At 39.4% G+C, this 243,722-nt stretch overlaps 17 protein-coding genes, 3 long non-coding RNA genes and 2 pseudogenes across 43 annotated transcripts; 8 read left to right on the plus strand and 14 right to left on the minus strand.

Moving 5' to 3' along the window:
- Window positions 1–2,913: 2,913 nt before the first annotated feature.
- On the minus strand, window positions 2,914–9,290 carry LOC104592693 (putative 3-beta-hydroxysteroid-Delta(8),Delta(7)-isomerase). 2 transcript variants are annotated; one of them, XM_088899659.1, is made up of 5 exons: window positions 9,152–9,290; window positions 8,861–9,066; window positions 4,887–5,033; window positions 4,656–4,764; window positions 2,914–3,382 (listed from the first exon to the last, which is right to left on the minus strand). In XM_088899659.1, the coding sequence occupies exons 2-5, from the start codon at window positions 9,006–9,008 to the stop codon at window positions 3,118–3,120; spliced, it is 669 nt and encodes a 222-aa protein (XP_088755785.1). In that variant the 5' UTR covers window positions 9,009–9,066; window positions 9,152–9,290; the 3' UTR covers window positions 2,914–3,117. The 2 variants fall into 2 exon arrangements, with proteins under 2 accessions (XP_088755785.1, XP_010250443.1); XM_010252141.3 differs by having other exon boundaries at window positions 8,861–9,223.
- A 2,473-nt stretch (window positions 9,291–11,763) lies between these two features.
- On the minus strand, window positions 11,764–13,717 carry LOC104592694 (uncharacterized). The gene is made up of 4 exons (XM_010252142.3): window positions 13,387–13,717; window positions 13,206–13,281; window positions 13,006–13,083; window positions 11,764–12,639 (listed from the first exon to the last, which is right to left on the minus strand). The coding sequence occupies exons 1-4, from the start codon at window positions 13,500–13,502 to the stop codon at window positions 12,307–12,309; spliced, it is 603 nt and encodes a 200-aa protein (XP_010250444.1). The 5' UTR covers window positions 13,503–13,717; the 3' UTR covers window positions 11,764–12,306.
- A 31-nt stretch (window positions 13,718–13,748) lies between these two features.
- LOC104592695 (binding partner of ACD11 1-like) lies at window positions 13,749–18,482 on the minus strand. Of its 2 annotated transcripts, XM_010252143.3 has the most exons (5): window positions 18,084–18,482; window positions 17,795–17,945; window positions 17,645–17,720; window positions 16,883–16,972; window positions 15,665–16,426 (listed from the first exon to the last, which is right to left on the minus strand). In XM_010252143.3, the coding sequence occupies exons 2-5, from the start codon at window positions 17,908–17,910 to the stop codon at window positions 16,097–16,099; spliced, it is 612 nt and encodes a 203-aa protein (XP_010250445.1). In that variant the 5' UTR covers window positions 17,911–17,945; window positions 18,084–18,482; the 3' UTR covers window positions 15,665–16,096. The 2 variants fall into 2 exon arrangements, with proteins under 2 accessions (XP_088757910.1, XP_010250445.1); XM_088901784.1 differs by lacking the exon at window positions 15,665–16,426 and adding an exon at window positions 13,749–14,167 and having other exon boundaries at window positions 17,795–18,482.
- Window positions 18,483–18,719: 237 nt separating this feature from the next.
- LOC104592696 (putative magnesium transporter NIPA8) lies at window positions 18,720–25,259 on the minus strand. Of its 7 annotated transcripts, none has more exons than XR_016084325.1 (13): window positions 25,068–25,259; window positions 24,874–24,986; window positions 23,926–24,210; window positions 23,592–23,679; window positions 22,638–22,699; window positions 22,330–22,415; window positions 22,159–22,232; window positions 21,411–21,513; window positions 21,123–21,251; window positions 20,539–20,628; window positions 20,173–20,359; window positions 19,240–19,339; window positions 18,720–19,143 (listed from the first exon to the last, which is right to left on the minus strand). XR_016084325.1 is itself a non-coding variant. In XM_019196938.2 (13 exons), exons 3-13 carry the CDS (start codon window positions 24,016–24,018, stop codon window positions 18,931–18,933), a joined length of 1,155 nt encoding a protein of 384 aa, XP_019052483.1. In that variant the 5' UTR covers window positions 24,019–24,210; window positions 24,874–24,986; window positions 25,068–25,254; the 3' UTR covers window positions 18,720–18,930. The 7 variants fall into 7 exon arrangements, 6 of the variants coding, with proteins under 6 accessions (XP_019052483.1, XP_088757906.1, XP_088757907.1 ...); XM_019196938.2 differs by having other exon boundaries at window positions 20,243–20,359; window positions 25,068–25,254; XM_088901780.1 differs by having other exon boundaries at window positions 20,243–20,359; window positions 25,064–25,254.
- A 16,681-nt stretch (window positions 25,260–41,940) lies between these two features.
- LOC104592697 (uncharacterized) lies at window positions 41,941–47,560 on the minus strand. Its single transcript, XM_010252149.3, has 2 exons — window positions 47,382–47,560; window positions 41,941–42,891 (listed from the first exon to the last, which is right to left on the minus strand). Exons 1-2 carry the CDS (start codon window positions 47,449–47,451, stop codon window positions 42,251–42,253), a joined length of 711 nt encoding a protein of 236 aa, XP_010250451.1. The 5' UTR covers window positions 47,452–47,560; the 3' UTR covers window positions 41,941–42,250.
- A 1,195-nt stretch (window positions 47,561–48,755) lies between these two features.
- Window positions 48,756–54,286, plus strand: LOC104592698 (uncharacterized). 2 transcript variants are annotated; one of them, XR_002022457.2, is made up of 4 exons: window positions 48,757–48,944; window positions 49,019–49,343; window positions 49,518–52,420; window positions 53,262–54,286. It is a non-coding gene; the product is annotated as an uncharacterized LOC104592698 (long non-coding RNA). The 2 variants fall into 2 exon arrangements; XR_734436.3 differs by lacking the exon at window positions 53,262–54,286 and having other exon boundaries at window positions 48,756–48,944; window positions 49,518–52,663.
- Window positions 54,287–58,021: 3,735 nt separating this feature from the next.
- On the plus strand, window positions 58,022–63,476 carry LOC104592699 (putative protein S-acyltransferase 7). The gene is made up of 6 exons (XM_010252150.2): window positions 58,022–58,614; window positions 58,870–59,063; window positions 60,584–60,766; window positions 61,364–61,675; window positions 62,265–62,498; window positions 62,604–63,476. Exons 2-6 carry the CDS (start codon window positions 58,947–58,949, stop codon window positions 63,051–63,053), a joined length of 1,296 nt encoding a protein of 431 aa, XP_010250452.1. The 5' UTR covers window positions 58,022–58,614; window positions 58,870–58,946; the 3' UTR covers window positions 63,054–63,476.
- Window positions 63,477–67,291: 3,815 nt separating this feature from the next.
- LOC104592700 (plant viral-response family protein (DUF716)) lies at window positions 67,292–68,519 on the minus strand. Its single transcript, XM_010252151.2, has one exon. It carries the CDS (start codon window positions 68,368–68,370, stop codon window positions 67,468–67,470), a length of 903 nt encoding a protein of 300 aa, XP_010250453.1. The 5' UTR covers window positions 68,371–68,519; the 3' UTR covers window positions 67,292–67,467.
- A 5,309-nt stretch (window positions 68,520–73,828) lies between these two features.
- On the minus strand, window positions 73,829–92,714 carry RECA2 (recA DNA recombination family protein). Of its 2 annotated transcripts, XM_010252152.3 has the most exons (8): window positions 92,317–92,714; window positions 90,310–90,367; window positions 89,007–89,224; window positions 88,375–88,462; window positions 86,848–87,020; window positions 82,158–82,304; window positions 74,964–75,098; window positions 73,829–74,693 (listed from the first exon to the last, which is right to left on the minus strand). In XM_010252152.3, exons 1-8 carry the CDS (start codon window positions 92,377–92,379, stop codon window positions 74,298–74,300), a joined length of 1,278 nt encoding a protein of 425 aa, XP_010250454.1. In that variant the 5' UTR covers window positions 92,380–92,714; the 3' UTR covers window positions 73,829–74,297. The 2 variants fall into 2 exon arrangements, with proteins under 2 accessions (XP_010250454.1, XP_088758467.1); XM_088902341.1 differs by lacking the exon at window positions 82,158–82,304.
- A 12,093-nt stretch (window positions 92,715–104,807) lies between these two features.
- On the minus strand, window positions 104,808–115,422 carry LOC104592702 (syntaxin-22-like; annotated as a pseudogene). Its single transcript, XR_016083489.1, has 12 exons — window positions 115,052–115,422; window positions 114,829–114,922; window positions 112,978–113,144; window positions 112,767–112,866; window positions 112,206–112,335; window positions 112,022–112,126; window positions 110,021–110,713; window positions 109,841–109,912; window positions 108,728–108,832; window positions 105,728–105,857; window positions 105,484–105,574; window positions 104,808–105,384 (listed from the first exon to the last, which is right to left on the minus strand). The product of XR_016083489.1 is annotated as a syntaxin-22-like (transcript).
- Window positions 115,423–127,246: 11,824 nt separating this feature from the next.
- On the minus strand, window positions 127,247–133,009 carry LOC104592704 (syntaxin-21-like). 4 transcript variants are annotated; one of them, XM_010252157.3, is made up of 7 exons: window positions 132,657–133,009; window positions 132,443–132,536; window positions 130,643–130,782; window positions 130,458–130,529; window positions 129,324–129,481; window positions 129,073–129,173; window positions 127,247–127,634 (listed from the first exon to the last, which is right to left on the minus strand). In XM_010252157.3, the coding sequence occupies exons 1-7, from the start codon at window positions 132,839–132,841 to the stop codon at window positions 127,569–127,571; spliced, it is 816 nt and encodes a 271-aa protein (XP_010250459.1). In that variant the 5' UTR covers window positions 132,842–133,009; the 3' UTR covers window positions 127,247–127,568. The 4 variants fall into 4 exon arrangements, with proteins under 4 accessions (XP_010250459.1, XP_088758406.1, XP_088758405.1 ...); XM_088902280.1 differs by having other exon boundaries at window positions 132,449–132,536; window positions 132,657–133,004; XM_088902279.1 differs by having other exon boundaries at window positions 130,458–130,524; window positions 130,623–130,782; window positions 132,449–132,536; window positions 132,657–133,004.
- Window positions 133,010–134,127: 1,118 nt separating this feature from the next.
- On the plus strand, window positions 134,128–134,896 carry LOC148800888 (uncharacterized; annotated as a pseudogene).
- A 2,146-nt stretch (window positions 134,897–137,042) lies between these two features.
- On the minus strand, window positions 137,043–157,948 carry LOC104592706 (non-specific lipid transfer protein GPI-anchored 30-like). Of its 6 annotated transcripts, none has more exons than XM_010252160.3 (4): window positions 157,637–157,948; window positions 157,049–157,436; window positions 156,367–156,450; window positions 137,043–137,415 (listed from the first exon to the last, which is right to left on the minus strand). In XM_010252160.3, the coding sequence occupies exons 2-4, from the start codon at window positions 157,353–157,355 to the stop codon at window positions 137,183–137,185; spliced, it is 624 nt and encodes a 207-aa protein (XP_010250462.2). In that variant the 5' UTR covers window positions 157,356–157,436; window positions 157,637–157,948; the 3' UTR covers window positions 137,043–137,182. The 6 variants fall into 6 exon arrangements, 4 of the variants coding, with proteins under 4 accessions (XP_010250462.2, XP_088758468.1, XP_088758470.1 ...); XM_088902342.1 differs by having other exon boundaries at window positions 137,045–137,415; window positions 157,049–157,481; XR_016084764.1 differs by lacking the exon at window positions 137,043–137,415 and adding exons at window positions 141,470–144,174; window positions 152,846–153,017 and having other exon boundaries at window positions 157,049–157,932.
- Window positions 141,517–143,237, plus strand: LOC104592705 (Tetratricopeptide repeat (TPR)-like superfamily protein). The gene has a single exon (XM_010252158.3). The coding sequence runs from the start codon at window positions 141,517–141,519 to the stop codon at window positions 142,819–142,821; it is 1,305 nt and encodes a 434-aa protein (XP_010250460.1). The 3' UTR covers window positions 142,822–143,237.
- A 2,607-nt stretch (window positions 157,949–160,555) lies between the features above and the next one.
- LOC104592707 (non-specific lipid transfer protein GPI-anchored 30-like) lies at window positions 160,556–161,397 on the minus strand. The gene is made up of 2 exons (XM_010252161.3): window positions 160,966–161,397; window positions 160,556–160,853 (listed from the first exon to the last, which is right to left on the minus strand). The coding sequence occupies exons 1-2, from the start codon at window positions 161,300–161,302 to the stop codon at window positions 160,735–160,737; spliced, it is 456 nt and encodes a 151-aa protein (XP_010250463.1). The 5' UTR covers window positions 161,303–161,397; the 3' UTR covers window positions 160,556–160,734.
- Window positions 161,398–173,246: 11,849 nt separating this feature from the next.
- LOC104592709 (ALBINO3-like protein 2, chloroplastic) lies at window positions 173,247–213,025 on the plus strand. 3 transcript variants are annotated; one of them, XR_016083938.1, is made up of 14 exons: window positions 173,247–173,785; window positions 190,593–190,699; window positions 192,432–192,559; window positions 197,059–197,130; window positions 199,822–199,923; window positions 208,520–208,579; window positions 208,804–208,869; window positions 210,588–210,635; window positions 210,798–210,968; window positions 211,064–211,119; window positions 211,212–211,329; window positions 211,502–211,566; window positions 212,254–212,363; window positions 212,497–213,025. XR_016083938.1 is itself a non-coding variant. In XM_010252164.3 (14 exons), exons 1-14 carry the CDS (start codon window positions 173,358–173,360, stop codon window positions 212,606–212,608), a joined length of 1,668 nt encoding a protein of 555 aa, XP_010250466.1. In that variant the 5' UTR covers window positions 173,249–173,357; the 3' UTR covers window positions 212,609–213,025. The 3 variants fall into 3 exon arrangements, 2 of the variants coding, with proteins under 2 accessions (XP_088756930.1, XP_010250466.1); XM_010252164.3 differs by having other exon boundaries at window positions 173,249–173,785; window positions 211,477–211,566; XM_088900804.1 differs by lacking the exon at window positions 199,822–199,923 and having other exon boundaries at window positions 173,248–173,785; window positions 211,477–211,566.
- LOC148800889 (uncharacterized) lies at window positions 175,421–178,418 on the plus strand. The gene is made up of 2 exons (XM_088900805.1): window positions 175,421–175,578; window positions 175,767–178,418. Exon 2 carries the CDS (start codon window positions 175,808–175,810, stop codon window positions 177,110–177,112), a length of 1,305 nt encoding a protein of 434 aa, XP_088756931.1. The 5' UTR covers window positions 175,421–175,578; window positions 175,767–175,807; the 3' UTR covers window positions 177,113–178,418.
- LOC148800890 (uncharacterized) lies at window positions 177,526–178,996 on the plus strand. Its single transcript, XM_088900806.1, has 2 exons — window positions 177,526–177,872; window positions 178,117–178,996. The coding sequence occupies exons 1-2, from the start codon at window positions 177,526–177,528 to the stop codon at window positions 178,178–178,180; spliced, it is 411 nt and encodes a 136-aa protein (XP_088756932.1). The 3' UTR covers window positions 178,181–178,996.
- A 6,487-nt stretch (window positions 213,026–219,512) lies between the features above and the next one.
- On the minus strand, window positions 219,513–224,832 carry LOC104592711 (U-box domain-containing protein 44-like). 3 transcript variants are annotated; one of them, XM_010252168.3, is made up of 6 exons: window positions 224,695–224,832; window positions 224,363–224,562; window positions 223,897–224,130; window positions 222,375–223,725; window positions 221,973–222,270; window positions 219,513–221,890 (listed from the first exon to the last, which is right to left on the minus strand). In XM_010252168.3, the coding sequence occupies exons 4-6, from the start codon at window positions 223,584–223,586 to the stop codon at window positions 220,320–220,322; spliced, it is 3,081 nt and encodes a 1,026-aa protein (XP_010250470.1). In that variant the 5' UTR covers window positions 223,587–223,725; window positions 223,897–224,130; window positions 224,363–224,562; window positions 224,695–224,832; the 3' UTR covers window positions 219,513–220,319. The 3 variants fall into 3 exon arrangements, with proteins under 3 accessions (XP_010250470.1, XP_010250471.1, XP_010250472.1); XM_010252169.3 differs by having other exon boundaries at window positions 222,375–224,130; window positions 224,370–224,562; XM_010252170.3 differs by having other exon boundaries at window positions 222,216–222,270; window positions 222,375–224,130.
- Window positions 224,687–226,460, plus strand: LOC104592710 (uncharacterized). The gene is made up of 3 exons (XR_734440.3): window positions 224,687–224,820; window positions 225,127–225,179; window positions 226,145–226,460. It is a non-coding gene; the product is annotated as an uncharacterized LOC104592710 (long non-coding RNA).
- On the minus strand, window positions 224,863–229,471 carry LOC148800891 (uncharacterized). Its single transcript, XR_016084369.1, has 3 exons — window positions 229,334–229,471; window positions 225,145–225,460; window positions 224,863–225,002 (listed from the first exon to the last, which is right to left on the minus strand). It is a non-coding gene; the product is annotated as an uncharacterized LOC148800891 (long non-coding RNA).
- A 4,499-nt stretch (window positions 229,472–233,970) lies between these two features.
- LOC104592713 (Pentatricopeptide repeat (PPR) superfamily protein) lies at window positions 233,971–238,405 on the minus strand. Its single transcript, XM_010252172.3, has one exon. The coding sequence runs from the start codon at window positions 237,661–237,663 to the stop codon at window positions 236,095–236,097; it is 1,569 nt and encodes a 522-aa protein (XP_010250474.1). The 5' UTR covers window positions 237,664–238,405; the 3' UTR covers window positions 233,971–236,094.
- Window positions 238,406–243,722: the final 5,317 nt, after the last annotated feature.

The following is a 243,722-nucleotide window of genomic DNA, read 5'->3' on the forward strand; positions in this document are numbered from 1 at the left end:
ACGTACACCCTAATTTCTCCAATCAAGTTAGAAGATTTTTTTTTTTAACTTTAACTTTATCGTTAATATGAATAAATATATTTTGTATTTCATCTTTTACTGAAATAAATACATTTGGGGTAGAGAGATGCTTTAAGGCATGGTTTTTAAAAACGAACCAGTGACCAAAACGGTCAGGGGTCCGGTTACCGATTCGAACGGTCCAATCGTTCGACCCGAACAGCTGGCCTGTTCTGATAAAAACTAAAAAAAATAAAAAATTGAAAAATGGTCAAAATCGTTTGAACGGTTTAAACGGTTAACCAGCCAGTTCAGCGGTTTGCTGACCAAAATCAATGATTTTTTGAGAAAAAGCAGTTTTGGAGGAAAATAGAACCGATCAAGTGACCGGTTTCTGGTTTTTCTAGTCCGGTTTTGAAAACAGTGCTTTAAGGGTTTATTATTATTATTATTATTATTATTTTGGTTAAAGGTTTAAGGGTATATCAGTCATCAAGCCTTCGTGATTTTATATAAAGGAGGTTTTAAGGGCATGCAAGTCAAAATTGAAGGGAGGTTTAAGGACTTTTCAGAAAATCCAGAGGTTTAAGGGAGACAAATTCGGTAATGTTTAAATGCTGCCAAATTCCGTGAATGGGAAAAAAACTCAAGATTTTTAAATCAAATTAACTACCCCCATTTAGAAAAAAAAAAAAAAGAAAGGATCAATTATTTAAAGTAGCCCTAAGTAAGTTTATAAAACGCACTTAAAATACACCTTAAATTTTAGAAATATGACGAAAACTACCCTCCATTAGTTAATAGTTATTGTCACATTCCATTTGCATTTGACCCCCTTTAATTTTTCGGAAACCTAGTTTTGCCCTCACCTTGTCAACACCCAAGTCTCTCCCTTTTTCAGTTTATGCAGTTTTTTTCTTTTAGAATAGCTGATATTTCTTCTCTATTCCAAATGTAAAATGCAGGGTTGATATGTCAAATTTATATTTGAATTTGAACCCACAAGTCACAAGTTCCCTCAATTAGTTTTTAAACATTATCCTAGCCAAACTCCAACTTATTGAACATTTAGTCAATCAAATTTGAATAAGAATTAAAATTTAAATTAAACCCAAATTCAAATATTAGAGTATTTTAGTTTAAGTATTTAAGCAAGACATACTGAAATTCAAGTTGGTTAGGTTCAATTGCACCCCTATTCGCACACAACATGATATGATATCGAAAGAGCTTTGACAAATTAAAATCAATCCCATAACCTTTGATGAATACCACATCCATGTGATTGCAGTAAATTTATCATACCGGGTACCGGCTGGTTGATTACAAGTTTTTTCGATACGATATGTCGATATCTGCATGCGCAATCCTTCATTCAAAATCAAACCATCTGCATTTGCATCACGAGAGCCACATAATAAAATGACTACACAATTAAACCATATAGTGTATGCATGCATATATTCAATCATGAGTGCTTTGACGGCCTCATCTGTCTAAAGTTGAGTTTGAAATCAAACTAACTTTAATTTCCAGGTTTTCCTATTAGTCTTAAAATTGTTTCTGTTTCGTGCTTAATAAGTTACAAATGTCTTTTCTGCTCCCTAACTAATGCCAAGTTGCCAACCTCTTAGTGATTTTCTTTTATATATATAATATATAATATGTGAACCCAGTTTAAATTAACTCCTGGTCAACTGTTTTCTCATGCGTCATGCCCACCGACAGCAACTCGGGCCACCATTAATTCTGTTTAAATAATTTCTTAGATTGTATCGGAATTCGGAATCATATTATAAGGTCAAGAATAATATGAAAATACAACATTAATCAATTCGTTTTGGTGGTTGTGATAAAAAGAAAGAAAGAAATAAAACAATGAGAATAATGGAGGAGTGGACGGAGCGGTTGTTAGGTCCATTGATTTGAAAAAGGTTTCGGGTTGGGAGTTTCCACCGAGTCTTTTTGTAGACTTGCTTAATTTCCTTTCATTGTATAAATTTGCAACCATAAATTGGATTCACAAATCCTCTGATATAGAATGGGGTTCTCTTAGTTTCTGGGAGGTTATGGCAAAACAAGAAATCCACTTGAATATCACATTATTATATTGCTTTCTGGTAGAGTACCGGAGTATAGGCTGCGTTTGGGGTCCAGTTCGCCCTAAATGGGCTGCCTAATAAGCACTTTTTAATAAGTGCTTATAAGACACACTTTTTTAGCATTTAGTGAGGTGCTTTTTTTATCAACCTTTTTCTTTAAAACATGCTTCTCATAAACGTTGAAAGCCGGAAACCATTTTTTTTATTTTTTTGGCTTGTTCAAATGGGTTTTTGGGTCCAAAAGAGGAAATAAAAAGTAAAAAAACAAGCCCGCTTGCAGCTTTTTAACAAAAGCAAACCAGCTCTGTGACTGAACTTTGAAGGAGAAGCCCTATCTAAGCAAAATAAAAAGAAAAAAAAAATGAAAAGGAAACACACACACACGACACATCCATTCGATTAGATGCCGAATGTACATATGCAAACACAAAGAAAACAGGCAATTGTGATGAGAAGATATCCCAATGGAGCACGCCCCTTTGGTTCGACTCACTAGACCACAGGTTATGCTTTTGAAAAGATATGCACCCTTGTGTCCGCCCGTGTGCTTTAACAATTAACACACGTACCTTCCCTGTCTTTTGATGTGCCGCCTCTTTCAAAAGAAAAGAAACAAACAACGGCTGCCTCTTATCTCTCGCTTTTCAGCTTTGCATCCTCTAAATATCTTTTTTCATTATACGCGACGGTGAGAGGAGTCTCAATTCTCAAAGTTATGTGACCGTGGAAACTGAGAAGAGCATTTCCTTCAGCCAGGAATTCTTCCTACAGTGTATCCTATTCAAAATCTGTTCAAGTAATTAAACAGCCATTGAAAAATAAAAAACCATAAACCCAACAAATCTGATAAAAAAGTAGACCTTGGAAATTGCACCAACTTAAACTAATGAACATTAAAATCAAAATGTTTCCAGTGAAAATCAAAGAAGAATTGTATATCATGAAGTGATGGGTGAAAGAAGATTTTTGATTCCTGAGGCCAGATAATAATCAGTTCCAGTGAATAAGCAAAATCTCAACGGGCTTTGCTCTTTTTCTGATCCTGGACTTGAGATGCAGCACTTATCTTCTTCCAACACCTAATAACTATGAGTAAGGGTATCACACTCCAGGAGGCATTTGCTGCAATGTAGTATGCATAGTAATAGTATGGGCTTGCAGCAAAGTTGTCACCTTCCAAGTAAGAAGCAATGAAATAGACTGCAAGTCCATAGAGCTGGCCTAACGAGATTGCAAATTGAAGTATGAAGTTATATGGTTTTTTCGTTCCAATAGCATACCTGCAGAGTCATAGAAATTTTAAACATTAAGGATTTCTTATAAAGTGAATTATATATGATTTCTTCTAAAAAAATTTGATCCAAACAATGCCCAACAAAAGTAAAAGAGAAACAAAGGGTAAAAGATGAATATGCCACTTGAAGATTGAAATGGCAGACCCAGACCATCCATATGATGGGAAGAACCTCTGGAAAACCAAAACCGTTTCCTCATCCGTGTCAGCCACATAGTCAATAAGCGCCCTTGATTTTTTTTTCTTTTAAGCTTTATTTGAATAAATGACGGTGAAAAAGAAAAGGAATCCTGTCAATTAGAACAGGCCTAGAGGACAATCCAGCTGAAGCTCAACATGGAAAGAGGGTTGCACAAGGGACCACATTGAACCATTTTACACTACAACCTCTGAAAATTACCTACACATACTATTCCAAGATTGGTCTGTCCAAACAGCAAAAGGGCCACCACCCAATGTTAGTCCAAGATATCTAGGGTCTTGGAAGGGATGACCTTTGCAAACAACAAAACAAGCCTGAGAAGAAAATAAAGGAGATGATACATTCCACTCATGCACTCATGGACAACCAAGTCTGGCTCATTGCCACATTTCCAATTGATCGTGTTGCAGAATTAATTCCAATCATGACCCAATCTCATTGCTTCCATTGCCTGCCTCCTGTACCCCCCCATAGATCAAAATGAACATTGAAATCTGATCACTCAAGGTATGTTTGGTTTGATAGAAGATGAGAGTGAAACGGAAAGTTGAGTGCAAGTTCTCAAGGAAAATTGCGAAACTCCTTGAAAACTTTCTCTGAACTTTCTGTTTCTCTTATTTTCTGTCAAACCAAACATGGCCCACAGGTAAGCCTAGGTTTCTAGATTATTTTTATGAGTAGCCATGCCCTCCATTTGCTATGCATTTGCATTAACAAATCCTGAACCAGTTCTTATAGGCTTATACTGCTTGGGAAACATCTCTGTAGTCTGTAAAAGAAATTTTACAATGCAGAGAAAAGATACAACCTGCTTACCAACTCAACCATGTTTTATTGCACAACATGACAAGGTTAAAATAGAAACATAACACCATTAGATGATAAATGAAAACTTAAGAATCAGCAGCAAACATAAAATAATAATAATAATAATAATAATAATAATAATAACAATATAATAATAATAAGAAGAAGAAGTAGAAGAAGAAGAAGAAGAAGAAGAAGAAGAAGAAGAAGAAGAAGAAATGCTTAAATGATACTTGAGTTTGGGTCTTACACAGCTAGAAGACTTGCTGGACCCTCTAGAACTGCAGTGATCCCTTCAACAGCAACAACACCAGCATCCCTTGCTGCATATCTTGAATCACCTTTACTATATTCTTTCCCTGACAAGAATTTTTCCAACATTATGGGTAGAGAAGTCATAGATTAGAGGCCACGTAGCTGTCAAAATAAATAAATAAAATCTTGTGGTCACTTATGAAAGTTGGAAAAGTAAAGAGCTCACAAACTTCTGCCAGGTAACAAGGAGTCTTCTCCTTGTAGAATTCAGTAGAGAAAGCAAAATAACCCTCAAGGATAATGTGGGTCAGGCCTGTAAATGCCCACCAGCACATGAGCAATCTATCAATCTTGGATATCTTGGGTGCCCGACCTAGAGTAAGCAAAAAGTCAACAAAGTAAATGAGCTCAAAACTATACTAACATCTTCTAATTGTTAGCTAGTCAACAACCTAGAAAAATAAAATAAGACATTTCAAGCCCAGCTAAGATACAAAATAAGTTGCATTCAAGCTGAAACCATATTTTGAACTTCATAAACTATAAGTAATGGCCTATAACTTCCAAGAAATAAGAATACAATCAATCTTCAAAATCCATGACACTTCAAAACAAATTGTGTGGATATAGCTGCTCAGTGCAATCCTAAATATCCAGCTAGTATAAAGAAAAGCCAACTTACAAAACTACCTTAACCATTATCTTTTTCAGATCATTTTCATGCTAAGGAGTAAGGAGTTATAAAGAAATTTCTCTATGGTGGTTCATCATTGTCAACTTTATCCCATACTTTTGGATCATTACAGGGGGGGCTAATCATCATGCCAGGCCTAATCAGGCTGAGGTTGCCCTGGCCCAAGGTTCAAACTCATGCTTTAGTTCAGGCCAGGCCTGGACACAAACTAATTGCTTGGTGTTAGACCCAAGATTGAGACTAGCACGATCTCATACTTTGGGCCTTGGGCTGGCCTGAACTCAAGGTACTAATACATTTGACATACAAATATGCAATAAACAGGTCTGCTGGTCATGCCATTTAGTGAAGAAACCTAAACAGGAATCATCCATGTGACAAATGAGTTGGAACTCAAAGGGACTCCCCATGTTCCTCTCCTCGATCTAAATTAATGGAAATATTTTTTGCCTAAAAGACCTTGTCATATGATCTCGATAAGTCCATCCTTATGAGTAACTTTACTGTTAAAAGTTGAAATTTTAAAAGGGCTATTATTAATCAAACAAAAACTCCTATACAAGGTTGGAATGGTGCTGACATGGACAGCAGGATTTAAAATATCACCAATCCAAGAGGATAGGTGAATGGTCTAGATCAGCAAAAGGATACCTCCATGTGGCTAAATAGACAAATAAAGTAGGTCATGCTAATAAGCTCCCTACTTAACCTGATTAGAAATAACTTACAAACAAGCCCACTATGATTAATGTACAGGATATTGCTTATATTAGTACACATTATAAGTTGAACTGGGCCCAAACCAACCTAATCCCATTCCATACTCAGATTTGGACTTGTATTTTGGCCCAAGACCCTCTCAATGTTCACCCATAGTTATAAGAATTTTGTCCCTGTGTGTGTTTCCCGTTCTAATCCATCTAGGGCTGTATTTGATGTAAAAGAAAGCTATCAAATTGTTGTCCAGTTAAGTTACTGTTCATACACCTCAACATCCTTGCCAGTACACAGTCTGACAAGTCTTCTGGAGATCCCCTCCCCCCCCCCCCGCGGAAAAAAAAGTAAAAGAAAAAGTGTATAAAACACCATTGATGCATTAAAAGTCAAGCTAATCCTAGGATTTTTCTTTCCAGGGCTGATACTACCAGTTGAATGATGATTTGCATAACATTCTTCCAACTGCTATGGTTAATGGTTATGATTTCAAAATTTAAATTCTTAATAATGACTTGTAGATTGTAACAAAGACTGGTAGTAGCTACCCAACAAGCACCAGCAGGTAGTGGTGCCAGAACCAGGTCAAACACCAGCTTGTTTTGGCTGGCAGGTTGTGGTCCAAACAGTCTGACTTGAAAACATGAACCATAATGTACTAGAACCAGATTTAACTGCACAACTAGATCAAAATGCAAAAAAATAATAATAATAAAAAGCTAAAAAATCTTAAGACATTTCTAGATCATATCATACACCTACCTTACATCAAAATAAGCTTACAACAATAAAAACTGAAAGTTATTGTTTGGTAGACAATTTGAGAGATGTGGGCTCTGGAAGGGTGCTGGAAAGTGACATTAACTGTCAATAAGAGATGAAACCATTGAAACATAGATTGTCAAAGCACAGTAATAACACATATTACCTAACCAATAAAATAGCACACTGACTAAAATAATAAGGCCAATTTAGTTAAGGCCTTTTCTTTTCAATCTTCAACGGGGCTAGTGGGCTACACAATTGGAGGTGGCCCATCCCCAAACCCATGACCTCTCCTCTCAACCCTGGTGAAGCTGGGATTCGATCCCAAATCTCTGCTACAACCAGCTAGAGACCTTACCAACTGAGCCAGTCGGCCTATTTAGTTAAGGTTAAACAGCTTAATTTATGGACTGTAACCTTCAACGAGGCTTTTGCGGGGCAAAACATTGTGGAACGTCACACTCTGGAAGTCAAAGACTTCATTAGCTTCAAGAAGTGCATGCTGCCAAGGAAATGCCTCGGGTTTCTGATGCTAGTGAAGCTACACAACCATGACTAGTAATCAAAATGTCAATAAATTTGAGCCTCACCATGAAACCAGTAGGCTTACTCCTTCAGAGGCTTCCTGAACAAAGTAATTAAGTGTCTCCAAGTTGTTAAAGAACATCTACATATGCATTCCAGAATTAAGTGAGAAATACAATAACTTTTAAGGTAAAAAAAAAAAGGCCTTTACCTCAATGTTGGAGGCTGACACCTTGAAGTATATGGGACATGCTTCACACCCTTAAGGTACCTTTACTTAGGGCATGCACCCCATACAACAATTGAATATAGGGATCTCACAACAAAAGTACAGAGAAAAGAGGGTTTGAAAATAAATTTAATCAAAATCCTGCAACAAAAAAGTCACAAGAAAGAGACACTCATCATCATTGCTAGGAATCTAATTCCTTTGATTGAGATACGGTGTGACAAAGTATCACCAATTCACCATGGTGACAAAGTATCACCAACTCCCATTTAACAACCATTCCCCAGAAAAAAAAAAAAATCAAAATTTTACAATTCTGCATAAAATAAACCACCAACAGCCAACAACAATCACACCTTCCCCAGGTAAACCCGGCCTCAGAACATCCTCACTGCCTTGCCTTCTTTTTTTTTTTTTCAGCAAAGATGAAAAAACATATCTGAAGCAAACAGTGCAAATCCACCCTTAATTATATTCACCCAATTCCCCACCCACAAAGAACAAGCACGCCCTTTACAAACCAGGTCTTTGTGTTTACCGTTTCAAGACTTCAAAGTTCAAACATCCATAAACTATAATTTATTCAAGAAAAACCCCTCTCCAATCCTCCCCTTTTCCAATTCCATCAACATTTTTATTGCAGACTCGTCACCACCTAAAAAGAATAGACCCAGCTTTTTTCCACTGGCCCTTCTTAGTTCCTCTTCTCCATGGTCTTAGATTTGCCAATAAATGTCATTTGGAGAAAGCAGTAGTACAAGTGAAATATGGACCTGGGGAAGAGAGACCTTTGGTAGGAGTATAAATGGTTTAGAAATAATGCTATAATGGGCCAACTATGCTACAAAGCTCCAGTACTTCAGTACGTGATGCTGAGAGGACCTGCTTGATCCCCTTAGTCATAGGACCATGCTCACAGAAAATTGCATCTTGTTCATGGGCTCCAAATATCACATCATCCAAATTGGCTAAATTTCCATCACATCATCCCGTTGCTGTCTGTCAAATTTCTCGGCTCCCTGTATATTAATGCAAATTTTGGATGCCAAAACTACAAGAAAGTCGTTACTTCCCCAAACATCCAGTCAGTGTGGCTTTTATGGGTGATTAGCATTATGTGGTAATCTGATTGATGCATGGATCAACCCTCGGGTTGTCTATTAATTCAATGTTTTGAAAATCGAACCAGATCGTAGGATCTAGAGAAAGATATGCTATTGAGTTTAAGCAAAATGGCAAAGAAAGGAAGTAAACAACTGATAAAAGGCCAAACCTGAAATAAGCCAGACGAGAGAGACGACTAGAAAGGAAGAAAGGCCATAAACGGCAAGAATGGTGGATTGAGGGAGGAAACCAGGCACGAAATCCGGGAGATGTAAATCTCTGGGGACGTACGGGTGGGAGGTGTCAATTCCCGCCATTTTCTCTTGCTGGGATTCCAAAAGGTAAACTTGGCCTTCCTTGGATCCGCTCTTGTAGCTGCAACTACAGCAGTTTTAGCACTTCAAAAACAAATCAAGCGAGCGAGAGGGAGGGAGGGAGATAGTAGAGAGCCCAGACTCACTGAGTCAGAGGGGAAGCAACTTTGTTCTTAAAATGTACAGTTCAGTTCGCTTCAACCAGCTGTAGTGTTTTCAATTTCATCTACTATTAAATAAAAGGGAAAATTCCGATTAGTAAATTGTGTAATTTGGGCCTCGTGCCACTCAACAAACTTTTAAAGACAAACATCGTTAAGTGGTATTTGAAAACACATAAATGCATTTAGGGTGATATCTAATTCTTTTTATCAATCATCCAAATATTAAGCATTTGGGATTATTCATTTTTTATCTAACGTGGATTACTGATAAATAAAATTAAATGATATTTAAAAGATATTTATGTTTTTTCAAATGCTAATTAATGACTGATTAACGATAAGTATTAAATTGATCTATTTTGAAAGTTTATGTATTAAATTATTGTATTTTAAAATTTAAGGATCAAAATGGTAGTAGGACTAAATTATAGTATATTAATCTAGTATTTTCTCAAAAGAAAAATTGTATTTTATTTATTTCTTTCTTTTTCGATTTTTACTAGGAATGGTAACGGGGCGGGTTTGGGGCAGGGATCATATTCTCCATTCTCGACCCTAATTCTGAAATTAACCCTCATTCCCATCCCTAATCCTTGTTGCTGATAAAATTTGTCCTCCATCCCCAATCCCCGCGGGGATGGGTTCCCTGCGATGACCTAAATCCCCGAAATTTTTTTAGATAATAGTATTGAAAATAAATTTACTTAAAATAAATAAAATTTTTAAATTATATATTTTGATATATATAATATAAATAATATATATATATATATACATAATCGGAGTCGGGGTGGGGTGAGGACCATAATCCCCATCCCCGACCCTGACCCTGATTGGGGATTTCTATTAATTCTCGTTCCTGTCCCACCAAAATAATTCCCATCCCTGACCCCATTGAATCGGAAAAGTCGAGTCCCCATTGGGGATGAAAAAAATTGTCATCCCTAATTTTTCCCAAACAAAGTACTAATATAGCCTATAATACACCATAGACACCGGATGGGGGCCGGGCCGGCCAGCGGGTACCCTGTCCGCGACCCGTAAGGCCGTAACTCCGTAAGCTGTAACTTAACCCTACACCAGCAGGAGACTTGGCCTTTGGGTTGGGCTGGCAACTTCAGCGGGCTTGGGTTGGGCTAATTTTTCAAGTTAGGTGTCCGACTTGCAGTCTTGCACCCGTTGCCCCTAGGGCCCCTACAGCTAAGGTCGTTTGAAAAGGTAACGTTAATGGGCCCATCTCAGAGATCAACTCTACCAAAAAAAAAAAGGCATTATCGGTCATACTCAACCGTTTGATTTGATTAGTAGCATTTGAAATGAATCTAGGGCTTTTAACGAGTCGGGTCTGGTTTCGAATAACATCTTAAAAAATTATTCGAAAACGGAACTCTATTACCGGTTTTTGAATCGACAGTTCGATCATCCAGTTTGAATAAATGACCTGTTTTAATAAATAAATTAATTAAAAATAAAAAATAATCAAAAACCATTGAATTGATTGACGATTCAACCACTTGAATTAATAAGTTATTGACATTTTCAATAGTTTTTAGCCAAAAACTGGGTTTGAAATAAAATGAGGTTTTTGGACCGAACGGTCCGACTGTCTGAATCAATAGTGGTTCGCAAACCTTGCCAAACAAAGTCTATCAGTTCCGAAACAACCCAATTATTAATTAGGATAAGATTATAGACCCAGAACCTTCTCAATTAATTAATTGGGATAATTGGCTATTATCTAATTAAACCTGATTGTATTGATATTTAAAATTATATTGACAATTATGTTAATAAATCGAATGTTTTTAGCCAAAATCATATTATATTAAGTATATCTTTCTTAAACATAAACTATAACAAAAATTATAAATCTCTATATAATATTACCTCAATAATTGGAATGCAAGATGATATAATCTGTTCAATCAATTCGGTTTGGTCAGGTAGAACGTAGAACATACACCCATTGACAGCCTTGGATGAATGGAGCAAAATATTAAAAATGTCAGTGCCACTTGAATATAAAATGCGCTAGTCGAAATCAAAGAAGGGTAAAATACTTACACCTCCCGTGGTTACGTTTCAGTCAAATGCTTATACCACGGGAGAGAAGTTGTGCATATAAAAGATAAATATTTCATTTACAAGCATCGAATACAGTTTTGCTATTAGCATGGGGTATTTGGGTTATCTATTAATTTTATGCATATTATTAGTGGGATCCGAGTGATGTATGGGATGGGGCATTTGTTTCTGTCCCTTGCTCCTGTAGTTAAGACACTTTACTTCATCTTGATTCGTTTCATCATCGTGGTGGGGTGGATTCGAGGTGAGACACCTATTTTCTGTGGGAGATGAGGAATCCCCAAATTTTCTGTATCCTTAAGTGAGGGATAAATAAATATAAGTATAGTTCATAATTTATAAATAATAAAATATGAAAAAAAAAATATTTGTTTGATGTCTTAATGTAATTTTTTTTTTTTTATGGTTTGTTTGGTATATTAATGATCCATTGACAGTGGCATGCTTTTTAAATCCTGCCAAGGTTATTTTCAAAAACCCGATTATCACCCCAAAAAACAATGTTATAATCAAGAAAACTACATAAGGAATTTTAAACTTTGAACTTTTTAAATTTTCGTTTACATACTTGTAGATACGTACTGAAAAATTGTCCACAACTTAAACATGTGTATCTAAAAACGAAAATAAATTTGATTGCTTTTGACAGTGGCATGCTTCCTTACACAACATCATAAAAATAAAATAAAAAGCAGATGAGTAGTGTTCCTGTTCCTGCCCCATTAATAATACCATCCGGGTTGTGCTTAGAATTTTTCAAACCGGCCGGTTCTGCTCATTATATACTGAATTTGAATTGAACGACCCAAATGGTGGAACTCACCTTTGGATAAATAATAAAAAACAATGGGGCCGGGGATCAGGGATCGATGTTATGGTCGAGGTGATGTTTAAGATTGTCTGAAGGGTGAAGCCTGGTCGAGTCAGTCAGAGTATGGAATTGGCAACGTGGGTAGGTACAGAGGTACTGGGTAGAGAGCCTTCAGTTCACATAATCACATGGGCTGTTTTAATTAATTAAATAGGAGAGGAAATCTCAATTCTCATGCATGTTACAAGACCACACACTTGGAGTAAGGGTGCCTAATCTGGTCGTAGTTGGCCAGTTGAGCCACACACTTGGCTGCCTTATCTAGCCCAACAGCTACAGCTGACAAGTATTCATTGTCCATGATTATTGATCCAACTACTCCCCTCCTTGTGTGATCTGATGCAGATATGGTCAGTCTTCCCTCTAGACTCAGGACAACTCTGCCTTTCTCTGACAGCTTGTAATTCACCTCTATCTCTTCCTGCGCATTCTTCATGTTCAAAGCTTGATATCCTTTTCCACCCATATCTTGTTGTAGTTGTTGCACCACAGAGTAATGCCGCCTTCTCCTTTTCTGTATATTAATTATATATATTAGACCCGGCCATGAAATTAAGCAACTATATGATGACCCCCTTATATTTAATATTTTATACTACACTGACATCAATTCAACTTGCAACGTACAGATCGATCATCATCACAGAATAACGTAACAGCACTACGTACGTACATCATTATTCTCAGGGTGTATAAATATAAATTGATCACTCAAAATGATATAAAGTAACCATAGGTAGCTAGCATTGTAAAGCACAAATTGCTGATCTTGAGGTGTTTATAAAGTGATCATTCTCAAAGCATTTTCCAACAACTTTAATTTGTTGAAAGAAATCTCTGAACAACAAGCAAGTAGTAGCTAGAGATGGAGGAACCACACCTGCTGGCGACTTGTATTGTCTAAATTTTGGCTTTGCGGAGGGAGTATACGGATTGGGTGGTCTACAATGACGGCATTCTGTGTTTGAATTATTGAAGCAAAACAAGAAATAATGGTTAAATCCTTGATGACGATGAAATCGTTAATTATATGCATGATGGGCATGGGCATGGGCATGGGATATTGTCTCACTTGCGTACGTTTAAGAGAAGAGCAGTTTGAAGGGCGTAATGCTGCCTGAATGTCACAAAAGCCATCTGTGATTCGTCTTCATTTCTGCAATAATTATATTCCACAACTAGCTAATTAAAACCATGATCCAATGTATATTTAATTAATTTTATGCACTGGAAATAAATTAAAACAGATACAGAATTATACCTCACTAACTCGATTTTGTCAACTGCTCCACAGTAGGAGAAGAAACTGAAAACATCTGCACAGGTTACTATAGGGGAAAGGTTGAGCACTGATATTGTCAGATGTGACGCACCCATATCAAAAGCCCAAATTAAGCTCCCTACTCCCACTTCCACTGCTACGTTCGCCTTCGTCCTCCAAAAACTATCTTTGCTTTGCTTTAAAGGGAGGAAAGAGTAGTTGGGTGAGTGGCCAGTGGTGAGAATCCACTTCCAACAAGGCACAGAAGCCAATCAGTAGTCAAGTGAAATAGTGAATTAAAAGTGGGAATAAAGGAGTTTGACAAAGTAAAAAAGGCATTCCCCCCCCCCCCCCCCCCCCCCCTTTGGCTTTAGTTAAAGCGGATACGTGCATGATCCATCATAAGATAAGACAGAAAGAAACCCCGGCATCCAATATTTTTAATCTAGCTAATGCCAATGCCTGCATATGTACACACATATACATCAATCTCATCATCCAATTCCAAGCAATCGACAGCAAGCACTTGGTGGTTTAATTTTAAAGAGGTCAGTATCGATATTAATTTTGGGTTGTTTGCGTTCCAACTCACAGTATTATTCCAGATCAATTTACGCCAACACAACTTGAGAGAATCAAAATTGAAGTGACTTCTCATCATCACCATCTCTTATTTCCACAATCCACACATATTATTCGATTTCGCCTTCGAAAATGCGGTCCCATCCATCATTTCTATTTCACTTTTTTATACCAGCTCCAGAACGAGAAGCAGTGCACACTGCAAAACATAAACATGAAAAAGAAATTAAAATAGTGAATGCACTTAAAAGTGAAAAGACCTTTATAACTGTCTCCACCTCCGGGTTTTACCTTTATAATAATCAGTTCCGACCAGAAATGGGAATTCAAACCACATTTTCGCTTCACCGATCGACGACTCCTATTATATTATATAGCGCCAGGCGCCAGCACACAGCATTCCAATAGACAGACAGGGTTTCGCCAGCTTTAGTGGCCATTTGATGATTCTTTCTTTGTTTAAAAGTTAAAAGATTAAAAAAAACCGATATGAGTGGCCATTTGCCGGTTCGGAGACATCTAACCTCTCATTGGATCAGTCAAAAAACCCACCTAGTATGTGTGTGTCAAATTTATATATATATATATAAAGAAAAAAAAAAAACACTTTGACGGGCGCCTGAAACAATTACTTCCAAATGACTTCCACCCTTATTTGGTCTGCAATCATTTGTTAATGCACCAGGTTAGAGGCGGCTTGGTTTGCAACAGTTTTCTTTGTACTCGTCAGTCAAGATTTCATATGCTTCACAAATTTCTTGAGAGTTTTCTATAGCAATGTCTTCACCTGTAGAAGTCGGCATTTATGGAGTTCCGATTTCTTCTTCTTTCAATCTATGTTAAACAAAGAAAAGGGGAATAGGGTTTTACAGACAACATTAAAATTTGCAATGGAATATAGTCTTGCGGTTAAAGCTTTCACTTTTCCTTTTTATTTATTTTTAAATATTAAAAAGCAAAACTAACAAATTTAAACTGACCGTTTAAATGGCTCGCATATCTAAGTTAGAGTTGTATACAAATTCTAACGTATCCCAATTTGATTGGGAATGCACACCCCTGCACAAAGGAAACCGAGTGCAGGAAATCCCAACTCCACTTTGATGAAGGCTGCAAGTCAGGTTACCTGAATCGAAGAATTTCAACTACATCGGGCTCCTCTAAGATTCAGACCGATTGAGAATTTTTCCAACCTTTAATTTGTGGCATCATTTGCATGGCTTGGATTAAGATTAATTAATTTGGCTTGGAGCATTGGGGCATGGAAGTTCCACTACCCTTAAATCAACAGGTTAGCATGTCTCATTGCGTCCCACCGCCTGTTGATATCCTTCAAATAAACATCGATAGCAGCTGCAGGAGCGAATGTGATTATTAGAAACCACAGAGAATTTGTGTTTGGAAGAGAAGAGCCAATCCTCTGGCCGTTGCACGCCGGAAGAAGTGGAATGAAGCTTGGGTCTGTTTATTATGCCTCAAAATTCGCTCTTGATTTGGCCGGGACCTCACAACATTATGATTGAAATCGACTCTCTCTCTCTCTCTCTCTCTCTCTCTTATTCATCTCCCGCCCGTCAGTGGATTCCTTCCTTTCCAGTTCATCTTAAGTGGAACTGCAATAAAGTTGCACACCGGCTTGCCAAGTTTGCTTGCAGTGCTCAATGCATTTAGACGTGGCCTTTAAAAACACAATTCCTTCATGAATAAAATATCTTTAATATTATCAATATCAACCAGATAAAGGGCAAAAGCATCTTCAAAAGTAGGACACAGACACTGACATTTTAGGGCTCAAGAAGCGCACAACAGGATATGCCAAGTATTTTCTTCAAGGTTTCCTGAAAGAAAAAACCGTGCAAACACTCTTAAGAGTAAAGAGCTAAGTATCCAGTTGCACATCAACATCCCCTATGAATTTAACATACATATATACAACATATAATCCCAATGTGCAGCTGGATGTTGCGCTCTCAGAGTATTCGCAGGTTTTTGCTTTTTAGGAAATCCAGGCTTCCCCCTTACAGCCTTCCCCTTGCATACAGCAGGTCGCCTTCCCCTTAGTTTTATATATTCTATTAAAAACCTTGATTCATATTTGTGCTAAGTCTTCACTATCACTACCCTATTGTCATTTCTGTTTCCTTGAGTTAGGGTTTCTTCTCTTGTCATGACCCCCCAGTTCAGCAGCACGCTTGGCTGTCTTGTCTAGTACACTAGATAGCCAAGGTACACCCGCCGAGAAATACTCGTTATCCATGATTACTGATCCAACCCTCACTGCACTCTGCTCAGCTGCAGATATCGCCAATCTTGTCTGTTCTCCCAGCATTCTGCCTTTCTCTGAGAGTCTGTATTTCGCTTCTAACCCATCCTTGGTCCTGTTCAAAGTTTCGTATGCATGTGAAGCTACAGATTGCACAACAGACTGTACCATCGGAAAGACACCTTGCCACTGATTCTGTAAATTTTAGATCTTCATTAGGCCATGGTTCATGAAAGCAGCTTCTTCATTTTATGAACACCCACTGTAGTATATCATTCCAAATCAAATCTATAACCATAATGACCTACCAGCACCCAAATATCAATTTACCCACAGGAGTACATGCTCTTGATGAGGATTGATGACCATACTTGAGATAGTCAGCCAGAACTATAGATTAGGCCTATAGCTAGTCTGACATGATATAAGAGTATAATCTTATTGGGCTGAGCTTCCCTATCTATTAGATTAGGCTTGCATGGAATCAGCAGATAATGAAGATATATAGAACCTAAAACATGATATCTAAGTAAAGAGCTAGTTAACATTAATCAGTCGTAAACATGATCTAAAGCAAGATCAAGACCTACAGTAAATGACAGAGAGAATTAAGGTAGTGAATAGCATAAACAAGAAAAAATTAGACACTACCTGGCTTCCATTATTCGTCCTATCAGAAATGGGAGTTGCTAAATTTTGTAGAGGTAGTACACGAATTGGATAGTCTACGATGACAACACCCTGCATACAATAGCAACACATGAATGCTTACAAGAATTACAATAACAATTCACCCATTAGATTTGATCAGCTCAAACCTGTTGACAAAAATTTTCAAAACAAAATTAACAAGGGGAAGTAGTTACAATTTACAAAAGACTGGCAACAGAAAAAAAAAAAAAAAAACATTCACCATATTCATAGATATAAGAACATCAAACTGGTGTAGTTTTATAATTCAGGTAGGTTCAGTATCTGATTTCTTAAATGGAAAATCAAGCCTGGGTATTGATAAAAAGAAGGATGTAGCCTGGGCATCAATAGGCTAAAGCCAAAAAACAAAGAAAGAAAACAAAAGGTAAAGGAAAAAAGAAGGGTTTTGTAGGCATCAAAAGGTATGTTAGGCAATTAGTACTCTGCTTTAGCAATTTATCCAAGCTAGCCCATGGATATCGAACTGCAATATCATAATAAATGGGAATTACTAAAATCTTTTCTTTAGGAACATAAAGAACACCATAATTGCCATCCTGACATGTTAGCTAGCAATCAATATATTCACAAAGGGATACAGATACAAGCATTGCTTTTTCTTCCCCCTAGTTAAACATTCATTTATAAGAAACCAAAGTGTTAAATAAGAATTTTATCATTTTTTATAATATTTTGCATCTGTTAGCAGTTACCACTTACATTTAGGAGAAGAGCAGTTTGCAGGGCATATGGCTCACGGAAAGTCACAAAAGCCAACTGTGATTGGTCTTCATTTCTGACAACAATAACATCTAAAGCCATCAAATATACCGCAAAAGCTTTTAATGGATAAAAAACAGTATAAATTACCTGAGCAACTTAATATCCTCAATAGTTCCACAATAGGATAAGAAACTATTAAGGTCAGCAACAGTAACCTTGGGGGAAAGGTTGAAAACCTGTATGGTTAGATCTAGGGTACCCATAGCCCACAGCTTCTTCTACAGCTTACTTCCCAATCCTACATTTGATTTCCAATATGCAAGAAGCAGTTATAAGAGGAGGAACAATAGCGTTGAGAATCCAAATGTGTGATAAGGTATTGGAGAATCACTTTAAGTTGGGGAATAAAGGAGTTTGAAAGGCAATTCCTCTTTACCTATTTCAAACTTTTCTCTCTACTTGCTTTTTCTTGGGCTGCCAAAGTGTCTCAAACAGAACCAAGTGCAAAGACTTCAAGAGTCAAAATAAGTGCCCCATAGCTCTAAATAGCTTCTAGTTCTTGACTGTTATGGAAAAAAAGAAGGGGTCATTCCTTGGTGGGATGACAAAACCTTGGGCTGCAAGTGTAGAATGCCAGTTTGAGTCTCCCCTCCCAAGAAGCCCTGGATAGCTAGAGAGGGAGATCACCCCTAATAAAAATTACCAGAAACTCTATGTTGAGTAAAATCTCACTGTGCAAACAGGATCTGGACATCAGAATACCAAATGTGCAAGTTGTTAAGAAAGATTTAGCATCATACCACTCCAAGGTATTTTTCTGTGCATAAAATGTATATCTGAAGATTTTGCAAATTGTTAAAAAAGTTTTTTTGGCAGCTTTGAGGAGTAATTATGCAGATGTAAACACACGATTTTTTTTGCCACCAAAAAAATTGGACTTTGAAATTTGAATATTAAAATGGGCATTATTACTATGTTATAAAGTAAAATTAAATAACAGTCTTCATGCCATTGTTTTTCATTAGAGAAGAAAAAATGGCTTCTTGATTAACAACAAGGAAACAGAATAACATAACTGAAACTAAGAAAAAGAAAACCTTTAAGTGTGGTGCCTTTACTTTGATAATATACACCTTGAAACCATATAAAGCCCAGAAAGAAAGAAAAACAAGAAATATAATTTCTATACAAACAAGATACAAGAATAATAGAAATTAAAAAGAGGAAAAAATCATGTTCTTCCTAACAGACATCCTGATGCATTGCAACCCCTACCCACAGTTCTATGAGAGTATTGAACTCGTCTCCATCATTTCTGCATCATCCTCATTCATTGAAATCTTACTCCAACCAGGACTTCTCAAGGATAAAAACTTGGTCCGATCAAAACCTGCTCCCCTAAATCCTGTCATCCTTGATGACACCATAGGCATTGCTAGAACTGAAGATGCACTGATTGAGTCCTCTCCTAGACCTAATGACAGCATACAAGCAGCCTGCAAGAATTTTCAGAGATAAATGTTAAAACGTCCTTAACAATTGAGGAATTAAAAGGAAGGAAAAAAAACAAAACTCCACCAAGTTTGCCAGACCTTTGCCTTGGTTATTATAGATGTAGCTTTTGTCATCATTGCTTTCCCAAATGATCTAGTGTCTCTAATTTCTGTTTCTTCACAAGGCAGCTTCACCATCCTGTAAATATTAGAAAAATTGGGAAAACCACATAGAGACATCTCACTTGGCCATTAAAATGACAATATAACCTATTAAAAACCGAAATGACAGAACAGAATGTTGGTATATTAAATGTCTTTAAGGTCAGATACATCCTGAAGGCTTTAAAGTCCTTGGTCACCTGGGAATTAAAGAAGCTAAAGAACTGTCCTCATCCTTCAACAACATTTTCAAGAGGACTCCAATATCAGAAAATTTTAATAGCCTAACTGATGCTTTGGCAAGGGAAAGGATCACAAGACTAGAACTGGTTTTGGGGGCATCAGGTCAGGGGGCTAACACTTGAGATGTATTTGTAGTATTCTTATAGTTGTGCCTTGTCAGCCATGTGTTTGTAATTGTCTCTAAATGCTGGTACTCTAGGGTCTTTTTCTATCTATAATCTCATTAGTAGAAGTTCTTTGATTGCTGTTTCTGGTCAATGAAATTATAATCCCATATTCTCATTAATTTTATGAAATTATATGTTATGCAGTTCGTCTACTAAAAGATCTAACTATAATCTTTTAAATTTAGATATACAACAAGAAACTAAATTGCTTATTTCCATGTAAAAATTAAAAAAAAATAACTATAGAAAATTATATTTTAACATTTTGTCTTGAATCTTTTTCCCCATGCCTCCATTCATATTTTGAAACTTGTCCACAATTTTTTGGGTTTCCAGGCACTTCTTTGATTAAAAAAAAAAAATCTTCTATTTATATGCACTAAAGCTTTACAGTTACCGATTAAAAAATTTGTCTACAATTTATCCACAAAAATCTTACAAACAGGAGATATATTTTAACCTGCAAGAGCTCTTCTTGGAGGAAATCCCAGGGAATGAGATCGGCAATCTGTACAAGAATTGTATCATACCTGTCCATATCAGTCACAATGCTTGAATCCATAGAAGACACCAAAGAAGAATCCTTTACTTCACCACCTAGGGGGAAAAACCATGAGTTACTCTCAATTGTTAATTTGTGCATGATCCTGCAGGAAAAACAATTGGAATTTTAAGTAAAAATACCTTTTGGTTCATCGGGTGCAAGCAAAGAAATTCCTATGAACACAGATATCATTCCTAGTATAAACATTGTTGTCCTGATGGCATCAAAGACCTGTTTAATAATCAGTAATAAGCTTGTCATCCTGACTTAAGAGAACCCTACAAGGTAAAAGATTGATATGTGCCCCAGGTTGACTTGATATTCTTGGAAGTAAACAAATCCTGTAAAAATGGAGAAGAAGGTCCAAGCAATCTGAAACATTGGGACAATAAGAATAGCATCAAATAGTGACAATCCTTCATTTAACCTTGCCATCTGACAAAGTACGGATCAAGTTAGTAGTTTGGAAAACTAGTAATTTCTAAGTAGGTTTGGAAATGTAATATATATCTGAAACCTTCATATAAAATGAGTTGATTATGCAAATCATTACCCAAAATCCAGCTGTACTAAGAAATAAAAGAAGCATGGAGTATGTGAACCAGCTATGCAACTGATAACCACTGGACACGGTTAATCTTAACAAATTGGACCTGGAAAACAAGAATAAATAAATAAAGTATGAATATACAAATTCAACTCAACTTGGCCTTAATCCCAGCTATTTGAGCTTGCAACACAAATCCTGCCCTGCCATTGTGCTCTATGAAGAGCCATATTGCATGTGAAGCTTTATGAACTTTAGATACAAAAATAAGGAAAATTTAAGGTTGCTGTTTCATCATTATGTGAAAAAGGCAACTTACAAGGATTTTGCGAACAACACCGAGCATGATCCCACAGCACCAGAGACGACAGCATAGGAAAAAGGCAGCAACATGTGCCAATAGGAACTGAGGTCATTTACCGAAACAGCAAGCATAAGCTCTCCTCTCCTGTGTTTTCCATTTTTTATTGTTACAAGATCCATGTACGAAAATCTTGATAGTTTTTTTATGAATGATGTTAGACCATGGAAATCAAGCAGCTTTATCAAAGTAGCATGTGTACAGCTGATTCCATTAAGAAGATACATAAACAAAAGTGGTTCCCACCTGTAAATTGAATGATGAATAGCGACAATCAAGGCCAAAATGAGGCAATAAAGAAGGAAGATAATGTTACTGTACTTCTCTACCAATTGCTCTGGTGTATAAACTGCAAAAGAGAGAGAAAAAATGGATTTTTCATCAACTGAGGAATCCAACATTAGCCCATAATCCACATGAATATGGAAATTTGTTACATAAATGAATTTCCTACTAGGAGATTAACTACACTAAACATTTACTTTATTAGATGATAGTGACCATAACCTCTATCATTTTCTTGCTGATCAAAAAAAAGAAAGAGAAAAAAAGGAATAAAAAAAACTATCATATTCTTCTAGACAACAACCTTAATGGGGGAACATTGCAAAATCAGAAAAGTATAAGGATTTATGAACAAATTGGGTCAACTTTCACAGGGGATGTCAGTCATGGGACCACAATATGGCAGGTCAACTAGTTTCCATGTACACACCACAAGCACTGCTTGCATGCTGGTAAACATTTACTCTACCAAATGCAACCTTAGGTGTTCCATATTTTAGTTCTGCCAGTTTCTCTTAATTTTCTATGTACACGGTAACTTTGTTTTCTTTTTTTGTGCCATAAGTGGCTTGTGAGCAATATGGAATAAACAGGGTGTAAGATGCAACAATTTTTATCATTAAAAAAAAAATGCAACAAGCACTAGTGGGCATCACTAAGCACAGAAATGGGAGTTAACATGTACTCTCTCCATGGTGAGAATAACTACCAGGTGACTGGAGGTTGCCAAAAGCTACAAGAAAGATATTTCCAAGGACAATAAAAGCTGTGGCTACCAACACCCTGCAAAAGGACCAATCTTCATGATTACTGAAATAAAAAATGAAGCAAAGAGCCATAATTCTGGAAAGAACAAATTCTCGCTTTGATTTTAACATACTTGACAGTCACCATCTTGTTCAAAACAAAGTACGCAAATGCAATGTTTGATACAAACTGAATAGATCCCAATGCTGCAAGAAGTGACTGTGGGAAGGAAAATATGAAAAACAAAAGAAAAGAAACACTGTATTTGTCAGATTCCAGTTATCTGTTGAAACCTAAACAAGCACAAGGTGGTCCCCCATAAGAAAAAAATCCACCAAATTGATTAAAACACTAGAATCAAAATAAATTAATAAATAAATGCAAGGTTGCTCAAACTTTATTTATCCTTCAACCAACAGGACTAGTATATTTGACACCGACCTGGGCAGCATATCCAAAGGAAATGAAGTTTAGGCAATTCCCTAGAGAAAAAAAAAGAATACCTGCATGCAAAAGACCCAAATATTTATAATTAATTTCAATAGTTTCAAATGGACCATTTGGAAACTCAGTATGATCCTCTACAGTGTTTTAAAAGCAAGAAAGATAACTTAAGCACAAGGAGTTCCTAAAGCTTGGAGCACAAGGCACCAGCCTGAACAAAGTAGGTGCACTTTTGAAAACGAAACAAGAGAAAACTTGTTATACGAAAATGTGCAAATCTAAATCCATCGTCCATACATAGGTGATAGGACTTTATTGTACAATGCTATATCTTTCATGTTAATAAAATATTTCAAAAAGCCTATTAGGTGAGTTGGTTAAAGTATAACCTTATTAACATGAAAGATATAGCCTTGTACAATAAAGTCCTATCACCTATGTATGGTCAATGGTTTAGCCAAATCTGGGGTGGATAGGGTCTTTTTGTATAGTGGGAATACTCTACCTATGTAAAATGGTGGGAGGGTTTTTGGTTGTTTTGTTTTTTATGGATTGGATTGGTCTTTACATCCTATGTAGGCTAAACTCTAAAGTGTTTGAACTCTAAACATCATACATATACCCTATTTAGTAAATTATATATTCAAAATCAAATTCAAAGTTGATTTATCACAATATAGCAACAAACCAGGTAGGATCACCTGGCTTCAGACGTGACACACCTTTTAAAACACTGAATCAGTAACTAAGGGGTCACTTAATAACTTACTGAACTGAAAAATTTATCGCTTTGTTTTTAGTGAAAAAGATTTTAAGGAGGTTGTGAAATCCTTAATGACTGAAACTGAAGTTGGGTATACAAAACAATAAGTCTTTCAGTTCAGCAACTTCAGCTGTTATCAAACAGCCCCTAACTCTTAAAAAATTAAGCACCATTAGCCTGAATATTACCAACTCTCCAAGTCTGGAAGTATATGATTGGCTTCAGGGCAATCTTTCCATTGACTCCATCATTGTCTAGCATAGAAAGCCTTTCTCTCTGCAAGAAATTTAGTTAGAATCATAAACACCTGAAACATGGCCTCCATCATTAAAAAAAAAAAAGATAAAAAATAAATAAATAAAACTTAAGACAACAGCTTTTAAACTCATCAGAATGACTCAACACTAAGCAGTACAAAAAAAAAAGTCAAGTAACTTCCACTTCACCAATACCGAGCGTCAAGAGAAGAGTTTAACTGTACTAAGCCTGCTGGAGACATATCCAGATTAAATGAGGTAGTACCTGATTATGACCCAACTTTAGAAGATTCGTCCCAAAGTTTATGGCAACACTACCAAAAAGGTTGATGAATGCTCCAACAACCCACTCCCCCATTGATTATGGATGTCAGAAAGCACCTTTCTGTAGTTGAAAACCACTCTCAGCCTTAGTGCAGTTCCTGATTGCCATGTAACCATGAAGCAGTGGCACGAGTGGAAAGTCAAAAAGTCGTCCTCGGCCCATTATCAGGATTAAGGAGACCCTTCAAGCAACAATTTGCATTTGAACAGGAATTTGTTCTGATGCCTGCATCGCTTGTAGTGGTCAGATCAAAATTCGTCCCATTAGCGGGACAGGCCATTAAGTATATTACAATATCAATTTCTCTTATTACCATCTTTCCACAAATCATAATACGCTCTCACTCTTTCAGTAATAACTGAATTGGATAAAAAATTACACAAATTTCACAATCCAACCATACCCAAATATCTTTCGGATACAATATTAATAAGAAAGATCTAGTAACTATTAATAAGAAATAAAGAAACATTTTCTTTGGCAATGCAGGATAACAAAAATGGCAGTAGAAGCTACAGCTTGACTATCATTTCAAAGGACAAAAGAATCATTTTAGTTTTTTATTGATAAAAGAACAATAACGTTATAGGTAGATCTACTTTGCAATATCTAATTTATCAGATCCGCAGGTAACAGGGATTTCAGCAAAAGCCACATCAGAAAATGACAAAGAAGCGATGATTCAAGATATATATTTTAAAGCAAACAAAAATGCAAGATCCAGAACAAGCGTTAAGCAGCCTTGCTTCCACAAGTGTAATTACAGTTTACACAGGTAGCAAGATAAAGATCTCCGAACCCTTGATGGCTTAAAATGTAGGAATCAACAAAGAACCGATCGGTTTCTCGTGTAGGAAAAAAATGAAGTATAATGCAGAGACAACTTGCCTTGAAATTGAATGTGTCGGTGAAGTCAAGACAGCAGAAGATTGAAGAACCAACTTATGGAGCGAATAGAGTGGTTTACAAAAATTACGGAGCGATAGAACGAAAGCAAAAATCTGGAAGGCAGAAACCTAAATTTAGGCTGAATGTCATAAAACAATCGTGTCTGAGAGAGAGAGAGAGAGAGAAGTACCAACCGCATTCCCCGCCGTACTCAACCGTGGGACGGTATATTCCCTCTATTTCTTCTACCCTCTCGTATACATAATTAATTTGCTTATTATTAGTAGTAGTATTTCAGCTTGCTTTCTAACAAAGAAAGATCTCCCTATCATCGCTATCGATCGATCCCGATCCCGATCCCGATCCCGATTAACTCATTGAGCATTTATTTTTTATACATATTCGATTAGGTTTAGATTAATCCACAGAATAATGAGATAATTAATATAGTTTATTCCAACAAGTTGTCCGTCCGTTTTTCAACCGACGAAAAAAGTTACAACCAGTCAACGTCAAGGCGTCAAATCAACTATGCCGAGTTTGGGACCCCACCGACACTTTTTCCTGCACTTACTTCCTTGCACTCTTGGTATCCTATATTTATATTTTTTTTCGAAAATGGCATCCTACATATTTATAGGGAGTAATACGGAAGTACCCATAGTACGGATTTGTTCAATGCAGATTTCTGATTTATTATGTAGAACTATAAACATGTAAAAGGACCACCAACGCCCGTGAATTGGCATTAATTCCGAACTGGCATCCTATCCCAACAGTATTTTAACCTTACAAATTTTGACCCTGGCCTGATCAATCTTCTCTCATGGGAGAAGTATAAATCAGCCCAGCTCAGAATTTACTAGACTCAAAGTACAGAGGGAATTCAGAATTCTGCATCGTGTCTCCGTACTTTTCCCTTTATACTAATGTCAAGATTAATGAGGTTAAGATTTAAGATTTTTTTATTAAAATACGCTTATTAGCAAAAAATATAATTTGAACCATTATTTATATTAAACTAATGGGTATTTTGCGATGCACAGGATGCGGCACTCCACTCCAATCCATTCTACAGGAACTAATCTCTCCTCAATAAGTTGGCTTCCTAAAGGTCATGCAAATCACAAACATCATTCTATTAGTGAGGTAAATTACTCACTCCATGGACCTATAAAAAAAGGGGAAGGGTTACATTGCCTTGAAAATCGATATATCTAAAGCCTTTTACAGAATGGGATGGACATTCATTGAAAATGAAATTTCCAGAGAAATGATCCAACCTCATTTCTCAGTGTATCTCTACTCCATCCTTCTCAATCAAGATTGGGTGGGGGAGTCTTTTCAACATTTCAATTTGAAAAGGGGCTTACGTCAAGGCGGTTCATTATCCCCATACCTATTTAACATTGGAATTGAAGTATTCACTGCTCTCCTTCAATCGGCTTCACACAATGGTTGACTTGAGGGAGAAATAATCTGTAAGAATGGATCTCCCATCATCCATCTGATGTTTGCAGATGACTGCGTCCTCTTCTGTAAAGCAAAAATGAACTGGATAAAGGCTCTCAGTCGGATCATTCAACAATTTGAAGAGATTTCAGGTAAAAGAGTGAATTATTCAAAATCTCAAATCTTGTTTAGTAGTTCAGTTCCAAGACAACATAGGAAGACCAATTCACACATTCTCAAAGTAAAGAACTCCATGGTATGATCAAAATACTTGGGCACTAGAGTTCATCTTCAAAACAAGCACCACCTGTCGCCCCAAGATGTAGTCAACAAAATAAGTGCAAGAACAAACTCATGGAGTTCAAAACTCCTGTCAATCCCAGCATATTCCATGATGTCTACGGTCTACCCAAATAAAGTCCATGACAAATTGGACAAACTATCCAGAGACTTCTGGTGGCAAGGAGATGAAGGCAAGCAAAAGAAGCACACTATAATATGGAGGAAATTATTTTATCCGAAAAGAATGAGAGGCCTAGATTTCCGTCATTGGTCCTCAATGAACCAAGCTCTCTTTGAAAAACAAATCTGGAGATTACAACAATCACCCAATTCACTTTGGAGTAAAGCAATAAAAGAAAAATATTTTCTTAGTGGTGGCTTATTCTCAGCTAAAAAGAAGAGAACCAGTTCGTTGTGGTGGAAACAGGCCCACAAACTCCTACCCTCTCTGAAAACAAACTCACTTTGGCTGATCAAAGACGGTCACTCCATATCGTTCTTCAGAGACCCTTGGGTCCCCACTATAACTGGAGGTACACCAAGTCCTCTTCACCACAACTCACAACATGTTGGTCATCAAAAAGTTGTTGACTTCCTCATTGACGGACAATACTGGAACCGTGAACTTCTTGATGAGGAATCGGTCAACAAAATTCTCGCTCTCCACCCAAACCCACAACTAAGTTGGGACACTCTAATCTAGAAAAGGAACAATAGTGGAGACTACACAGTCAAATCAGCATATCGAGCTTTCCTCTCCATGAATCCAACATCATCCTCCCCACACTTCAGTTGGTCAATACTATGGACCCTCAAAATACCTTACCGTTGCATTTTGTTGACATGAAAATTACCATGGGAGGGACTGCTAACAAAGGACAAGTGTAAACAATGGCTCAAGGAGGAAGATCTCTGCACTTTCTAATAACAAACATAGAAACGAGTTGTAGGCCCAATGAAAATTACGATGGGAGGGACCGCTTCAGTAGTGGCATGAGCTATATACTTCGGGCTCGGGCTTTTTATGAGGGCCAAGCTCGGGCTCAAGTTGTAGGCCCGATGATCGGATCGGGCTCGGGCTCGGGCCTTAAAAAAATCTGTTAATGTAAAGTGAAAGCCCGACCTGACCCATGAACAGGTCTACTAGTAAATATATATTGGTGATTTATTACCTTTCAACTTAAAGACTTGTATCGAATCTTCTTACTCTATAACTTCTATTTATATTTTCAATTTATTGTGCTAATTGAACCATTACTTGCTTAGAAACCTATTAGATTAATTGAGCAGCTACTTAACCAGGATTTTAGGTTCATTTTCCACCAAATTGCTTATTTGTGAAAAATCATTGACTTGACCAACAACATGGTGACCTGCTAATCAAACCATTGAATCATTTGATTTGTTTAGTAGGGTGGTGGAATAGACACTAATTTTCTTTTTTCTAATTTTTGTATTCCATTTCCATCATTTAACAAACATGATGGTGGTTTCACTGTTGAGGCAATTTTAAATTTTGTATTCCATTTCTATTATTCATAAAAAGTTTTCTTATTTATCGTACCTAAAAACCGGTTTTATTTCCAAGTCAATTTTGAATGCACAAGTTTTTATACTATTAAAATGTTATTCGCAAATTTAATTAGTGAAATTTTATGATGAGAAACAAAAATATGTTAAACATATGATTCTATGAGAGAAAATGGAAGTTAACCTTAAATTTGTCTAGCTAAATACTCCATGCAATTTCAATTGCAACTCATTAAGTTTTTTGATTTATAAATGACTATTTAGACACATTGTAAGTTATCAAGAAAAAAATCAGACATGTTGTGTAGTTATTTAAAAAGCATAAAAGTATTCCATTTTTATCCTCTTATACAATTCAGCAAATTAACAATGGAGGGCTCAATTTGTCATATTTTGCTCTCATTTTAAATAATTAACAAAATACTTAATTTGCCCCCAAATTCAAATATGAAAGTATTAGCACAAAGGGGGAAAACTACTTCTTATAGATTTTCTAGAAACTCTAGGGATTTTTAGTGATTTTCCCAAAAATAAAAGTCATTAATTTGTAAAGCTTTTCAAACGTGTCCTACATTTGCTCCCTTGCCTTCTCTTGGGCCTCAAAAGAATTGACTTTGAATTGTGTCAATCCTTTTGGGGGTATATTCATTTGAACATCATTTGAAATAATAGAATTGCATTTTATTTTTTTTCCATTTTTTTGCTCCTTAGGGCTACACAACAGGGGTGGCCCATTCCCTAACCCATAACCCCCAACCTAGGTGCAAGTGGGATTTGATCCAATAGACCTTACCGATCGACCAATAGGCGCCTTGTAAATAGAAGAACCATAGCCAAAACTTATTTGATAAGGATCACTCTTTCATCTTTAAAAATAGTTTTCAATTCCCAACCCTAAATTTTAGTCTTAAATTTAGTTGTGATTTTATTCAAAGCCTTCTTAACAATTATGCCTTGAATAATTAGGGCACTCAAGTGTTTTTCTTTGTTTGTTGACATTGAGATGCTCATAATCTTAGAAATCAATTTTTTTTAGAAAAAAAAAATGACTTTTTGAAATGGATATTTCGGATGAGACCATCTCAAACATCATGAGATTGAGTAGAAACTACTAATAAGCCAATGGAAAAGCTAAACCAAAAATCATAATCAAAATTGTGGAACCAATGATCAATAAAACGATGTAAAACTTTATACTGATCACATCACACTTTTCAAAAGTGCAATGATCATTGAGTCACCGTTCAGTGTAAAACATCATCAGCATACTTTTACACCGATGACATTTTACAGTGATTTCAAATGCAGGCTAAGGAAATTGAATCTTAGTTGATGGAGCTTCACACTCTACCTCCTAATGATGTATATTGATGGAGATGAATTGTACACATCTTGTTTGTGGTAGATCTCCCATGGATTGTAGTCTTTCCAGATAAATGAATAATAAGGGACCATGAACTCAAGATTCTCCGTTTTTTACTTAATAAGGATTTTTTTTTCTTTTTTTGATGGTAACATAAGGATGTATTTTTCTTAGGGAGAACGACTGTTTAGCCCACCTCAAAATTCTTAGCCCCATCGTACAGGTGGGATGAATCTTAACCATGGATTGATGCCAAATCCACGGGCAGGATGTGGTTTATATAAGGGGGGCTACCAGTAGACTATAGGGGGCTATAATTTCAGAATTATGCAGTGGGCTGTAAGGGTGTCAATGGACCAGTTTTCGATTGGAACCCATCCAGTCCAAAATCAATTTGGATGGATTGAGCGGACCAACAAGACATATTGGATTGGACCAATCCAGTCCAAAATATTTATTAGATTGAATTGGACCTGGTCCGTCCGTAACAAATTTATATTGGATTGGGTCGGATTAAACCAATATCTGGTCCATTGATATAAGATAAAAATATATGTGTGTCAATGGACCGGGTTTGGGTTGAAAACAATCTAAATCAAAATAAATTTGAACAAATTGAATGGTCCAAACATTAAATTGGACCAGTCCGAATTGATTCAAAACATTCATTAGATTGAATTGAACCTGGTTCATTTATAATGGACTCAAACACCCTTAGTGGGCTGCAATGTACTTCTCTGTTTTTTTTTTAATAAGAAAGTGGGTCCTATGGGTTGTCTGTGTTTATTTAAAACTATGATCTAATCCCTTGATGTAAAAATTGTACTCTAAGAAGAACTTGGCACTCTTAAAGTTAAATCCCTTCACTTCGGATCCAAGGGATTTTCTCCCCTAGCCAGTAAGGACAACAAGCCTTACCAATGGTGTTCAAACAGAAACCATAGATTTTAGGGACAACGGTATCAATGGAAAGTTTCAAACATCAAAGTGAAATATTATAATGGAATTTGATGATGCGCAATCTGGCCGGTCTTAGCTGTCAACGACCTTGCCTCTAAACTGAGTAGCAGGGAACCTGAAACGGAGGAGATGAAGAAGCTCCAGGGGAACCCGGTGTAAAGGCTCTGAAGCTCAAGTTAGAATCCTTCGAAGGCAAGATAAAACCAGATAGCGCAAAGTTTGCATACCTCTTCTTTGAGGGGGTCGAGAGCCTTTTATAACCACCTCGCGCACTCACTTCTAGACTTTTGTCAGGTCGGGAATGATTACTTTCGTGCTTCTGCCAGTTCGGGCGTCATTGCCTCTGCTGGGGCAAAACCATCACTGCTCTTTTTGTCGGAGCCGTCTCTGTAACTGGAGATGGCGGTGGCAGGTGGTCGTTGAAGTGCGGTCGTCAAGCGTCAGATCCCAAGTCAGTCAGGTGCGCCGCCCCTAGATACGGACTCCTTCGGTGTCAGGTACGGTGTGGTTTGTCCAGTTCAATGCTCTGGAGGCGAAGTGCTTGGAGCGGTGTGCGAGGCAAAGTCTTGAGTTCGGATAGGGGGGTGCCCCGAACTGCCATGAGACGGGCCAATTCGGGTCACTGCTTTGTGTGGCTCGAGGCCAAAGGGAGAGTTCAGGTTCCTCGTAGGGAGTTCGAGCTCTTAGTAGGGAGGTCCGGCTCCTTTTAGGGAGTTCGAGCTCTTAGTAGGGAGGTCGGGCTCCTTTTAGGGAGTTCGGGCCCCTTGTAGGGAGTTGGTCTCCTCGAGGGGAGTTCGGTCTCCTCGAAGGGAGTTCGGACTACTAGTCTCTTCCCTTTGGTGTTTGCACCCTGGGTACGCTGCTTTAAGTGCCGAGCTACTTGTTTTTTGCCACGTGGCGTGATTGCGAGGTCGGGCCAAATCTTCCTCATCAATTGCCCCCCACTCCTCGTGCTAAGGGTCTTGCCCTGGCGCAGGGAGTTCGCAAGGTGTTAGGTAGATTTGCCCTGCACTTTGAATCTTGGTTCTAACGGCATGAGGTGCGTTGTCAGGGTTCCTTGTGTTTCTTCGAGCGTCCAAAAGGCGGGAAGCACGCCGGCCTGCCTAAAAGCTGATAGATGCGGCGGCGCGCGCTTTATTTCGAAATTTCATAAAAGCACGCCACTTGGGAGGCGCGATAGATGGCGTCTTTTCAAATTTGAAAAAGATGTGCCGCTGCCGCTTTTATTGAGGAGAAGTGCGCTGGTGTTCCGTCAGTTTCGAAAAGATGTGCGCCGGCACTCTGTCAGTTTCAGAAAGACGTGCGCCAATCACGTCTCGGTCTCAGGGGACGTGCGGTCAGTGTGGCTGTAGGCCGCCGAACTGGCTTTGATCTAAGCCGTCGCTTTTCAGTCACTATGAGTATAAATAGCGGGAGGGACCCCAGTTGTCACTTCTGTATTTCTCTCGAGCTCGCGTCCGAGTTTCAGCTCGCATCCAGTTCGCGTCCAGGTTTTTTCAGTTCGCGTTCAAGGTCTTCCGCTCGTCCGAGCTCCTATGGTCTACATCCTTTTTCCAGGTGAGTGCTTTCCTGGATCCCATCTCACTCCCCGATGTCTAGCTTGAATGGCTCGGATAGTCCTTTCAGCGGGTCTGATGCAGGTTCTAGGAACCGAGTTGCATCCCCCGATAGCCCTAGCGAGCCGGAGGTAGAGCTCGAGGAAGAGTTCGAACTCGTAGGCCAAGGTGCTTCGGGTAGTTTGGCGTCCACCTCTCGTCAGGGTCGAATGTTAGACAAGTTTGGTCCTTCGACCATGACGCCCGAGGGGCTCCAATCCCTCATTACCTACTACAACTTGCCCGGGGAGTACGCTTATTTCATACCTTCGGGTAGTTTTCCTTGGGAACACGGTCCTGATGAGATCGAGGTATTCCGGGAGCAGCTCGTCGCGGGGCTGCGATTGCCTTTCCATCCCCTCCTTGTCGAAGTCTTGAACCACTTCGGCGTGACAGTCGGCCAGCTTCACCTGAACTCCATTCGAAATTTGGTGGGGACAATCTCCTTATTTTGCGAAGAGAGCTTTCCGTTGGACTTGGAGATTTTTTCTTCAATCTTGATGCTTAAGAAGCAAGCGGGTCCCCTCCCCGGGCGTAGGCGGGCATACTACCTGTCTCCTCACCCGGGCTTTAAGCTTTTACAAGAGCTCCCCAACAAGGTCCCAGCATGGAAGCGGGACTACTTCGGGGTGCGAAGTGTGCTGGGGTGGCCGTTTCAGACCGGGTGGGGGATGGCCGCTCCTGACTCCGGGGTCACGCTTGACAAAGAGACGGCGAAGGGCCTCCGGCAATGGACGCGGCTTGGGCTGAAGTGTCAACAGTATCTGACGGAGGCCAAGCTCATTGCGGTCGGCCTGAGTTTGGGTAGGTTCTTCACTTAGAGATTTTGTCTAGCTGTCTTTCTTCCTTTTTACTGATGGTGAACTTCTTTTCGCAGGTGTGATGGATTCTCGAGGGACCCGGGGTGGGCACTTGTTCCAAGGTATGAAGAGGAGAAAGCGGGTTGCCAAGCGAACTCGCGTCGAGATGCCCCGGGATGTGGAGCCCGAGGTGCCGGACTATCAGCCAGAAGATCTGCCTAGGGAGCCCGAGATGGTTCCTCCAATGCTGGAGCCGGCAGGGGGCCCTTATGCTGAGACTACCTACACAGGGACTCCTACATACTCCGGTGCTCCTGCTTACTCCGGGTCTGCTCATACGCGAGCTGGGCCCTCGGGCTCGGGGGCCCCGGGGGATTTCAGGAGTGTGTTGTCGCCGACCCATGCTCTTAAGAGTAAGGAGGCTATTTTCCCCGAGGAGGTTGCGGCGTGGACTGATCTCCCTCTGCATCAAGTGGCCTGTCGTGTCGTTACCCATGCCATGGTGGTAAGTGTTCTCCCTTTTTTAGAGCTCTTTGGCTTTCATTTTGTTGGTTCTTTTGATCACTCAGTTCCTTTTGGTAGGTGAATTCTTCTATTCACGCCTTGGCGGCTCAGGTGGAGAGGAGCTCGAGGCAGGGGCGAGTTGCCGAAGAGGCTCGTCGCGCTGCCGAGGAGGCTGCTCGTGCTGCCGAAGAGACTGCTCGTTTTTCACGGATCAGGCAGGCGAGGTCTCAGAGAGATGCCGAGGCCATGGGAGTGGTGGTGAAGAACATGGTGAACTTGAGGCTGGATCTGCAGCATCAGGTCGAGTACCTTCAGGAGGACATCAGGGAGAGGACGCTGATCTTTTCTCAAGGTATCGAAGATGCCAAGAAGAAGGCCGTCGATGAGTACATTGCTTCGCCGGGCTTTGATGATCTGATGGTGGATTCATACAGGAGGGGTTTTAAACTAAGTCGATGGATGATCCGGAATACGTACCCCGAGCTCGATATTAGCGCCATATCCACTTCGCGCATAACTCAGGAGATGGCCAATGCTGCTGACGGTGAGTCAGACTCCGAGGGCGAGGCGGGGCCTTCGGGTATTGTTGAAGTGCCTTCTGATAATGAAGAAATAGCTCCAGGCTTGTAAATTTTTTTTTTTATGTACTACCATACTTTTGAAATGGAATGACTTTTGGTTAAGTGTTGGTTGTTCTTTCTCCCGAATTGAGCATATTTTCCGAACTAATCATACGTCCGATCTGTTTCCTGTCTGGGCTACCGCACTCGCGCGGCCTGTTTTGGTGGTGATTTTATCCACTTTGCATGGCGGTATATAGGTAGTATCGCCTTAGGTTGACGATGTTCCATGCTCAGGGTACTTGTTTTCCCTCTAAGGTTTCGAGCTCGTATGCCCCCCCGAGTGCTTTCTTTACTCTGTAGGGTCCTTCCCAATTTGGTCTGAGTTTTCCCATGCTGGGTTCGGGTACCATGATCTTACGGAGAACCAGGTAGCCAACGCGGAAGCTCCTCTTCTTTACTCTAGCGTTATAGTACCGAGCTACCTTTTGCTGGTAGGCCGCAGTTCGGATGTGCGCTAGGTCTCTTACCTCATCCAGTAGGTCGAGGTCGGTGCGTAACTCGTCTCCGTTTGTCTGCTCATCGTATGCTTCTAGTCACAGCGTAGGTACTTCGATTTCCGCCGGGATTACCGCTTCAGGGCCATAGGTGAGGTTAAAGGGGATCTCTCCCGTAGCGGTTTTTTCCGTGGTTCGGTGAGCCCACAGGACACTTGGTAGTTCGTCCGCCCACAACCCTTTAACTCGGTCTAGTCGTGCTTTCAGTCCGCGGAGGATGGCTCTGTTCATTACTTCTGCCTGACCGTTTGCCTGCGGGTGTGCGACCGACGTGAAGTTCTGACGAATTCCCATACTTTGGCACCATTCTTGGAACTTGATATCCTCGAATTGTTTTCCGTTGTCGGAGATCAGTACCCGAGGTAGGCCGAAACGACGTGAAGTTCTGACGAATTCCAAAAGAAGTTCTATATGTTTCGGGCTGTAACTGTTGCCAGAGGTTCAACTTCTATCCACTTTGTGAAGTAATCTACTGCCACCACTAGGAACTTTCTCCCACCTATTGCCGGCGGGAATGACCCCAAAAGGTCGATGCCCCATTGTGCAAAGGGCCATGGACTGGTGAGGTACTTGAGGTCGGCAGCAGGCTGATGGTGGATATTGGCATGCTTCTGACATTTGTCGCAATTTTTTGACGAGCTCGGCGGCCTCTGCCTTCATCGTTGGCCAGTAGTATCCTTGTCGAAGTGCCTTTTGAGCGAGGGCTCTACCCCCCAATTGTCCGCCGCACAAGGCTTCATGAGTGTCGCGGAGTACGAGCTCGGCTTCGGCAAGTCGCAAGCAACGCAGGTAGGGGAGCATGTAGGATCGTCGGTACAACCGTTCATCTAATATGACGTATTTGGCCGCCTGGCGCTGCACCCTCTTGGCTGCATTGCGGTCCGCAAGGAGGGTTCCATCTAGCAGGAAGCTCGCGAGTGGGTCGATCCAGCTCGGCTCTGCTTCAAAGACGGGAGCGACCTCTTCTGCCCCATCGAGAATGCTGGGCTGAGGTAAGTCCTCTATGTACACAGTTCTCATGGCATTGTGACTCGTGTTGGCTAGCCGGGACAAGGCATCGGCCTCAGTGTTCTCTGACCTCGGGATTTGCCTGATGAAGTGTGACTAGAAGTTGAGCAGAGCCTCCTTTACTTTTGCCAAGTATGCAATCATAGTGAGCTCGCGTGCTTCGTACTCGCCTGTAACTTGGTTGACCACAAGCTGGGAATCACTGCAAATAACTACGTGCTTTGCTCCGACCTTGTGTGCTAGGTTCAGCCCGGCTATTAGTGCCTCGTACTCCGCCTCGTTGTTGGATGCTGCGAACTCAAAGCGTAGTGCGTATTCCAATTTTGTTCCACTCGGGCCGCGTAGCACTATTCCAGCCCCGCTGCCCTGCTGGTTCGAGGAGCCATCTACGTGAAGGATCCAGGTCTCCTCATCCCAGTTCGCGTTTGGCCTAACCAGGAGAGATGCTACACTGGCTGCTACTTCACGGGGTTTAGACTCTATTGGCATGGGAGCTCCGAGCTCGCCCGAACTGGGGATCTCAGGCTCGACCGGCTCAGGGGCTTCGAGGCTAAACATGCACTGGGCGATAAAATCTGCCAAGGCTTGGGCCTTAATAGCATTTCTTGGCTTGTATTGGAGGTCATACTCACTGAGTTCGATGGCCCATTTCGTCAGTCGACCGGAAACCTCGGGTTTGAGTAAAACTTGCCTCAGAGGTTTGTCGGTCAGGACGATGACGGTGTGAGCCTGGAAGTACGGGCGGAGTTTCCGAGCTGCTATCACCAGTGCGTATGCTAGTTTTTCTATCTGCGGGTATCTTGTCTCTGCTCCTTGCAAAATTTTACTAACATAGTAGATGGGTCGCTGGACCCGATCTACTTCTTTTATTAGTACCGAACTGACCACCTCGTCGCTTGCCAAGAGGTACAGTTCTAAGACCTCGCCCTCCTCGGGCCGGGCTAAGGTTGGCACACTAGCGAGGTAACTTTTTAGCTCGTCAAACGCGAGCTGGCAGTCTTGGGTCCATTCGAACCCTTTGCCTTTGATTGCTTTGAAGAAGGGCAGGCAGCGGTCTGCTGATTTGGACATGAAGCGGCTTAGAGCGGCTATGCGGCCGTTTAGCCTCTGAACTTCTTTGACTTTCCGGGGTGGTCTCATATCTAGGATGACTTTTATCTTATCCGGGTTGGCCTCAATACCGCACCGGTTGACAATGTACCCTAGGAACTTGCCCGAGGTGACGCCGAAGACACGTTTGTTAGGGTTCAATTTCATGCAAAATTGACGCAGGATTTGGAAGACAGAATCTAAGTCTTGTATTAATTCCTATGAAAACTGTGTCTTGACGACCATGTCGTCTACATAACATTCTATCTTCGTGCCAATCAAGGGCCGAAACAGCCTATTTACAAGTCTTTGGAAGGTCGCCCCGGCATTTTTTAATCCGAAGGGCATGACTTTGTAGCAGTACATGCCGAACTCGGTTATGAAGCTGGTTTTTTCCTCATCGGACTGGTCCATCCTGATTTGGTTGTAGCCCGAGTAGGTGTCCAGGAAGCTTAGCAACCCAGGTCCCAAGGTCGCGTCCACTAGGCGGTCAATTCTGGAGAGGGCGAAGCAATCTTTCGGGCAAGCTCGGTTTAGGTCGGTGTAGTCGACGCACATGCGCCACTTGCCGTTCACCTTTTTTACCAGCACTGGGTTGGCCACCCATCTCGGGTAATGGACTTCCCTTATGAAGTCTGCTGCAAGGAGCTTCTCGACCTCCTCGTCGACCGCCCTCCAGCGCTCTGGGGCTAAGTTGTGCTTCTTCTGTCTAACGGGTCTGACTACAGGGTTAGTATTAAGTTTGTGAGTTATCAGGCCGGGGCTAATATCGGGCATGTCGGCCACAAACCAGGCAAAAATATCTAAATTTTGAAGTAAAAAACTCACCAGTTCGGTTCGTAGGGGTTCCTCGACGGAAGCACCGATCTATAGTGTGCGAGCTGGGTCCGTAGCCGAAGTCAGGACTGCGACCGTTTCCTCTGTGGGCGAAGCTCGTTCCTCGCCTTGCTCCGCAGGCCGCTCCAGTTCAAGGTCGTCGGCCACCTTGGTTTTTCCCTTCAGGGCGGCAACATAACACTTGCGGGACTCGAGCTGGTCGCCCCGCGCTACCCCCACACCGAAGTCCGTAGGGAACTTCATGGCCAAATAGTAGGTGGAGACCACCGCCCGTAGGATATGCGTGATTGGCCGCCCTATTATCGCATTGTATGGGGAGGGGGTCGCGACCACCAGGAAATCATGGTTGAGTCTGACCGCACAAGGCCATGTGCCGATTTCCACAGGTACTGTTATTTTTCCGAGGGGCCTGACTTCCTCTCCGCTGAAACCCACCAGAGGAGTGTTCGCGGGCTTCAGCTCGCTCCTCTGTAACTGTAGCTGGTCAAATGCTGATTTGAAGAGGATGTCCGCTGAGCTGCCCGAATCTACGAGTACGCGTCTGACCTCGAAGTCATTGATCCTTAGTTTAATGACAAGCGTGTCATCGTGGGGGTAGTGGACCCCTCGCGCGTCGTCTTCCGTGAAGAAGATTGGTTCTTCGGTCTTTGGTCTTTTTGGGGGGTTCCGTTCCTCGAGGGCCGCTTCGCGAACTGAAGTCCGGGCTGCTGCTGAGGTACACCCTGCTACCACCGAACCTCCCACAATTACATGGATGATTCCCCGAACTGGCCTCTCTTCCGGAGGCTGTCGTTGCAATGGTTCGGCAGGTCTGCTGCTAGATTCGGGGGCATCCTTTTCATGCTCCCCTTGCCGACCTGCCTTATTGTTATTATTGTTATGCTGTACAAAATTTCTTAAGTATCCGCGATGGATGAGTCCCACTATCTCATCCCGGAGATTATTACACTGCTCGGTACTATGACCGTGGTCTCTATGGAAACTACAATACAAATTCTTATTTCTCTCGTTCGGATTTCCCTTTAGGCGAGGTGGCCACTTTACGTATGGGGCGTCTTTGATCATCATTAAGATCTCGGTCTGCCTCGTGTTTAACGGCGTGTAATCCGTCCGAACTGCTAGGGGAGCTCGGAATGACTGGTTCGGCTTCGGCTCCCGGGCTGGGTTTTTCCTGTCGACTGGGTTGGAGGGCTCGCCTTCCCTCTTTCTTTTCTCGTTCCCGCCTTCGGTTCGTTGGTTGATTTCTTCCTCTGTCCCCATGAACTTGTCTGCAAGCTTGAAGAATTCGGCCACGGTTGCGGGCTGGTTAGCTACCGTGTGCCATTTGAACTCTTTGTGCGTTACTCCTCTTTTGGCCGCCGCGAGATGCACCGCGGGGTCTAACCGCGGTATCTGCAAGCATGCTTCATTGAATCGCTTGATGTAGCCCCGGATGAAATCTCCTTCCCTCTGGACTACTCCGAAGATGCTTTCCTCTGTTCTGGGGCACCGTTTGCTGGTGACAAAGTGTGCGGTGAAGACCTGCACAAACTGGGCCCAGCACTTTATCGACCCGGGGGCCAGGTTCCTGTACCAAGTGCGGGTTACCCCCCTGAAGGTGGTGGTGAAGGCCACGCACATGCACGATTCGCTAGCCCTGGCGAGGTGCATTTGGGACTGGAAAGCGTCAACGTGGTTGTTGGGGTTGAAGGACCCGTCATACTTGTCCAAAGGTGGGAGCTTGAAATCTCTGGGCAAGGAGACCGCCAGGAGTTCTGATGCGAGGGGGGAAGGAACTGACCGCCAGATAGCACAAAGTTTGCATACCTCTTCTTTGGGGGGGTGGAGAGCCTTTTATAACCACCTCGCGCACTCACTCCTAGACTTCTGTCAGGTCGAGAATGATTACTTCCGTGCTTCTGCCAGTTCGGGCGTCATTGCCTCTACTGGGGCAGAACTGCCACTGCTCTTTTTGTCGGAGCCGTCTCTGTAACTGGAGATGGCAGTGGCAGGTGACGGTGGCAGGTGGCCATTGAAGTGCGGCCGTCAAGCGTCAGATCCCAAGTCAGTCAGGTGCGCCGCCCCTGGATACGGACTCCTTCGGTGTCAGGTACGGTGTGGTTTGTCCAGTTCAATGCTCTGGAGGCGAAGTGCTTGGAGCGGTGTGCGAGGCGAAGTCTTGAGTTCGGATAAGGGGGTGCCCCGAACTGCCATGAGACGGGCCAGTTCGGGTCACTGCTTTGTATGGCTCGGGGCCAAAGGGAGAGTTTGGGCTCCTCGTAGGGAGTTCGAGCTCTTAGTAGGGAGGTCGGGCTCCTTTTAGGGAGTTCGGGCCCCTTGTAGGGTGTTCGGGCTCCTCTTAGGGAGTTGGTCTCCTCGAGGGGAGTTCGGACTACTGGTCTCTTCCCTTTGGTGTTTGCACCCTGGGTACGCTGCTTTAAGTGCCGAGCTACTTGTTTTTTGCCACGTGGCGTGATTGCGAGGTCGGGCCAAATCTTCCTCATCAGAATTGAGGTGAAATATTATAATAAAATTTAAAATAAAAATCATGGAATTGGAAAAAATCACAAGTGAAAAAAAAAATCTTCAAATTTAAATTAAAAAGTGTTCAAAGGTGAGGTACTAACGAGAAGTAGAAACAAATCTCCCATTCTCCTATTCCGTTTTAATCTTGGAAACCCCAAAATACAAAAGACAAACTAAGAAGGAAAAAGCTAATGAACAAACTGATTTGTGTCCAAGAATCCTTTGCAAGACCCTAACCCTAACTCATTTTGGCAAGTCGTCAAATTTTCAGTGGGCTCGAAGAAAAAATTCCTTCAAGTCCAAACACACTGGATCCGGAGTGGAATCCCTTACATCCATTTGTCTTTAAGGCCCCGTTCACTTTTCGATAAGTTATTTACTCGGGTAAATGCAATTACCTAGGTAAGTTTTTCCTGGGAAACACTTACTTAGGAGCCCTGCCGCCTGATGGTGGATGATCTCAACAAAGCGCTCAATGGACTATTGCTTGTTGGCGTGCCAGCATTAGCATTGCCTCTAGTTATGGTGGGTTGAACGGTATGGACTTTCTTCTGCTAGCAACAGCATATTCCAGCCCACAAAATAAGAGTACATGCTCCCAAAAGATCCCAACTGATCCTATAACCGCAAAAGCCAATAAACCCTTGCTCGTCTTTTTCGACTACGACTGCTGCATTGGTGGCGCGGCGGCGGCAGCAGCGGAGCTGGTGGTGGCGATAGGCCATGGCTTACAAATATTCCCAGAACCAGAGCAACGACCCTGCGAATCACCATATATACCACAAGAGCAGTCCTGAACACACGGGCCCGAAAGAAATAAAACACCAACATAGAAGGGATTACCTGTTCATTTATCGTGAGATCGGGGAAGATGAACAGTTTTTTTCTCCCAATTGTCTTATTATAAAGGGTAGTATGGCAATTAAAAAATATTATAACGGCGGATTTCAATAGAAAACTAACAGAAGGGGGTCTCTGCCTCATGGTCATAGTACAAGGGGGTCTTTGTCACTGACCCCATAGTACAAGGGGGTCTTTGTAATTTACCCTAAAATTTAAAATAAAAATCATCAGTGGAATTGGAAAAAATCACAAGTGAAAAAAATCTTCAAATTTAAATAAAAAAGTGTTCAAAAGTGAGCTACCGACGAGAAGTAGAAACAAATCTCCCATTCTCCTATTCAGTTTTAGTCTTGGAAACCCCAAAATACAAAAGACAAACTAAGAAGGAAAAAGCTAATGAGCAAACTAATTTGTGTCCAAGAATCCTTTGCAAGACCCTAATCCTAACTCGTTTTGGCAAGTTGTCAAAATTTCAGTGGGTTCGAAGAAAAAATTCCTTCAAGTCCAAACACACTGGATCCAGAGTGGAATCCCTTACATCCATCGTCTTTAAGGCCTTGTTCGTACTTCGATAAGTTACTCAGGTAATTGTTTTCCATGAAAAATTTGCCCGGGTAAGTACATTTACCCATGTTCTTTTATTTCTTGTGTAAATAAGGCTATGACCATTTTATCCAAAAAATCCATTATTACAAGGGGCATTTTTATCCCTTTCAAGTGTTGGCAACTTTCCCCCAAGGTGGGAAAGTTATTTACCCACCTAGGAGATGGAAAATAAACTTTCCCTGGTCCCCACATAAATCTGAAAAAAGGACATGAGATTTTTTACAAATGGGAATCAAAATCCCTTATTTACCTAGGAAATAAGTGCCCTTATTTACATAGAAAATAAAAGAACATGAATAAATGCACTTACCTGGGTAAGTCTTTCCTGAAAAACACTTACCTGGGTAAGTGCATTTACCCAGATAAGTAACTTATCGAAAAGCGAACGGGGCCTTAATGGAGGAAAACATTTCGTCAATTTTTATGAGACACTTAAGATTTTACAACCCATAAAGATGCAAATGATGTCCTATCATATGCATCCTCTTCCATAGGTGTAAAGATGTGTACAAACAACAAAATGAACAAGGGAAAAACAACTGCAGAAAAAGACATTGAATAATATAATCGACAATGTTGGAGTATGGTGCATTTTCCCTCTGATTCTTTTCTTCTTCCCAGCACAGAAAATGATAGTGGATCCAAAAGCATATGGCCATACGGTCCAAAATAGGGAACATGGTATGCATACAGTAAAACACGACCATCGTCAGAAATGCTATAAGATTTATTTCTTATGCCCCCAAAGAACCAATTACTGTCATTGATTAATTTTTTGCCATATGAATGGTGATATTCCAATCACTAAGCTTACAAGTTCAATTAAAAAACCACGAGGACACCTAAGTATGGTACATAATAAGAACATTCAGAGGCTCTGGATGTATCATAGCTCATATGCAGGGGTTTCATAAACGTAGGAATCTTCAGAAGCTTCAGAACTTCCATAAAGAGTTTCATTTACTGTATTTTCTTCCGTTTGAACAAAACTAAGCAAGTAGTGCACCCCATTGATGACATCATATATCATCAGTCCTATCCTTCCTCCAACCCAACTGCCCAAATGGCTTCCGACAAGATAACCAAACCTCCCAAGCCTTTCTTCTCCAAGGAAACCTCCTCCATAGGTTCCAAACAAGGTTCCGGTTCCCCTGAGAAACCCCTCTGTCATGGTCCCTTCATAGTAAATGGCTTCAAAGAAGTCCCATCCTGAAGAGATAATAGGTCCAATAATACGTTTGGCTTGTCGAGTTGCCAGCTTTGCTGCCTTAGCTCCCTCTTTCTGTGCCCGCTTAGCAGCATCACTGGCACTCAGACCCTGTGTCAGTGCATCAGTCAAGGCAGTCTCGATAGCTCGATGTCTTGCTCTCTCAACGTGAGCAGCTCTTATATTGTAAAAATATAGCTTCACACCCTCCTTGATTGTACATGCCAAGGTACCAGAGCTCATATCAAAACAATTCAAGAATGTAAACTTCCCACTTTTGGATGAAGCCTCTTCCCCAACCAGCTGCCGAAATTTTTCAGCTGCAGAACAAGTTAAGCACATACGTTTTACAGATACAGAAAGAAAAAAGATTGAAACATTTAAAAGTATTGCAGAGATTAAATTATTCTACAATATGTGTTTTGATATGAACCCTCTTAATTTACAGGCATCACAGAAATCCATTTCTTCTTTAGTTGAAAAACACATTGCAAAGTGGAATGAGTCTAGTTGTCTGGGGATTCAAGTCAAACCTGAGGTTCTTGGGATTTATCAACTAGCAAATTAAAGTAGGAACACACAAATTCAGAAAGGCTGAAAAGTCACTTAATAACGAGTGACACTTCATGGTCTATCAATGTCTTAGGACATACAGCAAATTAAGCTACGCTTTTTGTATGGACACCTAAATTGTCTTAAAATGTTTATACTCTAAAGAGAGAATGTGATCAATTTTCAAAAGAACGCATGCACACACAGACACATATGACATGATCATCAAGTTAGCAAGGCATACAAGTCAAGGACTCAAAGTCACAGGCACATCCCTGTCTCTAGGCATTGCTTGGGTGAAGAATTTTAACCCCCAACCAAAACTCTAAATTTCTAGGTCAATTCTTAGTTGAATATAGATGGAAATCAGTTAAGCCATCCCCTTTGTTATGAGAATGCTCCACCCAGTTTTTTTATCGAAGCCTCAAAGCAGCATTAGCTATTTAGCACACTCCTTCCACCATCTTTCATCTGAGAAGAGGGAGTTATTTTAGATGTTCTCAACCCGTAAGATTTATGCTCTCCCCAAATTCTATATCCAGAAAAATGACCTGAAAGCAGACAAAGTTGAGAGATCATCTGGTTTTTTAATCTTAAAGCACATAGGAGCTTTTTAACCCCAACCCCCCTATGCAGACTTGCCTAGGCCAATCAGCCATCTTGTTAAGCTCTGTGGGATCCATCTTAGCCTAGTTTACATTGATGCCACTATATCCCTTGGGATCCATCATGCAACCATTGTTTGCAACACCACCCTTCTTCACAAGGCTTCTCTCTCCATGCAATACCACTTCCCAAAGAAACTTTATTCATGGCTCTTAATCTTCTAACAGCCAACTTACCCACAACCCACCTTTGGAACTCATACTCAGTCCCACTTCGCAAAATGAGATTTCTTTACCCCTACCCCTCCATTTCAAAGGAAGTCTATCTGAAAATTTCAAATCTAATTTATAAACAGATAAACTACATTAACTCCAATGCCACATTGCCACCAATGAGAGAAAAGGGCATGAGAGAAAAGCATATTGGCTAGTGATTGTGAGGCCCCAATTCTTGACTAGAGGGGACACCAAAGGCCTCTGCCCTTTCATCCCTTGGATAGATAGAGAGGGAGGGAAGGGCTTTTGGTTTTTTTTTGCATGTTGTCAAAGAGTTGAACAAGGAAAATAGATGAAAAATGCCCAATCAAATTGATCGGGTCATGTAGGAACAAGGTTCAAGTCTATATCGGTCTACTAGGATGCCTCAGCTGCATCAATCACTGCACTTCCACTTGACACCTATCGTAATGATAAATAGCTTGTCACGTCGTGACCTTTTCTTGGATTCTTAAAACTTCTGTCGCTCCATCTCCATAGGGGCAGAGAACCCGTCACTGTCTCGGCTGTGCTATCGGAAGCTTTGGGGAAATCGGAATAGGAGAGTGTGGGGTGGGCTTAAAGAGGAGATCATCCTCTCTTGGATGACATCAAAAAAAGATGGTTTCATCATAGAGGCTCATCTAATAAATTTCTCCCATAAGTTTCGCATTCACTGTTTGCATAACCCTGTTCCAAAATATCTAACTTCACTCCCAAATGGAATAGCTTCCACCGAAACAAGAACTCAAGCACCATAATTAAGGCAATCCAATGCTGCCTTTCAGCACATGCACAAATACATGCATGCATAAACAAACACCCAACATCCCAAGTTTCAAATCATTGCATAAATAAATGTTTGATTGATATTGCATTCCTCAAAACAAAGGATAGATGCATGGGGGAGATGAGTCTATTCTGTTTCTTTTTATTTTCATTGTAGCATGTGATAAATGCTCACTTTTCAACAATCTAGTTCCCATATAAAGAACCTCAAAGAATAAGGAGGAAGAAGTCCAAATCCTTTTATCTAAGAATACAACAATAGGAGGGGAGGAAGCCACACAAGGACAGAACTGGGAGAGAGGGCAACAGTAGGAGTAGGACTAGGACCCAAACTCTATGGTCTTTTTTATGAGGAAAACACCATGGAGAAGATCAAACATCAGGAATTCAGGACAGAAATCACAAATTTATAATATGATGAATCATGCATTACAATATCAACCCAACTAAGTTGTGTTTGCAACTGTATGGGGTCAACTACAAGAATCTTGTTTCACTGCTAAGCTCTGTTTAATGCCATATATCAATTGTCAAGTTATGGGCCCTTAGTTCTTTTCTCACTACTTCAACCAAATGATCAATGTCCTTTTTTGGTCTTCTTCTAGCTCTTCTAGACACTTCAACTCCACTAGTATGGGTTACTCTTACACTACTGGTCCCAAGATCGGATAAAGGAGGAAGGTTGTATCAGCTTGGCAGCTGGCATCAAAACTTTTGCCAAACTCTTATGAACATGAGTTCTATATTATGCACTGCATTCTGCATATGCATAATTCACTACTTCAACCAAATGACCAATGTCCTTTTTGGTCTGCTTCAAGCTCTTCTAGACGCTTCAATTCCACTAGTATGGGTTTCTCTTACACTGCTGGTCCCAAGATCGGATAAAGGAGGAAGGTTGTATCAGCTTGGCAGCTGGCATCAAAACTTTTACCAAACTCTTATGAACATGGATTCTATATTATGCACTGCAATATGCATATACATAATTCACTACTTCAACCAAATGACCGATGTCCTTTTTGGTCTGCTTCAAGCTCTTCTAGACGCTTCAATTCCACTAGTATGGGTTTCTCTTACACTGCTGGTCCCAAGATCGGATAAAGGAGGAAGGTTGTATCAGCTTGGCAGCTGGCATCAAAACTTTTACCAAACTCTTATGAACATGGATTCTATATTATGCACTGCAATATGCATATACATAATTCACTACTTCAACCAAATGACCGATGTCCTTTTTGGTCTGCTTCTAGCTCTTCTAGACACTTCAATTCCACTAGTATGGGTTTCTCTTACACTGCTGGTCCAAAGATCGGATAAAGGAGGAAGGTTGTATCAGCTTGGCAGCTGACATCAAAACTTTTACCAAACTCTTATGAACATGGAATCTATATTATGCACTGCAATATGCATATACATAATTCACTACTTCAACCAAATGACCGATGTCCTTTTTGGTCTGCTTCTAGCTCTTCTAGACACTTCAACTCCACTAGTATGGGTTTCACTTACACTGCTGGTCCCAGGATCAGATAAAGGAGGAAGGTTGCATCAGCTTGGCAGATGGCGTCAAAACTTTTTCCAAACTCTTATGAACATGGATTCTATATTATGCACTGCAATCTGCATTTACATAATTCATCTTCAAAGGTACAACTGAAGATAAAAAAAAAATGAAACATTAATTTTCTAGAGGGAGGGGGTATTCATCATTGTCCCCAAGTATCCTCTGTTTTATGGAATGTTATAGTTAGCAAGTAACCACACATGTATGTACTATGTAACTCTGAGTTACCACGCATGGTACTATTCTAACCCAAGATACAGGTTAAAAGCATGTATTACCATATTACCTTGCAAAACCTAATTTAGAATTGTAGTGTTGCACCTTGTTGTGTGGTAGCACCATGCAATATTGATGCTAACTTGCTAAGACAATTTTGTGGATGCAGGAAAGTGAAGTCGTGATATAATGATGTTAAAGCAAAGCCAGCTGAACTGTAACTTACAAAGCACAATACTGTGATTTGAGACTAGATGACAATCCTAGTTGGAAGGATATTGAATTTAATGCACATTATGCATTCCTGAGCCTCCACACCAATCACGTCTGTAAAGGTAAAGGACCAATATGGTGGTTGCCCTGTTTTTTGTTCTGTTTTTGAGGGTCTAAACCTTGAGAGTTGGGATTATAATGTTTTTACTATTATTGTTTAATTATTTTTTTTCTGTAGGACTTTTTTCATCTATACTAATCCTTGGATGGCCCTAAGAAGCTGTTGATGTTCATTGAATACCAATATTGGGTTTATTTGGTATTGCTACAACAAGCCCCAGTAAAAGTTACAGCATCAGGGAAAAAATGCTCAAGTCTTGAAGTCAATTAGGTTGTAAGTCTAGTTGATTGAATGGAGAAGAAATAAAACAAGTTGGGCGTCATAAGATTCCGCAGAACAATTTTCCCAATTTGTACAGGAGAGGATGACCTTGAACTAAGTATCTAGTTGGAATCTCCAGGCAGCGGAGGGTCCCCGGCCAATTTTATCAATTTAAGGAAAAAAAGTTGCAGTCCATCCGTTTGAATGAAATTTTAGAGGAGAGAGATGTACCTGTAATACTGAGAGCAACGAGGGCAGCGATAAAGAAAAGAAGCCGAACTCTCCTTCTCTGGAAATCCATGCCTTCTCAAACCCTAGAAACAGGAAGAAACTAGAAAAATCTGTAGAAACTAAAAACAAAACCATGTGGAAGAAAGAATCAAGGAACAAAGCATGAAGTCCCTCTCTCAAGTCTCAACTCAAGTCTCATCCCCTTCATTTTCCGCGATCCGAAAAGGCGGTCCCCATGAGTCAGGACCATTGTGGGCCCACCCATCTTTGCGACAAAGAAGCGCCCCCACAACGTCCGCACATCCCAGTCATGCATTGATAACATCTCCGTTATTTTTTGTAATATCATCGGAAGATGTCCTTAATACACCGCTGAAATGTGCTGTAGGACGTTGTGAGGCGCCCCTTAAGATACCGGATCTGCTCCTCACATATTGTCACGGGGGTAGTTCTACAGCGGAAGAAACCCGTGCGGCGTCCTGGTCAAGGCAGGCCAGGACAAGCCTTTCTGCGCTTAGAGGCTAAGAGTTGCCCGATGGGATGGCTCCACCAACGTCAGTAGCACTGGATCATGACCTCAAGTCCAATGGCCGGGGCACTCTCCTGGCTCAGACCGGTCCATGGGAGGCGCCGCTTACGTGCTAAAGGGGGACAACCATCATGGAAGGCGACCATGCGCCGATGAGGTGACTTGGCACCGTTGTGAAGGGTCTCCTGTATGCCGATGATGACAGGCACCTGTGTGCCCTGATGATAGGCAACCGCTTGGGCCGGAACACACCCGTGCGCTAAGGGCAACGGGATAACTCAATCAGCTTGGGCAAGGGGCTGGCGAAGTGAAGGGACATGCTTGAGCCAGGCCCGCATGCCAAGCCTCCCTTGAGTATCGGTAGCGCAGTGCCGGTCCAACACTGTCCCCATGAGCAAGTGTGCGCCCATGAGGAACCCTGGTAGCCATGCTAGCCGTTAACCAGGGCCGCCTCGCAAGGGGATGAAGGTCTAGGAGTGCCAAGGTTAGGCACCCAAGGAGGTCGACCACCCCTCCTCAAAGAGTACGTTAAGCTTCTGGTGGTCTGCCTGAAGATGACATCAGTTCTCCCAAAAATCTTACAGGCGAAAATGACGGGCATGTCCCTAATGTAATCCTGCCAAGCGTAGGCAAGGCTAAGCCTGTGCTGAACCGTAACAATATGGCGCTTCAGACGCACATTATGCATTGGAAACATCTCCCGTAATTATTAATTATGAAGCGCCCATTTGTGAGGAGCAGATCCCATCACGCCCCTTGAGGACTGATGTAACAGCACAGCAAGAGTATAGGGGGTTCGCATCTGCCCCACGTACTTGCCCCCCAAAAACGTCCCACAAAATCGGATATGCGACGTGTGCAGAACTCATTCCACGCTGTGAATGCACCTCCGTTAATTCCTCTCTTGCCCAAAAGTATTTCTTCTCCCATGCTCCTTCATTCTACTTCGAACTGAAACCTTTGGCGCCGGCCCCCTTTCGTAATCCACTCACCAGAGTTCCGTCGGCCGACGCCGACAGCCATACCGGCAGGAGGTAAGTACTCCGCAAATTTTTTTTATTTTTTATATTTTTGTTGTTTTTTGTCATTTATTTTCTAACATTCACAGATTTGAATCCTGCCGGAGGACAAGATTATATTGCTACTGCTGCACCACCAGTACCGACTTCTGATCCAGTGGTGGAGCAGAGGCAGCGGAGGGAGCGGAAGAAGAGGACGCTGCTGAAGCTGAGAGATCGACCACTGGGAACGCTTGTCAAATATGTTATAGGAGATGGAGAAAAGCACCCACCAGCAGCAACAGCAACAAACTTCTGTTGAATTTCCTTTGCAGTCGTTGCAAACCTCAGGTTCCGTTTGCCAGCCATTAATCGACGACCTCTTATTACATGTACTCTTTCCATATTTCTCTATCTAGGGAAAAGTTTTGAAATGTATGTTATCCCTCTCTCTCTCTCTCATTGTTCGGCAGTTCTTAAGCTCTTAAACAAGACTCCACAAAAATAGAAAAAACCTAAACCCAGTGGGAGCAAACAAAAAAATCGATTTTCTGAGACATCCTTTTTCTTTTTGGGAAATTTTAAACTTATTGCAAATTTTACATGCAGGCGGAAGCCCAAGAAGCTATTATTCAGAATCTTGCGAACCTATGTGATGTGGCGGAGGCTATGTGCAAGGCGTCTGATGAAGGCTTGAAGCAATCTTTCTTCGAACTTTCAATATGGGGCATCCCTGTGGCCTCATGGCCTCTCCATCCGACGAGTGATCTGTTCGAAGTAGAATAGAGTATGGGAGAAGAAACACTTTTGGGCAAAAGAGAAATTAACGGAGGTGCATTTCACGGCGTGAATGTGTTTCGCACGCGTTTCGCTTAATGCGTGTGTGTGTCATGATACGCGTTGCGTTCCAATTTTGTGGGACGTTTTCGAGGGCAAGTATGCGGGGAACCCGAGTACAGGACTCGCCACACTCACGATCGTGGGAGATGTTCTTGAGGCGCCCTCTGTGAGGACAGATCCAGTTTCTAATCAATGGGCCGTAGATATCTGTTTCCGTTTCAATTCCATAGTGGGACCAACCATGTCTATTTCTGATGGTCTGTCTGTGTGTGACGTTGTGCGTACATGGGGACCCACCTCATAAGCCCGGCCCCGAAATGGGTTGAAGCTTTTGCTAGTCTCGCGGCTCGCCATTTGGAATTAGCGGACTGCGGACGTACTACATAAATGGAAAAGGGATATTTCCGGTGATGATAACCTCGACGAGGACGGGCTCCACTCTCTTCACCTCTACCCGGACTCAGAAAATGACGATGACGGAAAAGAACCTAATGGAGATGACATCGATCGAAGATGCCGCTGCTGCTGAAGCAGAAAGCTTCGTTTTGACCTTCCCATCCCATCGGAACTCGGAACCGACTAGTCATGGTTGGTAAGCTTAAGCTCACAAATCTCTTCCATCCAACGGCGACCATTCAGATAATCAGATTCTGAATCTAGGGTTTTTTCTTCGTCTTTGAAGAGGAGGTGGATGCAACCGCTATCTGTTTCTGTTAAACCGATCGGCGATCCGATGAATCTCCAGGTTGATGGCATTGGCAAAAGGAACAGCTCAGGCGGAGCTTACAGCTACAAACTTGCTTCTTCTGCAAGATAATCCCTACCTGTGTTTCTTTCTTTTTTTTTCCCGAGATCGCAGAATGCGCAACATTGAAAAGAAATTCTCCCTCCAAGAAGATTGTTCATTATGTTTAACTTTCGGATAGCTCGGAAATAGGACATTCACAATCTCTATGAGAGTACCTTCAAAAAAAAAAAAATCTCTAAGAGGGCAAAGGAAAGGCAATTTGGACCATCTTCTTTTCCCTCTCGACGTCATTAATGGGGTGCTGATATTACAATAGAATATCTCATGGTCCTCAATAAGGATCTTCTGCACACTTCAAAACATGCTGATCTGCATTTTTTTCTAATATTGTGGATTGAGAACAGAGATCTTGCCTAGTATAGGAAGGTTAAATTGTATATTTGTTGCTACAATGTTCTTTATGTTTCATGAGCTTTTCTCTTCAGCGGTTGGGTGGGGAGCTTTCCTACTGCAGGAAGGCTGTTTGGTTTTCTGTGACGGTCTCTACACTGCATTAAATGTCAAAAAAAGGGAAGGCCAAAAGCTGGTCCTGGGGATGACTTTTTCTCCACCTGCCATTTCTAGTGACATTTTAAATTCAGAAATGAGTTGCATACTCAATCTAGCACATGCTAGTGTGGAAATTTTGTTCTAGTTCATGGCACTCATTTTCTTTAAGAAATCAACCCATGTTTTAATGCAGTATCTCAAGCATTCCTCTTTTATGATTGAGCCCTTTGGGTTTCTAGATAATCGAGTTACCTTTTAATCTTTCAATTGAGTCAAGATGGTTTGATGAGCTTCAAGATTCAATACATTTGTAAATAATACTTAAGAAACTAATATTGATTCTCAAACATCTATGTTTCCCATACAAGTCAGGATGATGCTCAAGTGTTGGATCAGATAGATGTAAAAGCCCAATTGCAGTTGCATATAGATTGACTCTCAAACAGCTATGTTTCTGATATAAGTGAGGGGATGCTCAAGTGTTGGGTCAGATAGATGTAAAGGCCCAATTGTAGCTGCATATAGATTGTATTGATTCTGGCATGTCTTTTATTCTTTATTTGATTGTTGATATTGTTGATCTCTTGACTGTTTTAGGTCAAGATATAGTACACCTTTTCATATTTCTCCTATTAATTTGCTTGCAGGTTTTATTAATCCTGATTTAGTGAATTAAATATGGTTGCTTCTAGATTCTGATAAAGTACCTGGAAACTTACACAGTCAAATTTACAATTTTTTTGGCATTTCAACCAATTTGTAAAATTTGCCTACTGTAACTTCTACTAAAGCTTTCAGTCATATTTGTTCATTTCTTTCTATTAAAATGAAATAATTTTGATGAATGATTCGTGTAGCTGACTGCATATAGTTAAGACTTAAGACAAGGCTTAGATGATGATGATAATTGTTATCCCCAACTCCCTTCTCTTTTTCAGGCTGGATTTACTCTGAATCTACTAGTTGCTAGATTGATCTTAATCATGCCAAGTTAGAGGTGACATTAGTATCTATGATAAGGATTTGCAATTCATGTGGAGAAAATAGATGTGCTTGTAAAATTAATATCTCATACTAGTAACCTGAAAAATGACATGGAACACATGAAATCTTGTTCTTTCTGATGTATATTCTTGGAGGACATATTGATATGTTGAAGTCTTTGCCTATCAAATAGCTGGGTACTTGTAAAACCTTTTCTATTAGTTTGTAAAGTAGTATGATATGTTGAAATTCGTAGAGGACATATTTATATGTTGAAGTCAAGTTATTTGTCCGTTAGTGTGTGAAGTAGTTCTTTTAAAGACAAGCTATAAAACCTTTTCTTTTCATTTTTTTTTTCAGGTGTACTCAACTCTCTCAGAACTCAGTGCAGGTCTGGTGCTAACCTTTAGTTTCCTATCATTTGATACACGACTCAAATGATTCTGATCAGTGTTGTAACTTGTAAGACTCTGACTGGACTGGATGGTTGAACCATGACCCAGTGACCTTTTCTGGTCCCGGTTAAATAACAGTTTTCACAATTTGAATGGTTTGATATCCAGTCTGAGCCTTACAATATTGGTTCTGATATTATAATGCATATATGTGGGTCCCCCTTTGTGTGGCTTTCATTGACTGGTACCTCCCTTGTAAATCTTTAGTTCATGAGGCATAATTCTGACAAGATAATTTCAATGTTGGCAATATTGCCTACCAATTCAGAGTGGTAGAAAGCCCGAGGATAGAATTGTTTAAGTTTTTATCACCCAGTGCTATCAAGTGTTACCAGATTTAGAGTTTGAAATCCAATCTGATTAAACCAGATTTGGATCCCAAAAAGTTTACCCATTTATAATCAGATCATATATGATTTCACCCCAATCTAATCTGATTAAGATCCAAGTTTGACAATATTAGTATACATATGCTTACATAAAATAAACATATGTTCATTGACAAGGTTGGTTTAAATATCATATTTTCATTGTAGGCTCATAAATTCAAATCTCATGGAATTTATATTTGGTAATTTGGTAATATTTAGTTTGATTTTAATGACTACATCACTTTAATCTGTTTTATTAATGAAAATCCAACCAAAATACAATGGATAAAATCCAATTTCAATCCAAATATTAATAGTTTCCAGCCTTGGTTTCATATCCAACTGTTTGAATTATTTCAAAGTTGAAGATATTGTATCTGATGTAGTGCGATCTAACTATTCCCAGTTGGAGGGTGATCTAGCTTCCAATCGAACAGCGAGCTAGATGAATCTGCAAGATAGTGGATCAGAGAACTCGGGGTGGCTAACCCGGCGAGGTCGCTCCGATGCTTAAGTTAGTGTACTGTGGTGCGAGCTGAATGCTTTGAGAATTTGAGAGCTTGAGAGCTAGAGAGTAGAGTGATAATGCGTACCTAGGCCCTGGAAGGGTTGTTGCTCTTATATAGCTGAGCTCCTACAGATTTCACAGAACAGTTCTGGGATCTTCGGCCTGAGGGGATGAGATTCATTTTCGCTTTAATCAAGGAGTAATGTATCAATCAATAAAATCTATCGTTTTCGCCCGATCTGGGCAGGGAGAAGATAAGGCATGCCATTATGTGGCGTGATCTCGTGAGGTTCGGAGTCTACTAGAGAAACTTTCGGAGTCGTTACGTGGCAGTTCGGGCTGTTAGCCCTGTGCTGATACCTCGGTTCTTTAGTTCCAAACTGGATTGAATGACGAGGTGACCGAACGCCCGAGCTCAAACGTAGCGAAATAGGCTTGCCAAGCTGAGCTGTTATCCCTCAGTCAGGTCGTGTCCACGTGTCCCCTTTTTGCTAGGTCGCGCCAAATCACCATTCATCAATATCATCCCTTTTTTAACGCAGATTTACCATTTATCAAGAAGGCCTATAAAAGCATCCATAAGATGCCTGTTAGGACTTGCAAAGCTCTTCAGAAATATTGTTTGTCACATAGGCAGCTTGTGCCGTAAAATATAGTGTTTGAACTTCGCATGTATTTTGTTCTGTGGGTGTTTCATCATAGGTGTTTATCAAAACGCCGCCATATCATTGCCAAATCATCATTTTTCCCATCATATTCATTCATATGTATTGATATTCACGAAAGTGGATTTTGATTTATGTGCACACTAACCGTTGGGATAAGCTTCATATTAACACTTCCCCCAACGATTAAATGTTCATTCACTATTCTGTTGATGTGGCACCTAATAGCGCCCAGTGGTGTCTAGTTGTCCATAAATATTTTTTGAAATACTTTTCTCAATTTTAAAGACAAATTAAGTACAAACATTTATTTAATCAATGGAAGCTATACCAAATACATACTTCAAGGTGTGGCAAATGGCCAAACTCATTTCTTAACATAGAATTAAGGAATGGAATGTATGATAAGGTTCAACTCCAGTGTTTGGATCATTTACATTGAAAAACAATGATACTAATAAATAAATAGACACATATTATTGACAATTGCTTCTTCTAGCAAAATAGAAGAAGTGTGGCAAAAGGGTTTGGCATGGGTTATAGCCTTATAGGTAGGAATTTCATATATGACAGCTTTAGCAAGTGTTTGGCGTTGATGTGTTGCTTCAAGCCATTTTCTGAGAAAACGGTGTTTTATCTGCTGCACCGCTTTTAAGAAAATGGCTTTTATTTATTTATTTATTTTGTTTAACATTGGTGCGATGTTTTCTAGGAAAAGGCACATGTTTTATTTGGTATCAATGCTCTATAATTGTTTTCAGCATTGGCCCACAACTCCACATATTTAATATTTTACATGATGCCAATTGATGCCATGTCATCATATTGTTGGCAGCAACAGTTACGAAAATGAGAAAACGCCAAATTTAACATTTTTTCAAACCACGCTTTTCCAAATTCTTAGGTGTGGCTGTTTTTTGGAGCAACGGTTCTAAACAGGGCTATATTTCTTGACACACCGTTTTTTTCTGATGTGGCACAGACATGGAGCCGTTTTCTGAAGCAACGGCATCGATGTCAAACATCGCCTTAATTTCAGCTCAATCCATAGCATCTGACCTTCTGGTAAAAGGCTAAGAACTCTCTTTTCTTCTGTCAGCATTTCTTAAATAATGAATACAGATTGACAAGAGCTGGCCAGCTTGGTGGAGCACATGGCCGATCAAGTCTTCACCTGGCTAAAATCAGAGCTATAAGTTGGGTTGCCCCATTTGAGGAATTTACAAGTTGCTATTTGCTTTCTGGGCGTTTGGCTTCCAGCAGCAGCTGCTAGCCTGCTATCAAGCAAACAAAGCAAAAGTTTATTCAAACACCACACCGCTTCCAAGTTCCAACTACAACGATAAACACCTCCATACATCAATTTTTATAATTGTAAATAGGGTCTCTTCTGTAGTTTTGCCCCCTATGAATGACGCTGGCGGGCGATCCATAACCCGTCAAAACTCAAAACTCTAGAAAACGGTACTTTTTCACACTTTCAGTGCCAAATTCTCATGAGATAAGCTTGCGCCGTTGGATAACTTTTTTTTCCTTGTTTTTTCTCTTTCTTTTTGTATTTTTCCTTTTGGAGTGATGTTCAGATGAGTAAACATCTATACGTGGTACTCGTAAAAATGTCGTATTGATTTGATTTTGGCCCCTTTCAGTCTGTTACTGCTAGATCTGGTAAGTGATAGTTGCACTTGTAGTTTGCGAGTGTCAACAGAAGGGAAGCAGGGGAACTAGCCAGTACTCAGTACTCGGTAGTCGGTACCCGTTTGGAGGACTCTCCGATAGTTGCTTTCGGATTTTGTCGGTGTCAAAATAAGCCAATTTCTCCATTGTTAACTGTTGAGTGATCCATCGAACAATCGAACTTTATCAAATCAAATATGGAATATGGAATATGGAATATGGATCTACCTTCGATCCGATCTAAACATTCAAGATTTGCACTTGTATGTTTTTTCCCTCTCAATCCTGTGTTCATTTCTCTCTTGCATGATGTAAATGCACATGCCGTTTGACTAGTTCTACGGCATTAAAATCTCATAAAAAATGTTTTTCATGTCATTTTATTAGATACCTGAATCTGATCCAAGTCTGATCTAAATCCCATGGGACCAAAAAAAATGGATCTAGGTATATTCAATCGGATCCTATCCGCAGCCACCATAAATAATGTTATACAGTAAAAGGGTATTATGGTTATTTAGAAAATAAAAATAAGAAGTATAGCAATATAATATTTGAACTGTAGAGCACACCCACACTCACAGTCACAGGCCATATCCAATAAAGATTGACAGACACCCTAAATGCAATGGCCGGGCGAAGGAATTTGGAATGGACTCTCAAATTAATCTGCCAGGGGGAAAATTGGGACATGGATGATGAATCATGGCCTGGGACAACCGGGTAACTCGGTAGTAGCTAGCCCCAGTAGCCAGAGTAGCCACTAGAGTTGGGGTTGGGAGCTTCTGGTTAAGGGCATTTTGGTCATTCAGCAATTATCATACGTAACGTACGTCAGTGTTTAATAAAGTATTTACTCATGCTCATGCACACATTACCATTCAGGCAATCAGGTGTGGTGGTGTATGGGTATGGCCTATGGGGGGGTATGAGGTTTGACGGTCAACTAAAAACTGTCACACTCACTCACGCACCAGCACGGCACCACGTCAAAAAGGTCCCTCTCCTCTCCTGTCCCAAGCTGCCGGGTCCGGATTGCTGGGCCAGTTGGTACACCAACGGTCCTTTCTTCGGATTCGTACACGGTACACCAAGCTCTCTCTGTCTCTGCCTCTGGCCCTTTTGAATTTTGGCTGCCCTTACACATGTATCATGTATGTAGTGGTGTGGTACTTTTGACGCCACTACCCCTGTGAAGTGTGAACTGGCCGCCGGCGGCCCACAGCACAGTCACAACCGCGCCAGCCACATATGACATACATTACATTACATAACAAGCGACAAGCGACAAGCGATGCGAACGACCCTGTTTCTGTTTGTACTTTGTGTACGTACCAGCCACCACTCACCATTACATAACAAGCGACAAGCGATGCGAACGACCCGACGGGCTGGCCCAGCCCGACCCTCAGACGGGCTTGAACATGCAAATGAGCCTGTGGGCTTAATCTCGGGTTAAAAAGCTTGGCCTGCAATAAATTCGAGCCGGGCTTGGGATTTGTCAAAGTAGCCCGATTCGATCCGACCTATTGACTAAACCCAAAAACTCAAATATCCTAAGTAACCCTTCTCATTCATCTATTTCCACATTTCCCGTTAGTCGAACTGCCCAGTGTCGAACCTCTCTTCTCTTCACATCCTCCTCACTCTCAAGTAGTCGTAGAGCCGGCGAACATTCGCCGGCGCAACAACTCCGGCAGACCGACGATGAGTCTTCTCTCTCTCTCTCTCTCTTACACACACACACACAAAAACGCAAAATCAGCACCGACGAACATAATCAACGGTGGTGAGTTCTTTCTTCTATTAAGTCAGGCTTTGGGCTCAGGCCCGGGCTTTGGGCTTTTTATTAGGGCCAGACTCGGGCCCATGTTATAGGCTCATTGGTTGGACCGGGCATACCAAAATCATGTTTATAAAGAGTAAAAGCCCGGCCCATGAAAAGTTCTACTCACCAGCTTATCTATACTATATATGCCCTATTTTGAAAGAGCTCTCTGAACTCTCCGACTTTGAGGGAGGTCGGGCCTCACTCAGCTTCAGCTCTATGCCTCTATCTATTCTAAATGGTAATGCCTAATGGTAGTAATTGGATATGGATAGGCTTGGATAGGGATGGCCGGTCCCGCTCTGCGCTGTTGCCACCATTTCCAGGGCCTTGCCAACCTGGCATGGTTAATGCAGTCATTTCATAAATAAAAGAAAAAGCACTAGGGCCTTTTTCGTAAATTACCTGCACATGTCATGTACACACATGTCACATGTAACATATTCCTTCCTTCCTTCTTTTCTTTTGCAGTTCGCACTACAGGCTACGGCCTAAAATGCTGCTTCTCTTCGTCAATCGTCACCCTACCTACTCTACCCACCTTTATTCTATAAACCCAAACGATTTATTTGGAAATTTTTTGCACTGTTTGTTTGTTTTGTTTGCTACTCTTCTCCTCCTCAACTCCTCCTAACTTCTAAAATAGTAACGGTACTACTACTACTAATATAAGGCTCTCTCCGCGCCGAGCACAAAACAACGACCAGCCAACCATATTTCCCAACTCCGGCAAAAGACTAAAAGACCAGGCCCGCTTCTCACTCACCTCAGCTGCTTTCCTTCCCGCCTAAATCGGCGATCCTATACGCTTTCCTTAATAATCGCCAAAACCATACTCCCTCTGTAATCGTCTCTGCTGCCCGCCCCCCCCCCCCCCCCTTCCTCTTTCAGACCGGGCTAGAGAAACCGAAACCGAGCCGATCCGTTACAACAGCACAGCTTGCTCTTCCTCCACCGAAGCTAGGGTTTTAATGATTCACCAATCTTTCTCAGTCTCTGCTACCTGTTCCTACTTTTCTCGCTGAAAGCTTGGGCTCGGTTATCTCTTCCCCCCCCCCCCATTGCTTTTTCATTTTTCAAGGTAAACTCTAGTGCTTTTTTATTAATCTTTTGTTTTTGTAAAGAATTCTCCTCGCTTTTCTCTCGATTTCTGGTGTGATATTCTATCTTCGATTTTCTCTACTTCTTGCTTCATTTGGTGGTTTTGGTGAAATTATCTTTGAATTTTCATTTCTTTTCAAGTGGGAATCAACTTTTTTTCTCTCATTTCAAGGAATCCCAGTTTTTTTTTTCGGTAAATATGCTTGATTTTGATTTTCGGTCCTTAAAATTGTAGATCGCGGATTTGTCTGCACATCTTCATGTTTTCGAGACATTGAAACTTGGAGTTCTAGGGGCCAAGATCTGATTAAAATGCAGGGAAAGATTTACACTACTCCTCCACCACCTCAGCTCTCTGATTCCAATAGACGGATAATCGACACAAATGGGCCGTCGAAGCGAGTCTATCAAGTCTGGAAAGGAAGCAACGTGAGCTTCCTTCCTTTGCTTCTCTCTGTCAACATCTATATAGTTTCTGAAAAATTGCATCTTTTTCTGTAGTGCTTTAATGCCTTTCCTGTCCTTTTCTTCTATTGTTGTGTTTAGCTCAGCTTGCACGAATTTCTTTGCTTTGGAATTATGTTCAAATGTTTTCTCCTCGCTGTCTTGTGGCATTTTCCTTATTTATCTTCATTTGTTTATATAAACTTGTTCACGGCATATAGGATTTGGCTCGGTGAGGAAATTCGTAGAATATCAGGAGAAAGTTTTTGATAGAATTTGCTTCCATTTTTGTCCCATAAGAATAGGTCTTGAGTTGTTATTCTCTCAGTAGCACATTGCGAGATTGTATTACAATGCCAGTTTGAGTTGTACTTTTACCTCTTCTGTTCCTTTCAAAACCTCACTCCTTAATCGACCAGACAGAGGAACAGCATCCGGTGGTCCACCCCCACATTGTTGAAATTAGATGCTCATGGTTATGACTTAAAGAATTACATAGATAATTAGTAGCAACTTGGGAATGGTGCAAGCCATCCTTTCTAGGAGCAACATATCACCCAATGCTTTACTTCAGACACTCAATCTGATGTACCGTCCTGCTATTTAGTGCGTCTAGACAAAGGGTGATTCTCTGATTGTCATTGAACGTATGTGGGATAGACAGGACGGCCCTTGGAGCTTGTGTCATCATCACATCATTCAGGCTAGAAGCTTGGCTTCCAAGGTGAACAGCCTGGTCAAATGAATCCTAAATCTGCCAATTTGATGGTTGGAAAACTTTCTAGAGTTGGTTGGGGAGGAATTCATCATATTGGGAATTGGGTTGCTGGGTTTAGTTATTTTCCCCATTTTAGTGGTTTTCCCATTGTTGTAGCCCTCTTTTGTGGCTATGGTTCCTAACCCCTCCCTATCATGAGTGGTTTTGCAATATCCTTCCTTTCCCTTCTCTTTTTAATATGGCTGCTGTTACTGGTAAAAAATTACTTTACTTGGACTTTCTTCATTATTACCTTTACCACGTTATCTTGTTAAGTGCCATGATCCTCGGTCTTCTAATAGCATCTCTTCAAATTATCCTTTCTACAGTTCTCCAATTTGCTCTTACATACCTATGCCCTCCAAAAAAAGAGAGAAAAAAAAGCTAATACCATGTTACTGCATCATTCCCAATAATTCTTCTGTTTTTTGTTAGTACACGGTGATCTAGTGGAACAAAACCATTTGGTGTTTTAGTTTTTGAAAACTAAAGATTTGGTATTGACTTGAATTCAGTTGTATAATAGTTTCAGTTTAGCATCTTGCAATGGAAAATTTGTAGTTAATCCACTGAATAATGAATCAAGGATTCTTCTGGAGCAACTGATTGCCTCTCTGATATGTTAACATATATTTCTACCTCTTAAACATTATCCATAGATCGTTCCTTTTAATGAAGATCAATTAATTGTTTACTTTGCTTCTCATTTTTGTAAAAAGGAACTGACTTGCTCTTTAAAATTTTACAGAGATTCTTCCTGGGTGGTAGGCTTATATTCGGTCCAGATGTAAGGTCACTGGCACTTACAATATTTCTAATTGTAACTCCAGTGATCCTATTTAGTGTTTTTGTTTCTCGAAGGCTTGTTAATGAGTTTCCTCACCATCTTGGCAATCTCATAGTAGCAATTTGCGTGGTTTTCACAGCATATGTGAGTTCTTCCTTTTCTCAGTTCCTATTAAATGGGGGGGGGGGTGTCTAGAGCTTCATCTCAATTTCATGGTTTATACTTCCTATGTTACAGAAAAATATGCTAATCCTAAATATATCTGAAAAAATGTTAATGCATTTTTCTTTCTATCCTTTTTTTTCTGGTTGGGTAGGAGCTTGTAAAACCTTTAGGGCAAAAAACATTCAATAAGGACATTGCATATCTTTCTGTAGTACTGAAAAATAAAATTGTAAAAAAAAAGTACGGGGCCAACAGGAGAAAATGAATCGTGAAAAATGCCCTATTTTTGCAGTGTTGGTTCAAAATTTGTTAGAAATATTAAACTAGATGAAGTTTCAGATTCTTTAATCATCATCATCATCATCATCTATGCCTTATCCCATTTCAGATTCTTTAAAATGCAAAGTAATTTAAAATACAAGAAGCTTTTCAAAATAGTAGGGGAAGAGACAGTACATGGTTTGTCATTGAGAGAATAAGAGTGAATGCAATTATTTTTCAGGTTGTCCTTTAATTTCTTGGCCAATTCTCATGAAGAAATCTGCCAATTGACTTTTTTCTTGTTCAATTATGCAGATTATTATTCTTCTCTTTCTTACTTCTGGGAGAGATCCGGGTATTATTCCTCGTAATCCTCACCCTCCAGAACCGGATGATGAAAGTGAAGTAGCCTCTACTGTATCTTCAAGCTGGACAGGAAGTCAGGGTGGGGTCCCAAGTTTGCCACCCGTAAAAGATGTCATTGTCAATGGAATGATAGTTAAGGTCAAGTACTGCCACACATGCATGTTATATCGTCCACCCCGATGCTCTCATTGCTCCATTTGCAATAACTGTGTTGAGCGTTTTGATCACCATTGCCCCTGGGTGGGGCAGTGTATCGGGAAGGTATTATCTAGTTTTCTAACTTATTCTTCATTGTGTTACCTTGAACTTTTGAGTTTTGACCTATCATTAGTTTTGGAAAAATTTAATCAGTCTGAACGTTCAAATTGGCCGTTGTCATCATAATCATTGATTGGCATTTACAAATTTAAGCATGCATTTATTCATTCAAATACATGTTATATGAAAAATCTAATGGGGCTGTACTTTTTACATGGCATACATGATTGGATTGGATTGGATCACCTGGACTGATGATAAGCTTGCATGCTATAAATCTAATGCTTATGATATTATCTATCTCATTAATTCCCTGGATAACAATTGCAGAAAAGGGGAAAGTTTTGTATGAATTGTTTCAGCCGTCCTTGCAGACTACCTTTGGAAGTAGGGCCGAGAAGCTGGTTTTAATTATTTGCAGCCATCCCCTGGGTTACAATTGTCCTCCTGCCTTTATGTGAGGCAATTTTGTGGCCTATAAAACTAGGGCCTAAAGCTGATTTTAATTACTGGAGTTCTACTGGTTATTTCTCATTTTGCCTTCGTGCCTCCAATTGGCTTCACTGATACTTCTATTGTTCTCTCCATGCAGAGAAATTACCGATTCTTTTTCATGTTTGTGTCCTCTACAACCATGCTGTGCTTTTATGTTTTTGTATTCTGCTGGGTAAACATCAAGAAGATAATGGATGCAGAATATTGTAATGTCTGGAAAGCTCTTCTGAGATCCCCACTCTCAGGGATTCTTATATTATACACATTCTTAGCTGTTTGGTTTGTTGGAGGACTAACGGCATTTCATCTCTACTTAATTTGCACCAATCAGGTTCCTTCTGCTGCTGTCAACTGTTATGCCTTACAGTTATTCATCATGTGTTTTTTACCTTTTTTTTTTCGTCATTTCTCATATGTCTATAAATTTCTTGTGCAGACAACATATGAAAACTTCCGGTATCGGTATGATAGACGGACAAACCCTTATAACCTTGGATGGGCTCGCAATATTAGGGAAATCTTATTCTCTAAAATTCCAAGTTCTAAAAACAACTTCAGGGCAAGGATAAAGGAGGACTCATCCTCTGCCTTCGCCCCCTCACTCTCATTGGGCCATGTCATGAGCCCAGAGATGCCTAAAACAAGCTTTGACATTGAGATGGGTGGGAAACGACAGGCTGTTGTTGCAGAGGAATTTGAAGACATACAGAGTCAAATAGGGAGTGTTGCTAGTTTAGAGAGATGTGGAACCCAGCCAAGACACACAAACGTAGGCGAGAAGGGCAACTGGGAGATAACGCCTGATATAAATGCGTTGGCTGCAGAGTTTGGAACTCAACAGGGCTTAAGTGATAGAGAGAAGATTCACGGGTCCCTTAAGGTATGAGGAGACAATATAGGAAGAATACCTGTTTGGTTGTTGAAACTGGCGAAGAATTACTTCTCTGGATGACTGGAACAAGATGCAGAAATTGCTGAAAAGTCGAGCTGCATATTCCCAACAAACGCACCTGCACCTAATTGTCTTCCAGAGAAAGAATTGAGGGATAGCTATTTTGTACAATAAAACTGTATGGTCAGAGTGGGGGGGTTGTGACATGTTAGTTTTGCTTGGACTAGAGATTAAATTCTGCCAAAACCGGCCCTGGATTTTACGTGGACATTGATGTTGTGTGGAATGTAAATTGTTTATGAGTGTGAGGTACTAAGGTGTTTCTTGTCAGAGGATTGGCCTCCGACAAACTGGAGAGGTCTACCTTTAGTGTATTTTATCTGAAGTGAAATTGTCTTAGTTTGTGAGGGAACTCAACTGACTGGCTCCGATGGATTAATCTCAACCTACTCTTGCTATAGTTTTTCATGTGCGATACTTTATTGAATCTCAAGTGGGGTTATTAAACGACATGAAATGATGAAGTAATATAAAACCTCCCCCTCTAACGACGCAATGTATGATCCCCGCGGCCGCGCAGGTAGTTGTATTTCACAAATAACGTCGTGGATCCTTGGGAAGAACAGGAACGAACAAGTTTTCAATCCTAAATCCTCCCCCAAACTATCGTCGCAAAAGCTTATAAATATGTCAGTGATTATGTAGATATAAAACTATCCTACGATACAATAGCTAGCGGCAACCTTAACTGGATAAAATGTCCCCCGCCCATGCCGAATTGAAAATTTACTTGATGCTTTTGCTAAACTAGATGGCAGCTGCTCCCATGGTTCACGGCTGCAAGGGCGAGGTCCTTCAAAGCTAAATGGGGGAAAATTGGAAACACTTCCATATCAGTGGCAGAAATTTGGGCTGATTTGGAAGCTCACAAATTAGCTCGTCAGTTCCCTAATACATCATTACCATAGGAGATTCTCTACTAGTTTTTAAATTTCTGCAGGGTAGCATCACCGCTCCATGGACATGTCACTCTGGCTGATGAATGCAGGAATCACTCACCATGCATCGTCAACAATCACCTACAATTACACTTGCATAGAAGGTAATTTCGCAGCGGATTGACCGTGCTCTCCCCGCTGGTTCTAATCCTTTCCTCTTGTATCTAAAAAAAATAAAAGAAAAAAAATGCAGATGGATTAGGTCCTACCATTTTGCTGCATCAAATATGGGTTTCTGGAAGGTATTTTATCCTTGTAAATTGGTTCAAATTAGTAGCATTAATCTGTGTTTGAATCACGGACAGGAACCTAACTAAACTTGTTCCCTACTTGAAAAAAAAAAAAAAAAGAAGAGATACTCCCCTCAGCGAAGTTTCATTTTTATTAAGGGCATCGCGTGGTGGAAGCCACATTTTTAACAAACGCATGAAACCATGGAATGCATGAATGTGGACAAGCTTTTACTTTGAACTTTGAAGCTTATGCTCATTGAGATCTCTTCCATCTCTAGTGCACGAGGGGGAAATGGGGATAATTTCTTTTCCAGTCTATTACAAAAGTACCACCATTAGAGTGAGACATCCAATTCCACCTGAGAGTAAAGACGTAAAATGAAAATACCATTAATGAAACCACAACCACCAAATACGAATACCAATACATAAAAAAAAAGTGGGGGGGGAAGGTAAGCCAGCATGTGACTGGATTGTATTTGGCGGTTTGGCCAGTTTACCATACACCATGACTCTTTGTTTGTTCACTTTTTTTCTTAAATACGTTTTACTTCTAACCAAAACATAAAGAGGAAACAAGGTGTTAGAGCGAATGTGGCATTCACAATATCGGGGGGGTCTCTTGAGCTGGAAATTAATCTATTCAGATAATGGATTAACAAAGCCATAGCTAGACAGCCTAGACTGTTAAAATACCTGAGTCTGAGTGGGTAACATCCGTCCATTCCATCTCCTAAAAAGCCACTATTTTTAGGGTTATATATACTTCCCCACATATGACTAAAACATTAACTTCATTTATACTGCATGCCTTAATGCTTTTTAAAACTGCATTCAAAAACCACAGCCCTGGTTCCATTTGGTGCTTCCCATTATATTGCCGATCTTATGGTGAATTTGAAAATTCATGCTTTGCATAAAAGCAAAGCTCAAATCATGATGGTTCGCTAACATAGGCAGGATCTTGGGCCTACCATCAGAGGGCACCATCATTTCCGTTTCCTCTGATCCCATGTCCAACAACTGCAAGTTGATCCACACCATAAGAGTTCCTGCCTACAGACTCCTTGGAGGTGTCAATACCTTCCTGTTCCTGATGGGTGAACTAAATTCCCTGCCAAAAGTGGCTAGTCAATCTACAATAACCACAGAAAACTTGCATCATGCTATCCCCCAATGTTGGAATATCCATGCTAACCAAGATCCCCCTGCCATCTAGTTGATTAGCCCCCAGAGTCTTTAAAAAATTACATTATCCATGTTATGTCATAGCAATTCATGCTACCACTACTTGAATTATAGATATCAGCAATCTGGTACAAGTATCAAATAATTTTCTATAGCACCATGTCCACCATCTCAGTCCACCCTGCTCCAGCTCCAGTAGGCCAGCTTGCTCCGGCAAAGATTTTCACTGAAAAATTAGCCTAGACAACCATTGGTAAAGGAATGGACCAATGTTTGTCCATCTGAAGTATAGATGCACCAACTTCATATCACATGACAAATGTATATGCCCTTTTGTTACTGCTACATAAAAGCAATCTTTTCATTATCCACTAACCTTGACTTTTCTAGCTTTCCATAAAGAAACCATTATCTGCACAGGCCCAAAAGCACAAGAAGAGACTCCGAGAGACCCAAAAACACAAAATAACACAACCTTAGACATGCAGAAGCATACAAGGTTCCATTAAAACCTAACCATGTTTCTTCCTGAACGGTTGCTTTCTTCTCTCTTAAAATTTTGTTAGCCACTCCATTAAAGTGTTTAATGAAAGAACGTGGACATATTTCCAAGAAAATAGGCACAGTGAAGTATGACAGGCTTGATTTTATATCAGAAAATCCTCAGTTCACTTCATTTAATTCTGTTGAGACACAAATGGGGATATTATGATATTTTAAGCATTCCACCCAACTTCATACCCTCAGAATTCAGCTGCAGTCTCACTTCTTGGGTGTGTCATCCTTATTGGTAGCTCTGTTTGAACAATATCAGGATATCAACTTAAAAAATACCAATGATTGGTCCTCGCCATTGTGCTTCTAAAGAAGTATTATTATGTATTTATCTTTCCATTAGAACAAGAAAACAGAAGCCTTGTACCATAACAAGCACAGTTGCATGGGAGAACAACTCAAATGCCACAAAGAACTAATTGTTCAAGAAACAACACAAAAACTGAATAAACTAACTGATCCTTCTTGCCATGCCAGAAATCTCTTGTGCTTTCATATACATCAACGTGAGCAAAGACATCAAGCATGATTCTGACTAGCCAAGGAAAGATAATAAGATATCATCTTACACAGCAAAATCTTATTTCCATATGGATACCTGACACGCATGCACCAACTCACCTTCCTTCCCTCTCTAGGATCAATTTCTAACCTCCAAAACAACTCAAATTAGATGCCAAAAAATAATCTACCAATCAGTCAGCACACATCTTACCATTATATCGCAAGAAGACCAGGTGATTGTTAATTTATACCTCAGAATATTGGATAAAGTGTCAAACAGGTAACATGAGCTATAACAAAAATAGAATATATCTTCAGGTTGAAAAATAAAACAAACCGACCATGAAAGAAATTGAAGAAGCAACTCTCCTGATGCTTCAGAGAAGTCGCTCTGAAGACTAAATCTAATATAGTTTTATTAGAATAGTAAATGGATAGATTTAGCTCATTAAAAACGTGTTACTGTAGCTAATACCCCCACTTTCGCCCATTTAGTGCAATTTCACAATGGACAATATACAACCTATATTTTTTTAATATTAAAATCAAATAATTTTCATAATAAAGGAGTTCAGCACCACTTTGCAGTATGTCCTCGGTCCTACAACCCTGTTTTGATAGTCTCTGGCATGTTAATGCACAGGATGGGCGGTCCTTTCCTTCGTGTAAGCTTGTTTGTTCCTTTTCTTTGGAAACGAATATACATTGTATCTATCAAAACTGGAATAAAGAAGAAATGACTGAACCCCCAATGTGAGCTGCCAATTCGAAAAACTAGGCATTTTGTATACACCAAATCCTCTGAAGTTTCACAATATTACAATATTTAGGGAAAACTAGGAAAGAGGAGAAGTAGATTCTACATATCAATTTCGGCTGCAAATCACAAAAAGATTTAACAAAACAAAAGGTGTAAAAATACAACCAATTTCATGCCTGGGTTCCCGTCAACGCCTTCATCTGGACATGATTCAAGTCCGCCGTCGGCAACGCCTCGTACGATCCAAGCTTTCTCATCCCGACACTCTTAGCCACCGCAGCATAGACAACTAACAGAATCACTACCACAAACATCACATGAACCACAAACACCAGATCCAGAATCGCTACTGCCCTCAACCTCGACTCCTCCAAATCGCACTTGGTCGACCCCTCCACCCCATTCACCACATCCAACAGCCTGTGACACCCTTCAGGGATAAACGCCTCAACATAGAGCGAAAGCCCGGTCTGCAACACCCAGAGCCCCTGTAAGCAAATTGAAGCGCCCAAACCCACATCGGCGACGAAGAGCTTGGGCTGACAAGCGAGGATCAAACAGAGGAGGGCCGAGAGGGCCGAAATTCGGGCGGAAAGGGAGTCGCATTTGGCTTGGAGGTCAGAGGTCTGGACGGAGGCGGAGGCAGAAGAAACGGAGTATTGGAGGAAGAAGACAGCGGAGGCGACGGCAAAGAATAGGTCGGAGGGGAAGGGGAGGAGGGAGGTGATCTCAGAGAGGAGAAGAGAGACGGAGAGGAGGAGGAAAAGGAAGAGAACAGCGGCAGACTGGAGGGAGGTGAAACGGTGGACGGGAGTTCGGCCCTTGAGGAGAGGGTCAGAGTCGGAAGAGACGATAGTCTGGTGGGCGAAGGCAAGGAGAAGGGAGAGGATGATGAGGTAGAGTTGCAGGTATTTGATGCGGGGCTGAGAGGACGAGAGGGAGAAAGGATGGTAGGGCTTCGCGGTGTAGGTGGTTGGGGATTTGAGGTGATTGCGGGTGGTGGAAATGAGATGGTAGAGGCCTAGTGAGAGGAGGGCTGACGAGGAGAGGATGTGCGAGATTAAGACGGCCATCTGATCTGATTGAAAAACAAAAAACCGGGATTCTCCAGACAGACAGACAGAGAGAGAGTTTCTATTGGAGTCTGTTTCGTCAAGTGCAAGAAGAAAGGGGAGATGCGTTGAATTGAATCCCTGGATTGGAATAGGAGGAAATGAAACGCTTCTTATTATTCACGAGTCAGTCACGACAGTCCCTCTCCCTCCTACAAATTACTATTGCCATGTGCGTCCATGGAATCTGCTCCCAACCAAAAACGCTTCCCACAACGTGTTGTAAGCTTTTTTTTTTATTTGTTGCCTTGTTGGGAGCAGATCCGGTCTCCTACCGATGTAGTGGAGCTAAGATTGGCAACGGGCTGGGTTCAGGGTGGGGATCGCATTCTTTGTTCCCGACCCCGACCTCGGTGATCCTGATTTCCGTTAGAGATAAAAATGGTCCTTCATTCATGATTCTTAATAGAGGTGGTTTTCTTATGGGGATCTGAATTTTCAAAATTTCTAAGGGGAAATTGTAAGTTAGTACCTTATACATTAGGTTAGTCTTACTTTGATCCCAAAACTTTAAAACATGTCAATCTAGTACTTAATTCAAAATGTGTCAATTTAGTATAAATACGTTAATCATCGTTAAGTGGCGTGTGAGTGTGAAAGGATGTAAATGCCCTTTGGGTGTCATCTAATTTTCTTTATCAACCATCCAAATGCCCAAATCCATTAAAAGCTAATAAAGAAAAGCATTTTGTCAATGTTGCTTTGATTCAACCTTGATTCTTGAGTGAGAATATGATAAATAATGTCAAAGGATAATTTTAATATTTTTTAAAGTTTTAAGTCACATGTTTATCACGTGACAAGGATAATTGACGGACTGCAACAAGGACTAAACTAGCATGTTTTGAAAGTTCAAGTATTGAATTGGCACATTTTAAAGTTCATCAAAGTGAGATTAGGCCCAAAGTACAAGGTACTTATCTACAAATTTATTATTTTTTAATTAACAGAATTTTTTTTAAAATAAATTTACTTAAAATAAAAGAAAATTTTAAATATAAATACTATTTTAAACATATTTTAATATATATATATATATATATATAATATCATTTACAAATAACAAAATATTTTAAAATATAAGGGTAAAAGACTTAAACATATCCTAAGACACATCAAAAATTTTAAAAATCCTATTTGTCCTTATGAAAAGAAGAAAAAGAAAGGGGTAAGAGAAAAGAGAAAAAAAAATGCTGATTGCCTAACAAAACAAGAGACAAAGGAGAGAGAGAGAGAGAAACCGAGTTCTGACTAGGGAAGAGAGGGGTCAGGGGAGAGATAATAATGGGACAAGCAAGACCTGAAGATCTAAGTTTTGAATCCTTAGCAGCTGATTTGTAATGGATTAGACTTTGGCACAAACATATTAATCTAAGTTATCAGTCCTGTCCAAATAACTGGCATTGGCACATTAATTGCATGCATTATTATCACTTCCATTTTCCCTACTCAAAATCTGGATTTAAGTTATGCAAAATGAATGCGTTTTAAGTTTCAGATTTTTCTTTCTTTTTTTTTTTTTTGAAATGCATATTACAAGTGTGTTATTGTATTTCCCTATTTTACATCCCTTTTATCATTGGTTGGATCTAAAACAAAACTTCTATACTACCAAATCTGACTATGTTATAAGATTTAGAAGGAGAAAAGAGTGAAAATTTTAGGATATATTTTAAAAAATTAAATGAAAATAAATGATAAAAGAGACATAAGGTATATAACTATACAAGTCTTTCTTTTAACCTAAGATATGTTTAAGTCAATTTATAAAAGCTTAGAGTATATTTAAGTTGTTTACCCAAAATAGTCCCATCCTCCACCCCAGTCAAGGATTCTTATTAATCCCCACCCTTGGTCGGGCACCGGGTGGGGATGGAAAAATTGCCATCCTTACGTGGATTGCAATACACGGGATGAGAACAGAGACTTCGAAATTTGGTCTTGGAAATAACAGTTATGATGCCGAAGTTGGAGCCCTATTAGGAGGATTGCGAGTGGCCTTAGCCCACAACATCTCCCATCTTTTGGTATATTCTAATAATGAATCCTTGGTAAATTTGACAAATACCGGCAAAACTGCTTGGATTGATCAGTTGCACAAGAATCATCTCAAAAGACTAATCTCTTTGCTTAGTTTTATATCTTTTGAACATGTTCATAGACAATATAATCAAACGGCCCATATTTTTTGCTTATATATCATGTAAGGGCCAATTTAAGTTATACTTCAACTCACTGCTGTCATCTCGTGTAACTTTCTGCTTATAAATATATAGTTTCCTTTTTTGAAAAAAAAAATGTTTTAGTAAAAAAGAAAGGCGCAAATACCTCCCTCCTTCCATTAGTTTTTTGACAAAATATCAAATTAACCCTTGGCCAACTTTTGTTCAGCTCAACAAACAAACAGTTAAATTTTTTTTTTTCCACTGAAGCAAAGCAAGGCAGCTAAACCACCCTGAACCGTCATGAACTGGAGATTGGAGAGCGCAACCAAGTTATCCACCGGAATCCGGAGTCCGGAGTCCTCCACGACTGTCTCTCTTCTGTCCCCATTGCATTGCATGTTTAGTACCACACCCCCCTGCAGCTCTCCAGTGAATTGGAACCTTCCACATTGCATGCGGAGCTTACAACCTCCGGACACGAAGACGACTGTGGATGATGAGGTTCCTTCATTTCCGATTTCACCTTTCACGGGTGAATGTGCTTCTGATTTCCGGCTCCAGTTGTTCCTGCCGACCAATCATGTGGGGTTGTTCTGTCTCAACAGAGCAAAACAGAGTAATAAGACCAATCGAATAAATAAAAAGACGAACCAGAACAATAACATAATAGAATTTTGAGGAGTAGCAGAGAAGGGCATTATTGCAAACGTGGAGGGGAAGTAAATGCAGTCAGTTCATAGCCGGAACTCAACTTCGGAGGCCGGAGCCTTGGATGTTTATGGGCTTACAACGTCAAGAGGACAAACACCTAGGCCGCCTAAGTGTGAAGAGGATAACAAGACCATGAAACACAGGTGGGACACTGGTCACAGTATCCAACTCCAAATATGAGCATGGTCTCTCCTGTACTTGATGGTCAGGATGTTAGAATTGTTGCTTCTGTTGGAAAGGGTTTCTCTTTTGCTAATGGGTTTTGATTATTTTTGTGGCTTTTAAAGCTTAGCTATATATTTCTGATTATTTTCTTGTGCTTTGTCTCGGTTATCAGTGGAGAGGGTCACGAAGAGTCGAAGAGTACTTAGAGAGAAATGATTTCGGCTTTAGAAGTAGTAAGTAGGGAGATGAACGATGCAAGCCACAAAAAATGGTTGATACCAAAGCCAAAGCCATGCTTCCTGCTAGTGTTATAACGAGGCTAATTAATTCAATTCTAATCCTGGTTTGGAGGGGAACTCGTCCAAAACACAACCACATATTCCAGCCTATTCGGCCTCACTTGGTATCTTATTTCTTTCAGGTATACAGACGAATAGAAGATAATATATAATTTTGTTTAATTGTTTTTCTGACTTGTGATAACCATACACTAATCAGCAATGGAGTTTCGGGGGGAAATGTGTTTGTTATGGACCTGTGGTGTTCGATTGTTGGTAGGTGCGTACTACAACAAGAATAAAGATTTTACCTTCCCCCATCCTACCTCTTTTTTTTTCTTCCAAAGTAACCAACATTCGATTATTAGGCCAGGTGTCGTCAATTAATAAATGTGGCCATAGAGCAGTGCAAGATCCATAACCAGAATAAAATGCACAACACATTCCCCGGTTTCTCACATATGCCAAAAGCTTGGGTCTGTGCACACAACACCCAAACCGGCTGGGCTCTAAATTGCCATCTGGCCTACATTAAAGATTTAAAGATGATGAAATCAAGCATTCAATGGATCCCACCTGAAATATTATAAATTGGGTCGAAAACCATTTAAAATTCATAAGCGTTTTCTTTCTTTTTTATCAGAATTTGTGTTTTCTAAAGCAAATACTTGAATGGGACTAAAAGTAATATTGAACTTTGGAGTCTAAATACTCTATAAATCAGATGATTCAAAATGCTAGTTTACGGTGTGGGTAGGGCTCATCAGACTGGTCATAAATGAGATATATGACTTTGATCACCAGTGAGCAAATTATGGACCCCAGACTGGTTATGGGTCCTACCTCGCTGGATCCACACTTTTGCCTCCTCAATATACATTCAGAATCAGGAGAATATTGTCTCCGGGGCACATAGATAATTTGCAACCTGTACCATTTTTGAAAAATAATTAAACCCCAAGTCACCAGGCCGAACAAAAGTTTAAGACATTGGGTGTGTCAAAAGTTGGTATAATCATGCATGCATCTCTTCTGTAAATTCTATATAGAACTGCTTTTCTAGCAAAACTTTTTAAGGTTTATCTAGCGTGCAAGTCCAAGGGTCATAAATCTTCTTTAGATTTTTTTCTTTTGTCAGTATCAGCAGGTCTAAAACAAAGAAATTGTTCAAATAAAGTGACATTTCTTGTTTTCTTGTTCACCAATCACCGATCCATGAATTCTGACACATTTCAACTCCATAATGTATTAATCTTCACTCAAAAGTATTGTTTAAAGTGAAACAACATAACGGGATTTATCCGTATTAGTACCACCATCACTCCACTTTAACGACCATTTTATTTCCATTGAAGTAATAAAATATGAGATTCGCATCCCGTTTATGAATTGTAAAAGAAGAGAAGAATTGGGTTAGGGTCAGCCAGTCAGATTGCACTCATTCTCTATTGGTTACTGAAGTGAATTATTGGAATCAATTCCGATATCACCGAGACCCACTTTCCTACCAATAACACCGGTTCATGTTAACAAACCCATCTAAATTGCCTCCTACGTGCTGCCTTACGTCTATGATGATGCCAATGAATCAATGACAAGTTTTACTTGTCTCAAATCACGTACACCTGAATTGTGAGGTGCTGCAGCCTGCGGCCTGAAGAGTGATAGTCCTGTGACCATATATTATAGATGGCACCTATAACATCACACATGCACAATAGGACGCCTAAATTAAGGTTATAGCAAAAATAACCAGTACCTTATTTACTTCTCCATCCGACCCAGCTACCACCCAAATGCACAGTTGCCACCCCACCTAAAACCTAATATTTGAACCAGTAATCCACGGTCAGGCCAACTGGACTTTGGATCCTTATCTACTCAATATGGGGCACATAGCATGTTTCAGCACTTAATTAACAGGTTCTTCATTGAATCCCAAGCTTTTGCATTCACAATTTTGATTTTATTCCTACTCAATGTGTATATCCCTAGTAGTATTTCCATAATAAAGAGAGAATAGTAACCCTACCCCAACAGCGCGAAATGTGTTTTAGGATGTCAAAATCTTGCTCATGCTACACAAAGGAAATATTCCACTTGGAAAAAGCTTCTGTAACTGGATAGTGCTTGGTATATCTGAAGAACAAGGAAAAAATTACTGATCGTTTGAAACAATCAGCATGGGATCATATCCAGCAAAATTTTATGCCTGGCTCTGCATTTTCCCACGTATCAAATTGTACTGACAACTTTCATCCATGCAACAGTCTATACCTCATAAAAGTGATACAATCAAGAAATATATTCATATTGGCACATAACTTACAAAGGAAAAGGATTGCTGTTGACTGGCAATCTGTTCCTGCACCCCGATTTCCAAGCATCCCAGTAGTAGACGATATTAAATCCAAGGAAGTAGAGCCACATCTGACCCAAAGCGTGTCCCTTGCCATAATCCATGATCCTATAAAATCAGGATATGCAACTGCAGATTCCAAATCCTCTGTCTTTGCTAGAACATACAGATGGTGCAGCCCATCATACAACTCAAAATGGGTGTACATCCTCATGCCTCAACCATAGCGAGAACTTCCTCATCAGTTGTGTCAGGTGACACAATCTCTTCTGATGCATCTCCATCTGGAGTTCCGGTTTCTGAATCCTTTTCAATATTAGTCTCAATGTGCATAAGCTTTTCTCGGAGTTTTGCCATCAGCTCCTCTAAACAGTCCTCATTTTCAGACAAGTATCGTTTGATAGCATCCTTCCCACGAAAATTCTGGCCATTAAAGTTGTAGAATGCACCTCCTGCTTTTGTTATGAACTTGTGCTTGCACCCCAGCTCTATGATCTCTGAGTAACGGCATATCCCCTTGCCAAACTCAAGCTCAAATTGAGCAGTTTTGAATGGAGGCGCATGCTTGTTCTTCACAATCTTCACAAGAACTTGGCTTCCAATCGTCTAACAGCAAAAGTGAAAAGACACATTGATACCACCAAAAGATTTATTATTTTAAGAGCTATAGCTTCATTCAATTAGACTGGAGAAATGCACAACAGGCAGAAAAGCAGTGCAAGTGGAACGAAGCCCACTGTTAAATAAATCACATCAAAGAGACAACATCATAGGGTGAGAAGAATCTAGCCAATATAATGACCCAATGCTATCTATTGAAAAATCAGAGAAGTGCCTGTGCATTTGTGCATATAAATAAATGGGTGGAATTATTACCTCCTCCCCCTTTTTGACCAGCCCAGTTCTTTTAATATTTAATCGGACTGATGCATAGAACTTCAAAGCATTACCACCTGAAGTAACTTCAATGGGGCCACCAAAACCTCCAAAAGTGGACAGCTTTGATCTAACCTGAAACCATGCAACCAGAAGGGGAAGAAGAAGAAGAAGAAAATGTCCTCAAATGGATCTAAATGGTTAAAACAGAAGACCATTTTCACCCAAAATATATAAAGCATAAAGGGGAAAGAAAAGGAAAAAGAGTTGCTTAATAGTGATATTGAAAATGCCTTGTAACTCTACTACGTGCACGCAGCTAACTGCTGGCATCCCATATGGCCTTTCACTTAATCACCAACTAATTTCATTCTTCTCTTTGCATTTGGTCTAATTACAAGCAAATCAGTCTGTACCACTTGACTCAAATATCCTAGCCACTGAATCATATAAATTGTCGAGAGCTTTGCAACTTAGGCTCAAGTTTGGAAAGAGTACAAATACAAATATGTACAGTATAAATACATACAAAATATAAGGTTTTGCACTCTACATATTTGTATTACTCTTTCCAAACTGAGCATTAGAATTTAGCCTACTCGTACTAAAACAGTAAAACTTAGTGCCAAATTTTATATTGCATGAGACCGTTGATCAAGATTGGAAACTAAGACTGATGGCTGAAGCTGAAGTAGCTGAACTGAATTATTTATTCATTTGTCTTTTAGTAAATAAGTTTTTAAGGAGGCTGCAACCTCCTTGATGGCTGGAGCTGAAGTTTTGTTTATTACCCATAACCCATGCATTCCAAAATTGTATTATTTAAGTATTTTATCCACTAAAAGGTAAAGGATCATTCAGCTCAGCCACTTTATCCATTATCGAACAGCTCCTAAATCAAGCCGCATTCATTTGTCTTTTAGTAAATAAGTTTTTAAGGAGGTTGCAAACTACCTGATGGCTGAAACTGAAGTTTTGCTTATTACCCATGCATTCCAAAATTGTATTATTTAAGTATTATCCACTAAAAGTCAAAGGATAATTCAGATCAGCCACTTCAGCCATTATCCAACAGCTCCTAAATCAAGTCACGTGTTTTGATTCAGACAATAGAGTAATTAGAGATTGGCTCACACTAGTTGGCTGGTTAGTATTATAAGGAAACAAAATTGCAACTACCTTCAATAAAACACATAAAACAACAGTGATGTTTCCCCAAACAAGAAACATCATAAATTAGCCATTCTGAATTGCTAAGAAGCATGGTAACAAAGTTTGACACCCGTGTTCTTCAATATTTTCCTTCTTTCATCAAGCATGATAACAGCTCCCTAGGTTTGCCTCAAAAGATGCAGATTGTAGTTGTTCAAGACTGCTATCAGTCTTGATCACTTAGGAACTTCAGGTTCGAAGAGAAGAGAAAGTGAAGAAGGAGGAGAAATAGTGAGAGAGCAGTAGAACATAGTTTTGAGGAGAATAACAGAATCTCAATATTCTGCCGCCGCCACTTTAATTTAATATTTATATGTTATGCTAGTTACATGAAAGGACACATCTGCCCTTGGTGTTTATATCATAACACATAACAATATAAAACTGAAAAGTAAATAACGACTAGAATAACAGAATGATAAATCGACCACAGCTGTGACTAGATACATTCTACCCTACGGACAGAGTGGGACCACAGCTGTGGGGCCCACATCAATGTTCTCTACACTCCCCCTCAAGTTGGTAGTAGGTGTTTATCATTCCCAACTTGGATAGATCTGCTTCTAGCTTCTTTCTTGATACGGCTTTAGTGAGGATGTCCGCTAGTTGCATACTGGATGTGATGTAAGGGAGACATACTTCTTGAGATGAGACCCTCTCTCGTACAAAATGCCGGTCAACTTCAATGTGTTTGGTTCTATCATGCTGCACTGGATTATGTGCTATATTAATGGCTGCTTGATTATCACAATACAGCATCAAGGGCTTCTCATACTCAATGCCCAACTCCTCAAGTAGAGATCTTAGCCATAGGATTTCAGCCACTCCGTTGGCCATGGACCTGTATTCTGCTTCAGCACTTGACCGGGAGACAACACTTTGTTTCTTACTTCTCCAGGAAACAAGATTCCCTCCCACAATGGCACAATATCCTGAGGTAGACCTTCTGTCATCAACGCTCCCAGCCCAATCAGCATCTGTATAGACCTCCACCTTCATGTGGTTGTTGTTCTTGAACAGTATACCCCTACCTGGGCATCTCTTCAAGTAGGCTAAGATTCTTTCTGCTGCAAGAAGATGTGTGGTTCTAGGAGAATGCATGTACTGGCTGACAACACTAACAGCAAAAATAATATATGGCCGAGTGAGATAGAGATATAGGAGCTTTCCTACCAATTGCTGGAACATAACTTTGTCTTCAAGAAGCTCCCCACTCTCGGCACTAATCCTGTGGTTCTGTTCAATTGGTGTATCTGCAGGCTTGATACCTAACTTTCCAGTTTCTGCCAACAAGTCTAGGACATATTTCCTCTAAGAGATGAAGATCCCCTGTTTGGATCTAGCATCCTCAATACCCAAAAAATACCGGAGTACACCAAGTTCTTTCACCTCAAATTCTCGATGAAGGAACTGTTTAAGGGACTCAATCTCATGGCTATCATTCCCTGTGACCACAATATCATCAACATATACTGCCAGTAGTGTCAATGAGGACTCCACCCTCTTGATGAATAGGGTATGATCTGACTGGGCCTGTACATAACCAAACTTCACAAGGGCTATTATGAATCTATCAAACCAAGCCCTAGGTGACTGTTTCAAACCATACAAAGCCTTGTTGAGCCGGCAGACCTTCTTACCTATCTCTGCATCATAGAATCCAGGAGGCAAACGCATGTAAACTTCTTCTTGCAGATTTCCATTCAGAAAGGCATTTTTCACGTCCATTTGGTATAAAGGCCAAGTGTGACTTGCTGCAAGGGATAATAGGACTCGAATAGTGGTCATCTTGGCTACCGGTGCAAAGGTCTCCAAGTAATCTATGCCATAAGTCTGTGTAAACCCTCTTGCAACTAACCGAGCTTTATACCTCTCAATAGATCCATCTGCATTATGCTTCACCGTAAATACCCATCTGCACCCAACTGGTTTCTTTCCTTTGGGCAAATCAACTACCTCCCAGGTGTTGTTTTTCAACAGGGCATCCATCTCAGCTTGCATTGCATCTTTCCATTCCGGGACAGATAAGGCTTCTTGCACTGTTCTTGGAATAGGGACATTGGAAATGGAGCTAAGGTAGGACCTGTAGGTAGGAGATAGGCGATCATAGGATAAAAAATGGGAAATACAGTGGGTTGTAGATGTGGTACAATGTCGTTTCCCTTTACGGACTGCAATCGGAAGGTCAAGATCATCTGTAGGAGGTGAAAAGGCTGGGACTGTAGTTTTTGGACCTAGAGCTGGAGGTGAGATTGGAGCTGGCCTAGACTGCTGATGATCAGAATCAACCTGCCTGCACCGCCTGTGATAGACCCTCAACTCCTGATCCCTCTGACCACCCTCACCATTGCAGGTCTCCCTCAACTCCTGATCCCTCAGACTACCCTCACCATTGCAGCTCTCATCACCCAATGGAATAGGTAAAGAAACTGCCCCACTCTCACTGCTCTCCCCCTGAAGACAAGAACTCAAACCCCCACTCTCACTGCTCTCCCCCTGAGGGGAAACCCAAGGATAATAGGGTGTCCCCTCAAAGAAAGTGACATCCATGGAGACAAACTTCCTCCCTGAGACAGGATCATAGCAGCAATAACACTTTTGAGTTTGTGCATAACCAAGGAAGATGCATTTGGAGGCTTTGGGTTCGAACTTGGAGTGATGGGGTCCGAGAAGCTGAACAAAGCATGTACAACCGAATGTCTTAAGGGGAATAGAAAACAAGTCCTCGCGTGGGTGTAGAAGGGAAAAAGGATATCTCATATCAAGAACCCCGGAAAGAACCCGATTAATAAGGTATACCGCCGTGAGGATAGCATCACCCCAGAAGCGGATAGGAACATTGGAAGTAAACATGAGACTTCTAGCCACTTCCAAAATGTGCCTATTCCTCCTTTTGGCAACTCCGTTCTGCTGAGGTGTATGAGGGCAAGAGCTCTGGTGAATAACCCCATGATGAAGAAGATAAGATGTCAATGATTTAGCAAAGTATTCCTTTGCGTTATCAGATCTGAGAACTTTGATCTTGGCATCAAACCGGGTTAGGATCATTTGGTGAAAATTTTGGGTCAAGGAAGGTACCTCATCTCGTGAACGCATGAGATAAACCCAAGAAAAACGGGTATGATCATCAACAAATAACAAGAAATATTTGTACCCACCCATGGAAGGGATATGATAAGGCCCCCAAACGTCAGTATGCACAATATCAAAAGAATTATCACTCCTTTTATTACTCAATAAATAAGGCTTTCTACAATGCTTAGCAAACTCACAACTTTCACACTGTAACTGAGAAAACTCAATAGACTCAAATAAAGCAGGAAACAAACTCTGTAAAGACTAAAAAGACAAATGACCTAATCGACTCACACTCTGAGAAACAAAAGACATCTTCTCAACTGACTCTCCCTGATGGAACCTCTCCCCGAGCAAATAAATCCCATTTGTCTCACAGCCAGTCCCAATCACCTTCTTCGTCTCCAAGTCCTAAAAAACACATCGGTCAGGAAAGAAGGTTACTGAGCAGTTCATATGCTTGGTAATACTACTGACTGAAAGAAAGTTAGTATCAAGCTTAGGAACATGCAAGACAGATGACAGGGAGATAGTATCTGATAACTTGATGTCACCCTTTCCAGAAATAGGAACCAGAGAGCCATCAGCAATAGATACTTTATCCCTACCAGAAGACAAATGGTAAGTAGTAAACAGTGAAGGCAAGCTAGTCATGTGATCAGATGCACCTTATTCTATTACCCAACAAGGTTCAGTAGTACCTGGAGCTGAGGCATGATAGGCTGAAGCTCGAGTACCTGAATGTGCGAAGGCAGATGTGGCAGGTGCTGATGAAGACTACAGTGGCTGAGCTGAACTTCCAACTTCTTTTTCTAACTGTATTAGGGCTGCCCGAACTGCTGCTAAGGTCTCTAAAGATGTTCCTTTTGTGACAGATGAGGATGTTGAATCAGTGTTCACGGCTACATGAACAGTGCCCTTCTTGCTTCTCAACTTCGCAAGAACCAAGTGAGGATGCAGTTTCCAGCATGTCTCTTTTGTATGTTTGGGCTTCTTACAATGTTCACATACCACATCCTTCTTGTCTTCCTTCCTCCTGTCCTCTAAATCACCCCCTGATTTGGGTGTGCCCGCTACAAAGGCCGGTGTGGGGGGCTGAGGTTGCATCATAACCTTCCTTCTAGTCTCTTCACTGTGTACAAATGAGTATGCCTGAGAGAGGGTCACACTGTCTCTAGTCAAAATCTGTTGCCGTACAATATCATATTCTGAATTTAGGCCCGCCAGAAACTCAAATACCCAGTTTGTCTCAACCTGCTTTCTATATATCTGTGCATCTTTGGGACTCTCCCACTCAAGAGTCTCTAAGTGATCAATCTCACGCCACAAGGATTGCAATGTAGAGAAATATACTGAAACCGGTCTCTCTCCTTGTTTAAGATTCTTCACTTCACATTTCAATTCATATGCTCTGGCAACATTAAGGGGTTGGGAATAAGTTTCTTTCATAACATCCCATATTTCCTTAGCTGTCTTTGCCCACAAGTAATTCCGGCTAATATGAAGCTGTATAGAATTACACAGCCATGTCATAACCAAGTAGTTTTCTTGAATCCACTTGGTATATGGCGGGTCTCCCTTGGGAGATACGAACATTTACCTCGTCCACCAATAGCCATCATGGCTGATTGGGCTCATTCCAAATAGTTTGATCCATCAAACTTTACAGTCGTAATCTGACCACCCATCTCAGAAACATTACCATAACTGATGTTCCCAAGGCTGCCTTATGCCTGATTTTTAAACTCCATTTCTGTCAAGTCTCAAAACAACACTTGGACTACCAATCACAATCAAAAAACAGTATGGGCCTGATCTGTCTTCACAGTATATATGCACAAAACTGGGATAATTCTGATCTAAAACCAACTAGCCAACACAACAGTAACTGTCCGTAGAGCTCTAACCCCTTAGGACTCTGAAAAACAGCTTAGAGGAGGTCTGATATGCTTGGGAGAGTTAGGGTTTTAATCAGTCCTTAAAGTGAACAATTCAGTTGCACAATCCACTCAGTATTGTGTATATAGACTTGCAGTAGGGTTAATAAGAAACCCTAGAATCTGTGTATATAAATCTCAAGGTTCAATCAAACACTAGGGCTTGCCGCAAGGTTACTTTCAAACCCTCGAGTAGAGAGAAACACAGTTGAGACAGTTCGGCCTAGGGTTTGCTGTAAAACCCTAGTGAATCGCAGAGAGGAAACCCTAGGATGGTTCGGCCTTCCCCTCCAGATAGGTCCAACCTATCTTCTCTGATCTAACTTCTTTTAGAAAGTAAATAACTTACAAGGAAAAATTGTTCGCTGCCTTCTAGGGTTACCCGAACCCTAGTCTTCTCTGATCCTTCCTGACCACCAACACTCTGCAACCCTAACAAGTTTCCAACAGCTGCTAGCACTTCTGGCGATCTCCAAGAATCAGTCTGCGAACTCTTCCTTTTCAACTCTCAGTCCTAGGAGATTCTCATGTGGTCGACTGGTATTAGACTCGCATGAGAAACCCTAACTTGGCTCTAATACCATGTAGTTGTTCAAGACTGCTATCAGTCTTGATCACTCAGGAACTTCAGGTTCGAAGAGAAGAGAAAGTGAAGGAGAAAGAGTAGTGAGAGAGCAGTAGAACACAGTTTTGAGGAGAATAACAGAATCTCAATATTCTGCCACCGCCACTTTAATTTAATATTTATATGTTATGCTAGTTACATGAAAGGACATATCTGCCTTTGGTGTTTACATCACAACACATAACAATATAAAACTGAAAAGTAAATAACTAGAATAACAGAATGATAAATCGACCACAGCTGTGACTAGATACATTCTACCCTACGGACAGAGTGGGACCACAGCTGTGGGGCCCACATCAATGTTCTCTACACAGATGACACAAGAAATATGTAAAAATTTACCTGATTTATAAAGATCAAGATAGTCTGTGAGAGGGACAAAGAATGGCTCAACTTGCGAAGAGCCTGGCTCATCAATCTGGCTTGCATTGCCATGTGTGCATCTCCCATCTCACCATCAAGTTCACTTTTAGGCACAAGTGCAGCCACCTGCCACCCAGAAAAGAGAACCATAAAGAACTAAAATATTCAGAAGGAAAATGTCAAGATTGACCTGTATGTTCTAAATGTCTAGACATGACACTACATAACTGTCTGAATAATTTTTCTAGTGTACAATGATTTGTTTGGTGGATGATCAAGTCCCAGACATGCACCGTACCATGTGCAGAACACCAGGGACAAATATCAACCTGTGCATGGTCTAAATGACTAGACATGAGTCTACACAACGGCCTGAATTTTTTTAGCATGTGCATGGACTTGTTAGGTGGATGAATGATGATGAGGTCCCAGATATGAATCAGTGTCTCATGTGCAGCACATCAGGAGCAAGGCCCACAAAATTATCCTTCGGTGACAGAGTTCCACATAGAAGTAGTTCAGCGATAGGAATCTCAATTTTATAGAATAGATAGATAAATCTTGGAAAAAAAGCAATTTCAGCACACAAAATTCTTCAGTGCTCTACAAATTAATCATAAATCTTATTGCTTTAAGTGTGAGTGACAGAGATATTGCAACAGCAAAAGGAACCCAGGTGAGAGAAAAAAAATTGTTCACCTGATTCTTTATCCACTTGCAATTTCATAATTTTTTTGGGTATCTCATTTAGGTAAACTTTAGATCTTTAGTAATGGTTTCTAGTCTACGGCTGCAACAGGGACCAGTTCAATTATTTAACATGGTCTAAATAGTTTAAAGACCTTTAATAGAGATTTTTACAAAGCTGAAGTCACATGTTTATCACTTTTTCCATCCTATGCTTCAAATTATTTCTTTTGGCTTGATTCTTATGTTAAAAGATTATCCAAGTATTATCAAAGAAACCTGGCGTCCACCTGATTCTTTTAAGAAATTTATGGCCACTTTACTAATAGGCTTTAATTCGGTGAAGGAAATTAAGACTTCTGTGTATCTATCATAGAGTTAATTTTGGTTTATTTAGTTGTAGTTGGATTAGAAGTTGGTTGGAACCATTTTAGGAGCTAAAGCTTTTTTTTTTTGAAGAAAAGGTTACTTTCATTACTAACAAAAAAGGGAAGGATATACAAAAGAGATGTAAGAGAATTATATCCAAATAACTTTTTTGCTAATAAAAAAATATTAAGAAGACAATAGAAAATGGATACAACCACATCGCAGGTGCAAAAGGCAACACCTCCCACAAAGCAAAAATATACCTTACAACCAAAGCAGAAAACAAGGATGCAAAACAGAAATCGAGATCCAATCCTTTTAGCATCAAACAACAACCCCATCAAAAAAGGGGAAAAAAATTGTCCATCTTCCTCATTCCAAATCTCTCCCCCAACCCCAACAACAGATCTTTTACTGTTTTCCTCTCTCCTACTCTTCTCAAATTCTTCAAAAGCCCTTTTGGCAAAGGCCTCTCCTCCCAAACAAACCCAACGTTTTGCCAACCTCCACCTCTCTGTCAACAATCTTCTTTAAATCCACACTTCCTTGCTTCAGCTTCTCCCCACTCTGAAATCCCCTCCTTAACTTCCTCCCTCCCTCACTCTTCACCTCTGCCTTCCTTTCCTTTCTCCACCGAGTCTTCACCCCCACCACCTCCCCCTCAAAAGTAGGCGACAACGGGGACTCCTTCCTAGTTGAATCCCCAGAAACATGAGTTTCATCAACTAGGAAGTTTTGCTTTGCTATTTTGGATCTTACCCCTTCCTCTTGTATAATCTTTTGAATCTGTTGCTGGGACCCACACCCGCCCAAACTCTTTACGATGCGAGAATACCTTGGTAACATGCACTATCTGACAATTACTACAGCCTCAAACCTTTTTAGCAGCTATCAATGTATCCACACTTCCATCCCTATCCAGTTCCTTCTACCTCTGACCCAAATCAATTCCTACTTTTCCAACTATCACTCAAAAATCAACACATCTTGACTGCAACAACTGAAAGCCCGAAACCCTCCTCTACTTCATTGCACGAACGAAGATGTTAATTTCTTGATCATGCATTCTCACTAGGGATGAGCATAATTTGGTTAAAACTGAACCGAAAATTTCAGTTTCGGTTTTTTGGGTTCTGGTTAATTTTGTTTTTGAAAAATTCAGTTTTCAGTTTTGGTTTTTAGCAGTGTTTTAAAAGCGCAAGGCGCAAAAAAGGCGCAGGGGTCAATTTACGCCTGAGGCGCAAGGCACAAGGCGAGGTGCGCGCCTTTTTGATGCAAGGCACAAAAATAAAAAAAAATGCTAAAAAATCAAAAAAAATCAAAAGAAATGCCAAAAAAATAAAAATATTAAACATAATATTAATAAAAAATATAAACTAAAATTTTTCAATAATGTTTTAAAAAACCTATTATCTAAAATTAAAATATACATAAGATGTAAAGCATATTCAAATGAGAATTTAAAAATAAAATCAAACATATAAAACATTTTCAAGCATGTAAAACCTCTAATTTCTTTTTTCACTCAATTGCAGTACTTCACATAGCTAATGTAATGTAAAACATATTACATTCCTGATTCTACAAGCCGGCTTTGTGCCACGCCCCTCGAGGCAAGCCCAAACAAGCCCACATTAGGTTTTAAATTCTTAGTTTTCACACAAAAAATAATGATTTTATAGTTTTATTTGCTTTTTAAGGACATTTTATTAGAATGAATGAATGAACAACATTACCAAATTGGGTTTTATTAGAATGAATAAATATATATAAAATATATAGAAATATATTATACAGGTCGGTTCGGTTAACTACCGGTTTTCTATATTGGTTAACCAAAACCGAACCGGTACCTTCAGTTTTTTAAAAACACCGAACCGACTCGTTCGGTTAACAATCTAACCTCTTCCTCCTTATCTTCAACTTCCACAAGGATCTCGTAAAATTCATCTTCTCCCAACTCTCATTCCTAATGTTGACTCTCAAGAACTTTCCACACCTGTCTCCAATCTTATTAAAGGTCAATGATCCCTACGCAAGCATGGCAATTCCTACTACTCTAATCCACACCACCCTTTTTCTCTTTTCATTGAGAATTACCCCAGCCATTGGAAACCACCAACCTAACCTTAAGTTGCATTCCCTCCTCTTCTTCTCTAATTCCAAAATCCAAGCCACAACGTCTCTGTTCTGGAACATAAACAAAAACAGCCACCTGGCCAAATTACTAACACCCACAATTCTTTTCTTACCATTCAAACTTCGCCCAAGCTTCAGCTGTCTCCTTCTCCAACTCGGAGCCCACAAACCTACCAATGAGACATACCCCTAGAACCTTCAATCTCTCGTTCAAGTTCTCTTCCTGTCTCACATCAACCTAGATCGCAACAATCTCTTGTTCTCTGACAAGCTTCATCTCAATATAGCCACAAAAAAAGACCCTCCCAATCATTTACTAGGGTAAACTTGAATCACTGTACAAGGATTCCCTTCTAACCCCTGATTTTTCTAGAGTAACTGCCAAACTATTCAGTTCTCTAGGAATCCATCTATAAGAATAATTCAACTAAGTCAAGATTTCTTAATCTCATTGAAGATGTGGGCGTCTCCAAGGTCCTTCACTCCTTCCTTCAAGTTTCCCATCCAATTGATGACAATTCTTGAGTCTCCTTCCACCACCAACAGGTGTTCAGATACATCAACTTCCTTAATAATTAACAAGTGGATCTCTAAGCAACTAGTCAGCATTTACCTGTTTCTCTTGGTAATTAATAGGTTTTCCTAGTATGTAAAGTAATTAGGAATTGTTTGACTTCTTGCTAGGTATATATCTAGTCTTTAATGCATAGAAAAATCTTAAGCAACAAGCATGAGAGCGTGAATTCAAGTCTGAGAGTAGCCACTTCATGTAAAACAATCAAAGTTTAGGTTCATATCCAGTCACCCCTCCCAAGATCCCAGATAAGCTAAAACTAGGATTAAGCAATAGCCTTTTGAAAGGGTCATTGATTGGTATGATGGTAAACTCTTGGGGTGACAAGTGTGACATGTATATTCAAGTCTGAAAACAGCCACTTTATTTTAAAAATACCAAAGATTAGATCTTTAACCGGTTCAGTGCTCTCAAGACCCAAGATGGCAGGGACCATCATGGGGCAATGTCCTTCAAGAATTATTGTCAGCTTTTGAATATAAATTGGAGTCCATTAAAGGAACTCCAATGCTCTGTGGTGAGTCTACAAGTCATTGTAAACGAATATATAAAAATAAAAAGAATTAGTAGAATAAGGTTTAATATTTGTGAGGCATGTCTGGTACCAAAGGTTAGTGTTTTTGTAATTTTTTCTGGTTCTTTTGTCTTATCCTATCAACTATTTCTTAGTAAGTTTTCCCCTCTTTCTATCTTTCTTACAGATTCTCTACTTTCTTCATCTTAAAGCTTTCCCCCAATTTCTTGTTTCTGAAATCTTAATTCAGTATCATTGTCTTACAGTTTAGCCAGTTTTATTTCATATCTCCTCCATATCTCAGTTTTTATATTCCACCGCATATCATTTCACAGTTTGGCACTCCATCAATGAGAAAGAAGTTCTATGTAAATACAATGCCTTACACTGTCCACAACAACAACATCAACAGAACCACTCCGGATTAGGGTGTCCACAAGGCTGAGAGCTTGTTCACCACAATCTGGTTGTGAAAGAAGCAAGTTTTCTGTCTTTACACCAACAGCCTCAGCTAGTGCTGGATCAAGTGCATGCTCCGCATCAACAAAGACGCAGTACCCTACAGCATCAGATTAATACATTAATTGAGCTCATTCATTAAATGCTGATGTCAAGCTCAAGCAAACTGGAATTTGTATCAGACATCAGTAAATGCAAGTGAACAAAGCATGTTGTTGCTAATTAATAATTATCAAGTCTCTTGAGGAGAGAGAGAATAAATTTCCTGGGCAAAAAGAACCATTGCATGCGTATGCATGACCTCAATTCAATCTTCAGGGGGAAAAGAGTTACCAGAATATAAATATACTTTATCATTCACATTTTTGTCTGTCAGACATAAGCCACATTTCATTCTTTATATGCATGTATCAAACTCCTAATGGAGTTGTAAACCAAATATGTAAGGCACTCAAAATCAATTTAAGTGGCTAAAGAAAGAGAATATTGTGGACAAATTAGAAATCTTAGCATTGCAATATTTAATGAAATATTGTGATACCAGCCATCCAAGAGACAAGATGCATGACCATTGAAAGTAAAGAAGTGGTGATCCTAAAAGAAAGTATAGAGATTTATGTCTTTGACAATGGAGGTGACTTGCACCATGTTTTCTAGTATTATAATAAAAATAGAAACTGATTAAAAAGAAATATAAATATTAGAACAATGGTGAAGAAGTTTCACCTCCAAAAAACAACTCCTAAACAACTGAGAAATTACATAAAGACCAACTAAATATCGTCAGATACAAGGTCTAAGGTTGACCAAGAATTAGCATCAAATGACAAAATATCAGTATCTTCAAATTCAGGGTGGATAAGAAACCACTCCATCATCAAAGAACATATATTAGCAACAATTCTTCTAATATTTCATCGCATCCCTTCAAATATTTCTCCCACCCCTCTCCCTCCATATACCCCAGTGAATTGCAAGGGGCAATATTATATAGTACACATTAGTGGGACTCAGGGGTGGCAAAGAGCAGGGTGCACATGAGGCCTACTGGCCATACCACGGAGCCAAAGGTTTGTCTAGTAAACAATGAACAAAACTTCATTATGCACTTCCAAAGGCACAACATTACACCCCATATGTGAAATTAACTTCTATAGCATTAAACCTGTATCTCAAAACCCAAATGTATTAATAACACCACCCTTCTCCAATAGAGATTCCTCCCCAAATCTCCAGTCATTTGCATTCATATGAAACATGTAAATGATTAGCAATATTAGTTGGTGAAGCACACACCAGACCCAGGTTTATTATATCAAACTAAGCAATTCAATGACTAGGATAGGTGGGCATCTTCAATCTTTTGGAAGTTTAGAACATTCCATGCTGACTAATAAGATCAATGCAGATAAGAATACTCAAGTAACCTTCAAAAAGGAACTGTTAAGGATCACCTCCATGCTTCTGTGATTCAGCTATTACGTGAAGAGCAAGAGTTGTTTTTCCAGAAGCCTCTGGGCCATATATCTCTATCACACGTCCCTGCACAAAGAAGAGGAAAATATATAATTCAGCCATACAAAAATGTAAAATATTAAGAGATCAAGGTCAAGGTCAAAATAAATATCGTAAAGCATGTATCATTTGTAATGCCAACATGTCTTCATGGATTACAGTGATAATAAATGACTGCACCAGCGAGGAGTAAATTGGTGAAACTAAAAAGCTCTAAAATAACTAGGGGAGGAGTAAAGAAAACATGGTCAGATGTGGCAAAAAATGATTTAAGGGTTTATGTTTGACAAAAAATATGGATCTTGATAGAACACAATGGTGGGAAGGATTCATGTGGCCCGCAAATAGTTAGGGTTAAGGCTGAGTTGAGTTGAGCAATAAATCTTGAGAGATCAAACATGCATATACAACCATTAGTGTACAACTTCCAGTGGGAGAATGTCATAATAAAATACTTCTAACCAACATCAAATGCATAAGCTATTACATAGTAACTATGAAACAAGATATGGCCACAAAAGGACTTAGCCTATACATAATAATAGGTTGTAATCCAAATAGGACAAGATACCTTTGGAAGTCCACCGATTCCCAATGCCATATCCAAAGCGAATGATCCTGTAGACACAACTGGAACATGTCTAGGAGAAACAGACCTACCAAGCCACATAATTGCTCCCTTTCCAAATGAGGTAGTAATCTGATCCAGAGCTTGTTGCAATGCCAGATCCTTCTTAGAGATGTTCTCTTCGCCAGAATCACTTCCATCAGATCTAGACTTCCTTTTCCCTGCAAACAGAACAGAGAAAAAGGTGCAATTTGCCATCAGCTTGGAGCTCCCAATAGAGACAACCAAATTTGAGAAGAGGTTTCATCCATGTCCCCATCTGACCAAAGAAGGATATAATCCTACCATGCAATCAGGCAAAGAAACATCCAAAGCCTGATATCTGATATGGCATACAAAACTCAAACGTCCTACAGAAATATGTTTATTTCCTTACCAAGTTTTTCCAACTACTCTGAATGACTTGTTGCTAGTTTGCTACATCTTGGATGCTGTAAATTGTCATGCAGTTCCAATATCACTGGATATGATTGATTTGACTTTACACTGCCCTCTTATTTTAATGTATTGTCCATAGATATTTTACTGTTTTCTCTATATACTAGAAAGATTGAATAATTTGCTAGATTCACATATAGTTTGATATTTCAAACATCAAAAGCAGAATACTATAATTTGGTTCTAATCTATTTTGGATTTGATTCATCTTCCAAACTGCAGTAGTATCTGAAATCCTTAAAAGAAAAAATATATTCCCATAGCATTACCTTAATTCTTTTCTTCCTAAGAAAGTTAACGCAAACCATTCTCACTTGGACCTCCCAGCTCCAGCACCTGAAAGAAGCAGCAATCTGTTGCAAGTGGAAGGAGCTAGAAGTGCTAGGGGAGACCAAAAAGGACATGGGTAGAAGTAATAAGAAATGAAGTGCTCAAAATTTAGCACCAAACAGAATGGAATGGTGAAACAGGATTAATGCAGCCAACCCCATATAGTTGGGGCACGGCTTAGATGATGAGGATACTGGTGATTCTTACTTAGACCTCCAGTAGTTTTTTTTTTGTTTTTTTGATAAATACTTCCAGTAGTTTTTTACTAACAAACTAAATAAATTACAAGCCAATGATTAAAAAAATCAGAAATCCATAAAGCACTGGATCTTGTAGGAGAAGGAAACAATATAATAATAATAATAATAATAATAATAATAATAATAATAATCTTGAACTATGCAAGTATATTTTAAATCAAAATGAGACAAACATTTTTTTTTTTTTCGGGGGGGGGGGGAGGGAGGGTTTGCAGCACCTTTAGAAGAAAAGTTGCAACATTGAGAAGAGATCCCCAAAATCCCTTGTCTATAATTCTGCAAATCAATAATGAAAGAGTAATTAACATGAATGCCAGAGCTTCTTCTTACTGTTCTACCTACTTCTTGAAGAACAAAGTCCAAGCAAATAAAGAATCACAAAAGTTGGTAAGCACATTTATGAAGCATATGTTTAAAGAAATAGATATTACATTACTCTAGAATGATTCAAAGATGATGGACATATACCATATTTTCTTTTATGAACCTGTAACTTTTGGGGGCTCCAAATGGAAAGTTAACTTCCAATTTTGATAGCCTAGTAGTGGAAGGTGATTCAAAGGTGATGGTGGTTAGGTGGATAAGAAACAAGCAGGAAGGTTCTCGGAAGCATAGGAGTAACATGGGAAAGGTTTTAAGAATGATAGAGGAAATGACAAGTGTCCAATGGGTATAGAGATCGGCTATGGGCTAGCAGATGCCCTAGCTGGACAGGGTGCTCAACTGCTCATAGAGATCAATTGTATAGGGGAATCATACACTACAGGGAAGTAGGGTGGAAAAGGGTAGGTAGGCAAGTGCCTATCCTACAAAAAAGGAGTCTTCTTGTGAAACACATCAGTTTCTGTGTGCCTTGTAGCATACATTCATATTCTTTCCACTCAAACAAAATATTTTTATGATTGCCGATCAAAAAAATGAAGCGACTCTAGAATGGTTAGTGATTCAAGACTTCCAATTTTAGTCTTAATTTCCAATAAAATCCAAGCAAACAACAAAACAATATCATTATTACTACTATTATTAGTAGTAGTACAACAATAAAATATTGGGCTGACAAGCATGAAAATGTGAGTTCAAGTCTGGAGCAGCCACTTTATGCTAGATGCTAGAGCTTATATTGGTATCCTTTTCACCCCTTTCAAGACACCAAATTGTTGGGAACGGCAATATTTAATGACCTTTTGACAATAATGATATGAGTATTGTTGAAAACAATATTTGCATGGGTATTGCTTCATAGAGCCTAGCGTCTTAGCACACAACAAAATACAAATTCCTTCAAACTAGAGCCTCAAATTATAAAGAAGTTTCTCATGAAAACCACATGCCATAATCTGGTTAAACAGATTGTCACCTCCAAAGTTAGATGTTTATCGTAAAGGTTTGGAGAAAGAAACCTGAAAAATCTATGATTAATGAGAAAAAATAAAGGCTCTTAAATCCACAAAGAAAACAACAGATATAAAAAGTTTCCAAAATAAGGGGTTTCTCTACCGAAGAGAAAGAGTGCTTTAAAACAGAAGCATTTCGAGTAAAGATTTGGCTCCTGCAAACATAACACCCCGTACACTTGTCTTTTGTTCTTCAAACATTATTTCTGTGATGGGCGTTACCCATTAGTCCATTTCTAACCAACGGCTCTTTCACCATCTTTATTGTGGAAAACATTCAAAAGGCCAGTCTAGATATTACCAAACAAAACGGGTAGCCTCCGCAAACAAACTTTATAATGCAAGTGTCTAAATGGCCTTTCTAAACAAGAATCAATCTCAATCTCTGAAATGAGAAGCAGCAGTTAAAACAAATAAGTAGCCATAGCGGGTGCCTCCAAAACAAAATATTTGGCATTAACTGTATAAATAATAATTCTCAAACAAGAATCCAGATTGAAATAAAGATCAATCTTTGAATAGGCGTCCTTCAAAAATAGATTTTTGGCCTTAGTTACTTATCAAAAAAAAACGGCCATAAGCATTAGCATCTGAACTGGCCTTCTTAAATAAAACTCAATCTCTAAAAACTATGTCATTGAAAACGAAGGCCTAAAGTCCATTAAAAAACATATTTTTGGGCATAATACCTGCGAAAATTTTAAAAATAAAAATAAAAATAGAGCACACTTTAAATTCCGAAATGATGAAAGGCTCCTAAAATATTTCCTAAAACAAAAAGAGTAACAATTCATAGAGAAAACAATAAGAAAAGATAAAGAGGTCTGAAACCTGAATCTCTGCTATCATGAGAGAGCGCCTTAAAGTATAAACATTGCGAAGAAGCTTCGCCATGAGCACCCTTGAAGGCCTGAACTCTCGCAGTCCACGAACAAAACCTCTTCAACAAAATAAAAGGAAAACAGAAAATTTTTACATCCCCGTTTGCATTGTTGTTTCTTTCGTTTCCAGTTGAGAGTTTTGAGACCAGTCGGGACCCGTGCGAAGTCCCTCGTTTAGGGTTTTTGGTTTTTCCCTCCTAAAATCAGCTTTTAGAACAATAGTTTCAACTTTCAACTGGGTGTGTCGTGTGTGATAGAATAGACCCAGAATCCACGATCAAATTCGTAGACCCTTTGTAAAAACCGCTACATCGGAATGATTTGGCATTTGGGCTTATGGTATGGTCTGAGAGTAGTAGTAGACTGCTAGAACTGCATATATGATCTGCGACTAACAGTATGGTACGTATTGGGTCGGATTGGGTTGAAAATTTGTTAGAATTTTAATCGGCCCGAACCCGATACAGCTGGTCTGTGGTGTCCCCTGCAAACCCCATCTTTCCCATAATGCCGTCTTCTACGTATCCATTTGAAACTTCGAAGGGCTTTCATGCAACGGGTTTTTTTATGGAGAAGTAAGAACAGGCCCAATGCAGATTTTTTATTTCCATTGTACAGTTATAAATATTTAAAATGTCAAAAACCCCATTCTATATACCAATGTCCGCTTGTGAATTGGCATTAATGTGGAACTGGCACCCACCCTGATAAAGGAAGATTTGGCCCGACCTCGCAAATCACGCCACGTGGCAAAAAACAAGTAGCTCGGCACTTAAAGCAGCATACCGAGGGTACAAACACCAAAGGGAAGAGACCAGCGGTCTGAACTCTCCTCGAGGAGACCAAACTCCCCTCGAAAAGACCAACTCCCTAAGAGGAGCCCGAACTCCCTACAAGGAGCCCGAACTCCCTAAAAGGAGCCCGACCTCCCTACTAAGAGCTCGAACTCCCTACGAGGAGCCTGAACTCTCCCTTTGGCCCCGAGCCACACAAAGCAGTGACCCGAACTGGCCCGTCTCATGACAGTTCGGGACACCCCCCCTATCCGAACTCAAGACTTCGCCTCACACCGCTCCAAGCACTTCGCCTCCAGAGCATTGAACTGGACGAACCACATCGTAATTGACACCGAAGGAGTCCGTATCCAGGGGCGGCGCACCTAAATGACTTGGGATCTGACGCCTGACGACCGCACTTCAACGGCCACCGCCATCTCCAGTTACAGGGACGGCTCCGACAAAAAGAGCAGTGACGGTTCTGCCCCAACAGAGGCAATGACGCCCGAAATGGCAGAAGCACGGAATAAATCATTCCCGACCTGACAGAAGTCTAGGAGTGAGTGCACGAGGTGGTTATAAAAGACTCTCCACCACCCCAAAGAGGAGGTATGCAAAATTTGCGCTATCTGGTTTTATTTGCCTTTGAAAGATTCTAACTTGAGCTTCGGAACCTTTACACCGGGTTCCCCCCGGAGCTTTCTCATCTCCTCCGTTTCAGGTTCCCTGCTTCCGAGTTCAGAGGCAAGGTCGTTGACAGGTAAGACCGGCCAGATTGCGCATCATCAATTGGCGTCGTCTGTGGGAAAACGCTTCAAAAAACTCCCTCCAAACTCTCATAACCCCTTTTCTTCAAAAAACCCAAACACTCATGGCTTCTTCCAGCAACGCCGGACATGGCACGGAGACAAACACCACCGGGGAACAACTTCAAGTCCCCGTGGTGTGCGTTGGACAGTTCACCATCTCCCTTTTGGTGGATGGGATCCCCAGCTTGAATGCGCCACAAGCAGTGGCGCCCGTAAACCTTCCTGCCACGAGCATCCCCTTTCTTCCCCCTATTGAGACAACATTTACTGAACCAACTGCCGTCCCCCTGGCAGCCAGCCAAAAAAGGTTGGACGACCTGATGCAGTGCATGCAGGCAATGCAAAACCAAATGCAACAGTTCCAGCAACACCAGCACCAAGTACTGCACAACATCTCCCAGTATCACTATCAACAGCAGTTCCCCCAACTACCACTGAACCAACCACTACTTCCACCTCGGCACCCTACTCCGAGGCCGGTTAAGGCCTCCCCGCAGGATGGACGCCCCCACCAAGGAAAGGCCTCCCGGCCCCAGAACCCCCCTAACAGCCAGGCCTCGTCCCCAGGCCGAAGAGAGAGAAAAATCATCCCCAGCTCGCAGGCGGGTCAGGAACCTTGCCCGCAAGATCGGCACCTCGGCGCTCCAAGCTCGAGTTCCCGCTCACGGAAAACCAATTCGGCGCCCTGGTAGCAGACTACTAGCATTCCGGGCCCATCGAGCTCGGCAACACGGAGGCCAGCAGCGCCAGTACAAGGCCCACTCAACAATGAAGGCGCCGACGAGGTCGCCGAACCGCCACCCGTGTCTTGTCAAAGCTCAGAGGCAAAGAAGAGACAAGCTCGGATTAGGTAGGAGTTGTCCCGATTCTCTCAGTTCCTTCCCCCCTCGCATCAGAACTCCTGGCGGTCCCCTTGCCCAGAGATTTCAAGCTTCCACCTCTGGACAAGTATGACGGGTCCTTCGACCCCAACGACCACGTTGACGCTTTCCAGTCCCAAATGCACCTCGCCAGGGCCAGTGAATCGTGCATGTGCGTGGCCTTCACCACCACCTTCAGGAGGGTAGCCCGCACTTGGTACAGGAACCTGGCCCCCGGGTCGATAAAGTGTTGGGCCCAGTTCGTGCAGGTCTTCACCGCACACTTTGTTACCAGCAAACGGTGCCCCATAACAGAGGAAAGCATCTTCAGAGTAGTCCAAAGGGAAGGAGAATCCATCCGGGGCTACATCAAGCGATTCAATGAAGCATGCTTGCAGATACCGCGGTTAGACCCCGCGGTGCATCTCGCGGCGGCCAAAAGAGGAGTAACGCACAAAAAGTTCAACCAACGAACCAGCCCGCAACCGTGGCCGAATTCCTCAAGCTCGCGGACAAGTTCATGAGGACAGAGGAAGAAATCAACCAACGAACCGAAGGCGGGAACGAGAAAAGAAAGAGGGAAGGCGAGCCCTCCAACCCAATCAACAGAAAAAACCCGGCCCGGGAGCCAAAGCCGAACCAGTCGTTCCGAGCTCCCCTAGCAGTTCGGACGGATTACACGCCGTTAAACACGAGGCGGACCGAGATCTTAATGACGATCAAGGACGCCCCATACGTGAAGTGGCCACCTCGCCTAAAGGGAAATCCGAACGAGAGAAATAAGAATTTGTATTGTAGTTTCCATAGACACCACGGTCATAGTACCGAGCAGTGTAATAATCTCCGGGACGAGATAGAGGGGCTCATCCGTCGCGGATACTTAAGAAATTTTGTACAGTACAACAATAATAACAATAAGGCAGGTCGGCAAGGGGAGCACGAAAAGGATGCCCCCGAATCTAGCAGCAGACCTGCCGAACCATTGCAGCGACAGCCTTCGAAAGAGAGGCCAGTTCGGGGAACCATCCATGTAATTGTGGGAGGTTCGGTGGTAGCAGGGTGTACCTCGGCAACAGCCCAGAGTTCAGTTCGCGAAGCGGCCCTCGAGGAACGGAACCCCCCAAAAAGACCAAAGACCGAAGAACCAATCTTCTTCACGGAAGACGACGCATTAGGGGTCCACTACCCCCACGATGACGCGCTTGTCATTAAACTAAGGATCAGCGACTCCGAGGTCAGACGCGTACTCGTAGATTCGGGCAGCTCAGCGGACATCCTCTTCAAATCAGCATTTGACCAGCTATAGTTACAGAGGAGCGAGCTGAAGCCCGCGAACACTCCTCTGGTGGGTTTCAGCGGAGAGGAAGTCAGGCCCCTCGGAAAAATAACAGTACTTGTGGAAGTCGGCACATGGCCTTATGCGGTCAGACTCAACCATGATTTCTTGGTGGTCGCGACCCCCTCCCCATACAATGCGATAATAGGGCGGCCAATCACGCATATCCTACGGGCGGTGGTCTCCACCTACTATTTGGCCATGAAGTTCCCTACGGACTTCGGTGTGGGGGTAGCGCGGGGCAACCAACTCGAGTCCCGCAAGTGTTATGTTGCCGCCCTGAAGGGAAAAACCAAGGTGGCCGACGACCTTGAACTGGAGCGGCCTGCGGAGCAAGGCGAGGAACGAGCTTCGCCCACAGAGGAAACGGTCGCAGTCCCGACTTCGGCTACGGACCCAGCTCGCACACTACAGATCGGTGCTTCCGTCGAGGAACCCCTACGAACCGAACCGGTGAGTTTTTTACTTCAAAATTTAGATATCTTTGCCTGGTCCGCGGCCGACATGCCCGGTATTAGCCCCGGTCTGATAACTCACAAACTTAATACTAACCTTGTAGTCAGACCCGTTAGACAAAAGAAACGCAACTTAGCCCCAGAGCGCTGGAGGGCGGTCGACGAGGAGGTCGAGAAGCTCCTCGCAGCAGACTTCATAAGGGAAGTCCATTACCCGAGCTGGGTGGCCAACCTAGTGCTGGTAAAAAAGGCGAACGGCAAGTGGCGCATGTGCGTCGACTACACCGACCTGAACCGAGCTTGCCCAAAAGATTGCTTCCCCCTCCCCAGAATTGACCGCCTAGTGGACGCGACCTCGGGACATGAGTTGCTAAGCTTCCTGGACGCCTCCTACCGGCAACAGGTGGGAGAAAGTTCCTAGTGGTGGCAGTAGATTACTTTACAAAATGGATAGAAGTTGAACCTCTGGCAACAGTTACAGCCCGAAACAAACAGAAATTCTTTTGGAAGAACATAGTATGTCGCTTCGGGCTACCCCGGATACTGATCTCCGACAACGGCAAACAGTTTGAGGATATCAAGTTCCAAGAATGGTGCCAAAGTATGGGAATTAGTCAGAACTTCACGTTGGTCGCACACCCGCAGGCAAACGGTCAAACAGAAGTAATGAACAGAGCCATCCTCCGCGGACTGAAAGCACGACTAGACCGAGCTAAAGGGTTGTGGGCGGACGAGCTACTAAGTGTTCTATGGGCTCACCGAACCACGGAAAAAACCGCCACAGGAGAGACCCCCTTTAACCTCACCTACGGCACCGAAGTGGTAATCCCGGCGGAAATCGAAGTACCTACGCTGCGACTAGAAGCATACGACGAGTAGACAAACGGAGACGAGTTATGCACCAACCTCAACCTACTGGACGAGGTGAGAGACCTCGCGCACATCCGAACTGCGGCCTACCAGCAAAAGGTAGCTCGGTACTATAACGCCAGAGTAAAGAAGAGGAGCTTCTGCGTCGACGACCTGGTTCTCCGTAAGATCATGGTACCCGAACCCGGCGTTGGAAAACTCGGACCAAATTGGGAAGGACCCTACAGAGTAAAGAAAACACTCGGGGGGGCATATGAGCTCGAAACCTTAGAGGGAAAGTAAGTACCCCGAGCATGGAACATTGTCAACCTAAGGCGATACTACCTATAGACCGCCAAGCAAAGTGGATAAAATCACCACCAAAATAGGCCGCGCGAGTGCGGTAGCCTAGATAGGAAACAGATTGGACGTATGATTAGTTCGGCAAATATGCTCAGTTCGGGAGAAAGAACAACCAACACTTAAGCAAAAGTCATTCCATTTCAAAAGTAAGGTAGTAAATAAAAAAAAAATTTACAAGCCCGGAGCTATTTCTTCATTATCAGAAGGCACTTCAACAATACCCGAAGGCCCCGCCTCGCCCTCGGAGTCTGGCTCACCGTCAGCAGCATTGGCCATCTCCTGAGTTATGCGTGAAGTGGATATGGCGCTAATATCGAGCTCGGGGTACGTATTCCGGATCATCCACCGGCTTAGTTTAAAACCCCTCCTGTATGAATCCACCATCAGATCATCAAAGCCCGGCGAAGCAATGTACTCATCGACAACCTTCTTCTTGGCATCTTCGATACCTTGAGAAAAGATCTGCGTCCTCTCCCTGATGTCCTTTTGAAGGTACTCGACCTGATGCTGCAGATCCAGCCTCAAGTCCGCCATGTGCTTCACCACCACTCCCATGGCTTCGGTAGCACGAGCAGCCTCCTCGGCAGCGCGACGAGCCTTTTCGGCAGCTCGCGCCTGCCTCGAGCTCCTCTCCACCTAAGCCGCCAAGGCGTAAATAGAAGAATTCACCTACCAAAAGGGACCGAGTGATCAAAAGAACTAACAAAACGAAAGCCAAAGAGCTCTAAAAAAGGGAGAACACTTACCACCATGGCATGGGTAACGGCACGACAGGCCACTTGATGCAGAGGGAGATCAGTCCATGCCACGACCTCCTCGGGGAGAATAGCCTCCTTACTCATTTGAAGAGCATGGGTCGGCGACAACACACTCCTGAAATCCCCCGAGCCCGAGGTCCCATCTCACGTATGAGCAGACCCGGAGTAAGCAGGAGCACCGGAGTATGTTGGAGCCCCTGTGTAGGTAGTCTCAGCATAAGGCCCCCCTACCGGCTCCTGCATTGGAGGGACCATCTCGGGCTCCCTGGGCAGATCTTCTGGATGATAGTCCGGCACCTCGGGCTCCGCATCCTGGGGCATCTCGGCGCGACTTCGCTTGGCAACCCGCTTTCTCCTCTTCATGCCTTGAAACAAGTGCCCACCTCGGGTCCCTCAAGAATCCATCACGCCTGCGAAAAGAAGTTCGCCATCAGTAAAAAGCAAGAAAGACAACAAGATAAGAATCTCTAAGTGAAGAACCTACCCGAACTTAGACCGGCCGCAATGAGCTTGGGCTCCGTCAGATACTGTTGACATTTCAGCCCAAGCCGCGCCCATTGCCGGAGGCCCTTCGCCATCTCTTTGTCAAGCGTGACCCCGAAGTCAGGAGCGGCCATCCCCCACCCGGTCTGAAACGACCACCCCAGCACACTTCGCACCCCGAAATAGTCCCGCTTTCATGCTGGGACCTTGTTGGGGAGCTCATGTAAAAGCTTAAAGCCCGGGCGAGGAGACAGGTAGTAAGTCCGCCTACGCCTGGGGAGGGGACCCGCTTGCTTCTTAAGCATCAAGATTGAAGAAAAAATCTCCAAGTCCAACGGAAAGCTCTTTTCGCAAAATAAGGAGATTGTCCCCACCAAATTTCGAATGGAATTCGGGTGAAGCTGGCCGACCATCACGCCGAAGTGGTTTAAGACTTCGACAAAGAGGGGATGGAAAGACAATCGCAGCCCCGCGGCGAGCTTCTCCCGGAATATCACGATCTCATCAGGACCGTGTTCCCAAGGAAAGCTACCCGAAGGTATGAAATAAGCGTACTCCCCGGGCAAGTTATAGTAGGTAATGAGGGATTGGAGCCCCTCGGGCGTCATGGTCGAAGGACCAAACTTGTCTAACATCCGACCTCGACGAGAGGTGGACGCCAAACTACCCGAAGCGCCTCGGCCTACGAGCTCGAACTCTTCCTCGAGCTCTACCTCCGGCTCGTTAGGGCTATCGGGGGATGCAACTCGGTTCGTAGAACCTGCATCAGACCCGCTGAAAAGACTATCTGAGCCATCCAAGCTAGACATCGGGGAGTGAGATGGGATCCAGGAAAGTATTCACCCGGACAAAGGTAGTAGACCACAGAAGCTCGAACGAGCGGAAGACCTTGAACGCGAACTGAAAAAACCTGGATGCGAACTGGGTGCGAGCTGAAACTCGGACTTGAGCTCGAGAGAAATACAGAAGTGACAACAACTGGGGTCCCCTCCGCTATTTATACTCACAATGACCGAAAGGCGACGACTTAGATCAAAGCCAATCCGACGGCCTACAGCCGCACTGACCGCATGTCCCCCGAGACCGAGACGTGATTGGCGCACGTCTTTCTGAAACTGACAGAGCGCCGGCGCACATCTTTTCGAAACTGACGGAACGCCAGCGCACGTCTTTTTCAAATTTAAAAAGACGCCTGCTATCGTGCCCCCCAAGTGGCGCGCTTTTTTGAAATTTTGAAATAAAGCACGCGCCGCCACATCTATCAGCGTTTAGGCAGGCTGGCGCGCTTCCCGCCTAATGGACGCTCGAAGAAACCCAAGGAACCCTGACAACGCACCTCGCGCCGTCAGAACCAAGATTCAAAGTGCAGGGCAAATCTACCTGACACCTTGCGAACTCCCCGCGCCAGGGCAAGACCCTTAGCACGAGGAGTGGGGGGCAATTGATGAAGAAAGATTTGGCCTGACCTCACAAATCACGCCATGTGGCAAAAAACAAGTAGCTCGGCACTTAAAGCAGCATACCGAGGGTACAAACACCGAAGGGAAGAGACCAGCGGTCCGAACTCCCCTCGAGGAGACCAACTCCCTAAGAGGAGCCCGAACTCCCTAAAAGGAGCCCGACCTCCCTACTAAGAGCTCAAACTCCCTACAAGGAGCCCAAACTCTCCCTTTGGCCCTGAGCCACACAAAGCAGTGACCCGAACTGGCCCGTCTCATGACAGTTCGGGACACCCCCCTATCTGAACTCAAGACTTCGCCTCACACCGCTCCAAGCACTTCGCCTCCAGAGCATTGAACTGGACGAACCACACCGTACCTGACACCGAAGGAGTCCGTATCTAGGGGCGGCGCACCTGACTGACTTGGGATCTGACGCCTGACGACCGCACTTCAACGGCCACCTGCCACCGCCATCTCCAGTTACAGGGACGGCTCCGACAAAAAGAGCAGTGACGGTTCTGCCCCAACAGAGGCAATGACGCCCGAAATGGCAGAAGCACGGAATAAATTATTCCCGACCTGACAGAAGTCTAGGAGTGAGTGCGCGAGGTGGTTATAAAAGACTCTCCACCCCCCCAAAGAGGAGGTATGCAAAATTTGCGCTATCTGGTTTTATTTGCCTTTGAAAGATTCTAACTTGAGCTTCGGAGCCTTTACACCGAGTTCCCCCCGGAGCTTTCTCATCTCCTCCGTTTCAGGTTCCCTGCTTCCGAGTTCAGAGGCAAGGTCATTGACAGCTAAGACCGGCCGGATTGCACATCATCACACCCCAACTGTACTATGGGCCTAAAAATTCTGACTCTGGGTTGAATCGTCATTCTCCCTTTTTTTATCATTACAATGAAAATGTGATAACCCTAGAACTGAAATGCATGTCGTAGTCATGTAACATGTTTGGTAAAATTTCGAAAAAGCAAAAATATGCTTAACAACTGCCGCAAATTCTACTTTCCGGTGAAGCTATTTATTCAAAGCGCCTTAAGTCAGTTTCTTCCCTCCCATCAAGAGTTGCCGTTATGTTTATGGTTGGTTTTGTTTCGGTTATATCAATAAAATTATATTGTTTTTGCTGATATGGTAGTTATATTTATTTTTAAAAACAAAATCAACCATGTTGTCTAATACTTTATTTTTATAGATGAACACCCCCTTAATTTCCATTATATCATATTATTCCATTGAAATTTATTTTATTTCATTTTTTTTGTTTAAACTAATTATCCACACGTGATGAGTGCAGAGTAAGAGTGACCGTGGCAGCCAACATTCTATCTTTCCTTGTCACAACGAACGTGACTATGTTAATTTTGTTATGATATGCCATGAGTTATTTTCTTAAAGTGTTAACCTTTAATACAGAACCATTTCTCTCACTTGGCAAATACCCCTTTTTAATAGATATAGGTTATGCTTGGTTTCTTCATTTCTTAAAATAAAATACTAATGTGTTTTACTTTATGGAGTGTTAATCTGGGAAACACTTAAAATAATGTTCAACCAAACAACAAAAGCAATAAATGTGTAAATTAGAGTTTTCAAATAAATGTTTAAAGCTATAAATACCCATGGAACCAAACATGTACTTAAGATGCAACTTTATGGGTGCAACTATGATATGGAAAATACATGATTTAAAAAAAAAACAAATGACCAATAAAATGTAATCATAAACGTGATAGCAAATAATATGTTATTTATCAAAATTCATGGATGGGGTTTGATAGATCAAAACTCTTTCAATACCATATCTTTCCCGCATCTTTTATATATATAAGTTCATGTAACTTGAGATTTTCCACTCTCTTTCATTTCCTATGGTTTGATGATAGACCTGAAAAGCTGGTTGTTTATTGTTTTTTATGATTAAAACTAGTAGGGATCCCGTGTGATGCACAGGAAAACCCAATCTCTAATTTGCTGGTCAAAAGGATATATTGAATGTCGGCTCCTAGTAAATTTCCATAAGTATATATACTAAATTATTGATTTTTTAAATATATTAAATAATTTATTTTATTTTTTAAATATATTATTTACAAAGTTACACTAATTTATCTTTTATTTTTCAATATAAGTTAGTTAATAATTTCCTTTTCTAATTTTTTCCAATATTATACTAACTTATATTAATAACATAAATAATTTGTGTAATTATTGGTTCAAATTAACGTTTTCCTTTACCAATACTATTTTATCTTTAATAATTTAAAATTAAAATTACATAATTTTTAAATAATTTTCCAAAATCTATCAAATGTAATAAAAATTCCCAAATTTCCAAAATATTCCAATAATTTTCAATAATTATTTACTACATTTAAAGAAATTTTCCAAAATTACATTAATAATTTTTTTTTTCTTCTCCATTTTTTTCCAAAATTTTGATATTTTGTTTGCCAATTTGCAACTCCACCAACTCTTTCCTGGAGCTATAATTGTTGAATTTATTTTTCATTTTTATAAATTTTAATTAATTTTAAATGACATTTAAATTGAAAATTTTGTATATTCATTGATTTCTAGTAATTTTTCTGGAAAACAACACAATTTAATTGTTAGTGTAATAAAATTAATTTTAAGAAATTGTAACTATAGTAAAACATTTATTATAATGATTACTCTATTTAATTACTACACCAAAATTCCAATAATAATTATTTTGAAAAAAATAATTAATTTAACTACACTAATCATTATTATTGGAATTACAGTTATTTCAAAATTACTGTAATTACAGTATTTTGAAAATAACAAATTTTACTATAATAATTAATGTAACTTAATAATTATTATTACACTAATAAAATTACATTAATAAATTTTTGAAAATGTAATAAGATGGAAATATATTTTAATGACAGGGGTATAAATGGAAGAATGAAATCAGAGTCCTTTGACGATGACATTGAGCCATTCATATTTTTACTAATGGGTAAGATTTGGAACCATTTCAATGCCCTTTATTTGGAGCAAAGCTCCCTAAAGTGATTCAATAATCCAATGAAACCATGCTCTCATGGTTTTCAAATCATTGTTGACTCAAATGGTCAGACTATTCGACCCAGGAATTGTTTAGGCAACTGGTTCCGTTTTTACCCCAAACTTGGTTTATGGCAAAAAAGTGTTGAATCGGTTAGCAATCTGTTGATTTGGGTAATTGAACTTTCGACCCATTTAATAGTTTTCAGGCATTTTTTATTTTATTTTATTTTCAATTTTTATTGTCAGAACAGGCTGCCCATTTGAACCGAACGATTGATCTATCAACCTGAAAATCGGTGACCATAATGGTTTTGGCTCTATATTGCTTTTTAAAACATTGCATGCTGTTTAGCAACCGAGGGGTGACTCCTTGGTATATAGCTGGTTCATTCCAGTATTGATGTGCAATCGATTTGTACAACCACCGAATTAGGAAAGAGGGAGTTATTAGTGATGAGTGGCACCAAATACCCAAGAAAAAAAAAAGCTCTGTTATTCGCATTTTGGATAAGAATGAAAAAGAATGAATATATAGCATTGCACAACCGCAACCATGTAAAGAGATAACTTTCCATGTCCCATAGGCCTCGACCCACGAGTTGCCTTAGCGAGGTCTCTCTCTCTCAATGTGTCAAATGTTCAGCAAATCTCAAGGTTCTCCCTCAGTATTCACTACAAGAAAAGGGCCTAAGGCGGCAGTCACAAAACCGCCGGGTTAGCCTTCCAAACCGCGGGTTAGGTCTAAGCTGGCGGTTTTGAGACTGCTTCCTTAAGCACTGTCGGCCTAGCTCATGACTGCCAGCCTAGATACAAAGAAATGCCGGCTTAGGTCTCCGGTCCAATTGTTTTTATACGGGTGGTTCTGTCATATCTGCCAGCATATGTACTCAAACACGGCAATTACGACTGCCGAGCCACTATGTAAGGCAGCAGCAATGTGAAGAATGACCGCTGGCATAGGTTCACTTTTTTGTTTAAAACTTTACCTACGGCAGTCATGACCGCCGGCATAGGTCAACTACATTAAAATATATATATATATGCTGGCAGTGAATGACCGCCTGCATAGATCAAATTTATTTAAAAAAAAGTATATATTTTTTAATGATAAATCCTGAGTTGCCCGTTAACCCTTGGAGTTAAAGATGATGCAAACAATTTTCAGTTATTACCTCTCCAATGAATTAAATTATGAATCAACAGATATGGGAAACTTAACCTGACATTAGGATTATCAATGTTCTCTCTATATCCCAGAGTCTAGTAGCTGTTTAAAAACAAATAAATATAATAAACAACAGGTTAAAACATAGAACACTAATATGCTAGATACCTATCCTATCTTAGAATTTAAACATGCAATACAATGTTGGCTCACAAGTGATGGAACTCATGCATATGTCCCATCCTTTTGGGACATCGTTCTCTTTGAGTTCTATTTTAGGCCTTGAAGCCACAAATATTGAGTGGTGGAGGTTTGATCGCCTGATAAGCTCATTCAAGAAACCTGATCAACAGGACTACTGATCTTCAACATACCTGAAGAGTGAACACCTACATATATTAGGTGTATCCATTGAAACAAACTTGACATTCAGATAAAATTCCATTTATTTCCATACATTAAGTGTACCCATTTTGGATTTTACAAAAAGCAAGCACATATAAGCAAAAACTAAATAAAAAATATAAGTCGATCATAAGCAATAAAAGATACTCTACTACGTTGTTCAAGATAAAGAATAGAATTAGAGGTGCATTACTGCTAATGCAATGGACAAGGTAATATCCAATCTACCCATATATGAGGACCCTCCATATGCAACATTTTCAAGCCTTCCTCACCTATCAAGACAAATAAATCATTCCATATATTCCAAGTTCTGATGATTTTGAAATTATTTTAGAACACCAAAAAAAAAAAAAAAGAAAAGAAGTTAATACCTGAAACTTTGGTTTTCTTCATTTACTCAACAACCTTGTTTGCTTCATGGCTTAACCAGTTGACTTGTATGTTGAACCACTAACCCATGACCTGGTAGGAAAAGCAGTTCAACTTCCTAATAGGGTTTTAAAATATTGCCAACATTCCTAACTATCCCTTTTGAATAGAAAGTTACCCTCAAAAAATATTTTTCTGAATTATAGTACTAGACTACATACTAGGATGGTATCAAGGGCATCAGACCTCAAATTTCAATTGTCCTTCAAGAACATCTACAAGCAAAGGAGAATGTAACAAAATTCCTTTTGCTACAGAAATCATATCCATTTTTGCTACAGAAATCCTTCAACTCAGCTTTCCAAAATTCCTTTTGCTGCAAAAAAAAAGGTAATTTATAACCAAAGAAGAATGTAACAAAAAAGCATTTTAAGATCGGAAAATTAATATGTTGCCTGAAGTAGAAAGAATTACATGATTACCAAATTAACAAAAAGAAATTAATTGAAAAATTTTCCATATCATATGCAGAGATATACATGTGTATACTCATACATAAAGGAGTGAAGGACTTTGCTTCCATCTTCAACCATTTTACTTCTTTAGCTCAATAACATACTTGAGATTGTTTGGAGGTTAAAAACAATGAGAACCTATGAAACCATCCAAAATATGATCCTCAAACTCATTGTAGATAACACTGGGCAGAAAGTACTAGGGAAGTTGTTATCCTGGTATTCAACACAATTAGCTGAATATAGATCTCTCCTTAGTTCTCTTTTTAAGGTTGAAAATCTTTTTGTAATCTCAAATAGGATAGTGGCATAATATGTTTTGTACTCTCCCATTGTACAACCTCAACTTGTACATGTGTCATTATTTTTCTGTTTTAACGAAATGATACTTCACCTCGTATAAAAAAAAAAGTCATCATATGAACTAGAAATGCAACATCAGATCTTAAATATATAACTAAGGCACACTAGTATTAAGCTTCAAGAGAAATTCACAGTTCTAGGAGCACATTGATGTAAAGGTCTCTAGTAGGTAATATACTATGAACTAATTCTCATCACCATTATCAGTGCATCACCACCCAAGCCTCATGCCATCAATTTGCATTCTTTCTACTTATATTCCATCAAGAGTCATATAATCCATATTCATAAAAAAAAAGAGTCATATAATCCATCAAAACATAAGTTTTCAAATTATTTGTTACTAGTCACTACTCACACCAGAAATCATTCCTCAGAGAGGTACTATAATGGGTCTACTAGCTCCTTGTACAAATTCTTATTTATCTTAATGGAGTTTTTAGCTTGATTTTGCCAAAAAAAAAGTTGTAGATGGCAAAAAGAAAATTTATACTTAAAAGAAATCAAAAGAAAGTGACTAAGTATAATGCATTGGGTCAAATGGGCCTAGAGGTTTTTTATCTATTTTCTTGAAAAATAACATTAACAAAGGAAGTGGCTAAGCATAATGCATTGGGAAAAGTTGTATAAGAGGAAAATCAGAAAATTGACTTGTTTTCCTATTGATTAACATTTGGGGGGATTGATGTAGATGTACGTAGACAACAAAGCTAAGCCTAGAACTGATAAGAGTATATCATACCCATTAGGAATCACCTTCCATAAAATTTACTTGCTTCTAGGAAATATTACCAAATTTGTTTAGAGGCAAGCCATTCCCACTCAGATCATGTATTGATCCTTCTCCTTTAAGCTTGAATTTGGGCATTTGTCCATGTTTTAGTAGACATCAGATTTGCATCTTGAAATTTGTCTTGGTTTCCTAGAAACTCCAACTGTTAAAATTTGGAGTTTAATTATCAAATTAAAAATATGGGTCATGGTCTAGAGAAGCTTCCATTTGTCGTGTCAGGTTGTGCTGGAATTATACTCCCAAGTTCAACCCATTTCCATATGATGTCAAGCACCCCTGGCTCATTGAAAGTTGCTTTGAATTTTGATAGTGTAGTTGCACAACCTCCTGTTGGTAAAAAGCCTGAGGTTGAGTCAAGACATGAAAAGCTATGAGATGTTGGTCTGGCTGAATCACTCTTTCTCTCCTCTAAAATCCCTTTGAGTCCCCCTCGACTCCTAACAAAGGAGTATAAACCGGATAGATTTAGTTGGGTTAAAGCCTGATTTTTCCAATCCAAACCCCACCTATGATGAACCTAACACGTACAACTCAGTCAATCATGAGCTAATTGTTAGTGTTTAAAAGTCTTTTTATGAATTAATTTTAAAATAAACATACATTCAATGATCTCCTTGAGCTTATATACTTTTCCTAAAGCTTACATGCATGTATAAATGAGTACTTTCAAGAACATACAAGATAAATCATAATTTTGAACAATCCATAGATCTTGTAAACTAAAAAAATCATTAGAAAAAAAAGTTGGTTAAATTTCTTGAAGAGAAAAAGAGAATCATTAACTGTTTCAAGGGGCTCTGTTTCTATTTAATTTCTTTGGATTCTAAGGTTACAAAGGGCCAATTGGCTATCTTTCCACCGGATGAGAGAGAATTCTTGTGAGTGACTTCTAGATTGTTAGACCCATTTGGCATTTGTAGCCTGGAAAGCTCAAGGGTTGGGTTGTCATTGGTCAACTCATGACCCAACAAGTTTCTACATGAATATATGATTCATGTAACTTATTTTGGTTTAAATAAACTCAAACAATTATTTGGAATAATGTTTGACTTGATATCCAAATTGCTCTTTTTTTGGATACAAACAGAAAATAAAGCTCTACACAAGGTAAGGGGTAGAACATTTCCACAAATCAAATAATCTAATTTTTTTAATAGATCTCAAAATAAGACCAGAGTTATCCATTTGACCCATCCTAGAAATGAAATTAGTTAAGAAATTAGCTTCTCCATACACATGCAAAAATCTAATAATATATATTATATCCCATCATAAGCTAAAAATTCTGGTCTACCTACAAAGCTACATGTATACCAGAAAACTCCAAATCTTGAGATTTTGAAATCATGTCTCAATAAAAATAGAATATCCAATAGTAAGAAATGCAAATCTAAAACATATTATAAAAAGGAGAACAAAAATCCAAAAAAAATTGAGAATACTGTGAAATATGTAATGGATGACGGAAATTCAAGAAACACCAAGGTCAAATTGCCAACTTTTTCTAGAAGAGTAGTTCATTCTATTGTATATCCTCAAAAAATTGCCAAGATGCATGTTGCTAGTTTCTCTCACCTGGATCCATTGCATTTTTGTGAACTAGACAACCTCACCACCAAAGGAAACCCAGAACAAAGAAGATAAACCCTACTAATAGAAATATAATTCCAGCGACAGTACCTATACATAACGATTGGTGCAACAACATACAAATAAGAAAACCAATTTCCAAAAGAAAATTTCCATTAAACTGAAAGAAATAAAGAAAGAGGAGAAATACAAATGATAGGGAAACAACCTTAACAGATGAAATCCATAGGTTTCAAAAAAATAATGTGAAATCCATACTCTCTTAACAAGAAATGAGAGAAGTTGAAAAGATTGAACTCAGGAGTAGCTTAACAGCATTACAAATTCACAGATAATGACGGGACCAAACCCTTGCAAAAAGAAAATTTTGAACAAATAAGCAATAAAAATTAGAAGAAGATATTTAATAAAAAGAACAAATATATAAGAAGAAGAAAAACACTCTGAAGATGGTCCGGCTTTGACAATGGTAGTGAGACAAAGCGCTAGAAAACTTTAACAAAGAAACGAACTGAAAAAAAAAAAATTAAACCCGACACAAAACCCCAAACTCAAGTCAAACCAAACACAGACACTTGTATTTAGAAAACCAAACAAACACAAAAAATGCAGGGTTACCCAATCAATGGAAACTAAGGTCTTGTTCCCTTCTTATCCATCTCTTCGGTTCCCTCTGTTAAAAAGATTTTGGCTAAAAACTTTTCTCTTGGATTCTCTCTGCATTCAAGTAAAATCATATCATAAAACTAAAAGAGGTAAGACTGGACAAATATTCTGTAGACAAAGGTTTCTTACAAAAAACCAGAACGACAAAAAAAGAAATTAACAGTGACAAAATTATATATTAGGATAAGAGTCTGATGATGAGACCTTCACATTGACACAGGCAAATGACTTCTTCCAATAGAAATGATGGAATAGAACCTGCCTGTAGCCATTATTATTGCTTGAGGTCTGTGAATAAATTTTGAAGAAATGCAAAACGAGCAATAGAAAAAGGGATACAAAAAGAAAGAAAACATAGATTCAAGAAATAAAAAAAAAATGAAAAGGGATCCTTTAATTTATGGGAAATGATGAACAGGGTTTAAGCATTACCTAGATTGATGAACTTGTCTTTCTCAACTTCTCGGAATTACTCCTCAACTTCTTGACTTTTTCTAATTGTTCCTACCAAAGATACACCAAGGGTTGCTATATAGATCTAATCTTGATTGAATCTCTGCAATCAACTGAAAACTTTCTGTGAAGCCAAGTAGAAAAGAGGAGGGAACTTACCGCACGTTTTTGATGTAGAAGACAAAGTACCGCGTGTTTTGATGTTTTGGAAATAGAGGGAAGTTTTCTTCATACCGGCCCGAGAGAGAGTCATGACCGATTCAATCTGAAAACGCCGGCCTAATTTATTGAACCACCGCCCTCCTTTATATTAACCCTCAGTTTAGTTCATAGATGGCGGTCAAGTTAAAATCGCCACCATTGATGTATCGAGGCCGGAATTTTTTATGACCGCCGGTTCAAGACCGCCGACTTATCTGTTTTTTCTTGTAGTGATTACATCAAGTTGAGATCATACTGAAAACTCAGTCATATCATATCAGACTAATTCGTGGTTGAGAAATGAAAACGCATCAACCAACATGAGCTGTATATTTGAATTAGTTGCAAAAGCTGCTTACAGAACACAAAGGACCCCACCTCTCGAAAAAAAAAAAAAGAGAAACGAACAGCGTGGGAAAAAACAGAAAAAAAAAGGAACTTCAAACACGGTAGAAATCTAATTTTATGACAGAATCATTACATTGGAAAAAATAAAATGGTAACAGACATACAACACAAGCTTTTAACTTTCAAACCAAACCCCCAACCTTACCTCAGCACTTGTAAGGCCAATAGCAAACCATGCTATATTATAAGGACAAGGAGAACAATGACCAGCACCAATATAAAAATCAGTAGCACCCACCAACACTGTTGGATAACATAAAACAAGGTTGGTAATTAAAATGAATACAATTTAAGATTATAATAAGAAAACCGGCATCATCTGAAAAGCATTAGTATTTATTATTTCACAAACATTTGGGACCACTAATAATGTTGTGTATGTGTGGTAGGTTAATTAGGGAATTGGAAGGTCCTGCTTTACTATCTATTATGTCTCTTGCTGTTTGTTTGTATTCCAGTCCTTCTGGTATGTTGCTTCCTTTTCCTTCACCTGTCATTTTTCTTCTTTCGTAAATACATAGATGAATGAGCTTTCCTGTGTGAATGTAAGGAAGATTTCTATATGTTAATGAAATGGATTATCTGATGCTTATATCATACCACGTTTTACACTTGTTCTGTTATCATATCATCTTAAATGTTTGAAGAACTCCATTATGAGGCAATTTTCAATCAGCATTTTACAAACCCAATAAGATCATATACTGTTTAACTAGAAAACAGTCAATGGTTCCAAATAGTATTCACGAGTTTAACAGGTCAGACCATCTGACCTGCTTATTCATCATCACCATCATCCAAGCCTTATCCCAACTATATGGGATCGGCATCTTATTGAACTGTTGAATAATTAGAACCAGTCTGGAAAATGGTCTAATCTAGTTTCTGTTTTTTAAGATAATTTCTTGCAGGACATGTTCAAAGAGTATGCGAGGTTTAACTAGTATTTTATTTTTTAATCATGTTACATTTTTTTTTTCTTTTTGGCTGTGATCGGAAACGACGCAAATAAGTGTGAATGCAAATATGTAGAGTGTAAAACGGTTCATATAAAGTGCAAAATTGGGTTAGTTTTGCACTGACAAATTTACCTTCTTACCAAACAGACTTTTAGCTGTAATGGATGCAAACATGAATTCCAATAAAACATATGCTTTTTTTATGAAAAGCCCACTTGAATGCAAATTTACTTCTTCTTTATTAATATACTTTTACATCTTATTATCAATGTAAATATGCATTGATCTGTCATTTGTCAATGCATAAATGTAATGTTGCCAAACACAGGTAAAAGTGAACCAAAGTGCAAATTTACCCTGAACCAGGATTTACACTCCATTTGCATCGTTTCCAAATGCAGCCTTTATTCTTTTTTAAGTTTCAGTCTTTCACATCTTTCCTAGTGTCACTTCTTGAAATAAAAGTGATATAGCAGTTATGATGCAGCAATACCATGTAATCAGGGTCAAATGATAGTGAGGTGATTCAACACCTGGTAGCATGTTATTTAACCCTTTAATTTAATTTGGACACTAAATGTTTAAAACTTACCCAGGATGTCCTAGAATTCACACTTTTTGGAGGCCTTGGATATTTGAACTTTTGCTTGTGCTGTCACAGAAGATGAGGCTTCAATGTTTGATCCAACCTCATCAGCTTACAGGAAATAAATCACAACAAAAACATTAGTAGTTGAACAGAAAAATAATAGTTTGCTGAGATGTTGGAATCTCACCAATCATCACTCTCTGCTGATGAACTAGAACAGTGAGGTCATTTGCTTGTCCAATTTCAATTAGTATGTCTTTAATCCCTTGCTCTCTTTCCTCTATTATGGCCTCATTGAATGCAACCTCATTCCCTAGCTAGTACCTCCTGTCTACATTTTTTGTTTCAACAAAGTGGGGTTTTAGAGCCTAAAAACCAGACCCACGAATTCATATATTTTTATATTTAAGTACATGAATATCACGTTAAACTTCATGCCCTATTGCTAGTATTCCCAAGCTATTAAATACCAATTCAATAGTCTTAAAATTAGCAAGTTGATCAATCCCATCAAGCCCCTGGTAAAACTGTGAGAATCTGGGAAAATCCATGAAAACTGAAAACACAAACTGCAGGCTTATAGACAATAAATTTTAAAATTTGGAGAACTCAACTATATACTCAACAACATCTTAATATACAACTCTATCTGAAGGGTATTTTCTGTAATTTAATTCTAAAAGACCAAGCTATCACAAAGATAGGTAATAGAAAGGGATAGGGAATGGTTAGAATCAGATATAAATACCAGAAGATCTATTTGTGGTATTATGTACCTTTTTTGTTCCCTAAGGAAAGGCTGACTCTCCCCATCCATATCATGGGCCACATTCTCTTCAGAACCTGAGCTGTTACCAAAACAGAAAACTTGTTTAGGTCATTGGGTAAGTTATGACAAACTGAGACATGTGGATATTAATAAAAAAAGAAGCATGTGTACATTGAATATAGATTTCCACCTTGATGGAAAAGAAGTTGGTGGAGATGAAGATAAATAAGCTGATTCACGCTCAGCAGCGAGCCGTTGGACTTTCTGGAAATCTTGCAAGACAGCTTGAAAATCTCTTGCAACCTTAGCATCTTCTGCTTTCTTGCTTGGCGGACAGATCCACCAAAGAATACGTCACTTATTGCTAAAATAGAAAGGATCTCTGACAATCTAATTATATAGCTCAAACAAGGGAAAAATGTAGCTGACCCCATAGTGGGATAAGGCTTGGATGATGATGATGAATCAAGGGGAAAATGTTTCTGGGGCACTATATACAATTAAGAAAAGAGAGCATTCAGATATTTTAAGTGGATAGCACAGATTGTAAACCAAGGTCATACAAACCACTGGTCAGACTCATGACTTACAATTGGCATCATCCAAAAAATATAACAATTATCTTTAAGTTACTAAGAATGGCATCGATTCCCTTTATCGCCGTGTAAACCATTATTTCCCGTTGGCTTCATAGTGAAATATAATTAATGGGAAACATCAGAAATCCTGTTAATCTATTTTACATTTTACACTTGTAAAAAAAATACATTTTAAAAGTAACAGAGAAAGTTTTATCTTTTTTCTTTTTTTTCTTTTTTTCTTTTTTTTTGTAATGTGATGCTATAATCGAATTCTTATCATGCTTTGCAAAATGTTCATTTCCAGCCATATTTAGACTTTTAGTTACTAATACTAAAGCACTATCAAGATAACCCAGAAAATAGTTATAATTCCCTCTATCATTTCCAGCCAATTTTCTGCTTTTTTATGACTAAAAACACATTTTCCTTTTTCAAATTCCAATCTTTCTAATGCCTTCAAAATGTTATTCAGTCTCATGTATTTCAATTCAAATAACCAGTAATTTCTCTCCTCCACCTAACCACATCCATAATACAGATCACCTAGTTCCCTGCTGAATTTGTTTTAAATACAATCTCAAAGTATTGACCGAATGACTACCACTTTCTGCTTTCCCCTTTACATGTGCATCCGTGCATGTATAATGCTCAGTTTCATTTTGTCCAGATTGCTCTGTCTCAATTTTCCCAGAAACCATTTTGCCTAGATTGCTCAAACCGAACTTCTAACTTTGGTTCAAGTGACTACTTTATTTTCCCTTTAGGATTCAATTGGTTCTATTCTAATTAAATAACCAATGCCTAGCGTGTCTTGTGTTTATGCATTCATTTCTTACTATCGATTTGTGCAGGACACATTTTGCCCTATTTATAAGAAACCTAACTTTTTATAATAAGCAGCAGTTTCACAACAAACCAAGGCGAACAAGAATTCCTCCCAGATCTTATGTGCTTTAACTTTCTATCCTTTTTTTTTATTTGACAAATAAAATTTTAAGTTAATCAATCAATCAATCATCATCATCATCCATGGCTTATCCCAACTATAGTTGGGTTGGTTACATCATCACCAATCCGTTCTATTTGAAGCCAGACTAAGTTAATCAAAATTTTACAGTCCAAATCCCCAATCAGAAAAAATGTAGTAAAAAAATCGATTCTGAGACATGAATTACTGCACTTGCTGAAAGGTGCCAGCTAGCCTGCTAGTGCTGGTAAAGTCTCTAGCTGGTTGTAGCGAAGACCTAAGGATCGAGTCCCGCCTTCACCTGGGTTGAGGTGTCTACGGTCTACCCCCCACTTGCTCTACAATAAAACTTAAAACAAAAGTCTATGAACAATTTCAAGATGAAAGCAAACAAGAAAAGTTTTAACTCTTAAGCTTTGTTTTCAGAACAGTAACTTGGAAATAGAAAAGAAAAGGGCAAAAAAAAAAAAAAAGAAAAAAACGTATTGCATACACTAACATTGCTGCCATGATCATAGTCACTCAGAACTCGGAGCTTAGCAGAAGTTTCCTTAACTAACTGTCCAATCCGTAGCCTCGTTTTGTGCCTGTACAAACCATGCACAGGAAGATACAAGGATAAGCCAAACTGAGATTAAAACACAAAGAGGTGGTTTAATTCAATAAAGAAATGGCGGAACAGATAGAGGCTAGGGAGGGAGAGAGAGTTCAATTACATCTTCTGGCGCGGTTCGGGGGTGTCTTGAGATGTTCCAATGGCATCAACAAGCCGACGGAATATGTCGACGGCAGTATTGATCTGAAAGATTCCAGCTGCCACAGCCTGAGAAGGATTCTGAAGTGAAGAGTTAAGGCCGAAAGTGGGTAGCTTCCCGCCATTCTCGATATCTTGGAAGCTCATATTCGCCGGGAAACGGAAACCGTAAAAGATGGCAACTAATGCCCGAGAGGCGAGAGCAAGTGATGAGAAGACAAGAAAAGTGGGTGAGGCCACCTTTCTGGTTTCTTTCCAGTTCCATTTCCTCCTTGCTTTATAACTGTGAAGTGTTAACTCTCCACCCCCACCAACCGGTGGCCAATCCTCCCTCGATTCCATCAGTTCAAACTTCAACGTAACCGAGTTTTTAAGTAGACTGCACAGTGCACATGACATCTTCGATTCCCTTGCCACGCCATTGGTAGGGCAGGGCCCACGGGAGGACCCCTTCAAAAAGGGGTCTCATATTGTTAACTTGTGACATGTCTTAATTGTTACCTGCGATATGGCCGCACGTCAGTGTTTGAAAGAAATTCAACACATCAGGTTAGTTGATATATATTTTTTTTTAATTTTTCGTGATCACATTTTACTGAAGGTATTTGAGCTGTTGGTCGCAGTTAATGTTTTCCCATCCCACATTTTACTGAAGGTAAATTTACTTTGTTTAGTTGTTAAGGTGTAAATTTGGTGAGATGGTGTAGAGGAGGAAAAGACAATCTGCAGTGGAGGAGGCGGGGGAAGAAGAAGAAGAAAAAGGAGGAGGAGAAGAGAGAAAGAGAGAAAGAGAGAAAGAGAGAACGAAAGAGGAAGAAAAAGAAGAGAAAAAGGGGCCGACTGGACTACCTTGTTTTGGGTCCTCTCCGGCTCTCCCTTTGGAGGTGGGTTCAGATATGCCACTGCAATTGGTTGCAGCGGTGGTGATGGAAAGAGAAAAAAAAGGGGGGGGGGAAGAAGAAGAAGAAGAGAGAGAGAGAGAGATCACTCGCAACAAAGCCAGTTGCAACTGGAGGGGCCGACTGGACTAGTGCTTTTTCTTCCTTTTGGGTCATCTCCGACTCTCCCTTTGGAGGTGGGTTTAGATCTACTGTTGCAATGCAGCGGCGACGACGGAAAGAGGAAAAAAAAGGGGGAAGAAGAAGGAGAGAGAGAGAGAGAGAGAGGAGAAGAAGAGAGAGGAAGAAAGGACAGTTAATTTTACATCAATAATTTTGATGTATATATTACATCGATTGTCGATGTAAATAAAATTCAAAATGAAATTTTACACCGATGTATATTTTACACCGATTTTCGATATAAAATTACATATTTACCAAACGCCAGTAAAATTGAACTGGGGTATAAAGTTTACCCCAGTTCAATTTTCCACCCCAAACAAACGTAGCCTTACAAAAACTTGATTGGTTAGGTTGGTGATAAACATCATGTTATCCACTCAACAAAATTTTCCCCCAAACCTAACTGAAGGAGTTTGGCTTCGATCAGTGCAAACCCGTGCTCATACCATTCCAACAACCTCTTTCAGCTTTGTATTGAAAATATCTTCTCATGAAATAAAGTGCATAAGTACTAAAATATTCCCAATGCAAGGCTGTAAAAGCTGTTCGTGAAGGGATGAGAGATCCATCATATAGATAGCTGAACCCTGCAGCTAGGTTGGGCGAAATTTCAAAAATTTCTCTCTCTCCCATGTGGGAATCACATTCCCTATTTTAGAAAACTACATTTTCAATGATCAATCTTGAACCTAAACTAGACCAGATCTGAAACCAGAAGGGAGTGGAGGGATATACCTGATACAAAGTAGTAATAACCTCCAATGAAGGTGTTCACGCCCAAGGAAAGATCCAAAGACTGCTTCCATCGAAGATGACACGGTGCAAGATGAATCAGAATCAACACGATAGTTCTTCAGCAAAAACCGAATTCTTCAGCAAGAATCTGATTGAGGGCTAGTGAGCACGTCTTCAGATTACCTTTTATGCCAAAAGGTAATATCAATAACTCTTCTTGATCGCTTCTACAGGTGGAGATCGAACTGGTATGGCGGCAAGAGCAGGAGAGAAGGAGACAGTGCAGTCAAACTGTGTTGTTTCTCTTTGGAAATCAACAGTCACTTAGATGATTTATGTTGTGTTATGAGGGTTCGCCCTGCTCTCCTATTTATAAACTTAAGTAGAGGTTTTCCTAATCCCATTAGGAGTTTCCTAATCCAAATCTTGTATTTGGATATGGACTCTCTTTAAGAGATGAGGATAATCTCTTATCTTATATGCAGATAAAGATCAACCCTCATAATCTAATTAGAAGTTTCCTGATCCAAATCTTTATTTGGATATGAACTATCTGAGTGGATAGGGATAATCCCTTATCCTATCTGCTGATCTAAATCCCATAACCGCCTCCTTTTTAATTAATCTCATTAAGCCAGTTCGAATTGGGCTTTAGGCCCATTAAGTTCATCTGCTCACTTAGCCTCCTAACTGTTGCCCAATTGGTTATCTTTGTATGGCGTGGGACCCAAACATTGATCTACACATCAGCCACATGGGTTCAGCCCAGTGAACCCCTGAGTCCATCACTCTGGATTCTTAATGAGCCCAACATTTACACTAAATGGTCATTGGGTCAAACCACCTTATAAAAACCCAATGACTGTGGGTAGATGCAAGATTAGCTCATCAGGTATTATCCTCAATGGTCTTATACTTAACCTCTCAGCCCATAATGGTCAAACACTACCCGATAAAAGAGGACATCTCCCTCGACTGCAAGGTATAGTGCTGCACTCTCTACTCACATGGATCCCGGGAATTAAAACCTTTTACAAACATTTTGAAACCATAATATATGTATGTATGTATGTATGTATGTATGTATGTATGTATGTATGTATGTATGTATGTATGTATATCTCTATATAAATATATTTTTCAAAACAAATTTCAACGGTTGAAATTAACTGCCGGCAGTTTAGGTTTCCATCACAGAGAGTGCATCCCCGATCATTCACTTTGTTCGACAAAAGGGCTGATCCTGTCACTATGATCACCCACTCAGATGAATTCTCAGATGGTCCCAGCATACCCAGGTTTTGACCCCCTCTAAGGATCTCACTAATTGGCATATCAAAGACAGTCCAATCCAACACCTAGTGCAATATCATAATCGAGTCTAGGGGTCAGGTGTAACATTCCAATTTTGCCCATCTATCTCCAAGGCAATACTGGAATTCTGATCCGGTTCAGGGTTTCAAGAAAACCCACACTGCATGTACCTCAGGTCTCACCCTAGCAGTTGAGACAAACCACCCCAACCAACTTGGCGGCACATTAGTGTCAGTCTTGACAAGATAAATCTCCCCAGATCTATCGAACGACTGTGAAAATTATAAACTAACACGAGTCTCATATGTGTCAAGTTTAAAGGTATTATACAGAAACACACCATAATAACATGAAACAATTATATACTTTATTCATTTACATTAAATGTCATAATGTACATCATTCTGATCGAAGCTAAGAGCATACACTATCTAACAGTTCGATCAAATGAGCTCTGCATTGACAAAAGCTAAACTCTAACTGAAATTATTTGTTACATTTTTTTTTAAATAAAACCCATTGAATTCCAATGTATCGTGAACGTTATTGGTATCTATTTTATTGACGTAAGACACTATTTTTTTTTTAATAAAACCTCATTCTACTCTGTCATGGTATCTATTTTATTGTCGTAAGACACTAATTTATTCTTGTATTCGTCATGTGAAATAAAATGTCATGAGTGATTAAAATATTGTCAAAGATCGCTGTCTTAAAAGAAAAACACTTTAATTAGAGATTATCATAAGTTCAATATGGGTTTTTAATCTAAGGGTGTTTTGCATAAAATTTAATAAAGTTTTGCAAATTGACAAAATTGGATACGTTTGCAAAAATAACTGCAAAAATAGTAAGTATCAAGAAAAATGTCTTTATTTGAACCAAAATGCCCCTGATTTAAAAGCCCTCCATTATTCTCTTCGGCACTCTTTCACTCTTTGATTCCTGTTGTACCTCCCAATCTCTTAATCTGTTATTGTTCTTGTTTGGGATCCCTAGTTCTGAAAATTGGATTATTACTTTCAACAAAGATGGAAGTGTTTGGGATCTCTCTCTTTCTCTCATTATAACCTTAAATACTTGCATGGGAGTACAGCTGCAATTCTCGTTTTTAGGGATACATGACATGTGCTGAGGTGGTCTCTAGCGGAAGCCTTAGGGCAATTCCCGCTAGGGATGGCAATTTCTAACCTACCCAGTGGGTACCCGTCCCTACCCTCCCCGATGGAACGGTTTTTTTTTTGCTTAAATGATGGGTTTTGGGTTAGGCATGAGTTTTGAGATTCTACAACCCGTATAAGTACAGATAGGGTACAGTATTAGGTTAAACCTGATCCTCCTCAATCCATGTATAATTGTGAAGCATATAAACTTTATGTACAGTGTTGAATTTTATGCAAATGATAATTGATAGTTTATGTGTTTTTTTACATGTTTTAATCATATAATTAGAAATCTTCATATTTATTTGTGTTGTTTTACTTATTTATTGTTTATATATGACAAGAAATAATATGAAGTTAAATGTGGGTTTTAAACCCAACCCACCCCTACCCTTGAATGCAAGAAGAGTAGGGTGGGAGACGATTTTACACTTTCATATGTGGGGAGGATTTGGATTCTCAAAATCCAACCCGCTTTGGATTTTGAAGTGGATAAGGACTGGGAGATTTAAGGAGACAGGTCCTTGATCCGACGTTCTCGCTTAGTGGCACGGCCGTTGGTACTGACGCGTGATGAACGCATCACCAACTCAGTCGAGGACATGGCCATCTCCTCAGCCACGTCACCACCGTACACGTATTGATCAGGTCACGCCGGGGTAAGGCCCCATCAATTACCATCTACATGCATATAATTAACTTTTAATTTGAAGGTTACAATCGTCTCAGTCGAAATCGGGAAAAAGTCTCCAAGTATTAGCAGCCGAGACTTGGGATTAATTTGAATCCACCTTAAATGGAGTTAGGATTTTATGGGTATTTTAATGGGCCACGGAGAATCACAACTCATGTGATTATCTTTCCTTTCTCATGCTTTAATAGAAAATTCAATTGATACTATTTCCTAATCAAACATCAGAAAGAAGAGATTGAGGAAAAGACAAATACATACACATCGGAGGGAGATAGGAAAGTTAGTATACAACTATTAATTGAGGTCTATTTATACTATTCAATTCTTCCCCTTTGCAGCCCTACCCCATGCAAGAAATGAAGGTTCAGTAGTATAAATACAAATATATATATATATATAAAATAAATAAAATATAAGATTTTGTACTCTACATATTTATACACCTTTCAAACTGAGCCGAATGTGCTCAAATTAAATAATCTGTAATGTAATGTGTTCGTATCAAATTAAATCAACCGTAGTGGTGTGTTCAAATCAAATTAAATCAACCGTGTGTGATGGTGTGCTCAAATCAAATTAAATCAGCTGTAGTGTATTCATATCAAATTAAATAAACTGTGATTGCATATTCATATCAAATTAAATTGTTGTCCAAATCATTTTTTTGTCAGATCATGAATGTCAGGTTTTGCATAGTCATATCATAACGGAAAGAAAAGCAAAGAATACCCTCCAAGGAATTGTATGAAGATATTAGTTAGTTAATTACCATTTGTATTGTATAGAATATTCCAGATCATCCTAACATTCCAAGTGGCATACAAATAACTAATGTCAGCTGTTGTCTTTCATTATCAACTATCATCAACTAGTGCTAACTGGCTCAGTTGGTAACGACTGACTTCTGGTTGTAGCGATGCTCGATCTGCTGTGAACTTGTTTGTATTGCAACAATGGCGCACTTTCCATTTCAAAATTCAAACGAGACATTTTCTTTGTCAAATATGTCGTCATGTGTGTTCTTCTCCTACACTACTTTCATCAAAATTCAATTTCACCACACGGGTTGTTTATTTTAACTCTCATATGTGAGTGGGGTGGATAGATGTGATATGTAAACAACTTTAACCAATCGGATATCCTTGAATTTTGATGAATTTTCATGAGCTAATTTTTCTTTGAGGCTGTGTTTGGTTGCAGTGCAAATTAATTTGTACTAATATGAATGTATGAGAGTGCAAATGAAAAAAATGCAAATTCTTGTTTAATTTTGTTTTGGATTTTATTTTATTCTGCTTTATGTCTTATTTACTTCATTTATAATGCAATCAAGCAAAATAAGCTAAAATTTGAAACAAAAATATATCAGAATTTACACTCAAACCGTTTGCACTGCCATGAGGTTTTGCATCAGTGCAAATTTATTTGCATTGCAACCAAACACAGCCTAAGGCATAAATGTAGAAAATCTTACACAACATATATGATCTATACTTCCTCTCTCTCTCTCTCTCTCTCTCTTATACACACGCGCGCACACACACTAGAGCATTGTAACCTCATGAAAGCAATAGATAAGTAAATAAGGTTGAGTTTGGATAATCTCTAAGTTTATGTTTTGATTCTTTTGAAAGCCAGAAATATACAAATCCCCAACTTGCAAAAAGCTCAAAAGCAAAAGTGTATTAGAAATAAAAATCCTAATTGGCCAACCTTTTGGGCCATGTTTGCTATTCAAAAAGTTTTTTACTTTCTAGTTTCTACACTTACCCAAGTAAGTGCATTTACCCATGTTCCTTTGTTTTCCATGTAAATATGACAATGATCATTTTAACCATAAAAGACCATTATTAAAAGAGGCAATTTCACCTCACCAGTGTTAGTAACTTTCCCCATGCAAATGGGTGATACTTGGAAAATAATTTTTTTTTTTTTTTTGCAGATATCACATAAATCTGAAAAAAATAACATGGTTATCTTGGTCGATGGGAACCAAAGTCCTATTAACCAACATTCCACCCTCTCAAAATCCACAAAAAAAAAGAAAAAAAAAACTAATGGGCCCTTCAGTGTTCTCATTTTGCGTTCTCACAATACATAAGTGCATTGAGAGCATCATCGGTGCCAAGGAAGATGAAACTCTCGCACAATGTTTTAAAAATCGACCCAGAGACCAAACCGTTTTTGTCTCCGGTTCACGGGTCACGGGTCATCGGTTCATATCGTTCCATGTCATCATATATATGTATTATGTCTCTCTTCTCTCTCTCTCTCTATCTATCTATCTACCTATATATATATATATACACACACACACATATGTATATATGTGTATAAATATATATTTTATCAATAGATATATTTTAGATATGTTATATATATTTTTATATTTAATTTATATCATGAAAACACCAGAAAAAATGCAAAAAATTATGCATTAAAGCACCAAAATTGTAGAAAATAGGGTTGTTCATAACAAGACCCAAACCAACCAAATCGACCAACCCAGTCCAACCTAACCCGAGTCAGCCGGTTTTCCTTCAGCATCGGTCGGTTTCGGGTTACAAAAAAGCGTAAACTGACGGTTCAATTCGTTTCTAGTCTTCTCTTTAGGAATGCCATTAATGGCAAGCATTGCAAGGCAAGGAATCCCTAGTCCTATTCCCTACACCTTTACTCCTTTAGAAATATTAGCATGATAGCTTCTTGCATTTTTTGAAAGGTTTAAAGAAAGGATCTCTACTCTCTAAGGTCCTTTACACCAAATAGGTAATGCCAAATAGATCGGATTTGGTTTCATTTCTAGGTAACCCGATTAGGTCGGATCGGTTGGAAAAACACCAGTAAACCGACCCAAACCTACCCATGAACAGCCTTAGTAGAAAATGCAGAAAAATACCAGAAATTTTCAAAAAATGTAGAAAATACCAAAAAATTGCAAAAAAAATATAGAAAAATTACAAAAAGTTGTAGAAAAATTGCCAAAAAACGCATAACTTTTATAAAAGTGCTTTCACATAAGTACTTTTATAAAAGTGCTTTCACATAAGTACTTTTATAAAAGTGCTTTCACATAAGTACTTTTATAAAAGTGCTTTCACATAAGTACTTTTATAAAAGTGCTTTTATGCTTTCATAAAAGTGTATTCGTAAAAGTACTTTGATAAAAGTGTTTCATGTAAAAGTGCTTTTGTAAAAGTACTTTCATAAAAGTACTTTTATAAAAGTGCTTTCATAAAAGTACTTTTGTAAAAGTGATTTCATAAAAGTACTTTCGTGTAAAAGTGCTTCCATAAAAGTACTTTCGTGTAAAAGTACTTTTGTAAAAGTCCTTTTCATAAAATTACTTTATAAAATTGTTTTTGTATAAGTGATTTTGTGTAAAATTGCACGTGAACACGAAAGTTAATAAAATCTATTTTATTTCACTTTTAATCTCAAAATGAAATATAGCATGGTGGTTTGGAATTCTAATGAGATATAGATGTGTTAGGAGGTCTGAGTTTGAGTCACTTCAACTGCTATGTTTTTTAGATTTGGCAAATATAGATAGAGCTAACTTTGACCCAACCCATCTTGACCCGCACGACCTAACCCATTATGACCCTAATTGGTACACTCGACCCAACCCACCCTGACCCTTTTTCCACTGACCCTAGTGGGTTACTCGACCCATATTGACCCGCCAATAGATTGGGTGGGTATGGGTGGATTTCAAGGTGGGTGGGTCAAATGGATTGGGGTCAAGATTGCCAGCCCTACAATATGAAATTATTTTACTTGATGAGTGATGACTGAATAAATCCATAAGGAAGCTTACCTATCCTCACGGTTGTGGTTGAAGTAATTCACACTATCACACATGGATGCAATTAGAGTTAGAGTTGTCTCCATCTTCAACAGCGCGTGCGATCTTGGATAGTAGTAAGGTTGTCATTTTGGGTTGGGTTTGATGGACCCGATTATAATAAATTTGTTAAAAATATCAAACATTTAATATATATATATATATATATAGTCAATTCGAGATGGGCAGAACTAGTTCCAAACCGATAATAACTAAAACAATAAATCAGGAAGCATAACTGATCCATCGATATCAAATCTTTGAACCAGAACTAGCCCAATTGATTTGAATCCATCGAGTCCGTTGGATCGAACCCAATCCATTGGCAACCCTATATACCGGCATGGCCATTTGACATTTTAGCAACAAAAATAATCAACATCTATAAACCAGCCAGACAAAATAAGAAGGTTGAAGTAACCTTAGTCGTCTTGCACAAGTGTATGATGTCGCATATAGGGGTGGCAATTGGGCGGGTTGGGTTGAGCTTCAACCCAACCATCTAACCCGCCAACCCATTAATGACCCAGTTATATAAAATTAGATGGGTTGGGTTCAACCCAAACCCGCTTTAACCCAATCCAATATGCCCAAACCCATTAATCTTATATTTATGGACTTAAAAAAACAAACTAACTCTCTCTTAACAATTAAGTTGGTCATAGCTTGGTGGTAATTGTAGTTACTATTTACACAAGTGGTGAAGGTTCAAATCACATTATATGCATGTAATTTTTACACAAGCGGCAAAGCCATTTGACTATGTTCGGATTTTGGATTTGACCGAACCACTTAGGTTCAAACCGGTCAGGCCAACTTAAACCACTTGGGTTCAAGGGTGGTTAAACCGTTTAGATCTGGATCAGTCCAGTCAGATCGGATCGGACAGGTCCAATCGATGGTGGATTGACTTGGATTGGACCTTATCAGGTTTGTGCACGGATTTGGACCGGACCAGTTGGTCCAAATTAGGTTGATGTAAGTAAATCGGGTTGGGCGTGTGGATATTGGTTGGACGGACGGTCCAGATCGTGCAAAGCACACAAAGGCCAAATCATCCCACTCAAAACCATTTCGAATTCGGGTCGACTGGATTTGCTTGTACTAGGCTAGATCGGACTGTGGATATTGGCTGGACCAGACGACCCAATTTCAGACAGAGCAAGCGACACCAAATCATCCCACCCAGGGTATTTCGGATCCGAGTCGACCTGGATCAATATATGCTAGATCGGGTCAGACCGCGTTGAACTGGTTCAGACTCTGGTCAAATTGATTTGGATTTATGTTGGGTGAAGTGTATTGATTCAAGACAAAACTAAATTTAATCAATAATTAATAGAAAATTAATTTATTAATTATAAATTATTTAATTCAAATGAAGAAAATAAAAAAAGATTAAGAAATTAATCCAATGATTATCCATAACCCAACCCATTTAAATGGATGGATTAGGTGATGGATTAATCACACAATCCGCCAGGTTGAGTGGATTAGATACTGGGTGGGTTGAGTGAGTCCAGCGGATTGGGTTAAAAATTACCACCCTAGTCGCATTAGAAAGTACTGATACATCATTTTAGTTTTTACGTAGCATTATAATTGTCTATCAATGCGGAGAACCTTATTCCTCCCTGGCAACTCCATACGATTTTAGCAGATTGCAGAGAGCTCTGCTCTAATTTTCGTCGGTGCTCGTTTGTGTTTGTCCATAAATTAGCAAGCAAGGTTTCTCACAAGATTATCCTTCACGCTCTTGTTATTTTCTCTATGGCTCTATGTATATTGGTCTAAGACCCTTTTCTTGGAGGATTTGTATTGGTGATGATATTTTTTTGAGCACCTAATGGATTTGCATTATTAGAGTAGGTATTGTCTATCAATGATATTTTTCTCTCTTTCATGATGAGGATTTTCAACGGAGTTATCATTGCACACTTGGGATTTTAGAATGGGTAAATTCATTTCAATCCTTCCATTCTCTAAGTCAATTCATTTATTTTTTATTTGCATTGAAAATGAGTTGACATCTGTGCCGTGGGATGCCCCACAATGTCCCACAGCATATCCCCGCCATGTATTAGGAACATCTCTCAATGATGACATCATCAATTCTGGTACTATCATCGGAAAATGTTCCCAGTATGGCACGGATGTGCTGTGGGACGTTGTGGGGTGCAGATGTGAACTCTGAAAATGATAGAAGACAACTAAGGACCCATTAGGGAGGGATGCTCAAGATTTAGCTAACCTGTTTACTTGCTTTGAAGCCTTATCTACATAAGAGTCCGGATCTGCTCCTCACAGAGCACTCCTCACAACATGTCCTGGCCACACATTGGGAACATCTCCCGTACTTGTATTTATTATTCATGGGGAGGTGTTCCTAATACACTGTGGGATATCGCTGTGAGGTCGGTGTGAGCAGTGCTCTGTGAATAGCAGATCCTAATTCTCTACATAAGCTATTTAAAAAGGCTGAAGCAGATACAGCTCCAATATCCTATCTAGAAGAATCCTACCCATAGGACACTACAGCTGTACATTGAGAATATCTTCGGTATTAAAATGTTACCAGACCTACCTTGAAAAAACAGAAGCTGTTGCACTTCCGCCCTCAAACAGGCAATAAGCTGGTTCAGCTGCTTTGAAACAAACACCCAAATAAGCCATGGTTGAAGTTGATAGCCCTTTAAATGGAGTCCGGATCTCTTGCCCACGTTTATCACAGTCACACATGAAGAACATCTCATCCTCTGCATAGTATTATGCAAGGGGAGATATTCCCAATTCACAGGGGATAGTGTGCTGTGGGTAGACGTGGGCAGGAGATCCGGAATTTTTTAAATGACCGACTGCCAGATCTTTGAAATTTTCACCAAACGTAGCTTCCGACCCTCTGAACGAAAAACTGGGGCACCAAAAACATTTTTGGGATGATACGTTACCATGGGTGTGGGGTAAAAGGGTGATTGCATTCTATTCTTTAGACAAAAAAAAAAAAGGACAGAGCATTGGATGGGTATGGGCTGACCTATCATGCCCAAGAACGTTCCCAAATCCCAACAGTTCAGCTGTTGGTCCCAACAGCCAAGGTTGCAAACGGGCACCAAGTTGCAGCCACTGAGCTGCCGAGAAGGCACAACCACGGCCATGTCAAGAGATAATTTTTTCCATGGCCCATAGGCCTCGACCCTCGTGTTACCTAAAGTGAGGGTCTCTCTCTCTCTCTCTGTTTCAACGTGTCATAAGTTCAGCAAATGTCAAGGTGCTCCCTCAGTATTCCACTAAGTTGAGATAATAATAAAAACTCAATCATATCAAATCAGACTATTCGTGGTTGAGAAATGAAAACGCATCAACCAACATGAGCTGTATATTTGAATTAGTTGCACTAATAAGAACCGAAACCAATAATCTGCTTACAGAACCCAAAGGACCCCCCCCCCCCAAAAAAAAAAAAAAAAAAAAAGAAAAGCAAACAGCGTGGGGGAAAACAGAAAAACAAAAAGGAACTTCAAACACGGTAGAAATCTAATTTTATGACAGAATCATTACGTGGAAAAAAACAATAAAATGGTAACAGACGTACACAAGCTTTTAACTTCCAAACCGAACCCCCAACCTTACCTCAGCACTTGTAAGGCCAATAGCAAACCACGCTATATTATAAGAACAAGGAGAACAATGACAAGCACCAATACAAAAACCAGTAGCACCCACCAACACTGTTGGATAACATTAAAAAAAAGGTTGGTAAAATGAACACAATAATTTAAGATTATAATAAGAAAAACGGCATTATTTGAAAAGCATTAGTATTTATAATTATATAACAAACATTTGGGACCACTAATAATGTTGTGTATGTGTGGTAAGTTAAGAGAATTGGGAGGTCCTGCTTTATTATCTATTATGTTTCTTGCTGTTTGTTTGTATTCCAGTTCTTCTGGTATGTTATTGCTTCCTTTTCCTTCACCTGTCATTTTCTTCTTTTGTAAATACATAGATGAATGAGCTTTCTGTGTGTAGAGGTGTAAAGTGGGCCGTGCCAGGCCGACCCGTAGGCGGTCCGCGCTAAATGTGGGCCGTGCCCTACCATGGGCCGTGCCACCCTCTCCAATTAAAATTTTGGGGGTCGGCCTGGCACGGCCCACGTGGGCCAAAGCTATTTTTGCCTATTTATTTAAAAATTTGAAAAAAAAACTTAAAATTTTAATTTTATATGAACAATTGCTTATATATACAATAATTAAATAAATTAGTATAATAAAATTGAAAAAAATTGTTTATTTTATTAATATATTATATACTATATATTATTATATAATTATAATTTATATAATATAATATATATAGCCAGCACGCGGGCTGCAGGCGACACAGCCCGCTTGATCGTGTCGTGCCGTGCCAGCCCATGGACTTCAAACCCCAGGCCCAGCACGACACAGACCATCGTGCTGGGTCAGGCCGGGCTGGTCCAAAACCGTGCCAGGCTGCGGGCGGCCCAGCCCGATTTACACCTCTACCGGTGTGAATGTAAGGAAGATTTCTATATGTTAATGAAATGGATTATCTGATGCTTATATCATACTATACACTTGTTCTGTCATATCATCTTAAATGTTTGAAGAATTCCATTATGAGGCAATTTTCAATCAGCATTTTACAAACCCAATAAGATCATATACTGTTTAACTAGAAAACAGTCAATGGTTCCAAATAGTGATTCACGAGTTTAACAGGTCAGACCATCTGACCTGCTTATTCATCCTCACCATCATCCAAGCCTTATCCCAACTATATGGGATCGGCATCTGACCTGCTTATTGATCGGTTGATTAATTAGAACCGGTCTTGAAAATGGTCTTATCTAGTTTCTGGTTTTAAAGATACTTCTTGCAGGACATGTTCAGAAAGTATGTGAGGTATAACTAGTATATTATTTTTTAATCACGTTACTTGCTTTCTTTTCTTTTTATTCTTTTTTAAATGTCAGTCTTTCACATCTTTCCTGGTGTCACTTCTTGAAATGAAAGTGATATTGCAGTTATGATGCAGCAATACCATATAATCAGGGTCAAATAATAGTGAGGTGATTCAGCACCTGGAAGCATGTTATTTAACCCTTTAACCTAATATTGACCCTAAATGTTTAAAACTTACCCAGGATGTCCTAGATTTCACACTTTTGGAGGCCTTGGATATTTGAACTTTTGCTTGTGCTGTCGCAGCAGATGATGCTTCAATGTTTGATCCGATATCATCTGCTTACAAGAAATAAATCACAACAAAAATGTAAACAAACTAGTTTTCCGGGACTTGCAGTAGATAATAATATTAATGAGCATGAGCAAAAAAAGCACATTAGTAGTTGAACAGAAAAATAACACTTCACTGAGATGTTGGAATCTCACCAATCATCACTCCCTGCTGATGAACTAGAACAGCGAGGTCCCTGAATATCTCATTTGCTTGTCCAATTTCAATTTGTACGTCTTTAATCCCTTGCTCTCTTTCCTCTATTATGGCCTCATTGAATGCAACCTCATTCCCTAGCAGTAGTACCTCCTGTCTGCATTTTTTTTGTTTCAACAAAGTGGGTGATTACAGGGATTTATCCAATCCTTCAATGTGAGAAATGGAAGGCACATGTAAAGTGATGTTTGGGTCTTTGAGATGCCAGAAATTTTGTAGATTCTGTTTGCTGTGGTTTGGGGTATCTGGAATGAGAGAAATGGAAAAATTTTTATGGTACTCATAGTGTCACAAAAGAGTGTGGGTATCAATTGGAAACATTATATTGGATTGGAATCTTGCGCATCCAGAATTTAAAGATGTCGAGGGGGATATTTCTGGGTCGTCCTATTGGACCACCTAAGAGCTGCATCAGGAAACCTCATAACTTGTGTATTTTAGTTCTGAAATATTTCAATGTAAGACTTAATGAATTGTGGTGTGTCTACATCATGTAAGTACTTATTTTTCTTATCTTAATAAAAAAATTCTTTTATTCTACTATCAAAAAAATCTCCACTCTAGAAAATCAGATCCACGTGTTACGTTTCCAGTCTAGCAAACCAAAACCAAATATAAGGTGAAAATGCCCCATTTTTATTTCTCAGATTAGAGTCTAAAAACCAGACCCACGAATTCATACATTTGTATTTTTAAGTACATGAATGTCATGTTAAACTTCATGCCTTTATGCTAGTATTCCCAAGCTTTTAAATAGCAATCCAATAATCTTAAAATCAGCAAGTTGATCAATCCCATCAAGCCCCTGGTAAAACTGTGAGAATCTGGGAAAATCCATGAAAACTCAAAACTCAAAATGCAGGCTTGTAGACAATGAATTTTAAATTTGGAAAACTCAACTATATACTCAACAACATGTAGTATACAACTCTATCTGAAGGGTATTTTCTGTAATATAATTCCCATACTAAGAGAAAAGACCAAACTATCACATAGATACATAATAGAAAGGGATAGGGAATGGTTAGAATCAGATATAAATACAAGATCTGTTTGTGGTATTAATTATGTACCTTTTTTGTTCCCTAAGGAAAGGCTGACTCTCCCCATCCATATCATGGGTCACATTGTCTTCAGAACCTGAGCTGTTACCAAAACAGAAAACTTGTATAGATCATTTGGGTAAATTATGACAAACTGAGACATGCGGATATTAATAAAAAAAGAGGCATGTGTACATTGAATATAGATTCTCCACCTTGATGGAAAAGAAGTCGGGGGAGCTGAAGGTGAATAAGCTGATTCACGCTCAGCAGCAAGCTGTTGGACTTTCTGTAAATCTTGCAAGGTAGTTTGAAAATCTCTTGCAAGCTTAGCATCTTCTACTTTCTTGCTTGGCTGACAGATCCACCAAAGAATACGTCACTTATTGCTAAAATAGAAAGGATCTCTGACAATCTAATTATATAGCTCAAACAAGGGAAAAATGTTGCTGACCCCATATTGGGATAAAGCTTGGATGATTATGATGATGATGATAAATCAAGGGGAAAATGTTTCTGGGGCACTATATACAATCAAGAAGGGCACCCATAGAACATGCCAAGTCAGGAAGGTCAACCAAGGTATTGAATTTATTTATTAGATGCTAGCAGAAAAGAGAGCATCCAGCTATTTTAAGTGGATAGCACAAATTATAAACCAAGGTCATATAAACAACTGGTGATACTCATGTTACAATCCACATCGTCCAAAAAATACAACAATTATCTTTATGTTACTAAGAATGGCATCGATTCCCTTTTCGCCAATTGTAAACCTTTATTTCCTGTTGGCTTCAGCATGAAATTAATGGGAAACAGCAGCAATCATGCTAATTAATTTTACATTTTACAATAAAAAAATACATTTTAAAAGTAACAGAGAAAGTTTTTTTGTAATGTGATGCTATAATTGATTTTTATCATGCTTTGCATAATGTTCATTTCCAGTCAATTTTACACTTTTAGTTACTAATACTAAAGCACTATCAAGATAACCCAAAAAATAATTATAATTCCTCTATCTCTGGAACTCCTTTTCTGTTTTGTTACGACTAAAAACACATTTTCCTTTTCAAATTCCAATCTTTCTATTGCCTTTGAAATGTTACCCAATCTCATGTACTCCAATTCAAATAGCCAGTAGTTTCTCTTCTCCACCTTCAACCACTTCCATAATGCAGATCACCTAGTTCCCTGCTGAATTTGCTTTAATGCAATCTCAAAGTATTGACCGAATCATTACCCCCAAATAAAAGTATTGACTGAACGACTATCACTTTCTGTTTTCCCCTTTACATGTGCATCCGTGCATGTAAGTATATTGCTCAGTCTCGATTTTCCCAGAAACCATTTTGCCTAAATTGCTGAAAACAGACTTCTAACTTTGGTTTAAGTGACTATTTTATTTTCCCTTTAGTGTGTCTTGTCTGTGTGTTTGTGCATTTATTTCCTACTATCTCTTTGTGCAAAACACATTTTGCCCTATTTGCAGGAAACCTAACTTTTTATAATATGCATCACTTTCACAAAAAACCAGGTTGAACAAGAATTCCTCCCAGATCTTATGTGATTTAACTTTCTCTCCTTTTTTCTTATTTGACAAATAAAAATTTAAGTTAATCAATCATCATCATCAACCATGCCTTATCCCAACTATATGGGTTGGTTACATGAATCCTGTTTACCAAACCGTTCTATTTGAAGCCAGACTAAGTTAATCAATCCAGCTTGTAAATTTTTCATTCCAAATACCCAATCAGAAAAATTATAGTCCAAAAATCGATTCTGAGACATAAATTACTGCACTTGCTGAAGGTGCCAGCTAGCCTGCTGGTAAAGTCTCTAGCTGGTTGTAGCGGAGACCTAGGACCGAGTCCCGCTTTCACCCGGGTTGAGGTGTCTACCCCCCACCACACACACACACACACACAAGCAAGCAAGAAAAGTTTAAGCTTTGTTTTCAGAACAGTAAATTGGAAATAGAAAATAAAAGGGTAAAAAAGCGTATTACATACACTAACATTGCTGCCATGATCAGAGTCGCTCAGAGCTCGAAGCTTAGCAGAAGTCTCCTTAACTAACTGTCCAATCCGTTGCCTGGCATTGTGTCTGCATAAAACCATGTACAGGGAGATAGAAGGAGGAGCCAAACTGAGATTAAAGCACAAAGAGGTGGTTTAATCCAATAAAGAAATGGCGGGACAGATAGAGGCGAAGAGAGTTCATTACATCTTCTGGCGGTGTTCGGGGGTGTCTTTAGACGTTCCAATGGCATCAACAAGCCGACGGAATACAGCGATGGCAGTATTGATCTGAAAGATTCCAGCTGCCACAGCCTGAGAAGGGTTCTGAGATGAAGAGCTACGGCCGGCAGTGGGTAGCTTCCCGCCATTCTCGATATCTTGGAAGCTCATATTCGCTGGGAAACCCTAAAAGATGGCAACTAATACCAGAGCAAGTGATGAGAAGACTAAAAAGTGGGTGAGAGTTTCACCTTTCTTTCCAGTTAACATTTCCTCCTTGCTTTATCTCTGTCAAGTGTTAACTCTCCACCCCACCAACCGGCCATCCCTTGATTCCATCAGTTCGACGTAACCGAATTTTAAAGTAGACTCATTGTCGATGCACTTGCCACACCATTCGGGTAGTTGGGTAGGGTAGGGCCCTAGACCCGTTAAAAAAGGGTCTCGACTCCTGAAATATTAATTTGTGACATGTTTTAATAGAATTCAAATCAGCCCCCCACAACGTCCCACAGCACATCCCGGCCGTGCATTGGGACATCATCTGTGAGACGTTGTGGGGGACTGATTTGATCTCGTCTTAATAATTGTTTGCCTTGCCGGGGACCCACCATCATTGGATCCCTCCATGGTTCTTTTCCTTATAAGATTGCACCATACAATTCCATTGTAAGATAGTTTTGATGAAGTCCTCGATAGCACCGGATCTGTTCCTCACATCTGGTGTTTTACACGCATATTCTACCATGTATTGAGAACATTTCCCGTATTTATTAATTGTGAGGGCGTGCAGTGACCAGCAAATTCAATTTCTTTAATACATCACATTGTTATATTATTATCGTTATTTTTTTAGGGTTTCTAGCGGGCATCTTTTTGCCCTTATATCAATCAAGTTTGATTTTAACAAAAAACCTTCTATGAACTTTTGGAAAATTAAACATAAACCTCCCTTCCATCATTCTCACACGGAAAATGTTTGATTGATGCATTTTTTATTTAAGTACCCATTTTACCCTTTTGCTTGTGGCAAAATCATGGTCTCCTATGCTTCATTTGGTGTAAAATAAGTAAATACAGCATTAGGTGCTTCTTTTATATATGGTCTTTAATCACTGGTGAGTGCTAGGCCAAATTGACAATCAAGTGAAGAACCATTGGAACACGCATTTGAGCAAGAAGCTCGGGATAAGAAAGTAAAACAGCAAACTCGGTGTCTCCTAATGCAATCAAGTAGAGGAAGTTCTCCACTAATTCGAATTATGATCTTTAGTTACTTGAGACAACAACAGTACTAAGCCTGTCTCTAAATAAGAGATGCACCTAAGCACTTATTTTACTAGATAAATAATGTTTTGAATTCAAGTGAATGCAAATGAAATTGGAGCGGTTATTACGTATAAACTGTTAAACAACCACGGAGAAGGTTGCACAGTGCACTCCTCTTTCCACACGAAATGGAGAACACGGAGATTTTGAAGGAGTCATGGTTCAAACTAGTTGATTTAGACAAGACAGGGAGCATCACTAAGCACAAGAGAGCTATAGTAGTATGAGATCTAGAATTCCCTAGCTCTCTCTGTTGTCCAACAAGTAAATGATCAAAATGTATGATCTCGATCGAAATGGAGCAATGAGCTTTGAAGATTTTGTTGCTCTTAACAAGTTTCTTCTTGAGGTTCATCAAGCTTTTTTAGTCAAGGTTGGGTTTTCCCTTGACTCTCCCGTTTTTTATATAGTACGTGAGAGCTTCAATTAGAAGATGAATGGAAGATTTCAATTGGGTGTTTTATAGCACTTTGTATATTTTTACAATCTGTCGGGAATCTATTAGGGTTCATTTGGTTCATAGTCACAATTGAAATCGGAATCAAATTCCTTTGGAATTGAAATTGGAATGGTCTATTTCCATGGTCTACTTGGTTCAAACAAGAATGAGAATGGGAGGGAATTGGAATCAGAAGAAATGAGATTTCATTCTCAATGGAGGGGCAGGGAATGGCCATTCCCTCAAATGGGGGAATGTCATTCCAGCAAGATTGAAAATGGGATTCCGATTCTGCCCAACCAAACAGTTGGAATCGGAATAGCCCATTCCAATTCCGATTCCAGACCCTATTCCTACGAACCAAATGGGGCCTTAATTCATTTGATACAACTAAGAAAGGCCGAGTAACACTGGATCTCAACCAATATGTTTACTGCATTGCCAACTATAGAATATGAGAAATCAAACTACTCCACCATGTTCTCCTCTTCATTTAAAGATACCCACAGAATTCTTTTGGTGTTTGAGGAAATTGTGGCAGATAGGCATTTTGTGTATGCCTGAGTGTAAAGTTCTTTCTTCATCACTATTCTAGTACCTAGATTGAAAGTGAATACAAGATCTGAGATCTGTTGTCCATATTTCTTTGTATAAGCATTATAAGTGTATACTTATTGTTGGATTTCCAATGAACTTGTGGACATTTTGTGGTAAAAAAATTGGAGTACTCTCTACCGGATTGGTTTACCAATAGTAAGAACTGCTTGCTTTTACCATCACAGGTTTGCATAATGTCTTCATGGCATGTGTCTGAACTCAATGAAGTGTTAGGTAGAAAAAATGATGGCATGAGTCTGAACTCGATGGAGTTTCAGAGAGAAAAAAGGGCGGCATGAGTTTGAACTCAATGTAGTTTCAAGGAGAAAAAGAGGGCGACAAATGGGCTATTCAAAGTTTATTTCATTTAATGTAACAGCATATACAAAAGGGGTAAAATGGGTATTTTAAAAAACAATGCATCAATCAAATGTTTTCCGTTCGGGACGATGAGGGAAGGGAGGTTTATGTTGAGTTTTTCAAAAGTTTGGGAGAGGTTTTTGTTAAAGTTAAACTTCAAGGGAGGTTTTTATGATTGATAGAAATTTCAGGGGAAATTTTTTGTATTTTACCCAAAAAAAATAGCTACCCGCTTTCGTGTATCAAGCCATTTGACTCGGTACTGATTATTGAACTATTCATAGAGGTAGGTGATTTTTGGTATGGACTCCGATTTTGAGAAATCCATGTCACATTGTATTCAATCAGGATTTGAAGAATTTGGTTTTTTTAATTGTTTGGTCGGTTAGTTATGCCAATTCCTAGGAAATCAACAAGAAATCGATCCCTGAAATCAGCCTGATCTGGACAAGCGTCACCACATTTGGATTTGGTGATTCCCCAATTTTCAGGCGGTTTCAATTTTTGTTGGATGAGGAGGCATCCTATGTGGCAGGGGTGAGAAGGTGTTCCAATGCTTTAATGAAAAATAATCACTAATTCACTATTTACCAAACAATCTTAAGAATGATTTATAAGTATATGTTTGGTTCCATTGGATTTTCTTAAGGGGGCATTTGTTAGATAAATGTTTATCTAATAAATGCCACTTTAAGTATGTGTTTAGAACTGTGGACATTTATTTACTAAACATTTTGTACTTGATTTGTTTGAAAAACTGAGGAAAGCAATAATGAACTCGTTTAATTACACTTAGGCTTAGTTTGGAAGGAGTACAAATACAAATATGTACAATACAAATACATACAAAATAATACAAAATACAAGGTTTTGCACTCTACAAATTTGTATTTGTACTCCTTCCAAACTGAGCTTTAGGCACCACATCAGCAAAATAGTGAATAAATGCCTACCCGTTGGGAGAAGTGCTAAAATGAAGCTTCCCCCAATGGTATGTGCACATAAACTGAAGCCTACATTTGCAAGTCCTTATGTGTACAAATTCACATAATGAGGGAAATGTTGAAGTGGTGCCTATATGGCTACGTTTATTTAATAAATGCCCATAATTCCAAACACCCTATAAATGGTTTCCCTTTTTGTTATTTGGTTGGGCAAATTTGTGGGCGTTTCAAGAATGGCGTTTAAAGGCATTTGCCAACTCAGTGATGAGAAACATTTCCTACCTTGTGTTGTTTGGAAGGGCGTTTCAAGAAGTGTGACATATGGGTGATTCGGTGTGGCACTTTTCCTTGATTTTTGAGTGCCATATTTTGAAATCTAATGGTTCAAACTACTCTTTGCACATATTTTGAAATCCAACGGCTTGATTTTGGATGAAAATCACATCCAACGACCAAAATAACAGGTATAGGGGATCAGTATGGGCCGATGGTCAAAAATACCCTTTGCGCATCCAATGTATATATAGTATATCATAATAACAAATTTTAGAGTCATTTTACTTGTTACTACACATCTATCTAACGCATTTTACTTGTTTACTACCCTTTGCACATTCAATGCCATAAGAATTGAAATACTAAACATTAGTAGATCAATAATCTGTTGAAACATAAAGGCACACGACATGAGGGAATGATAGAGGAGGATCCTCATTATCATGCACTATCTAATCTTCCACAACATCAACATGTTCATGCTTAATTGGGTCAAGACTTTCAGTTTTTCACCTACAAATCAATAAATGATACATTAAATGCAATGCAAGCATTAAAAAAAAGCAATCATGAAACATAAAAGTTAAAACACTTCCCATCCATCACATGCAGGTTGCAATGAACATATAGTAGGTCGTTGAGCCTCTGGTGCTCTAACCTATTCCTTCTCTTCATGTGTATACGTTCAAAAACACTCCAATTGCATTCACATCCGGATGAGCTACACGTCTGGCTAAGGATCCGTATAATAATCCTTTTCAAATTTGGAGCGTCACAACCAAATCTTGACCACCATTCACCTATATACAATGAAATAGAGTTGATTTAATTTATAAAATAAAATTGAAAATTGAAATAATAAACATGATATAAGAAAAAATATTTATTACCTAGAGGTATTGACTTAAATGTCTTCACTGAGAAAGGTCTTCCAAAATTACTACGACAATTTTCAAAAATTGTAAGCTCTTTGTTCAGCTTTATCTCCACATCATCTAATTTGATTGCAAGCTTTTTAATGACATAAAAAACTGCAGACATAACGACTGAGGATTTAACTTTTGGTTTTGGATTATATTGGAATGTCAGGTTAAAATAATACCCTGCAAGATGAAGCCTCTGACCGATTTATCTATTCCATCTTCTATCAATAATGCTCATGATTGGGCCATATTCAGCTTTCTTATAATTAAAAAACTATTTCAGTTATTCTTTTGCCTTCAACATTGCATGATACATATACCCCATTGGAGGCCTAAACTCAGAATCAGCAAGTGTCAATGCATTAACAAGAGGTGATGTGAAACCCACAATCATTTTGCATTGTGCCCAAAATTTAAAATCCAAAACTATTTGTCTTACTTCCTTCCCCTTTGCATCTTTTGCATACCTAGAATCAATAAAACTCTGATCTGTCACTAAATTTTGCAAATCATGCATTTGCTTCAAAATGCTATCCAATGCAATGAAATTAGTTGCAAAACAAGTGGCTCCAGGATGTATTATCTCAGTCCAATAAGGTCTCTTCCTTAGCATTAAGAGTAAGAAAATGTGACTATAGACAAATTTGGTAATTCTAGATGCATGTTGAACCACATTTGCAACATAATCCATTTTCCCAATTTCCTTTAACATCAATTTTAGACAATGTGCTGCACAAGGTGACCAATATATCCATGAAAATTCTGCTTCCAACAATCTTCCTGTAGCTACATAATTTGCAACATTGTCAGTGACCACTTGAACAACATTTTCTGTTTTTACCGAATCAATAACTTCCTTAAACAAAAGAAATAAATTCTATGCACTCTTGATTGTTTCAGAAGCATCTACAGACTTCACAAATGCAGTTCCTGTAGGACAATACACTAAAAAATTAATCAATGTTCGGCTACGTGTATCTGTCCAATCGTAAGCCATTATAATGCAACTATATATAGCCCAATCCTTACGGAGTTTATCAAATGACATTTGCACCTCCTGAAATAAATCCTTAAACATTTTGGTCCTACAATTATGATACGAATGAGCTTTGTACCCTGGACCAATAGTAGCAAGGGCATCAAACATAGGATGAAAATATCTTGAACGCAAAACATTCAAGGGAATACAAGCATCATACAACCACTTCATAACAGTATAGTCCACATGATTAATTACTCCCTTAGATGCCAATACACTCTTAATTCCAGGTTGTGCACCTAGAGTGGTTCGTGGAGCAAAATGGCTAATTATTAGCCCTAAAGATGCTTTCCCCTTTCCCGATGATGTAGTTGGTTTTTTCCCTTGATAGGTATCATGTGTACTAGGTGGATCTATTTCTCTAATCTCAATATCATCATCATTATCATTCATTCCACATTGTGCTATAGTGTCAACAAAATTCATTAGTTGCTTTTCACTTCTTTTTTTGTCATTGATTTCATTCAACGATTGCTCCATTTTGAACATTACATCATGGGGTACTTTACGACAAATTGCAATCTCACATTTCCTTTGGGCAAGATGTTGTTTCATTCTATTAATTCCTCTCCCTTTAAAAGTCTTTTGACAATAAAGACATGTCATTGACTTTGATCCATTAAGAAGGTCAACTTGAAGGGAAACGTACTCCCAAGCAGAATCAGTTTTCCCCCTAACATTTGATGAAATTGACTCTTGTGATGGAACTGGATTAGATGTATTAGCATTTGGACTTTGAGATTCCATCATCTTAGTTCAATCAAATAAACCCAACTAAAAAATAAATCCCTTCATACAAACACAAAATATAAAATTTAAAACCTTGCATTAACTAAAAGAACCAACCAAAATGTAAAATCGCTCCATATAAGCAAATACTTAAGCAAATAATTAACCAAAATGTAAAATCACTCCATTAGAAATGAGAGTAAATTACTTGCAAAAATTTAAGCAAACTTTCAGCATTTGATCATCATATGAAAATTAAGCAAAATATGCATATGAAAATTAAAAACAAATTAAGCCAGATTAATTAAACAAAGAACTAAACATTTGATCATCAAATGAAGTTTGAGGGTTCAGCAAGGCATATAATCAACAAGAATCTGATACAAAAATACAAGCAACAACTTTCTGCTAGTAAATCTATCAACTTATCGTTTGCTGCTCCTAATTATAAACTATAAAGTATTCACTAAAAGCCTCTGCCTAACAGGTCCAAAGCAAAATGATGAACCAAATGAAGAACAAATAGGGGCTGATGAACCAAATGAATAAAAAAAATTCAAAAAATCAATTAAATCACAAAAAAAATCAGAAAAAAAAATTATACCTTCAAGGTTTCACTACCAAGTGCTGGTAATGGTGGTGTGACAATGGATTCGCCACCGGTGGGCTCAGGCAATCGGGCTTGGTTGCAGGCAAGTTGCCGTAACAAGCCTGCAAGTGCTGAGTGCTGAGTGGATTTGCTGTTGCTGCAAGCCTGCAAGTTGGGATTGGGCTCGCCAATGCCCAATGCCAAGTGCTGAGTGCCACTACCGAGTGTCGAGTGTCCCTGCAAGCTCGCCATTTGCCACTGCAAGTTCGCCGTTCGCCGCTGCAAGTGCTGGATCTTCTCGCCATTGGACGTCGTTGCAAGTGATGGGGTGAGGGTGACTTTTCGCCGCTGCAAGCTCGCCGGTCACCGTCGGTGTGTATCGTCGTCAGATGTCGGAGGTGATGGCTGCCGCAGGTGATCGGTCGGTAGGGTGTGAGGGTTGAGAGGACTGAGGAGTGAGGAGGGAACTCGGGAAAATGAGAAATAACCCTAAAGCTAAAGGGAAAACCGAATAAGGGATTCAAACTGGTTGGGATATAATGGGTATTTTATTTTATTTTATTTTTTTAATTTAAAACATTAAAAATAAAAATATTAACCTGCAAACCGCTGCCCGGGTCGAACGGTTTAGCGGTTCGACTGCTCGGGTCAGCGGTTTTTTTGACTTTTCAATGTTCCGGTTTCTAGTAAAACTAGACCCGAATGGCTGACCGGTTACTGGTTTTTCCGGTCTGACCGTTTTGAAAACCATGTAACATACCATTCAGATAGGGAAATAAACAACGGAGCACCTTCCCGGTGTGCGCAACAACAACACCTCACCGGATTAGGGCTGCCAGACAAGAAAAAAATCGCATTGGTCAGTATGAAACATACGGCCGGCGTTGAGAGGGATTTTGTAGTGGTTGACGGCAAACTTCCCGGCAGCACCCCCTCTCTGGTCAGCGTGAGAAGCAAATCTCCTTGCGTAAGTCCCTTTCTGTGGCTATCCTTGCGAAAAGTCAAGTGGTAAGGGTTTGGGGCATGGGGGTTTTCTTCATAATTTCATTGATCTGTGAAGCACCAGATATCTCTCCCTCAACGCTACATCCCTGTCCACGTATGCACCACATCAAATGCGTGTTTCGTGAAATGCTAAACCGTTGGGGGAAGCAAGAAATTTTCACTTCCCCCAATGGCTTATTGCACGAAAATTCACCCATTTTTATTTATTGGTGTTTTTTTGATAAACAGTCGCACCAAACAGCTGATAAACCTCTAATAAACGTTTATCGCGTCAAATGACTATAGGGCACCTACGTGGCAACATTTATTAAGAAAATGCCGACTGTTCCAAACACAGCCTAAAAAATTGGCTGAATGAAGGAAATGATACCAAATAACCAAAAAGAGCGATTTTTTCACTCATTCAAGTAATCGCCGTTTTAAAAAAAATCAGGTGTGAGAAATCATCGTCCATGCCAAACATCACCCTAATCACCTCCGTCTCTATCCCAGTCATATCCTCTACTGGTTTGTGGTGCTTGGACGAGTTCATGTTCCGCTTACTCCCGTATCGCATTCCAGTCTTTATGGCTCATGACACCCTTCTCGTCATCTCCTTGTTCCATGGGCTTTCTCCATGGACTGCTTATCCCTTTCGTTCTCTCCCGACGCCCTTCCAAGAACTCCATCTCCATCCTCTAACATAAGAAGACCAAGGACTAGAACCTTCGATTCACGGGAAGCTCTATCCTTCCTCCAAAGATGCACCGACTTCAAACAACTCAAGCAAATCCATTCCCAAATCCTCCGAACCGGGCTTTCCCACGACCAGGTGCTGGTTGCCAACATGCTCCGTCTCTGCTCTTCTTACGGCCAAATGGGCTACGCGTCTCTCCTGTTCTATCAGCTCCAGAGCCCGACCACTTTCGCCTGGAATCTCATGATCAGGGGCCACACCCTCAACGACAACCCTCGTGAAGCTCTTCTCACATACAATCTCATGATGTGTCGAGGTGTGCGACCCGATAAGTTCACATTCCCGTTCGTCATCAGGGCCTGCATCGTTTCTTCTGCAATTGATAAAGGAAAGGAGGTCCATGGGGTTGCTTTCAAGCTTGGCTTTTGGGGAGATGCCTTTGTTCAGAATACGGTGATGGATCTTTACTTCAAGTGCGGCGACTTGGGTTTTGGGTGCATGGTTTTTGATAAAATGCCTGTGAAGAATGTTGTTTCTTGGACTACTATGGTGTCGGGTCTTGTTGCTCACGGGGAATTAGATGCTGCTCGCGGGATTTTTGAAGTTATGCAGGCTAAGAATGTCGTGTCGTGGACCGTTATGATTAATGGGTTTGCTCGGAATAGGCATCCTGAGGAAGCTTTTGAACTTTTCAGACGAATGCAGCTCGAAAACGTGAGACCCAATGAGTTTACTTTAGTTAGCTTGTTAATTGCCTGTACTGAACTAGGAAGTCTGAGGTTGGGTAGCTGGATTCATGACTTTGCGCTGAAGAATGGATTTGAATTGGGTGTTTTCCTTGGGACGGCGCTTATTGATATGTACAGTAAATGTGGCAGTATAGATGATGCAAAAAAGGTTTTTGATAAGATGCAGAAGAAGAGCTTAGCAACCTGGAATTCAATGATCACTAGCTTGGGTGTTCATGGACGAGGAGAGGAAGCCCTTGACGTGTTTGTTGAGATGGAGAGAGCAGATGTGAGGCCTGATGCAATCACTTTTGTAGGTGTTTTATGTGCATGCATAAATATGGGCAATTCGGATGAAGGTTTTAGGTATTTCAGATACATGAGTGAACGCTATGACATTGTGCCGACTATAGATCATTATGGTTGCATGGTTGAACTATTGAATCGTGCTGGCATGTTGGACAAAGCTTATGAGTTAGTTCACTCCACAGCTATGAAGCTGAATGTTGATTTATGAGAATCACTACTAAGAGCTATTAGGGGCAATGGAAATCTCAACATAGAGGAAGTTACTTGCAAGCATGCTGGGGATCCAGAGTCATTAAAAACCTCTATACTTTGTGATCCAACACAGCATTATCGTCAGCTCTTTCAGTGGGAGGTTGGGTGACACTTCTTCCTGTAGCATATACTTGTTTTCTGTTTCTTTACATGCGACACAGATTATGAACTTTACAAAGCTTGGTAACATGATTCCAGGAATACAGTGGTTGCCCAAACCTTACTCAGTTATCCAAATTTTAGAAAATGGATTTATAAAATGGTATTTTAGTTTTACGACCCAGGATTGGTATGTACTAAATTGTAGGGTTGTAGCTCATGTCATTGTACCATACATGTATTTTTCAAATGGTAGTGAAGCTTCTAAAGTTATGCCATTTCCAGATAAAATCTTTTGATAACTGACTGGCAGTAGACTTCACCGCTTATGCCATTGTGCCAAACATGCATTTATCTATTTTAAGTATTTCACATCATAGTAAAGCCTTCGAAGTTGTGTCATTTGCAGATTAGTTGTGTTATATTCATTCACAGAGATATTTCTCTATTTAGTGGTGTGACAGAATCCATGGGAAGAGGGTTACTGATTGTGGGATTGGCTATCCATGATAGATACAACTGGCACTATTCCGTCGATAAAAACTTATAATTTGGGACATCTATCCGTCCTTTTTTTGGCTCAATTTCAATCTTTTTCCTTGGTCTAAAAGTATTCTGATCCAATGGTTTAGTACAGCTTTGCTCTTCCTTTCCCACTAGATTCTGTTTCCATCAGTGTTGCATGGACACAGCCATTGTAGTTGGAATCTGATGCTTGCCCAAGAGTCTGACTTGACAAGATGAGAAAAGTGGATTCACAGACATGTCTACAGAAAAGTATATACTATTAAAACGGCTCATATTTTTTGAATTCTAACATTATATACCTTCAAAAAGGGGTCTTAATTGTTTCATTTGTTACCAAGTAATGTTTGATACAAAAAATAGCACTCATGTTATACATTGCTGTTCATTTATGTCAGATAAACCAGGGAGATGAATGTTATGTAAAAATGTCCTGAAGAATCTCTGGAGTGTTGGGCTCCAACTTGTTTTTCACATGGACATGCCATCCATTTGGGGGAGTCCATGCAACATTGGTTTCCATCAAACACCATAAAGTTTGAAACTCATGGTATTTAAATTTTCCTTCACATGCAGCTCTTTCAGCCTTCTCTAACATCCCTGAGATTCAAAACCCTTCTCTCCTTTCTTGAACAGCTCAAATCAAACATGGAATGTTACAAGTTGCCATTGCCACCAAAAGTTCCTGTATAGATGAATTCATGAACACTGATCAATTCAACCAAACCCTTTCTCACATCATCACCAAAGGCTTCTAAGAAAGCTCTTCCCCCTCTTTTGTCTCTCATATATCCATTTGTTGAGCCCAAAATTGGGGTTTAGAATTGATGTCTTTGTGCGAAATTTGCTTATTTCTATGTAGACAGTGTGTGCTTTTGTTAGAATTTCTAGAAGAGTTTTTTTATTTGGTCTGAGTTTGGGTCAGAGGTATGGTGTATTGGAATGGTATGATTTCAGTGTATGATTTGTGCTGAAAAGAGACCCGGTATAAATTAAGTTGACTCTCTCATCAATGTATGATTTGTGCTTGATTTTTGAGCCTAATGGTTGGTCAAATTCCATGTGCCACAGACTGGGTCCTACTCAAATTGAGAGAGGAGTAGGGGGGGGGGGGGGCAAGGATGATCACTCAGTCTCTTCTTGACTTAGCAAGCTCCTTCCCACCCCATTACTCTTGGGGTGATTCTGTGAGAGTAGGACTTCCATTCATTTCATATCACCACATTATCCTTATCTAAAGCCAGTGGATTGGAATTTTAATTGCATATGGGACTTACTGTACAAGTAATCAGAGAAATCCCGAAGAAGTGTCGCTGACAGCCACCCAATCACCATCTTGTTAGGTATTTCTAGTTGGTCATTCTATTTTCTTTCTTTCAAGAAACTCTGTAAGACAGAGTCTTAAGAAATTTCAAGATATTAAATCCATTATTTTTATGGAAACCGTAACCACTGGTAAGAGCTTCTTGCTATGTACAATTAAAGGGGATTTGAAACAAGAGAAACAGAAGAAAAAACAATGAAATAATCATAGTTGCTTGTAATTCCTTCATTGCTCAATGTTGTAATTACAATTCTGCATTTCAATTTCCTTGCTGTAATTGAAGTTCATGTCATCTCTAAATTTCGTATTTATATGCATTATGGAGAAAATTTTTAGCAACTAATGGATTGTAAGCTAGCATTCTTTATTCCGTGGCATAAAAGATCTTTTCATAAGAGTATACAGTATCCCAAGGGATCTACAATAGCCTAATAGGATTTATGGATTAGTAATCACCTATTACATGAAAAGAAAAAGTCCAGTCAACTATTGATGAAATGTAGAAGGGATAAATTATAGGCATCCATTTTTTATTGATTTTTTCTTTTACATTGAGATGCTGCTTTTATATTTGTTACTTTCATTCTATTATATGGTATATGGTATTACCCTACTTCTTAGTCTATGTATATGCATTAAACCCATGCATGTCTTAATATGGAGAACTTTAGTCCAATTTTCAATGTTCTTTGGTAGGTACCGCAGTTACCGCCTACCTCGGTAGTCTCTTCGAGGGAAACTCACCTCCTTGAATAGAGAAGATAGGAAGGGAAGCTTATATAATGGCCTACTAAGCTAATCATGAGGATCGAATATTCTCATGTGCAGGCGTAACCAACTCTGGCACCGAATCATCTGTAACGGCTAGTGGTCCCCTCTGTCTTTTAACAAACTGACGTGAAATGAATGGCTTCTATCTAGATCCATCGTGGGCTACTAGGCCTAGGCTCTAGTGGACTGGCGTTGTCATAACAACTCTCCCCCGCCTTAAGATCGACCTTGCCTTCAAGGTCCAAGTTGGGAAAACGATCCTGTAGCTACATATAGGGTTCCCAAGTGGTGTCTTTTGGGGTCAGTTTAGACCATTCCACCTTGGCTTCAGGAACCACCTGGTGTCCTCGACATATCCACCTGAAGTCAATAATGCAGGTGGTTTTCGTCTCTAGCTCTTCGTCCTCTGTGAATTTGGGGAGTGTGGCTATGACTTCGTTGTGAGGACCTACTGCTTTCTTAAGGAGCGAAATATGGAATACCAGATGGAGTTTGGTGTTGGGTGGAAGCTCCAACCGATAAGCTACCGATCCGATCCTCTCAACTATTTTGAAGGGCCCATAGAATTTAGGGGTTAATTTGTGCCATGCCCATTGGGCCACTAAAACCTGCCTGTATGGTTGTAGCTTTAAGTAGATGAGCTCACCCACCTGGAACTCCACATGCCTATGATGGGCATCATAATGAGCTTTCATCCTGGCTTGGGCCTTGGTCAGGTTGAACTTGAGAACCTTTAAAATTTTATCTCTAGCGGTCAAGGTGGCCTCTACTTCAGCGGCCCGAGTCGACCCAATCTCATAGGGAAGCAGAGGAGGCGGATCACGCCCATGTAGGGCTTTGAAAGGCGACATGCTGACGGCTAAATGGTGGGTAGTGTTATACTAGAATTTGGCCCAAGGTAACCAATGAGCCTATTGCTTGGGTTTTTCCCCCACAAAGCATCTTAAATATGCCTCCAAGCACTTGTTGAGAGCTTCGGTTTGCCCGTCAGTTTGCAGGTGATGGCTGGTAGAGTGGAACAACTTAGTCCCCTGCAAACGGAAGTACTCTTTCCAGAATTGGTTGAGGAAGGTGGGCTCTCTATCGGAAACAATGGACCGAGGTGTCCCATGCAATTTGGCTACTGATGATGCGCACTTCGACAACTTCTGGCTAGTAGGTGACTCGGATGCCTGGTTGAATAATCCCTACCTGGAATGTGGCATGGATGCCTAGCTGAATGGTGACGAGCTGGAGAGGTGGCTTTGATGCCTAGCTGGAGAGGTGGCTCTGATGCCTAGATAAATGGTGGCGAGTTGGAGAGGTGGCTCTGATGTCTAGCTGAGTGGTGACGAGCTGGAGAGGTGGCTCTGATGCCTAGCTAAATGGTGACGAGCTGGAGAGGTGGCTCTGATGTCTAACTGAGTGGTGACGAGCTGGAGAAGTGGCTCTGATGTCTAGCTGAATGGTGACAAGCTGGAGAGGTAGATCTGATGCCTAGCTAAATGGTGACGAGCTGGAGAGGTGGCTCTGATGCGACTTGCAAGGAAATAGTGTCAGAGTGCCCGGGTTGCTTTACCCGGGGTGGGCACTCCGATGCTCAAGTTAGCGAATCAGAGATTTTAAGATAGCTAAATGTGAGAGAGCTGTGAGAACTAACAATTGTGCATCTCCCCGTTGGAGTTGGAGGTAAGGCTTTTATATAGGCATTGTTTGGCGTGAGCATCACGCAACACGTCCGGGATCTCTGGGAGGACGTGTCTAACTGCTCCGAAGTCCTCGGAGGTAGTCGTGCACGTAGGCCAATCTTTGCGCCTTACTCGGTTTCTCTCAAAACATTCGATGTGAGAGCTGACTTCCGAGAGGCCCGGGAGTGATGGGATGCATGCAGAAATCGACGGCGAGCATGTCTTGTAGGTCGCCACCTGGACCTCAATCAGGTCGGCAAGCCCTCGAGGGAGGTCGCTCCCTACGTCGATGTTGCTTTAGCCAATACTGACGAGGTACCACAGGTCGGCCCTGGACGAGGTGCTGCTAACCGCCCTGAGTCGTGGACGAGGTCGCTCGCTAGGTTTCTACCAAGTCGGCGGTGGAGGCAGGTTGCCAGGTCGGCGCTAGAGGCAGGTCGCCAGGTCGCTAGCTGGGACTCCATCATTTTGGCTAAGGAAAGTTGTCGCCTAGGTGGTTCTGGGTGTCACCCAGTTGTTTCGAGATGCCATGTGTCATGATGTTAGTGGAGGGCCAAGTCTGCCCTCATCAGCTACATCCTTGATAAAAGTTTTCGCCACCATGGCCACTGTGTAAGGATGCGGCAGGGCTGAGAAATGCCCATACTTGGTCAGCTGATCAACCACTACCAAAATTACCGACTTACCAGCTGATCGAGGCAGGCCCGTGATGAAATCCATTGAAATGTCTTCTCAGACCCGTTCAGGGATCCGTAGCGGCTGTAAGAGCCCAACTGGCAATTGAACATCCTATCGCATCCCTGGCTAGTAGTAGTGGCTTCCTAGCCGCTTGAGAGTTCTTAGGATGCCTGAGTGACCCCCTAGATGGGAATCATGAAAATGTTTTAGCAGGTCGGGAATGTGGGCCGAGGCGGGTGACACCACAAAGCGTCCCATGAAGAATAAGTCCGGCCCAATAAGAGTATACCCTTGATATTTAGTCAGGCTCTCCTGAATCTGATTCCTGATCAGCTGAAGTTGGGGATCTGTCCTGGCTTCCCGCCGTACTGCCTCGGACAAGGGGTAGGATGGTTCTGTGCACATGATCTAGGTCAGCTCTTCTACCCTTGACAGGGCATCTGCTACCTGGTTGGTGATGTTGGGTTTGTACTCGATCCGGTAATCATAGCCCATCAGTTTGCAGATCCATTTTTGTTGTTCTGGCGTGTGCACTCGCTGCTCTAGGAGATATTTAAGACTCTTTTGATCTGTTCTGATGACAAACTTCCGCCCCAATACGTAGGCCCTCCACTTCTGGACAGCCAAGACTATGGCCATAAGTTCTTTGACATATGTAGACTAGGCCCGATGCATCGCATTTGAGTTCAAAGGGCTGAGTAAAATCCGGTAGTGTCAGGACCAGTGACGTGGTAACTGTGGCTTTAAGTGCCTCAAAAGCCTGTTGGGCTTCATTGTTCCATGCAAAACCTTCCTTCTTGAGGAGATGTGTGAGGGGGGAAGCTGTGAGCCCATAGTTGGGTATGAAATGCTGGTAGTAACGTGTAAGACCTAGGAAGCTCCGTAGGGAGGTCGCTGAGGTGGGCTTGGGCCAACTTTGGATTGCGGCTACCTTCGCTGGGTCAGCTGTGACCCTCCCCTCATACACAATGTGGCCCAAGTAATAATGAACTCTGCTTTGGCCTAATGAGCATTTGGAGAGCTTTGCGTACAAGCAGTTCTCTCTTAGAAGCTGTAGCACTTGGTGGAGGTGCTCTAGGTGGGCTGGCCAGTTTGGGCTGGAGATGAGGATATCGTCAAAGAATACTAGCACTGATTGTCGCAAGAAAGGTCTAAACAGATCATTCATGATGGACTGGAAGGTGGAAGGGGCGTTCGTGAACCCAAATGGCATGACTAGGAACTCATAGTGGCTGTCATGGGCTCGAAACGCCGTTTTGGGTATGTCTTCTGGGTGCATCCGGATCTGATGATACCCCGAGTGAAGGTCTAGTTTGGAGAACATCCTTGCTAACCCCAATTCGTCAAGCATCTCATCAATAATGGGAATAGGGTATTTGTCCTTCACCGTTATTTGGTTCAATGCTCGGTAGTCAACACAGAACCTCCAGGAGCCATTTTCTTCTTGACTAATAGGACAGGAGATGAGAACGGGCTAGTGCTGGCCCGAATGTACCCCTTCTGAAGCAACTCAGCAACAACCCTCTCAATCTCTTTTTTTTTTTGGAAATAGGGGTATTGGTATGGTTGGACGTTGGTGGGTGAAGAGCTAACTCTGGGAGGGATCCGGTGGTCCTTGGCAAGGTGGGGTAGAAGTGAGGTGGACTCAGTGAAAATGTCCATAAATTGGGTTAGTAACTCTTGAAGAGCTGGGTGAGGGTTGGGCTTTGATGGGGATTCATCCAGATTATCTAATGTGGGGGATGTGGGCTGCAAGCCAAGATACATATATATAGGATGCCCGAAGGATTTAGATGTGGTAATTAGCATGTTCAAAGTGGTTGGTTGCAGGTTCTTGGGTTGATGACCTTGTAAGTGGCAAGGCACCCCTTCGTTTGAGAAGTCCATAGTCATTTGCTTCCAGTCGCATAGAACCAGGCCTAGGCTGCGGAGCCACTGGATCCCCAGTATAACATCCGCCCCAAAAAATTCTAGGGGATGTAAATCAATGTAAAACTTCTGGCCCTGAATGGATATAGGCTCCGTTCTACAAATGATATCACATGTATTTTTGTGCCCATTGGCCACATGAACAGAAAAAGGGGTGGTGGGTTGGAGTACCATACCGAGTTGCTTGGCCATAGATAGGTGATGAAATTTAAGGTGGATCTGCTCTCAATATGGATGGCAATGACCTAGTAAGTTGCCTTCGACCCGCATTGCTTGCATGGAACCCAAGCCCATCAGGGCATGGCGAGAGATCTTAGTGCCCTCCTAGACGGGGCTAGCTGGGGTAGCCTCCTCTTCAGGGGTTGTCGTCGGGCTATCTTTGGAATTCTCCTCATTGATTTGTAGGCGTGCTGGACCTTGCACTTATGGCCTGGACCAAATTTGTCATCACAGTTGTAGCAGAGGCCCTTTTCATGCCGGGCCTGCGATTCAGCCCACGTAAGGCACTTATAAGGCACATTGGGTCGGCGAATGGTGGGTCTTGCAAAGTCAGTCGTGGGCTTGTGAAACATGGGTTCAGTCTTTGGGGGGGGGGGTCTTCAAGATCGGGCCCATGGAGTGGTTGGCCTTCTTCAGCTGATCCAAACATTCCTCATGAAGTCTGGCCAGATCCGCCGCCGGCTGAGCACCCTTGAGCTCCAGGCGAATGTCATCCTGTAATCCCCCAAGAAAACAACCTACCAGAGCTGGTTATGGCCATCCGAAAACACGGGAGGACAACCTCTCGAACTCCAACTAATACTCCATTATCGTGCTGGTCTGTTTGAGTCGAGTAAGTTGTTCGTGGTAGTTCTCAAGGCGGTAGGGCTGAACCTGATGCAGAATGCCTCCGTGATTTCTGATGACATTACTTGAGGATGAGAACGGCGATACCACTGGAACCAGAGTATTGCGTCGCCATCGAGATGGATGGAAGCGATGGATACTTGCTGGTGGGACAGAGCCTAATACTCGAAGTACCGCTCTGCCTTGAAAATCCAAGGGATGGGGTCACAGCCGGAACACTTGGGAAAGTCAATCTTGGTTACCTTTCCCGGAAAAGGCAATCCCCCTCTTCCCCCTGTATAGTTGGAGTCTTCCATATCCCCTTCTTGGCAGCTGGATTCCCCCGTTTGGTGCTGGGAAGCCATGGCAGACATGGAGGCTCGAATCTCTTTCAGCTCAGAAACCACCTGATGCAGGCTCAACTCAATCTGGTCGACCCTGTCGTCGACCACGTCTGCGGCATTAGGAACCTCGTTGCCTCTGATACCAACTGGTAGGTACCGCCTACCTCGGTAGTCTCTTCGAGGGAGACTCACCTCCTTGGATAGAGAAGATAGGAAGGGAAGAAGTTTATTTCTATATTCCTTTATTACACGATTGCTGGCCTTATATAATGGCCTACTGAGCTAATCATGAGGATCAGATATTCTCATGTGCAGGTGTAACCAACTCTGGCACCGAATCATCTGTAATGGCTGGTGGTCCCCTCTGTCTTCTAACAAACCGATGTGAAATGGCTTCTCTCAGGATCCATCGTGGGCTGCTGGGACTGGGCTCGAGTGGACTGGCATGGTCGTAACATTCTCATTGTTTAGTATGAATGCAGTCTCTCTCTCTCTCTCTCCTTTTCATTTCTTTTTTTTTTTTTTTTTTGGTTTGTTATTGCCATGCCTTCATATTGAACTTAAAATATGTATAGGCCTTGAACTTCAGAGATGGAACATGCAATTGGTCAATGAGATTTGAGTGAACTTATCTACTTGTTGATTGGTTTTGGAATCTGGTTTCTTTTGTTTTTGACTATCTTGAGTCTTACGAGTCCTTAAGTTATTTCTTTTAGTTGGAACATTGAGGCATATAGTCTATGTCTAACATGCTCTTTCTTGAGAAGGAACTTTTTTCCCATTTTTCCATGGGTAGGTTCAAAATCTATGGTGGAATGAAACTGAAACATACTATCCATCTATTCAACAACCCCCAGAGTTTGGGTGTGTACATACAATTAGCTTGGGAAGAAAGAAACAATGCCTTTTTGAAAATGGATCTAGATCTTTTGACGATTTGCTTTCTCATATGTCTTTCTTGGGTAACCTGTGGGAGCTAATTCTGTGGAGTTCAAAGGATTTTCTTTGAATGATTTGCAAAGGAGTTTGGTGGAAGTCCTTTATTCTTCATCAGGGTCTTTAAGCAGATCTAGTGTTCCCTTTACAAGTTTGGAGTCAGAACTTGGATTAAATTTTGATGGTAGTTCTCTGGGTAACCCTGTAACTGAGGGGATAGGTGGAGTGTTTAGAAGGGACGGAAGCTTTGAGTGAGCTTTCAGTGGCCCAATTTGGGTTTGCTGATTCTACAAAAGCAGAAATCTTGGCTGCACTCACAGGTCTTTGAATAGAAAAGATAAAAGCTGGTCTGCTCTAACCGTTGGAGTTGATTCTGCAAATACTATAAAATGGTTAGGGAAGAAAGACGGAGGCTCTTGAAGGCTAGCACATTACCTGACTGAGGGCAGAGATACTTTGGACACCTTGGTTGTAAATCTAGCCTGGGTTCCCAGAGTTAAATTTAACAGCCGATGATTTGGTCTTTAGGGAAAATCTATATAGTGAAAGGTTTCTACCTATGTAATTTCTGAGTGTTGGTCTTTCCCTGCAGATTGTACATCTTCTCATGTACTCTCTTTGTTTTTATTATATAATCAGTTACCTTTTTCTCAAAAAAAAAAAAAAAAGGCTTCTAACCATTTCATGCTTTAGAATTATACACTTCATTCTTGCACCTTTGAATACTAATAAATCCTCTAGGAAGGGTGGGGGTAGGGGTAGGAGGGGTGTTAATGGGCATGGTAAGAAATGGTTTCTTTTTCCCCTAAAATCTTATAGGAAACAATCAAGAAAAGACGGAGAATGTGACCATACAAGCTCGGCTGAAAATCAATAGAGTACCTCATCATCATTGTCCAAGTATTCTCCCAACCATATGGGACTGGAAATCAATAGAAGACTTGCTAGGTTGAATTCAACAAGATGCATGATTGCACCATAGGTGGTGTATCGGGGCAATTGAAATGGGATGTCTACACCGACTGGACTCGACCTCATTGACATGTGAGAGAATCTGCAATACATTTGTCAATTGAAACCAAGACAGGGTAGATCTCACTGATATATCAACTATATTTAATGCATATGGATTTTTACTATTTTCTTTTCTTTTAGGTGGTTGTGGACCTCCTTTTCAAACAGTCACCTAAAATTGGTACCAGTACCGACTCCAACCTAAATAAGTTTTAGGTATGTTCTATATTTGGTATGCCATTATATATGATATGATATTTAGCGACACTGGGACCATGTAAATGTCTTGAAGATGCAAGGAAGCAAAGATTACATTTCTCTTATTAAGTTTAAAGGGAGATTGATTGATATCTGTAATTAGGATTTACCGTTTTAATTTCTTTTGAGCCTAATATGAGTTTTAGTTATCATGAGATTTCTAGATTTCTAGACAGGATCTGTGACATGTTGTTAGTAACAGGTCTAGGGTTCCAAATTTGTCATATATCATGTATGGATATGAGTGGCACATGCCAGCCAATATGGTCAATGGTTTTAAAACTGCTGTTGACCTGGGCGGTCAAAATGTTCAACTTGGGAATTGGTCGCCTATCTGGTTATATTTTTCACCTGGCTCAGATTTTTCCCCAAAACTGTTGAAATGGTCAATTAAACACTGACCCGGACGATTGAACCACTAAGCCATTTGACCTGGACAGTGGTCCATGGTTCAATAATAAAAAGTGAAATTATTTTTAAAAACTAAAATGTCAAAAATAAAGTTAAAAAGTAAAGGGAGGGTTGTTGGCTTTTAAAACTTTGATAGGGCCCATCATGAAGAAGATAAATCAAATATTATCTCAAAAAGTCCTTGTAAAAATGCTATTTCAAACTTATGCTTTAAAAGAAAATATATGGTATTAAAAACTAATGAGAAATCTAATAGACATTGCATTATAAAAATATTTAGATATCTAAGAATTCAAATTAGCAAAAACCTTCCGCTCAATAAAACACTCATCCCAAAAATGTTTTAAATGACTTTAAGATCAATTTTATATTTCCCTTTAACAATAGTTTAGAACAATAAATAAGGTAAATTACTTAAATATACCTTGTGGTTTTACTAAACTACTTAAATATTCCCTATAGTTTTCAGAACTACTCAAGCATACCTACCATGTTGGGTGGCCCTATTTGACATAAATAGGCCTTCCATTAATGAAACGGTTAGGGCCATTAGCACTGCATCATACATTTTATTATAATCTCAATTTTGCCCTTCCATGGTGTCTCAATTGGTAAGTTCTTTTATTGGTTGTTAGTGGAGGCTTGGTTAGTAACTTATATTATCAACAACTTGGTTTTTGCTAGAAATGTAATGAATAATAATAGAACCAACTGCAACTTTTTCCCAATAAAATGAATGTCAAATTCAATATGTTTCATGTGTGAATATTGAATGGGATTTGATGCAAGAAACTTGCGCCCCCATGTTTCATGTGTGAATATTCAATATGGTGGCAAGCTTGATAGAGGAGAAGCCGAGTTCAGAGAATGGCATACATAGCAAGAGTACCTCAGTAGTGGTAGAGGGAAGGCAATGGTATTCAGCCTTTAGTACTAGAGCAGGAAATAGTGGGTTGTTTTTGAGAACTCTGGGAAACCAAATTGGGACCCAAGAAAATTGCATATCCACTCTAAGAACGGTGATCAATAGGGCAACCATCCCAATTAGCATCAGAGAAGCCTAATAGAGAGAGTGATGTGGAGGGATGAAGTAGAAGACTATAGTGAGAATGGGCCGAATGGGCCCTAGTGTTATTTATTTCTTTTAAGTAGTGTTTAAAAGTTATGTTTCTTAGTTATGGGCTTTATGAGCCTTCTTTTATTTATTTTTAATTATTTCTTTAGTTCTGGCCTTCCCATTAAGGGCATCCAAGTAATTGTATTCAAACTTAGAATTATTAATAAAAGTGATGATAGGGGGCTAGAGAGAGAGGTTCGAATTCTTTTTTTCTCTCTTCCCTTCTTTTCTTCTTCCACAACCTATTGCTGAAACTTCTTTTCTTCTTTCTCTTTCTCTCATTTCTTCTTTTCTTGCATTATCCGAATTATTGTAGGTGTAATTTTCAACTTGGTATCAGAGCGGGTTCTCACTTTCAACTTTTTCTCCTTTCTTTGCCCATACATAGTGTGTATGGAGAACTGATTGGTTGATCGATCAGCTACTTATGCAGCCCAGTTAGGAAGGTTTTTAGAGAGTTTTGTGGAGGTTTTTCATCCTTAGTTGAAGCCCAGGGCAGGTTGTAGAGACAATTTGAACCAGGCGCTTTGGGATCAGAGGTAAGCCTTTTGATTTCTATTAGGGGCAGTTTTGTTTGGATTGAATTCTGGAACCTCTGGAAGGGGCGGTTGAAGTTATTCTTTTTCTCCTCATCCCACAAGACCCTGTAAAACCCTAATTTTGGGGGGTTGAGAGGTTGTTCTTTGCTTAGAATAGTAAATCTAGCCTAGTAAAGCCTTAATTTGATTTTCGTTTGCATCCGCTTACTCAATGGAGCAAACTGGAGGAGAGACCAAATATTCTACAGATTCTGAGTTTGGACATGGGGTCAGTGGAAAATCTTTTTGGGGCTATGACTACTGTGAAGCTGGATGGGACCAATTATTTAGCTTGGTCTCAATCTATTCAGATACATGTGTGTAGTAGAGGAAAATGGGTTTATATTACTGAGAGCAAGAAGAAACCAGAGGAGGATGATCCTACCTATGAAAGGTAAAACATACGTAGGGTCCATTTCGTTTGCAGTCAGAACCGGATCGGAATGGTCTATTTTCATAGTTTGTTTGGTTCAGATGGGAATCGGAAGGGGAATTGGAATCAGCAGGAACAGGATTTCATTCCCAAGGGAAAGGGAATGGCCATTCCATCAGGAATGGGAATGGGATTCTGATTTACCCCAACCCAATTGTTGGAATTGGAATGGTCCATTCTGATTCCAATTCCAGACCCCTATTCCCACAAATCAAATGGGACTTTAGATCTTTCCAAATACCCAAGCTGATTCATAAGACTCCTAGTTAAATGGTTCATGCCTTCACTAAATTGCTTGACCAGCAAAGGCATCATGTACATGAATCGTTGCTGCATCACCGCCATCATGATGATAATGAAACTAAAAAGATGTTTTATTCCGCAGTGAAAGAATACACCTGAGCTCAAACAAAATGAAATTCAAAAAGAAGAGATACAATACAAAAATGGTAAACAAGTAAGCTCATGGTATCTCCGTTGAAATCAAGGAATGTAATAGATGCGACTTAAGGTCAAATACTGTTTGATGCTAATTGAACAGTCACTGATAATGCCGTAGCCAATACAATAATGCTCACAGGAGAGAACTGACTTGAAGAACTTGTTGCTGTTCCATTTGCAGTGTTGTTTACACTTGATGTTCCTCCATTTGCAGTATTGTTTACACTTGGTGAGCCTGCAATTAATGTAGATTGATTTCATTAGTTATAATGGAAAGCAGGTAAAATAGGTCATCCTTGTTTAAGCCCAGCACATTTCTTTAATACTTTTATTAAGTAGTGACCACCCCATATTAAGTATGGAGTAACTATGTCAATTGTTTATTTGAGATTAATATAAAAAATGGGCATTACACACCGTTGAGAGTTTTTATGTAGAGAGAGATTGGATCGATCGGAATTTACATTGGTGCCTCCACAGAGCGGGCCCCACATACATATCTTACCGTCCTTAATTACCATGGGAGATGTTTTCAATACAGGGTTGGGATGTGCTGTGAGGCGTTGCGAATTCATACGATCCCACTGTTCACCCATCCCAATTACGTTTCTCCAAGTAATCCAAAATGATGGGCCAAATAGAGTAACTGGCTAAAGTGCCCATCCATATTGCTCCCTCAGAGAGATCTTATTTGCAGACTATAATAATAATAATAATAATAATAATAATAATAATAATAATAATAATTAACAGAAGTATCATGTATAATGGACAAGACTGTAGAGTCTAGAGCGAGTAAAGTCGTGCCAGAAACAGAAGTGAGACGTGGTTACCTGCAAGGCAAGAGCTTGCGTTGAAACTGGTTCCACATTTAGCTGGTAATTTCTGCGCCTGGGCGACATTGATCCTCGGTTGAGTTGCATTAGCGGCGTTGGCGGCTATAAGATCGCAGAGGCACTGCGGCTTGGACTTGATCACCGATTTCAAAGGATCACAGCAACTACTCGGCGGTTTTGTCTCACTGATAAAAGCCAGACACGGAGAAATCTCGTTTATACACGAAGAATCCTGCTGAGCCTGGCATTCAGACACAGAGAGCACCAGAGCTACTACTACTACTACAAAACTAAACTTCCCCATTTTCTTCGTTTCGTCAGTTGGATACTCTCACTCTGTGGCCCGGACGATGATGCCACTGCACTACTTATATACTGATCTTTTCTGCAACTTGTCAATATAAATGACCTTTATTTGGTGTTATATAATCTACCAAAAAGTCAAAGAACCATGCTTAATTTTTAATTTAAATTAAATAACATAGCAGTTCGGATCTTCTACATCATAATCTTGTGGGCAGGAGATCCGGATTGATAACATAGTCATAAATCATAATCTCATAATAGAGGAAGAAGTCAAATAACCATTAATGAATATGATCGATCCTGGTATACGATTGGCTCTTGGTACCCACTCTCCGGCCGCTTCAACTTGCTCATCGGGGTTATTACGAGGTTACTCTTTCACATGCAGGATTGAATTAAAGAAAGGGTGCGGAAATTCAACAGCCGGGTCTCCCCATGTGCACGGTGCTCGGTGCTCGGTGGCGGTGCGTCTCCAAAATGCATAGAGTGCATACGCCTTTCTTCAATCTTCATTCTACAGTCAATCCACTAACGTGTACGTCAAGGTATTAGTAACTAAGGAGTCCCGGATCTGCTGCAACTTTTCCCTGTATTTTAGTTCACTAGTGTTTCGTGCGTCAATTGTATGGTCAAATTGAAAGAACATCGGTTCAGAACTCTCTGCCCTTCAAAAACAAACAGCTGTTAACCACGGGATTAACAGCTGTTCACCGTAAAGTCATATATAATTTTGATAACCATTTATTTACCAACTTTAAAGTGTTTTTTTTTTTTATACAGCAAGTATTGAGTTTTAGGTAAATTCATCTTTATTTATCCTGTTAAAACTGTGTCCGCGTTCTGTGAACTCCTGGGTTCACGTCAGGGATGACCACGTCGTCGGGTCTGGGTATACACTGGCTAATTTTAATGGGTTTCGGCCGTTAGTTGGGGTATGCAGTTAAACCGGGCCCAAAACGACAAAAAGTAATAAAGCCCCTCCCAGTTCGAACCCTTCCTTCCCTTTTTAGCTTTTCTCTTATCTCCTCCACCGAACACTCCTACAGTCCTACCCCATACACTGGCCATCGTCCATCGGTGGCAAGAGTTCCAACGGTACACTCTTCTTCTTCTTCTTACACCGGCGCTGCGTTCTATCAGCAACCTGTGAGCATTCTATCATCCGAAATGTAAACAACCACCTTTATGCATGTGAATGCTCGTTGTAAGAAGTTCCAAAAGTTAAAACAACTTCTTTGTGTACATACACCAAGATTTTAATGAGCCAGAGTTGTCCTCGCCAACCATCTTGATTACTACATGCCACAGTTTGGTGTACATTTTTTTTTTTCATTTTGGAGTAGTGATTTGTCAGTTTGGTGTTATGCATGTAATGCATATTTACATGCTCAAGTGATATTGCAAATGCGATCGGTATATGAGACCACCTACTTGGTGAATCCCAATTGATGAATCGATTTTTATTGATGTATCGATTTTTTGGTTAAGTAACTTGTCATTTGGTTTGCTTCTAAGTGGCTGATGATTTAGAGGTCGAAGTGGAGCTGTCTAGGTGCCGAGCTGCCTGTGAGGTGCCGAACTACCTGTGAGGTGCTGGGCTGACCAAGGTGGTGAGCTGCCTATGAGGCGCGGGCTGACCAGGTGCAGGGCTGCCTGTGAGGTGCCGAACTGCCTGTAAGGTGCCGAGCTGTCTAGGTGTCGAGCTAGATTGATGAGTTTCGTTGCTCTTTAGAGACCTACAAGGAATCAAATATCAGAGGACCCGGGGTGGCTAACCCGGCGAGGTCGCTCTGATGCTTAAGTTAGTAATCTCATAGTAGACTGCAAACTAAAAATCACACAGTATGAGAGCTAGAATTTTCTTGCTTGCCTCTGTGGTTGGTGCCTTTATATAGGCATTGTTTAGCGTGGGCTTCACGCACCATTTCCGAGATTTCTGCGAGGTCGTCTAAGTGGTTCGAGATTCCTGGAGGTAACCGCCATGCACGTTGACCACCCTCCAAATCGTTCGGCACGTGGGCCAACTTTCAAGGATCATGGGAGTGTTAGGATATGCATGTCGAATTCGTCGGCGAGCATGTCTTACAAGTCGCCAGGTCGGCACATGTGTTAGGTCGTCAGGTCGCGCCTGGGCCAGGCCGCCAGGTCGGTGCTTGTGCCAGGCCGCCAGGTCGTGCCTGTGCTAGGCTGCCATCTCGGCGCCTGTGCCAGGCCGCTAGGTCGTGCCTGTGCTGGGCTACCAGCTCGTGCCAGGGGCAGGCCGCCAGGCCACGCCTGCGCCAGGTCGCGTTTGGGCCACCAGGTGGGACACCATCAACTTGGCTAAGGCAAGTTGTTGCCAAAGTGATTCCGGGTATCACCTAGTTGTTCTGAGGTGCCATGTGTCACAATATCATTGGAGGGCCAAATCCGCCCTCATCACCAACCATTTCGGATAATAGAGTGTTCACAACTTTCTGATAATCACTCACGTATTAGTACCAAACAAACAGAAAATGTTTGTATTGCTCCGGGAAACGTCCTGCCTGAGCACTGTTTCCAAACAAAATACAGAAACCATTTTTTCAAAAAAACTTCCAACAGCAGCATTGCAGCACAGTTTCCTGTTATTGGAAAAAACGGTGCTGGCCAAACATATACGAGGTAAATGGCAAATTTGAATCGGATGAAATGACGTGGGGCCATAAGAATACATCAAAAACCGTGATTTCATGGTTTTAGCCCAAGTGTCCAACACTATTCGCAGTGGAGTAAGAAGTTTGTTTCTCCTCGGCCTACAAGATTTGAATAATTGAATCCACGTTGACACGCTTAGAGGCAAAATTAGACGGAAACAGACCACCCACAGCCACATGCCACATACTTCCAAGAAATTCTTCGTATTCGTTTTCTACTTTTTTTTTATTATAATAAAGCAGCAATTCTTGTATTCTGAAATATTGCTCCTAGATTATGTTTTGAGCCAAATCATGGAATATAATATTCTCTTCTTTTATTCTTTCTTTCTTTGTAAACAAAAATCTGAACATTACGAGCTACATAAGGCTAGAGCTGCACCTGCGGATTGTCCTATTGATCATACAAGTAATGCAACTGTATTATTCGAACCCCAAATCCCAAAGTCAGAGAGAGAGAGAGAGAGCTCAGATTCTGGCTCACGGATCATCATGCATTATCAACATTTGAATGAACCATCCATTAAATATTAACCATACTTTATTAATCGATAGCAATACAGATACAGCTAAGCAGTTTCCTGTTTATGAACAGCGGTTGAAAATTAATAGAGCATGAAAGAATGATAATAAGAATTAATAAAGACAACAAAAATACAAGTACTCTGTAAGTGCTAACAGGTCGTCGGACGATCCTCAAACTCAAACAAAAATATAAGTTGCACATTGAACCGTCATCCCAAGAGTAGCAGCTAGTATGATGCTCACAAACGAGAACCCACTACCACTTGCAGAACTCGGCACTGTATTCTTATTGGCATCTGCCAAAAAAAAAAGTGGAAGAGATAGATTGTTAATAAGTGTTGTGAGATGATGGTAAATAAATGAAGAGACGGAGAATAGAGAATCACGAGGAGATCGAGGCAGAGTTACCTGTAAGACAAGAGATGGGATTAACACTCTGCCCGCATTTGGCCGGTAATTGCTGGGCTTCTGTGATATTGATCCCAGCCTGCTGAGCCATGGTGCTGCCCTTAGCACTTGCCAGACCACAGAGACATTCAGGGTTCGATTCGATTACCGACTTCAGCGGGTCACAGCAACTACTTGGTGGGTCAATATTTGTCCCGTTGAGATAAGTTAGGCAAGGAACTAGTTGGTTTAGACATGACGACGTTTCATCCTGAGCCTCGCAGTGCTTCCACGCCAAAATCGCCAAGCCTAAAACCACTACTACTACATACCTACATCCACCCCAAACCTTCTCCATTTCCTTGGTAATTAATTTCGTCACTCAATTGTTTACTAGACCCTGATCAATGCACTTCCTGTTTTCTGGGGTGCTTGCGATCGTTTATATACATATATTCAACTATTACTATCATATATATATATATATATATTCACCTTTTTCTATTTTCTTGTCTTGTTCATCTTTGTCAACTGGGACCGTTTGGGTGGGTTATCCAACTTGCTGGCTATTTAACGTTTTGGCCTGTGGCCGGCTATGGATGCAAATTAGGTGTAGCTATAAATTTTAAGGTCTAATTAGACTGCATTTGGTATTCCTTATTTTAAGGATTTGCATGGTCTCTTTTTTGCTGTTAAAATGGGACGCGGGATCTCTTATCCACGAGAACTTTGTTCAGGTCGATTCACAACACACTACCCCGTGAATTGGGAACATCTCCCCCTGCATAATACTATGCAGAAAGATGAGATATTTTCTGTGTGTGGCTGCAATGTTATATGAGCAAACGTGGACAAAGTTCTCATTTTTAATTACAAAAATGAGATAAATCCTTAAAATAAAGAATGCCAAATACAGTCTAACAAAAACATTCAGAGAGAAAGAAAGAGAGATTTTAACAAGAAATTCATTAGGTATGATCAGTATATGCACTCTACGTGATCAAGCATATGTGTATGTATGCATAATAGCACCTCAGCCTATTCTCTTCTTCTTCTCAACCCGTTTAAAATTTTGTGTTTTTTATTTTAAAAAGTAAATTACAAGGGCTATTTTTTTTTCTTTTTGGCAAAGAAGCAATTCATTAAAACACAGCACAAGGTGAACAGATTACATAACAACCACACACTACAGCCAACAAACAAAGAAAATGAAAGACCAATACAAAAAAACCTACAGCAGAAAACAGATAAAACTCAAAACAACAAACTAAAAACCCCAGATAACATGTTAGATAACAAAAACTTATTATAATAATTAATTAAGTTTTAACACAATGCTCTGGTGAATCTGCGCTTATCCACACTTCAAGTCTAATAGACTTTCACTAAGGGGGTGATTAGAGAATAAATTAAAACCTATTCAGTTAATACCTTACCTAACAGCTTAAGATTTTATGTTTAATGCATGGTTCCCTTAAAGACATCATCTCAATCTATAGCTAAAGAAAGCCAGTGTGGCAGACAGTCATCTAATTACCACAATTAATCTCAAAACCATTTTATGGCCAAAATGCGGGCCACCCATTCGATTCACCGGGAACCCAGGAGAACATGACAATCACATCATTACAATTTAAAAAGCTATAGAATATCTTCCTTAAAAAAACTAGATTTGAGTGACTGACATGAACCAAGAGTGACGTTTCAGCCCAAGGTCAGAATTTTTAGGTCCCAAATACAGTTGGAGTGGGTGTCAGCTTGGAATTGATGCCAATTCATAGGCGGTCATTGGTTTATAAAATAAGGGCTTTTGACATTTTAAATGTTTATAGTTCTGCAGTGAAAATCAAAAATCTACATTGGGTCTGCCTGTACTTTTCGTATTTATATTTTATCATTGAGTTGGTTAATAAGCTGGAGAGAAAGTCCAATTCAAGGCTTCCTTAATTTTGATCTCACTATCTTCAAGACTTCTAAAAGGGCTAGAGCTTCAGCTGCAAAGGGGGAAGGTGCATATGCTGGACCGACCACAACCTGCCCGCCAACCATAATCTTCACAGCACCAAAATCCGGTGGAGACCAAAAAGCAGGAGCTCTATCTCTAGCTGTTGAGGAGTTTTCCATCCCTGATGCTAAAGGATATAGCAATATAAGGATTAGTATCCTTAGCTTCAAAGTACGTAGAACATGTTTTTATCTTCCCAAAGTTCCCAGTAAATCAAAGACGGATCACTTTCAACAAAAAATCAGAGTTTGGGAGTTTCTTTATCTTGCAACAGGCTATTAAACCAGCTACCAAAAGCCAAATTTTGATTAATACCATCAGTACATATCAAACCCAAGCCACAACTTAATCTGTTTTTATCACACAAAAGTATTAAAGCATGCAAGGGAATTTACGATCATAGAACATCATTAACGTAAGGTTCAATTTGAAAAGATTATAAATACAAATATATACAGTATAAATATAGACAAAATACAAGGTTTTGCACTTTATATATTTGCATTTATACTCCTTCCAAACAAACTGAGCCTAGTACAAAAGATGTTTTGGATATGCAGAACTATGTAAACATGACCAGCAATGTGTTGTGGTTATCAGATCTTAATTTGAAGTATTGGAGGTTATGTCCATATCTGCAACATGGCATGTATCTTATTAGTTCGAGTTGTATTTTTGTTTTTTCATTCTAAAAAGTTAAATCTTGGGTCCTGGTACACAAACCTGCTAATGTGTGTGCCTCTAAACCGTGGTTTTTAATTTCTGTAAAAGCATAGAGAATTTTGAGTTTTGGATTGTAGTAACCGAAATAAAATTCCACAAAAAGGTGAATTTATTTTGGAAGAAATTTCAGAAGTTTTCCTGAAGATTCAGGTTATGTTCTAGTATATGTCATACAAAATTCATTTGAATTTAGTAAGAAACCTACAAAAACAAATTGTATAGATACACAAAAGTTATAAAAAAGCATAAGAGAAGATTCTTCTAGATAAGATTTCAAACTTTTAGATTTTTTTTTTTTTTTTGAGAAAAGTTAACTGATTGAGAGGGATATACAAGTGGGTGTACAAAGAAAACAAAAAACAGGGATCAAACCCCTGAAAATTACAGAGAAGTGATCTTATCACAATACAGAACTTCTAAAAAGAGAACCTAATTTTGCTAACCCATCTGCAAGAGCATTGAGTTCCCTAGTCTATTGATTAAACGGATTCCTGTAAGTGCAGCCATTACTTCTCCCTTTGTAAAGTCAGCTATACCTATTAGCCCACTGTACACCCAGCAAATGTTCCCATTTTCATCCCCTAATACTCCTCCAATACCAGCAGCTCTGGTGTTACCCGAAGCACTTCCATCAAAACTTGAGTCCAATTTTTTTTAGACGATAATTGGTTTGAAATGGATATCAGATCCCAAAATTTTAAAACCTTGCCTCTAACTTGAAACAAGTGTTTGAACTTGTCCTTGACTCAGCCAGTCAAGGATTTGATGATTCGGTCAATGATCTGTTGATCCAGATGATTGAATTGTATGCCCATTGATTTGGAGTCTGTATTTGTTTTGCTGTGCAACTTTGAACTGGATACACATTTGACATACTGGAAACAAATTAAATTTGCATCATCTACCTCTTACATCAATTCTGTCATATAAAATGAAGACCATACCATCTTGCTTTTTAACAATCGAATTTAGCTTTAATTGAATAGTTTAGACTCAAATTCAATTGGAGTTGATTGGAATTCGATGTTAATCAAGTTTAGATCTTAGGGTAAATTTGATTAATTATTCGGACTCGTTATCATTTGTTAATAGAGAAGATCATTTTGTTGAACATATTAACTAGTAAAGGTCTGTTAGAAAAATGGAAAGCTAATAATTTCCTTTTTTTCCCTCCACGGCTAGTAGTAATTTTGTTCAGGGATCATTGTTAATTTGTTTTTGTCCTACTGTGTAAGTTATATGTTTTTATCCTGCACAGCTAAAAATTCTTGCCTTAACCAATTAATCCGGAGGACTATCCATTATTTTCTCTTTCTTTTATTTTTATCCATGAAAGCAAAAATCATCCATAAAATACTCGTATTACAACAATAGGGAATTCAAGCAACAAGAAAAGGGAAAATCTATACTACTATTAAAAGTGTGGAAGTTTTATTTAACTAAAATATCCCAATTTTTGAATTTGATTGTTCTTTAATTATAAGGACAAAAATGTAATTTGAACAACTAATTTTGTCTTCATCCAAAACCCTCTCATTAAGTCTTAAGGTATTAACTCTCACTAACATTCATTGAATCCTATCCTTAACTAGAATACCCCTATTTTTAAATTTGATCTTTTTATAACTGTAGAGACATAAAATGTAATTTGGACTACTACATTTCTTATAATTAAATTTAATCTTTTTAAGTCTTATATTTAAAGTATTAACTCTCATTCTTTTGTTGAATCCTACATTAATTAACTATATTAAAGAAAAATAAGTCTCATTCTTTCATGGAATTGTTTTACTATTTGGTGGCAATTCAACAATTCAACCTTTTGAGTCAAATGGATAAACCTATTATGTAATAATAATAATAATATACAAAAATTATAAAAAAAATGAAAACATATTATTTTCTATCATCATCACCATCATAAAAAAATTGCCATGTGCAAAAATGTGCACACCATCATAAAAAAATAAGTCTCATTCTTTCATGGAATTGTTTTACTATTTGGTGGCAATTCAACAATTCAACCTTTTGAGTCAAATGGATAAACCTATTATGTAATAATAATAATAATATACAAAAATTATAAAAAAAATGAAAACATATTATTTTCTATCATCATCACCATCATAAAAAAATTGCCATATGCAAAAATGTGCACACTTACTAGTAATACAAATGCTGAAAACTTCAAGTGTGATTTCCTCAAAATGCAGATGATTAGAGACCAAATCGCCTTTAGGGGGGTTAAGGATAGCGCTAAGATTGGCCATATGGCAATCAATTCGTAGTTTCATGGCTTAGGTGGATGTAGAAGGTCAAATGCCTTCTCCTCCAAATATGAAAAGATAAACTTATTTTCTTAATAAATTGGCATATCAAAACAATTAAACTCCCCATAAAAGAGGAGTAGACATAGATAGGCCTCCCTTCAATCGGGTTGGGATCTCCTACCAACAAAACAAGTTCCAACACCCTACCAACTTGATCTGACACCACACATCTCACCACACAAAACAAGTTCCACCCACCATGTATGAGATGTGCGGTGTCAAATGATGTTGGTAGGGTGTTGGAGCACATTTTGTTGGCAAGTGATTCAGACTCCCTTCAATCCATGGTAGACCGCTCTATCCACACAAATACGGAATTCAGACCATCATTCAAAATTTGTAGGGTAAAAGAACTTCCCTATAGGGTGATGTCATTAGAACCCACCCACCCCCTCCTGAAACAGGATTCAGTCAGAACAAATTCCATTCCAACAGCCATCATAGCCTTGCATTGGGAATATCTCTCCATTAAATAAAGCATAAAAGTGTGCCTTTGCTCTAACTGAAGTCGATCCCCTCCCCCTTCATGTAGACTAGATCTGCTTACAAAAAAAGTATCAACACATTCCAACATAATCTCTATATGCATATCACTCACATGTATGCTGGGTCCAAGTTTCTTAGTAAAATGTGAGGACGCATCACAAGTTGTTGATGAGAAAATTCCTAAACAATACCCTGAACTTTGGGGGATGTGTCAAGTCAGTCCCCAAACTTCAAAACGTGTCTATGCAGTACCCTGGACTTTCAAATTGTGTCTAATAGGTCTCTACCATTAGTTGATCGTTAGTCAACGCCATCATGTGACATCAGGTGTGCATTAATTAATTTTAAAATAACAAATTTACCCTTTATGATATTTTTTCGACCATTTTACCCATTTCATCTGTGTTAAAAGAAGGAAAGGGGAATAAGGGTTATGAAACCAAACACCAATCAACTGTTGGAGTTCCCACTCCCCTTTTCAAGCTCCCCCGTTCAATGATCAATTGTAACTGGACGATCACCTATCTTGTTTCATACATTTTTTCCCTTTCCTTCTTTAAACACTCAAACGAAATGGGCAAAATGGTAAGAAAAATATCAAGGGTAATTTTGCCATTTTGAAATTATTAAATGCACACCTGATGTCACGTGACAATGTTGACTAACCATAGGGACCTATCAGACACAATTTGAAAGTTCAGAGTATTGCAGAGACACATTTTGAAATTCGGAAATTGACTTAACACAACCCCCAAAGTTCAAGGTACTGCTTAGGAATTTTCCCTTTTTTAAATCCAATTTTGCCCAATTACGATCTATTGACCATGACTCAAAAACACCCCAAATCACATTCATGGGATTTAATCCCGCCTATAACTGGAAAGACCCAATTTTGTCCAATTATGGTATATTGACCATGATTCAGAATTCACAAAATGACCCCAAATCACATATAGTCATATATGGGACCCAATCCCACTAGGCAAAACCCCCCTCCCCCGGTGCTAAGGATGTCAATGGACCGGTCTTGGTCTAGTCCAAAATCAGTTTGGGTGGATTGGACGGAACCAACAAGACATATTGCATTGGACCAATCCCGTCTAAATATTTATTAGATTGGATTGGACCAGGCTCGTCGTAATAAATTTATATTGGATTGAGTTGGAATAAGCCAATATTTGGTCCACTGATATAATTTAAGAATACAAGTGTCAATAGACCAAGTTTAAGTTGAAACAAATCTAAATAAAAGCAAGTTTGAACAAATTAAATGGTCTGGACATTAAATTGAACTGATCCAAAATATTTATTGGATTAGATTAAACTTGGTCCATTTGTAATGGATTCACATTGGACTGGATCGGATTTGGGAGGGTGTGGGGTGTGTGTTGGGTGGGGGGAATAACAACCTCAAATGAATCACGTCATTCCAACTATTTCTCTTGCTCCCTAAAGAAAGCAACCCAGAGATAAAGAAGAGTAAAAGACTCAAACTTCCTTGATTTTTTTACTAAATACTAAGACCACCCATCTTTTTTTTTCAAAATGGACCGAGACCTCCCGTCGGATAAAAACACATTAAGATCGTTTGTATTTTATGTGCCTGAAATGTTTTTAAAACCCCAAATTTGCCCTTTGGCCATGATTCAAAATCGTAAAGTGTATTCCTCCTCTATGCTTAGGAACCTTTTCTTCCTCCTCTATGCTTAGGAACCATTTTCTTGCCACCGGAGATGATATGCATTTTTACTTCATAAAAAATTCTGGTGAATCGTCTGTTTTTATCTCCCAAGTAGAGGTGTAAAACAGGCCCTGCTGGCCCATGGGCTGTTTCAGGCTGTGTCTCTCTTCTTTGGGATATTTTGAGGGGTCGATCCGATACGACCTATGACCTGAGTCCATGCCAGGTCGTAGATCAGATTAAAGTTATTTATTTATACAAATTAAAAAAAAAACTTAAAATTTTAATTTTATATGAATTTTGCTGTATACAATTACTTATATATACAATAATTAAATAAAATAGTATAATAAAATTGAAAAAATATTTATTTTATTAATATATTATATACTATATATTATTATATAATTATAAATTATATAATATATATATACATATGCTGACCGGCCTGCTGACCTGAAACCCCATACCCAGCATAGCTCATCAGCCCGTACAATCATACTGGACTACGGGCAGCACGGCCCAATTTACACTTCTATTCTCAAGTCCCATCTTTTCTTTGTATCAATCTAAGAATTGGAGGGAAAAAGAAGATAATTTCACATAACAAGTATGCCTGCATTTGCAATGAAAAACCAAGGGGTGGAGCACTAACACCACTACAGCATAATAACCCCAACCTCCCATACTACCGAACAAAATTTGACCTCAGAGCACCACTGTTCTGGAACAATGAAGACGGCCAGTGTTTTGGAACAAACTAACACCAAATTGTTCCATGAATTTCCACCCTTTACAATTCCTAGGCCCTTATTTTAGTAATAGCTTTTTTTCTCAATTAATAAAATCATGTTATTCAACTTTCACTTGCACTAAGAAAAGGATTATCAAATCATTATTAAATCCTTTCGATTTCAATTTAAAAGGGCAGAATAAAGCACTATTTCCATGATGGGATGTACGTGTGAGGCGCCTGTGAGATGCCAGGTGTGAGGAGCAGGTCCGGTCTCATATCCTGTTATAGTCTCAAAACTTGCGGTCCATGCAGACTTCTACACCTGCACTTGAACTCTAACACTTCAACACATTTGTTAAAATCATGGGTTTTAAAACTGAACCGGTCAGGGGTCCGGTTATCGGTTCAAATGGTCCAGTCCGTTCTGACAAAAAATTAAAAAATAAAATGAAAAATGATCAAAATCGTTCGAATAGTTAATTGACCGGTTCAGTGGTTTATTGACCAAATCAACGGTTTTAAGAAAAACAGAATTAATCATATAACCGATTCTCGGTTTTGAAAACCATGATTAAAGCACTCAAACCTGAAACCTGTTCTTTACCTTCACCAATCTCTCCGCTCAATTGCCGTCAAATTCAAACCCATAAACGATGATAACAAAGCGAAGGAGCCCAAAGGAAGGATCCGATTGTTGTTGTTGGGTTCATGTTGTGGGGTTAGAAGATTTATACCTCATTTATCAATAGAGGCATCCGCCCTGGTTCTTTGTTGTTTTTTTTTTTTTTTTAATTAAAGAATAATGAAGGGCAACGAAGTCTTTTTATTGATTCCGTTAAATATAATGGTTACTTACTATGATAAGGGAGGTTTAAGTCGTTTAAAAAATCACAGGGGAGATATAAGTATTTATCTTAAATTTCAGGAAAATTAGTAGTGATTTTCCCATCGTTAATCATAGTGGAGAATGACAACTTTGTGACTTCAAAGTTCAACTTTGGAAGAATGACAGGACAACTGGACAGGTACTAAGATGGCAAAGAAGCACCCCTGAAAAGAACAAGAATGATGTAAAAGTTTTTTCCTAATTGACATAGGTCGCCATCTTGTGCATCTATGAATCAGAGGGAGGGGGGCTTTAATGACTCTAAAGTTGGATGAGGAACTTCCTCAATCACAGCCAATGAGTCCGATTCCACTCCAAGAATTTCTTATTACCGCGAAAGAAGTTGAAATTACAGCAACAGCAGGAGAGGCCCAAATGGTCGAGTCAGGGATTTTCTTTTTGGGGGCCTAGTCAAACAAGAAAATGAAACAAGGAGTAGAAGTTTAGAAGATGTAGGATTTTAAAAGAAATGGGGTGGAAAGGTTTGGTCTATTAGAGATTTTTTTTTAGGAAAAATAAATATATATATATATATATATATATATATATTTTTAATTTTAAAAGTTGGAAGAACATTAAAGAATGATCCTTAACATTTAATTTCAAATTTTCCCACTTTACTCTTTTTAACCCAGCTTCTACTCGCTAACTATATAAATGATAGTTTTAATAAAAAGTTTGGGGGGACAAAAACCCCACCAACACATGGCTCCGCCCTTGCCCAAACCAAATGACAGGGACAGTAGTTATTGCTATATAATCAAGTCTTCCCTATTCAGACTTGATTATACCAAATTGGTTCCCTAAAATAAAAATTATACCAAAGTCGTTAGTAATTCATGGTTATCAATTTATAATAAAGTCATTGCTATCCGTAATGTTTCCTTTCAATCTTTCTAAGGATCTAGAAACGAAAATCGGCAAAGGTAGATAGAGCCATTGGTTGGTAAAGGACTGTTTTATCTCAAATGGAGTCAACAATCACTATAGTAGTGTTGGATTCTATTACTTCGAAAATTTGAAAAAGTAGCAAGGATACATATGACATTTTAATATTTCATTCGCTAGCAATTTGATGCGACATTTAGAGGTTTCAGTAGAGACTGGATCTGCTCCTCACACAGGGCGCCTTACACCAATCTCACACACACATCTTACCATGCATTGGGAATGGGAATATCACCCGTACTTGTAAGTTATTATTCACGGGAGATGTTCCCAATGCAAAATAAATGTGCCTGTGAGGAGTAGATCTCGTTCCGTTTTAGTATTTATAAGAGACATCCAGATGGTCAGGAGTTTGGATCTGCTCCTCAGAGAATGCGTTTCACACCTATCTCACAGTATGTCTTGGCCGCACATCAAGAACATCTCCCATATTTGTTTTTATTATTTATGGGGAGATATTCCAAATACAGGGTGGGATGTGGCTGTAAGGTCGGTGTGAGACGAGCTTTGTGAAAAGCATATCCAAATTCGATGGTCAATATTTATAGTGATTGTTTACAATGTAAATTGTAAATAAATACTTTGAGGGTAAAATACAAAAACCTCCCCTATAGTTTCACTTTAGTAAAAAACCTCCCCTATATTTTTAAATAATTTGACAAAAACCTCATTTCCATCAATAACCATGACAGAAAATGTTAAATCGATTAATCATATTTTCCAAATGCCTATTTTACCCATTTACAAATTTATTTCCATCTATTTTTATCAAAATACCCCTGTAGGCATGTTATCCCATCTTCCTCTCCCATCAACCTCTTTCTTCTTCAACTTCAAAACCCTAATTCTGATAAGCTCTTAGTATTTGTGATTATAACGTAAAAGAACCTCCATTCGTTGTCTTCCACTTTCAACAACCAAGGTTCATGTCTGAACTCGACATTTATATTCCTACTGCCTTTGATCCATTTGTAGAGGCAAATACTAAGGACTCTAGCACTGGGGCAAATGAGTATGTGCATGTGCGTAGAGGACCAGTAGTTCAATGAGAGATTTTCTTCATTCGACGGTTTTTCCTCATCGTGTTTCTAAATGTTTTTGCTTGGAAGACAGGGTCGTTGTCCGTTGCCTTCACCTATGATTACTCAAAGAACCCAAAAGAAGAAAACCCTTGTTTCTCATTCTTTTTTTTTGTTTTAATTTTTTCCCGGTTTATTGCTCTCTTGAGTATTAACAACTCAAATTTTGTTTGCCTACTAATGGGTGGGTTTCATGAAAATAAATTTCATATTTCTTCATTGTATATTTCATGATTGATGGGCATCATTCTGTTCAAGTATCTCTTTGTTTTAACTGATGATTTGGATATTATAACGAACTCTTCTTTTATTTCTCTTTTGGGAGGAGGAAGGCTAGTTCTAACATGATTTTCTTCCCTCTGTTGATTTGGTTGTTTTTAGAAATCTATTTTTGCTAATAGATCTTATCAAAAATAGTATTTTTCCCCACCTGTAGCCGTAAAAAAATGATCTCTCTTCATCATGAATTGTTTCATGGTAAGGGCGCTCTCATGGTAATCATGTTTGAAGATGCCTCATTGAACTTAAAGAGGGATTCCTCAAAAAGGTTTTAGTTTTGATGGGTATCAAGAAGCTAAGTTTTTGTTTTGATCTCTCTTTTCTTCTCCTCCCTCCTCATCGTCCCTACACAACACCGAACTGCGAATCACCATTGGAACCACCACTATATAGGGGTGGTTCGGTGCTGTATTCCAATAAAAAACATGAAATTAATCCAGCTTTCTCTTTTTACGCTGAGAACACGAAATTAATCCAGTCGTATTCCAACTGTGGTTGTGACAGTGGTGTTGTATTACTGATAGTGGAGATTCGGGCTGTATGGGGGCGATTTAGTACTGTATAGGGGTAGTGATGAGGGAGGAGAAGAAAAGAAAGAGATGAATAATGGGTTTGGTGGTGTGTAGGGACGGTCATGTCCTCTCCACCGTCCCCATTCTCATTAATAACTCTCATCTTGGCTTTTGCTTACATGGTTTTGATGAAGTTTCATGTAAAAAACACAAATAAAATGTAAGATATGAAACATAAGTACTTTAAACAGTGGAGTTTAGGGGTAAAGAGGTCGACCAAAGAGGAAAGAGCATATAATATGTCAACAAGGGTATAATTTCAGTAAAAATAACCCAGACTAATTTGTAAAATGGTAAAATAGGTATTTGAGGGAAGGGAGGTTTTTGTCAAATTATTTAAAAATTTAAAGGAAATTATTATTAAGTAAAATTATAGGGAGGTTTTTATGATTGTCAGAAAGTTAAGAGAGGTTTTTGTAGTTTACCCATAATTTGATCCCTATTTGTTGATCCGTAAATACAACTTAAATCGATGTAAATATTGATATCGATAATCACACCAACGGTCCACAACTTTAAACCGCTGATGTTGGAACAGTTTTTTTTTGTTATAAGCAGATCCCAACTCGTGTACAAGTACAACAATCAGTGGCAGGCTGGCAGCTGCGTCATTTTCCATTTTCGGAATCCCGCCATCCACTTTTTGTCGGGAATTCCCAGGGTGGGAAAAGAGTCGCCTCGCCTCTCTATGGGGATTGGAAAACCGAAACTCCTACACGATCTTCGCCGATTCAGACGACTGCTCACTCCTTCACTCCCTCTCGTTCGCTCGATCCATTCCCAAAACCCTAACTCAGTCATCGTCTCTTACCCTTCTCTCCCCATCGGTCAATCCGATTTAATAGAGAGATCCCAGCCATGGATGAATGCGAGTTTGATCGGGCTTCCGAACTCTATGTGGTTTAGACCGTTCTCAATTCATACTGCAAGCAGTGATAAGGTAGACAAAGATGTAGGCCTCGATGTGAGGTTGGAGACTGAGTTGGAGCAATTGGATGCAAATGGAGATGCAGTGGGAGTGATTGGAAGTAATGAAGATGGGGAAGGATTGCTTAGTCCTGTTCGTGCAGTTATTTCTTTGCTGGATGGGTACCATGATCTAACTGGTCTTGCTTGGTAAGCTTTCGCAGCTTAGCTTTTTTTTTTTTATTGATTTTTCTTTCTCTATTGGGTGTAGTCGTGATTGTAGCTGTTGAACATGGGGAATCTAGGGCTCTGCTTTAACAACAATGTCTTTGACAACGGCTGAAATATATTTGTCTTTCTTTTTATTTTAATGAAATTTCATTTACTATAAAAAACCCGGATGAACTAGGGGCCGAGAAGAAAACCGATCTATATGGCTGTTTACCCCTCCAAGACCCCAGATGGATGGGACCAACATTGGGTAATCGGCTTTTTTTAGGTAATACGTAATTGGATTCAACAAAACTACTAGACCTATAATCAGTTTTGGTCAGCCAGTCAGCAGCCTGGTTGGCTTCTCTATAAACATAAGTAAATTTGATATCCATGCCAGCCTCACGTGCGATGTTGAAGTAGTCTAATGCAAGGTATTCTATATTCCAACGAGGTATAGATCTCTTGTTCAGACAGTTCATGACCAATTTAGAGTCTCCATTGATCCAAATTCTGTTATACCTGCTGCTGACAAAAAAAAAAAAAAAGAAAAGAAAAAAATGGTACACTTGCTCACCCTGGCCATTATAAGTGTTACTCCTATCTTCCCAAGCTTCTGCAAACATTGATTGTGGTTTCCCCAAGTACCTTGTAGTCCATTTTATTGTCTCTCCAAACTGGTTCCTTGCAGTGCTATCTGAAACATCAAAATTGATCTTTAGCTCTTAATGGTAGGAAGATTCCACTTGATCTATCGCATATACCAGTGTTTAGAAAACTGGACCGGACCGGCCAGTTGGCCTGGTTGAACTGTGACCTGGCCCCTAGCTGGTTTGGTCATGCCCCATAACCAGATTGGGTAAAAAACCGGCCAAAACTGCTGACCCAGCTTGTCAAACCGGAAAACTGGTGAACTGGTCTCAGTTTTAGAAAACCAGCCATTTTTTGAATTTTTTTTTAACACAAATTCAAACTTCTAGAGGCCATAGTTTTGTGCTCAGATGTCTGATTGGTGTGACCTTTTTCTTTTTCATTTTTAATTTTGGCTAACATTTTGAGATCTGTGTTCCCAAGGGGCCGAAGGCGCCTTGCACTATTTTTGCCAAAAAACACCTTTTTTAGCCTCAAATCTTAATTTTTAATATAAAAGATTGAAACTAAAATGTTATAGAAGAATATAATTATATACATATATATAATTATATACATACATATATATATGTATGTATGTATTTATGTATATGTATATTATGCCATCATGGTTCAACCCCAGTTGAATCTCTGACCCATGAACCTCTCCCTTTTCCAGGTGGATGCCCAGTTTGGTTCTCTGAACACTGGCATATACTGCTGAATGGTTACCAGGTCTTTGTTTTCATTTGTCTCCATTTTCTCTATGAACATATTCCAAGCTTTCTCAATGACTTCCAGTGGGCCACTATCTTTTTTCTCAAATACCTTCATATTTCTAGTTTTCCATAATGCCAGCATAATATTAACAATTATTGACTAATAGCTATTGAATGTATTCTACATATTTGTCTCAACCATTTGAAGCCACCAATTCATAACTGTTCCATCATGCTCATTTGGAGCAGGGTAATTCAGGTTTATTGCCATCTAAATTTGATTTGCAAAGCCACAATTCTTAAAAAGATGGTCGACCTCTTCATTCTCAAGGCTACAATGGGCAATCAGGTTCTATTCCAATCCCTTTGATGCCGGAAAGGCTTTATCGAGCTACCGGCAGTCTTCCATTCATGAGGATCCAAAGAAAGACTTCATCTTTGGTAAGTCAGCAATTTATGGGCTGAGTTAGTAGTGGATTTTCCCTTCATGTCTAACCCCCAAATGAATTTATCCTCCGAAGTTGATTTAGGTCCGATGAATAAAATCTCGTCCTGACGTTCTCAGGGTTCAATGTATTAATTGTTTGCCAATTCCAACTTTTGTTCTCTTGATTAATGCAATTTGCCAGAGCAAGAAAGACTTGAATTAGAAAGGAAAGGGAAGGAGAGTATGGAGAACTTTGTGGAGGCTAATCGATGGAGAAGGCATCTCAAGGTGGAAGCAAAGAGTTTTCTGCTGGAAGAACTAAGAACCAGAGGGAAGATTAGCTTGAAAATCAGGGAGGATAAGCTGGCTACAGTGCTGTTGGTAGGATTGAATGTGGTAGAATGGTTCATAGAGTTTGTAGTTGCAGCGAGTGCAAAAGGAAAGGACAGATGTTGGAAGGAACTTCTAACAGAGATGGGAAGGAGATATGTGGTGGAAAGCAGGAAGAACTACAAAGGTTTCTTCATAGCACTATCAGAGAAGTATGATAATGCTAGAAAGCAGATGGGTTGCTTTCCAGAAGGGAGGAAGAGCCAAGGATGGATAGAAATAGTCAAGGCTCTGAGAGAATTTATCTCTAGAATGAAGTTGAGACAGGAAAAAGGTTCAGAAAAGAAGGTAAGAGAGGCTCCCCTGAAGACAGTAGTGAACTTTGAGCCTCCCAACAAAATGGCCCCTACCTTAGTGCAAGATGGTAATAGAGCAGCATTATTAACATCAGTGGCAGCAGGAGAGTGGTCCAATAAACTTATTGTTGAAGTCGATAAACCAGGTAGAAACTGGAAGGAGGTTGCTGATTTGGTGACAAAACAATTAAGGATGACGATCACATATGTATTAACTCCTTTTGAGAGGTGCAAAGCTCTGTTAGATCCCCTGGATAATAAGCCAGAAGTTGAGGCAGTATGTGTACAAGATAAACTGGGGTCGGTGAACATTTTCAGGTGGTCTTCTTCATCAAACTCGAAGGAATCCTCGGTGATGGATGGAGTAAAAGTGCGCGTGCTAGGTCTACCTTTCCATCTGTGGAAGGATGAAGTAGCAGAAGCCATTGCAACATTGTGTGGAGCAAAACTGGCTGGTGTCTTTTGGGGAGATCTAAGGTCTGCAGCAATTTTACTGAATGGTGTCAAGCCTGAGGAGATTCCCAGGAAAGTGAACCTGAGAGTTGAAGGAGCTTTCATGGCGGTCTGGCTGACTTCCTCCATTGAAGCTGAAATGTGGAAGGAAGCTCATAGGGAGGAAGATGGTCAGGTTGAAGAAGAAACCTTACGTGGCAGTAAGGGGTTGGTCAAGCTACAAGGAAAATACAGATACACAAAAGAGGGCAAGCAAGCTTTTGAAAATTCGAAAGCTTGGCTGAAGATGGAAAGTCTTAAACTTGACCAACAAGGCAGTAGATGGAGACCTGACATCATATGCGTTAGCAGTAACAGATGGCATGCAAGCTACCTCATTAAATGCGTCTGTGCGGCTGAGAAAAGGTGAGAAGGGGAGCTAAAATGCTGGATCCATTTAAAATAAATAAGGCTCATTCAATTTCCAATCTGGGCCAGAAAATTGTAAATGGGCCTTCTTCAAGAGATGGGCCCCCGGTTCTAAAAGTTGGGCCACTTAATAACAGAAGGGATAAAATGATTAGTGGGCCAACCTCTGTGGGCCTATCTAAAGCAGGAGTGGGGTAGGGGGAACACTTTGTTAAAACACTATTTGGGCTGAATAATATCAGCCCATCGAAAGGGACCACAGGGATTTTAAAAGGTCGCGTGACTAGGGGGTTAGAGTTGATAGATGGTAAACACCATCTATCTTCTCCTTCGTTGAGCTCAACCGACAGAAAACCACGACCAACGAAGAGTGAATCTTCTGGGAACTCCCTACAGTGAGTTGTGTCAGGAAAAATGATTAGATCGTCACTTGAAAAACGCAACCCAAGGAGCGTCAGACGAAGCGATTGTGAAGAGCAAAAGCAACATGAATGCTTTGAGGAGGAAGAGTTCAGCGATACTGATTCAGACTATATAGTGAGCCTAGGGAGTACCGATCTGAACAGCTCGAGGAACATTTTTGATGAAGATAGCTTGGGTACAGAGGTGCTTTTTCAAGAGAACAAGGAAGAAGATGATTTTCAAAGAGTTGAAGAAGACGATGTGAATGTATTGGATCGTTTGACAAAAGATGAGGTTCAGGTGCTGCCTGCACTCGTAAAGGAAGTCAATCCAGTAGCTCAGGAAAATCAGGATATGAGGTTGGTAAGGAAAAATCCTAACACTTTGATCTGTAACGGGAAGAATAGTTCAACTGTTAAAGACGACAGGGTATTGACTCCTACTATAAACTCTCTAAGGCAAAATCAACCTCAAGGAACAGATTTAGGCCTTTCTCCTTATGCGCACCCCCATCCCTTGAATGATGGCCCATTGATCCCCAACAACACAGGTATGATTGTCCATTCAGTTTTGGTTACTAAATGCCTTCTGTGCTTGTAACAGATACTCCAGCATTCCAAGCGGAAGTTCCAGTTGCGGGGAAGAGAAGAAAGATTGGCAGTCCTGAGAAAGGAAGGAGTGGCCCCTAGAGAGAGACAAGAGGAGGAATTAGAGAGAATATGGGAGATGATATGTGAGTTGTTGGAGGAGTACAAAGTAAAGGAGGAGGAATTAGGTCAAAGGGAGAGAGCAGAAATTTCTCAAAAGAAGGACTACCACAGAAGTCCTAAGTTGGGGGGAGGGGAGGCAAAAACTAATGCATCATCTAGGAAGGCCGAGGGTAATAATAAAAGGAAAAAGAAAAAGAGATCAGAAGTGGAGAGATTGATTTCAGATATTGAATTTAGTGGGAGAGGGGAAAGAAGAAAGATTCTGGTGTAAGGTGGAATTTTTTGGGAAGGGTTTTTTGAAAAGAAGTGTTCAATGAAAATCATCAGCTGGAATGTGAGAGGATTGGGAAGTGAAAGAAAAAGAAGGGCCATCATAGACTTACTAAGAAGAGAGAAACCAGACATAGTGTTGATATAGGAGACCAAGTTGGCAGAAATAGATAAAAGGTGGGTGAGAAGTGTATGGAGATGAAGAGGAATTTGTTGGACATTGGCCCCTTTCTGGGGAGCCTCTGGAGGTCTAGTAACATTATGGAGGGAAGATGTGGTAGAATTAGTGGAGGAGCTAATGGGGAGATTCTTCGTGTCTGTAAATGTTAGGAATGTGGGGGATGAATTTACTTGGGAATGAGATGTGGGAAGAGTTGTATGGAATATGAGGCTTATGGGAGGGTCCTTGGTGCCTTGGGGGGGATTTCAATGTAATTAGGTTCTGTAGTGAAACTAATTATCCCCAAAGAACAGTTATTACCAGCATGAGAAAGTTCAATGAATTTATTAGTGACTGTGGCCTAAAGGAATTACCTCTCTTACAAGCCAACTTTACTTGGTCTAATTTCCAAGAAAACCCTCTTTGTTCGAAATTAGATAGATTCCTCTTTAATGAAGATTGGGAGAGTCATTGGAGAAACTTGATGGCTAGAGCATTACCCAGAGTCACTTTTGATCACTGCCCTATTCAGCTAAGCCTTGAAACATTAACCTCTGGTCCACGGCCTTTTAGATTTGAGAATATGTGGTTGACTCACTCGGACTTTGTGGATTTGATTGGGGAGTGGTGGAGAGAAGAGTTAAGAGGGTGAAATGGAAGGGAATGAGATTCCACAAAAAGCTGAAGAGGTTGAGATCCAAAATTAAGGAGTGGAACTGGGAACATTTTGGAAGAGTAGAGGAGCAAAAAATTAGTTTATTGTCTAGGATTGAGGAATCAGATTCCAAAGAAGCCCAAAGGATGATGAGTGAGCAAGAAAGGGTGTTAAGAAGAAACCTAAAGAAGGATTTGGAAGAGGTCCTTTTAAGAGAGGAAATTTCATGGAGGCAAAAGTCAAGACATAAATGGATTAAGAAAGGGGATGGGAACACAAAATTTTTCCATAAGTTGGCCAATGGGAGGAGAAGAAAAAATTTCGTGGCCAAGCTAGAGGTGAATGGGGAGGAAGTAACAAATCAAGATGAGATAGCAAGGTTGTTTGTGGGTCACTTCAAATCAATCTATAGGAAACCTTTGAATAATAGGTCAACATTGGAAGATTTGGATTGGACTAGGATAACAGAAGAACAAGCAAATTGGTTAGAAAGGGATTTCAGTGAAGAAGAGATCAGACATGCAGTGTTTTCAATGGATAGATCCAAAGCACTTGGTCCAGATGGCTTCACAATGGCTTTTTATCAGGGTTGTTGGGATGTGGTTAAAGAAGATCTTGTTGAGGTATTTAAGGAATTTGCGATAAAAAAAGGTAAGCCCTGGAGTTAATGCAACCTTCTTAGCCCTTATCCCAAAGAAAATAGATGCAAAGCACGCTAAGGATTTAGGCCGATTAGTTTGGTGACAAGCATCTATAAAATCTTGGCCAAAGTGTTGTCCATGAGAATTCGAATAGTACTACCATCCATCATTAGTCAAGCACAAGGTGCATTCGTGCAAGGAAGGCAAATAACATATCAGATCCTAATAGCAAATGAGTGTGCTGAGGACATGTGAAAGTCGGGGAACCAAGGTTTTGCGTGTAAGCTAGACTTTGAGAAGGCTTATGATCTTGTGGATTGGAGTTTTTTACTAGAGATCCTTGGGTGTTGTGGCTTTGGAGATAGATGGTGCAACTGAGTAAAGGGATGTATTAGTTCTTGCCATTACTCAATCTTGATTAATGGGATGGTTAGAGATTTTTTCCCAGCTTGTAGAGGCCTTAGACAAGGTGACCCACTCTCCCTGTTTCTTTTCACCTTAGTGGTAGATGCTTTCAGTAGATTAATCTCTAAGGCAGATAGGGAAGAGGAGGTGAGTGGTTGGAGGATAGGAAGGAACGATGTTCGGGTAACCCATCTACAGTTTGCTGATGATATCATAATATTTTGTGAAGGGGGTGACAGGCAAAAAGTGAGGAACCTTAGAGCATTGTTACAACAGTTTGAGAAGGCTTCCAATTTGAAGATAAACATGGATAAGAGTTGTGTGGTAGGAGTCAATATGGATGAGGAGAGTATTCAGTTTGTGGCAAATTGTCTAAGTTGTCCTGTCTCTTTGTGGCCCTTGCAGTACCTAGGTCTCCCTGTAGGGGCTAACCCAAAAGAGAGTAGTTCTTGGAACCCAGTTTTGGAAAAGTTTGAGAGAAGATGAGCTGCTTGGAAAAGGAATTATATCTCTATAGGGGGTAGAGTGACTTTATTGAGAGCCCTAGCGAACCTACCGATCTATTTCTTATATGTTTTTAGGATTCCTAATAGGGAGTCTAAGAAGTTGGAGAGATTAATGAGAAATTTTCTTTGGAAGCCAGGGGAGGAAAAGAAAGGTATTTAATTAATTGGGAAATAGTATGTAGGAGCAAAGAGGAAGGTGGACTGGGGTTAGGAAGGTTAACTCTCAAGAATAAAGCCCTCTTAGGAAAATGGCTGTGGAGATGGCTTAGAGAAAGGGAGAGGTTGTGGCATGAAGTGATAGTGAGTATACATGGCAGACTGGAAAATGGATGGGATGCGGGTGTATCACGGCAAGCAACGTTGGCATCTCCTTGGAAAGCAATATCCTCCCTCAATTTCTCAACCTTGTCAGGTATGATGTCAACTCTGGTAACTCTGTTTTATTCTGGGAAGACACTTGGGTGGGTTCTGTTGCTTTAAATGACCAATTTCCGTCCCTTTCTTCTATTTCCCTTTACAAGGAAAAAGCTATTTCTCATTTTCTCCCTTCTCCTTTTTCACCCTTGTCCTTAAGTTGGGACCTTGGCTTTCGGAGAGGGTTGAGGGATGATGAACTTAACAGTGTTTAAGACCTGTTGTCTCTGCTTGGCAATGTTTTTTTGGACCCTCTTAGTGTGGATGTGAGATTATGGTCCCCTCATCCAAAAGGTTACTTTTCTTGTGCTTCCCTTTTCAAGGCTCTTTGCTCTTCCTTGAGTTAGTGGGGTTTTCCAACTAAGGAGATTTAGTCTAGACCTGTTCCACCTAAAATTATTATTTTCTGCTGGGAGGTGTTTTATAGAAAGATTAATACCTTGGATTTCTTGCAGAGGAAAAGGCCTTTCATGTGTTTATCCCCTAAGTGGTGTGTACTTTGCAGGGCTAGTGGTGAGGATTGTTCCTACCTACTTGTATCTTGTTCCTTTTCTAGAGCTATTTGGAATTGGATTTTCTCTTTATTTGGGTGTAGGTGGAATCTGTCCACAGACTTAAGCCAACTGTTCGATCCCTCCTTTTTTGTGTGGCCTACAAAAAAAGGAAAATTGATGTGGAGATGTATTAGAGCAGCTGCATTGTGGACAATTTGGGAAGAAAGGAACACAAGGATTTTCAAAGAAAAAGAAAGAAGCATTCAGGCCGTTGAGGATTGTATCTTGACTAGGGTCATTCACTGGTTGATGAGAACTTTGGACTTCTTTCATACCTTTTCCTTTGATGATATTTGGAGAAACTGGGTAGTGGTGGCTAACAGCCATTACAAGGAAGGACAGGGAATCTGTAGTGTGGACCCCTCCTCCTGAAGGATGGGTAAAGCTGAACTTTGATGGCAGCAGCCAAGGAAACCCAGGCCCATCGGGGATAGGAGGGGTGCTGAGAGACATGGAGAGCAACCTATTAGCCTTGTTCTCAGGCCCTGTGGGAATAGGAGACTCTAATAGTGCTGAGATTTTAGTGGCGGTACAAGGTATTCAGATTGTAGAACAATTAGGGGTTCAACACTTGGTAGTTGAAGGAGACTCTCAAACTGTGGTGGGATGGTTGAAAGACCCAGCTTCAGCCATGTGGCAACACAGAGATTTATTAAGGAGAGTAAACTGGCTTACAAGAAATATGACTGTTACCTTTCTATGGGTGGGAAGATCAGCAAACACCTTAGCGGATGGGTTAGCTAAGCAGGGGGCTACAAGGGAGCAGCTATTTTGGGCTGCTTTGTAATTTTATTTATGGTTAGTTCTGTTTTATTTTGATGTAATACTTTTCTGAAGAGGTAACAGCTCGTGCCTCTTTAGTGGTGTTTTTTCTGAATTAATAAATTTCTTCATTCATCAAAAAAAAAAAATTAATGCAATTTGCCACTATGAATTCAGGATTTACAATGTGGTGTCATTGAGTAGCTTCTAAGGGTTCACTGCATAGCCAGTTGTCCTCCCAAAACTGGATTAAAGTTTTATTTTTTAAAATACTCCCCCAGGTCCATGAACAACCTGTTTTAAGCTGGGCCTAAAATAGACTTTTATGCTTAAGATATTTTCCCTTTACCACGGAAATTTCATTCAGCCATTAAAGAGCTCCTTAATGACTTATCAACTAAAAGACAAAGCAATAAGTCATTCAGTGCAGCTACTTCAGCTCCTATCAAATGGTTACTGTCCATGTCCATCATTGGAATCTGTTCAGCATTCAATATAAGGAGGGGTGAATTACTGAATGCTGAATGAATCTTCAACCTCTTGTTTTTTTTAACCATTGGGTCACTTTGAACAGTGATTTTATTGTTGTGAATAGGTTGATTAACCCTAGTTCAGTTCTAGGTCTGGAGTAGACCTGTTCATGGGTCGGGCCGGGCCAGGTTCGGGCCAGGCTTTGCATATGTATCAACAGAATACACTTAGGCCTGAGCCCGAACCCGGCCCTCATATAAAGCCCGAAGCCCGAGCCTGACCAGAAATTTGAAAACAGAATTTTTTCCTTTTTCTATTCAATAAAAAGTGTTTTATTTATTTTAAAAACCTTCAAAACTCAAAAATAATAAACATCTCACTATTACTTGGAGAAAAGAGAAGAAGAACAAAGAAAAATATTGTATATATATTTTTCATTAAATAAAATATATTTTATTATTTGATATATAGTATTAAGTCGGGCTCGGGCTTGAGTCTGGTTTTTTTGAGAAAGCTTGAGCCTGGCTCGAAAAAAGTCGGGCCCAGTGCTTTAGGCCCGAGCCTGAGCCCGCAGGCCTAAACTTATGACCAAGCCCGACTTATAACGGGCCAGCCCGTCGGGCTACTCGACCCATGAACATGTCTAGTCTGAAGAAGAAGAAGAAGAAGAAGAAGAAGTTCACTCACCTTGTATTTATGTTGTATGTATTGAATTACAAAAGTCAATATTGTCCCTCATTAAGTATGGGACACATAACTTAAACTCATACAAAACAAACTATTCAATCTCAATTAGATAGACAAAAGACCAAAATACCCTTGTACTTCGATTCTAACACTCCCCCTCAAGTTGGACAATATATGTCATAGTCCTAGCTTGTCACATATGTAATACACTCTTCCCCGAGACAATCCCTTTGTAAACAAATTTGCTCACTGGTTTCTTGAACTCACATGAGCTGTAGTTATCACTCCATCGATCACTTTTTCTCGTATAAAGTGGTAGTTGACTTCAATATGCTTTGTTCTCTCATGGAAGACTAGATTAGAAGAAATGTGTACAACAGCTTGATTATCATAGTATGAGCCATAGCCCTGTACTCAGTTTCTATGCTGCTTCTTGCCACCACCGTTTGTTTTTTGCTCTTCCAAGTTACTAGATTGCCACCAAGGAAGGTACAATATCCTGTAGTTGACGTTCGATCTGACACATATCCGGCCTAATCAACATCTGTATACCCTTCTATCTCAAGAGTTCTTCCTCTTTTGTATAACAAACCACAATTTGGAGCATCCTTTAGGTACCTGACTATTCTTAGAACTGCTTCCCAATGTGGAACCCGAGGATGTTCCATAAACTGACTCACCATACTTACAACAAATGATATATCTGGCCGTGTGATAGTCAAATAGTTCAATTTTCCCACCAACCTCTTGTACCTTCTAGGATCATCAGACTCTTCACCTGCATCAACACTCAACTTAGCATTTGGTTCCATGGGTGTTTCAGTTGGTTTGGCACCTAACAACCCTGTTTCTTCAAGTAAGTCAAGGATATATTTCCTTTGACACAAGTTAATTCCATTCCTTGACATTGCAACTTTTATTCCCAGGAAGTATTTTAACTTACCAAGACCCTTCGTGTGGAAGTGATATTGTAGAAAGTTTTTCAACTTCTCAATCCCATTGCTGTCACTACCAATTATGACAATATCATCCACATACACCATTAGCAAGATTTTCCCATCTTTTGAGTCACGGTTGAACACATAATGGTCTACTTGATACTATTTCATGCCAAAGTTCTTCACTACTTCACTGTCTACCAAACTGCGCATGTGGAGATTGTTTCATCCCATAGATTGCCTTCTTAAGTCTACAAACTTTACCATCCTCCCTCCCCCTAAGCAACAAACCCTAGTGGTTGTTCCATATATACTTCCTCAACTAGATCACCATTTAACAAGGCATTTTTGATGTCTAGCTGAAAGAGAGGCCAATCATACATTGTTGCTAATGAAATTAACACACGAACTTAACCAATCTTAGTTATAGGAGAGAATGTCTCTGTATAGTCAACACCATATAACTGAGAATAGTCCTTGGTCACTAACCTGGCCTTTAATCGTTTCACACTGCCATTTGGAAGATACTTCACTGTGTAGACCCAATTACATCCAACAACATGCTTACCGGGAGGGGGAGTAGTAAGTTCCCACGTGTGATTGTGTTGTAAAGCAGACAATTCCTCTTCCATTACTTGTTGCTGCCCTAGAGAAGTAAGGGCTTTCTGGACAGTCTTAGGAGTGGAAACAGAGGATAGCAAAGATATAAAATGGTGATGGGAAGCAGAAAGGTGAGCAATAGAAACATAATGACAAATAGGATGAGATGTACAACTACGTTTACCTTTCCGCAATGCAATAGGAAGATCAAGGTTAGAAGGAGGAGATGCAACCACATGATCTGTCAACGAGGGCTGAACTGGAGGAGGGGCCAATGCTCTTTTGTAAGTATACACTTGTGTGATTGGTGGCCTCTCAATATTAACCTACACTTGAGAAGGTGGGGATGGAGCTTGAACAGGAACCACAGGAAGGGGGTCCTCAATTGGAACTAGAAGTGGGACCATAGGAGTAGGAGGGACATCAGTACTCGAGAAAAATGGAACGGACTCAAAGAAAGTGACATTCGAGCACACAAAGGACCGATGAGAGTTAGGGTTATAACACTTATACCCTTTTTGGGTCCTAGAGTATCCAAGGAAAATGCTTTTGGTGGCACACGCATTTAACTTGTCTAAACAGGTCCTAAATTCTGAACAAAGCAAACACAACCAAAGATTTTAGGAGTAAGAGGGAACAGAGAAAGAGTAGGGAACAAGACTAAGAAGGGGGATTGACTTCCAAGGATGGACATGGGCATCCGATTGATGAGGAAACATAGTGTCAGGATAGCGTCACTCCAAAAATGCTTTGGGATATTTATATCATGCATAATGGACCGAGCGGTTTCAAGTGTCAATTTTTCTGTTCAATCATTCCATTCTGTTGTGGGGTATAAGAACAAGAAGTTTGATGAATTATCTCATGGTGCTCTAAGTATTGCTGAAATGGTGTTGAGGTGTACTCTTTTGCATTATCTGAGCGAAGAATTTTAACATGAACTCCAAATTGGGTACGTATTTCAACATAAAATTTTTGGAAAATAGAGAACAATTCATTTCGATCTTTCATAAAACGTCATCATTGAAAAGTCATTGACAAAAATTACAAAATACTTATAACCATTGTACGACACCACTTTATTTGGACCCCAAACATCTGAATGAACTAAAGAAAAAGGACTCAAGACATGACTATCAACTATTGGACTAAAAGAGACTCTATGGTGTTTCCCAAGCTGACACGACTCACAATCCAATGATGGAAGATGACTTAAGGACGAAACTAGCAACTTCAGAGCCTTGAGAGATGGGTGACCAAGTTTGCAGTGCCACTGGAGAGGAGTAAGGGAGATGACTGAAAGGCTACTAATGGGCCACCACCATCAAGGTAATACAACCCACCTGCTTTATGCCCTCCACCAATCTTCATTCCTGTCTTGAGATCTTGTAACACATAAGAAGAGGGATAAAAGGTTATAGAACAATTAAGTGACTTGGTTAGTTTACTAACTAACATAAGATTAAAAGGGAACTTACGTACACATAAAACAGAGGATAAGGACAAGGAGGTCAGATTAACATCACCAACACCGCAGATGGGAGAGGTAGAACCATTAGTAAAGAGTAACTGTTTGAGAAGTAGAAGATGTCGAGAATGAAGAAAATATATCTAAAGTCCCAGACATATGACCTGAGGCTCCAAAGTCAATGATCCAATGTGAGGGTTTGGAAGCCAAGCAAGCCATACCTGAATGGGCAAGAGTAGCTATGTTCTGCTGAGAGGATGTCTGAAGGAACTTCTCATATACCTCACGTGGGACACTCACCATTTCCCTCCTTGAAGCACCAGTAGATGAGGAGGGGGTTTGATTAGTCTATTGGTTTTCACTAACTGTACCATTGCCACTAGTCTATTGGGTGGACCATGTAAATCATAACAGAAATTAACAGTATGACCTTCTAATCCACAATATGTGCATTTCGTAGTTCCATTACTTCTTCCTCTACCACGACCTCCCCTGACTCTCAACCTCCGTTGCAGCCACCAGTACGATTAAACATAGGACCACCTCGATTTCTTGGAAATCCACGACCACCTTCACCACCTCTATTTTTACGACCTCCCCCTCTAGTTACCACAAAATTAGACCTATCTAAGAGAGAGGAAGACTTTGTAGAATCAATAGAAATCCTCCGAAGATGGGCAAACACTTCTTCAAGAGAGGGGAGAGTAGATCCTCCCAGTATTTGTGCTTGAGCAGGATCATATTCAGCCTTTAGACCCAGTAGAAACCTTGTCACATCAAGTTGTTCTCGCTGTTGTTGTTGAACTTGAACATTTGGAGTCAGAGGATGATATACATTAAGCTCATTACGGAGATTTTTCATCCTTGCATAGTATTCTTCCAACCTTTGGTTACCCTGCTTCAGGTTAAAGTACTCTTAGTAAAGCTGATATACTCTAGTGGTATTATCTTGGCCGGAATAAAGTTTCTTAGCATGGTCCTATATTTCCTTAACTGGATCCATGAACATAAAATTCACACTAATTTTAGGTTCCATGCTATTCCACAACTAGGTCATAATCTGTGCATCCTCTTGTTCCCAATCACTAAACTCTAGAGAATCAAAAGAGGGTTTCTCCTCTCTTACGTGTTTCACCTTTTCCTTGGCTCTTAAAAACACCTCCACTGATTTAGCTTATGACACATAGTTCTCATCATTCAATTTAATAGAGGTCATTTGGACGTTTAAGTAATCAGGAGAAATCACAACACTTGTCTTATTGTCACTACCGTCTCTAGTTGATGCCATGCTAACTGATTCGCCTCACCCCACAAAGAGATCACTATAATAAGCAAAAGAGTCACCCTCTACTATTCAGCACCATACCACACACTACACAATAAAATATACTTATGACCACACTGCTGCTGTCATGAGTTCAGCACTCGAAAACCCTACTGTCAACACACATATCTAGGTATAAACAGAAGGAAAAGAGGTTCATATGCTTACCTACCAATCCACACTGCCACATAAATGGAATCCAACCCAAAAAGAAGCAACCACAGTCCACTATTAGCCGAATAGAAATTTCTGTTCACACCTGTCCACAAGCAGCCCTCTTCGTATCATTGAGTAGAGGGCATTTAGTACACCATCACAACGATCACCACCACAACAATTGGAGGCATATTTAGCTCCAAGAACAAAAAACGACCACTCCTTTTTGGCTCCTTATCAATCTTCCAATATTTCTAAGAGTTACTCCAAAAAAAAATCTGATATGGTGATCCCAGGAGGACAAAGGGCGATGAAAGAAGATTGAGATTGAAACTGGTTTCTTATTGCTCTGATACCATGTGAATTGGTTGAAGAAGAAGAACAAGGAATTTTAAAAATGAGCCAGTTTCCTCTTTTTGACCCCATCCTCTTCCATCTCTAGGTTTGGTTGGAATTTGGGTCTGAGAAGGGTTGTGAGAGATTCAGACCTAGACAATATCTCATGTCTCCTCTCTATTTTTGATAATGTTTTCTTGGATCCTTTTAAGGATGACTCCAGAATATGGACCCCCACCCCTATTGGCTCTTTCTCCTATGCCTCTTTCTTTAAGGTACTTAGCCAACCCACCATTCCTATAACCCCCCTTTCCCTGTTAATGAGGTTTGGTGCAGGCCAATTCCTCCTAAGGTTGGTAGTTTTTGTTGGGAAGCCTTTTTGGAAAGAATCAACACTGGTAATCTGCTCCAAAAGAAGAGACCCAATACTTGTTTGTCCCCCCATTGGTGTGTTCTTTGCAAAGCTGATGTGGAGACTGGTTTTCATCTTCTGGTGTCTTGCCATTTTGCAAAGTCTATTTAGGAGTGGGCTTGCTCTCTTTTTGGGTGTACTTAGATTCTTCCTTCGAACTTGCAAGGCCTTTCTTGTCCTTCTTTTGTTAGGTGGCATATGAAAAGGGGAAGGACTATGTGGAGAGGATTGAGGGCAGCAGTATGCTGGTCTTTGTTGGAAGAAAGAAATTCCAGAATCTTCTCTAATGTAGAGAGAGGTGCTGAAGAGTTGAGGGCCTTGATCCACATAAGGGTTATTTAGTGGATGAAGTCCCTAGAGCTTTTCACAGAATATACAGTGGATGATATGCTGAGGGAGTGGGGCGAGATTGCTAGCTATAACCAGACTAAAGCTGAGGTGAGTGTGTCTTGGACTCCCCCACCTGCGGGCTTATAAAACTAAACTTTGATGGAAGTAGCATAGGGAACCCCGGACAATCAGAGATTGGGGATGTCTTCAGGGATGAGAATGGAGTCATTTCTGCCATGTTCTCAGGCCCAATTGGAGTGGGTGACTCTCTTAGAGCTGAGATCCACACAATTATGGAAGGTGTCCAAAGCTAGGGAGATGAATATCGGAAAACTTATAATTGAAGGAGACTCGGAGGTGGTGGTTGGGTGGCTGAACAAAGAAGAGAGTGGTTTATGGAGTTATAGTAACTTGAACAGGAAATTCAGATGGCTGATTCGAGAAATGGAAGTTAAAATTAGTTGGGTAAAAAGATCAGCTAATTCTTTTGTTGATGGGTTAGCTAAACAAGGGGTGGACAGGGATGTCATGTTTTGGGCACATATGTAACTTAATTTTTTTTCTTCTTATGTTCTCTCTTTCTCTCTTGTTTCTTCTCTTGTGGCTCATAATATAGTTGGAAGATAAGAAAGTTTGTCTTCCTCTTTGTAATTATTGTGATAATTAATGAATTGTGTTATTGATCAAAAAAAAAAAAGGAGGAGGAGGAGGAGGAGGAAGAGAAAGAGAGGAAGAGGCGAAGGAGGAGGAAGAGGCAGAGGAGGGTTCTGTCTAGGAGAGAAAAAGTCACTCACCCAGCCGACCCACCTTGTATTTATATTGTATGTATTGAATTTCAAAAGTCAATATTGTCCCTCATTAAGTATGGGACACATAACTTAAACTCGGACAAAACAGACTATTCAATCTCAATTAGATAGACAAAAGACCAAAATACCCTTGTATTGTCGATTCTAACAATTGTCTAACCTCTTGGCTAGCTCAAATAAAAGGATGTGAAACATGTATAAATGTTAAACACTAGCTCAGAAATTGAAAATGATAAACACTTATAAACCTTCTTTCACACCTATTTTAACATCATAGAAAGCTTAAAAAAATAAATTATAATGTTGTTGTAAACGTGTAATTTGTTTGTTTTCTTTTTATTAACCCCTCTTTAAAAAGATCAGAAAATGATCTTGATGAGCTTCCTATTGGCTGAGTTTTTATTGTTCCTTTCCTTAAATACTGTCTAATTTATTTCTTAAATTTTTCTGATTCTTCAAGTGTCATTACAGGTGGGTAACAATTGCTTCCTCTACTTTGACCCTTAGGCTTTCACTACTCCCAGTTCTCATTTTACAACTTAAAAAGATGAAAAGGATCTCTGAGCTATTCCCTAAATGTATGTGTATTTATTTTCTTTATCATGGCTTGTTAATATGTTCTTTTTCCTTTTGGTGTTTTTACTAGTTCTTATATTGAAGTAGAATCTGAATTTTGTCATTACCTTTGCCCTATCTTGTTTATCAGTTGCACTTCGTTTGAATAAAATTGGAAAACATAGAGTGCACCAACTTGTAGATGTCTTTATTACATTTATATGTATGTGTGTATTTTAAGGCATGTGCCTTGCCTGAACCCAGGCAATGCCCCTTTTAAAAGGCACATGCCTGGTATTCCTAGGTTGCATCCAGTGCCAGGTGTCCATTTCTCCCCAAACCCCATCTCTTCTAACACCTCCTCTGAAAAACCCCACTCCACATGATCATAAGCCTTTTTAATGTCAATTTTACAAATTAATCTCTCCTTACTGCTTCTTATTCTTGCATCAACAGTTCAACACATTCACTTGCTATTATTACTGCATCCAATATTTGTGTCCCCTCAACAAATGTCATTTGAGTTGGATCCATAATTTGATGAAGCATCGATCTTATCCTTCTTGAAAGAACTTTTGCAATTATTTTATATGGACTTGGGATTAAACTTATTGGTCTGAAATCTTCACCTTGCAAGCATTATCCACCTAGGGAATAAGAGAGATAAAAGTGGCTTTTTTGCTTTTTTTTACGATCTTTTTTTATTGGAAATGGTAATTTTCAATTAATAAAATAGATGATACAACAGTAAGACCACCCAAGACAAGAGTGCTGAAATCAATTACAAAGCAGCTCAAAAGAATTTCCCCCTATTTGTCCCTTGTTTAGCTAAACTGTCGTCCATCCCATTGGCTGATCTTCTACTCCACTTGAAGCTAACACCAATCACCTTTAATAAATGAAATATCTCCCTCATGACTTGTCTGTGTGTCCACACCCCTAAACTTCTTGTTTGCATCCACTGTATCGCTAGCTTATAGTCACCTTCCACTTCTATTTGCTGAAACCCCAACTGTTTGGTCAATTTCAGCCCATGGAGAAGGGACATAGTTTCTGCTTTCAGTGAGTCTCTATTTGATCAGAATAGAGAGCCAGTACCCTTTGTTGCTGCCAAATCTGGAGCCAACACCCTTCCTTCCCCATCTCTAAAAATTCCCCCAATGCTAGAAGGTCCTGGGTTACCAAAAGAGCTCCCTTCAAAGTTAAGCTTAATTCTTTGTCTTACTGATGGGACCCAACTCTGCTGGGACCAACATTGATAATGCTTTTTCTTAGTATCTAATTTAGTTCACCATTTAGGTATCATTGTTCATAAAGCTTGTATGCCATTCTGAGCTATATATGTTATATGGAATGCTTTGAAAAGAAAAGATTTGATGAGTTTTTCTTGCTAAACTTCTTGATTTGGAATTCATTATGGTTTATTTTCTTATCTTTTCTCTGTATGTTTTTGTTTTCTAACAAGGAATATGCTTATAAAAAACTTGTGCTGTTATAATTGAACTTGGATTTCATGTTTTCAGTTTTATATCATGCTGAAGGAATGATTAAGTAGAAAACTTGACCTAGCACAAGTTGATTCTGGAGCATTTATATTATCTTGCTTAAATCTTAATTAATTTTGGTTAGTTGAGTTATTTTCCTACCTGTATACCTGTATGTAGGAGAGAGATCCTTGGATCAGTTTGATAGTAGACACACAGAATAACCAATTTCTTCTCAATTTTCTTCTTCTTGTCTATGCATTTCTTGAAGTGCCACCTCCGTTCCCACCACCTTTCTCAGGAAAGAGTTATATAAAACAGTTTTTGCTTTTTCGCACGGAAAGACACGCCATTGGATGCCCATCATATTTATGGTTCCTGGCATCCTTCTCTGTACAGGTAATGTTCTTGTGTGCTTTATGTCAGAAACCAAGAATACTTTATTTTGAATAAAATACATGTGTTTAGAAGGAAATACATTTGTTGAATTTATTACATAGAATTTTAGTAGTTTCATATTAAATGAATGAATTTGGGAGCAAAATTAGGGAATTATTTTAGTAGGTATAACTATTATTTTTCAAACTCTGTAAGTTGTTTTGTTATAATCAATAACAGTTTAAGATTTTATTAATGAAGAAAACGAATCTCATACACTGAGTATTGGGGAATAAGGAGAAGTACAACATGGCTATGTTGCTGATTCTCTTTGAATGCTTGAATTCAACTCAACTTTGTTAAAAAAAATAAACATTTCCTAGCAACTCCTCTCCCCATAGAATCTACAAAGCTACTGGAAGACCTAGGGATCCAACTAAATGAGCAGCTTATGTTCATTGCCATAGTTGTCAAGGCGTTGACTAGGCGACCAGGTGCCTGCCTACTCAACAAAAACGAGAAGGCAGATGCCTTATATAATACTATTTATATTGTTGTATCTTATTAATATGCATGCTATTGTATGCTATATATATCATTTATACTTTATTTTAATGTTTTACTATTGAAATTTAAAAGATCAAAGGGTTTTGAGAAGAGAAAAAGAAAGAAAGAAAGAAAGAAAGAGGAAAGAAGGATTAGAAGTATAAAGATTTTTTTTTTCCTATTCTCTCTCTAATCAAATAAAACAGAAATTCCATCCTTGCATAGTTTTCAAGGTGCCAAGGTGAGGCTAAGCGACATGGGGGGCACCTTGTTGCCTAGGCGATGGATTTTTTGAAGTATAAAACATAGATCCTAAGGTAGTTCCCTAGGTACCATAACCATATTTCCTTAATAATTATTCATAATTTTCATGAGAAAAGTATAAAGTTCATGTTAAAGTATAGAAAATCAACATATTCATGAGAAGAAAAAGAAGAAAGAAAAGAAAATTCAAAAAATATAGGGGCTGAACTGGTGAACCCTTATTTCTGTTATAGGAAAAGAAGAAGAAAATGTGTTGATTAGACAAAATTTTAAGTTCTTCCTTACTTATTGGTTTAGGTTTTGAAGTCTTCAAGGGTTCAACACATCATTTATCAATGTTTGTGTTGATTAAACCCTGACAAATAAGAAAATAATAAAAATAAATTAGCATATAAACACACAAAATGAATATTTTAGTTTAATAATGTCTATTTTATAATTATAATCTCAAAAAATAAAGAATAAAAAAGTATTTTATAATAGAAAGTAGAAAACTGCTTGGCTATTAGGCGAGGCGAGCCTCCAAGGGCGCCTTGTTGCCTAGGTGCCCAGCTGCCCGCCTAGGCGTCGCCTTGACTACTATGCATCCTTGTTTTTTCTATTTTAGTTTCCATCTTGAATATTTATCATATAAAGTTAATAACCTTCTTTAGCTGTTAGTTGATATGAAGTTGTATTATTTTTGAAAATAATAAAATTAACATATGTAAAAGATTTTTATCTTTTAGATTTGATGATTTGCCACATTTTTAGAGGAAATTAAATGTTCTTAATAAAGACAATTGCTATTTTTTTCCGATTAGTATACATGCTAATGATATATAAAACTAGGGAACTAACCAAATGTTAGTTCTTTATATTATAAAATTCTTATTGCCTAGACGCCCCAGTATCGTCCAGAATCACCTAAATGCCTTGAAAACTACGTTGATTGCTAATGTTTTTGCCTCTCATATTATGTCTAAGAATCCAAGGACCAGCAAAATATGATGCGAACTATGATATTAGAACTTGATAATCTCCTAAAATTAAATTGGAATTATTTGAAGAATATGCTAGTCTAAGACCTTGGAATTGGAGAAGGGAAAGCTTTTTTGTCCTCAGTGAATTCCCTTCTCCAATTGGACCTGAGAAACATTATGGTTCTTGTCTCATTTCTTATATACCCCAATAGCAAATTGTAGCCACAGAAAGACAACATAACTAGGATGGTTTTAACTTGGAGAAGTGTCTCATTTGAAAGTAAATATCAACACAATCTTCTTAAGGTTGATTGATTTTTGAACTGTAATAGCAAGTTGAGCCAAAGTATTTGAAGTTTTTTGTTATATTAGTGAAATATGGGGATATTTATAGCCAAATATTTGGAATTTTTTATTTCCTATAGGTCCTCCATGTGAAGTATCAGGAATACATCAACATTGGGCATATCATGGATGTATTATTTAGAGTAGATTATATGACAATATGCAGATTTGCAAGTATATGACTTATAGAGTTCATTCTGATGATTGATTAGGGGAAAAATACCATTCTGTATTTGTCAAATTATTCATGCTGGTTCTTTTATTGGAAACGGTAACTTTCATTAAAATAACAGTTAAATACAAGTGTCAACCACTCATAGCATGAGTGTTGACTCCATACAAATCTGAAATCTTACAATTACTCCCACTTCTCATTCTAGGCAAAGTATTTTCCTCATCTGTTGTCTAAGGGTCCATACACCCAAGCTTTTTGTCTGCAGCCACTCCTATTAGAAGTTTAGAGTCTCCCTCTACCTCAAGGTTTTGATATCCCCATTGCTTGGCCAATCTCATACCTTGCATTCTGCCTTCCCCATCCCTGAAAACTCCCCCGACTCTAGAAGGCCCCGGGTTTCCCAATGAGTTCCATTGAAATTCAATTTTACTCTTTGTTGTGCTGCGGGTGTCCAAAGGGGCTGAACCACAACTTGTGCTGCTGAAGAGTTAGCCACTACTGACCATCCCCTTAGGATATCCTCAGCTGAGAAATTTTTGAACAGTTCAGTTGCTTTCAGCCAATGTATGATCCTAACAACTTTGGAGTCAATGACTTGCTCCTTGGTTCTTTCCACTCCTTAGGACAGGAGGGAGGGAGAGAACATATCTCTGTTCTTTCTATGATAAATTCTTTTCTGTTCTTTTTATAAAAGGATGAACGTGATAATGATATTAAGAGAACATCTAGCTATTAGATCCCAATAAAGTGTAGATCTGAACAAGTATATATAGTGTCGTTCAGGTTGAAGGAATTGGATTTTGTTATATGGAGTTGTTGGAAACATGATTGAGCTATTTCCTAGCCTTTTATTGCAGTTTTTGCCATTGCTCGTTTAATCACTTTTGGACATTTATTGAAGTTTATATTTTTTTGCCTGTATTGCAATCCCAAATTTGTAGAATTCCTACTTGCAATTTAAAGGGGTTAGGTATGTTGACTGGGATAGGAACCTTTTGGTAATCTTTTCTATTTTTTTTCATGGTGCTACACAATGAGGTAGCCCATTGTCCTCTCTTAACCCCCAAACCCAGGTGGTAGCAGGATTTGATCCCAGGTCTCTACAACCTTTTGGCAATCTTGAAATCATCTTCTGGGAATCTTTATCACGACCCACATCTCAATCCTAGGAAGAATGCAGATTTTATTTTAATGTTTGATGGCAGTTGAGATCAGGTACCAGTCATGGGGGGCTGCTAGCATTGGTGGCCTTAATTTCAATATTGATGGCAGTGTGGTCTGGGCCTTTTGTGGGCCTATTGGGGTGACTGATGCTTCTGAACCTGAAGTTAGAGTCCTGCTGGTTGGTCTGAGGGTTGCCAAGTCTATCTTGGCTAGATCTCTTGCTTTTGAAGGTGACTATTAGGAATGTTATTGGTTGGTCTTCCAGCATGGACCTTGGCCCTTGGAGGCTTGCTCACCTTCTACATGAGATCCATGACATCTTGGCTTCCTTGAACTGCACTTTTAGATGTATTTCCAGGGGAATGAATTCAACACCTGATAACTAAACCTGGGGTGGATAGGGATTTTCTGCATAATGTGAATTCTTTGCTTATGTAATTCTTGATGTCATAGAGGTTTTTTTGGCTGTAGATTCTCTCATGTACATTCCCCTTCCTCCTTTTTCCTTGAAATGAAGTTATCTTTTCTCAAGAAAAAAGGAATTCCTACTTGCACAAGTTGCACTAAGAAACATAGTAAGATACAATTAGAAATGTGTACATTCAAGGGGACTTAGAAGTAGCCCCAATTGGTGACAAGATGAGGGAAAATTAACTTAGATGATTTGGTCATTTACATAGGTGGACAATGACTACCAAATAACAATGACTGACTTGGTGCAATTACAAGGCATGATAAAGGGGAAGACCAAAAAATCAGCATGGGCTGAAGTGATGAGAAATGATCTAAGGGCTTGTAGTTTGGCAGTACCGTGGCTCTTGATAGAACATATCAATAGGATATGATCCATGTAGCCAATCCCAAATAGGAGTCAAGGCTGATCTGATCTAGTTGTTCCTCTAGATATTTTGTTTTGCTGTACAATGTTATTTGGCCAACTGAAATAACTTCTTTTCAGAAAAGCGATTATGCATGTAACTGTCCAAATTATTTATCTGCTGCTGGGCTAATTTTCTCTAGTTTTGTTCTGATGGTCTAGAAATTCTTTCATAATGTATTTGCAGGTCCCATGCTTTCTCTTGTGGATGACAAGCGTCCGGAGGATGTCATTGGATCATCATCCTGGGTTTGACTGTGTAAGCCATTGACATTTATAACTTTTGGCTTCTCAGAGCCTGTCTTTTTTTTTTTTGATAATTAAAAAGGATCAATTTCATTAATAAAAACTAGTACAGTTTGTCTTCTAAACTTTATTGTTGCAGTATCAACTGTTTGTCTTCTAAACTTCAAGTTATATCTCTTTCTTTTCTAATAGTGAGGATCTGAGTTTGGGTTTTATCTGTTATATCACATGAAGTGTCCTCCAAAAGCACTAACATAGTGTCTTAATTTCCCTTTAGTTTTACCATTTGAATTTTAACTGTAATTATCTTTCCCAATTTCCTATAGATAAATACATCTAATACGATCTTTTACTCTCAATTGTGAGTAAGTTCAAACTCTCTTATGAATCCAAGTTCATATACTCAACGAGATAAGCTCATCCTTTTCAAAGAATCAATACTACAATTTTAAGAAATATCCCCACCAAGTTCCAGTTGTCTCCAGTCTTCCCCATCTTGAAGCTAAGATAGGTCTGAAGAATTTTGTTAATCAGTACTATAAAAGAAAGTTATGTATCAGGCCTATACTTTGATAGTTTTTCTTTTGCAACTTATTTTGAATTCTAGAAAGAAGAGTTAGAAAAGTTTCTTCAGACTCTACACCAGTGATGAGCCACTTCCTCTGTCTCATCTATTAGCTTCCTCACTCTATAAATGGAATACCCTAATCATGCATTAAATGGTCTTCCAGCTAGCCCTTCAATCTCTGCTCTCCATATAGAAAATTACCTGTCAAACTGTAATACGTTCTTTTATTGGTCACAACATATTAGAAAGATTTTACAAATTTTGAAAAGAAGTGAATAAAATAAATTCCGATAACAGAAGAAAATAAGTAACAAAACCCAAGGCTGAACAGAGCTCAGCTGTTTTGGGGTCATTTACTGTAGAAAGTACCTAAATAATAAAGGAATTAGTTAGGAGCTCTGCATGAATGGTGTCTCCTTGATCAATGGGTCCTGAATTCAGCATTACAGCTCCAGTAGCCTGTCCTCAAGTCTTTGAAAACCATACCCATACCAGAGAAACCCAGGTTTCACAAGGAGCACTCATCAAAGTTAAACTTAACTACTCCTTTAAGGTGGGGTGATTCCAGTACCTTGTCCTCAAGTCTTTGAAAACCAGACCCATACCAGAGAAACCCAGGTTTCCCAAGGAGCACCCATCAAAGTTAAACTTAACTACTCCTTTAAGGTGGGGGGATTAACGATATATTGGCCTGACCACTCTGGACAGTGGTGATGATGTGGCTACAACACCCTAGCCTCACATTACATCATCTACAGAGAAATCTCTAAGCTCTTTTTTTTTTTTATCAGTGAACAAGCAAAGGTTTTATAAGTTTCTCCACTATCTGCTTCTTATCGAAAAAAAATAATATTTTGCTCACCCCACACTATCCAAATGCCAATTGATTGCACCACATGATCTTAACCTTGATGGTTTTATGGGGCTCAAAAAAATGTGTATTATTTGTTTTCTCTGTCCATCTTGCTCTGAAAAATGCCAAGGAATACCCCCATAACCTCAACACAAAGGGACAGGAATGAAGAGTGGTCTCACTGCTAGCCCTACTAGGAAAGCATATATGGAGCTAGAAGAGTAAAAAAATGCTGAATCATTTCGTGTATGTTTATCTAGGACCATTCAATAAACGGAAGCCCTATGCCATGAGAAGATGAAAAGAAATAGAGAAGAGATAGAAGGAAGAAGAAGATGAAAAGTTCAAATGAGAGAATGAAGATGATAGCCTCATTGTTGGTTCACCTTTGGAATGTATACTTAACTCTTAAAAGAGGATAAAATTACATCATTAATGTACACTTTGCTACTTTCTAAAAACCCTCTCAAGTGGAGCACAGATATTGAACATGCTCAACTTGCTCAAAGCAACACCTAATTTTTTCTTGAACATGCTCAACATACATAATAGTTTATTGAGTTTCACATGTTCTTTAATATGCAAATTTTGAAGAAACTAATGAAGTTTAATTTCTGTGCACTGTGCGTGCATAATTTTCTTAGATAACAGTGTTTATATTTTGATTTATAATTTTATGATCAGTGGAATGCAAAATTTGTTGCACAGAGAAATATAACGTTACATAATCATAGTCTCTCAAATTCTAAACCTGAGTGATCTCCAGTCACATCCTTACCTAGCAGTCATAAACCTGAGTCTGCAAGCTATGGCTAAACGAATTATAGGCACACTCTTTCCTTATTCTTCTTATGCATTTAGGTGGAACAAAATGAACTTCTGATAGCTATAGTATTTTTTTCTCATAATCTATTTACTCCATGCTATGGCGAATATCATCTCAGTAGTCCTGTTTATGTTTGTCAGTCACATTGTAGGGTTAAATATTTCTCTTCTTATTTGTCAGTTGGCTTGCATTTCTCTGGGAAAGAGGAAACATTAAAATGTAATACATCTAATTAACTTCTAAAATTGTTTTTATCATTTTGGGTCCTAGTTCTGAAACCTTTACCCCCTTCTAACTAAACTTTATTACGATGTATCATAGAAAGCATGACAGTTGATACTGTGTATGGTTTCTTTGGACAGAATGCTTAGTTGTAACTTGTCATTTTGATCTTGGGGATGGTCAATTTCTGCATTTACCTTCACTAAGATATGAAATCCTGTTAAATTCATCACAGGGAGGCATACTATGGTTCCAGAATTTGACGGAACTCCCACATGGTGTTTTTGGATCTATTTTCCCAATATTGATAGCCAGTCTCCATTTCATGAATGTTCAGGTATACTATTGTATTTCTCTTTCTTCAGGTTGAAGTTTCCAGTTATATTTCCATAGAAGTCCAAACTAATAAAATATCACTTGTACACATTTCTAGTGCTTAAATTATGCATTTCCATAGTAATTTAAAGAAAGAGAAAATATATGAAGAGCTCCTCATTCGGTTTGGACTGCCCTTTGTTCCTTTTTTTGTTTCTTTTGTTCCTTCTGCAATTTAAAGAAAGAATAAATATAGCTGAGCTGGGTACAATTTATTGAAAAATAAAGCAAGGTACATTGACTAGGTGACAAGGAGTCACCGACCAACATACAAACTGTGTTCCAGCAATTAAGACAACAAAAGGATTCTAGAGAAGGTGAGGGACCTAATGGAAATAATAACAATTAGAGTGGTACATTGGTTGAAGTCCTTGAATACATTCTTAAATGTGTCAACGGATAACTTCTTTAGAAGGTGGAAGGAAGTGGCTGATCTTGCTCATCAAAGTCCATCTCCAATTACCATTGGTCTCCACCGGAAAAGGGTACATCAAACTTAATTTTGGTGGCAGTAGTATGGGTAAACCAGGTTTTGATGGGAATTTTAGAGATGAGGAAGGCAAAATTCTAGCTCTGTACTCAGGAGCAGCTGGGGAGGGAGATTCCCTTAGAGCAGAAGTATTGGTTCTGATGGAAGGTGTTCAAAGGGCTAAAGATCTGAACATTAGAAAGCTGGTTGTTGAGGGAGACTCAAAACTGGTAATAAGCTAGTTACAAGGCAGGGGATCAAAGCTATGGATATACAGTAATGAAAAGAAGAAAGTCAGATGGTTATTGATCAGAAAAAAAATCCGTGGTTATTGATAAAAAAAAAAAGAAACTCCTTCAATTGGATTAAATGTTGTGCTAATTCATTTGCAGATTCTTTAACCAAACAAGGGATGGGGAGAGAATTTTTATTCTGGGCATTATTGTAAGTGAGGGGAATATATTGGGGGAGAGATAAGAGATTTTATCTCTCGTTGACTGTCATCCTTGTAATCCTTTGCTGTGCATTTCATTGAAATGAAAATTTGCAGTTATTGATAAAAAAACAACAAAAACAAATCCAATTACCAATATTAAACCTTCAAAGTGCACTAAAAATCTTAGGATGTGTAGGAATTGTGGTCCCCACCAACACAACAAAGAGTGAAATTGAACTTCGACGGAGTAGAAATTTGTTGAATTAAAAAATATGAAAGAAAGTAGTTTCTTGAAGAGAAGGAAGAGAGAAGGAGAAGAAGAGAAGAAGAGAAGTTGAAAGAAAAGAGAGCAATTAATTTGGCCGCCCCCTTCACTTATTATTTATACTAAAATAATAGAGCAGTACAAAGACAACTATGCCCTTATAGGGCGGCAAAACATAAAACAACATATATAACACTCAAAAAACATAATAAAATTTGGACTCACATAACTACTGTGGCCCCCACCTCCTATCTAACAACTAACATAAACATCTACTCAGAAAAACATTATAAAACTAATTAATCTTTAACACTCCCCCTCAAGTTGGGAGTAAATGTCACACATTCCCAACTCGTGTAGATCATGTTCAAGCTTGTTCCTTGCCACCCCTTTAGTGAGAACATTAGCCAGCTGCAACTCTAAAGAGACATAAGGCAAACAAACTTCTCCGGTTGTTACCCTTTCTCCTATAAAGTGTCTATCAACTTCAATGCGTTTTGTCCTATCATGCTGAATTGGATTGTGGGCAATATTGATTGCAACCTGATTGTCACAGTATAACATCATAGGTTCTTCTGCTTTCACCCCAATCTCACTCAAAAGAGATCTAACCCAAAGAAGTTCTGAGACACCATGAGCCATGGATCTATACTCAGCCTTTGCACTTGACCTTGCCACAACCGCTTGCTTCTTACTCTTCCAGGAGATCAAGTTTCCACCTACAAAGGTGCACACTCCTGATGTAGACCTCCTGTCATCTAAGCATCCTGCCTAATCTGCATCTGTATAGGATTCTAGCTTCAGATTCTCAAGATTTGAGAAAAGAATACCTCTGCTAGGGTGTTTTTTCAGATATGCAAGTATTCTCTCAATAGCTTCCCAGTGCTGAACCCGAGGTGCATGCATGTACTGACTCACAACACTGACAGCATAAGAAATATCTGGTCGTGTCATACACAAATACAACAGTCGTCCCACCATTCTTTGATATCTCCCCACATCCTTTACCAATTCACCATCCACACCATTAATTTTGTGATTTGGACCAATAGGAGTGTCTGTTGGTTTGGTCCCCAGCTTCTCAGCCTCTCGCAGTAGGTCAAGTACATACTTTCTCTGTAAAATGAAGACCCCATGCTTGGATCTTGCAACTTCAATCCCTAAGAAGTATTTGAACTCACCAAGATCTTTGATCTCAAATTCTTGCTGCAATGATATTTTGAGATCATCAATCTCCTCCAGATCATTTCCTGTCACCACCATATCATCCACATACACAATTAGAGTTGACACCAAAGCATCTCTCCTCTTCATAAAGAGGGTGTGATCAGATTGTGTCTGTGTGTATCCAAAACGGATGAGTGCCCCTCTAAACCTGTCAAACCAAGCCCTAGGTGACTGTTTCAGTCCATACAGAGATTTTCTGAGTCTGCACACCTTTCCTTTACCAACATTTTCATAAAAGCCTGTTGGAATGTCCATATATACCTCCTCCTCCTGTAAGTTACCATTGAGGAAAGCATTTTTGACATCAAGCTGGAACAAGGGCCATGAATAAGTGGCTGCTAGAGATAAAAGAATACGAACTGAACTCATCTTAGCTACTAGTGCAAAGGTTTCCAGATAATCAACACCATAGGTTTGAGTATACCCTTTTGCTACCAACCTTGCCTTGTACCTCTCTATCTTGCCATCGGCCTTATACTTCACTGTAAATACCCATCGACATCCGACTGTCTCGTTGTCTGGGGGAAGATCAACTATTTCCCAAGTTTGGTTTTTGACCAAAGCATCCATTTCATCTTGCATGGCTGTTTTCCACTTAGGTTTGGAGAGAGCCTCAGTAACATTCCTGGGTACAGACACAGAATCCTGGGAAGAAAGAAAAGCACGGTAGGAGGGTGATAAGGCACTGTAGGAAAGATGGTGTGAAATGCAGTGGGTTGTACACTTTCTCTTCCCCTTACGAAGTGCAACGGGAAGATCAAGGTCAGTGGGATTAGCTGCAAAAGTGGTGTTAGGGACAGAAACATTATCATCAGAAAACATAATAGGCTCAAGAGGAATACCTGGAATTGTATCTGCCGAATCTGGAGTTTCAGAAGGACTGACAGAGAGTGGTGTGGGTTGAGGATGTGTGGAGTCAACCATCATCTGTCGGCACTGATATATCTGTGAGGCTCCTCGTAGTGGCTCAAGTAATGAAACTAGAGGTGCAGGTGCTGGCTGAACCGATGGAGGCACCACAGAAACAAGAAGAACAGATTGTGAGTGACAAATCTCCCCCTAAGGAGAACCACTCAAGAAGAAGAATGTGGATTCAAAAAAGGTAACATCTATAGTGACAAATCTGCTCCTCGACATTGGGTCATAACAGCAATACCCCTTTTGGTTCTGAGCATACCCAAGAAAAACACATTTCTTGGCCTTAGGATCAAATTTCTTGCGATGAGGGCCAAGAATGTGAACAAAAGAAACACAGCCAAAAACCCTCAGAGGTATATGAAATATCTCTCCATCTGGAAAAAAGGAGGCAAAATGGCACCTTAAACCCCAAAGTCCGTGAAGGAACACGTCTGTTTTTCCTCTTAGCAACTCCATTCTGTTGCGGTGTATATGCACAACTGCTCTGATGAACTACACCATGTTCTAAGAGATACGTGGTTAGATCCTTCTCAAAGTACTCTCTGGCATTATCTGATCTAAAAACCTTAGTTCTCACTCCAAATTGTATGAGAATCATCTAGTGGAATTGTCGTACTAAGTTAGGAACCTCCTCACGTGATTTCATCAAATATAGCCAAGAATATCGTGTATAATCATCCACAAACAAGAGAAAGTAACGGAATCCTCCCATGGAAGGGATTTGATATGGCCCCCATACATCAGTGTGAACAATATTAAAAGCAAAAGTACTTCTTTTATTACTTGGTTTAAAAGACTGTCTACAATGCTTTCCTAACTGACAACTCTCACACCAAAGTAGATAATTGAACAGACTCAAACAACTTTGGGAAAAGACATTTCAAAGAATTAAAAGAAAGATGTCCCAAGCGATTGTGCCAAAGCATAATCTGGTTTACTGACTCTGACCAACTACTACTGCTACTACTAACATGATGGCCCTGATATCTCGGAATCTCATCCAGAAGGTAGACTCCATTCACCTCACGACCACTCCCAATCATCTTCTTTGACTCCAGATCCTGCAAAACACAATTACCAGGAAGAAAGGTCATAGAACAATTCAAATTTTTTGTGAAAGAACTAATAGACAGTAGGTTGGTATGAAGTCTAGGGACATGGAAAACAGAGGACAAAGTTATATCATTGGTCACTCTAACTGTCTCTACCAGAGCACAACTGATAGGAACTGAAAATGGTAGGGGCATTAGTCATATGCTCAGATGCTCCTGAGTCTATAATCCAGGGAGGTCCCTCCTTACCTGAAGTGGATGCAAGATTCGCAGTTGCATATGGACTACCTGTATGTGCAAAGGAAGTGGTGTAGTTGGCTTCTGCATTCTGCTATCTATCTGGAAGGCTAAGGCTGGGTGAATCTTTCTTACTCATAAGCTGTCCAAATCTCTCCAATTCTGTTCTCACTGCTGCTACTGCAATGGATTCTCAATCAGTATGGGAGAGAGGGGCTGGAGAGTCTCTTGTAGTGGCTACATTTGCATTTCCCTTCTTGTTTCTTATCCGAGCAGGCATAAGATTTGGATGAAGCTTCCAACAAGTGTCCCTAGTATGCTTAGGCTTCTTGCAGTAATCACACGCCAAGTCCTTCTTATCTTCCCTTCTAGTCTCACTACTCCCCTTATCTCCATTCGGCTTAGGTTTTGTTGTACCAACCATAGCCGACTGGTCAATCCCAGGCTGTCTCAGCATTACATTCCTCTTACTCTCCTCTCCAAAGACAAAAGCATAGGCCTGAGAGAGAGTGTCACACCCTCACTAGAAAGAATATGCTGCCTAGCAATGTTAAATTCAGGGTTCAGCCCTGCCAAGAACTCAAAAACCCTATTCCTCTCTACCAGTTTGTTATAAGTTGCTACATCATTTACACTTTCCCATACCACAGTTTCTAAGTGATCTATTTCCTGCCATAGGGTTTTCAGCATGGAGAAATACACAGCAAGAGGTTTTTCTCCCTGTTTCATACTTATAACTTGATTTCTTAACTGATAGGCTCTGGCTTCATTTTGCTTCTGAGAGTAGGTTTCAGTCACTCCATCCCAAATCTCCTTAGCAGTATTAGCCCATAGGAATTTTTTTGCAATATGAGGTAACATAGAATTACATAGCCAAGACATTACCATGTAATTCTCTTGCACCCATCGGGAAGAGTTTGTTGTATCAGGTTTCTTCTCCTCCCCAGTGAGATACCCTAATTTTCCACGGGCACCAATAGCCATCTTAGCTGATTGTGTCAACTCCAAATAATTTGTGCCATCAAGTTTTACTGTAGTAATGATCCCAGACCCAAAAATATCACTACTACCTCCAACACCCAGTCCCACAGTACCGGTAGATTTTATCTCGGTATTCCAACTCTCCATTTTACTTCAAATAATTCAACAGTAAGAAAAAAATAGATTGGAGACCTTCAAAAAATAATTTAATACCACACACATAGAAACCAACCTTTCCGGAAGAAGAAAACCCTAGATGGAGGGAAATCTCTCTCCTCCCCACGCCTCCCAACAGAGAGAAGTGAATCGATCACTCCGGGAGGCCTAGAAAATTTTAGAAACCAAATGCCCTCTTCAGAAAATCAAAAGAAAACTAACAATACTTGGGCGCCCAAGATCAGATAAAAAACAAAGAGTCCAACTTTTCTGGGACTCTTCCCCGTACTCCAGTTCTTCCTGATTTTGATGCCGAACAGTAGATCACCTTCCTGATGTCTAGATCCCACCAAAAACTCCAAGAACTGGACAATCTATAGCAGATCGATCAGCCCTTTACTTCTTCATGCAATCGGCTGATCTAGGACTGCATGAGAATGCTTCAAGAAACCCTAGCCGATGCTCTGATACCAAGTAGAAATCTGCTGAATTAAAAAATATGAAAGAAAGTAGTTTCTTGAAGAGAGAAGGAAGAGAGAAGGAGAAGAAGAGAAGAAGAGAAGTTGAAAGAAAAGAGAGCAATTTATCTGGCCGCCCCCTTCACTTATTATTTATACTAAAATAATAGAACAGTACAAAGACAACTATGCCCTTATAGGGTGGCAAAACATAAAACAGCATATATAACACTCAAAAAACATAATAAAATTTGGACTCACATAACTACTATGGTCCCCACCTTCTATCTAACAACTATCATAAACATCTACTCAGAAAAACATCATAAAACTAATTAATCTTCAACAGACGGGAGTTCTAGAGGTAACCCGGGCCCTTCAGGTATAGGAGGAGTATTCAAAGATGAAAATGGCAGAATTGTGGCTATGTTTTCTGGACCAATAGGAGTGGGGGACTCATTGAGAGCGGAGGTGATGGCCTTGCTTCAAGGTATAAGATATGCCAAACAGTTGGGGTTACACCAAATTGAGAGAGGGAGACTCTAAATTGTTGATTGAGTGGCTGCAATATGGTAAGTTTGGAGCCTGGATTTATAGACAGCCCATAAGGGAAATCCTCAACACAGCAAGGGAGATCTGTGCATGCTTCAAACGGACAAAGAGATCAGCTAATGGTTTAGCTGACACGTTGGCTAAACAAGGGACTGTGAGGGAGAGAATGTTCTTGGCGGTTTTGTAAAAAAGATTACTGGGGGCTCAACACCTGTTTAGGGGTTCACAGCTGTACTTAACTCTGGAAAGTTATTCTTAAGTTGTATTAATGAAGTTACCATTTCCAATAAAAAAATACACTAAAAATCAGCTGCAAAATTTTCCTTACTAGGTCTTCAAATTCTGGAAGAAGTTACACCCAACCAATAATCCTTGAGCTGATCAATGCCCCTAACTCTTCATTGCTAGAAGATAGTGTCCAATAGATAGGTTAGTTGTCTTAAGAGTCATAGTATTTTTAGAGAGTCATATAGTGTTTTTGGAATTTTCAAAGCTCAAAGATTCAATCATGTCATTTTTATTCCAGCCTATTTTTCAGGCGCCAAAACTTATCCATTTTGCATGGCTATTGTTCTGTTAGAAAGGTTATCAAGTTTTCTACCCAATGAGACTAAGCCCTTCTAAATCTGGTGTGTTTTGAGGAAGTTGTAGCTATTTTACATATGTGTATCAGTCTATGACGAGATTTGGGTCTTTCTATTTCTTTGGGTCAATCATAGAGTGATTTTTCATTTTTTCAATTTTAGGAGTCAATCTTTCTTAGAGTATCCCTACAGGAACTATTGTGTTTTCTTAGTTTTGAAGCAATTAAAAGTTGTTTTGGGTTAATTTTTTAATTGAAGTTTAAGTCTGTAAGGGGAAACTCCAGTGATTCCATGAATTGAATGACTGTAATTGGAATTGAAAAGTTAATTAATGGAATGAAGAGTTTGTTTCAAAGCTACTTGCGAGTAATATTTATAAAAAAGTTACTTGCGAGTAAGAGTATGATATTCTTTCTCTATCTTTCCTTCTGAAGTGCAATATTTTTTCTTGGTATTTCAGAATGCGAAGACTCCTTGGTATTTCAGAAATGAAATTAAAAAATTTAGAAATTTTTCAAGGGACATGCAGTTGATAATTCAGTGGACTCCAAGATCAGCCAATGGTCTAGCTGACCAATTAGCAAAACAAGGGGTGAATAGGAACAGTGTTTTGGGGCTCAGATGTAAGAATAAAAGATATTAAAGCTATTCTTGTTTTTTTCAGGGAGGTAGCCAAGGCTACCCGTGATTTGTACATGCACTATTTCATTAAGGAATACATTTTGGTTCTGTTACTGATAAAAAAAGTGCAATATTTTCTCTTTCTTTATCTTGTCTCATCAGTTATTAATTTCTCTCTTATAATTAGATCTTTAAAATGAAACAAAATCATTGATAAAAAAATCCAGATCCTTTATTCCCCTTCTTTACTCACCATGTCCAGCCAAGTAGGAGTCTCTCCTTTCTGTTCTACATCAATAAAACGTCTTTCCACTTCCTTGCACATTTTTTTTTATTTGGTTTTAAATTAGCACTTATCAGTAGTTCTTCAATTTGTTTCAGATGATTCATTATGTCTACCTGAACTTAATGATCACATGGTGATAAGTTCTATAGATTGTTTATCTCAGGTGCTTACTGTTAGACCCCAGCAGGGAAATTTCTTGTGGGAAGATTCAAATTCTTCTGATTTAACATGTCCTGCATAGTTACTACATTTTGATCTTCTTGGAAATGACCCTCTTAACATGATTTTGCTGATCTTGATTATGCTATGTTATCAGATTTCTTTTCGGACATCTACAGTTGGAAAAGCGACTGGCCTGTTTGGCTTATTAGCCAAGGTAAGTTGAGAAAGGTTGTTTTTATTATTATATTCCATTGAGAATTAATATCTTAGTGTTGTACTTGCACAAAATTAAGGTTTACAGAGGTGGCAAAACTTTTGTGATGAGTTAGTTGCTGACCTAGACTGAGAAATTGGCAGATTTCTACATTTTTCTGCTTGCATTAAGACTATTTTTTTCAGTCTTAAATCTGATTGGTAAAGCTGTAATATTTGTTGCAGTACTACAAGCTCTATTTGCAAATTCTCACACTACCCATATTTGTGATGGGATACTGTGTTCCTCAGGTAACATATCTAACCTTGCGCCCCTTATGATTTAGACATTATTATTATTATTATTATTATTATTATTTTTTTTTTTTTTTTTTTGATCAATAACAATTTCATTAATTCAACATAAGAATAATTACAAAAAGGAAGACAGACACACTTATCTTCCAAATACAACTTGGGTCCTCAAGAAAGAAAAGAACAGGAAGAAACAATAAAATTACCTGAGTTCTCCTTACTAGTAAGCATAAAGTAATGAGTCAAATTCCACTATGGAAATCAGTGTATTTTATCATGGTAGGACAGCTAATGATCTCTTGCCATTTCTATAAGAACTACAATTATCTGATTTCTTTGCTCTCATCACCAAAATTGTTACATGAGTTACCAAGGATGCTGTGTCACTATTTTTATGAGAATGCACCCGAACTACAGCAGAAGAATCCATAGTGAACGCACAAGCTGCATTAAATGAGTCAAAACATTGAAAATCTTTGAAAACATATTTATGGATGACCTTTCTAGAGGTTGGCAATGGATAGCAGAATCCTTTAGCCTTAGAGCTTGCATTTTCTTGCAATGGTGCCTTCCAGATCAAATTAAGCTAAACTTTGATGGCACTAGTATTGGTAAGCCAGGCCCTTCTGATATAGGTGGGGTATTTAATGATGGTAGTGGCTCAATACTAGCTTCATGCTTTGGACCAATTAGACATGGAGACTCTACTTGAGCAGAGATAAAGCTCTACGTCACGACCTAAGTGTATTGAAATCTCTGAATTTCTAAAACTTAATGGTGATTTGGAAGTTGTGATAGGATAGTTAAGGAACAAGAGCAGAGTCACATGACAACATTGGAATGCTATGAAGGAAATACAATAGTTAAGTAGAGGAACAATTAGCAATTACAACTGGATTCATAGATCAGCCAACTGTATTGCTGATGCTATCAAGACAAGGGGTTAACAGACCTCAGCTGTTTTGAGGACAGCTAAGGGACAAGCAATTGTAATAGAACAGTAAAGTAAAAGGGGTCTGGCCTATTGTTGTGGGATTCAAGGCATTGTATATATTATATTTTTCGGCACTGCTAATAATATTTTTGACAAATCATTACTAATAAGATTTTCAGTTATCCATATTCCACAAAAAAACTGCACTGATTGAGCTGGGAGAAATGGTGATAGTGGTCCCTTTTTCAGCACTTGTAAAAGTGCAGTTGAAGCAACTCCTAGGTTATTGCCTAGGCAGTATCCTGGGCAGACAGTATATTCAAATTGGTTGTAAAAAATAGTATATTCAAATTTTACTCTTGGTGCTAATAGCACAGTTCTCTTTATGTTTAATTGCAATAAATCTCCTTTGGTTGTGATTAGTGATGAAAAATGGTGATTACAATTTAGAAGATTATGCTGTTATTGTGGATTAAAATGCTAGAAATGTCCTGTGGAATCATATAGTCTGATATAGTATCTTATTTCTGTTGTAAAGGAACCAGGACTGTAGTTTTTCTGATTAATTAATCAACCAAGTAGTTATTGTGTTGCCTATAATGGACAGAAAAATGGAACTCTAGGTGGGAACTCAATGACCGTGTTTCTAGAGAGATTCATAAGAATGGCAGATATATGACTACTGTTTTCATGTTTCTCTTCTATTCTTGTTGTATCTGAACAAGATTCTTTTTTTTTCTAAGAATTGCTTACCTTGCATGTTGATTCACTTATTTTGCAGGGGAGTTTAATCTATTGGGTAACCAATAGTTCACTGTCTGTCATTCAGGTTCGTTGTATAAGTCTATCTCCCATATTGAAGAACAATTCTATACTAATGTTGTAAAATGAACTTGCTCTTACTCATATTGGCTTGAGAAAATAGCAGATAAGAAATTTAATCAAGAGTATAACATGTAGTCATTGCTTCTGCATGCAATTAATTTGGCAGCAATTATCTCTCAACCATCCTGCTATTCGCAACAAGTTAGGTCTACCTGAAAAAGATGCTCTGGTAAAAAGTGAGACCTCTGGCAATTTGGAGAAACTTGAGATAAGGTCATTGGATACACTGGTGAAAAATAACTCTGTTAAAAGCCTCTCTCCTTATGAACTTCTTGCTGTGAGTAGCAATAAACATAATTTCATTTTCAATCTGTAATTGTCAAAAGCCTTGTTTAGCTTCTATCGCATCTTTCTGAGTGAGATTTTTTGCAGCTTTCGATCCAACTTTTAACAAAAGGAGATAAAGATAGAGCAATCGCATTACTACGGTAGAATGCTTGTCTTAACAGTTGTTTCAAGATGGTCAACAAAGGGTTTTTTTCCCACCATTGTTGTCTCTTAAGTTAACTTTTGGCTACAGAATGGCGCTTGAGAAGGATCCTGAATATATAAGGGCTTTGGTTGTTCTGGGGCAGACACTAATGCAAAAAGGACTTCTGCTGGAAGCTATTGAGCACTTTGAACATGCTATTTCCAAGGTCTTAATTCTGAAGCTCATTTGTTTACTTTAAATTTTGTTATGCTCTTGTTTTTTATGTCAATTGTTGGATTAGTCTTCACATGAATAGATGGATTACTGTCCTTGGTTATTCCCCTGATTAGAATCTTCTGTGGCATCTGAACAGTTATTAATTGTTGGTCATCCGACAGATGATGAGAATATTGATCTTTTGATCCTTTCATCCTCGTGGGCAGGTGTAACCTACATACGACAAGTAAGCCTCAATAACTCATTTCCTTTCACTAAATATAAAGTATTCAAGTAACTCTATAGACTCTAAAAAGCACCCTGGTACTGCCAATTGTGGTGGTTCCCTCTATCTTCCTCTCTGTTCATCTTCTCCTAGATTGTTGCAAATGACCAATCAACATTTCTAGGGTTAGTTATGGCCACTGATACTTCTTCTCAAAAGACAAGTGATTGGCCAATTGCTTATCATTATCCTTGTAGGTTCATAGCTATGACTAATCCAAGTGACAACCAAACCGATTTGGCTGGCAGGTCATTGCCCAAATGCATAGATGCTCGTCACATAGGGTCATTACCACCAAGGTTCAAAGTATTGATACAATATGCCCTGTATCGGGCATATTGTATCGTATACACTTGTTTAAAGGTGTTTTCTGGAACCTGTTTGTTTTATTTATTAAATAATATAAAAATATTTATAAAAATGAAAATTTGAAAAAAACTAAAAAAATAAAAAGCGCATTGTTTAAAGCACCGGTACACAGGTGTATCGATACTTTGAAACTTGATTACCACATTTTGGGTGCTGAAACGCGACATACAATTCTTTCTTGTCACGTCATTTTGTACTGGTGCTCCAAGAAAGTGATATTTATCTTATTGATTAACTCTATTCTACTTTTTTGCTTTCCCTTATTTTCCCGTTCATCAGGGTAGAAACGAAGAAGGAATAGAGCACCTGGAAAGGATAGCAAAATTGAAAGAGCCAGAGGATCCCAAGTGCAAAGCCCATTATTTTGATGGATTACTATTGCTTGCAAGGTAAGAATGTGGTCATAAATGATGTCAAATTTGAAGTTCTTGGATCTATTTGGACATGATTGTTATTTTCTGAGTTTCATATCTTTAAGCATAACCTGTTGCATGAACTGAACTATACAAATCAACATTCCAGTGCTTTATTAAATGAAGGACGAAAGTCTGAAGCGGAAAAACTACTACAAATGGCCGCTGCTTATAATCCTGCTTATAATGAATATTTACAACAATGCCGAGAAGACAGCTAATGGAGAGTTTTCTGAGAGTGTGAATTCTGGTTGAAGGGATTAGGTTTTCGTATCTTGGTATCCTTGAAATTGGTTAGATGAGAAAGTCAGCGCAGACTACGGAATTGAACTACTGCTGACCGGATTCAGCACCATGCATTTTCATTGTGCTGGGCCAGAGAGTCACTAAAATTTTGTAGGACTTAGATCTTTATTTTCTTATATTTACCTTCCCGAGGACTTTAAGATGTCAGCAGGCATCGGATGAAGCTGATCATATAAGAAGTTACATGTATCACATACCAACTGTGTATTTCATGTCATGTACCGTTTGCCCACCTTAATATTCTTATTTTTTTGTTCTTTATTTTTTTTTGGGTGTAAGCCTGTACTTGTTTTTTTAATTGAACATTACATAAATGTAGTTCAGTTACCACACTTCAAAGCGACTTCAAGAAAACTTCCATATATGTACCCGATTAAAATTATATATAAAGGAAACCACTAAAAAGATTGAATGATGGGGGGTTTAGCATAGTTAACAAAAGATTTAGTTAGCCATGAACGCCTAGCTATTATATGAGCTGGCTGTAGTACAGTTCTATTAACATGGATTAATTTAATATCTATAAGAAGTGACTAACAAAAGATTTAGTCCGTTTTACTTCTGATGTCAACTGAGATGAGACAGTTTCTGAGAGCAAAGAGTGGGCTGATTTTACTGAAAAACTCCCATTCTCTGTGCCTTTCCAAAGGAGTTCATCCCTAGGTAGGCTTGGAGTTTAGGGGAATATTGAGAATAGCCTCTACACTGGCATCCTCAAAAGCTTGAAAGAGATTGCCATTCCAGTTGCCTGAAACCAGGATGAAATCTGGGACCTTTGCTTCTGCAAATTGCTGTCTACTTTCCTTTAGAATGGGTATCTTGTTTGGGAGTCAAGGAATCCAAGAATCTAGTTGGAATACACAAAAGTTTGCAATCACTAAGGGCCCGTTTGGTTCACAGTTGGAATCGGAATTAGAATGGTCTATTCTCATAATCTGTTTGGTTCAAACAAGAATAGAAATGAAATTGGAATCAGCAGAAATGGGATTTCATTCCCAAAGGAGGGGGAGGGAATAGCCATTCCCTCAAATGGAGGAATGCTATTCCACCAGGAATGGGAACAAGATTCTAATTCCACCCAATCACACAATTGGATTCCGATTCCAGACCCCTATTCCTGTGAACCAAACGGGCCTAAGATACATGGCAACACCAACACTCAAATTTCGTTCTCACAAGATCGGTCCTCACACCGTTCTCGCAATACTTCAGCCGTGGATGTCAACCTAAGGTATTTGGTTGCTTTGCTCAAGGATCTCATTCTTTTGATTGAAGAACCCGTATGATTGTTCTCATTATCATGCAGCCATTAGTTTTCTCTTTGACCAAAGATAATGATTGTTCTCATTATCCTAAAAGGTTGTGATTACTAGGATGAGACATGTAAGACTTGGAGAGAGAGAGAGAGAGCAGAATTTATGACTAGACCTCTTCACGGTCCAGGCTTCAGGCCCAACTTTACATGTCTTGGGCTCGGGCTTCAGGCCGGGTCTATTAGAATTTTGACAAAAGTCAAACCCGAGCCCAGCCCATGAACAGGTCTAGTTACGACGTGAAACAACTAAACCGAAATAGAAATTGTCTTATGGAAACATATCTTTTTGTTAGTAGATATCATGTGTAGACTTGTTCCCGGGCTGGGCTGGGATTTGCCTCTTTATCAACAGAAAATGTCCAGGCCCGAGCCCAAGCCCAACCCGACCATTGGGCCTAGATTTTGAATACGAACCTGACCCTTATATAAAGCCCGAAGCCCGATTTGCACATAAAATGTCCTATTTTTTGTGCAATTTAATAAAATATTTTATATTAATTTGGTAATAATTTAAAAAATTAATTCATATTTTCTGAATAGTAAATTAATATTTGATAATAATTTAATAAGTATATATATATTATATAACTAATGTATATTTTTTTATTATATGTAATAGTATCAGTCATAGGTTGAGCTTATTTGAGAAAGCGCAAGCCCAACCTGAAAAATAGTCGGGCATGGTATTTAAAGCTTGAGCTCGATCCCGCGAGCCTGAAATTTTGTTCAAGCTTGAAAATATCAGGCCGGCCCTCGGGCTACCCGGCCTATGAACAAGTCAAATCATGTGATAATCATTAGTTAGAGCTGAAAATGTTGACTTGGTCAACAATCAGATGACTTAAGTTGTTTAATAGTTGAACTAGAACTGTTTGACCCGACTAGATGCTAATTCTATTTTCCTTTTTTTTTCTTTGTATTTTTTAACAATTTCTATTATTAATATTTAATATTAGAGGAATGCCTCTTTTTTGTAAAATTTTTATATCTATTTTTTAAAATTTTATTTATCTTTTTTTTGTTGCTTTTTTGAACTATTAACTGGCAACTTAAACAAAAAAGTGATTTCATTTTTGGATCAATTTTTAAAACATTGCTTAATTAAGGACATGAATGAAGGTAATAACTAACAACTAATGTTATAACACCTGAACATTAAGACTGGGTTTGGTTTGAAAGAAAAGGTAGGGAAACCAATACAAGGTTTCCCTACTTTTTTTATAAACCAAACACAGCCTAAAGTTTCTAGTTATGATAGCACTTCAAAGTCTCGTCACCTAGCTATCATTTATTTACACTAGTCATATTCTAAAAGAGGTCTCGCAGTGCATCTTGTTTGCTGACTTGGTATTAATTAATGAAACCAAAAAGGTCAAATACAAAATTAAACGTTTGGATAAATAACATAGAAACAAGATGTTTTAAAATTAACTTTTTATATATAATGTAAATTTAATAATAATAGGAGTGAAATCAAGGCAAACTTAGGAAGAGAATGAAGGGATGTTGCACTTGAGAATTATAGTAGGATGACAAGATCGGATATTGAATTTGGAGTCTTATGTGATAGGAGAATACCACTTAGGTTAAAAGTAAGTTTTATAAAATGGACATAAGGCTTCTAATGTTGTAAGGAGCAAAATGTTGGGCAGTCAAAAAAAACATGCCAAGGAGTTGAATATTGTAAAAATGTGATTTTGGAAATAAACAAGTGAGAAAATTAAAAAGAGTAAGATCAAAAATAAAGTTCTTGATCAGTACCCTCTATTTTGGCTCAAGTGACAATTTGGTCCCTAAACTTTAAAATGTGACAATTCAGTACTCGGACTTTCAAAATGTGACAATTCAGTACTCGGGCTTTCAAAATGTGACAATCCAATACCCAAACTCTCAAATTGTGACAATCCAGTACCTATCGTTAATCAGCTGCTAAATGGCATTTGAAAAGTCAAAAATGTCCTAAGAATGCCATTTAATTCTCTTTATCAACCATCCAAACATAGACGATAAAATGAACAGTCCCAAATTCTAGATTCTTCTAAACAATCACCAACTTTTTTGAATAGAAGAGGCTAGGATTTGGGACTATTCAGTCTTTTGTCAACGTTTGGATGGTTGATAAAGAGAATTAGATAGCATTCGAAGGGCATTTTTTATTTTTCAAATGTCACTTAACGGCTGATTAATGACAAGTACTAGATTGTCACATTTTGAAAGTTTGGGTACTGGATTGTCACATTTTAAAAATTCGGGTACTGGATTATCGAATTTTAAAGTTTGAAGACCAAATTGTTGCTTGAGCCAAAGTATAGGATACTAATAAGGAATTTTCCCTTCATTTTTTATTATCTATCAAAAATGAACTTATTCAGAGGAACCTAGGGCTTAGGAGTAGCTTCAATAAGTGATAAAATGAGAGTAAATTAAGGCCATGTTTGGGAATGCTTAAGTAAAAAATAAATGCTTAAAACATGTGCTTATTCAAGTAAGCACATATTTGCATTTGGCACCCAACTTTTCAAGGTCTTATTTTTTAAAATAAGCACTTATTTTATATTGGGCATTTGGTAGTCTTTTTCTCTAATAACCAATTTTTTCCTTCATTTTCTTTCAAGTTTTCAAACTATACCCTTTGAAAGCACTTTTAAGAAAGTACTTTTATGAAAGCATTTTTATAAAAACACTTTTCAAAAGCACTTTTATGAAAGCACTTTTATAAAAGTACTTTTACGAAAGTACTTTTACGAATATAAAGTGCTTTCATAAAAGTACTTTCATAAAAGTGCTTTCACAAAAGTACCTTCATAAAGTGCTTTTGTAAAAGTACTTTCATAAATGTACATTCATAAAAGTGCTTTTGTAAAAGTACTTTTATAAATGTACATTCATAAAAGTGCTTTTGTAAAAGTACTTTTATAAAAGGGCTTTTATAAATGTGCTTTTGTAAAAATGCTTTCACAAAAATACTTTCTTAAAAGTGCTTTCATAAAAGTGCTTTACAACTAGGATAATTTTATAAGTGGTATTTTAAAATTCAACTAGAGATAATTTTGGAAGAAAAAAATTGAATAAGTGAACACTTAAAAAAACTGGAAATTTGGGCTTAAAAAATAAGCCCTTATTTTTAAAATAAACACTTATTTGGGACTTATTTCCTAAATACCAATAAGTGCTTAATAGCCTAAATAAGCACTTATTTTTAAGTACTCCCCAACATAGCCTAAGATGGTTTAGTTATGTGGAGTGAAGACAATTTACAGTACTATAAGAATAGGGGTGAAAGTCAGACTGGATTAAGTAGGGTTGTTGAGGTCAAACCTAACCCAATCTGAATTGTTTAACCCTCAACCCTAACCTTAATCTTAAGGTTAATCCAGCTTGATGACTTCCGATTGGTTGGTTTGGCTGGATTTGAGTTGAATTCTCTGTTTCAACTCTACAGAACAGCCAGTTGAACGGGAAAAGAAAAAACCCAATTGGTGCCTCTGTTTGACATAGATTCAATGCCTCAACATGTACAAGACTCTTTTGAAGCAAAACAACGAGGCAGTTGAAAGATTAAAAGCTACAGTAAAAATACCTAAACTGCAGGAAATTTGTACATCATGAAAGAAAGCTCTTGATGAGGTCAGAGTTTCCATTGCTTCCAACAGATCAAGCCAGGGCAAGAACAATGCAGTGAGAGTCAGATGCCCCACAATTGCAATTATTGCATAATGTAATTCATTATTTGTAAGCGCCATATCAAGTATCTTCAACCTCTGTCCGCCCCTTTGCCTTCCCAATCCCTCTCCCTCATGTTTAGTCGTCACCTTCAACATCAATCTTTAGTCACAGCACATCACTCCCCAACAAAGAAAACTTGCTTAACTGAAGGAATCGTAATGAAGATCTTTCCTCTTCAATCAGTTATCAGAATTCTTGCCATCTGCAACATCTCCCATATTCTATTCCTACAGACAACCTTTGGATATCTCTCTTTCGAGTTTTCAATCACTCTGAGGGGGCGTTCTTTTTCTGGATTTTGAGGGGGGGGGGAGTTGGTCAATGGGATTTTGATTCCCATTGACCAAGAATCCTATGTTCTTTTTTCAGATTTATGTGGGGACCAAGGAAAGTTTATTTTCCTGGGTATCAGTTACCTCGGTAAGTGATACCCTTCTCCCAGGTGGGTAAATAACTTTCCCACCTTGGGGGGAAGTTGCCAACACTTGAATGGGACAAAAATGCCCCTTGTAATAATGAATTTTTATGGCTAAAGTGGTCATTGCCTCATTTACATGGGAAATAAAAGAATGTGGGTAAAGGCACTTACCCAGGTAAGTGTTTCCCAGGAGAGATTGCCCAGGTAAATAATTTACCAAAAAGAGAACGGGACCTGAAGGTCTGTAAGCACCGTTCATGCAAAGGTGTTTGCCTTAACACCTCAGGCTGTAGAACCGTGAAAGTCTGTGCTGCTTCTTTCTTTGCAGTACTAGTGAGCAGTGCCAACTACACTTGAGGGCATTATCCATTATTCCTTCCAAACTTTTCAAAGTACTACTGTTAAGGTCAAGATACCTTTCCTTCGATGGCAGCTTGAAAAACACATCAACCCCCATATTCTATTTTCAGGAAGGTTCATAAGCGGTGTCTCTATGCAGTTACATTTCAATACAAAATCTCTTATAAGGAATGTTCCATGTCCTAACCAACCTTATTGCTAGGCATTTCTTAGGAATATTTAGGGGATTGCATCATATGACAATTTCCTCCCAGACGTACAGTTGTGTATATGCATTTTCATGGAAATTGTTTGGTTATCTGTAATTTGGCAAGAGAATGAGAATCCATATTGTCAATAAAGATGAAATACTCTTGTCTTATGCTCAACTATTATTAGTAGCAGACTCCTGGATTCTGGGACCACAGTAACATGCTACATGTTCTCTATTAAGAGGATCGGGACCAACCAGCTACAGCTAGCTTGTCAAGCCAAGGAGCATATAGCTACACAAAGAACCATGGAATTTTGCCACCTAAACTTTAACCTGTATTAGGAGCATGAACTTTTCCACTTTTGAAACAGAGGTAGAACAAAACTGGTGAAAGGAACTGTTCGAGCTGAATTTTGATTCCTAACTGTGTTGGTTTGTTTGAGGCTGCTCCTGATCCACTGTGCATGTAAAAGTGTGGGAAGTTGTTGGGTATGCTATGTATGTTCTGTGTTCAAAGACCAAGTTTTGGCTTATTTGTAGGCTGGCTCTTTAACGATAACTCAGTTCCATGCATAATTTTTTTTTAAAGAGTAAGCCAGTAAGGTATCAATTTATTAAAAAGATGTGTACAAGTACACAAAAAGGCAGTACAAAGCCAAAAGCCAGCAACACTCACTTGCTGGCCAACAACAGGTATGTCAAAACTAAATAAAAGGACTTGCCTTCATTTCATGGTTTCTCAGCATTTTCATTGATTATAAGCTTTACCAAGAAAAAAAATTCCTTGGTTACTGCTACTACTATGTCAAAAGAAAAGAAAATATTTAATTCTTAGTTGTACTGATATGTACAATTGATCATACTAGGATGTTGCTTTGGTTTTCCTTCCCTGATCAGTATATGGGTGAAATTAACTTGTCCATGATCAAACTACAAGAAAAGGGACAAGAAATTGTATGTACAATAGATCAAGAAGGAAAGGAAAAATGCTTAGTAATTTACATGCCTATAAAACTGAAATAATGCCACTACTCGGATACTATACATTGGCTTCAAATAAGGTAATGACAGATTGAGATCAATTCTTATTTCTCAATGCTGATTTGAATCTAAAGAACTGAATTTGTTCTCTTCATATCCTTTAGCATAGTCTCTGCATCTTCTGGAAGGGTTTTGAGCTGATGTTATTGCACCTGAATCTGATTGGAGGTTCTGTAACTTTGAATGTGAAGCAAATAGGGTGCCATTTATGCCCATAGACAATGCCAACCATGTTCACATTCTGATTCTCTTCATGAGGTTATGGAGCACCTCCCAAATCCAGGTATGCCAACAAATTTGGAAAATCTATATGTGATGCCAATGCATGCACATGCATATATATCTCTTTGTTCTCTTTCAGTGGTACAGCAACTCATTGTCATTGAAGCTGGTAGCAAGTGTGTTGAAGGCTCCTTTATTTCCTACAGGTGGGATGAATGCAGGTAGTAATAATGGCCTTCAAAATTCAGGCAGTCAGTAGAGATTTTCTAAGAACCAATGTCATGTTCTAGCCTCATGCCAAATATACCAATAGCTGTAATGGAAGTTTCCTCCTTGCTACAAGCAGCCAGTTTAGAAGTAGGAAGATTGATCCGGGATGATATTCATCTGTCTGAGTACCAAGGCAGCTTTCTTCTTGAGTTTGTTGTCTGAGAGGAGGTGAACAAGGATTGTCTCAGACCTCTGGGACACTGAATGTGTAATCTCTCTATGCTCTAAGATCTTCTGGAAGAGGACAAGTGCTTTGTCTTTTGCAGACAAGGAGCCCTTCTCTAGCACCTCTAGAATCGCTACCAGGCCCTCACTATCCACTATGGCAGCAGCTGCATGTGGGAGTGTGCTCTGGTCCATTAGCAGGGTTTCAAGTGCCATTAGAGCCGCCTCTGCTGCACCAGAGTGTGTGTCAGTCAGAATTTGCACCAGTGGACGTAGTGCATCTGCCTTTACCAGGCAAAAGGTGTACCTGGATGAACAGGTGGACCCATGAACAGAGCACAAGTTATGCTTAGGTGTTGAGGCTGAGCAGCACCAAAACATGTTGGGGAAGAGACTAGTTACTCGTAACATTGGCATGGACTTGGTTGCCTGTTTGGCAATGGTGGGTGTATTGATGGTTAACAGGTTGTTTGCTTGGGATAAATGAGCAAGTGCAATTGCAGTCCGTTGCTTAGTGACTGAGCTGCCCCTAGAGAGGAGCTGCACCAGTAATGGGTACAGTTCAAGCTGGCCTACTTGCCTCTGAAGCCTAGGCTTGGATGGTTCTGTGTAGCGTAATAGTGCTGCTAGAGCATTCTCCAATAAGGACTCACCTGGTTCAACTGGTTCCTTGGTCCTACAATGCTCATCTTCTGCAGTGCTGATCACCTCCTGAATTGCTTTCAAAGCTTCAGATTTGCAGAGTATCTCATCAACAATGATGTCATCAGTTGGAAGCAGGCCTATGATTCCAGCAGCTGATGATCTCTCTTGGACCTTTGTTGAACTGGTGAGAATGGCTACTAAGGTGGTAATTGCAGCCTCCTTTTCTGGGGATGGTGGAAGTGGAACCCCAGTAGGATGGTCTTTGGAAATGCAGTATATGAGCTTCATTGTTTCTTGTCTTACATCAGATTGGCTGCAATTGAGGGAAGAAAATAGGTCGGTTACTGCTTTCTTATCTGATCGTATCAGGTCTCGAGTTGTCTCAGATTTATTACTTAGAACAACTAGAAATTGTAGGAACTGAAGCTTTGTTTGGCAGTTGGAAGCTGCTGCCAATTGCAGAAAGAGGCTGACATTGTACTCAGATTGAAGTTCCTGAAGGCATGGATATTTCTGGAAATCAGGGACTTGGCTTGAACCAATTAACAAGGTGAGGATCTCTGTGGCTTCCTGTTTCCAGTGTAAATCAGACTTTGAAAATGAGATGAGACCAAGCAAGCATGGTATTGTGATTGTATCTGCCAGAAACTGTTTGCTCATCTTGGGGACGTCCAGTAGCTTCTTAATGCACTGGCATGCATATTTGCGTGCTGGAGAGCTAGATGAGAGCATCTCAACTAGCTTGTGTATGAATTGTTTATCTTCGAGGTTCTTCATGCTGTTTTCATCAAGTTGCATATTAATTAGGGCCGCAGCCATTGAAGCTCTGGTCTCTGAAAGTCCTGAGGGAAGAAGAAACCAAGAGAATAAGCTTCATTGTGCAAAACAGAAAAGAAGTGAGAACAAGATGCATCGCTTTTCCACCTTGTTTAAAGCATTCAACAAATGGTTGGAAGTGCCCAGCTTCTGCCATCTTGATGACAAAATTGGTATTGGAAGAGAGATTTTGCAACACATTTTGGACTTTCTGTGGGATCTCAGGATTATTATTATGGAGCAGAGATACCAGTAGAGGAATGCAGTCTTTGGTATTCCCTATTTGCTCCACAAGTGTCTCCTTTGCAGACAACTCTAGTAAGATTGCAACAGCATCTGGTTCAGCCTCACCTTTGTAGAACTGCTTCACTATTCGGCGAATTGCTCCTGCTTTGACAATGGTTGCCTGCAATTCAGTGCCAAATAAATACTAGATTTAGCTTTTAGAGTTGATGGAGAACAGATGGGTTTGCAGTCAGATGACATACTGACGTATAGATTCATGATTACCTTGTTGTCTTCTGAATGTATGGAGAGGTAGTAGAGACATTTAAGAACTGCCTTGGTGTTTAGCCTGTCGATTTTTAGGAGTTCCACCATCCTTGGGATCAAACCCTTCTCCACAACTTCATCCCTGTAGCAAGGCATCTCCATTAGAACTTGCATATCTTGTAAAGCCTTGTTCAGTGTGTCATGATCATCAGAAGCAATGCTGTGGACTGTATTTTGAAATTTCAAGTCCATATCCCTTTTCTTCCACTCTAAAATAGAATTTCGAAGAGAGAGGTTTGGGGTAAGCTCCTGAGAAGGGAGGTGCAGTCTGCAGGTAGGGCATGTAGTCTCTCCTATTCTGAAGTACTCCTGTATTGCTTGCCTCTCAAAGCTGTGCCCACACAGAATAGCAACAGGGTCTGTCATTATATCTTTACACAAGGGGCATGTGAATGAGTCAAATTGGTATTGCTGATATGTGGTGGTTTCTTCTTCTTTTGGGCTTCTGACCATTTCTGTACTGTACAATAACCGTATCAGTTGAGAAAGCTGAAGGGCCTCAGCTTGCTTTTTCTGAACTTCCAACTCTTCCTTCTCCTGTTTAAGCAAAGCCAGTTCATTCTGTACAAGTGAAGCATTTGCACTTGTGCCAACAGCATCTGCAATCTTATGTAGCAGATGGATAGCATGGTCCCTATTCCTTTCATTCTGAGCTATTGATTTCTGAATCTCTGATGCAATGCTTTCAGTAGCAGCTGCTGATCGGAACTCCATTGACCTCAGGTCGTTGATGATTTGGTTGACCTGTACTTTCAAGTTCAGGGTCATGTCAAAATTTGCCAGCCCCAAGGACGATATGGTCTCAGCAATCTCTCTCGCTAAATTTTGCATCTGTGACAGCATGGACTGTGAATTAAGTAGAAGACGAAGTCGGCTCCAAGATTTGTAATCTCTGATGATATTGTGGGCTTTCTTCAGCAGAGAATCCAAAGTCTCCAGTGCCTTTCTTGTAGGAGCTAAACCTGTGATGGCCTCAATCCTCTTCGCATGTAAGGCTTGAAAGAGAATATTCATCGCTGAGATACACTTGGAGAATTCTATGAAACTTTCATTCTCAAACGCCACATCCTTGGTTTCGGTAACAATTAGCGCTGCTCCAAAAGTTACTTTATTCCACAGTTCCTGTAATACCGCTACACCAAGGTCCGTCGCATCGATGCTGAAGTCCATCGGGTTCTGACTTATGATCGAGGCTTCAAAGTCTGCTCTAACGTTAACGGATTCCTTGATGTCAAGAGGTGCTGGGCCTGGGTGGATTCAGTCAGTCAACCTATCCTCTTCTCTGCTGTACGTCCAATCCTGCAAAGGACTAAATCAAAGCTACCGAGTCAAGGATCTGAACAGTAACGAGCTGTGCCATTCCTCTAGCAGGTTCTCTGGTTCGGAGACCAATTTATTCTGTGTAGTCCCTTGCTCAAATCTCTGGCAGGAAGAGTAATGGCGGTAGCTATTTTGTATAATGAAAAGCTTAGAAACTCACCTTTTTCTTTTCTGGAGCTGAAATTCATTGGTAAACACTAAACATCCCCAGAAACATAACCTGGAAATTCCCTTTACTTGTTCAGTATTTGCGTCTATCATCTACCCACTATTGCTGGCAAACTCGACAGCAGATGGAAGAAACACAGAGTGAGCAAAACGTTTGTCCAGAACGCTTGGTGCACAGAGATGGGGGAAGCAGTTTCTGCTGGGAGAACGCTTGGCTTGACTTTGACTGGTGCATGAATATATCAAAAAGAAGATACAGAGTGAGAACAACGTCGGATTTCTTACCGGATTCCGCTGGGAGAAGGAGGTAAAGAGGTGGGAAATCTAGATGTGAAGTTGAAAAAATTTGTTTGTTTTTAATTTGTTGCCGGGGAATTGGAGGAAATCACCAAGTAGATTCTAGTGAACAAAATAAAAAATTAAAAAAAAAAAAGAAAGAAAGAAAGGAGGGGTTGAACCTTGAACCTTTGGACGGAGTCTGCGATTATCTGGATGAGCCTGGGTCCCACTAAAACTCTTCCCCTGAATTTTCGTCACTACTGATTTCACTGTGATGAAGACGGAGGAGAAATCAGCTATACCCTCTGGAGCTGGACGGCTGGAATAGCGCTGGACTAACTCGACGTAAGGTAGGACAACGGCAATTGGACGAGTGAACCTGCGAATAAGAGTCGTTCACAGAACGCGTAACGTTAACGTTTCAAGTCCCGTTAGGTGGATTCGGCACGGTTCAACCGGATATAAACCGGCCGCAAAATGACAAAATAGAGATAAAAAACCCTTGACAAACCTCATTTTTGGCATTCCCCTGTATGCTTTTCCCCTGCAGACCGAACCCTACCCACACACCGGCGATCATACAACAGTGAGTGACCCGAACCAGCGGTCGTCGGCGACGACGGTGAGAGCTCCGGTGGTACGTTTCTCTCTTCCTCTTCTTCTTCTTCTCTGATCTGATTTGAAATCCAATCTGAACAAGGTGCGGCTATTTAGGTTTCTCGTTTCTTCTTAGTATTTTGATGCTCTGATTTCTTCTTAGAAACAAAGAAATAATCTCATCCTTTTGAGCCAAAAATGTCAGTTATATCTCTCCCCTACCTGTTCAATGTATTAGACGGATAAACACATTTTGATGCTCTGATTTCTTAGAAACAAAGAAATGAGATTGTTTTACCTGGGCAAGTACATGTATTTATATTCTTTTTTTTGTTCAATTTAGCAGGTAAATGAGATTGCTTACTTTCACATATTCTTTTGCAACATGCACCTTCCTGGGTAAGTTGGTATTTTTTCACATCTTCTCAATTTTACCCTTTGGGTCCAAGTCCATGTTTCGAACACCATTGCAGTATGCACAGTGATTTGTCATTAAAAACTGAGCTCTAGCGGATTAGCCCTATACACCTTTGCAGTGCGCCAATTTATTCCATATTTCCACAACTCCAAATCAGAATAGATGTCAAAGCATTAAAGCCTTCATTACCCAGCTCCAATCTATTCCTTTTGTTTTGTTCATTTGGAATGCAAATGAAGTAGAGCCTAAAGCAAAGTAAAACCTGAAACAAAAATTATTCAAACATTACACTCTTTTTAAGCAAACTAAAACCTGAAGCAATTGGACCAAAAACTTGCACTCCTATACATTTATATCAGTGTAATGCATTTGCACAGCAACCAAATGGAGCATAAATAACAAATGATGATACCTGGTGCTCCATCACTACATTGAGAACCATCAGACTTTAGTGGCATTACATATAAATGAGAATCAAGTGCACCATTTTCTCCTTCAACCCCATAATAGATGCCAGAGTTGTTTAGATGAGGAGAGAGAAAGAGGCTTGTTGGAACTGCAGTAGAAACAACTGCAAAGGAAGCTTGTGTCTGATTATTATGCTGTTGATGATGATGATGTGGGTCTAAGGCAACCTCCATGTTAGAAAATTGTAAAGGAAGGCTTTGGAGATGTAATGAACTCAAATCAAACCTTCCCTTACAATATTTTACTGGGTGGAAGCTTATTACCATGTTATTAATATTCCTTACTCTAAGTCTGTGAGTGGCTACTTTGTTCAAGAAAATGCCCAAATGTTGGGTTCCTATCCAGTCCACCCCTCCCAACATCCTAGATAGCTAGGACCAACATTAGGTAATATTCCTTTTTACTGTAATATGGGAATTTATGAATGAGTCTTTAGAACTAACACAAGCCATTCTTTGTTTTTATGTTTCTGTTACAGCAAGAGAAAAGATCAGCAATACCAAATATATCTACATTTGGTGCAATTGCTGAAAGTCCAAACTTAAGAAACCTGAAGTGGAGATAGATAGCTTGAATCAACCATATTAGAAACTTGAATGGCTACATCACTTCCATTTCATGCTTCACTATGCCCAGAAGTCATCAAATGATTTGCCTTTTGAGATATATCTCATGATAAGCAGTAACTCTTCAAGCAAGTACACTGCCTCTCTATAATCAAACAGCATTTTGGCTGTAAATAAAAAACGAAGCAATATAATAATCAAAGAATAAGTGGAACTCCATAGTATAAATGCAACTTTATCTGACAAGAGGAGAAAAGCCTGTATGTGGTTGCCTCAAAAATGTATTAAAGAAGCTATAGAAATATCCATTCACCTCTGAGCACATAATTGCAACTAAAATAATCACAAATGTTACATGGATTGATTACATCCATTCAGATCTAGTGATCTAGATGAGTCACAATGGACTCTAGCTCACTGAGTTCTAATGACGGGCCTCACGGCCTAGGGGAGGCTGAGGCTTGTGACTCTAAACATTGGTAACTATGTGATGTTCATCCTTCGTGTCCTCAAGGTTTATGTATCCAATTCTAATTTTAGTTCCACTGCACATAAGTAATGATGAGGCAAGCCCTAGTGATTGTACTGAAGTTTACTGAGGCCACTTGTTCCAATTCTAATGTAGGAATTGAATGAATCAAAGATGGGTTTAACTGTTTAAGAGGGTTAGGATGTGTTTAGGAGTGATCATAGGACAAAAGACAGATTTGTCCCAGTAGCCAGAACATATTGCCATTATCATAAGAAAATCCAATATTATCTAGTGACTATGAAATTCTAAACATTAATAATCTACCAACTGAACCACCACCAGTTGGCTAAGAAAGCATAGTTAACATCAGTCAAAGCCAAATTTTTTGAAGGTCATAAATATAGATAATCAAGATTGTTGCTCTAAAGTAAGATCATGGTGGAAGAATTGTTATTTCTAATGAACATCAACTGTTGTATAGGTATTTAAAATTTTCTTCCAACAAATTGGAGTCTACTAATGCTTTTCATTATTCACCTTATTGTTATCATATGAGAAAAACTAAGAAATGTGTGAAAATGGTGGTTTGATGAGACTGAAAATATCCATTTTGTGCAAAAGCACCAGAGTTTAGGTAGATATTAACCTCTCCCAAGACTCGGATAACTGGAACCAACATTAGGTAGTAGTCCTTTAAAATGACAAAGCTAAGAAAAGTAAACTAATTAGCTAAAATTTAGAAACTAATTGGTGTTTTGAAAATGAAGCACCTAAATGTTTTCTTCCCTCATAGATTTTATTAAGAGAAACTAATATAAAATAGCCCTGTGCCATGGACCAAGTGACAATACTATTCTAGTTAAGAAATATAGTAGACTGTTTCTTGTCATATTATTGGTTAACATCTAGTTCATGCCTGCTTGGCCAGAGAGTCAGCCATAGCAAATGCAATGGCTGATTCTCTGGCCAAGCAGGGGGTGTAAAGGGGAGATCTATTTTGGGCTGCTTTGTAATTGTGTCTCAGGCTTAGGCAGTTTTGGTGTATATGGTTCAGTCCTAGGGGGTAACATCTCGAGCCTCCTCCTAGGCTGATTGTATTTTTGTTATTTGATTTAATAAAATTACTCTCACTTATAAAAAAAAAAAAATCTAGTTCATGCCTCTTCTTAATTTCCAAATATTTATGTACAACACCAACAATTTCAAATTCAGAACTTAATATTAGATGAGAATACTGTTCTATACAACTAGAATATATAATACTCATTCTTCTCAATCACAAAGCACTAGGTACTATTCTAACTCATTGTTAACTCAGAGATGGTTTACCATACCCAAAACTATGTATAATATAGAAACTAAATCAATAAAGAAAAATAAATCAATAATAGTAACTTCCCTAAATACAAAGACATCCAACCAAGTCTCCTAACCCACCAAAAAGGGCTTACTAGTATTTCTTGATGAATAAGGGCTTACTAGTATTTCCATACATGTGTCTCAAACAACTATACAAAGGTAATCCACAATTATATCTCTCTAACAGTTAGGTTTAGGGACTATCACTACTCTAACCCTTGACAGGTTTTCTTGATAACCTTTCTATCATTTGAATACCTAAACCTCACTAATTTCAACCATGGATATGACTTAATTTCTTGAATTTTCAATAAAAAGTTCTATTAATTTCAATAGAACAGATGAAATCTCCACTATCCCCACAAAAATGTGAAAAAAAAAATGAAAAGAAAGGAACATGAATAAGCCTTTATTTTGCATCATAAAACAGATTCAAACTGAAATATATGGAACCATAAAAAATATAAAAGCATTCAAAATCACACACAAGAATAGGAAAAGAGCAATAAATTGAACCAGAATTGCACCTTAATCCTGCTCCAACTACTAATAAAAGATAAAAAAAAATGTTTCCTATTTTCATTATTCCAAACTAACAACAATATGTTTCTGCTCAAATAAAAAAAAAAAAAAACGAAAAAAAAAGAAAAGAATCCAAATGTTGGTGTTTTGATGCACTTATACCTGATACAAAAAAATAAAACCCTTTTATCATTGATTTCTCAAAAAATTAATGCCATATCATATGAAACGCCCAAAGACCTACAACTGGATAAGTAACCCCTACGTGTTTGGCCATCCTAAAGCTGACATTTTGATAACTTTTTCAGGTTGTTGTATATTTGAAATTATTGTACAACAACCTGCATTTAGAGCTCCCGTAAGACTTCGCTTGGGCTAGATTTCTTGGCTCTCTGAGTTTTACATGCCTTAAGTAACATTGTTTTAATAGCATCTCAATTAAACAGGATATAGCTGGATTGATCAACAAGATAAACAGATCCTCCATTTCTCTGCTCCCAACTGTGTATTCCTCCTCACTGTAAGTTTAATGTCCTCCAAAATCATTCTGGTACCCTTTCAACAAATTGGATTACCAAGAATTTTGGAAACAAGAAATCAAAATAAAAAAAGGAAATCAATGAAATAATAATAAAAGAGGAATAATAAAATGAGAAACAATTTTTTGAACGGGATGAAAAAAATAAGATGCATTATGTGCATCACGGAGGAACGACGGATCAACGGGCAGAGGAATAGTGATTCTTACCATTTCAATGGAGGAAAGAACAATGAGAAGCGGCGGTGGCAATTAGGCGGAGCAGTGACAACAGAAACTAGGCGGAGCGGCGGCGGCAAATGGGAGGATCAATGGTGCCGGCAACAGAGGGAGGACGAAGATGACAGATTGTAGGAGGATAAACTCTTTGGCATTGGTGACTAGACGGAGCTACAGCGATGACTAGATCAAGCAACAGCAGCAAGACGATGAAGTGTAGGAGGAGAAACTACTTAGCAGCGGTGAAGGTGATTTTTGAGAGAAGCAGGAGAGGCACTCTCGATTGTGGGGGCAATTTTAAGATTTTAAATTTTTATCTACTTACCCTCCACTCGGGAAATGGATTTACCCGTAGATTCCAATAGTATCATTTACCTGAATAAGTGACGCCTAGAAAATTAAACTTACGACAAGTTCCACACATTTTGAAATCTAAAGATAGGTAAATGGGTCAACGGGATTCACAATCCCATTGACCAGACATTCCCTTTCACTTTACAAAAACGAACACGCCCTTAATGGAAATGTTTGTTTGTTTCTTCTCAATTTTATTAAGTTTTGAGCAGAGAGAGAGGTGGCGTATTCTCTTTGACTATCAACAGGAAAAGAAGGGAAGATGAAAATAGTCGAGGCTGCATTGTGAATTGCAGTTTTGTCTCTTCACTCTCCTGTCTTTTTGTTTTCTTTTTTATCTTTGATTCTATTGCCATTCGTGGATGAAGGGAAAGAGGGAGTGGAAAAATAACAGAGGGGATAAGATGAGAACGTGGTAGCGGTTCTTCTGGTGGTGTTGCTACAGTGGAGGGTAAAAGGTGGACTCTCCACATAATGTGAGCTCTCATAGGTCGTTGCCATCATGCCATACAGCAAAAGTATCTCCTTTTCTGGGCCTCTACATGGATTAAAATTTTGGAGTTTTTAAAAGTTTTTTATTTTTTGAATTTCTGAAAATTTATCACAATTCGGGGGAGGGGTGTATTGTAACATAAGTGAGGATTTGTGACAATACATTCAGAAAATCGATTAAAATTTTGAGGGGAACAAACCATAGATTTTCCTAAATTTTTTGGCACTACGCGAAAAAATAAGAATCCAATGCATGCATAGACAACATGGAGTCACCCACTCCACTCTTGATTCTAAATGATTTTCTAGTTTATACCAATGGCCAAGCCCTCTTCGTTCACTACAAGGAAAATGATCTAGGCTGACGGTCACCAAACTAGGCGTGTTCAAATTTGGTTGATAAGCCAAAAATTAAATTGAACCAAATTGAATAAGCTAATTCGGCTATCGGTTCGGTTCAGTTTGATTTTTATTTTCTAAAAAAATCAGTTTTCGGTTTTGATTCGATTTGACTAAAATTTTCAACCAAACTAAATTGAAAATCGAATTAATGTTATTATTTAGTTAAGTATATTAAACATTAATGTTTTATTTAATACTTTATGCTAATTAATTATTATATTTCGTAATGAATAATTAATAATAGTTAATTAAAACCTAGATTCATTATTAATTGTCTATTATTCATTAATCATTAATTATTTTTGAAAATGGTCAATTCACCGATTTCCCATTGGCATAGGGCTTGGGGTCTATTTTAGTTTTTTAATTAATAATAGCTAATTAATTAAAACCATTGGACTTTGGGGTCATTTTAACTTTTAATTAATAGTTAATAGTTAATTAATTAAAACCATTGGGTTTGGGGGCCATTTTAACTTTTTATTAATAATACTTATTAAATGCTTTTCATTTTATGTGGAAGTGGAAGTAGGGTCCAATCAAACTAAATTCGGTTAAGTTTGGTTCGGTTCTAACTTTTAAAATATAATTCGGTTAGAGGAAATGATAAAACCAAATAGTTGGTTAGATCCTCAGTTTGAACCAAACAGACCAATTGTACACCCCTACACCAAACCACCAACTTAACTTTTTAAACCGCTGCTAACATAGACATGAGCCGGTGGTTCAGTGGCTACCATTTATGTTTGTGCTGCCCTAGGTCATGAACGCTGGCCTAGAAGACAAAGCCCATTGCCTTAAGGACTTGGTCCAACCATTCACAATCCGGCGGTTTTTCAGAGAATCGTCTGCACAATGTCAAAAAAAGCGATTTATCAAAAAAAAAATCTTTGGCCCAAATAATCTAAGGCGATAGTCGAAATCGCTAGGACAAAATAAGCTAAACGACAGTTACTTTCTAATCACTGACATAGGTCCAATGATAGTGGCGGTCCTGACCGCCGACCTAGGCATTGTAAGCCGACAACCACAACTGTCGGAACAGATTATGGTGGACGACGATTTTTTTTCTTGATTGCCGCCTTAGCACCATTAAGGGTGGTGGTTAAGACTGCCAATATTGATGTCGTTTAATTCTATTTTCAATTCAAAGCGGTGATCAAGACCTCCGGCTTAGATCCATTTGTCATTTTAATAAACTGCCACCTTAGTCAAATTATGTAATCAAATCCACCGCCAGCTTAGACTGAATTGTCATCTCACTAAACCGCCAGTCTTATTTCATCAAAGATGGTGGCATAGATCCAGTATAAACCACCAACTTAGGTATATTGATTTGCCAAAGGCGGTGGTTTCTATGACCTCCAGCTTAAATTTTACTTTTTTTTTTAAATAATAATAGCAATCGGCACCTTCTTCAACCTAAAGCGTAAAATTATTAAATCAATTTCATGACGGCATATTGAATTTTTTTTACTAAAAATAGCATTTCATTAATTATGAGACTGAAACCTGAAACAAGAATTCAATACAATCAGTTCTGGTAATCTGATTTGCTCTTCTAATCAAGTTCTAGTAATCTGATTTGCATTGCTATTTTTCAAGTGACCAATGCTTCATAAACTTCTAGAGAACATCAAAATAGTCAGGGGAGGTTTTCCTGGTGCATCCTGGATCCATTATGGTGATAGGAACATCCTGAATCCTTTATTTGAGCCATCACCTGTAAAGCTGCATTCACATCTCTTCTCAAAAACCTTTGGAAGTTGAATTAACTACCTTATGAAAAAAATGGGTCTAGAGAGAGATAAACAACCAGAAACATATTAAAATCATAATGGAGTTACCATAATGAATCCGTGGCGAAGAGTGAAATAATTGATTTTAGAAACAGACGCATAGAATTGTCGAATAAAACAGGCCTACACAAGATTGCAATTTTAGTACAACTCTTTTAATTAAAAGATCTAACAAATACTGGCAAGAGATAGTATTACTTCTTCTGCAGAACTTACAGGCCAATGAAGCAAACGGTGCTCACTCCAATACTTGAGATGTCGTTTGCCAAATGATGTTTGATGAGTGAGCCTAAACCTCTTCGGATCTTCATGTTTTTTTAAGTCCTCAAGTAATTAGAATGTATTACTCAAATGAAATGGAGAGAAGGATATCAGGATTAAATGAACATGTATTCTGTTACTTCTCTACTTGTAATGACACAGACAGTTAAATCCCATACACAAACATGATTCAATTGCATCCAGTCCATGCTTTCAGCAATGGGTAATATGATAATTATGAACAGTACTGTTTTAAAACCTAGCTCGGAAGTTAAATCACTTTGCCTCCGGATCAATGGATTACCGGTTCAACCATCCAGTCAATGTGTCAAGTGTCAACCCATATGATGCCATCATTATAATAAATTAAAATGACAAAAAACACGGTAACCCATTGAAGGAGTCAGATGAGTGAAAGATTCAACCAATTGGATCGATGGATTGTTGACTGAGTTGGTATTTATTATCAGGTTTATTAATTACCAGATATGCATTTTTTTTCCTGGAAAAGGGGTTAGATTTTCACTTGTCAGGCTGAGTAAAGAATTGCCACCTGAAGGACCCACCAAAGGAGGAAGAAAATAGAAAACAAGTGAAAACTCTCAACTTGAACTTACATTCTAGAGTTCTTGTTTCTTCTTCCCAAGACTCTCATTTCTTCATCTGATGAATTAAAATAGAAGGGTCATTAGTCAAAAATAAATATAATTTTTTCGAGATCAATCTGCTTATAGACTGCTTAGACACAGCCTTCAAATTATAATTTTCAAAGGTCAAATTTGTTGATTAATATGTTTCAGAGAACAAGTAATAGAATAGTTAAGAAAAGAAGCATAAGAAGTTAATAAACATAATGTATCGTGTATGTAATATCAGAAGTAACTACCTTGGCCACTCCAACACCAAAGGTGAGAATGCATACTGTAGTTGCTTGACACCGTTTATGGACAAAGGAGAAACCTTTCCCTGCTCATAAGAATCAAACCAAAAACATCATCACAACTCATAGTCAAATTAAAATCACATAGTGACAATCTACATACTCAAAACCCATCAGTCATCCATTTAGGGATGTTCTCCACTTCTCCCGCATGTTTTTTTGGTCCCATATTATGATTCTTAAAACAAAAGCACAGAAAACACGATATTTATCTGCATGGAGTATTTTTTTCCAAAACTGGAATCAGAAACACTGTTAAATTTCTGGTTTCAAAAACATGTTTCAATGTTTTCCTCCTGTGGTTTAGTATTAGGTTTTATAAAGCATACAGTATTCTGACAATAAATTAAAGGCTCTGATCAAATGGGTATTAGCTCAGCTTTCTTTTTTTTTATCTTTTTTTTTTCAGTAAGAAATGAAGTTAATCCATTAAACTGAGAAAGGAACCCCTGCAGGCAAGAAGGAGAAGAGAAGAACCACTCCCCCTTAGTACAGTTTCTGCTAGCTAGAAAATGAGCAAGAGTTGCTTGAGCGCCTAACAAATTTCCAGCAAAAGTGATTATTAAAGCTTCTCAATTTGTTTTTGATCTCTTGAAACAGAGGATAGAATTCATTGGATGCATAGTCCAGCCCAAGATTTAGAGTGTTGACCAGAACAGTCACAAAAAAGCTTGAAATTGTGGAAACCCAACTCCTTTGTGAGACAAATCGCATAGAAGATTGCAGCGGCTTCAGAGAAAAGAGCTGAGCAAGGCAAAACACTACCAGTCCAAATGTAGAGTTCTAAATTAGCAGCCAGAAAACCACCATTAGAGTTCAAAATTACGATACCAACTCCTGCATAGGATCCATTGATGAAGCTGCCATCAGTCCAAATGTAGGCAAAACTTGTGTGGTGAGCTCGGGGACCAAGGCTGGATCTAATTTTGGAAATCCTCAACGGGGCCAATGTTGGAACTTGCTGCTGTAAGAGATTTGATTCCTGCATGGTTCTATTAATATAAAAGAGAGTCAGCACAGAATTCTCTAAGCAATTTTCAAAGACCAGTTTGTTTCTTCTCAACCAGTTTGTTTCATGAGCTTGACTATAAACCAGGTGATTAGGAAGTAAGCCAGTCAGATGTTCTGCAGTAGCAGCTAAAGCAGCTTTTACAGGCCTCCTGTGGAGAATAAGTCAAGTATCAGGATTGTTGACAAGGCTTTTATTAGCTAAGAAATTTGGATTGAACCAAATAGATTGTGCTTTAGTAATTAAAATTTCTCCTGTAAAGAGCCACACTTTCCTGAAAGCTTCCTGATGTTACTGAGTTGTGCCAACTGCCAAGTGGAACTTCCTAGCAGTTACCAAAGCAAAGATCCCACAATTTTCAGTATTAAATGATTTAGAAAGTAAGCAAAAGTGTGCTCCATAGTCCATACAGCTTAAAAACTGTGAGTTGAAGGCCCAATCTTATGTTAACACCTATATCATGTGATACTCGGTGTTGCATGGACTCTCCTAAATGGATGATGTATCCATGTCAGAGTGAAGAAATCTCTATGGAGTAACTATGGACTTGCAGAAATTTAACCAAGCATGGGTAAACGGTGAGAGTAACTATGGTTTCTCATCTTTCTGCACCAGACTCTCATCTTTCTGCGTCATATGCCATTAGCCCCTCCTTTGAAACCTGAAAACAGTACCTGCTCATTAATGATAAATTCCATACTCTGGTCTCTGGTACCATATGAAACACGACTATACACAAGCAGTAAACAAGTTACCGAGGCCAGCCACTTCAATTAGATGAGTTCCTGTTGGTATGTTGTGGATATAAGCATGACAGGCGAAGGAATAACAATGCCCACAAAATTATATATCAGCAATTACTACCATAACACATTGCAGAAATTGCATCCTATTGTTAAACTGAGCTTCTGCAAGTCTGAAGCAACAAATGCTATTATGGGCCAACTTTAGAACCAACCTAATCAGAATGAAGGTTTCTCATATGGAACACAAATTATCTTGAAAAGATTACTTCTCTAAATAAACCTTACTATAAGATACTCTGTAAAGTGATCAGAGTATCCAGTTCACCCCTCCAAGACGGATAACCAGGACCAATACCGGGTAATGGCCCCTAAACTGATCTATAGAAAATCTACGGCAAGGATTATACACAGTTTTTGACTGATTAGTGATGAGAAAAAATCTACAGAACGTGAGCTCTATGAGGCTGAAACTGGAGGCGTCCCAGATGTCTACATGTTTAGACAAGAACCAAGACGATAACCAATTTAACCCTGTGCCATTAGACAAGAACAAGAAATTAAAGACGCACAATGGTGCATAATTCATAGGCAGCTGAAGTGCAAAACAAGTACACTGTTGAGACTAGAGATCATTTGGTAGGAAGCACTAGTCTACATATCTAGACCCAAATCCTATAATAATATCACTCAATGCATATTTATACTATAATGGTTATTTATCAACAAAAAAAAAAAAAAAATGACGTTTTCTAGTATGATTCAAACACTTGTCTTTGAATTCCATCCAAAACCCAATAAATTTCATCAATCTGAGGATGTAATCTTTCCCCTGCAACAAATTCATGGGTAACTCCGCCCAACTGAATTGAACTACAACCGGCACTTTTGTTGACCCTTCTAGCATCCATCAATCTCCTTATCTTGGCAACATCTTCCCATCTCCTCGCATGAGCATAAATGCTTGCCATGATTGAGTAGACCCCACCATCTTCAGGGTCCAACTGCATTATGTGCTTAGCAGCAATCTCAGCGACCTCAACGTTCCCATGGATACTACACCCACCTAGCAAACCGCCCCAGACAAACACATCACCCTCCATTGGCATGCCTTGTATCATTCTTATTGCTTCTTTGATCAACCCAGCCCGTCCTAGCAAGTCAGCCATGCATCCATAGTGCTTCAGCTCTCGGGGAAGCCCATAGACGCATTCCATGTCGTTGAAAAGCTGTTGGGCCTCATTGACGAGACCCGCGTGGCTACACCCAACCAAGACCCCCAAGAAGCTTACCCCATCTGGCTTAATCCCTGCCTCCTTCATTCTCCTGAAATACTCAAGTGACAACTCCCCGTCTCCATGCATGGCAAGCCCGACAATCATTGCATTCCACGTAAATAGTTTCTTCTCCTCACTCGACTCAAAGACTTCTCTAGCAAGGTCTATGCAACCACATTTGGCATACATGTCCACTAAGCCAGTCGCCAAGAATGCATCTAATCGAATTTGGTTTTGCTCAATATGATTATGTATAATCTTTCCTTGATCAAGTGCCCCGAGTTGTGCACACGCAGAGAGAGCAGAGACCAATGCAATGTTGTTAGGTTTCAGCCCTGAAGCGAGCATCTGATTGAAGAGTTGAATCGCTTCCTTGCATTGGTTCATCTGGGCATACCCCGCCAAAAGGGTTCCCCAGGTCACGTCATCCCTTACGAGCATCTCATCGAAAATGTCGCGTGCCCGGCTTGTGTTGCCGGCCTTCACGAAGCCATGAATTATGGAATTGTAAGAGACGACATCCCTTTGGGGAGTCACATCGAACAATTGGCATGCATCAGTCATGGAACCCAAATCCGAGTAAACATGAATCAAGCTGTTGAGGACAAACAGATCCGACCCGAAACCGAATTTGACAACTTGGGAGTGGAGGGTCTTGGCAAGGGCAAGTGCACGGAGGCGAACAGACGCCTTTAGGACGAAGGGAAAGGTGTGAGTATCGGGAGGTATGCATAGGCGGCGCATCTTAGCAAAGAGAGAGAGGGCAGAGAGAGGAGATGAGAGGAGGGTGTAGACCCGGATGATGGTGTTGTAACAAAAGGTGGAAGGGTTTGGAATTTGGTTGAAGATGCGTAGTGGGTAGTGTGGAGAGGTGGTGGTGAGATGGTCGAGGAGTGAGAAGGTGTAAAGGATCTTGGTTAGAATTAGTGATGGGTAGAGAGACATGAGGCCCCTTGTGGTGGCTTGGGCATGGACCTGTTGGAGTTGTTTAGAGGTCTTGCAGTTATTGATGAGGAGAAAGGTTGGATGTGTGGAGATTAGCATCTCATTCTCTCCTACCAAATTTCAATTTCTATGTTCCCGAGTCCCGACTACTCCTGAGGTTGATTGAATCTGATGAGTGATCGTATTCATGCCCGTTAAAACCATCTTCTTTTCTCTACATGTGCTTCATGTTCTCACTTGTTATTGCTACAAACTCAACTCATAGTCATAGTCATAGCTGACGATCTTCGTGATTGTCAAATCCATTCCAACCCTTTGACCATTGGATCTATCAGCGGCATTCTAATGCAAATGTTCTAGATTTGCATACAAAGGTGTAATTGTGTAAATCGGGTGCAGCCCGTGCCGTGTTAATGTGCGGATCGAGTCAGGCCGTGCTTTCTTCTTTCATTTTTTGAAATATTTTAAAGGGTCGGCCTGGCATGGAACAGCACAGGCCGTGCTTCCTTCTTTCATTCTTTAGACATTTCTTAAAATGCATTTGGCATCATGCAATTTCCCGCGTTTTAACCTTTGTTTGGTTTATATTTCAAGGTGCTACACAATCGGGTAATCCATCCCCAATCACCATGCATCTCCCTTTTAACCTTTCCAATCCTGATGATAACAGTGGGATTTGATTTCAGGTTTCTACTACAACGGTTAGGCTTAATATTTGGTATAATCTTAGAGGGCATTTGTCTTGTATTACACAATACCTAATGCAGTTACACAGGTTTGATCCTGTGATTTGGGAGGCAGAACCACCTTCTCAGCTACAGCTGGCTCGTCGGCCACCACCGGCATTTTAACATAAAAATAAGAGGCAGAACCACACGAGCTCGAACCACACCACTTTTCTGACTTGTGAGCTGCAATAGACCCTCTATATGATTCGGCAAGTAGGCACATTGAAAGTTGAAAAAGCACAAAATTATTCTAATTAACTTATTATATTCAAAATATATAAAAAAAAAAATAGAATGTAGATTTTTAAATATTTAAACACCTGTTCAAAAGCTTAGTGTAGTGCATAATTAATTTATGGTTAAGCACTTATTTTATGGTTTAGCAAATGGATACAAATATATCTTACTGTTTAAGAAATTACACATTTCTGACAATGGATAAAATCCTCCTTTATCATTACCATGTTGTTATAATCCGTTCGTATGTCATGTAACATGTATAATTTTTCTTAATTTTAAAACTACCATTTTGCGATCGATTCTACCCTTCATTGCTCTTTAAATTTTTATCTACCTCAGAATCAAATTAATTTGAAATTTTTCATCCACTTGGAGAGGCCACCATCGGTGAAGAGAGGGTTAGATTCTGAAAAGTCTCAACTGAGTACCAAAAAATGCAGGTGAAGGGGCAGACATATGGTTTCAGTCCATTGCTGCAAGAGCCTCTGTTCAGCTCTGCTTGATGTTGCCACGCCCAAGTAACTAACTATGCTATTAAAGAATCTATAACTATGAAACTCTGTTGCTAAAAAAAAAAAAAGGTCGTTGGTTATGAGATTGAGTTTTCTTCGATTTGGAGAAACGATCCCCTCCGAAGCTGATCAAATCAATCTCTGACATGCAGCGGCATCCATGAGCATCTTCAGAGTTGCTTTGATGGAGAAAGTGGATGCTACGTTGAACCCCTGGTTTGTTACGAGCCCATGTCTTGGATTCCCTGTTCTCTGTATAGCATTATCTTTTTCAATTCTTTAATTTGGTAGTTGAAATCAGTACCCGGCCCTCACGTACGTGTATCTCCAAACTACAGCTCCACCATGTACACTAAACAGGCCAAGAATCTGGCTTTGACAAAAAGAATGAATCATATCCATACCAAATTCCATTACATGCTGGACTCTTTTCTCTTTCTTTCTTGGTTAAGACGAAGATTTATGTCAAACAATGCTTGTATTTAAAAAGAATTGTTTAATACTAGCACAGCAGCCGAGCAACAGCAAAAGTACAACAAAGAATGCCATTGTAGATGTTTTCGTTTAATCGATTATGGAATGTTTTTATAAGTGGACACCGCCAATGCTTCTGCTAGGGTTGTGTATTAGCATATAGTTATAAACTTACAGTTGTAGTCATGCATCACTTACGTTGAAGGTGCTTGCTTTTGCTTACAACTGACAAGTATAGAGGCTTCTTCTGCAGCATATATGTGTAAATCAGGCCATGTCGCCTGCAGCTCGGCCTGATCCGATGGTTCATGAGTCGTGCTGGGTATGGCATGATTGTATAGGCCATGCCGGGCTTAGGATTTTAAGTCCGCGAGCCATGCCACCCATGGCCCGTGGTTCAATATGGCCCATAAATATATATACTATTATATTAATAAAATAAACAATTGTTTTCAATTTTATTATACTATCTTATTTAATTATTGTATATATAAACAATTGTATACATTAAAATTCATATAAAATAAAGAATTTTAAGATTTTTTAATTTTTTTAAATAAATAACTTTAACCCGGTCTACTATCCGTGGCATGGCATGAGTCCGTGTGGATTCAGACTGTGGGCCATGCCAGACTAACCCACAAAATAACCCAAGAGAAGGAGGCATGGCCTGGGATGACCCATGGGCCATGCCGTGCCAGCCCAACATAGCCCGTTTTATAACTCTACCTATGCAGGAATGGACTGAAACCATATGTATGCCCCTTCTACCATTGTTATTCAGGTTATCAGGTTGGTTCCTTTTATTTTAAGTTTTTGATCCCTAGAACTTGTTTCCACTGGGTTCTAATAAACCTTCTCTTTTCTATTGTTTGATTGAACGGAAGGATCACTCACTGAATTCCTTTTATTCTGGTTTTGGTTTGGTTTGAGTGGAGTTAAAAATCTTGGAAGAATTATTTGGTTTTGGGATTTCAGATCTAGACTTAGAGTTAGGGCAGATATAGGTGGAGAAGAAATGTTACTGTTTGAAAATTTGAAGAAAAATAAAAAATAAAATAGTCTTTTTAATATATTCTTTACCGATTTCTGACGATTGTGCATTTCAAAAATGTCCAAATGCTTTAAATAAATTCTTAAATTATAAGGTATGTTTGTATCCACTTACTAAATCATAAGGCTAGTTTAAATATTTAACCCTTAATTAATTAAGAATTGTTGCCCTGCTGGTGTTGGATATGCTCGAACATCGATCAATACATTATCATAGTATTGTGGTGTTGACGAGAGTGTCGACCAGATTTTCAAAGATTGTCCTATAACAAAGCAGAATTGGAGGCTAGCGGATCTTTTGGAAAAATTGGAGTCCATAAACAGCTGGTGGCTAAAGATGGGCCAAACAATCCACTATGATACTGATAGAGAGAAAATCGGTATTATTTTGTGGCTTGTGTGGAAAAACAGAAATAATAAAATCTCTAACGATAAAAGCAACGATCCTTCTTGGATTTTTGAGCAGCAAGCTCTCTCCTACAAAGAGTTAGGGATGTCTTGGACTAGACCAGTCCATCAGCATCGAGGGAGACTCTCTCATTGTCATTTCATGCCTCGAAAAGAAGATCAAGACTCCTTGGAGAATTAAAATCATCATCGACGATTGTAAAAAGCTTGCGGGGAAGCTGAATCGTAGAGCAATGTATTCTCATGCATTGAATGGCACACAAAACTCTCAAAGCAAACTCCCCTCTCATCCTAAGCCCCTCCTCTCTCTCTCTCTCTCTAAGAATTTGGATTTCATTTGCTGATGCGATCTTTGGCCTAGGCTTGTGTACGTAGCTCCTCTTTATTCTACCAAAAACATACGTTATGTTAGTGTTTTATTTTCTTTTTTTTTTGTGAAAATTTGTATCCATTTCTGATTGATCAAGCAAGACGAAGAGATGCCCTCATTTCCTCGAAGACAAACAAGCACATTCTGACGAAATATGAAGTGAAGTAGATGGGTGAGAGAGAATCCCATAAGGCTATAATGCATTCATTTTCCTTCAAAATATCAATATATGATATGAAATGCTGATGCAGGCCCCCAGCTAGTTAGCTGCTTTTAGCCGTATATGTAGCAATAGAGGAGAAATTGCATACAGCTTTATTGGGTTTCAGGCTGCTTTAAGCTTCGCGTGCACGAAACGTTGACATGATTGTGGAGTATGTTAGTAATATGATTAATATTCTATCTATTAAATTAAAAAGACAAACTAGCTAGGGCTTAGGGGATTGAATGAGATAATCAACGTGCAATCTACAGGAATCCCCCAAATGATCATAAATTTTCTCTTCTCTTTTTCTTATCCTGTGGAGGATATTCTATTTCTTCCTAGTCGATCGATTCACCTTAAAATTAAATTCAGAAATCTATGGCTACTAATTAATTAAATTCTATCTAGCCATGTGCAATTAACCTCTCCACATTTGCCATCTCCCACCGAATATATCCACGCACTAATTATATTGCCTTTAATCCACTACCTTTTGACTGTCTTCAACATATATAAATAATATTAAACCAAAGATGATCGAGTAGTATATTAATTTTTTATTTTGATATATAGATGATCGGGGTTATATTAATTGGTGTCATTCATCCTCATGTGGACACATTATTCCCCCCCCCCCTCCCCCCCCCCCCTTAACATACGGTCAAGTGGGTAAGGATGGACAGATGTAAAGCCAATCGCCGCACTCTAAAAAGAGAAAATGAAAAGCCATCTACCCAGAGATAATATTCTTTCTTTACACTCCTGGGGTCATGGTCATTGATTGGTCTTTAATTAACCACCTTTAATTCACGTATTTTGTCATGCTTACTTTAACCCACATCTTTATAGAAAGTCACCCAGTTATATGCCCCATCCTATGCTATTCTCCTCCCATTTATTTCCTCATCGCCTATTACTCTTGTCTTTTGTAGTGATGGGTGAAGTTTTCACCAGAAAAATATATATTATTAATATTAATAAATTGAAAAACTACAAACGGGTGAAGCTTGTCGCTATTGTTATTTGTTGGCCTCCCCTGCTCCCTTTTAACTTAATTTCTAATGACCCTAGCTATTCGAGTAATATCTAATCTAAAGTGACCGAACAAAATCATTCTTAGTGGAGATATGCATGAATCAATGGGACCATTTAGATGTGGTTCTCTTTGTCCATCTATACGTTCGTTCTTTTATTTTCTTTTCCCTAGTATTAATCCATTTCTTTAGCCCGCTGATGATGAGAGGTCTCTTGTCTATAAATGGTTAATTTTTCCATCGATCAGAGAGGGAGACTGAGCCCATAACTCCTTAATTAGTTCTTCACTTTGAAGCTTGATCCAAGATGTGGAGGAAGAAGAGGAAGAAAGTGAGTAGCCATAATTTATTTGTACAGGAACAGGACGACATCCTCTAAGCAATTGAGGGTGATATGGCAAGTCAGTCATATAGGCAAAGGGAAGGCCACGCCTTTCTTCATGTTTTTTTCCTCTTTTTTTTTTTTGTTCTTCTTTGTGTGTTTGTTTTTTTTTTTTTTCCTTCGTAACCTGAATCAACGTCCTAGTTATATATTCTAAATACTGGCACTGTGTTTTATCCCTTTTTCTTCTTCTTCTTCTTCTTTATGTGCGTGAATCAGTGTGGTTCAGGATGCCTCGCCTGTATCATTCAGAATAATTAACGAGGCATTGACCTTGCCGTAGGTTCTGGTACGTGATAATTGGGCAGTGATCGACCAAGCAAACAAGTGAGCAGAGATTTTCATTCATCTTCCAAGATCACGGCCTTTGATGCATTTTTGTGGCCTCACATGGCCTATGATGAATTCAAATTAAAGTAGGGCCATAAGCTCTAGCAGTTAATATGAGAGCCGTGATTCACAGTTTTAGTCGAGGGCTACTCTACTAGCTGATTTTTGAGCGCCTTGTGTAAGCTGTCATTATTTGAAATTTATTTTATACAAAAAGCAAAGAATCCGATTTCCGACATACCACAGAATATTGTTTACAAAAGAAAGAAAAAGAAGTACCACGGAATATAAACTTCTACATGGATTGCGAGTTAAGAGTTCGGCTTCAGTAGGCACCCTTAGTCAGAGTCACGGCACCCTTGGGCTTTCGACCTCGTTCTTTTCTCCCTCTTTCCTAATCCCCATTCACCCGGCGGCGACTT

Source organism: Nelumbo nucifera, chromosome 3, assembly GCF_055504915.1.
Source record: "Nelumbo nucifera cultivar China Antique chromosome 3, China Antique-T2T, whole genome shotgun sequence".
NCBI lineage: Eukaryota > Viridiplantae > Streptophyta > Magnoliopsida > Proteales > Nelumbonaceae > Nelumbo > Nelumbo nucifera.

Bases quoted from the DNA above. Each gene is read 5' to 3' on its own strand.
- LOC104592693 (XM_088899659.1), bottom strand. From the start codon at position 9,008: ATGGCGGGAATTGACACCTCCCACCCGTACGTCCCCAGAGATTTACAT. The intron at 4,765-4,886 runs GTGAGCTCTTTA...AATTCTTGTCAG, and splicing joins TTGTTACCTGGCAGAAGTTT to GGAAAGAATATAGTAAAGGT. The intron at 3,383-4,655 runs GTAAGACCCAAA...ATGACTCTGCAG, and splicing joins CCAGCAAGTCTTCTAGCTGT to GTATGCTATTGGAACGAAAA.
- LOC104592694 (XM_010252142.3), bottom strand. From the start codon at position 13,502: ATGGGTGCGTCACATCTGACAATATCAGTGCTCAACCTTTCCCCTATA. The intron at 13,084-13,205 runs GTACGCAAGTGA...ATTCAAACACAG, and splicing joins AAACTGCTCTTCTCTTAAAC to AATGCCGTCATTGTAGACCA. The intron at 12,640-13,005 runs GTGTGGTTCCTC...ATTAATATACAG, and splicing joins ACAATACAAGTCGCCAGCAG to AAAAGGAGAAGGCGGCATTA.
- LOC104592695 (XM_010252143.3), bottom strand. From the start codon at position 17,910: ATGGGTACCCTAGATCTAACCATACAGGTTTTCAACCTTTCCCCCAAG. The intron at 16,973-17,644 runs GTAAGTGGTAAC...TATTGTATGCAG, and splicing joins AAACTGCTCTTCTCCTAAAT to GGTGTTGTCATCGTAGACTA. The intron at 16,427-16,882 runs GTAGTGTCTAAT...TAAAATTTACAG, and splicing joins GGACGAATAATGGAAGCCAG to AATCAGTGGCAAGGTGTCTT.
- LOC104592696 (XM_019196938.2), bottom strand. From the start codon at position 24,018: ATGGGGGAGTGGGTTGTTGGAGCATTCATCAACCTTTTTGGTAGTGTT. The intron at 23,680-23,925 runs GTACTACCTCAT...AATTTCTTGCAG, and splicing joins TAAAGTTGGGTCATAATCAG to AGAGAAAGGCTTTCTATGCT. The intron at 21,252-21,410 runs GTGGGAACCACT...TGGAAAACACAG, and splicing joins ATTCATCATTCAATTTACAG to GAGAGGAGAGCTTATGCTTG.
- LOC104592697 (XM_010252149.3), bottom strand. From the start codon at position 47,451: ATGGATTTCCAGAGAAGGAGAGTTCGGCTTCTTTTCTTTATCGCTGCC. The intron at 42,892-47,381 runs GTACATCTCTCT...CTTGTTCTGCAG, and splicing joins CGTTGCTCTCAGTATTACAG to CTGAAAAATTTCGGCAGCTG.
- LOC104592699 (XM_010252150.2), top strand. From the start codon at position 58,947: ATGCAGGGAAAGATTTACACTACTCCTCCACCACCTCAGCTCTCTGAT. The intron at 60,767-61,363 runs GTGAGTTCTTCC...TCAATTATGCAG, and splicing joins GCGTGGTTTTCACAGCATAT to ATTATTATTCTTCTCTTTCT. The intron at 62,499-62,603 runs GTTCCTTCTGCT...TTTCTTGTGCAG, and splicing joins ACTTAATTTGCACCAATCAG to ACAACATATGAAAACTTCCG.
- LOC104592700 (XM_010252151.2), bottom strand. From the start codon at position 68,370: ATGGCCGTCTTAATCTCGCACATCCTCTCCTCGTCAGCCCTCCTCTCA.
- RECA2 (XM_010252152.3), bottom strand. From the start codon at position 92,379: ATGGCGAAGCTTCTTCGCAATGTTTATACTTTAAGGCGCTCTCTCATG. The intron at 87,021-88,374 runs GTGATCCTTAAC...CTGATGCTGTAG, and splicing joins TGAATCACAGAAGCATGGAG to GGTACTGCGTCTTTGTTGAT. The intron at 74,694-74,963 runs GTAATAATTCCA...TTTTGCTGTTAG, and splicing joins TGGTCAAAAAGGGGGAGGAG to ACGATTGGAAGCCAAGTTCT.
- LOC104592704 (XM_088902278.1), bottom strand. From the start codon at position 132,841: ATGAGCTTCCAAGATATCGAGAATGGCGGGAAGCTACCCACTGCCGGC. The intron at 132,537-132,656 runs GTAATGAACTCT...GGTTTTATGCAG, and splicing joins CCCGAACACCGCCAGAAGAT to ACACAATGCCAGGCAACGGA. The intron at 129,482-130,457 runs GTACATAATTAA...AAAAAAATGCAG, and splicing joins TTCCTTAGGGAACAAAAAAG to ACAGGAGGTACTACTGCTAG.
- LOC104592705 (XM_010252158.3), top strand. From the start codon at position 141,517: ATGGACTGCTTATCCCTTTCGTTCTCTCCCGACGCCCTTCCAAGAACT.
- LOC104592706 (XM_010252160.3), bottom strand. From the start codon at position 157,355: ATGGGGAAGTTTAGTTTTGTAGTAGTAGTAGTAGCTCTGGTGCTCTCT. The intron at 156,451-157,048 runs GTAACCACGTCT...CATTAATTGCAG, and splicing joins CGCAAGCTCTTGCCTTGCAG to GCTCACCAAGTGTAAACAAT. The intron at 137,416-156,366 runs GTCAGTTCTCTC...CATTGTATATAG, and splicing joins AACAGCAACAAGTTCTTCAA to GTGAATGGTGGTCAAGATTT.
- LOC104592707 (XM_010252161.3), bottom strand. From the start codon at position 161,302: ATGGAGAAGGTTTGGGGTGGATGTAGGTATGTAGTAGTAGTGGTTTTA. The intron at 160,854-160,965 runs GTAACTCTGCCT...TTTTTTTGGCAG, and splicing joins TCCCATCTCTTGTCTTACAG to ATGCCAATAAGAATACAGTG.
- LOC104592709 (XM_010252164.3), top strand. From the start codon at position 173,358: ATGGGGATTGGAAAACCGAAACTCCTACACGATCTTCGCCGATTCAGA. The intron at 173,786-190,592 runs GTAAGCTTTCGC...GTGTCATTACAG, and splicing joins GATCTAACTGGTCTTGCTTG to GTGGGTAACAATTGCTTCCT. The intron at 211,567-212,253 runs GTAAGCCTCAAT...CCCGTTCATCAG, and splicing joins GTGTAACCTACATACGACAA to GGTAGAAACGAAGAAGGAAT.
- LOC148800889 (XM_088900805.1), top strand. From the start codon at position 175,808: ATGGAGAACTTTGTGGAGGCTAATCGATGGAGAAGGCATCTCAAGGTG.
- LOC148800890 (XM_088900806.1), top strand. From the start codon at position 177,526: ATGATTAGATCGTCACTTGAAAAACGCAACCCAAGGAGCGTCAGACGA. The intron at 177,873-178,116 runs GTTGGTAAGGAA...TGCTTGTAACAG, and splicing joins CAGGAAAATCAGGATATGAG to ATACTCCAGCATTCCAAGCG.
- LOC104592711 (XM_010252169.3), bottom strand. From the start codon at position 223,586: ATGGACTTCAGCATCGATGCGACGGACCTTGGTGTAGCGGTATTACAG. The intron at 222,271-222,374 runs GTAATCATGAAT...ACTGAATTGCAG, and splicing joins TACATTCAGAAGACAACAAG to GCAACCATTGTCAAAGCAGG. The intron at 221,891-221,972 runs GTGGAAAAGCGA...TTCTTCCCTCAG, and splicing joins TGTTGAATGCTTTAAACAAG to GACTTTCAGAGACCAGAGCT.
- LOC104592713 (XM_010252172.3), bottom strand. From the start codon at position 237,663: ATGCTAATCTCCACACATCCAACCTTTCTCCTCATCAATAACTGCAAG.